The sequence below is a fragment of the Anolis sagrei genome, chromosome 3 (assembly GCF_037176765.1).
Source record: "Anolis sagrei isolate rAnoSag1 chromosome 3, rAnoSag1.mat, whole genome shotgun sequence".
In the NCBI taxonomy this organism is placed as follows: Eukaryota; Metazoa; Chordata; class Lepidosauria; order Squamata; family Dactyloidae; genus Anolis; species Anolis sagrei.
The window spans coordinates 126,975,945-127,264,302 of record NC_090023.1 but is presented as its reverse complement, the minus strand read 5'-3'; the positions used below and the strand labels follow the sequence as shown (position 1 = coordinate 127,264,302).

The following is a 288,358-nucleotide window of genomic DNA, read 5'->3' as shown; positions in this document are numbered from 1 at the left end:
CAACATCCCTCATAAAAATCTCTTTGGCTTTTGAATTTCAGGACATTTATATGAGAATAAACACATGGATTTGTAATTTTGTACATTTATTCTGTTAACGAATAAGTGTATGCAGTTCCTCATTCTTTGTGGAGCTCTACCACATCACACAGAATTTCAGTTAAGGCATATTATTCATAGACAATGCATGGTCTGGTTCTGGAATCCCTGAGCTAAGGCCCACGGGCTGAAAGTGGCCCTCCGAGGTCACTTAGCTAGCCCTGCCCTAAACTTTAGACTAGGATTGTCCTAAGTCCAAAACGATCTGAAGGCACACCACAACAACAATCCTAATTAATTTGACTGTCTCATCAGCCAAAAGTAGGCCCACACTTCCCATTGAAATACTGGTCAATTTATGTTGATTTGAATTATTCTTCATTTTAAACATTGTATTGTTCTTTCAATCTCATAAGGGACAAGTGTTCCAAAGTCAGTGACAATCTTTACAATAAGGGCTACCAGCAATCTTATAGCACCAACATACTCTAAAATGAAGAAATAACTTGAAAAAACTCATATATCTTGAACAATTGTGTACAACAATGGAAATAATAGGCGACATTTACATGAAATCTAGTAATACATTGATGTGGGAAAGGGATAGAAAAAACTCACAACTGAAAATAGCATTTAAGGGGGCAGCAGGAAAATTAAGCCGAGAAGGTACTTTCTTCCGCAAGACCTTGTGAGTGTGGGTGATATGATCATATTAATGGAAGGGAAAGATCCCGCTTGTAGGAGCATTTTCGTACATTTCTATCTGCAGCGGCATTTGCTGAAGCATGCGTACTGATAATGCAAGAGCCCCTGGGGAGAAAAATGAATAAGCATCTCGCTGCATAATTATTTTATTGTGAGATAACTCTTTAGCAGAAAATTGATCTCTATGCAATGCCTTGTTTATAGAGTTTGAAGTTTATTTCCTAGCCATGACCACACGAGGGAGCAGGAAACTTGCATTAGTTGAAAATGCTGCAGTAGCATTCCTGCTGGAAGGGCACCCTGGCTTTTGTCTAGCAAAGTAGTGGCTGTTTGTTTTACTATTCACTTTCAGTTTGATCATATCTCTGTGGGAGCCTGGGAAGCATCAATCAGCTAAACCTGATCAAAACACAGGCCAGGAACTATTTTATTTATCTTGTCAGGAGTGAACCAAAACAGTTGTATTGCATTAAAAAGAAACAAACAGACAAACAAAACACAGTTTGCAGACTTGGTATTCTATTAAATTTCCTTTGACCAGTAGCTGGCCACTTGGAGTGGCCCTGGTGTTGCTGCAAGAAGGTCCTCCATTTTGCATGTGGCAGGGCTCAGGTTGCATTGCAGTAGGTGGTCTGTGGTTTGCTCTTCTCCACACTTGCATGTCATGGATTCCACTTTGTGGCCCCATTTCTTAAGGTTGCTTCTGCATCTCGTGGTGCCAGAGCTCAGTCTGTTCAGTGCCTTCCAAGTTGCCCAGTTTTCTGTGTGCCCAGGAAGGAGTTTCTCATTTGATATCAGCCATGTATTGAGGTTCTGGGTTTGAGCCCGCCACTTTTGGACTCTCGCTTGCTGAGGTGTTCCAGCGAGTGTCTCTGTAGATCTTAGAAAACTATTTCTTGATTTAAGTCATTGGCGTGCTGGCTGATAACCAAACAGGGGGTGGGCCAGAGTTATCACTGTCTTAGTCCTTTCACTATTGGTTGCTACTCCCTGGTGGATGTCAGGTGGTGCAATACCAGCTAAACAGTGTAATTTCTCCAGTGGTGTAGGACGCAGACACTGATAATGTGGCATGTCTCATTAAGAGCCACATCCACTGTTTTAGCGTGGTGAGATGTGTTCCATACTGGGCATGCATACTCATCAGCAGAGTAGCATAGCGCAAGGGCAGATGTCTTCACTGTATCTGGTTGTGATCTCCAGGTTGTGCCAGTCAGCTTTCATATGATATTGTTTCTAGCACCCACTTTTTGCTTGATATTCAGGCAGTGCTTCTTGTAGGTCAGAGCATGGTCCAGAGTGACTCCCAGGTATATGGGTGTGTTGCAATGCTCCAGTGGTATTCCTTCCCAGGTCATCCTCAGAGCTCGGGATGCTTGTCTGTTCTTAAGGTAAAAAGCCCATTTCTGTGTTTTAGATGGATTCGGAATTAGCTGGTTTTCCTTGTAATAGGCAGTAAGAGCACCTAGAGCTTCGGAGAGTTTCTGATCAACCATCTCAAAGCTCCCTGCTTGAATGGTAATGGCACAATCACCAGCACAGATGAAATTCTCTGTCCCTTCTGGCAATGGCTGGTCATTTGTGTAAATGTTGAACATTGATGGAGCAAGCACGCTCCCCTGAGGCAGGCCGTTCTTCTGTTTTTGCCATCTGCTTCTTTGGCCCTGGAATTCAACAAAAAAAGCTCCTGTTTTGTAGCAGATTTCCTATGAGGTGGGTGAGGTGGTAATCCTTTGTGATTTTATATATTTTTCTCAGGAGGAGGCGATGGTTTACAGTATCATAAGCCTCTGACAGGTCTATGAAGACAGCTCCTGTGATCTGCTGCCTTTCAAAGCCATCTTCTATGTGTTGAGTCAGGTTCAGCACTTGTGATGTGCAGCTTTTGCCTTTCCTGAAGCCAGCTTGCTGTGGAATCAGACATGGGTCTATTTTTTCCATAATTCTATGCAAAATAAGTCTATCCAGAACTTTGTAAAGATGGCACAACAAGGAGATTGGTCTATAGCTTTTTGGATCATTACGGTCATTGCCTGGTTTCAAGATGGCTATGACTCTTGCTTTCCTCCAGATTTTGGGGATCTGACAGGATGCAGTGCAGTTGTTCATCAGCTCCAGCAGCTAGCACCTTGCTTTTGGGCCAAAGTTCTTAATTTGTTCCATCCATAGATCATCCAGCTGCTTTGCCATTTTTACATTTATTGACAGCCATGTCCAATTCAGTAAATGTAAAAGGTTCATGAAGATTGTTGTTCTCAATATCTGGTTGTCTGACTAATGATTTCTTTCCTGCTTTGGTGGCAAGGTTGAGTTTCCTATTCTTCAAGAGCTGGTGTGCTATCTGATCTGCCTTTATGATGGCGTGGGTATTAGTTTGTGAGGGGTCACAAACTGCTGTTACGCTGTTTTATGCTGTTTTGATTTGTTATTGCTTTGCTTTTAATTGTATTTTGTTTTGGGCTTGGCCCCATGTAAGCCACCCCGAGTCCTTTCAGGGAGATGGAGGTGGGGTAGAAAAATAAAATTCTGCAACCTCTCGGTATAGAGGCCCATGAGCAGGTTTTCACTATCACCCAGGCACTGATTCAGGGCTAATGGCAAGATAGGGCCATGTCTTAGTTGACACACCAATGACATTCCACAACAAGGATCATCCAACACGTACACCATGTGCATCTTAAACAAGAAGAGGATCCAGTGAGAATGCCTGAAAATGTCACTGATTTTTAATTAATGGGTTTCATTGCCACAATTCTTGTCTCGCCCAACATGTAGGTCCCTTCAGATGTTCAAAGCAATAGTCCCTGGGGATGCAGAACTAATGGATCAGCCAGAAATAGAAATGTGCTAGCAGGCCCACTGCATGTGGCCTGAAACAAAAGAGGGGGTCTGAAGCAGTGGTAAAGTTTTTTGCAGTTTGAATCCAACTGCTGTCATCCCTAAAATAAACCCGTTGAATCACTGAGATTTGTATAAATGTTCAGTTGTCATAGGGTCCCTTGAGTTAAACCACTGAGCTGCTGAACTTGCTGACCAAAAGGTTGGCAGTTCAAATCCTGGGAGCGAGGTGAGCTCCCACTGTTAGTCCCATCTGTCAACCTAACAGTTTGAAAACATGAAAATGTAAGTAGATCAATAGGTATCGCTTCTGTGGGAAGGTAATGGAGCTCCATGCAGTCATGACCTTGGAGGTGTCTACGGACAACATCGGCTCTCCAGTCTAGAAATGGAGATGAGCACCACTCACCAGAATCGGACACGCCTCAACTTAATGTCAGGGGAAACCTTTACCTTTACCTTACCTTAAGTTGCCATTCAGAAACTGATTTATTGTAGTTGTGGATAGCAATTGGACTGATGTTTGAACATTCCTGAACTTGGATCTCAAATGATTCAGATACAATAATACATAGGATGTCATGATTGCTTTTAGAAGAAGAAAAGTAACACTAATTGGAGATGTCCTTTAAACTAAAAAGGGGTAAGGCAACCTGGTTCCCACCAGATGTCTAGGATTAGAACATTAATCATCGTTGGCCACCTGCCATGCTAATGGGAATTATAATCCACAAGCATTGGAATTATGATCTGAAATATCTGGAGAACACCAAGTTGCCTGTCCCTGGGCTAGAAAATGAAGATTGATATAAGCTTTAATGATTTATGTTAAAAAATGTAGACATTTTGTTAAAAATAAAAATGAAATAAATACTGGATTTTTCAAGAGAAACATAAGGACATCTAGGCAAGATGTTTCTCTTTAGACATGTTAGATTATCAGCTCCTGGATCTGCTTTTATGAGAACAACCCTATCACCAAGTGGCCCATCAGAAAAATCAATATTTTTTTCCCAACAAAATGGTCTTGATAAAGGCCACAGCTCTCTTCTTCGCCCTTACAATATTAACTGATTGAACTGGATTGCTTTTGAATAAAAGCAGCAAACAAACAACCTACCAACCAAATGAATAAATAATGAAGCAGGATCTCAAGTGGTGTGAGTTTCTGCATGCATAAGACAATAATAAAAACTGATACACATATACAGACACAATGGTACATAAGAACAAACATAATGCCAGATCTCCAGAACAGAAAGAAGGCAACAGATGCAAGGAAAAACAACCCTCAATTACTAGTACACAGCAGGTAAAAAAAAAAGCCACTGGACTCCATTTGTGAACATAAACTATGATGACTGACTTTTTACAAGTGAAGTATGTCTTGTACAAGTAAATTAAAAAATTGAATCTCTTAGAGATAATTTGAAAGATTCTTCCAAAATGGATCTTAGGATGATTTTTTTTTCTTTCAGCATCCAATAGAGTAATCCTATGGTTGGTGTCATATCCATGGATCTCCCTCTGTACCAACCAATACCACAATACTGTGGCTAAAATATCAGGAAAAAAATGACAAAATCAGCACCTTTTTTTAAAAAAAAGAGAGAGAGAAGCAACACAACAATGGTGCATGCTTGTAGGGCATGCAGACAAAACCACATAATCCAAAGCACTTTTGTAACTGAGTAACAGAAGGTGTTACCCAATGGGTGCATGCCCATTAGAATGTACCAAAAGTAAATCAGCCTGGACATGACTGCACATTAAAGCAACCAAAGCAATCTCTGTTTTGATAGTTTAAGTATTCTGTGTGATCTGTCTAAACCAGGGGTCCTCAAACTAAGGCCCAGGGGCTGGATATGGCCCTCCAAGGTCATTTACCCGGCCCTCGGCTCAGGGTCAACCTAAGTCTGAAATGACTTGAAAGCACGCAACAACAACAATCCTATCTCATCAGCCAAAAGCAGGCCCACACTTTCCATTGAAATATTAATAAGTTTATATTTGTTCAAATTGTTCTTCATTTTAATTATTGTATCATTTTAAAGTGTTTTTGCACTACAAATAAGATATGTGCAGTGTGCATAGGAATTTATTCATTTTTTTCCAAATTATAATCCAGCCCTCTAACAGTTTGAAGGACTGTGACCTGGCCCTCTGTTTAAAAAGTTTGTGGACCCCTGGTCTAAACTATGAAGAAAATTAAAAATTGATGTTAAAACTGTTTAAGCAGGTTAACCGCCAGCTGCAGTAAATCTTGCCAATTGAAGGATTGACAGTACAAAACCTGGGTTAGGGAGAGCTCTGGTCTTTAGCCCAGTTTCTGCCTACCTAGCAGTTCGAAAGCAAAATGTGAGTGGATACCACTTAATGTGGGGAGGTATTTAAGGCACCCATAAGGAAATGCCAAAAAATGACAGTGATTCGTTCAAGGAGGACCCATACTGCCATGGCCGAAACCGAGCACAAGCCTGCAAGATATATATACCTCTATCTATGTACAATTGCCTGTCTTGTCAGTGTATAAATAGCATTGAATGTTTGCTGCATATGTGTTCTGTGATCCACCCTGAGTCCCCTTCAGGTTGAGAAGGGCAGAATATAAATACTGTAAATGAATTAATTACTTAATTAATTGAAAGAACTAATTAACAAAACCTTCAGTGCCAGCTGTAACAAAAAGTGTGCTTGTTGTGATGCTTGCTTTTGCCTCTTTCTTTAATCTTGTTTTGATGCACTTTTCTGTTTTTATTCTCAATAAGGTTTGGTGGAGCCTGTCCCTTTGGCACATCTTTTCAGTCAAATCATAGGAACACCTACCTGAATGCCTTTTCCTTTTCTTCAAACCGCTTCCCTTACTGCTGTATTTCTATCCATATTTGTAAGCAGTATATCTATTCCCTCATCCAACTACCATTGAATCTTCCCAAAGGACAAACAGATTTTAAGTCTCTCCCTCCCCATTAAACCAATTTCTCAGATATCTGAGAAGCACACACACAAACATACAAACACATATTTCTATAATCCTTAAAATCTATAATCTATAATCCTTTACCACCCACACGTTTCTCCTTTGGAAAAGCAAGCTGCTAATTAGAATGCAGATTACTATAGCTGGAATTTAGAGAAGCAGAATGTCAATGCAACTCTTACTTGAAATGTGAAACTGACTTCCTTTCAGTTACTTCTCTACACAGGATAATTTTCTAATCCTTTCATAAACCTTCTCTCCTATATCCTGGCCACAATCCACCATACAATTAGGTATGCTGCAATCCAGTGAAATCGATGGGCTTGAGCGCATCTAATTCCAAGCTGGGTTGTAGCCCTAAAGTATTTCTCCTGGAATATACAGGGATTCAAGAAGCTTTCACATTTTAATGAGAAGCATTATCCTTTTGTATTAGTGTTTATTACATAGTGCCTCTTAAAATGAGTTGGCCCTTAAAAAGTGCTTTATGAACCTTTGTGGCAAAATGCACAAAAAAACATGACTGCTCTTGAAGCTGCCATATTGTGAATGTTCAGGGGAGGGGAGAGCATTGCATCATTCCATACAACAGGAAGAGAGAAAACTTCTTGTCTAATAAAGTTGAAACAAGTTACAGATATAGATTTTAGGTTGCAGTAATTCTCAATTTGTATGGACAATCCATAATGAGAGTGTGCATTGAAAACTGGTTAAAATAAGTGAGATTTATGCACATCTTTTCAATGGTTTGGATGCTAATTCAATGTACAAATTGATGGTTCCTTCCCTTGAAACCCAAAATACTGCTTTCTGGTGGTTTAATGTTTACAACCTTTGTTTCATGTGGAAAATGGTTAAAAATATGGTATAAAATTACCTTTAGCCTATCTGTATAATGTTTATAGGAAACATAAATGGATTTTGTGTATAGACTTGGATCTAAGGGTCCTTCCACACAGCCATATAACCCAGAATATCAAGGCAGATAATCCACAATATCTGTGGATTTTATACAGTTGTGTGGAAGGGGCCTAAGATATGTCATTATGTACACATATATGGGGCTAATTTCCAAAATGCACCATACATAGGACTCAGGAGCTTGCTAAGGTGGAGAATCAGAGGTGAAGGGAAATATGCTTTTTTGAAGCACATACCTTACAACTTAGGACCCTTCCAGACAGCCATATAACCCAGAATCTCAAGGCAAATAATCCACAATATGTGCTTTGAAATGGATTATCTGAGTCCACACTGCCATATAATCCAGTTCAATGTGAATTTTATACAGCTGTATGGAAGGGGTCTTATGTTCAACTTTGCTTTGATGTTCCCCCTCCCAAAGAATACTTTTTGACATCGATCTTATATTTTCTCTGGCCACCTGGGACAAATTTTCAGGCCGTACAGAAAAGAAAGTACTTGGAAATTTTACATCTATGACTTTCTCAGAATACTTTATTTAAGGAAGCAATCATGCGAGAAAGGGCAGAATTTTCTCAAAGTAAATTGAAATTAGAGGTACTTTTAAAGATGAAGTTTCCTAACTGAAGGGTTTCCAGGGTATTTCAGTCTGAGGTGCTGGAAATGATGTCTATATTGTTCTTACAGTTAACGGTTAACAAACAACCGGAGAGACTTTTTGGGGTCTTCTTGCAACTGCTTGCCTCAAGATGTCCCACAACTAAGGCCCCTGCTACACTGCCATATAGTCCAGATTATCAAAGCAGATAATGTGGATTATCCTCTTTGAACTGGTTCAAAGCAGATAATCTGGATTTTATACGGCAATGTCGAAAAGGCCTAAGAGATCTCAGCAATGTAATTTGCATCATAATCTGCAGCTATCATAAACCTTCCTGCTGGTTTGTTTTGAGACTAAAAATGTAGGTTTTAGGTTTCACGTTTGATTGTGAATCCCCATCTATTGGGGCATTGTAAATTCAGTTACAATCTTTTAATGATTGAACAAGCAGCCTTCCATGTGTTTTCTAACTGGTGTTCATGTTTTTGCCAATGCAGAAAACTCAGAATTAATAATAATAATAGCAATAATAATAATAGTTTATTTGTATTCCACCTTATCTCCTAGAGGGGAATCAGGGTGGATCCCAGCATACACAACACAAAGGCTAGTAACAACAAAACACAGATAAAGGTAAAAGTTTCCCCTTATGGCTCTGGGGAGTGGTGCTCATCTCAATTTCTAAACCAAAGAGCCAGCATAGTGTGTAGATACTTCCTAGGTCATGTGGCCAGCATGACAGCATGGAGCGCCATTTACTTTCTCGCTGGGGTGGTACCTATTGATCTACACACATTTGCATGTTTTTGAACTGCTAGGTTGGCAGAAGCTGGGGCTAACAGCAGGAGCTCACCCCATCCCACGGATTCAAACCCTCAACCTTCCGGTCAGCAGGTTCAGCAGCTCAGCAGTTTAACCTGTTGTGCCACAGCCTTTGGGAATGGTGGACTTGATCCTAGGCACACAAAACTCATGCTCCATGAGGATGGTAGACTTGTTTACATAAATGGCCTGTGTAATACCCTTCTACTTCTTCCAACATTAATTAATTGGTTAAGGGTATTCCCTAACCTTTAATAAGTAGGAGTTTGCATCAGATCCCTAATTTGCTTTTTTTGATAGCTACAAATTTAAATCCTGTCCTAATTTTTAAAAAGGAAGCTCTGTGTGTATATTTCCATATCAGTATATCAGTATTAGTACACCCCCCCCCCCACTTAGCGGAAAATGCACATATTTGTATAGAGAACAGGGGGGCACAAGAGTGAAATGGTCATGGCTATGAGGCCAAAATTATGGAAAGGATTGGAAATGTGGATTTCCCCATAACAAAGGGGTGAGTTCAGTATGTGTGATGGATGTGGCATTTATAGAGTCACTATAGAGTCATTGAGGATTAGGAAAATGCAATGTCAAACTATTTTTTTCATCAGTCTAGACAAATCCTAAGTTTTTGTTCCACCAAATTAGGCAGCTGGCAAGTTATACTGTGGGACTGTCTATTTATATGTCCTTGAGGGAAGGACCAAGACAAAATGTGTTCCAGTGAGGTCAAATGTAAGCCTCCTTCTCCCCATTTTCTTTAATACTGAATAAGAAACAAGTAATAAGGAAGATTGCTATCATTGAAGAAGCAGTGCTTTTTGTGCAGATTTTGGACTAAATTCACCGATAGATCTAATCTTCATAATGTGACATTTAACAATATCCTCATTTGTAGATCTAATGTAATTTGCTTGCCGTATACCAGTCCACTGCTCCATTTCCAAAACATGGTAATGTATTACATGAAAAGGCTTATCCATTAGTAACACTAATACTTCAGATGAATATTTAATACAAAATGCCACCGAATAAAATTGCCATTAAATATTTAAATTAGACTGGCACCCTCATATGTATGCAGATGAGTCATTACCCATAAAAACACCTCAGTATGCTGATATATCACTCAGAACTTGTCAGTATAAATCAGATGTTTAGTACAACTTGCTCCATCAGTAAATGAATATGAAATGTTCCTTCAAATATTAACACTTTGCTTGATGCACGCCCCAGCTGCAGGCGGAGTGCAAGGAAAACATTGCGATAACAAAATGAACAGGACTGGCAACGGGAATCAAAATATATCTAAGGGGGAGGCAATTGGGCCAAAGCATCAGGCAGGTCTGAAGCTGGAATCTACTAGGCATGTATTTAGGGTTGCCATTCATTCAGGAAAATCAAGGGGAAACCCATATTAAGGAATGAAAAAATGTCCCTGTGTGTTGATGGAGCAGCTTCTGGATTCCTTCTTCGTATTGCTGATACATGCACTTTATCCAAAATAGCAGCAGGGGACTACTTTTTTTGTAACTGGTTGAGGAACGACAGAATAAGAGCAACTCTACAAGGCAGATTTTCTGTGATATAATGGTATCCCAAGGTCACATAGTAAATTCCATGACCAAACAAGAATTTGAACTTATGCTACACTGTAAACATTATTTTACTGGTTCTCTCAGTAGAGTACTTACTAGAAGAAGTTATTGCAAGGATGAAACACAGTGGTACCAAAAAGCAATGATTAATGTATTGAATTTGCATAATCAGAAAGCATTATGTATTATGAATAATTAACTACAGGGATTTGAGAGGCTATGATATGGCAACCCTACATATACAGGCTGTCCCCAAGTTACAAATATCCTATTTACATACAACTCCAGGGTAAGACAACAGGAAGTGAGATGAAAACTACCCCTAAGAAGGGAAATTTGCTCCTATAATATTTATCTTGAGAAAAAGGTGTCTCAGCTGAAGCTTTATTTCTCACTAATCCTTGTCTCCACAAAAGGTTAAGGTTTCCCCTGACATTAAGCCCAGTCGTGTCCAACTCTGGGGGTTGGTGCGCAACTCCATTTCTAAGCTAAAGCATTGTCTGTAGACACCTCCAAGGTCATGTAGCCAGCATGACTTCCTGGAGCGTTGTTACCTTCCTGTCGGAGAGGTACCTATTGATGTACTCACATTTTCATGTTTTTGAACTGCTAGGTTGGCAGAAGCTGGGGCTAACAGTGGGAGCTCATGCCACTTCCTGGATTCGAACCTGCGAACTTTCGGTCAGCAAGTTCAGCGGCTCACTGCTTTAACCCAAAACAATCCCACAACAATCCCAAATTTTCAAAATCCAATTCTCATAGAGACAGAAAGTGACGTGAACCTTCTGAACAGGGTTTTGCATGGACAGCAAAACAAACACCACAAGAGTGTTAACTCTTCCCTATGCTATACAAAGCTAAAGAATGTATATATATGGTTGGAGTTACACTTAAAAATGTACCTGTTTCAACTTACATACAAATTCAACTTAAGAACACACCTATAGAAAATATCTTGCTGTAACTTGGGGACTATCTCTACACCATTAGGGGTCTTATCCCACAATAAATTCTGAAACAATTCTTTCACATAATCTTTGATTGGTTTATCTTTTTAAAGCTGTGTCAATTTGGCAACTTGAGTGAATTCCAAAGCTTTAGCAAGTACTTCTCATAATGTTCGCTGGGCAAGAGGTTATACCCTCTCATATATCAGCAAGAAAATGTACTTGATTTTAGCTTCACTTTTCCATACAATGTTTTAACGCACATATGTGCCACGGACTGGTCACCTTTAGCCTTTAGTCACTCTCTGTGTGGCCCATTAAATAAGTAGCCCCATAAAGTCAGGATACTAATAGTATCCAGGGCAGCAATTTTGATCAGGATTATTAGGTTATATATGTAAAGGTCTTAACTTCTGTAATCTTGGCCCCATGTGTGTGAGGGGAGGATTATGTGTGCCACAAAGGGACTCCTGTCCTCCCCCGAGATACCAACACTGTATATCCTGCTGTTTCCCCACACAACCATCTTGAGCATGACGTCTAGACTAGTGAAAGAACTTAGAAAGCCACAGTGTTCCCAGATGTTATTGAACTGTGACTAGAAGAACGAGATGTCCATGTTTAACACCCTTCAAACTAGACATCTATTTCCTGAGTAGTTCCCTCCTTGGACTTGTGTAATTCTAAAATCTAAAACTATATAAAGCTACAAAGAATATACTATATCAAAAATACCATTATGTTGTTATCCACATGAAGCACTGTTTAAAAAATAAATTTATTTGAAAGGGAAATGACTGACTTACAAAGATTTGTTGTTATTGCATATTGTCAAACAAATACAGTTGGAACAATGGGAAAAGATCTGGACAAAGAGTTTGAAATTTACTGTGTGTAATGATTTGAAAGAAAATTTCTTTATGATGATGTACAGGTGGTATCTGACATCAATGAGGTTTTCTAAGATGTATAAAGGCAGTTCTAGCAAATGTTGGAAACGTGTGAGGAAAATGTTGGGTAATTTGCCATATGTGGTGGTCTTACAAAAAGGCCCTGAACAATTGGTTTCAAGTACATATGATGTTAGAAGAAATTGTCATAGCTAAAACTGCAATTAAACCAGAGCTTTACATGTTTGGGATACTGGATGATGATCTAGAGCAGTGGTTCTCAATCTGGGGTCCTCAAATGTTTTTGGCGTGTTTTGGCCTACAACTCCCAGAAATCCCAGCCAGTTTACCAGCTGTTAGGATTTCTGGGAGTTGAAAGCCAAAAACATCTGGGGACCCCAGGTTGAGAACCACTGATCTAGAGAGAAAACATGGAAAACTACTGTTATATTTGACTTTGGCAACAAGAATTGTCTTCGCCCAGAAATGGAATAACTCAGCTATTCCAATGCAAGTAGATTGGGGGCCCTTCTACACTTCTCTAAAACTCAGGAGGAAGCAGGTTAAAACAATTTGCTTCTTCCTAGCTTTCAGTTCTCACCACCAACCCAAACCCCAGGCTTTCCTTTGAGGGGTTTACCCAGGATGGCCTCCAGCCCCTCTCAAGCTTCCCATTTCACCCCCCAAAAACTTACTGGATGGGCATGCAGGCAGCGCATGCCCCTTTACACAGTACGCCTGATGTGCAAAAATGACATCAGAAGTTGGGATGGGGAGGAGAGAAATTCCTCCTTCCCCGACCTCCTGACGCACCCAGGGCTGCTGTGGAAGCAATTCCGGGAGTCAATCTCCACAGGCCCACCACCTGAAAAGATTCTAACCTTAGCTTAAGATCCGGATCTTTCCAGGTGTCAAATTAATGAGGAGGAAGCTGGGAAATCCCAATTTTCTCCACATTAATTCACTCTTATTTGAGACATCATTCGAACACCTTGGGCAAAAGTGAGACAAGTCCCACATTTTGGGCCTGTCTGGAAAGGCCCTGGCTTTTAAAGATATCTGAACTAGCTGAAATGGACAACTTGATGATGTTGATCAAGAGGAAATCCCTGACCAATTTCAAAAAAGACTGGGATGTATTTATCACCTTTTTACACCAAAGACGAACAAAATTCTACTATTTGTTTTCTGATTTAGAATAATGTAATTAAAAGTAGAATGTGGTAATATTGAGGCATTTCAAGGGAACAGTAAATTAAGGAATTGAAACCAACAGGCAGAGAGTGTGAGACGTATAGATTATTTTTTTATTGTTCTATGTGTAGGATGTGTTTAGTAGGGTTGCGTAGGGGTGGTAATGGTTAGAACAATTGTTTTAGATTCAAGGTATTGTTTGTTTTAGGTCTGTGATTTATATAAGAAAGAAATGTCTGCTGTATTTTTGTAAGAGGGAAAATGTCTTTTTGTTTTGTGAAATCTGTCTATGTCATTGACTAATTGTTTACTTGTAGGTTTGTTTATTTGAATAAAAATTAGCTGTTTAAAAAGGGGGGTTACAAAGTCCCCGGGACTTAAGCAAATCAAGGTGGGCAGAACTCTTGGTTCCTGTGGGGTTAGGCCAAATCATGCCAAGTGTTTTATTCTATAATTTTGTTTCAGGCAATCTTTGTTAGCAGAAGCAGAGAAAAATATGTGAAGAACAATTTCAAACTTTTTCAGTTTTCATAACCTGAAGAGAGGATCCTTTTAAGTTCTAAAGAGCTCCAGGAAGCTTGCTTTCCATTTGTAGTCAACTGCAAGATGTATTTCACTTTTAGGAGCCTAATTTACATGGTTGCTGCATAGCTAGAATGGGAATATGGAAAGGCAGCCATTATGAATCCTCTTTTCAGCCTAGTGGGCCCTCTAATTACTGATTATAGCACTAAAATTAAATATGCTCACTGGTGCTATTAAAACGAGGATCTCTAATTTAAAATACCCCAAAACAAAAATTTTATTGTGGTATATAATTTTGTTCACTGATTCAAAAGGGAGAGTATCCCAAGACCATAAGAAGAGTCATGCTGGATCAAACTCAGGAGCTATTTGGTCCAAAACTGTAATCACGAAGTGGCAGGAAATTGTTAAGGCATGAATGCAACAGCAGCCTTCTGTTTGTAGTTTTCAGCAACTGATATATAGACACACATTGCTTTGGTACTGAAAGTGATATATATATAGCGCCCTTTTGAAACCAGCCAAGCTCCTATCTACACTACCATACATTAGAGTTTGAAACTGCATTATGTGGTCAGTGTAAACCCATATAATAAGGTTTAACTGCATTAAACTCCATTATATGAGTCTGAACCGATCATATAATGGAGTTTCAAACTGCATTATATGGTAGTGTCGATGGGGTCCAAATTGGTGGCCACCATCGTTACATCCTAAGATAGCAAATTCCATTCTTTTACTTTGCAATGAATTAAACCTCTTTTACCTGTCCTAAATTTTCTAGCATTCAGCTTCAGTGGAACATCCCTGGGTTCTACTTTTAAGTCAGAGGAAACTTCTCTCTATCAACTTCACAAACTGCATAATTTAATGCACTTTTATCATGTCTCCCCTAAACCATTATTCCATCCCCACTCCCTACCTTTGCAATGAACAGCACCAAATGTGATAACCTCATATTATGAAGTTGTTCCCTCCCCTGTTTTTGGTTGCTTGTTTCTTGAACAATTTCCTAACTTTACAATTTCTTTTTTCAAATGTAGCAAAGAGACTTGCACATACTAATTCAAATGTAGTCACACCATCAAGTTATGACTTAAGTCCCCAGTTTTCCCAGTGGACACAGAGGCTTATCCTTAAGGTACTTGTTCAAACAACAGACAGAAATGAGTGTTATTAACTTGATATTGTTCTGAAAATAGTTACTACAGCTGACAGCTATAGTAGCTCCAGAAAAGCATTAATCATCTACATTGGAATTGAAGTCTAGGTAGAAAATGGGGTCAGAGTGAAGTTGTTCTGCTAGCTTCTTTGCTGCTTGCCAAAGTTTTCTCTCAAAAGTGAGCCTTACCCTGTGAACAGTATTTACCAAACTTTGCAAACCCAGTGGTGTCTCATTCTATATTTAGAATCTAATTTCTGCACAAGTCTGATCCCTGTCTCTCTTTCTTCTCAATGTCAAATCACCCCCAGGACTTTGAAGACCCACTGCAATACGCTCTCATAAAAGGCCTACTCCAAACCCTGGGCATGAATCATCCCAAATGATACTTTTAGCGCAGCACGTCAGGGAAGCTCTAATGCTGCTCTGTCCAAGGCACAGTCAAGTCCTAGTCTTGAAGATAGATCAATGACCAACTGCTAGCAGATACCACTGTGAAATGAAAGCATTAATAGCCTGTTTCCATGCCTTGGGCACTTTAAAATACTTGCTAGAGAAAAATGCTTTCATCAGACAAAGAGGTACATCAAACTGCAAGCCAGTGAATTTGCTTTTTTCGTAACTGATAGCATTTCTGAAGAAGGGAAACAATCTGTTTTTCATCTTCTTCTAAAAAGTCATCAGTAGAAAATGATATGGTGGCATCCACAGACTATCAGTTCCCCCCCCCCCCCCCCCAACACCTCACTTAATGACTCTGGTGAGTGAGCTAACCCTTATGAGGCATTCGCCTCCACTACATGCCAGTTTTGTGTTGGACTATTTCAAAACTGGCATAGCACTTTTGTTATGTTGATTAAATTTGGAAAAGAAAAATCTGTTGTAACAGACATATTAAGCTGCCTTGGGTCCAATATTGAGGAAAAATGTGGAATATAAATTAAATAAACAAAAAGACAGACAGAAAGCAGATTCAGAAGCAAATGTTTTAAATCTTTGAATAAATGCTGAGCCAGTGAACTCACTATACAATATTGTGTAGTGAGTAAAATAATTGATTCAAACTGGGTAGACAAGACATCTCCCTTCAGATACAAATACTCACTGACACCACAATTATTTTGAGTCCATTGGGACTTCTTATGTGGTTTCAAATTGATTCTAGGTTTCTTGCCCTGGTTTCCTCTGAGGCTTAAACAGTGTGACTTGTCCAAGGACTTCATCTCAAAGGATAAGTAATGTGTTTGAGATAGTTGGTTTTCCCATTCTGAAATTAAACATATAATTTCCCTACCCCAATCATACGTGTAAAAAGATGAACAACGGTTTTGCAGGTGGCAGGGGAGATCTTTCCTTTTTATCCCACCACTGCCACCACTGTAAAATGACAAAGGATCACACATATGGGGAAAGAGATCTCTAAAATACTACAGATCCCACAACTACCAATCTGGTGGGATATGTTACTTAGAACGGAGAGGTGTAAATGCTTGATGAGGTAACATGTATGTACTGATTGTCAAAGCTGCCACCACCCAAGGGAATTTGGGAAACTAAAGATGTTGTTGTCTCTGAGGTAAATCCGCCTATACACCAGCTCTTCCTTTTAGCTCCCTTCAAATGACTGAATTGTAAAGATGTTGAAAATCACTGGAACTAATCTTATTAGAATGAATCAATATTGAGGCTTTCTTAAAAGGTGAACTAGAGAAAAGTTTATTATTTGGACAAACAACTGACTTCTATGATGAGGTACACAATCTTAAATGGTTACTGAAGCATATAATTCTTAAGTGATTTCAGGGTCTTAATAATCTTGGTGGTTTCCCACTAAAGGTTACTTTCTTACAACGTGAGCCAGTCCCACAGACAAACCAAACCTGGTTGTCTCCCAGAGTAAGATAACTTTTCTCTTCACAAGAGATCCCTACTAGCTAAAATACCCTGCCCCTTAGAGAATAAACCAACTTGTGTCCTAACTCAACACAAGTTCACAGGTCTCCACTTTTACTCTCCTAGTCAAACTCTGTAGAAGCACCTGCCTCAAAATATTCTCTCACAGGAAAACCCTGAGCTCACTCAGAAAATCCACCCTCGTCTCTCTCTCTCTCGAAACCCTTCTTTTTCTGTCAGAAATCCTTCTCCCTCTTTGACAATCTGACAGCCTTTTCTCTCCCTGGGCTAAAACTCCTCCCAGCCTGCCTTAGCCAATCCAGAGCTAGCTGCAGCTCCACCTCTCTGCTGCTCTAACACTCCCAAGATGTCTGCCTCCTAGGATTACCTTCACAAAATGGAGGCCGGCTTTCTGACATCTTAGACTCCTACTGCGGCCTATGAGGTAAGGATCATCACAATACTCTTCTCCTTTTCTGTGCTTCCTGTAGGATTTATCTGCTTGATTTTCTACCAAACAGTAAAGGCTTGCTTCCCCTACCGACCCTCCCCTGTTTTCTTTTTAAAAAACTTCTTTCTTTGTAATCTTGGGAATTCAACTTAAGCCTGAAAAAACTCACAACATATATCAAAGGGTTATTCTTATGATATAGAATTGAGAAAAAAGAGAAGGGGGAAATGAAGCTTAGCTCTCTTATATGTCTCTCTCTGCTAGCCCTTTGATAGGTAAAACAAAAGTCAGCATAGCAAAAAAGTCTGTTTTGAATATCTTTGAATGTTTGCCATATCTCCTTAGTCCCAAAATGGTAATGGCAGAAAAAAGGAATCAATACTGCCCATCTCAATTCCTCCTTTCATAGTGATGTCACTGTTATATTTACAAACAGATACAGTTTCTTAAGTGTGCAGAAAACCCAATTTTATTGCATGTGATGGAGTCCCAAGGTAAGATTACCAATAAGGCTGACATCTCATGAAATCTTAAGTTTGCACTTCCAAGTATTTTTTTGTGAGTGTAATGCTTGCACCATAGTAGTAGTAGTAGTAGTAGTAGTAGTAGTAATCAACACCACCACAACTGGACATACCCACTATAATCTGGCTTGGGTCAGTCCCTGAATTAATGCAGTCTGGACACATCTGGACAATGGCTGAATCTAGGACAGGCATGGGCAAACTTTGGCCCTCCAGATGTTTTGAAGTGCAACTCCCACAATTCCTAAGCCTGTAAACTGGCTGGGATTTCCAGGAGTTGAAGTCCAAAACACATGGAAAACTAAATTTTGCCCAAGCCTGTTCTAGAGTCATTGTCCAGATGGGTCAAGACTGTATTAATTCTGCTTGGTTTTCACTCATCTTCAGCATGGGATGCCCATGCGACAAGTTGGTCAGTAGATTCAACTGTGATGGCCAGGTCCTTACACAGAACACCATGGCTGGTGGGTGTCAGCAGTGGCGACATGGCAACAAACTATCCCTTTGCCCTGCATCAGCACAGAGAAAGGTTGATTATGATAGTGTTCATCTCAACCAGGGATCAGTCCAAAACATATCCAGTTCAGCTGCCCAAACTATTGCAAAGCCCCAGTATACTTCCGAGTTTCTAGAAAATTATCCCACAACGTTGCCTAAAGTGGTCCAAATTCAGATTAAAGCCAAAAAGCCTGGGATGCTCACTGTAAGTTGCTGTGTGTCATGAAGATTGTTAGTGGTGCATTCACTGTGAGTCCGACCAGTGTAAACAAGGCCTGAGCCCCATTTTAAAGACTGTCAGAAAGTCAAAGAACCTGTGGCCTTCCCTGTGTTAGATAGTGATTCCTATTTTCTCAGGCCACTTATTAGGCTGATTTGGAGTTGTCTAGTCAAAAACATCTGGATAATAATAGGTTGGAGAAGGCCACCTGTTGTATAGGATTGTAGCATGAATAACTTTAAGACAACCACTGTTTCTTAATTCAATTCAGAATAGATCTCAAAGAAAGTCTTGGTAGACTCCACTACCATCCTAAAGTCAGCTTTAATGTCTCAAGAATGATGCAGTTCTGTCACACACACACACACACCGCATCATCACATTTCTGCCCTAAAAATGATTTTTAAATTCCACAGAGAATCCCATGAGCTTTGAAATCTAGTATAATGTGTTTTACACATTGGTTGTCCTAATAAAAACATCAGTGCAGTGTGTGTGTGTGTGTGGAGTTTTCTATATTATTACTGCCTAGAGGGTGATATTTTGATGATCAAATGGGGTGAGAAAACATACATGTATGCCAGCCTGATTTTTGTCAGATAAAAAAAAATGAACTAAACTCTATGGCAAAGAAGAAAATTATTATTTTGAATATTATTTAAAATGCTACTCTGTTCAGTCCAATGCTGATAGGTTTTATATGACATTGTTGCAAAATCCATATCAAGGGAGTACAGGAGAATTCAGTTTGCCAACAACACTGAAGAATTATTTGGCTTTTGAGGAGATGTGTGCTTTCTCTAAATAGAAAACAGATGACAGGGAGAAGGAAATAGCTTTTTTAAAATAACACTGAGCAGGGATATTGGTTTTTCCCCTAGTAACTCATGCACATTATCTCCGTAATCCTTACAACCACTTTGTCATTTTTCTTCCATTGCATCGTGATGTTTTCAGCCATCACAGCACCGCATCCATATGCAACTAAGATATCAGATCGCTTCTTCCTCCCAGTCTCTGGCTACATCCTTAAGGTGGGTTTGAAATGCAGAGAGACAACAAACAATAACATGGAAAAGGTCAGCACGGATCAAGAGAATACAAACATCAGACGGACCACAGAGATCAGACGCTTCCTTTGCTCCATTCTAAAATGAAACGGCATGTTTGTGAAAGGTGTAAAAGAGTAGGGCTGACCTTGGGCCATATAAGAAATGCCACAGAATCACTGCTATCACTAGCAAGGCCCTGTTCCCAGCACTCAGAAGACAGACCTCCAAGTATATGTTGTTTATAGGAGACCAGATCCATTCCGAGCATCTGAGTTCGTCAGGAATATGGAGCAGAAGGTGGTAAGCAGAGAAGGAATCACAGGAAATGATATACTCAGATGGTCACTGAACTTTCAACAGCCAGTTTAATTGTTTTAAGCATATTGTCAAAAAAGCACACACATATCTGATTACCTTATGGACTGGATTCTTTCAGAAAATTCAGTTTACAAAATTCTTCAAGCTGTCATTGAATAAAAGCCAGTTGTAGGAAGGAGTGGGTGGCCATCTGTCCATTGATCAATACCACCCCATATTTTTCACAGGGAAAGAAAATCTGATTCCTGCACTGGTATGGCTTCTCTCGCCCAGGAAAGAGAAAGGCAGCAGTGTGGATGACTGGCAAGCCAGCCCTTGGTCATATCAAACAAGCCCATTCTGGATTACAATTACTCTGACAGCTGGCACAGTCATTGCCTGCCAAATGGTTCTGCATCCAACCTACCATATCCCAAGCTTAATTAAAACTACCCAAAACCAGAATCAGAGCCTTTATAACATGGAAATATTTTGAACTGTTACGTGATTTTTCACAAACGATTACTACTCTCTCTTACAGTGAGATCCCCCCCTTTACTATTAAAATCCACACACTGGATGATCTGGAAAGTAGTTGCAGACCAGCATACAATAGACTTGCTATGCTTATGCAAGTAAGGAGTGCAGGATCCCTGTAAAAGTGGGAGAGAGCACCTTTCTAAGAATCTCTAGGTAATGCAACTCATAGGTCAATTTCTGGTGGATTCCAAGAGAGAACATACGTTGTTTTCCGAAAAATGAGGAGCAGGACACTCAGCTATAGGTATTGTGTGTCCTCAGGGGGAAAAGTAAAGCTATGGCTGCTGTTTTACTCAGCACTGTGGGTCTCTCTCCCCCAGCACCAACCAGCAACAGTCTATGGGTCTCTCTCACCCCCCACAAACGCCAGTAATGTTGCTGCTCCCCTGAACTGACCAGCAACTGTCTATGGGTCTCTCTCACCCCACACAAACACCAGAGAATACAGGAAAAACTTCAGCAAGCAGCCTGCTACTGAGCCAGAGAGATTATCCCATAAATGCAAATTGTTGTACCATACTTAATAAAAAACCAGACATCCCCTGAAAATAAGCCATAATGTTTCTACTTGAGAAAAAATAAATATAAGACAGTGTCTTATTTTCGGAGAAACACAGTACTAATCAAATCCACAAATAATCAAGTGTTCAAAAGTTACACCTGCAAATATGGAGGGCTGACTGTAAACTAAACAAATTCTGCAGAACTGACTCATTTTTAGACTTATGGTGCAAAGGGCAAGGGTTTATGAAAGCAATACATAGTGTTCCCTTGAGGTGGGTGCATTCCTCCCAAGGCCCTGTGCATTTTAAATCTTAATGTTTACCAACCCATGGGAATCACTACAGATTAATTACAACAGTTGAAGCTTTCAATCTGGCACATTTTCCACATTTTCCAGACTGAAAATATTCCAGAGCAGATTAATAGAGTCCTGCTGGAATTGAGGTTGATTTGCTTAAATGGATATTAGAGTTGGGATCAACTTTTCATTGTAATACAAATATGAAGTTTTACTCCATGCTGTATTTTAGCAGTTCAGAGAGGGAACAAAAAGATACTTTAGTCAAAATAAAACCCATCATTAATTAAAAAAAAACATTTTTTTGTTTTGATGTTTAAACTACAATTGTAATAGCCAGTCTGAATGAATAGGCTTTGAATTTTTAAATAATGCTTGTGTTTCCACATACAACATTGTTTGCAGAGACTCTTTTAAATGGAAAATAATAATTACTTTTTATGAGATTCTTTCTTTTTTCCAGGCTACAGTCAGAGATCTATGAGTAGAGAAGTTGCACACTCGCCCTGCATTGAGCGGAGTACATATGGTGAACTTGCGCTGCACTGAAGAGCATCGTGGATAGAGCTGCAATTAATAATGCTGCTGGTGAAGGTCCGTATTGAAATGTGTCCAGTGCAGGTTCTTTTTTTAATTATTTGAAATCACATCAAACTAATTCATCAATATCAACTACAAGAGCTGATTTTACGACTGGAGGCTTAATAAATTGTGGAGCATAATTAGACACCGAGCTAAACATTGTAAATTGTTCAGAGCACTCTAAAACACTCTATACATACTAAATAGGATTCATGTTATAACTCAGGCCCCTTCCACACAACTGTATAAAATCCACATTGAACTGGATTATATGGCAGTGTAGACTCAGATAAACCAGTTCAAAGCAGATATTGTGGATGATCTACCTTTATATTCTGGGTTATATGGTTGTGTTGAAGAGCCCGAAGTGGCATCTTACTATGAAGTTTGTGGAAACATCCAGGAAACCAGTCTTTTCCCTCCTCATTGTCTTTTCCTGTCCCACCCATGACTGCTATGGCACAAGGAGAAAAGCAGCCTACTGTCCCCCAAAACACTGGGAGAGAGATCTAAATTGGGGTGTTGATGCTGGGATGTGGGGAAAGTTCTCTCTTTAGATGTTTCTCCAGCCTTTTCCTCCAGCTGCCTCCAACTCTCTGGCATAGAGACAACATAGGGCTCAAAGAGGTTTATGACAGTAAGAGCTTCACAGCAGAATATCTGAAGAGTTCAGAAGCATTCACAACACCTTATTCCATAATATAACCCCATCCAATGACAATCCCATGCAGGGAATCAAATAGTAGTTCACAAAGCACAGAAAAGACAATACAAGGACTGGGCCCCCAGGTTCTAGGTCTTAAAACCTTTCCAGTATTGATAGTCAGAGCTTGGAAATTTACTCTTTAAAAATACAGTGAATGATAACACTTAAAATTGTGTAGCCCCATAACAAAGCTACCATCAAAATTATAACTCTTTAAAAAAGGGATGTTGCTTTCACATTTCTCAAAAGTAAGTAAAAAAGTTGTATTTTCATGTCTTCTTTCTCTGAAATGCTACAATTGCTGGAGCTATGGTCCAAAATCTTTCACAATCACTTTGCTACGTATGATCACATATAAGGCAACATGAAGTACAGCAAAAACCAGGACTTGAACCATGTTGTATTCCTCCACCAAATACAAGACTTCCTCTTTATTAAGTGTAAAAGCAATTTTAAGTGTTATCATCACACATAAAAGGAGTTAAATAACCTTTAAGAACATAGTCACCCTTTATTATTGGGACAGAAACTTATTACAATGAATTAATTATATATAGCCGATTACTTCCAAGCTCTGTTTACTCAGTCTTGTGCATTTCTAGTTCAGAAAAAAACAACCTAAGTTTAATGGGACTGTAGTGGGAATGCAGCTTTTAAAACCTCTTTTTGTATATTTCATCCATAGGCATGGGACAATATGCTGATGCCACCCAATCAAATATATTGCCCCGTGCCTTTAAAAACAACCTCAGGTAATGATCCGTCTCTCCAAATGTCAGTCCAGGTAGATGAGACAGTCAGATCCTCCAACTGAGCCCCTTCCTAACTTTAGGAGGACCTAAATATGGTAGTGCTGGTAACTTCAAGGTTGGACTTCTGCAATGCGCTTTACATTGTGCCACCTTTGTTCCGAATTCAGAAATTCCTGCTGGTTCAAAATACGGCAGCCAGATTGGTTACAGGAACATCCAGGAGTGAGCATATTACACTCATACTAATGTCACTCCACTAGCTGCCAATTAGGTTCCAGGTTACTTACAGGATCATCTTCTCCTGTACAATCCACCCCAAACACTGAGGTCCTCTGGGGGACGTCTGCTCCAGCCTGCCGGAACCCAACTGATGACCATCACTCAGAGGACTTTTTCATTGGCCACCCCAAGCCTGTGGAACAACCTGCTTGGAAGACCTCTGTCAGCTAAATGACCTGTCAGAATTTAAGACACAATTGAAGAATCATCTCTTCTGGCAGGCCTACCCAGCCAGTTTGAATCATGAATTTTAAACTAGTGCCTTGTGTCCACTATATTTTACTCATGGATTTCTGTATTTTAATATATGTAAATTGTAGAAATATATTTTAATATGTGTATTTATATAATCATTATGTGCTTTTAGCTATGTTATAACCCACCTTGAGCCACAAGGAGAGGTGGGTAAGAAATAATAATAATAATAATAATAATAATAATTATTATTATTATTATTATTATTATTATTATTATTATTATTATTATTTTCTGCATTTATCTTCCACTTCTTTGTCTTTCTCTTAATCAATCAAACTGTTTGATTTTCTATGGTATACTCACAGCACCATCTCTGTCCCAGGACCATGCCCAGTTTCATTTTTAAGATGGATCCAGTCCTCCCATTCAGGGTTGCACATTCAACCAACCAAATCTTAGAAAAGTGAAGTTAAAATTAAACAACGCTAATGAAGACTGTAGGTGGAACACTGCAATTTAATTAGCATTCTTTCACTTAGTAAAAGGATGTGTATCACTTCAGAGAGTCAGTTGGTGGGCTGCCATTTCATAATGTTTCTCCATTTTGAAAACAAGCAAAGTCTGAATCATCCACTCCGTAGTATTTCTGATTTCTGCACATGGAGATAAAAGCTGGACAGTGAGAAACTGACAAGAAGCCGACTCATTTGAAAAGTAGTACTGGAGGAGAGCTTTACAGATAGCATGGACTGTTCAAAGGGGAACTAAATCGGGCTGAGAACAAATAAAGCCTGAACTTCCAGTATAAGCCAAAAATGATTAAATTGGGGTGATTGTACTGTAGATACGTAGGACCTTGTTCCTTAGAAAAGATTATAATGTTTGGTAAAGTTGAAAGCAGTAAGAAAACAACAACACTTGGATAAATTCATGGATGCCATGGTCCTGAGTCTATAAACATGAGCATTTGCATTAGTAACATAGCCTAGATTGACACTGCCATATAATCCAGTTTCTGGATTCCAGTTTTGTGCTATGAGTCCACACTGCCGTATAATCCAATTCAAAGCAGATAATCTGAATTCAGAAACTGGATTATATAGCAGTGTAGATGGGGTCAAAGTGTCTTGGAGTTCTCTCATTCATAAATCAAAACAAATTTGGCAATCAACAACAACAAAAACATAGAAAGCAAGATACCATGTTGGAATTAGCAACATTTGTACACCTTTATTTGGTAATTGCTATATTTCATGCCACTCTGGAAAAGTTTTGTTTGAGCATGGTTATGGTAACTTTCAGTTTGTTTGTTTGTTTGTTTGTTTGTTGCGTGTGTTTGTCAGTACCCACACTCTGGCTGTTTTGTGTAGCTTTTATTCTTTGTCTCCCCATGCCATCACCCATAAAGCCTTTGTAATAAGAACCTTTCTAGAAACCTCATCCCACTGAACAAGTGTTTGGAAGAGTAGATTACCATACAGCTCAGGCATACTCCATTTTGAAATTAAATGGATACCTTAACTTTTTTATTAAAGAGAAATACAGGAAATCCGGTTAAACAAACTAACTGGACACAAGTGGATGAATATATAGAAAGGAGACATAAAGAATTGTAACTGGGAATATTAAAATAACTATGAACTATAAAAGTGGTTAATAATTATCAGGAAGATTATATAGACAATACAGATGAAACCTGTAGAATTAGAAGGAAGTCACTGGGCCTTCTTTTTTTCTCAGCTATAACAATTTTTTGGACTTATATTTTCTTTTTTAGATAAACATCTTTATCTATCTATTTTCCAACTTTTCTTGAAAACACCATGTTCCCCCTCTTTACTTGGTTACTATGTTATTTACTCTATACTAATAAAAATTATTTAAAAATATTTTTTTAAAAGAAAGAAATTAAATGGATTATTTTCCTACCTCCATCACACATTAGAAAACTATCCATTTTATTCAGGAGTTCTCAGTTGATTTGCCATCACATTGCAGAGTGTTGTTCCTGCCCACTGTCCCTCCTCAGTCTTCTTTTAGAAAAGAAACATCTCCTATCCTACGGCGGTTCCAGATAGCACTTTATCACAGGCTTTAGTGAGGGGCAAAAAATCCTGGGATTTCAGGACAGGTCCACATACACACTTGTTGGTCCCGGGATTTCTGCGTCCGTTGTCCAGACATCATGCTTTGTTCCAAGATTAAGAGGCTCCCAAGATGACCGCCAGAGGCAGGACTTCTGCTGGAAACTAGCAGTTGTTGTTGTTGTTGTTTTTTAAAATAATCACGAGATGTGGATATGCGAATGTTCAGATATACAGCAAACCACAAAAGTTCCATTCTTTGTCCTGGCCGGAAAAACTGTTTCCTCCAGGCACTTCATGAAGTACCTCCCACACTTACAAACCTCATGGGATAGAACTACTACTGCCCAAGTCAGCAGTACACAAATAGGAACACACATTTTAAAACCAGTATTTACATTCTTGGCTCTCAGTATTTACATTCTTGTGCAGCACATCCATGCCTCAACAGCCAATAGTAAGTTTTTGCCATAATCTGTACACATGTTAACAGCTTATACCCAATGAGGAACCAACATGTATAACCTGGCAAGATCATCTTGTTGTTCGCTGAGACCTGTCTGCACAGATGGCCACAAAACAAGGTCTGAGTAATTATAGTAATGATGGCATTCCGTTCCTGGTTTGAAAGTATCTGTTCCTGTTTCATTGTGTACTGATTACTGTGAAAGTACATGTTACACCCCAGGAACTTCATTTTTCTGCCACAAAATTCATTAAACACATGAAGGATGATGTTCCTCTTCCCAGGACAAAATTTTTGCCTTCTACTGAAGAGCTACCTTCTTTTTAGGAACTGACCAATCAGGAGCAGGCATCAAAAACCCAGGAGCAAACCAAGATCAAGAAATCCCATGATATCCAATTGCAGGGGCACACAGATATGTGAATATCCGGATATTCGGCTAAAAACCACGACATTCCCGCAACTGGAAATTTTGTGTTTTTTGCCTTTTGGTGCGATTGCTTCCGGGTTTATTGAGGATGGCGTCTGGCCACCCTCCTCATTACTGCGGGAACTCCTGGGATAAAGGTACTGTCTGGACTGGCCCCTAGACTATGATTTTTGTTCCTGGGTTATAAATGTCATTTCCTAATAGTTTATATCATAAAAGCATGGGGAAAGTTTATTAAACTGCAAAAACTTTGTCTTTGCAGGAAGGACATCCTGCTATAGTACATCGTGTTCTAGTTCTCAATGATTGAATATCTTCTCTCCACCAATTTAACATAGTTTGTAGCACAAAAATGAAGTTTCTGGAGCACAACTACTTTCAAAGTAAGGACTACAAATTAAACAGGAAATAACACTTGCAAACTAGGAACTTATTATTATTACTTAATGCCTTCTTTGCCTCAGTCTTCTCACAAAAAGAGAGTCTTCAACCTCAGCAAGATGGAGTGGATGAGGGATTGGAGGACATCCAACCCCAAATTGGGAAAGAAGTCGTCCAGGAATACCTGGCCACTCTTAATGAGTTCAAGTCCCCAGGGCCAGATCAACTACACCCAAGAGTATTGAAGGAACTAGCGGAAGTCATTTCGGAACCATTGGCAACCATCTTTGAGAGTTCTTGGAGAACGGGAGAAGTTCCAGCAGATTGGAGGCGGGCCAATGTGGTCCCAATCTTCAAGAAGGGAAAAAAGGATGACCCAAACAACTACCGTCCGGTCAGCCTCACATCGATACCGGGCAAGATTCTGGAAAAGATTGTTAAGGAAGCGGTCTGCAAACACTTAGAAACAAATGCAGTCATCGCTAATAGTCAACATGGATTTATCAAAAACAAGTCATGCCAGACTAATCTGATCTCTTTCTTCGATAGAGCTACAAGCTGGGTAGATGCGGGGAATGCCGTGGATGTAGCGTACCTGGATTTCAGTAAGGCCTTCGACAAGGTCCCCCATGACCTTCTGGCAAGGAAACTAGTCCAATGTGGGCTAGGCAAAACTACGGTGAGGTGGATCTGTAATTGGTTAAGTGGACGAACACAGAGAATGCTCACTAATGCTTCCTCTTCATCTTGGAAAGAAGTGACAAGTGGAGTGCCGCAGGGTTCTGTCCTGGGCCCAGTCCTGTTCAACATCTTTATTAATGACTTAGATGAAGGGCTATAAGGCAGGATCATCAAGTTTGCAGACGACACCAAATTGGGAGGGATAGCCAATAGTCCAGAGGACAGGAGCAGAATTCAAAACGATCTTGACAGATTAGAGAGATGGGCCAAAACTAACAAAATGAAGTTCAACAGTGACAAATGCAAGATACTCCACTTTGGCAGAAAAAATGAAATGCAAAGATACAGAATGGGTGACGCCTGGCTCGAGAGCAGTACGTGTGAAAAAGATCTTGGAGTCCTCGTGGACAACAAGTTAAACATGAGCCAACAATGTGATGTGGCGGCAAAAAAAGCCAATGGGATTTTGGCCTGCATCAATAGGAGCATAGTGTCTAGATCTAAGGAAGAAATGCTACCCCTCTATTCTGCTTTGGTTAGACCACATCTGGAATATTGTGTCCAATTCTGGGCACCACAATTCAAGAGAGATATTGGCAAGCTGGAATGTGTCCAGAGGAGGGCGACTAAAATGATCAAGGGTCTGGAGAACAAGCCCTATGAGGAGCGGCTTAGGGAACTGGGCATGTTTAGCCTGAAGAAGAGAAGGCTGAGAGGAGATATGATAGCCATGTATAAATATGTGAGAGGAAGCCACAGGGAGGAGGGAGCAAGCTTGTTTTCTGCTGCCCTGGAGACTAGGACGCGGAACAATGGCTTCAAACTACAAGAGAGGAGATTCCATCTGAACATGAGGAAGAACTTCCTGACTGTGAGAGCCGTTCAGCAGTGGAACTCTCTGCCCCGGAGTGTGGTGGAGGCTCCTTCTTTGGAAGCTTTTAAGCAGAGGCAAGATGGCCATTTGTCAGGGGTGATTTGAATGCAATATTCCTGCTTCTTGGCAGGGGGTTGGACTGGATGGCCCATGAGGTCTCTTCCAACTCTTTGATTCTATGATTCTATGATTCTATTGTTATTATTATTATTATTATTATTATTATTATTATTATTCAGAGGCGGGATGGCCAGAGATAGAAGAAAGGAAGGAGGGAAAGAAAGAAGGAGAGGAGGAGGAGGTAATGTGTGGAGAAGGAAGGAAGGAAGGAAGGAAGGGAGGGAGGGAGGGAGGGAGGCAAGCAAGCTCCCAGAGAGTGCATGAGACAGAAAAGAACTCAATATACTGTAGATCTTCCCAATTCTATGAGCAAAAGGTAATGGTGGATCTTTTTGTCAAAGAGGCACATCGGCTCCTCCCACAAATTGCATAACCGTATCTTATTAAAGCTGAGAACAATGAATACCATCACATGACCAAATTGGCCATTTTGCTCATCTCTATCCAGATAATTTGAAAAAGGTTACTTGCCAACCAGCTTAGAAAATGTCTGAAAAGATAACCCTTTGCAACCCTTTTCAAATACCAGGATATCTTTACCCTACACTTGAAGCCTATGACATGTGATGAACACAATAGGTTGCCATTTCTTAAGTGGGTGGCTCAGTAGTATTTAATGAATGTGATGAAGTAGGTAAGATACTCCACTTTTCCTGATACCATGAAGGACTTTTTATTTCTTGGCCTTTCCTTAAGAAAATGAACTTATTATGTTTAATCTCTTTCACTGCTAAGCCCTGGGCGGGTGGGTATCTGAGCAGGAGAAGTAGTCTGGGGAACTCTGCTTGAAAGGAAGCACTACTCTCATACACATTTCCCAACAAACCAGCACAGGATATTGTCAGATTTCCCCTAAAGTCTAATCTTCTGTCACTAAAATGCTTTTTCATATGGAAAACTTTGATATTCCTCCACTTCTCATGATACCTTCTTATCTGTTATCTGTGCCCCAATCCATTTTTAACATTTGGTTGTCTCATTTTAATGCAGCTGTAGAGATTTCCTTAGCAATCTTATGTTTATGCCTAATCCAGAAAGACCTTCGAGTGCTGTAATGTTCCTGCTGAAAAACTGCCTTCCCGGCTAATGCTGTGCGGAAAGAATTGCGTCCCCATCTCCTCACTTGTGCTGCCACTGCTTCTGCTGTTGGATGAAGGCAACCCAAAATGTTATGCACACTGTTTCAAAAGCAAGATAATCCAAATATGATTCACTCCAAAAGGATAACATTCGGTCCAAACAGAATATTTTCTCAACTCTCACGGGAAATCTTCAGACCTAGATGTTGATGAACCTCCAGAATTCTCTTTTGTGTTTTCTATAGTACATGGCATGCTTTTAAAATTACCAATTATCCATACAGTTTAATTAAATATGACTAAGAGTAACAAATATTAAAACTGGGCCATATATAAGACCAAAATTTAAGAAGCAGGTGAAACCTAACTTCTGTCCTGTGGCTTGCAATAAAGCTGTAACGTTATGAAATAAAGCACACAGAATGGCTTTATGAGAGTCTTGACAGATTGAGAAAAGATGACATCCTTCACAGTAAAGGTCAAATAAGACTGGGGGGGGGGGGGGGGGCAGATCTATGACACAAAGACAGCTGTTTATCTATTTGTTCCCTCTTTCTTTCTTTCATTCCATTTCTTCTACTTTGGCATGTACAACAAAATGATGCAACGCCCCCAAAAAGGATAGATCTGTGAAATTACCCTCAGGAAAGAAAGATGTATATTCATAAATATCAGAAAATAACAAGCTCATATCCCCGTTCTATTATAATGGCATGCTCTGTTATTAGATGAAAAGATTTAAGAGTATATACCTGCTAAATCAATGCACTTTGTCAGCAGGTTTCTAATATACATGATAGAGCCTTGCTCAGTCTTGATTGGGTTTACCAATGCAGATCCATCCATTATTCAAGGAAAGACAATGATTATTTTACAGTATGCCTTATGTAGTTGGGCTCCTTAAAGGTGAAGCATAACAATATTTGAAACAGTACTTCAGGTTTGCTCAGGACTGGCTTTAACAAGGAGTTACGGCAACCCCATGCTCCAAAGGATTCAAAGGAGAAGGAATTGACAAGCTAAAAGCCAGTGAACTGAAAATAGCCTCTCCAGGGTTGGCCCTTCCATTAGAATGAATGAACCAGGCACTGCAGGGAAAAGGCTTTGGGTGCTGTATAGGTGTACCAAAGGCTAATTAAATTGGTTTCTTTTTTTACTGCCAAAGAGAGAAACAAGTGTCTGTGGGATGTTCTACTTCAGGTGTCAAAACAATTTGGTTTGCATTGTAACTTGACTTGAGGTGGGGAGTGTCACGATTTGTGCCTTCATTTTAGGCAGGAAAATATCTTGGGCCTCTCCTGAGTATCATGTGCCAGGATAAAGGATGTCTGTGGTGCAATCCAATCACACGGTTTCAGACTAAGTTGGATGGTGATTTGGGGGACTCAGCTTCTCTTTGCTTCTGTTTCTCTGCCTATTAACTGTTGTACGTACCCAGGTTCCTGGAATACACTAGCACGAGAGTCGAAATTAATTAGTTTTCATGAGGCGTTGGGAGTTTTTCACCAAGACTCAAAGGCTATTCTCGGTGGCCCTGCAAAATGTTATTAAACGAGCTCATGCAGCTAACTGTAAAAAGGCTGCCGAAGACTTAAAAGATTAATAACTCCACGCCTTCCCGCAGCTCTTGCAGAGAGATCCCTGTATTGTCAAAGGAGAACCCAGAGTTTCCCTCTGTTTATTGGAATTAAATTACTGCTTTCCCAAATGATAAATTTAAGCGGCTCAAAGCTGCAAACCACACTAATTTATTTGTTCAGTCAGTGTGTCATTCAAAGCCCTATTGAAGCTTCAGAATTAAAACCTGTCAGCTGCCATCCACACCTGACCCCATCTCCCTGAAAAGTTCAGACTGTGGTCCACTGGGCCTTACAAGTAAAACTGCCAAAAGCAACTTCTCTCCTTGGAGAGCGAACACCACGTTTTCATCAGGTAAACAATCATGCTGAGGCTACCGAAAAAATACCATAGAGGTGAAACAAGAAGATGAAATGTCAGGTAGAGAGTAAATTAAAAAGGAGCTGTTGCATTACCAATATTCCTTGAGGGAGACAAAAGATGCCAGAGACCTGCCCGATTCAATAAAGAAGCTGGAAGTAATTGTTACATGGCCTTTTCACACACATTCTTGTGGATACTATGTCCAGTTCTGGGTACCACAATTGAAGGGAGATGTTGACAAGCTGGAATGTGTCCAGAGGAGGGTGACTAAAATGATCAAGGGTCTGGAGAACAAGCCCTATGAGGAGCGGCTTAAGGAGCTGGGCATGTTTAGCCTGAAGAAGAGAAGGCTGAGAGGAGACATGATGAGGGCCATGTGTAAATATGTGAGAGGAAGTCATAGGGAGGAGAGACCAAGCTTGTTTTCTGCTGCCCTGGAGACTAGGACGCAGAACAATGGCTTCAAACTACAAGAAAGTAGATTCCATCTGAACATAAGGAAGAACTTCCTGACTGTGAGAGCTGTTCAGCAGTGGAACTCTCTGCCCCGGAATGTGGTGGAGGCTCCTTCTATGGAGGCTTTTAAACAGAGGCTGGATGGCCATCTGTCAAGCGTGTTTTGAATGCAATTTTCCTGCTTCTTGGCAGAGGGTTGGGCTGGATGGCCCACAAGGTCTCTTCTAACTCTATGATTCTATGATTCTATATGTAGCTTTTGAGTATAATGCTTAGCTGAAGGCTTCTCACTGGTGTGGTCATTTGTAAAACCATTGCTTTTGGTTCTTTGCATAAAAGAAGCTAACCCCAAAGGAGATTTGTTTGTTATTTGGTTGGTAAAGTGGGGTAGAGGTTAATCTGTTTCTCCTTACATAGTTTTCTCAAAATAGCCACCCTCAGGATACTTTTTACTGCAGAGAAAGGGGAATTTCAAACACGATCATCTTCAGCCTGCACAAATCCCAAGCATTAATTCATGAAGAAGGCAAATCCATCTTCAGATAAACATCAGTCCTTGATCTCATTCAAACCCTCTGTGGAGGATATCAGACTCATCTTCCGTTTCGACTACAATCTTATCTCTGACACCCCAACTGAATAATCCATTTAAACTATTCATAATATCTGAGTGGAATCAAAACTAGTGAGCATCTGCCGAGTTCCTCCCCCGGCCACTTGTTGGGCTCTTTGCTGGAATATTCACAAACTTTTTAATTTTGTGAATGTATGCAGCTTGTTTCAGTAAAGTGCAAGTTCCATATGGATGACAGGAATGATAGCAAACTGAGCTACTGCTTCAGACTGGATCTACACTGCCCTATATCCCCGGTTCTGATTCCAGATTATCTGCTTACCCCAAATTATCTGGCAGTGTAGACTCATATAATCCAGTTCAAAGCAGATAATCTGGGGATGTAGAACAGCGTGGATCCAACATCAAAGTGAAAAAGGTTCTGATAGTGGGAAGTATCCCTAAACCTTTGCCAACTTACCTGGGGAACCCACAACTGCCCATACTGGAATGGTATAATATTGGATGGGGCACAAAGAAAGAGGAAGGCTACATCAAAGCGCTCTGTTTAGAGACATTATCTTGTAAGAACTATTAAGATAAAAAATGGCAAAAGGCCAGAGATAGATATAAGCCAATTGCAATGTAGATCTGTTCGTCTTAGTTATCTTAAGTTATTCAGCTGTTCATTTACGACTGGCGAGATTTAATGAAGTCAAAAATTGGACAGCTCAGTGACTAAGGGCCCATCCAGGCAGAGCTTTAAACAAGGGAGTTCCTGTTTTAAAAGGGGGTGTGGCTACACAACATCAACGCTAAATCCACGCTGATTTGGACCAACTAAGGGAAAAGCAGGATAAAAAGGTCCCCTTTTATTTTGTTTCCAGCTGAAAAATGTGTGTGATCCTGCATGTCAAAAATGCATGTTTTCCTTCCCTCCTCCCCCCTGTGGAGACTGTTCCAGCTGATGTCTTTCCTTTTTAAAAAGCTCAAAACAATTGGTCAGCTGATTGGGCTGTCAAATCGGTGCACAGCTGATTGAAAGGAAGCATGAAAGGAGTGCTATTACGTATTTTAAACTTCTTATTTAACAATGTAAACACTAACACTGTAAACAGAGCTTTAATAAAAAATATAGGGATGTGCAAATAAATCATTTTTGGATCATAAGTGTGGTTCTTTAAAGCTGTTATTGCTCTAGAGGAGACAGGAGCCATGGGGGTGCAGCTTTCTCCCTGCAGGAGGCAATTTTCCAGGGCATTTTAAGGGGGCTTCCCAGGGAAGGAAGAGGGATCAACCTGGAGGTATCCTGCCCTGACTTCCTTAAAAAACCCCTCCCTTCTTTCTTGATTTGAAGGCGGAAAGCAAATTGAAGCAGAGTCAGAAGGGGGAAAAGACATTCTAAACCGCTAATGCTTTGAGCAGCAGTGATGCGCCAGTTCTTCTTTCCGCCTCCAAATCAAGAGAGAAGGGAGGGCTTTTTTAAGGAAGCCAGGACAGGATACCTTTGGGTTGATCCCTCTTCCTTCCCTGGGAAGCCCCCTTAAAATGCCTTGGAAAACTGTCTCCAGCTTCCTCTAGAACAGTTAACAGCTTTAACAAACCACACTTATGCTCCATTTTTTAAAAACTTCCCTCTGTTATGCATTGATTCATATATGCGCACATGCTTGTGTTTATTATATTCACATGTGCGCATATACAGATGAGCGTATAACCGTATATATTTTTTTTAAATCTTGTGGCAATAGTCCCCCATCTGCCCTACATTTTATCCTGAGACACAAAAGAGCTATGAGGACAGCAGGGGAAGAAATCCTGAGACTGGCAGGTCTGTGTGGGGACCTTCTTTGAGATCCCAGATTTTATTGTCCCTCTTTTTAATCCCATGTTGCTTAATGTTTTTTTCTTTTTAAAAAGTTGTGTTATATATTGTTTTATGTTGTGTTATGATGTTGTTATTTGTATTTTAATGTGCTATTTTAACTTTGTTGTTTGGACTTGTCCCCATGAAAGCCACCCTGAGTTCCTTTGGGGAGATAGAGGAGGGGTACAAAAAAGTTATTATTAATATTATTTAAAACATAATAAGATTAGTACACAGCAAACAAGATCACTATGCTGGCTGTTGCATTGGATCACACATTGGACACTTCCCAAGTGTCTAGGACTATGTTATGTATCAGTGAATAATGTGTTCAGATCCCAGTAGGATGGCCTTTTGCAGCTGACAGATGGTAATTTTGTCAGTGCTGATTGTGTTTAAGTGGAAGCCAAGGTCTTTAGGCACTGAATCCAGTGTGCCGATAACCACTGGGATCACCTTTACTGGCTTGTGCCAGAATCTTTGCAGCTCAATCTTTAAATCCTCATATCGTGTCAGCTTTCCCAGTTGTTACTCTTCAATCCTGCTGTCGCCTGGGATTGTATTATTGTTGTTGTTGTTGTTGTTATATGTTTTGGCGCTGTCTGGAAGTGCCCTAAGAGAGAACCAGAAACCTAGATATGTGGGGCAGGGGCTGAATTTCACATATGGCATGAAACCACCAGCTAAATCTTCAACAGCATGTCTCTAGCACATCTAAGAAGTCATTAGAAGACGCCACCAAGCAATTCTTTTAATTTATGTACTTGTACAGCAATGAGAAAAATAGCAGGCCAATCGCCCACAAAAGGGGAAGAATTTATATGCCAATGACAAGTCAAGAAATACCTGGCTGCCAAGGTGAACCTGCATTTTTAAGTGGAGCTCATCAACATAAAGTGTTTATTTACAGCCTTGACATTAAAGTACACATCCACACAACTGTTGGATTATTTATAGGCTAGATAAAACTCTGGCATGTGAAAGCTGGATATAGGATTTTCAGTTCTAAAAGTAGAACATAAATAAGAAAGTAGGTCTTATATTTTAAAGAGAGTTGGCACTGTTCTTGTCCTTGAGGAGAGAAACTAAAGGAAATATGCTCTACGATACATTTTAGAAACTAGGGCCTCTCTATTTTGCATCTTCTTACTGTAACTCTTTGTATCAGAACACTTTCCAATTTCAGCAGCATAGAATAGCCATCAGGCAGTTCAGATTCCCTGGAGGATGGGCTGTTAAAGGACCGATCCGTAGATGGATCGAAGTTGGCTTAGTGAGAGAGGTTTCTTTACCCTTTCTGGCCAAGGAAACCTCTTCAACTTCCTGAAACTGCTACGAAATGAATGAGCTAAGTAGGGAGAAGAAGCCAAGATCACATGGTTTTAAAGAGACCCACCTTTCCCTAGGAAACAGACCCTGAATCCAACCATCCTTCTGTGTTTTAAGCAAGGTCTGTGATGTTCTTTCCACATTTTTTTGTCTTTAATTCAAAGTACCCTTGATTGGAGATGCTCTCCAAATTTGATTCAAAGAACGGTATTGGGAAAGGGTTCATTAAATAATTATCTGCACATCTTCTCCCCAGTCTAAATGGCTCCCTTCGTAGCTGTTGTCAGTGCTGCAGAAAAGCCAGAGCCTTGGAAAGTGACTTGTGATTACAGTTCCCAGAATCCTACAAACAGCATGGATAGCTTAGGGATCCTGGGAATTACATTTTTTAAAATGTTTACTCCCTCTCTCAGGGTGGAGTGGGGATCAGAGAGTATAAAACAACAGGAAAGGAAGATAAGGCTGGCCCAGTTGGACTATGAGCCTTTATTCTCGCATTGTCAACAAATCTCCCTCTTCCAACAAAGTTTCTTCTGCACTTTGTTAATGTCGCTTATATTTTTAGTTTCTAAATTTGACAATTGTTCCTATTTCTTCATTTATATTTTTGCTTACAATTCTAAGAGCTGCTTTGGTGCGTGCAACTTGCGAATAAAAATATAATAAAACAAGGCCCAATCCTAGATGCATTTACAAGGGTTCTAAGCCTCATTGAACAGAGGACTGGTTATAAATAAAGATGAATGCATTCTATGGGCAGTTTGAGAAAAGACTTTTATCATGTCATCACCCTGCCTCATTCACTGACTTTTACAGGGGTTTTAAACAACATCTTCCTCCACTCAAAACCCTCCCTTGTTTTTCCATGGCTTTTCTGTTTATCTCCAGAAATCCACTTTTTAATGATGAAAGAAATTGAATAGCTGCAATGTGCTAACACCTAGCATGATTAAACATCCTCTGAAACTGTCTAGCCTCTTGTTTATGGATTGACATCAGCTGAGAAGAGTGATTTCTTAAGGATGTGTAAGGTCTAAAGCAGTGGTTCCCTAACTTTTTTGAATCAGGGACCACTCCTTTTGACCAGGGACCACTCCCCAACATAAGTAGCAGAAGGGTTACGAATTGGGTTTTGGTCAACTATAGATTTGGTTTGGGATGCTGATTCATAAAATTGCATTGAATAGACCACATCAGCTCTAATTTCTGATACAGAACATATGCCAGGGTCAGCGACAGGGAAAGAGTGGCAGGTGACATGAAAGGAGTGGAAATAAAATAAAATAAAGAGGAAGGAGGATCACGGACCAGATTTTCATTCACGTGGCCCACTGTTGTCCGCAGCCCACAGGTTAAGAAGTACTGGTCTAAAGCAACAACTAAGTGGTGTCCTTTCCAGGAATTTCTTAAGAATGCTATGCAACGCTGCTGCACTTCTGTTGTCAATTGCTTATTGACACAGCTCAATAAATACGACTTTGATTATCTGTCTATTATCTCTCTGTAGCCTTCCAGATGTTTTGGACATCAGTTCCCAGAATTCCTGACCACTGGCTAGGGCTTCTGGGAATGAAGTTCCAGACATCTGGAGAGAAACAGGTTATGCATCCCTGGTCTAAAACAACACTGAAATGCTGATTGGATACATAATGTTCAATGAGTCTTGATGATCATGTTCAACATGTTTCCTTTTATTTGGCGTCTGACTACTCATTCTTGCACGGGAGGGTATTGGGATGGACAGCTCTTGTAGTCTCCTCCAACTCTATTTTTCTATGATTCTAACATATTTTGGCTTCTTTCACACTTGCACAAGAGTGGATTGCTAATTAACACAGTCACGTGCCACATTACTCATGTATCTGAACACCTGTAGTGCTGACATTCCCATTAATGTCGATCATAAGTGTCACCACAGCCAGATTTACAGTCTCCAGGCTCAGCAGGAATCCTAATTCTTCACTCGATACTTCAAAACTCATGGCTGTTGTGTCAGCAGGATGATGAGTAACACGTCTATCAGCGATATATAAGCAATTCTGTAGCCATGCATGGCAGTAACAACCACCGTTTGGATGTCTTTCAGCTTTCTCATGAGATGACAGTGGGTCTTTTAATATTAATACAGTAGAGAAGGCCTAGATTCCATGCAAGGGTGCGACTTTGATTCTGCTGTAGGGGAGAAATAGGCAAATGCACTCATCATCTATTATTTTGTTAAATTTGTCTTTTTGAAATCATCTTTTGAAAGTATGGTCTGTGATTTTTTAATTTTTTTAAAAAAATGTGTACTGTTTGCCCATCAACTTTGTTAAGGGATTCTTTTTTGGATTCCTCTGCTCACGCCACCAAGAACATTTATTATGCCTTGCCCTCAGGAGGCCAATTATTTATTTTATTTATAAAATATCTATACCACATTTCTGCAGAGAATGCCTATGGCAGTTTTATAACATCAGTAAAATAATTATCTGAACTATGATCAAAAACACATTAAAGTCAGTTACTACTAATACTTTAGCACAGCCAATTTAAGAATGCTTTCGTTGGCTCCAGAGCTCAAAAACCAAAAGGCCAACCATTAGTCTAATCCCACCAAAGGGATTTAGACCACTTCTGGGTAAGAAATAATAACAGTTTGAACAACATACCACAACTTCAAAAGGCCATGCTGCTTAGGGAATTCTGAGAGCCATTGTCAAAAAGGTTTTCCAAGCTCTTTTTCTAGAAACACAGTACATGAGTTTTACCTGATAGGTGGATGGAGCCCTGGTGGTGCAATGGTATAAACCCTTGTGTCAGCAGGACTGCTGACTGAAAAGTTGGCGGTTTGAATCTGGGGAGCAGAGTGAGCTCCTGCCTGTCAGCTCCAGCTTCCCATGCGAGGACATGAGAGAAGCCTCCCACAGGATGGTAAAACACCTGGGCAATGTCCCTGCAGACAGCCAATTCTCTCACACCGGGAGTGACTTGCAGTTTCTCAAGTTGAGCCTGACATGGGGGAAAAAAACCTGATAGGTAACCTTGATGAGAACACCACTTGCATTGTTGAGTTGTCTGGGGAGGTGATCCATTCTAGCTCTGCTTTCCTGTATTGGTTTTCTTGTCTTGCAGCAAGCAGCATAGACAAGCTATTTGCTGTGAAGAGAATTTAATTCAGCATTATCTGGAGTTCCAGCATCTGTGCTTATCTTTAGCCCATGTAATGGCAAGGTGACCTGAATTGTGCTGGACTGTTGCTAACCGGAGATAAATGAAAAAAAAAGTGTTGCTTCCTTTTTAAAGTACTACACAGAGAGATTCCTTGAAATATGAATTTAATGCAGTTTGACATTATTTTAGTTGCCATGGCTCAATGCTATAGAATTCTGGGGTTTGTAGTTTTAAAAGGTCTCTAGCCTTGTCTGGCAAAGAGTGCTGTGCTTCAACAAACTACACCTCTCATGATCACAAAGTATCGAATCAATGCAATTCAGGTGATGTTCAGCTGCACCAATTTTACAGAGTAGATGGAGGCTTTGTTATTTCTGTGTGTGCTTTCAGGTCGCCTCTGGACTTATGGTGACCCTAGGGTTTTCAGAGGGCTTTTGTAGGCAAGGGGCATTACCCTACCAACAAATACTAAGTGCTGGGAACTGTCTTTCAATGGGAGGAACTATCAAAACCACCTCTGAGGGTGCATCTATGCCAGGGGTCCTCAAATTAAGGCCCGGGGGCCAGATATGGCCCTCCAAGGTCATTTACCTGGCCCTCACTCAGGGTCAACCTAATTCTAAATCAACTTGAAAGCAGACAACAACAACAATCCTATCTCATCAGCCAAAAGCAGGCCCACACTTCCAATTGAAATACTAATAAGTTTATATTTGTTAAAATTGTTCTTCATTTTAATTATTGTATTGTTTTAAAGTGTTTTTTGCACTACAAATAAAATACGTGCAGTGTGCATTGGAATTCATTCCTTTTTTTTCCAAATTAAAATCTGGCCCTCCAACAGTTTGAGGGACTGTGACCTGGCCCTCTGTTTGAAAAGTTTGAGGATCCCTGATCTACACTGTAGAATCAATACAGTTGGGAGAGGCATCTTTAAAAACTACAGCTCCCAGGATTCCATTGCATTAAGCCATGGCAGTTAAAGTGTTGTCGAATTGCATTAATTCTATAGTTTTGATCCAACCCCACCCATCCCACTCTTTCCCCCATTCATTTATCTTGCCCTGTGACACCCTGTTTTAGTTAATGTCCTATATTTTATGAAAGATGCCTCATCAAAAATGTGGAGGTTATATGGCATCAGTTTAGTAGATGAGCCGGGATTTACAGATTTGAAAGAGGGATACTATTTTGTTAAAATATTTATTTATTTATTTATTTGCCCTATTTATATCCCATCTGTAATGGAATAACTAATTATAATGGAGGTTTTGCCTATATTTATTAAGGTTAATATTATGACAAGGGCAGGCAACAGTTGGCTATGTATGATTGCTTGATGTGTTGACATGGTTGAGTACCCTCTGCAGTAGAAAAATATCCATTTCAGAGTGGCTAGCAGAAAAGGGGTGGAGCTAACTAAAAAGAAGAGAGGGGACATTTTAAAAATGAGTCAGTCTTTAGCCAGGGGAGTTAGAGTGAAGAGGTTCCTAATTTAAGTTTGAGTCTTCGGCTGTAATACTAAAGTAATATAGGGACCATTTTTGGATTAATCACTAGTCTGTGGGCTAGAGGGAAAAATATCCTTGTATAAGATTAAGCCTTCAGTTGTGATACTGAAAGTAATAAGAAATTAATTTGAGTCTTAGTCCTCAGTCAGGTGGAACTGAGAGACAGAGAGTTCTTTGAAAAATAAGTCTGCAGTTAGACTATTGATTGAAAGAAGTAACTATAAGATATAAGTTATCCAATCAGAAGGCTGAGAAGGAATTACATTTGAAAGGGAAGGAAGTTACCTAACCAAGTTGACATAAACTAAACTGTTCTAAAAGTTATATAGTATCAGTCTTATGTATTCACAAGAGTAAAAGACAGATGTAACAATATCCACCAGGAACTGAAGTAAAGTACTATGTAACAAATATGCTTTGTGTGCACAAGAATTCATAAACAAACATTTCTTTATTTCAATTATATTGAAGTCTTGTGTCAAGTTACGGAGCTGAAGTTACATTCCTGAAAGTCAGCTGAAGATTATTTTGAAGCTACATATTTTCTATGGTATTGGGATACACTTTAAAAAGACCTATGCAGACAGTTAAAAATGAAATCCTGCAGCAAACAAAAACAAGAAATGTGACACAGAGACAGTGAAAGTTTATTCTTCTTTCTCCCCCTTTACCAGCATCATTGCCCGGTGCCTACATATACATAAAAGTTTATTGGTGGCAGAAGGCGGGGATATTAAAAAATAAAATATAAAAGAAAGAAGTTCCTCTTCCTGCCAGAAAAAGGTTCATTCCCCTCCTCACCATATTCGCACCATCCTTCTCTACCCTGAAGGGGACTCCGGGAGGCTTTACATACAGGCAGCTATTCAATGTTTTTGGACAACATACAGTTAAAATACATTTATGTTGAAATTTAAAATCAAATATATAAATCATTAAAAAGAAAAAATTAAAATCAAAATTAATGCACATTAAAACATAAAAAAGCTTTTTTTTTTGTCGCGTCAGGAGCGACTTGAGAAATTGCAAGTCACTTCTGGTGTGAGAGAATTAGCCGACTGAAAGGACGTGCCCAGGGGACGCCCGGATGATTTGATGTTTTTTATCATCCTTGTGGGAGGCTCCTTTCATGTCCCCATATGAGGAGCTGGAGCTGATAGAGGGAGCTCATCCGCCTCTCCCCAGATTCGAACCTGCGACCTGTTGGGCTTCAGTCCTGACAGCACAGGGGTTTAACCCACTGTGCCACCGGTGCGTTCACTATTAAAATCCTGTCATCCACAATTGTAATCTAAGGTCATTCCAATAATCGTTGTATATATTCCATAGCTGTTATTGCACAATAGTTAATCTCCAAAGGCTTGATCCCAAAGCCAGATTTTTATTTATTCTTATTTATTCTTATTCTTTTTAGAAAAGAAATGAAGTTGGAGGGTGATGATTCCTTCTCTACCCAAGCAATACAGACATAGATGTCAATATAAATTGAAGAATTTCACAGATATATTTGTTGCTTTTCTGAACAGGAGTCACTCAGCTGTTACGTGCTTCCATTCCCAATTACATTACCTCACTGAAGAATAGCCTTAGAGAGAAACTCTGCCAGCCTTTTTGATATTCCATTTTACAAGCTGGATCAAATTGTTTACTATTACTCCTCTTCCATGAGAAAAAAGATATATGTTGAAATTTCTTTATCTCTGAAGGTGTGTTTGGCTGCAACATTCACAGAGAACATGCACATGGCAGGTCAAGAGCTTCAACAATTTAACCTTTTTTGGACTATCATTTCCAGACCATTCCAGCCAGCATCTTGCTCAGAGGGCCTGGAGAAGTGAATAAAAAAAGTATTGTTTCCCAGCACTATTCCTGTACAGTTCTCTGTACCCCACCTACCCTCAGTGGTCCAGAAAAAGAAAGACCCAGGCTCTGGAAGTTAGTTGCAAAACGAAGGGTCGAAGTAGCTTTGGAAGAATTCTGGCAAATTATGAAGAATGAATCCTTTCCTTTACTCATTCAAGATATCATAAGACAAGATTATCATTCCAACCTGTGTTAGTTTCTATTAATTTTTTTCAACTTGCTTCAAAACATGTGCTGATGTTTTGCCGAAGCATGTCTGCCTTCATTTTCAATTGCTCTATAGCAATTTGCAACAACTTCCCAGGAAACCTGGCTACCAATATTACTATTTTCCTAGCTCTTCTGAAAATCCCCATAGATGTTTTGCCTCTGCAGAATGCTCTAAATTAGCCATGACTGTCGCTGGAGGCAACCGTCTGAGGCACCAACTTTCACACTTTGATCCCGAGTGAAGAACAAGCCCTGGTGCCTAATATAGTGGGTGTCAAGGAAATAAAGTCACTCTATTGACCTTTTGTCCTTTGAAAGTATGAAACAGAATCTTCTCTCTTCTATATCATTCTTTTGCTCATTCTGCCCCTTCTTGCTGTTGTCTCAGGTCTACTCTTTTCGCTATGCTAAATTAGTTAAGAGACAGTACATGCGGCTTCGGAAGCTGGAGTCATGACCACAAACACTGGGAAAATGCTTCTGTGGCATAAATGCAGAGAAAGTATTTTTCCGCCTCAATAGCAAGGCCAATATGGGTGTCGCATGGCTGATGAACTAACTGAAAGGGCTGCTGGCAAAGATGGATGTCCTTTCCATTTCCTGTGCTCTTCGTCTTACTGAGTTCTATTTGTTTTGCACATGTGTGCATAGAAGTAGAACTTGGTTTAGATACTCCAGCCAGCACTGTCCATGTTTGCTAGTAGATTTGGAGAGTAGTAGTCCTCAAAGTAACTTTTCCAGACTCTGTGCAGAACTGAAGTGCTTACAAAGTTGACACAGGGTAGAAAGACTATTGCAATTGATGAGGCCATAGTCCATTTGCCTGTCGAGGATTGTTTTTAATTTTATTTAAATGTTAATTTAAGATGTTATTAAGATATTATTTTATATTGTATGGGACATTGAACATCTGCCTTGTTTTGGAAGCCACCCTGAGTCCCCTCGGGGGGAGAGGCCAGGTTAGAAATAAAATTATTATTATAATTTTCTGACACAAAAACATACTATGTCACAGCAAACAAGATGTATATGCTGGATTTTGTATCACAAAATCACAAGTCAAACACTTCCCAAGCGTCTAGGACTGTGTGATGTATTTTCAAATGATGTGTGCAGATCCAAGTAAGGTGGCCTTTTTCAGTTAACAGATCGTGATTTTGTCAATGTTTATTGTTTCCAAATGCTGGCTGAGATCTTTTGGCACGGCACTCAGTGTGCCTATGACCACTGGGACCAACTGTACTGGTTTATTCCAGAGCAGTTTGATTTTGAGGTCTTGATAACGGCTGAGTTTTTCCTGTTGTTTTTCCTCAATGTGACTGTCACTTGATATGGCGACATCAATAATACAAACTTTTTTCTTTTCCACAATTGTGACATCTGGTGTTTTGTGTTCCAAAACTTTGTCAGTCTGGATTCGAAAGTCCCACAGTATTTTTGCGTGTTCATTTTCCACGACCTTTGCTGGTTTATGTTCCCACCAGTTCTTTACTACTGGCAGGTGGTACTTGTGACATAAGTTCCAATGAATCATTTGGGCCACAGAGTTATGCCTCTGTTTGTAGTCCGTCTCTGTGATTTTCTTGCAGCAGCTGTCTGGACTGTTTACATGCATTTAGGCGGCTATGGACCTCTTCACATGGTCTTCTTTTCAGCAGCAGCAATGGGGTTTTTTAAGTTCGGCCATGGAGCTCAATGACTCCCATCATACCCAGTACAACTACTTCTGGGGCAGCTCAGTGGCTGAACTGGAAAAAAAATGCCGCCACCAAAAATAATGTGCCAGCGGCCGATGGGAGGTTCTTCATCTTTCCATTAGGAAAGATGGGTCAAGCCGGATTTATGGCCCCCTCCCCATGTGATGATGCTGTGGAGAAGGTGCGACAGTGTGAGGCACAGGGCAACAGATCCCCATGCCTCCTGGGAAGGTGCTGCCAGGATGTGGTGAGACTGGCTAATTCTGGCTGCCATGTGACAAGGTGTCTTCTGTGCCCAATCTGGTCTCTGCAGCAGTTATAGATGAATGTGTTGCATTCAGTTGTTAAAGATTTGTATAAGAAATATCAATTGCCATAAGAATTGTCATATATTGAAAGCATTTCATATACCACCAGTTTGTCTAGCTCAGTACTGCTCACTCCATAATTCTACATCGAGATGCCTGGATTACAGTTCTTATCAGCCCCAACTGGTGGTTAAGTTTGAGCCATTTTATACTTGGAGTCTCTCAGAGAACAAGCTATTGGGCAGTGAATATAATCAAAGAAACAGTGAAGCATGGAATACATCAAGGGCAACTGTATTGTTTTCCTCCACCCTTGGGTTATTTCAAAAGCAACTAATTCCAGTCACTATGTGCATAATGTATAAATGCTGACAACCAATCTATTTTTTCTGTTTCAAAGCTTCTTAAATCAATAAAGCAGCATCAGTTAGTGACTAAAGCTGGAAGAGAGATATTTCGGTCCAGTAGCCAAATTCAAGGAACAAACTAATAAGGAGATGTATGAGAACCATGTGCTTTTCTTGAGATCATGTTCATTTCTTAACCCAGGAAGACTGGCTCCACCAGTATTAACTATCTGATCCCCTTGCTATTTACGGTACAAAACAAACTTTTACCATTTTACAAATGCAATCAATATTTATTTGCTGCTTATAATTAAGTCACACTCCAGTTATGTTCAATAAAATGTGTTCTCCATAATGATTTTTACAGCTTCCTTAAAGGTTTACTAAACATCTCAATTTTTTATTGAAAATCATTGACAGTTATGAGAAAACAATTTATTGTAGACATCACTATGTTTTAACATAGAAATTATTCATCAGTTTGTGCTTTACAACTATGAAAAATCTCAGTCCTGCAAACTATCTTCTACAGCAGTTAAACAAAAGAACATTCACAAGACGATCGCCTAGCAGTAGAATCCATACATACTATTGCACATAAACATGGGAAGAGTCCCAAAGGAAGAAGAATTGGTTATTTATTAATTGACTTAGCCTTTTGCCTAAATTTTGGCAAGGCACAAAATCCCTCTCCCACCGCAACCCCAATAGTAAACACTCAAATGAGAGGAAATGATTGAGGAAAATCTATGTAATCGGGCTGTGAAAAGTTCAGAAATGTGTAATATTTTGAGAAACAATAGAACTCATAAAGTTATTGTGAGAAAAAAGAAACATCTCGCAAGCTCTCATGTCATCCATTGATTCAAATGTGGCTTTTCTACTTCTTTCTTGGGATTATTCATCCAAATAAAATTTAAATTTTTAGTCTAACATAACCAACTTTGTCTTCTCCTGATAAGGTGAACGTAAAGGTTTTCCCTGATACTAAGTCTAGTCATGTCCAGCTCTGGATGGTAGTGCTCATCTCCATTTCTAAGCCAAAGATCTGGTATTGTCCATAGTTGCTTTCAAAGTCATGTGCTCTGAATGACTGCATGGAGCACTGTGGTCTTCCCACAGAAGCTGTAGCTATTGATCTACTCAGATTTGCATGTTTTCGAACTGCTAGGTTGGTAGAACTTCTCCCGATATAGCCTCCATTATTCCTGAGTACATTTACAAGATTCTCAGGTTGACCAGATCCCATGATGGAAATAACACTATATCTATGTGTGAATATCAATCAGATGTTGCCTCTCACCTGCATCCTCTTCCTACTCTCTTCACTTGATCATTGCTCTCTCACCTACAAACAACTCCATGTAATTTATCTCCTTTCTTGCCTATCCTTGGCCCTCTATGATTCTCTATCAGGGGCTGGTACCTCACCAATGATATGTTGAATCTACCACCTCTGCAAATGAATGATGGTGTTGTTGACACTAACAAGTTTACAAGGAAAGAAAAGAAATATCCATTGAATGTTTGCTCACTTCCAAAAAACAGAGCTGTCAGTCATAGAATCATAGAGTTGGAAGAGACCTTGTGGGCCATCCAGTCCAACCCCCTACCAAGAAGCAGGAAAAGTGCATTCAAAGCCCCCCCCCCCCCAGCAGATGGCCATCCAGCCTGTTTTAAAGCTTCCAAAGAAGGAGCCTCCACCACACTCCAGGGCAGAGAGTTCCACTGCTGAACAGCTCTCACAGTCAGGAAGTTCTTCCTTATGTTCAGATGGAATCTCCTTTCTTGTAGTTTGAAGCCATTGTCACATATGGAACATATCATTTCTCCATTATGTTTATGATACCATACCCTTCAACTGTCCCAATTTGGCAAGGACAGTCCCAATCAATCCTCTGGCATACCATAATTTAATTCCCCCCCCCCCTCTTTGTTTCAATTTACTTCTGTTACTGCAAAATGAGTTCAAAGTGCACTTCATGAACCCAGTGGTGGGAGAGAAGGCTCAGAATCATTTACTTCCCAGCTGATTCAGGCCAAAGGAAACGACATCAGCTTCTCTTCATTTGTGGATTCTTTCTTATTAATGATTTTTGCCATTTTATGAACATTCAGATGTTGCTTGGCCCCATGTGCCCAGTTTTCATTGGTGAAATATTGCAGAGTATGTGACAGAGAACGTTGTCATGATCTTCAAATGAAAGCAGTGACTTATTGACAGGTACAGAGGTTCCCTGACAAGGTTTGATAAGACAAAAGGTGCACTTATTATGCAGACTCATTGAAAATGGTTTTATTTATAAGTGAAGAGCTTTGAGTAGCACAGAATTGTTTCAGAGGACATTGCAATGTCTAAAGAAGTGTTCTCTTTAGGCCTCCAGCATGATTCTGTGGTTAACTTCCACTTGGGCTTGACCAAAGAATTGCACTGGAAGCCTAGAGAAAATATTTCTATAGGCATTTTCTAGGTCCTCCAGAGAGATTCTATGGTATGCTCAACAAGAAGCACAAGATATTCATTTTACATAATAAAGACAGTTCAAGATTGTGTGAAAATTGTATTATGTGAAAGGTCCTGGAAAGGACCCCATATAATACACAGGCCTACTGTACTGGAATATGGGTTTGACTGTGACAGCACAAGGCACCCTTCAATATTACCTGCTAAAAAGGATACTACACTCAGGTTATACACCCACACAGTCCATTTTTTTAAATCCTTACTTTAGAAACAAAATAGGAACTATGGAAACTTGTTTCATGGTGGACACTTTTGGTGGAATCCTTTTATTTAATCCTAGTTAGAATAGAGTCATTGTAAATGGATTGAATTTCACTACGTGTTAACTCATTACTCAACAATGGGTTCAGTGAGTCCACTCTGGGCGGCACTAACCCTCATGATGCCAGCCAATGTGGACTATTTGAACTAAGAATGTAATTTATTATTTTCATGTATTCCTTGTAAATGAATGATTTCAAAATGGCAGGGCTGGAACTCATCTCACACTTCCTTTTTCAGTTCCACTGACACTTCAAGAATTTCCGCAAGGAGCCCTGCTCATGACTCATAAATCAAAGGTAAATTTAGGAAATTTAGGAAGCCGGTGATATCCTAGTACTGGCAAACCAATGAAGTGGCATAAACACAAGCAACTGAAGCATCATTTAGTGACAGGATAATTTGCATTCCCAGCTGTGTTCCAGCACTAATCTAAATCAAGACCCATCTAAGTCAAGAAGCCACTGCGGTTGTAGGGAGGATGCAAAACAGGTGCAAGTAACAAAACCAATTACTTGAAATTGCCATTCAGACATGCACAAGTTCAATGTATTGCAGCTGAAGGCATTACCACTTTCACCTCTGGATTTTTACCCATAACCCTAAAAACAACACTTATTCCCTTTGGCAGATGGAGAGCCTAAACAAGTTAGATTTCGTGGACAAGCACAGTTGCCTACTGTCACTTTGTATTGGTGTGTCAAGTTTCCAATGCACAGTTGTTAGCTGAAAAATACCAGAACATCTGAGGGGGGGAGGGGGGGTTACAATTCAGTAAAGTCCTCTTAAAGATTGTTGTAGGTTTCTCAGTCTGTATAGCCATGTTCTAGAAGCATTCTTTCCTGATGTTTCACCTGTATCTGTGGCAAGCATCCTCAGAGGCTGTCTTAAGGATGTTTTGCTTTGGGGTTAATGTGAGCATAAAACTGCTAATTTTACTTAGTAATATGACACAGAAAAATTACAAAAGTTATAGAAATAAAGTGAAAAGGGAATAGGCAATACTAAGATGTTACATTGAAAAAGAATGTCCCAAGTTCTACAGCTGCTTACTGAAACCACTTTACTACATGGATTGTCTCCCTTGCTTGCAGAGTCAGGTTTCTCCCAGTGCCAAGGATAGGTTGCTTAGATGTATTCTTTAAATGGTCATCTGGGAACTCACACAAATGTGTTATCTGTACCGGCTGATTCTAATATCGCTCATGAAACTTCTGTGATAAAGTCATGCCACTGGAAACAAAAAGGGACGACCAACTCACACCCCAAAGGATGCCTCAGCCATTCAAAGCAAAGTTTAATTGGTCTTTGGAGACCACACCAATTTTCACTCAAGGACCTGAATTCTTTTGCTATTCCCAACTGAAGGAGATCCATTGAATCAAGTATTGCATACCAATATAAATCCCACTGATGCAATGGGTCTACTGTCATTGGAGCTAACATTAGGACTCAGGCTAAGATGTGAAATAAATAAATACAGTAGACTCTCGGTTAACTGTTAACAGCACCCAGGAGAATGACTTGAAAGTGTCTATTAAAATAGGCTTAATACTATACTTCATATGCTGTCGTAAAGTCTGTATTGAAATTATTTTAATAGTTAAAAGCCAATAAAGACAAAAAAGCACAACTGTAACTTAATGTAACACAGTATTAATGTTTTACTGTATTATACAAACAACTTTTTAATATTTCCTTGATTTTTTTTTCAGCTGGTTGCTTGAGTTTCGGTTAACTGAGAGTCTACCGTATATTTGTTCTTTGCTTACTTACATTGTTCTTTCATTCTCCCTATAAATTCTAAGTGTGAAACCTCAGAACAAAACCTATGTGTTGAAATGGATATACATTGAAATACATTCAATGTACTGGGCTCTGTGCATCTCACAACTTATCATATATACTTGAGTATAAGTCAACCAGAACATAAGCCAAGGCACCAAATTTTACCTCAAAAAATGGGAAAACTTACTGACTCTAGTATAAGTCGAGGATGGAAAATGCAGTATTAGGTTAAGTGTTTTTGAATATTTACATAAAACTTAAATTTAAACTTAAATTTACATAAAACTTAAACTTAAGACTGTCCAACTCTGCTCATTGGAGTGAAGAATAGTAGAGGCAAAGATGAAGTACTTTGGTCACATCATGAGAAGACAGGAATGGTGCTGGGGAAAATAGAAGGAAAAAGGAAGAGGGGTCGACCAAGGGCAAGATGCATGGATGGTATCCTCGAAGTGACTGGCTTGACCCTGAGGGAGCTGGGGGTGGTAACAGCTGACAGGGAGCTTTGGCATGGGCTGGTCCATGAGGTCACAAAAAGTCAGAAGCAACTGAATGAATAAACAACAACAAACTCTGATTAAATCATTATTCTGTCTTCAATGTAAATGTGCTTACGTATCCTTCCAATAATAATAGAATAAAACAATAAATGTAATAACAATAATTATAGAATAAAATAATAAATGTAATAATGATAATAATAATGAATTATTATTTTTATTTGTATGTGCCCCAGCCAGTTTTGCTTTTGTCAGGATCCCCATCTCTATCTTTTCTCTCTCTGTCTCATTCCCCTTCCCCGCTCTCTCCTCATCTCTCTCTTTCTCTTTCTCTCTTTCTCTCTCTCTCTAACACCTCCTTCCCCTCCCCTCCCTACACCTGGGAGCCAGCTGGGCACGGGACTAGTTCATGGTGGAGTCACATTTTGCTCCACCGAGAAAGTGTCTGAAACTCCAGGGAAGTTTGGGGTCCCAAAGAGAGAGGGGAGCAAAACCCCACCAGGCTTGGAAAGTCAGAACAGCGAGTGCAGCAACCTGAGCAGATCTCCCAGCCAGGACCTGAAGGCAGGAAAGAGGGGGGGGGGGGAGAGGAAGCCAGAGCTAGGTTTCTGAGCAGAGAGAGTCCTGGAGGAAACACCTGGGGCTGAAAGAAGCTCTTCTTTCAGCCCTACACCTTCCCGCCAGGACCCTCACCCGAGTATAGGCTGAGAGGGCCTTTTCCAACCTTAAAAAGGGGCTGAAAAACTTGGCTTACATTCAAATACATACGGCAATCGTTTTAGATCTGCTGGTCTCTTTTTTTGGTGCATGCAACTGGGCTGGCTCACAAATTCATGAAGATCTAGTCTATTTGGTTTTGACAATGGACTTATTTCCAAAAAGAAAATAGTTTCTACAATACATTTGTGAGCCGCAACAGCTTTATATTCTTTTCACTACTTAACATCCTGTGAGAAACAGCAGTCTATACAGCACTCCATGTGGAAAAATGCAAGTTTCCACACAAACACATATATTTAGAGCACTCTGACAGTTTTGAAGAGGGGAATGCTCAAACTAGAAGGGATATTGATTGATTTGTTGCTAAGGATGCAAGTCCCAACTCGGTTCTGTTTGCGAGGGGCTCCAGCCAATTACGGCTAAAAACATGCATCCTTGCTCTGGGAGCATCAAGCCAGGGAAAAGAGGCCATTCCTACAGGGAAGGATTTTTTGTTTTGCAACATCCTGTGAACAGGCAGATCAAGATTTTCATTTAGCATCCAAATAACTTAAAAGAACCAGAGTTTAAATGTTATTTAAAACAGGAGGGACTCCTATTGTTGATATTTAGAGATCTCAGCTGGACAGGCACACATTCTTGCAAGAAACTCATTTCCAGTGGTTTCCATTGCAAAATGCCTGAAATTGTTGTTGGATTTTCCTTTCCAGAAGCCCTGGACTGGATGTGCAGCAATGAAAATGACAGGATATGAAAGTCCAACAATTTCTGGAACCCCTTTGGTGGTAACTCTTCCTTCATTCCTTCCTTTCTTCAACAGCCTTCTTACATACAGCCACTAAGCCTGCTTATTCTTCAATTGCTTCCCCAATAGTTTTTCTCTGAAGTATTTTTGTATTCTTGCAAAACCTGCTATTCCCCACCTATGCTAATACTTTCCACTCTTATCTCACCCCATAGAGTAGTGGTTCTCAACCTTCCAAATGTTGCGACCCCTTAATACAGTTCTTCATATTGTGGTGACCCCCAACCATAACATTACTTTTGTTGCTACTTCGTAACTGTAATTGTGCTACTATTATGAGTTGTAATATATCTGATATGCAGGATGTATTTTCATTCACTGGACCAAAAATACCCGATATGGCCAAATTTGAGTACTGGTGGGGTTGGGGGGATGATTTTGTCATTTGGGAGTTATAGTTGCTGGGATTTATAATTCATCCACAATCAAAGAGCATTCTGAACTCCACCAATGATGGAATTGAACCAAACTTGGCCAACCATGACCAACAGAAAATACTGGATGGGTTTGGTGGGCACTGACCTTGAGTTTTGAAGTTGTAGTTCACCTACATCCAATGAGTACTATGAACGCAAGCAATGATAGATCTGGACCAAACTTGGCAAGAATACTCAATATGCCCAAATGTGAAAACTGGTGGAGTTTGGGAAAAACAGACCTTGACATTTGAGAGTTGTAGTTACTGGGATTTATAGTTCACCTACACTCAAAGAGCCCCTTGAACCCCATCAACTATAGAACTGGGCCAAACTTCCCACACAGAACCCCCATGACCAACAGAAAATATTGCAGGGATTTGGGTTCATAAGACCATCTGAAATATGTGTTTTCTGTATTGTCGAAAGCTTTCATGGCCAGAATCACTGGGTTGTTGTAGGTTTTTCGGGCTGTATGGACATGCTTCTAGAACAACCCTATGTGTTTGCTGATTGTCTTGGGTAACCCCTCTGAAACCCCTCTCATGACCCCCCCCCCCAGGGTCCTGACCCCCAGGTTGAGAAACGCTGCCATAGATTGTTTTGGCTACATAAGAATCTAAATTTGGGGGATGAATTTGCTTTCAGTATATAGGCTTAACCTGGATGCTTGCAGAATGAATTGACTTCATTAGCTAATTCCTGACCTCATTTCAAGCCTCACTAAAAAGATAAACCTTGAAAATGCAATTGAAACCTGGAAGAAACAAACTGAGAATTTGCGCCCCCCCCCCCCCGTTTATAATTAAGCATCTTTTTTTGCTGATATGACGCAGAGTTTATCAGCAAATTATGAAGAAGAACATAAAAGGGCTCCAAAGCTCTTTTGTAGCTTTTCAAAAAGGGGGTTAGTGAATAATAATTAGAATACAAATAGGTTTTTAAAGAGTTCCTGCCTAAGGCTTGTCGTGCTTAATTAGCGAAAACTGTTTTGTTAATGAAATAAGCAAAGTGTTGTTTTAGGTTACGAATTACGAACTGCCTTTTGATCAAATTTAAATTAAATAAATCTTGTGCTTAATTCATGAACCTGGGAAAACCTCCACTTCAGTCATGAGTCCATCTGATTTATGTAGTATCAGCCTAATTCATAACACTCTGTGGCACCTTTGCCTAATTTGTGAAAAAGGCAAAGTTTGTGAAACACTCCGAATGTTGACTCAGCTCGCCAGATCATTGCCTAATAAATTGAACAATGGAATTGATGAATTGAAAAATGGTGTTTTATCAGCAAAACAGAAAAGTGCCATGAATTAAATAAATTATATACAAGAGTGAAGGCCTGTGATTAGAATCGCTTGAAGTTAAAACAAGATAGCAAGCATGGATGACAGCTGGAATGATGACATGTTTTGAAAATAGGACAAGGGCTTTTGAGACCAGAGTTAGGATTCCTGCTTGTCATGGAAACCCACGGCTGTGGGCAAGTCACACTCTCCCAGTTTCACAGGAAAGCAATGGCAACCCCTTCTGAATAAATCTTGTCTGTGACAGGCTTGCCTTAGGATCACCATAATCTGAAAACAAATTGAATCATAGAGTTGGAAGAGACCTCGTGGGCCATCCAGTCCAACCCCCTGCCAAGAAACAGGAAAATCGCATTCAAAGTATCCCTGACAGATGGCCATCCACCCTCTGTTTAAAAGCCTCCAAAGAAGGAGCCTCCATCACACTCAGGGGCAATGAGTTCCACTGCTGAACAGCTCTCACAGTTTGGAAGTTCTTTCTAATGTTCAGGTGGAATCTCTTTTCCTGTAGTTTGAAGCCATTGTTCCGCGTCCTAATCTCCAAGGTAGCAGAAAACAAGCTTGCTCCCTCCTCCCTGTGACTTTCCCCTACATATTATACATGGCTGTCATGTCTCCTCTCAGCCTTCTCTTCTGGAAAATATATGTTTTTTCCCATACTTTTCATGAAGCCAACAGTTTATTTCCATATTTATTTAATTGTTATTTATTGTACATAGTAAAGGTAAAGGTTTTCCCCTGACATTAAGTCCAGTCGTGTCCGACTCTGGGGGTTGGTGCTCATCTCCATTTCTAAGATGAATCGCCGGCATTGTCCGTAGACACCTCCAAGGTCATGTGGCCGGCATGACTGCATGGAGCACCGTTAACTTCCCACCGGAGCGGTACCTATTGATCTTTTCACATTTGCATGCTTTCAAACTGCTAAGTTGGCAGAAGCTGGGGCTAACAGTGGGAGCTCACCCTGCTCCCCGGATTCCAACCTGCAACCTCTTGATCAGCAAGTTCAGCAGCTCGGCGGTTTTACCCACTGCTCCACCAGGGGCTCCTTTATTGTACATAATGTGGTGAATTCCTTCGTCTACTATGATTCCGATGTCGCAAAATTAGGGTGTCCCTGTTTGAATGGCTGGGTTTAAATCACAACAACAACAGCAAAGGATGGGTGCAAGGGAGACTAAATGAGGAAGCATGAAGTGGCGGATATTAATACTATTTCAGAGCACTGCTTTTCCTAACTAAATAAGCCCCCTCCTCACCGCTCTCTGTTCCATTGGGAAAATGTGCAGTTCCCAAGAGTTTCCCTCTAAACATAAATAACAGTTTGAGGTAGGCAGTCAGGTGTGCTGCTATGGGCAGGAGTAAAAGGAAGACATTGCTTACCTCTAAATGAACCCAGAATATCAAAGCATATATTCCATAATATCTGCTCTGATCTGGGTTACCTGAATCCACACTGCCATATAATCCAGTTCAATGTGGATTTTATACAGCTGTGAGGAACGGGCCTCTGTCTCTCAAGTCAAATTTCCCTTCAGTCCTCAAATTTCTAGCTTTGAGGAACTTAAAACTGCAAATGAGTATTTAGAAATCCAATTTAGCCATACAATGAAAAGGGAACAGAAACATCAAATATAAGAGATCAAGGTGTGAAACAATTTTCAACGTCACACTCTGTACAATGCTAGAAACCTGGGAACTGAAGGAAAATTTCATGAATGATAGTGGCAAATAGTCTCATTTTGCCCTGATGGGAATTGGCTGTAGTGGGAAAATAGCACAGAACAAATTGACCCTTCCTTCACCAAAGGTGCAAATCTGCAATTTTAGCTAAATATATGAGAGAGCCTACCTGCAGATCTCTTGCATTACATTTGATTGTATTCGAAGACATTAATGTGTCTTACAACAGTGGCTGATCTATAACTGAAAGTTGCCAAGCAGAGGTTGGCTTAAAACAGGTAAAAAGGGTGCCTGTATCTCAGCCGGATTTCATGCCATATCTGTGAAATTCCTGGCAGCATCTCAACTCTGATAACCAATGTTGTTGTTATTGTTATTATTTTGTACCCTGCCCTAACTCCCCGAGGGAACTCAGGGTGGTTAGTTCCACCAAATGAAGGGAAATGAAAACATAGAGCCATTAGGTATGGACAAGGGCAAAAGGAAGCCAGGAAGACCAATCTGGAAAAAGGTTTGATGGTGAAGGAGAAAACACTAGTAAGAACCAGTGCAAAGGTTTGGAATGGCCAGGGCAGTTAAGATAAAAGCAGAGTCTGAAACATTAGATTTGAAATGTCATTTAATGTGAGATAAAACAGAGTTTGAGATGTGAGATTTAGAATGACGTTTTAGAACATTAGAAACTACGGGAAAATAATTCACTATCATTAACATGAATAATTAAAATCATTTAATTGATTTAATTGTTGGGCCAAACCACAGCTCCTACAGGGAATGTGACCAATGTTTTCCCCACTGACTTTTTCTCATTTTAATTTTGTCTTCTTCCAACTTCAAACCTTTGCATGCATAGATTTATTGTGAGTCTTCAAGTCCTTTCGGACCCCCCCTCCCCCCCCCCTCCTACTTCTTAGTGTCAGAAGTGATTTGAGAAGCTGCAAATCGCTTCTGGTGTGAAAATTGGCAGTCTGCAGAAATGTTGTCCTAGATGTTTCACCATTCTGTGGGAGGCTTCTCTCACATCCCCGCATAGGAAACTGGAGCTGATAGATGGGAGCTCGCCCCATCTCGCGGATTCAAACTGCCGACCTTCAGGTCAGCAGTTCAGTTGGAACAAGGGTTTAACCCATTGCACCACTGTGGCTCCTTTTCCTGACTTATGGCAATCGGTTTATTAGGCAAGATTTGTTCAGAGGGCATTTGCCCTTGCTTTCCTCTGAGTTTGAGAGACTGACTTGCACAACCTCAACCAAGGGTTTTCCATGGCCAAGTAGGTACTCGAACCCTACTCTCCAAGTGTTTGCTGTTGTTCATTCGTTCAGTCGTCTCCGACTCTTCGTGACCTCATGGACCAGCCCACGCCAGAGCTCCCTGTCGGTCGTCACCACCCCCAGCTCCTTCAAGGTCAGTCCAGTCACTTCAAGGATGCCATCCATCCATCTTGCCCTTGGTCGGCCCCTCTTCCTTTTGCCTTCCACTTTCCCCAGCATAATTGTCTTCTCTAGGCTTTCCTGTCTCCTCATGATGTGGCCAAAGTACTTCAACTTTGTCTCTAGTATCTTTCCCTCCAGTGAGCAGTCGGGCTTTATTTCCTGGAGGATGGACTGGTTGGATCTTCTCGCAGTCCAAGGCACTCTCAGCACTTTCCTCCAGCACCACAGCTCAAAAGCATCGATCTTCCTTCGCTCAGCCTTCCCTAAGGTCCAGCTCTCACATCCGTAGGTGACTACAGGGAATACCATGGCTTTGACTAGGCGGATCTTTGTTGCCAGTCTGATGTCTCTACTCTTTACTATTTTATCGAGACTGGACATTGCTCTCCTCCCAAGAAGTAAGCGTCTTCTGATTTCCTGGCCACAGTCTGCATCTGCAGTAATCTTTGCACCTAGAAATACAAAGGCTGTCACGGCCTCCACGGTTTCTCCCTCTATTTTCCAGTTGTCAATCATTCTTGTTGCCATAATCTTGGTTTTTTTGACGTTTAGCTGCAACCCAGCTTTTGCGCTTTCTTCTTTCACCTTGATTAGAAGGCTCCTCAGCTCCTCCTCGCTTTCGGCCACCAGAGTGGTGTCATCTGCATATCTGAGGTTGTTAATGTTTCTTCCAGCAATTTTCACCCCAGCTTTGCATTCATCAAGCCCCGCACATCGCATGATGTGTTCTGCATACAAGTTAAAAAGGTTGGGTGAGAGGATGCAGCCTTGCCGTACGCCTTTCCCAATCTTGAACCAGTCTGTTGTTCCGTGGTCAGTTCTTACTGTTGCTACTTGGTCCTTGTACAGATTCCTCAGGAGAGAGACAAGGTGGCTTGGTATGCCCATCCCACTAAGAACTTGCCACAATTTATTATGATCCACACAGTCAAAGGCTTTAGAATAGTCAATGAAGCAGAAGTAGATGTTTTTCTGAAACTCCCTGCTTTTCTCCATTATCCAGCGGATATTGGCAATCTGGTCTCTCGTTCCTCTACCTTTTCTAAACCCAGCTTGAACATCTGGCAACTCTCGCTCCATGTATTGCTGGAGTCTTCCTTGCAGGATCTTGAGCATTACCTTACTGGCATGAGAAATAAAGGCCACTGTACGGAAGTTTGAGCAGTCTTTCGCATTTCCCTTTTTTGGTATGGGGATATAAGTTGATTTTTTCCAGTTTGATGGCCATTCTTGTGTTTTCCATATTTGCTGGCAAATGGAATGCATCACCTTGACAGCATCATCTTTTAAGATTTTAAACAGTTCAGCTGGGATCCCGTCGTCTCCTGCTGCCTTGTTGTTAGCAATGCTTCTTAAGGCCCATTCAACCTCACTCCTCAGGATGTCTGGTTCTAATTCATTCACCACACCATCAAAACTATCCTCAATATTATTATCCTTCCTATACAGATCTTCTGTATAGTCTCGCCACCTTCTCTTGATCTCTTCAGCTTCTGTTAGGTCCCTGCCATCTTTGTTTCTTATCATGCCAATTTTTGCCTGAAATTTACCTCCAATGTTTCTAATTTTCTGGAAGAGGTCTCTTGTCCTTCCTATTCTGTTGTCTTCTTCCACTTCCATGCATTGCTTATTTAAAAATAGTTCCTTATCTCTTCTGGCTAACCTCTGGAATTGCGCATTTAACTGGGCATATCTCCCCTTATCCCTGTTTCCTTTTGCTTTCCTCCTTTCTTGGGCTACTTCCAGTGTCTCAGCAGACAACCATTTTGCCTTCTTGGTTTTCTTTTTCTTTGGGACGTACTTTGTTGCTGCCTCCTGAACAATGTCTCGGACTTCTGTCCATAGTTCTTCTGGGACTCTGTTTACTAAATCTAGTCCTTCAAATCTGTTCTTCACTTCCACTGTATATTCGCTAGGAATGTTAGTGAGATCATATCTAACTGGTCTGTGTATTTTCCCTGATCTCTTTAGTTTTATTTATTTATCCAAGTGTTTAGTCCTACATTAAGCCCAATGTACCTTCCATGCATGGACTACAAAGCTAATACTGGTAATATGATGGCAGCCTGGGAATGGTAATGGTGGGAGACCAACTCATCTGAGTACTGTTAGAATGAGAAAGACTGTGATGTAATCAGTAGGAGCCCCCGGTGGTGCAAAGGATTAAACCCTTGTGCCGGAACGACTGAAGACCGACAGGTCAGAGGTTTGAATCTGGGGAGAGCGCAGATGAGTTCCCTCTGTCAGCTTCAGCTTCCCATGTGGAAACACAAAAGAAGCCTCCCACAAGGATGGTAACACATCAAAACATCCGGGCGCCCCTTGGGCAATGTCCTTGCATATGGCCAGTTCTCTCACACCAGAAGTGACTTGCAGTTCCTCAAGTTGCTCCTGACACACACAAAAAAATCTGACAGTTTCCTTAATTTAAGTTACTCTTCTACAGCTTCCATTTTTTCTATCTTCACTAACATTGTCACTCCATCAGTCTTTTTGTGCTTTTTGTATTTATGGTTAAAAATGAGGAACAGATACAGATCCATCACAAATGCAGCAATGAATGCTTAGTTTACAAAGACTAGTCAATGAATTACGATGGGGGAATTCTTAGAAATATGAGCATATTCTGAATATTTGTCTGCACAAGTGAATCACTGCATTCTTTCTGATTCCTCGGGCCTCTTCCACACTGCTCTTAGGCTACAAAGACCTGAGAGAGTGAGGCTGGATCTATACTGTCCTATATCCCAAGACCTGATCCCAGATTATCTGGCAGTATAGATTCATATAAGCCAGTTCAAAGCCGATAATCTGGGATCAGATTTTGGGTTATAGATAATCACAGATCCAGATTGAGAGGGCCTGCTTATTTAACAGGTGTAAATTGCATTGCAAGGGAGGAGGAATGGGTGGGGGCACATTTTTCCTCTGCCTCTTGCCTTTGCATTGGATCCTTATTCCAGCAAGGACCCATGTATAAGTTGACCCAGGTTTTCTTGGTAATGATTTCTTGTTGCAATTATTAAAAACTCATATACAATTATATACGGTATCTGTTTTCATACTCGTTGCCTTCTTATTACTCTTCTTTGCTGCCACAAATGGCAACAAAGAGTTGACCAGGTTCTCAAATACGGAAGACAACCAGAAGTAAATACTGTTAGCCGAAAGAGCCACATTCTATATACATCAAATGGAAAAGAATATTTGCAATTTAAGAAAAAAATGTTTTAAAATTAGACTACATACACCCGCACTTCAGAAAAACGGGGAGGAAAGAAGTTTGTCTTAAAATGCTGCTCATGGAAGAGGAATGCATGGCTCTCCAGATGTTTCTGCATCACAACTCCTATCATCCCCTGCACAGCTATGCTGGCTAGGACTGAGGAAGAGTGTGGTCTCAAGAACATGGGGAAGGTCATATTATATATATTCCTCAGCCAGAGGGAGAAGTTGCCAGTCTCAGTTGCCCCGTTTCTCATCAGATTATAGCAGACATATGGAAAGCCAGTCAAACATGACAACTTGAATTTGAAAACGGAAAGCATGGTTGATTTTCAAACTGCTTTTCAAATAAAGCTTTACATAGTACAGTATTGTGCCAGAAGACATTGTTAAAGGAAAGGAAAACAAGAAGTTGTAGCAGCACGCAGGAAGTTTAAGGAGAAGAGAGGAAAACATACTTAAATATCAACTAGAATAACATCGAACATGTGAAAGGACTGAATTCAAAAGTGAGGCATTCTGAAATCCCTCTGTGTTTAAGCAGTAAATCAGCAAGACAGCAGAATCTTATTTTTGTTTTCAACGTTAATGTCTTGGGGTCTACTATCCATGTTTATTATAGCTTTGCCCTAAAATCAGCATCTTACTAGTGAAATCAATATTTTCATCTGACATCTATGTAAAACCTGATGAGCTAGAGCAGTGGTTCTCAAACGGTGGGTCCTCAGGTGTTTTGACCTACAACTCCTAGAAACACAACCAGTTTACCGGCTGTTAGGATTACTAGAAATTGAAGATCAAAACATCTGGGCACCCACAGGCTAAGAACCACTGAACTAGAGATTTCACATCTTGTTGAGTTGAAGAATCTCTGTGAAAGAACTAAAGATAATGGGGTTGTATAAAGAATCATGAACATGAAGCCTGTAGCCACAAAGCTCTTTTGAACTATCCATAGTTAGACATTTAAAGAAGAAAGTTGTATGTCATAGCATAACTTACCTTCACCACAGAACTCTAGACAGAGCCTTGCAGTTCAACACTTTCCTACTATATCCTCTTGCCGACTCTTTTAGGATACATCTCCACCATGACAGGATAATCTCAAGGAAACTACCATTGAGGAAAAACAAGCCAATCTATCGGCATTTTGTGCTTTCAAAACCCTCACGTTACATACAGGACTTCTTTTTGGCTAGTCACTGTGTTAGTCTGTATGGTTTGGTTTCACAAAAAGCATCAAGAGAATTAAGATAAACTTCAAGGCTCCTTCAGATTAATCTGTTTGATTATACGCCCCCTAAATATATTTAGATTCAAGAATTCTTTTGTCACCTAAAACTCTTGGAGCCCCCGGTGGCCCAATGGGTTAAACCCTTGTGCCAGCAGGACTGCTGACTAAAAGGTCAGCAGTTTGAATCCGGGGAGTGGGGTGAGCTTCTGTCTGTCAGCTCCAACTTGAGAGAAGCCTCCCACAGGATAGTAAAACATCTGGGCATCCCCTGGGCAACATCCTTGCAGACAGCCAATTCTCTCACACCAGAAGTGACTTGCAGTTTCTCTAGTCGCTCCACACACACAAACACACACACAATGCCTAAAACTCTGCCTGTAAATAATTGAAGGGTAGCATTCCTTGTTCTGTTACATTCATTCTGAACTTACATAACACAAAGAACAATAGGATCACCCCTTGAACATTTATGCATACAAGGTGAACTCACACTGAAGCATGATGTCAAACTTTTAAACTTTTCATCAGTCCAAGGAAAAATTTTGAAACACCAAAAACATGGAAGGTACTGCCTTTGCATGTGGCTTGTTTTCAAGAAAGAGCTACTCAACAGCCAACTCAATCATGCGGATTGGGGTGCACTGCAAAACGTAACATACATTTTTGTTAAATGACAAGATTTATAGATACATAAATAGTGAGGATAGCTGAATGACTCTGTCTCAATGTATCAAAACAAACAGGAGGTCCGCATAGTAATTCACCACTGAATAATTAAGTCCAATGCTGTTAGTCTCTCTGTGTACAAAAGGGTGTGTCTGTGTAGCTGCACACAGAGGGGAGCAATTCACCACCGTTCCACCTGACTGTTATAATCCTCAGTAACAGCTACTACTTTTGCTTCTTCCTCCTTTTGCCATTCATGGAGTTTCTGTTCATGCAAACTTTTTCGCTCTTCCCGTCGCTTCTGACGGTTTTGTTCATGCTCTTCTAGTTTGGCATACTGGAAGCGCTGCAGAAATAGGTCTTTAGCATATTCATACAGCTGCATATCCAGGAAGTTCAGCTCTTCAATGCGTTTTCGCACTGAGTCACTGATATCCACATTGGAGGCCCGTGTAATATTGTACTGAGTGAAAGGGGAAATGAACTCCAGATTGAAAGTCCTCTCAAAAAGATATTGAGCTTTTCTCTGAAATTCGGTAAGTCCAAAGAACGCCATGTTTTTCAGGTTGTTTTTGGCGCTTTGCAGGAGGATAGTGTTTCTTTCACTTTCATTCATAAAGGTCAAGTTGTAACATCCAACTAGGCTGAGGTCTGCTAGCATGCGCACCTGACGATTGTTAGCCAGGTTGTGGCTGCAGCTCATGAACTCTTGTAAGCTCACCCCAGACCAGTCATCTCCCAAGTAACACATAGGCAGCTCTTCTGGTGTAGGGCTTCGCCCGTCGCACATGTGGAGGGAGGTCTTCCACGTTGCTCCTCTCTGGACATGTTTCCATTCACTCAAGTAGCGTGACACAGGGTCCCTCAGCATTGTGATATAGTAGAAGTTCCTGAAAAATGTAAGAAAATGTATTAATTAGGGTATGGGAGTACACTGTTTACCAGCTTCCACAGTAGATTTGGATCAGAAACAAATCAAGGCATTTTGATCACAAGGTTTTGTTTTCACATGTACCATTGACTAGGATATCTGTAACTGGGTTTTTCATTTATTAAAGAAAGCAAGGCAATCATGCCCCTCACTTGATTTGATCAAGACTGCAACACAGGAGGAGAAAGGATTAATTTTCTGCACTATTTCTTCCAGTAAAACTGTTCCTAGTACTCCTATGTAACCTGTGAGAAATGGAAATGTTGGGAACATCAAGAAAATGGCACAAGGACTAAGGTGTCTGTGTCCCACTTTGCCCCAGAAACAACCTTACAACAAGGGTTAAAGCAACTAAAAAAGCTTTACTTCAACAATATGACAATAATGTAACCAATAGCAGCAAAGAAACAGAAGTAAAATCCCAAAAGCAAAGCAAAGGCCTTACATCTGACATGAAACAAGTCTTTGGCAAAAAGTCGTTGCAAGGCACTGCAAAGCTGGAGCTGCAAGCAAGGAAACTGGAAAACTGAAGCACTAAGTAGAATGGTTGCTGCCAGCATTGACCACTTGCTTTACTGCTGATTTATAGTCCTCAGCTCTCAGCATAAGTGTTCCTTGGGCAAGGTCTGATTGCTCAGTGTCCTTCCAGCAATTCTAGCTGACTTTCTCCTTTCTTCTTTCACCCTTTGGCATTCCTGAAACATAGGAACCAGCAGTATGTTTTCTTTGCCCCCTCCTCCTCCTCAACACTTGTCCACAAATCCCCAACTCCTACATGTTCAGCCTCCTGTTCTACCTCCTCCTCCTCAGAAGAGGAGTACACAACAGTCTGCCCAACCCCAATTCAATTCACCATCACATGGTGGCTGTAATTGCATTGTAAAACATGTCTAATTGTGCTCTATGTCTCACTAGAATGGGGAAAACTCATGGGCCAAGTACAGCCCATCTTATTTCTCTCCTCAGCCTTCTCCCATGAACAAGGATGTGTTTCCACATCCTTGTTCATGGGAGAAGGCTGAGGAGAGAAATAAGATGGCTTAATTTACTATTATGCTTCCTAATGCTCAATTTATTCCTTGCCTTTCCTATCAGAAGAGAAGACAATCTGGCTGTAACAGGAGCTGTTTTCTCAAAGTCTCAGAACATCTTGGTGGGAATCCCCTCTAACTTCTCATTTTCCCAGTGGGGAAAAAATGAGGAAATGTGTGTGCATGTGGGATCAGGAGAAGAATAAGAGAGGGAGAGTCGACTCTATCCCCTGTGCGATCTGCAACCGGCTTTCTTGGAGCCAATGAAATCCTTAGGTTGAAAACCCTTCCAGACTCCATTGTTCTCTTGTGCCTTCAAGTAATTTCTGATTTACAAGTGACCCTAAGGTGAACCTTTTACTGGTTTTCTGACAAGATTTGTTCAGAGGGAGTTTGTCTTTTGAATCTACACTAACCCTGGGTCCGATCGGGTGTGTTATACAATTAATTAGCCCTAGGATAGATTACACAGTTACCCTCCCACTTGCTGGTTTGTTGCCATTGGACAGCTACCTTTACTGTTCCCTCCCATTCCTGTCATGGCAGACAGTGGGTGAAACATGGTCACTTGTCACGCAAGACCAACAAGGGAGGGGAAAGGGTGGAATCGCCCCTTCTTTTCTAATTACCATGTTACTCCTGCTGACACCACTTCAGGTGATGAGCGACTGGCAAGACTCATGTCACATCCGCTTGCTGACGCAACAGGGAGAATGGGAGGGGATGGTGAATGCCATCCTGTATCTCCGGAAAGCTTGACCCAAGGGAACACAGGATGGCCATGTAAACAGTCACTACCGGTTCTGTTTCAGAACTGCCCCAACTATTTACATAGACCCAAGATTGCTGGTTGCTATGGACTCTAGGGCAGTATTTGTCATCCTCTGAGGCTGAAAGTATGAGCTGACAAGGTCACTGGGTGAGTTTCCTGGCTGAACGGGGATCCAGATCCTGGTCTCCAGAGTCCTAGTCCAATGCTCAGACCATTACATCACCCTGGCTCTCATATTTAGAAAAAAGCCAGTCTTCCTCAAAATCGACATTTTAAAGTCTGCACATGTATTGTTTAACCTTGGCAGAATTTTATTCGATGACCGTTTTAATTCCATGATTGCTTGGACTTTCCAAAAGAAACATAAAATTTTAAAGGTTTCAATTCTACTTTATTAAGAATGTCTTGCATCCAAGAGTTGAAAAAACTGCAGTCCCTTGAATGTATGGTTAACTTGATATAGTACAATGAAGCAAATAGTACAATTTGTAAAGCTGTCAGGGCTAAATAAGAAATGTATATCATGTGATGGATCTCTGTGAAGATGATGCAGTCATCTGTAGCCTCCAGCTGTACAATAAAAACAAACATGAGCATTTACACTCAATCTCTTCCCGAGGATGCAAAAGAGTATGGAAAAACTGGTCTCCAACTGCCCGATAGCCAGAGGCTACGAATGATCATAACATGCTAAGTTGTAAGCAGCTTCCAGTCATCTCTTTCTGCTCACATGTCTCATTGACTCCCACACTGGAAAAAGAGTGTATATTAATTAATTGAATAATTCAATATTTAAAATATTTTCAGGGCACCTTTTCAGAAAAAAAGTCACTTTATTGGATAGGCGGGCAGTTAAAACAAAAAGTTTAGCTTTTAAAAGCTCAGATTCAAATATATGGCATCATCAGGTGTTTGGCTATGTGGCAACCCACCTCGAGCCATGAGGAGGCGCAGTAAGGAGTAATAATAATAATAATAATAATAATAATAATAATTAATAGGTTTGCACTATTGGCTGGGTGGCCTGCACAACTGTGGTCTTCCACTGTAAAACTATCCCCCAATAAAAAAGCATATCTTGTTAACTTATGCTTGCTTCTCTGTATGTTTCTTGACTTGCTCTTCTTACTCTCTTCACCACCGCAGTCAGCTTCTGCCCCTATGACCCAATCATCCCCAGCTGATTTTCCCTACCTCCCTAATCCTAAACAAACCCACTTTTTCCTTCCCTTTTCACTTCCCTATGAAGCCCCTTGCATGCGTCCCCAACCTCTGGGTTAATCCCAAACTCAAAGTCCTGGGCAATTGCTGCCCCCAAGATCCGCTGGGCAGTGGATACTGAGACTCTTGTGTGTGTGTGTGTGTGTATATATATATATATAGCCCCTCACCCATATTGTGTTTTTAGTAGTTATATTTATATTTTTAATGTACCAAACATGCCAGGTTTGTCTGGAAATGTGACACTATTTCCTGTGCTGGTCAATGACCGAAATAAATATTTTGAAAAAAAATTATAGTTTTATATATAACGCTATGGGGTATGAAGCCACATTGGTAATCTTTCACCAACACTCAGTGACTCAGATTTCCTCTTGGGTCCTCTTAGTCATCACTCCAACAATGGACTCAAACAACCAGCATCTCCAGGATCAATAAAACTGGCTGGGCAAGGGATTATCGGACCCTGAATTGGGCCAACCTTCTTTTGTGGCAGTCACATGGACAAAGGACTCACAATTACCCAGTCATCTTCCCTAGAATTTGGGGGAAGCTCTGCTACTGTTCTTCATGACTGCTATACCCCTTTCCCAAGGATGAACCATCTAATCCCATCACCCTGGACAATATACCAAAATGGAACATAATGGACACTAGTGCCATGGGCATTAGACTCATTGAGGATCACAGGACCATTACACAAACAATAGAATCCATGGGACCTGAGAGGCCCTCTTTGTTTGTCTCGGGTTGAGACATAGTAATCCATTCATAAAACCATGTCTCCTTTTGTTCCACTGGTCACCTGGCCCTCTGTCAGTCATTGGAGAGTAGGAATTGAATAAATTCCTCAGTAGTAGCTTCTTCTTTATCTGGTGAGATTTATATGATTCAGGAACATTGGGATTTAGCTTCTATTCCCGCCAGACACAGACTCTCAGTGGCTCGCTACCTGGTCTCATTATCTGCTTATCGGATCTCATAAAATGAGTATCAGGTTTTGCTATCCGCAGTCCAGATCTCACTATCTGCACACTGCTCTGAATTACTTGATTTTAATGCAACCAAGTCAATTCTATGATTTAATTTTGCACATCACTTTAATGTGGGTGGAGATGACTGTGTGCACAGCATGCTAGCAAGAATTACATGTACCTATGTATGTCAACACAGTGACTCACAAAGGTTATGCATTAAAAAAAAACCCTAACAACAACAACAAACAACACACTTGGAGTGCCCTGAAGCTTTTTAAATATTGGGAGGCTATTATAAAGCAGACTGAAAAATCCAAGTGCAAGGCACCACGGAAAATAGACAGCAAAAGGAAGAAAACAACTTTTAATTAAGAACAGAATTTCTTGTAGAAAACTAAGCAGTAAGTGCTCAGGGGAGTCTGTTAATCTTCCCCAAGCAGAAGTCTTTTAGAAATAATTGCAAAAATAAATAAGTAGTTTGATCAACACTAACAGGCAAGACTTGATATAATATGCATTATGCTTCTACTACTGTTGCGGAGTTGAAAGCACAAGAAAAGAGTAAATTGTCTTACTATTTTGTAACATGCAATTTTGCCAACCTTCCTAATTGGCTAAGGAATACCTATGCAGAAATGTGATTTGTTTTTAGATAGATGGGTGTTTACTTGGAGAAATTTTGTATGTGTTTGTTAAGTATAATCCAGGCACAGTTAAACACAGTGAAATCAACTAATTTAGTATCAGCTCACAATAAAATTGAGTAAACTTCACAAAGCTGGGTTATTTTTTTAAAAAAGGTCATATTTACAAAGGACTGTTTGTACTTCTGATAGCAAGGTGCTTTCGCATCTTGTTACAAGGATTTAGGTATTGATAATGACAATCACATGCAATGCCTTAGACATGCAAAGTTAGTTAACTCAAATACCACAACTCAAGCCTCTTGTAGGGCTTTTCACTTCAAACAATTATACAAATCTCAAGAAATACAGCTATGGGGCTAGGAAGCCAGTATCGGGACTGTGATCCCAATCTACAATCATCATATGATACCGTTATAATGCAAGCAATTTATGACAAGATTAAGAAATTAAGAAATCAGTACTTAACAAAATAATGAACTAGTTAATCTAGTTGAGTTTGCAATGCAAGGTGAAATAAATTGTAACAAAGCTGCTTGGACTTCAGAAAAATAGACATTGGAATTATTTTTCTGGATTACAGTCCACACTATCGACTTGCTAGAATGCTACTGATGGTGAAGGATGGGGAATTCTGGGTGCTTTAGTCCAAAAAATTATTTTTGAGCACTATAGGAAGGAAAAAAGACAAAAAGACAAAAAGAAATAAAAAATATGGAGTCTGACAGGTGCTATGAGTCATTGTAGTGAACTGTTGATTTATTGCAGACATTACCAACTTTTGGTTACAAGTTCTGGTACCTATTTTTGCTATTAATAGCCTTGCTGCTATTAACAAAAAAGAGGAGTAGAAATTAAGATAGCGGAATGGTATAAGAAAATATGAAAATTAGCAATAAATGATAAATTAACATGCAATTTAAAGATAAAAAAGGCCTAAGAAAAAATATTGATTTTGAAAGGAGATGGAAAAAAATGGTTGAAGAAACATTGAGAAAAGAAGATGGGAAGCAACCCTCATCAGAAAAAATGAAGTTCTGGTGGGAGCACAAAGAAAAGATGGGGAGCACAACAGGGGAAATGAGGTGAAATATGAATTATAGAAATTATATTTTGTAATGAAATGGAATGGAAATGTAATAAAATTATTAGAAAACAAAGAAAATCATGGGGAAAAATCATCAGCAAAACCTACGTTTATCTTACATCTAAACAAAACGAACATTTGGGTTCTAGAACGAGACAGGAAAATTATGTGCCATCTAGAGAAATGTGAAGCATGGAAAGAATGGAGGAACAGCATACAATTATGTTGCCAGCAGTATAACTGACAGGAGCAGAACACCTTGCTGTTGAGAAAAAGAAAATCAACACTGAACTGTTATTGACTGCTTAGAGTGTAAATCTTAAAAGCATTTCCTGCAGCCACTTTGCACTTTAGTTACTGTCCTGAGAGTTTATATTGTATATCCACTGTTGTTAATTAGGCATGAAGCAAAATTGAATATCCTTAAAACAGTCTCTCCTGGGCTCCTCATTACTGAAGGGATTATTCAGCAGTAACTTGCCCTAAATTACAAAGCTCAGACAAAAACAAGTAAGAAATAACAGCTGAGGAAAAGTTCACTGTTGGAAGTTAACAGAGATGGGTTGGGATGAAAATAGTTCTCTGCCTAAGTTATCCCTCAGAAAACAATACATTAATAAATCATGAGTTTTTTTCTTCTGATCCACTGATATCATTCCATCAGATTTCCTAGATACTTATTCCTGGCTTCTTTTTTGACAGTGGGGCAGAAAGAGCCATGCTGGTCTGGGTAGAGGTGAGGTGGTTAGGGCACGGCAGTGAGAACAGCCAGGAAGAGATCGTTGTTGTCAGGCAGTATAACTGTTCTGAGCTAAATTCAACACTAATTAGCAGGCTAGCACATCACGGGGCCCATGGCATTGAATGCAGCGCACAGTCATGAACTGTGGCCTGCCAGGTCCTTAATGTCTGCTCTGTTTTTTGCAGTCATAAAGAGGAATTAAAACCAAAAGCTTTATCATGGCTTCAACAGTCATCTCTTCATTGTTAATGGGTAATGTTCTGCACAGCTATAATTCTGTCAATGCACCTGTCGGCTTATGGCAACCCCATGAATTTCGTAGGATTTTCTTAGCTATGGAATACTCAGAGGTAGTTTTGTTAATTCCTTCCTCTAAAACACAGGCTACAGCACCTGGTATTCATTGGCAGACTCGTATCAAATACTAACCAGATATGATCCTGCTTAACTTTCAAGATCAGAAAGAATCTGATGCCTTGAGATACTTAGGCCCTTGCATACAACAATATAGCCTCCTTAATCTAACTACATCACATGAAATTTTCAGGTATGCAGAATTCAACGTAAGTGTGCAATGTAAGTGTTCACTTTTGTCTAATTGGAGGTACACCTTTTTAGTAAACAATAAAACATCTAGTGCACTGCAATAACCATATTAAACAACAAGTGAGGCAGTAAACAATTAGACTGTCAAGATGGTCTGAATTCTGTGGCCAGTTCCACGCAGAGTAGATCCATCCCGTCAATGTGATTTACCAATGTGTTGAATCACCAATAAACAACTGAGCTGACAAATCTACTCTGTTTTGGGCTGTATAACAGACCCCTGATGAAATATTACAAACATTAAATTCTAAACATCCAGACAAAGTGAGAAATATATAACTGAATGCAAAGGTACCTATAAGGCAGTGGTTCTCATCCTGTGGGTCCCCAGGTGTTTTGGCCTACAACTCCCAGAAATCCCAATCAGTTTACCAGCTGTTGGGATTTCTGGGAGTTGAAAGTCAAAACATCTGGGGACCCACAGGATGAGAACCACTGCTGTAAGGTATACTATCACATCTGCCCCTAACAACTTGTGAAAGCAAAAGTTGTTAGGTGATACACACACAATATTCTCAAAGGAAAGTGCAAAAACATGTATATCTACTAGCCTGAGATGTAGAATATCAGATTTTGTGTACGGTTAGGGCAAATTACTTCTCCAATTGGTACCATTCAAGCACCTTGAAATAGCAAAGACTCATACAAGCACGACACTTACTTATAAATCCCTGCTATGTGTTCAATTAAACTTACTCACTTGAATTGTGGATAGGACAGAATGCATGCAACCTTGGTTATCCATGAGATGGCTGGATTAACAATTTTGTCTGTGTGCTTGATCGTTTAGTACACTTCTGGTTGATACATTCTTAGGGGACTCATGAAAACATAACAACTATCCACTTTGCACCATCATTTCAGAGAGTTTTCAGCTCCTTCTTAGCTTAATGGGGGGGGGGGGGGGGCTCATAGCCCCTCCCTCCCTATTCCAGGATCCACATGAAGACCAATTTGATATGGGAGGTGGACATCCTATTATTCTGGTACTGTATATACTCATGTAGATGTCAACCGAGATGTGCTGTGGGGGAGGGGATAGAGGGGGGTGTTGTTTTTTGGGTTCTCCTAGGATAAAGTAAGTGTTGTTCTTCAACACTCTAGTCAGAGAAGAGGATGGCTTTTTTCAAAAATAATTAAAGTACAGTATTCACATTGACCCGTGAATAAGTCAACTCAAGCTTTTGAACTGATTTTTTAACTAAAATTTCTAGGCTTATACATGAGTATATAGCAGTGGTTCTCAGCCTGTGGGTCTACAGATGTTTTGGCCTTCAACTCCCAGAAATCCTAACAGCTGGCAAACTGGCTGGGATTTTTGAGAGTTGTGGGCCAAAACACCTGGGGACCCACAGGTTGAGAACCACTGGTATATAGGGTAGTTTAGGTTTTAAATTGGAAAGGGCCATATTATCTCAAGGATACACATGTGACAAAAGGCTTTGCATAAAAATACATGAATCCTATCATAATGTGCTTGTTATTTTATTGATGATTTTGGACTTCTACAATGAAAAACTGTGCTTCGGGCATCTGCCAGTTGTGTAGTATGCAAATTTAATGAATGCATGAATGACTACAATATCTAGAACTTGTGAACATAAATCTTTTAATTACCATTAAAAAGAGAAATATGAGACATTTAAACAAAAGGCTTAATAGCAATGAATCCAACCAGACTATCTGTTTAAGAGCTCTTTCTACACTTCCTTGGTCTGATAAAAATAGGATCATTTCTAGGCTAAAGCGGAAGTCAGTGAAACTGCGACTAGAACAGATTCAAACTGTTTTAATTCCTTTGCTCCAACGATATATCAAGAGAAAAAACCTTGCCACACAATTTATATGGAATTACAAATATAGCATAGGAATAGAATAGTACACCCTGAAGGGAATCTCTGAGATAGATTATGCTTAATGAGTCACAATTCACCTGAAGATATCAGGCAATGCAGGATGAATCTATAATGACACATTGTCCGTTAGCTGATTCTTGCCTCAGGTGTATTAGAAATGAAAGTGGAAAGTGGCGCAGCAGCATCTCCATCCCAAATGCGACTCGAATTACTGAACAAAATAAATGAGAACTCAAAAGATCCTAAGCACAAGTAGATTCTCATTTTCTATACTGGCATTTGGAATGGAAAAGTTTTAATTAGCATAAGATCACCATCTGGCTTCAACGGAAACTAATTTATTTGATCGTGTTGTCGTAATTTCTTTCTCTTTAGACAATTCTGCAACAATATTGTATATTATCTATATCACAGGCATCCAAGCTTCCATTTCAAGTCACATGAAGGCATAGCTTGGCCTCCCTTTTAGTGCCCCCCCCCCATGCGTTATTGGAGAAAGTAGTAGGTGGAAGAGCTCAGTCATGCTCTCGAAGGGCTTGAACACCATAAAATGGTAAAATGTCAGATATTTTGTTTGCAGTCAAGAGGTCAGCTGGGAGCTTATTTGCTGAGATGGATGGCCCTTGTGAAATAAAACGACAGCAAAACATCAGCAGATGAAACAATGATAAAGACATATGGGAGAGAAGGAAAGGACATCCAGGAATGTTCGCAAGAAGCTGCCAACAGGGCAAAAGACTAACTATGGAAATATCTCACCATTGGCTCCTCCAGCTGGAAGGGGTCATAATGGGCTTTATTTCACACACTGCAGCTAGATCTAGGCAGCCAAACTGAAAAAGCATTTTTGCCAATGTGGAGGCAGAAGGAGTCCAGAAGAAAGCAAGTGAAAATTAAACAGCAGTTATTCTGAGCTTAATTTTAAAAATGATACACATGCGTGAAACTTATTTTCATCACTTAATCCCTTTATAACTTTTCTATACACAAATAACAAGCAAATAATACTGCCAATCAATACTCATTTAAAACAATTTATAAATATATATTAGCGATCACTTAAACGGTAAATAAGCAGTGCTAGAGGAAAACAACCTTCAAACAGAAGATCTCCAATCAGTAAAAGCTTTAAAAAATATGCCTGCCCATATGCCTAATACAGGAAGAGCATAAGATTGGCAGATCTTCACAGGAGGAATATTCTAGACCAATGGTGCACAACCTGTGGCCCTCCAAGTCTTTCGGGCTCCAAGTAGCCAGCTTGTTCAATGGTTAGGAATTCTTGGAGCCGAAGTATGAAACATCTGTAGGGCTGCAGGTTGTGGCCTAGAGTTCGCAGCCACTGGCTCCAATGTAGGACAAGGCTCAGGAGTTAAATTTGGACTAAAATTTAACACATGACTCCAAGTTTGGACTCATACAAAGGGCTTGTACTAAACTTGGAAAGTACTAAAGTCATAATAGACTCAAAGTACACATTTTATGACTATTTGGATCTTGAATTCAGTGTATATCAGGAGTGAGTAAGTATGGAAGGCTAGCAGGGCTTCATTAACCTCTGAGGGCTGAAAGCACTGGCTCATGAACAAAAAATTGCCCCTAAATGCCATCTTGCAAACATAGGTGGGGCCCTAGAGGACATTTGGTTGCTTGGGAATGATCACTGGAATGCAAAACATCATCTCTCCTGGTACTGACAGATTCATCACTTTGAAATCCAGCAGGAGGCCCTCATCCTCCAAAATGTCAGAAAAGTCAGAGAAATCCTCAGCCGCTTGCTGAGCTACAACAAGTCTTCTTATTTCTTAGTTCCACATTTTTGATCTCCCTCCCATGGGAAATTAGGCTTCCCACTCTTTGCTCTTCTATTCAAACAAGCATTTAGTGATTAGTTGGTAACTTTATTGTTATGATTTTAAATGATTTTATACTTTTTACAATTTAATACAATTTACTAATTTTTTGGTATGTTAACTAGTTTAATTGCGTTTTCATCATTATAAACCACTTTGGTAGAAAGACGACATAAAAAAACCTGTAATGGGTGGCAAATATTCTATCAGTTTTACTCATCCAACTTGATGATAAGCGATATTGGGAATTGCAGCCTAATATTGGGCAACACTTGTTCTTTATTTTCATTTTAGAACTGAAAGCAATGGCTTTGAAAACAAATCTCACAAGGAAACACTTCCCATTAGTAGATATAGGGTTATTTGTAACCCATGCCATTAAGGAGCCAGAAATGGGGAAAATAAACACAATGGTTCAAAGCATTTCTTTCTTTGTCATAGCTTGCAAACTGAGGAGATTTCATTTGTAGTTTCTGGACAGGGTCCATTTTCAAATAATGAAGTAGTTACTATTACTCACTGCCCTAACTCTGAGGTCGTTCCATTCATCCATGGCAATGAGGTGCCCAGCTTGTCTGATTCCGCCACCATTTTTACTGACCTTTCTTCTCTTTCATCTATATTTGCTCTGCTACTCTTCTTATTATACAAAGCACCATGGCATTACCAGATAGGAAACTAGAGAAAAATGCCCTCCTAATTATGATGACAATACCTTGTGCTATTCTGTTGGTATTTTGGTGCCTAACTTGCTCAAAGTTACACCATTCAAGCATTCAAGATACTCCATATGTGAGTATCTCCTGATGAGCAACTTACCCATTTTGGAAGGCAGAGTCCTCTACTTGAATGATTATTCAGTTAAAGTCAAATCAAAAGAAGCATAACAAGATGAAGGACCTTGAAGACAGCCACAGTTCACTTCCAGACAAGCAGAATGAGCAGCCAACCAGCTCACCTGGACACAGTCCCTCATGATGGCAAAATAAGTTGTATTTCTATCTGAATTATACTAATTATTTCTAAATAAGTATCCATGTAACAAAATTTCATGGAAAATTATACCTTCAAAGAAAATTGTATTTTCTTTGATGATCCACCTCCTTCTCCCATTTACATTTGTTATAGGTGTTACTTTAGAAGATGGGATTTGCCACTGAACACGCTACATATGGTGCTGATAGAAATAAAATGTGATGGGTTATTCTGACTCTGCATGGATGTTGAGATATTGGAACTTTAGCTGGCTGAAGGATTCTTTATCTTGCAATGAAAACCTTCCATTCCTCCTTTTTTCATCCTTGCTTATGTCATATCCGCTTGATATGTCATTGATTCTGTTTGGAAGAAAAGCAGGGAGGACAATGGGGAGATGATCTCCAATGGGAACCCCTTGTTGTGGACTACTCTTCTGCTTCTGAAGAGGAGGTAGGAGGCTGAAGAGATAGCACATGGGGTCAAGTGTTGAGGAGGAAGGAGAAGACGAGGAAATCATATTACAAGTCCCCACACTTCAAGAATGGCAAAGGGCAAAACAAAAAAGTTCAGCTAGAATCACAGCAAAAAATGCTGAGCAATCTGACCTCGTCCTAGGAATATCTGTGCTGAGAGCTCAGAGCTATACATTAGCTGTGAAGCCAGAAGTCAGCACTGGCAGCAACTGACCTATTTGGTGCTACAGCTCCAGTGTTGGCTTTGCACCAGACTTCTTGCCAAGAACTCTTGTTCCTGTCTGCTGTGAAGACTTGTTGTGAAAGTCTTTTGTTTCACATCTGCTGTAAGATCGTGCATTGCTTTTGGACTTTAACTTCTGCTTCCTTTACTGCTGTTTGCATTATTCTTACTATTTTGCTCAAGTAAAGCTTTTTTAGTTACTTCTACTCATGTTGTAAGGCTGTTTCTGGAGCAAAACAGGACACCCTTCTTACTGGTACAGGATGCCTTTTTAGAGAAGAAGTGGTCGTAACAGTTTATTGAGGAAAAAGGGACAGGTATCCCACAAAATGGAGACCTCACTCCCTTCACTCAAGAATTTAAGATAGGAGACAACCCCTAATAGGTCCAGAGGTGAATCTTCCTCCCTCAATAGCCATCACAAGTAGCTGTTTCTGCAGCTGGGCTAGGAAACAGCACCATGCCACTATCCTTGCCGAGACACTCCTTGCTTTTTTCTTCTTTCCTGATAAACCACATTTCCTTTTATTTTGTGTAATTTAAGACTGTACCCTGATGGTCAGGGACTCCTTTTTAAAATGGATTGCAAGCAAGCCTCTGAGAGCCATTTTGGCTGAGAAATGGGATACAAATACTATCAATAATGAAACAAACAAACAAATAGTAAATATGCTGTTGCCAACAACTTTACTAGAGGTGGTATAAAATAACATATGACCTTGGGTGTATGATTTATACATTTGCCATTCAATACAAACGGTATTGCAAGCACATATACAGGTTTTAGGTTTTTTAGAAAACAATATGAAAGAACCCAGGAGTTTAGATTTCCTTATATTTGTTTTAAATTGCCACTTAAAATGTTAGCCCCCCCTCCCCCACCTTTCAATTTTCCTTCGTATTTCTTTGGCAGCTGTCATCGGTGTAGCCAGGTAAGTAGGATAAATGACTTATTTGTGAAACAGATGCCAGAGCTGCTTGGTAAATAGTCCTTCGGAACCAAGTAGCAAGTGCACAACATCCTCCCCGATCAAATTCCCTTTAATCTCTTCTAATTCAGTCACAGGAGCGCATTCCTAAGCCTTTCTTTCCAAATGAAAACTCAATGGGATTTCTTGCTGCAGTGCATTTTGAAGCATCCCAGTGATTCTGCATAATTAATGTTGCAATTAACAATAAAAATTCAAAGTAATTGGAATCTCCTTGAGAAACCATTTTTCTCTCTCTTGAAAATGTTTATTACTTTTGAAATAAAGCCCCGACCTTAACTTTCAAACATTCCTTTCAATCAACGCATATCTGTACCTTCCAACTGCCCTGGTTTGGCAAGGACAGTCCCAATTAATCCTCTGCATTCCCAATTTTAAGCTGCTTTTCATAGAATCATAGAGTTGGAAGAGACCTCATGGGCCATCCATCCCAATCCCCTGCCAAGAAGCAGGAAAATCACATTCAAAGCACCCCCGACAGATGGCCAACCAGCCTCTGTTTAAAAGTCTTCAAAGAAGGAGCCTCCACCACACTCAGGCAGAGAGTTCCACTGCTGAACAGTTCTCACAGTCAGGAAGTTCTTTTGTGGAATCTCCTTTCCTGTAGTTTGAAACCATTGTTCTGTATCCTAGTCTCCAGGGCAGCAGGAAACAAACTTTCTCCCTCCTCCCTATGACTTCTCCTCACATATTTATACATGGCCCTCATCATGTCTCCTTTCTGCCTTCTCTTTTGCAGGCTAAACATGACGAGCTCTTTAAGCCACTCCTTATAGGGCTTGTTCTCCAGACCTGTTGCATCTCAGAGTAGATTCACCTTGCTGAAAAACACCAAACTGCACACAGCCAGAAGTCTTTATAGTTTATTAAAAATAAACGGTAAAAAGTTCTTAAAGGCAAAGGTTAATGTTCCAAAAGATCAATATAATATAGCACTTTGAAGCTTAATCCAAAAAGGCACCAGCAAAGCAAAAACCCAAGAGAACATGACAAAGTCCTGAAACCATGAATACAAAGACTGTAAAATAATCCAGACAAGCAAAGGCAAGCTTCTTAGATAAATGAAAAGTTGCTTTGACACTGCTTAATATCCTTTGCAAAACATGAAGGTGTTTCTTTGGCCTCCGGCCTCCCTCTTGTTAGCTATTCTCATACTCCTTCGAACTCAGAATTCCAAACCGTCAGCCTGATCTAAGGTTCCCATTTCGTCAAGATCAGTCTGTTCGTTAGTGTCAGCCTGTTTCCCTGCTTGCTCATTATAAGGCTGAGAACTGTCCTCCTTCTCCGAGTCAATCTGCACCTGCACCTGGCTATTTTCAGTATCAACACTCTCATTCCTTGCTGTGGGAAACTGCACTTCTTCACTGTCTATAACAGGGACGTCTATAACAGGGACATTTGGAACCAGACTGTGAACCTGAGTCCCATCATCCTCATCAGAGACACTCTGTGATTCCAGCTGAGTCACAACAAGACCTTTGTTTTAGTTGTGCTCCTCTGGACACATTCCAGCTTATCAACATCTCCTTTCAGTTGTGGTGCCCAGAATTAGACACAGTGTGATTCCAGGTGTGGTCTCACCAGGGTTGAATAGAGGGGTAGCAGACCAAAATCCCATTGGCTTTGTTTGCTTCCGCATTACATTGTTTATCCCAGTTTCTTTCCACTTTGCCCACATTCCTGCTTTGTCCTCAGCTTACTTCAATTGCTGCACATTCAGTTCAAAGTGCAGGAATAATTTGCATTTGGTGAACTCAGCAGAAGAGAGCAGAAAAAAAGGTGGAATCTTGCCTTTCCCAGAGGCTCAGACAAAAGCAAACTTCTCCCACCTCTCTTAGCCTGTATATTCTTCTTCATTTTCCTGCTTCTTGGCAGGGGGTTGGACTGAATGGCCCACGAGGTCTCTTCCAACTCTAGGATTGTCTAATAAATTTTATCACCTTTCCCACACTCTGGTGTTACTTGGCCACATGTGTGCCTGCTTTCACATGTGGACTGCTGGACAAAATATGGGGAAACTGAATTTGGTAGAACTAAGTAATTGTGGGTGTGCATATGTGTGCAACTGTTCTGTTTTTCAGAGGCCAGGGTCAAATTGAGAGAGCAATTGCCTGCAAAAAGGAACAAATGGGGGAGAGAGGGTTAGTGTGAAGAGATCCAAACTTCAGTTTTGTGTGGTCTACTTAAAAACATCAAACAAACCTCTCCCTCCTCAACCCTCATAATTAACTAGGGAGTTTTAAATTAATCAAGTGCTCTAATAACAGTTAAGGTTTAAGAGGCCTGGGATGCACTATTGTGTAATAACGTACAAAAGTGCCTTGTATGATTAAACTAGAGCCTGCTTGGTCTAATTTTATTTAAGAACATTTTCTCCCACTTTTCTTTTAAAAAATTGCAGAGCAGTTTGCAATAAAAACAGGAAATAATAGAACCTATTGCCAAAAATAATAAAAGAATACTATAGCTTGCACATCCCTAATGTGGAAATCCAATAACCCTGCAAAAAATGAAACTTCTTATCAGTTTCCCACTTCTACCTTCTTTCCTCCTCGTCCTCCACTTGCCTCTATCATGGGGAGGATGAGGCGGGATGTAGATTGCACAATGATCCACATTGTACACTAATGTAAGAGTTTAAATACGCCAAAAGATAGGAGTTAAATATTCATGTGTATTAATAATGGAGAGGAAGGAGGAAAATGCAGTGAATATTAAATGACTACAATCTGGTAAATGGAATCTCATTTATGCTATTCAGTTATTTAGTTAGAGTAATATTTAGCTTTAAGTTTAGTAAATATACATGTTTGCATGTTGTTGCTTTATATACGTTTGTAGTGTATTGTCATTAGACCTTACATAATATCAACATTTTTCTAGATGTGTGTGTATCTCATCTAGAGTGAATTCAGTTAGCAAAAGGGGAAAAAGAAACTATATCCCACCCTGCACGAGAAGTTAGCTACTGGAGGGTTGTGCTCTGCCTTCTTCCCACCCTTTCTAAGTGGGACAGTTTCAAGACAAGAGAGTTTGTAGTGCAATGATTCTGCTCACTCACAGAAGGTTGCTGTCTGTCTATAACATTAGTTTTCTCATCACAATTTCTTTTTTCATCACTACAAACAAAAATGGGAAAGCTGTTGTATGCCTTTCAGATGGTGATGCTAGTGATCCACCAACCGGAAGGACCTCTGCTTTGTTCAAAATAGATTGCTGTTCATGCAAATACAGTCCATAAAAGAATGGGGCGTTTTCCTCTTTGTTGTTGTGCAGCTATTCTTTCTATTCCATTTATCAGCACATCATACTTCACAAAGTTATAGAAATTTCAAAAGCAGTGGTCCAACAACTAGATGTTTATATATTATTTTCTTTGAAAAATCTAATCTAATGCAGCAAGTTGATTTGCATAACTCCTAAAATTGTATTTCATTGCCCAAAAACATTGTGCATAATGCAAAGTAAGGTGGACCTCTGGAAACAAGGGCAAATGTAGAATGCTATGCATGTGAATAATTTTCAATATAAAAACATTTTACAATGAAGTTACTTGTCACATAGTCCAGTGCTTTTCTGAAGAACAAGGGAAATCAGAAGAGGGTCTTGGGGAGCTGTTTGTTCATGCATTTAATGTACATGGAAATCGGGATCCAACTGAGAGTAAGTGTTCAAGGATGGAGCTAAAACAATAATGGTAGAGGGACAGAAGCATGCTTATACAAACTAAAAGGACCTCTTGAACATCCCGAGGGATTTTGATGCTGGGTCAGAGAATGCCTCTATTCTGTTTTTTCTAAGGTGTTTTACAGATGTAAAATGTGAGTAGTATGTCTCCGGAAAGTAGATTCAACCGAGTTTTGTATATATGTAGTCTGATCTCATACAAAAACAACCTTCCACTTTTCTTCCTATTTCTAGCATGAAGCACCTATAGAGAGTGCTGATAAACTGATCCTTGTCAGTTTAAAGCCATCGTTGTGGTTGTTTGTGTACCTGTGTTGATCTGTAAGCTATTGCCTGCTAGTGGCAGGAAAAGAACAGTTGTGATAAATGTGTACAAATCTGATGCCAATTCCTGGCACACTAGGAAGAAAATCCTGCTGGTCCCCAACATCAGATAGCTTAAGAAGTACTTTTATATCCAAGTGTTTTGCTGTTTGCAATGGAAAAACCTTAAGTTTATATATGTTGAACTAATACAAACAATGTAAGAGAATGAAAGAAACTGCATTGATTGATTACAGAAAGCCTTTGCTATGATCAGATCTTGAAGAAGAGAAAACTCCATCATATGTCCTCCATGTGCTGGTGCAACACCCTCAACAGAATTTAGAGAGCGTTTCCAGACAGGACCTATTTTGCTTTTACCTGAGGCATCCAAACGACACTGCAGGTAAAAGTGGGTTAATGCAGAGAAAGCTGGGTTCTCCTAGTTTATTCTACATTAATTAAACACCCGGAAAGATCCAAAATTTAAGCTAAGGCCCACCTTTTTCCGCGTGGGCCCTGTAGGGACTGCTTCCATAGTCTTGGGGGCAATCCCCACAGCCATCCCGATTCTTCGGGCTCCTGGAGCCCAAAGGAGAGAGAGGTTGCCCAGCCCCTCCCCATTCCCTCCCAAACTTATCTAAGGGGCTTGCCAGCATTTCAAACCCCTCCATAGAGTACTCCTGACACTTGAAAATGATGCGTCAGGTGGTAGGATGTGGAGAGTTTCCACCCAAGGGAACAACCAGGGTTGTGGGAGGGGGTGGGGACAGAAACCCAGGACGAAGTGGATTATTTTAACCCGCTTCCTCCCAGATTTCTGCTCTGTGTAGAAGGGCCCTCCCACAAGGTCTTAATACCACACAACTCACACTGCAACCCTGAGGAACAAGATGGTTGAATAAGAAAATGTAAAGAGGCATCGGGAGTAATGGTAGGCACAAACTACTGGATAGCATGCCTTTAAAGAGAACTTTAAAGGACACTGAATCCATGTATCTTTATCCCGTAATTCTGACTGGATTTGGATTGTTATCAGTGCCCTCTTTTTTGAAAAATAGCAAATTCTTCTCTGCAACAAAATCATCAGTACCAGCATGGCTTGATTTCAAGTGCGGGGGACAGAGAGGTCTGACCCTTTACTTTCTGTGATTGCCACTTCAGAATCACAGCCCGTAATGATTTCAAATTGAGTTCATTTTCTTAAAATACCCTGTATACTGCCATCTATCAATCAGTATCATAAAAAAGAAGAGAATGATTAATGATGCATGTGACCTAATATTAGGTATGGTATACCTAATCCCCCCCCCCCCCAATATTCTAAAATTCTAACTCATCCATATGGGTACAGCCTTTTTCTATATGCTCATTGGTTATAAAGTCTATATTGTTATCATTGCTGCTATGAAATTTATTTGTTTTCTGAGATCAATTAAGTCATTACCCGGCACATGATAATATGATTTTCTATATAATAAACAGTACTGTTCTATTATTTGAGCAGAGGCCACCAGAGGGCGCTAGAGAGAGAAGAATAGTCCATTTTATGGGGGGAGGGTTGGTTGAAGGAGGAAAACCATATCCTGCTGTTTTCCTGTAATTTCCCCCACTCATGACCCCATCGTGGAAACAACCCTCTTTTATGATATTGAAGGGGGGGGGGGGAGTTACCAGCAAAAATGTAGAAAATGTTTTTCCTCCTTAAACTCCCCCCATAAAAAGGAATGTGCTTCTCTTTCTAGTGCCCCCTAGTGGCCTCCACCCAGATAATGGAACAGTACCTGATAAACAATTCTATATGACAAAATTCAAAGTATGTGATGTAATTTTTTTGTAGTACCAAGTCTGTACTTTCATATTTAGTGATGCAGTTGCCTCTCTTTTAATGAGAGTTGTTATTTTATGTATATATTTGCAGTTGATTTGCTCATGGTGTTTTCTTTGTGTTGCTTCCCTTTAGTCTACAGTAGGGAAATATTTCCACATGAATCTCAAACCTGCTGTGATCAGTATAGATCAGTGCTTTTGGCTGATAAGATAGTCAAGATAATTAAGACTGTTGTTGTGTGCTTTCAAGTCATTTCAGACTTTGAGCAACCCTAAGTCTAAAGGTTAGGGCAGGGGCCATGTCAATGACCTTGAAGGGCCATATCTGGCCCACAGGTCTAGGCAATGTATGATCAGTTTCACAGCATAACCACTTTTTCTACATTTTATCCCATCATAAGAAAGTTTGCAGGTTACTCAAGACACTGCCATATAATTCTGTTCAAAGTGGATAATCTGGAATTTATTGGGCAGTGTATAAGTACATAATGTCTTGAAATAATTTTAAGAGGAAAATTTGATGGCTATGACAATTAATAAGAGGAATAATTTAGTAAGTCATTATAACATATTCCATCATAGCTAGTACCTCACATTCATCACATATATTCTCTGATATCACAGATGATACAAATTCTGAGTTAAACTGATCAGCTTGTAGGATTCCTCAATTAAATGTAATAAAAAATTTCACCCTGAAGCAGTGTATTAAGTGGCCCATCATTTCCAAGAAAGATAAATCAACCTGTGGAAGAGTTTGCCACATTAGGACAATGTAGTCTTGTGTAAAGGACAAAAATATTATTGAATAATGATTGCTCTAATGATGACTATACGAAATGACAATACAAGCTGCAATTCTCTACACTTCAGATTAAGATTCAGAAATATACAGGCAATAAATCCTTTTCACTCTGATGAGCTGTTTATTGTTTTTAAATTTTTCCCAATCTCACCAATTTTATATTTCCATCACTAGGGATGGTATATGTCTCTTAGATGAGTGCTATTTACCTTTTACTACATTCTCTTCTTTACCAGTAGAGTTCACAGTCATGTTTATCAGTTTATTGCAGTGGTTCCCAAACTTTTTTTGACCAGGGACTACTTTGACCAGGGACCACTCTCCAACGTTAGTAGCAAAAGGGTTACGAATCAGTTTTTGGTCAACTTTAGATTCACTTTGATTATTTGGGGTGCCTATTCAGAAAACTGCATTTGGATAGATCACATCAGCTCTAGTTTCTGATACAGAACATATGCCATCCAGTAGTCGCCATGTGCTCGCTCACAAAAATACATATCTAATAAACTTTGGCACTATAAGAGGGTTTCGTGAGACCACTTGCCCAAGTTGCAACAGTGTGGTAACGGTGAGGCCATAGACCATATTTTAGTTTTTGCGGACCACTAGTGGTCCACGAATTACAGGTTGGGAACCACTGGTTTACTGCCATGACTATTGTAACATTGGGCAAGACACATTTTGGATGCCTACTAGTCTCTGTGGTCAAATGTTGAATGCCTCACTTTTCAATAAATACAAATAAGACACTCTAGTATTAATGAAAAGGTACACTGGTGATCTGCAGAAGTCTTTTGGAAAATTACTGTGCTCCCCCCTCTCCCTATTCCCTTGTTTACATTAACCCTGGCTTTTAGTAAGAAGTGATTAACACCCTGCTGCTTCCAGCTGCATTTCTCAATATAGCCTCTGTGAGTAGGAGGCTGCACAACTGTCATCACAGCATCAGTACAACAGTTACCCAAATATAAAACAAATCCTTTAAATGAAAGGGTTCATCAGCACAAACACACTTCTGTCCTTTTGTTACTGCCAGAAAATGACAATGGTTGACATGCTATGCCAATGTAGAACTACTAGAAGGTCAAGTTACAGAACCAAGTCCTTCTGTGTACCAAGGTAAAGCACGTGCAGTGCCTGAGTGACATCAGGGCCTAAGTATCCGATAGCGTCACTGTGCCCTTTTGGTTTTCTCAAACATAGCTCAAGGTTGTTATTCAATTTACAAAGCCAGTTTTTTATTGTGAAAGCAGCTGGGCAAGCAAGGTGTTGCAGAACATCTTACATAACATCTTGATCAACCATTGGCACCACTGGTTTGGCCCATCATATATGCATTACATTTTGTTTTAGCCCAAATGAAAACAAGATCACATGTGGTTTCAGCTCAAAAACACTTCAGGGAAAAATAGTGTCATTTTAAAAATCTACATCCAAGGGGCTGCTGAGCATCATGTGATGGTGCTCAGCTGGCCCTGTCCTCAAAGTGCTTCAAAGAAGCAAAAAGTCTAGTGTGATAAGGTAGTTAGAGAAAACTCTCTCGCCATCTTTCTCTACCATTCTACGCAATCATGATATCTAGGGCCCTTCCACACAGAATTTCAAGCAGAAAATCCCACAATATCTGCTTTGGGCTTTGTGTAAGGGCCCTTACTTGTCCATTAGTAGATCTAAAGATTTAAACAGAAATCTGTTTATCTCCTTTTAACAAAAATATGTGTACTGTTCTTTTCTCTCTCAATTGAATTCCATGGCTGAGTGGGGATTTGAATGCTGGCCTCCAGAGTAGGAGTCCAATGCTCATACAACTGCACCATGCTGGATTTTAGTAGTCACTAGAAATGACTAAATGAGAGGAAAGAAAGACAGCGATTCAAAATAATTACTAAATTGCGATTAAGCAACAATTCCAGAGTACTACTAAATTACGATTTATCAAGTTCACATTTCAGTCCTCTCTTTCCTTTCTGTAGCTCCGTTACTGTAACCTTTGATCATTATTGTGATTTTTAACAGTTTATAGTTTTGCTTTAGTGATCACAGTTCTTGCTTAGTGTTTGTTATCCTTTCAAACAGTGGATTGAAAACAATGATTAACTTCTAACACTGATATTTGTGAGAACTATGTATCATCTGTTGTTTGGACTCAGCCATCGCTATTTAATTTATATTCTCAAATTCTATCTCTCTTTCCCCATTTTCAGTTTTTTTAATTTTTCCTTTTACTAAACTGTTGATTTCATTTTTGAGACTAAGCAAAACCGATAAAACCTCATTAAAATGATTAGCATTACTTATAAAACACTTCATTCTTTATAATTCACACTCTGCTCTCTTTTCTGGGTTCTCATTTAACTGCCCAATTAATCAAGTTAGTAGGATTACTACTGTTGTCCATAATCCATAGGAGAGATTATGTTTAATGTCAGGAAAAGTTTTCCAGAGTTCCATTATATTAGAGGGTAACTAATTAAACAATTTAATCAAATATATATATTCAGTTCTTATCTATAGTTAATATTATGAAGGGAGAAATCTAAATATATGATAAATCAGTTCAGAGAGTCCCCCGCTTTATTATTAAACCAACTTGTATATAAAATAATTTCACAACCAGAATTGCCTGTGACGTCCCTTAAGCAAATATAATCAATCAATATATTCTTAACATAGCAGAGTATAAATCTAAAAATCAGTTATCAATAAAACATAGCATTTTGTTTTACTTTTTAATAACAAATAAATCTACCAATAGAAAGTATTCCTTACTATAAATCCTGGTAGTAAAAAAGCAAATCAAGCCCAGAAATGTTTCATTTCATTCACAATGAAATATGTCTTTTAATATAGCCCTTTGTTTGCAGAAAAGCACTCAAATGTTTAATTCAAATTTGAGGTAATATTTAGTAACATTCTAATTAGATGGTATCTAATAAACAGCGGTATGAACCACTGCATATCTGTTTATCACCTTTTGTTTGTATAGAGCAATTTAGAAGACAGTACAATCCACTACCTACAGGAAGAATCTTTCGATGCTGATTCATTTGTAGGGAGTGAATCACAAAGTTAGCTGTGTTGGTCATGCAACAAAATACAACAAAATTCTAAATCCGCAATTTTTTTGGAAAAACACAAAATACACTATACACCTTTTTGAAATTTCACTAGCTACTTCATCAGCAAAGGTTTCAAAAATCATACATTTTCTCTTAAAAGGTTCTTTTGTTGTCACTTAAGATGGTCAAGAGGGATATCAATGCAGGGAGGTGCCACTCCCCCCTTTAATGGCCATATGGGGACTGGGAAACAAAGAGCAGTAAAATCTAGATAGACAAATTTCAATTCCATTAGCAACAGAGAAGTGACTACTTGAGATCTAAGTTCTCCCTGTCTTGTGGAAGGCACTTCTTACGCAGAAAACCTTCTGTTTCTCAATAATCTTCTGTACTATTACACATGGAAAACCCTCTAGATGCTGTACAAAATTTGCCAACTATAATCCAAATAAAAGATCTGGAGATTGAAACTTCAAAGAGTTAAGTCCCAGTCCTTTGGCTTGCCCTTGGTTAGGATTCTCTGGTTGTAGCTAAATTTAGTACATTGAAATGTGATATCAAAAGTGGGAGAGATTTGCAGGTTGTAGTCCTTGAACAAGGAAATTGCAAAGGAAGACTAGAAAGACTAGGGCCGGGCTTTAGCACAGCAGGTTAGCCACCAGCTGCAATAAATCTTGGCAACTGAAAGGTTGGCAGTTCAAAGCACCCAACCTTCAGCCCAGCTCGCTGCCCACCTAGCAAACTGAAAACAGTGATAATAGATAAATAGGTACTGCCTAAGCGGGAGGTATTTTAATGGCACCATAAGGAAATACCAGAAATGACAACAATTTGATCAAAAGGAGGAAGTCTGTGAATAGGATTCTTTGGCCTGGAGGATGGAACGGCAGCAACCCTCCCTCCCCACCGTGGCCGGAATTGAGCACAACCTCCAAGACACCGAAGATGGAAAAAGCCTATATACCTCTATCTGTCCTGGTGTCTGTCCTGTCAGTGCAAAATGGCATTGAATGTTTGCCGTATATGTGTTCAATGATCTGCCCTGAGCCCCACTCGGGGCGAGAAGGGCAGAATATAAATACTGTAAATAAATAAATAAATAAATAAATAAATAAAGAGAAACAGATGTACTAAATTATATTCACAAATGGCATTCCATTAGCAGAGGTATAAACAAAAGAAAAGATTTCATGGAATATATAAATAATCACTACTGCAAAAATAATAAAAGGTATCTCAACAGAAAGGATTTTGAACCCAAAGAAACTAACTCTTGTTATTGCGTTAACACAGCAACACTCACTGACCACTGTAAAGACATGAAAAACCAGTATCATCTAACCCAGAATTTTTTTTAAATCTCACCCAGTCATTTGCAAATTTAGGGTAAGGGGCATTTTTTTTTCATGTCAGGAGTGACTTGAGAAACTGCAAGTTGCTTCTGGTGTGAGAGAATTGGCCATCTGCAAGGACTTTGCCCAGGGGATGCCCAAATGTTTTGATATTTTATCATCCTTGTGGGAGGCTTCTCTCATGTCCCCACATAGAACATGATTTGCATCTTTCTGGATCCTATTACATTCTATCTCATTCCCAGAACTCTATAAATATGATTTACACCTGAGACTTAATATTACCCATTACTGCATCTAAAGAAGTGGGTTTATATCCATGAAAGCTCATTCTAAAATAAGTATTGCTACATTTCTCTTTCCTCCCCCCACCTCCTCCTTTTTGTGCTACCAGTGATTATCAAGACTATTTCTTTGAAAATTACTTGCCACCTATGTGCGATACAGTCCAGCAAAATCTATGCCAGTTATTCAGTGGATTGTGCAGTTTAACTAAATGTGAAGAGTTGGCATAACATACTTTCAGAAAACCACCTTGCTCTCGCTTCTTTTTCTGAGTGGCTTTGGCCTGATGCCTGCTCCAAAGCACCCAATGCAGTTAACCACACTCAGAAATAAATGAAGCAGTTCAGTGCTATTATTTCAGCCTGAACTCTTGACAAAAGCTAGCGTTCATTGTTTACATCATTTCATTCTAAGAAGGTTCGCTTGGAAAGAATGAGAGCTAGGAAATATATGTTAAGGTAGCTGGGAAAAGATTTCCTTTAAAAACGAGATTGTGGGAGAACTTCTATCTTATGTTATTTATCTGATCTCACCTTATCCATTGGCAGCATTTGGAGTGCTTAGTGCACTCCCACACGTAAGAGAAATATATGATTGGGGCTTGAGAAAACTATACCCCCTTCACACAAAAGAATGAGGAATAAAAAAATAGGAGGAAGAAATCTCACATAAAAGGCTACATAATACTGACAGTAGTCACATCACATATATTGCACATTAGAGCATGAAATACAACATGTTTTTGACTCGAGGATCTGTGCTGGTGTGTGACATGTGCCAAAAAGCTATGCAGAAGAAGATAACACCAGCACATTTAGGCCCCTTCTACACTGCCACTGAAAATCCATTTTCAATGATTTGAACTGAATGATGTGGCAGTGCAGACTCATATAATGTAATTCAAAGCATATGTGGATTATCTGCTTTGATAATCTGGATTATATGGCAGTGAGGAAGAGGCATTAGAGGAATCCTAAGGTTCACAGGTGACTGTTCATGATTTTTTAAGATAAGAGAAAAATAGAACAAGTTCAAGGAGTCTTCCAACAAATGGATTTTGGCTTGTAGCTAACTCCTTCTATGAAATATGAAAACAGGTTTGCAAAGGAGCGCGGATTATCTAAGGCCCCTTCTATGCTGCTCTATATCCCACAATCGAATCCCAGATTATCGGCTTTAAACTGTGTGATAGCATATCCAAGCCTTTGGGAAAACTATATTGTCTGGCTTTACTCGGGGCCTATCTGATACCTTCTGTTAAGATTAAGATCCTTAGCAGACAGGGGCACTTTAGGCAATGTGAAAAGATAACCAAATGAGTTTTCAACAAGATGAATAAAGGGTTAACTCCACTCAGGACTATCATAAGGTAACTTAAAACAATGTATTGCAAAAGGAGATTTTGCTGGTTGCAGTCATCTTTTTAGAATCTTCTGCCTCTGATGCAAACTGATGGATTATAAACTGTTGCTTACAAACTGTCTTAATCTTTCACCTGTGAATCTTAGGCTGCCAAAAAAGCTTCTGTTGTCCTTTGGACTGTTGGTATAATAATACTGCTAAATGCAGCAGGTGCTTAGAATGCCTGTTTTGGATTGCTATGCCTAGGATACCAGACAATCTGTAACTTCGATGCAGAAAAAAGGAGGCGTCCAGCAAGGAGCTTTGTGCAGGGAAATAGAATAGACCAACTAACACTGGCCTTCGGGGGGGGGGGGTGTTTTTATGCTCCACCCAAAAACTAATACAAAGGAAGATAACTATGAAGCAGAGGAGAGGAGAAGGCAGAACCAAGACTTCACAAACTGGATTATATGAGTCTACATTGTCTGATAATCTGGGATCAGAAACTGAGATATAGGGGCAGTGTGGAAGGGGTCCCAGCAGAACACAGCAAGTAGAAATGGTATATATCATGACGCACTGCAAGAATGCGTAGAGAACTACTGCAGGCTCTTGGACCTAGTAAAAGGAACATACCTCAATATCAATTGGTCAGGAGGGAAAATTCAATCCCTGCTTTGTTTTTAAGCTTCCTGTAAATAGGACAATATAGGAGATTAGAGTATAGGCAATACAGATCATACAATATGAACTATATTCAAGAATATCAAGCATGACAACAGCAGTGAACATCTTGCTGAAAAATATGATTACCGTATCAGTACAAGGCCCTAGCCTCTAATCAGTGAAACATTTTACAACAGCATTTAAATACTCATTTAGCGATCGTAGATAAGAATGCTGTTAATTTTGCAGCTTCAAACAATAGTCCTGAGCATAAAATGAGTATCAACTGACTATGAATGTCTGGAGAAAATCACAATAAAAATAAGGGAAATATTCCATGTTCTAGAATAAAAGACGAGAAGAAGACATGCAGATACTGCATTTCTATCAGAGATGCACTGAACCAACTCAGTCATTATATTGGAACCAGATGAGTACCAGTAGTTAATAATATCTGTTCTACATCCAAATAAAAAGGAAGATCTATGATTCCTTTAATGCTTCATCTACCAAGGAACACCAGGAAATCTAGTTCTGTAAGAAGACCCAGAAAATCTCAGCAAATACACAAAATTTAAGATTATCGGAAGAAAACTATGCAAATGAATCAAATTTCAAATAAAGTGCAGTATGGATTAACTTAAATGTGGACTTGATGTATTCAAATATGCTAGTTTTACTGATGTTTATGTTTATTCTGCATTACCAAATTTAGCTGTCAATGATGTGTATAAATAGTACAAATGAACCGGTGAGAAAAATATAATTTTCTGTACATGCAGACAAAGGATTGAACTACTTAAGGTGAAATACAGTGTAAACTTCAGCTCTTCTTGGTCCTCTTCCCACTTCAGCTCCACTATGCACAAACTGTCTTCGTTTTATATCTTCTTTCCAACCTACTTTCATGGCAACATAAGGCTCCTGTACAATATGTTAGTCAATACAATCTGAATGTAAAAACTGCATTCCTGTATACTATGGGAATGTCTCTTTGGTGTTGGTATGATGCTTTTTACAATGAGACTATTATCAAGAAATTGTCAGTGAGTCCGGGTCAATAATCCTTATATTCAAGGCCAGGAGGTAAGCACCATTTAATTACAGAAATGTGAACTTAACTATGGTTGACTGCTCAAAACTAATATGCTTATATAGCACAACAGGATTTTTCATTTATAATTACAATATTTATTTTCCCCAAGCTTCAAAGTCATGGAGTCATCATAAAGATAATAGTTAAGCAACACACACAATCAGTTTGAAGTCAATGCTAAATAAGTAGTTTTTGTAAGATGCCATATTAAACTGCACTGAGAAGGCAAAAATCACATCATGTATTTTCAGTCAGGTGGAAAGGAAGTAATGGAGAATTTCCGAACTCTGGGCAACAAATCTGTCTCCAGAGTGGCAGAAAATAGCGTGCCTCTCGCATTTGGGGGTGGATACTCATTGTCTTTTTGCGTTTGTCTAGTTATTTTATGGATTCTTTGTATCACTGATATATTTCAAATTGTGGGTGCCCTTAAAACATCTGCAATAATTTCATATGGTGTGCTTATGTAAGACCAACACACTATTCCGCAAATTCCTTTAACAGGAAGTTTCTTGAGTCAGATCAGGGCAGTTCACCACTGAAACCTCGACATCTGCGAAGTTTTCTTTCAGTCCATTCTGTAAAACCCTGACATGTTCTTCTAAAGTAGGTATGTGTAAAGCAAACTTCTAGACTTTGGTCATGTTTTATTTCACCTTGTAAATTTTGAAGCAAGAAGACTGGAACGTGCTGCAGGGAACAGCACGTTGCCTTTTTGCCCCTTGTGAGCCTCCCTCCTCGAAGCAGCTTCTCTAATAAACCTCTAGTCATGTTACTGTTAGGGCGGCCCAACCAATTCCAGCATTCTATGCTGCCAATCTTAAGATGGCACTTGTGGCCACACTCATCCTTTCTAACTATTCAGGATGCAGCAAATGAAATCTGCAAAACAGGCAACAAATCAGACAAGGAACCATTTGAGAACTAGTTGCCTACCTCATTGGATTATACAGAGTTAACTTGAAAATGTTATGATCACAGAATTTTGCACACTGGGTCTACTTTCCTGACACCATCAAGAGATATGAATGACTTAACGGTAAGATCCGCAGCTATTTGTACACAACAGATTACTCCACAAAAGCTCCAAACCATGTATATATTTAGCACACTTTAAAAGGGTAGAACAAGTGTATTTTTTAAAAGATCACACCGAAAACTTACATAGCTTTCTGTATACTCTAAATTTATCTTAAGGCAATGGTTGTCTGTATGTGTTTAAATTATGTTAAATATGTTTACAACTAAGAAATAAATATATTAAGAGTTTCTTAAGAAAACAAAGTAGAGTCAACTTTCCTAGCCTATAGCTGAAAAATGTGCACTGCCTTACAAAAGATACGTAATTCTGAACAGTGCATAACTAGTCCATAATTCATAGGTCAAGACATAATGAGATATTTTTAACTAATACCCACAAGGAAGATAAAGGCTGGTATAATATGCTTCTTCCTATAGTAGTGCAATTTTCAAGGACAACAAAGAAGTATTTCTGACAGCAAAAAGCAACAAGAAATATTGCCCCGACCTACAGATTTCCTACTTTCCCATCAAAGTAATCCATGTGTAGAGACATTAAAGAACAATTCATCCCAAGTGACAGTTTCCAAATAACTAGATGCTTTTTAATTGCTAGTATCATTAACCTTAATGGTGTAATTGTGTAGCTCCCCAAAATAATAATAATTTCCTCTCTGTCCCAATTTGTTCAACAGAACAGGAAAAATGATGTATAGTCAACACACCACTGAGCGAAAACAAATTAAAAGGAGTGAAAAACAGATAAGAATTGTAACTTTATCAGCTTTATCCGCTCCCGGTGTCAAACATTTTGGAGTAAATATTCTAGATGACTTTCCTGTGAGAAGTAATACATATTAATGATATACTATCTGGCAGTTTAAAATGACCTTTGGAAACAACACAATGGCAATTTCACTGTAAGACCATTATCTGATATTTGTGATGGTCTGTGTTAGGCATATTTCAAATTCAAAGACATTACTCTTCGGAGACTGATTATAAATATCATTTAATAGCATAGTTCTGCATGTAGTCTATACACAGAAAACAAAACTAAATTTGGGGGCTACGTTATGACACTGAAAATACATAATCAGTGGCGTCAAGGAAAAACATGTTTTTATGCCCAAAATGTATCAAATCGTAAGACAGTAGGTGTTTTCTGGAAGAAAAAGAGTGCAGTGGGATATCATCTTATTTTCCCTTGTCACTTTTCACCACATCTGTTTATATATTCCTAGCATCGGATCACCAAATGAATTAATGAATATCATTCATCTAAAGGTATTTTGAGCATCCTGAGGAAGGTCTGCTTAACCTGTTCATTCCAACAGTTTATCCCTTTGCAAATTAAGCTATTGTTCTGTTAGAGCTTACACATGCCACACACACGCGTGCGCACACACACTACTTTACCTACTTACTTAGGCGATCCCTTGTAGCCTGAAGATGATGAGTCTCTTAAGTCTGGTGTCATGGCGGTTGGTTCCTAGGTGGCTGTGGAGCCCTATTCTTGATCCATGTGTTCTCCCGCAGTGAGAACTTCTGTTTCCAGGTGGAAGGCGGTCCTTCCTCTTGTCATGTTTCACCTCCATTCATGCCTCTTCAAATTCTGAAGCACTGCTGGTCACAGCTAACCTCCAGTTAGAGCGCTCAAGGGCTATGCCACAGTTTTTAAGGTTGGCTTTAAGCCCATCTTTAAATCTCTTTTCCTGTCCACCAATGTTACGTTTCCCATTCTTGAGTTGGGAGTATAGTAACTGCTTTGGAAGATGGTGATTAGGCATTTGGAAAACGTGCCAGTCCAGTGGATTTGATTGCTTCAGTGCTGATGGTCTTTTCTTCCTCCAGCACGCTGACATTTGTCTGCCTGTCTTGCCAAGCGATTTGAAGGATTTTTCGGAGGCAATACTGATTGAATCGTTCTAGGAATTGAATGTGATTTCTGTAGACAGTCCATGTTTCGCAGTTGGATAGCAGGGTTGGGAGGACAATAGCTTTATAAACAAGCATCTTGGTTTCCCTACGGATGTCCTGATCCTCAAACACTCTCTGCTTCTTTCAAAAAAAATGCCAGACTCACAGAGCTCAGGCGGTGTTGTATTTCGATGTCAGTGCTGACTTTTGTGGAGAGGTGGCTGCCAAGGCAGTGGAAATGGTCAACATTTTCTAATGTTACACTATTAAGTTGCATTTCTGGCACTGCAGAGGAATTGGCTGGTGACTGCTGGAAGAGCACTTTGGTCTTCTCGGTGTTCAATGAGAGGCTAAGCTTCTCGTATGCTTCTGCAAAAGTGTTTAGAGTGGCTTGTAGGGTTTCTTTTACACACACACACATACATACATAAACACACACATATATATAATAGGTGTCTCTTCTCTGCACTCAGAAATTACTTAGCAACTTTGCCGAATCAACTGTGAATTTTGGCCCAATTCTCACTTTGAATTTCCAACAAAAAGATCCCACGGCTTTCTTAAGTGGCTTGCCAGAGGCACTGTAGTTATAACATATGTGAATTTTCGTTGGAAGACAGCCTGGCTCTCAAGAGCAGCTCAATAAATTGAAATAAAACTATATTGCGGTAGGAAATCCTGCCAGAAGTATTTGAAAACTTGAAAAGTCCCAGAGACCATTAGGAGTAATCATGTAATCGATCATTTCCAAATTTTTGCTCAACCAAACTCAGAAATCTGTTCCTTAATACTACTTTGCCAGGCTGTTCTTCCAGAGGGAGATGCTGTTTGCAAACTGAAGATGTATGCTACTAATATTTCATGTTAGGAAAGCAACTGGGCTAACAAAGAAAACACAATTATTAAGAATGCTCAGTGCACTGGGAACCTGCCAAAGTGGGATTTTTTCTTGTTAGCCTAATGTCCTTCTGCTTAGAAAAATTCTAAATTATCCTTTCTTACAATAGCATCTGAGTAAAAATGATTAAATTTATGTCTGCTGGGGAATTAATGTTGCTATTTTGTGAGATGATTTGGAGAAGGTGCAGATTGTTTTGCTATGATATTAAAAAAGCACATTTATCTTAATCTTCTTATATAGCTTTAGGATGGTCAATGTATCATTGCAAACAAAATCCATAGGTTGTCTCTGAAGCTAACTTAGACACTGCACAGAGGGGCTTTTTGGAAATAGAAACTGTTTTAGTTCATACTAGGCAACTCAATATTAACTGTACTTTATTACAGGCATCAAATTAGATGTTTAGATCTTGAAGATGACAGCATGGATGCTATCTGACACATGCCACATTTTGATATATTCCAAGAACAAACCCTCAGAGCTTAGAGACTCTGGGGCCTTCCACAAAGCCCTATATCCCAGAATATCAGGCAGAAAATTCAACAATATCTGCTCTGATAATCCCACTCAGATACTGTGGGATTTTCTGCCTTGGTATTCTGGGATATAAGGCTGTGTGGAAAGGCACTCAGACTAATGATGATATATCTCATGGTGGATATGCATATCTTTTTAAAATCTTTATTAAAAAATATTTTTTGTTAAAATGTTACCCATAGGATATTGCTATGAAAAGACAAGAAAGAAATCCAAATAGGAATGTTTTCTAGAGAACATAAGAAAAGACATCTCACATGTTAAAACTGATTATGTTAGTTAGCAAACTAACAGCATTATCCCTCTCCCTCAAAAAAGGTTGAATACAGGTTTTCATTGAGTTAGCTAAAGATTTCAAATGAAATGCAGCAGAAGCAGTATCCATGAAAAAAAAGGGAATGGGCGTGTGATATATTAGGGCTTCTTAAACTGACCCTTTTGCACCTGAGAATTTTTTATATGACTCTGTGTATACAGATATATAAAATAGGTATAAAAATTAAACATTTTCCAGTGACAAATCAGCATTTGCAAGGCTTGTTAAACAGGCTGATTTGTCTTTTAAAGATGTGCAACTGAAGCATCTTCTGCACAGTCCAGTGAAACACATATACAACAGATTCATGTATATGTTCAAAACATTCACTAGGTTACTGTTGGCAAATTATTTGGGATATCAACATTGAGCTAAATCAGTGGTTCCCAACCTATGGTCCGTGGACCACCAGTGGTCTCCAAGAACTAAAATATGGTCTGCGGCTTCACCATTACTACATCGTTGCAACAAGAGCAACTGGTCTCTTGAACCCCCCTTATAGTACCAAGGCAATGGGGATGCCGTGAGGAGAGAGGCTGACTACTCACGAAAGACATAACAACAAGCCTCTTGACTGCTGCTTTTCCTCCTCCTCCCTCCCCCTGAGTGGAGCTGTTCCATGTGACGCCTTGGTGTCTTCATTTTTAGGCCTTTTCCTGGGGTCATTTGGGGTGCTCATTCAGAAAATTGGATTGGATAGACCACATCAACTCTAGATTATTAAATATGGTTTTCTGTGGGCGAGCAGATGGTGACTACTGGATGGCATATGTTCTGTATCAGAAACTAGAGCTGATATGGTCTATCCAATACAATTTTCTGAATCAGCACCCCAAATAACCAAACCAAATCTAAAGTTGACCAAAAACTGATTCACAATCCTTTTGGTACTAATGTTGGAGAGTAGTCCCTGGTTAAAGCGGTCCTTGGTAAAGAGGTCCCTGGTCAAAAAAAGCTAGGGAACCATTGAATTAAAGAGATCCCATTTGGGGTTGGAACCTACAGTAGTGTGGCATACCGCATTTCATCACATAATAGTTGCCACTGCATAATAATTGCACTCCCATTTTTGTTTTCCTTGCAAAATATCTACACCCCCATTTTGGGTTGATTTTACCTTCATTCCTTTTATCTCTGAAGAAAATGCAGTTTAAAAACTATAAAATTGAGGTCTCCGAAGCTTCAGTCTTCTCTTCTTCTCCTTCCTTTTCCTGTGCCAAGGCAATGTACAAAACCTAGAATTAAATTCTTTGGAGAAAGGAGGAAAGAGAGAAGATTCTAGTTCCAGAAACCTCCATTTTTGATTGTTTTAACTGCTTAGCCTCCAAGGAAGTAGAAAAGAGAGAAGAGTGGAGCTTCATAGACCTCCAGAATAGAGGGGTAGCATGACTTCCCTGGAACTTGACACTATACCCCTATTTATGCAGGTCAAAATCCCATTTTTTTTAACTGCATTTTATTTTAAACACCAACATTAACCAGAGAATAAAGACAGATTTTTTTTCATTGCATAATAGTAGTTGTACCCCGCCCCTCCCCTCACACACCTTTTTTGAAAGTGTGATTATAATGTGATAAATACAGTAGGACCTTTTGGCCATGCTCCAAGTTAGCCTGCTAACCTTACTGCTAAAGGATGGCAAAATCAAAGCTCAGCATACTGAACTAGTTTGTTATGGCTTGGCTCATCCTGATCAAGAGCAGGAATTCAGGACTTAACAAATTTATTATTATTGTAGTTGTTATTATTTTGATCCAAGTATCATTTTGGGATTCCAAGTATTGTCCTGACCACTTGGCATATAGCTTCATCACCAACAACAATACACTTGTTTTAAAGTTTAAAGCTCTTAACCTTTGGCTCTGCTGTGCTTATACGGGACTGTGTCCCTCTTCTCTCGAGCTGGTCACTGACCGTAATAAAGTGAACTTTAACTTGAGCTTCATTTCCATCCATTTTTGTATGCCTTTCAATGGTGGATTATTTTCATGTTATTTTCAAATAATGTGTAAAGATATGGCTTTCCATTTTCAATTAAACTTACGGAGTCTGACTATTTTCTTTCAATATAAATTCCAGCAGCAGAAGGCACAAACAGCAACACTGTACTTCTGTAGAGAGAATCTTGCATTTCTTTCAAATTTTGGCCCATTCCTCTGGGCAATCATCACAAGCAGTCACTTATTATTTTGTCTTTACCTTCTGGGTAGGAGGAAGCCATGTAGAACACATATAGTTAGAAACACATTTCCGCCTAGCCATCCTGCTTTTGTGAGTGTATGTTGAGGGTAGAGAAGAAAAGTTGGATTCGATTGTTTGGGGAGTACTATTAGTTGAGTTGGCAGGCTTTTCTTCATCTTGGACAGTGCATAAATATAAATAATCAGGAACCAGATATTCTTTTCCATTTTTCCTTTTCTTGTGTATTTCTGAAGGAGGGGACTTGGCTTTGGTTTCACATTTATTTTTTCTATTAAGTTCCCGTTTTATTTATTTTCTATCATTTGTACAAATGTGGCCTTGTTTGATTTGTGCTTCAGCATTTTTCTACTATTAGACTGGAAATGCAGAGATACTGAGAAAGTTGTAATACATGGGCTAAGTGTAATTAACAACTGCAAGAAAGAAATATGTGGATTTCATAACAACAACACCTAGAGAAAATCCAACATCCTTTGAGTGACTTTGGGAAAGGCCAAAAGGCCCTACCATATTATATATTTATAATTTTATATGTATTCTTTACCACTACTGCATCTTCTAGTAGTAGGTCAAGATGCCACAAAAATATAATCTCAAAAAATGATGAACTGCTGCATCTTCAAGGGTGAGGTCTTATTATTATGTCCAAGAGCATTCTACTGAGAGAATACTAACAATTAAATGGTCAGAAAGGAGCATTACCAAATCATTAGCTTTTGAGTTTTTAGAATATATTGATACTTAATGAGGAGAAAATAAAGGTGTGAGGCCACTACACGCAGCATCCCATTTGTAAATTCAGCTGTTGTTAGGGAAGTCCTTGAGGATTCAACAGGTCCTACTTCATGGCCAACCTGTATTATGGATGCACATTAAATCTACTGCTATAAACATACTAATAAGATCTAAGAGTTTCTAACATAGAGTTTAATAACAGAATTTCTCAATGTTCAATTGTAAAATGATTGAACAGAGAAAAATACTATATAAGATTCACAATCATTACCCCTTCAAGAAATGGAGCATTAAGAAAATAATTTCTGTTTCTTGCGATGTAATGTGCAGCTTGATATAACTAAACAGTTGTTAAAGTACAGTTACGGTACAGAGAGTGAAATGAGAACTTGGGCTTATTTTATGAGCATAAGCCTCAAAAATGATCAAACTGTGATTTTGAATTTGCACATTTAGGTTGTTAAGAACACCTCGAGGCAGAAAAAAATCTGTATGATATGAGCATTTGTAGGATGTTCAAACATTACTTTCCATTTATAGCTCGTTCCCTTTAATATTTTCAGCATACAGTAAATTGCTTGCTCACAGTTGTATTGCTATATTTAATTGCAATGGCTTGCAGTGAGCATTTCATTCTCCTGGTAGAGTATTCCCTTCACAGACTTTAAAGAGTTACTTTTTGTATGATAACACCCAGAATCCCCAGTGAGCATTTACATGTATTGATCCAGGCCTTCAGTGAGAGAGATGGAAAATAAAGCAGAAACAATATACACTGAACACAGTGCTTCACTGACTGTCTGGTGTGGGAGAATGGCCATTTTTCTCTAATCTGTCAGGGTTTGTACACATAAGATATAAATGTTTTTTTCTCCCTCTGGAAACAGACAGTCCAAAGACCACCACTGCACTAAAAAATAACTAGTGATAAACAAGACAAGGCTCAAATATTTCCAAAAATGAAAAAGCCTGCTTCATTTAAACATCTTTTCTTCATATATTCAGCAATTTTGATTTCACATATTTGCAATGAGCAATAAAAAAAATCTTGGTTTGCCTCATTATTAGTCTGCCCAATCTCTAGTTTCAGTCATTATTATAATGCTTTGTGCTGCTTAACAGCTTTAATCTGTGGGTTTTCTGTTTGACTTTCAATTTGTGCATGGTCAAGGACAATATCTAAAAACGTCCATGGCTTTTAAAGCCTGAGACATGCTTCTCCAATACTAATTTATTCAATACTCTCATTTTATAAGCCCAGTAATGTTTATTGTGAAAGGAACCATAGAGTTCAAATTATCCCTCATGTTTTACAATTGTTGACATCATTTTCCCTCAACAACTAAATAAAGTAGACCTAGGACCTCTTCACACAGCCCTTACGGGTTGTGCTGTTGCACCCGCAATCACCGGCGGAAGGGAAGGCATGCGGGGTGGCTCATGGCACCCCACACGCCCTCCTTCCTCCCCTAATCACATGGAGGGGACAGGAGAGAGTGCTTTGGCACCCCTTTCATCCTCCCCATCAGATGGCAAAAAAGGAGGCAATGCACACTGCTCTGCTGCCCTTTCTGACATCATGTAGCAAAAAGATTGAAGCTACCCAAAGTACACTTTCCTCCCCATAGTGGAGGAGAAAGTGCCTTTCAGAGCATCTCCCCGCTTTGAGAGGAACGTGGACATTGTGTGATGGCGCACAGCAGGTCCCATCCTTGTCGTTCCTAAAAGCAGCAAAACGGGGTAAAATGCCCCATGTGAAGAGGTCACTAGAAGTATGAGAAGATGTTTATATTTGGAGAACTCCCAGAAAACTCCATATTAATTCTGGGAGCACAGATGCACTCCAAAGTTTTCTTTTCCATTACCGAAAGCTTTAATGTTCTAACACTTTTGTTTTTAAAAGGGGATTTATAAGCATGCAGCCACTGTAATGCATAGCTATTTTGGCCAAATTACAAAGAGTGCATGTTTTTCCCCGTGCATTCAAGTGTTTTTAAACTGAGGTGCACATTAGATTCAATGGTGCATTAGACTCTAGTAAATACTGTAAGCTTTTATGTAGACTTCTTTGGTTGGAATTAGACAGTATTTTCAAGGGCTGAAAATAGTTTGAGAGAAGCATGGCTTCTATTGATGCAAAATTTTGGTTTTTTGCTTCCACAGTTGCCTGTGGTCAAATAGTTTTTGAAACTATACAATTTGTGTATGACCAGTTTGCTTGAGGGGAAAAGTGCTATTTCCTAATGGAGATACCAATTCAATTCTGGCCAAGAACACCGCAACGGCTGTCCCATGATGGTGCTGCTAGCATTCAAATTAAATAAGTTTATCTATGATACTGTGCAAGAAGGAATTTTAAAAAATGAAAAAGATGCTTCTGTCAGCCTTCTTCTAACAACACAGGAAATGCAAGTATGCATTAACATAACAATAGAACTGTGATATGCTACGCTTCTCTTTTCACACTTAGATCTTAGACGGTGATGCCTCTTTAGATAAAGGTCTTTAAAACAGATATGGGAATAAATATTCTTTTAAGGAAGAGGGAGGAAAAGAAGAAAATTGTTGGATTGTTCCAATTTCTTGGAAAAAGAAACAGTTCAGCTGCAATTGCAAATGGCTTATGAATACCTCAACCTTACAATGTATGTGATTAGAAATGGTTTATTCTTGGAAGATTGCTGCACACAGTAATAAAGGAAGGCATCTAAGTAAAAGTTTTTCTAGACCAGGGGAGGAATCAGGTCTCAGTAGCAACAGCCTCAACAGTGCTAGCATGCATAGACAGTTATGATGAGTGCTGGGAATTGCAATTAGGCAACATCCTCTTTATATATGTGCATTTCCCGCCTGCAGTATTTGTAAGTCCTATATATCTTTGTTTATATCTATCTAGACAACTCTCTCTATATATGTGTATATGCATTTCCCCTGTAATATTTACAAGCCTTATATACCTATATCCATATCTATCTAGACATGTCTATAGATATTTGTGTATGCATTTCCCTCTGTAATATTTGCAAGCCCTATATATCTATATTCATTTATATCTAATGAGACCTATAGATAGATAAATAATTATATCTATATAGGATTTGCAAAGACTTGCAAACATGTGAGGGGAAAATTCATATCTAAAATTATTGTTACATATACACATATACATACACACATATAGATATACAGGTACCTCTATATATTTCTCGATATCTATATCTATATAGGATTTGTGAGAAGAAAATTCATATATAAAAATAATGTAAACATATGTGTGCTGTCGTGCACTGGGCCTATAGCAATTGGCTTTTGAACAGGACGTGCTCTTTCTGCCCACCGGGAAGCCTCGGATGAGAGGCCCTATGGGTTTTCCTATACAAAGTCTTTAGAAGCTTAAAAGTTTAATGAAGTTCTTTATTATTGCTTAGGTCTTCGACAAACAATCTTAGATCTTCAACAAATCAAACAAATGCTTCTTAACTTGTCTACAATGGACAGGAAACTTGCTTGGAGAACTATTTCTTTCCTTTACAAGGAAACCCCTTTTTGACCCTTCCTTGGGCAATCTGCTTTCTAGGCTTTGCTGGTGTGGGCCCTATTCCCGGCTCCAAATTGCTTCTTGGGTACCCAGGTAGACTACCAGCCAAGGCTCTGAATAATTTCCAGCTGGAGTCCTTAGGATTTTTCCCACGAAAGTTGTAGGTCCGTTTCTCCAACCCCAACAAGGGTTGTGCTGTAAAGCTGTTTCTCTTAAAAGTCTTTCTTTAGAGACTGTTCTTAAAGCTGTGAGGCTGTAAATTCTCCAGCCAGAGCTTTTGGGACTGTTTCCCCTCGGACTTTGTAAGAAATGAAGCTTCTCTATATCTATATGTACTGTATATAGGATTTGCAAAGACCTGCAAACATATGAGGGGAAAATGTGTATATATAGATAGATACAGATATCTAAGTACATAGGGATTGCAAAGGCTTGCAGGTGAAAATGTCTATATATCTGTAAGAGAGGTTAACAAATATTTCTGGAGAAAATGCTTTTATAAGTTTAATGGATATTCCTGACTTGCAAGGGCTTCTCTTCCCCTCCTTTCCCTTTTCAAAATATTCCAGCCTTGGAGGAGAAGTAGAGCAGAAGCAGAAAAGAAAACACACTGTCTAAGGAGGGTAAGATGAGAAAGAAATATATCATATATTGCAAGCAATGGCTTCCAGGCTCCACTGCCAGTTTGACCCCATTATAAGCCGAGGGAGGCTTTTTCAATGCATAAAAAAGGTTTATCTTTGAGTATATATAGTAAGTCAGGGACGTAATGTTACCACACCTTATATAAAATGGGATTTGTGCCTCTCTTTAAAGTCCAAGCTTTAATATATACGATACCTATCCAAATTTTAGATTTGAATACATTTGTGACAGAAAGAAATTTAGATCTAAAACTAGATTTGTGAAAATTAGATATTACACAAGAAGTTTGCTGGAAAAACAGTTCAAAGAAATTATGGAATCCATTCAGATTCTATCAACAATTACATACAAACATGAAGAGGAGATCTCTGATCATTTGAAGGTAATGATGGCAGGATTTGGAAAAGGCACAGGATACAATGATGATGATGGAGCAAAACTAAAGCCAGATTAGGTCAAGAACAGACTAATTTAAAATCTAAGATATGTGATAATTCGTAATGATGTAAACAGTGTATTTTAATATTGAGACAAATGTTTTTAATGTTTATGTATGCATATAATGAATTCATGTCCCAGAATTAAATGTTTGCCGTTTGTATGAGTTGCTCCGCCCTGAGTCCTCTTTGGGGTGAAAAGGGCTGGATATAAATGTTTTAAATAAATAAATGAAATAATAATGAAGGACTGAAATGAAACACTTTAAGAAAAAACTGAAAACAAATGAGAAATAATTCTATTTAAAGAAAAACCTGAAAACTTGAGTCCCCTGCAGGATGAGAAAGGCAGGATATAATTGAAGTAAATAATAAATAAATAAATGTGTTTCTGACACTGCATTATCTAGTAGAGTAGATGGGCCCTGAAAATTAGTCTTTCATGCTCCAGTCCGTAAAGTGATCAGGGCTGGCTTCATCAAGAGATGGGTTGAAGTGGTCTACCCAGGCAGCAAATACTGAGAAGGCAAGGAAGAGTAGCAAGGTATTGAAAAGACAATGGTGCTGACCCACTGCCCAAGCTAAAGTACAATTCAACTTCCTTTCCATTTTTGGTTTCTGTGCATGGAATCTTGGAGCTTCCCACCTTAACCCTTTCCATTTTAATGGCCCAAAGTTCTGGGTATGGATTCACACCACCATCTCAGTATTGTATTGCTTACAAATACACTGAATTGATACCTACCCATCTGAAATGCTCACTTTTGCAGAAAGGTTGATTAGTGAAAACTAACGTATTTGAGCAGTGGGGATACAGAATGAATTGCTTGGGTGAATTTATACTACTTCAACAAAAAACAGTTCCAACCCCATAATTTTACTATTGTGCTTGCTCTACAGCCATCTAACCTTTTTTATAGTAGCCCTTTGACACTTGTCTGGCAGTTGGTTGATCAAGTACCATTTACATTGTGGCCTTTCTGCCATCTAACCTACTTAGCACACAGCTATCCATCTGCTGGCCTCAATCTGCCCCTCCATCCTATCCTCAAAGGATCTGATGAAACCTTGTTATACCCCACTAAGTCATGAATCCTTCATTTATTTCGAGAGCCCTTTCAGCCCTGGAGTTTTCCTTTTATGCACTCTTGAAGTACGAAACACTTCATCTGGGGAAAAACAGACCTCCTGAAAATGAACAAGCATTATTCTTCTTAGCATCATCCAAGACAGGGTTTCTCGTCTTTCATGCTCCAATACACCATAATGGCGAAATTGCGCTTTATATCCTCTTTCTCAGAAGTCTGAAAACTTCTGACACAAAATCATTTTGTATTGTTACATCTACTTACATTTTAGAAAGAGGATATACCGGGTGACAATCTAGTTAGTGCAGCTGGGATTACTTCAATGTAGTTTATACAGAGGCTGATAACAGGATTAAGTATGATATCTGCATCAGCATACCTCAGAATATATATATATATATATATACTTTGGATTTTTTGTTCTGTTCTGTGTTTAAAGATGGATTATTAATGGAAATGTTTGGCATGAAAATGTATTTGCTGTGGTTGTTTTTGCATAAACTTTGCATGACAGGTCTCTTAGGTCCCAACTGCACTGACCATTTCATGCAGTTTCAAACTGGTATTGAAGAAAGTGGATTTGCTGTTCATATGATTACAAAGGAAATTCTGGAACCAGTTTGAGGCCCAGATAGCTGTTGCAGAGCACAAATGCGCATTAAGGGCTTTCTTTTGCCCCCTTTTGTGGGAGTTTGTTGTCTGGCCGCCTCAGTTTGAAGTTTCCAAGCTGCATTAAATTATCAATATAGATGGGGCCTCAGTTTCCAAGCTGCATTAAATTATCAATATAGATGGGGCCTTAGATGAAACAAAGACTGATAGCATGACTAATTGCATGAAAGAAAATAGAATATATTAATTTATATCAGAGGCCCTAGATCAGTGTTTCTCAACCTGGGGGTCGGGACCCTTGGGGGGTCACGAGGGAGGTTTCAGAGGGGTCACCAAAGACCATCAGAAAACACATGTATTTCTGAGGGTCTTAGGAACCCCATTGACAGAGAAGGCTGAAGATCTCTCCACCTGTCCTTCTCTTCCTTTTTGGAAACACAAAGCAAATCCTCCTACCAAAAGCCCTCCTCCACTGTGATTGGGTGGTCTCTCAGCCAGCCTCTCATTCAAGGACTGTTTCTGAGACTCCAAGCAAGGAGAGGAGAGCGCGTCTCCTCTCCCCTCCTAAATCACTGTCAATTCCTCCCAAATCCCTCCAGTATTTTCTGTTTGTCATGGGAGTTGGCCCAATTCTATCGCTGGTGGGGTTCAAGGGGCTCTTTTATTGTAGGTGAACTATAAACCCCAGTAACTACAATTCCCAAATGACAATATCAATCCCGCCCCAACCCCACCAGTGCTGAAATTTGGGCATATTGGGAATTTGTGCCAAATTTGGTCCAGTGAATGAAAATACATCCTGCATATCAAATATTTACATTACGATTCATAACAATAGCAAAATTACAGTTATGGAGTAGCAACAAAAATAATGTTGTGGTTGGGGGTCACCACACACAAGGAATTGTATTAAGGGGTTGCGGCATTAGGAAGATCAAGAACCATTGCACTAGACTGATTTCACGATGCCTACTCCATACATGCCTACACTTGGCTCCTATCCATGATCTTTAAATCCACACAATGAACAAAAACAATGACAGCAAGAATAATATGAGGTTTGTGTTAAAATTACCTAACTGGTTTCACTTTTTCAGAACTTTACTGAGATTCTTGTCCATATGCAGTATATGTTTTAATTTTATAAACATGCATATCGGTTCTTGATGCTTGCAAATACCATTATGCATCGCCATCCAGTTGACTATGCAGCAGATAAAACTCCAGAACATCAGGTTGTGAGGATGCTTCTGCAACTCATGTGATATTAAGCACTTGAAAACTACATTTTTATCATGAGCCAAAAGTGAGCAAAGTAAGATTTTTCTGTGGATAAAGAGCTCCCTGTAATCATTTTGGAAGCCAACTTTAAAAAGTAACTACTGAACAGATGATCTTTTTTTTTTTTTTTGTAACACCTTTAAAACTGTATTCTTCCAAGTCTGGAAAGAAAAGCATGGATTTCTGAAGTAGAGGAGCTGAATAAATGTCTAAAACCAAACCCAAACTCCATCTGTCCTGTTTCACAAGTCAGGCACATTTTTCTCCCTTACTCTTCGTTTCTGCAAGCACATGGCACAGCATATAATACATTAAGTCCACAGGAGATTTTCACCCTGAGGAGGAGGAGAAGCCATGAAAAAGCTGCATATGGCAGATGTGGGTTTAATGTATACCTGGAAGGCTTTCTCATAGCTTTATGACAATACATGCAGGCAGTATTTCAACTCAAGGGGTGTTAAAGAGAGGAAATTCTATGTTTCTATGCTGGCATTCATTTTGCTCTCATCTTGATCATTGTGCCAGTGTTTTAAACAATGATATGCTTTATTAAGTCCATAATTGTCTATAATCAGTTCTGATTGTTACTTTGCTACTGCTTCTTCCTTAAAGTGCTATATTTTTATGATAATTTTATTCATTTTTAGTTTAAAATCTATACATTCTTTTACTGCTTTTCTAAAATGTTGCTTATTCTGCTAAATCTGTCACTCAAATGCAATCCACCATACTTTATGCTTCACTCTTTCATTGCCTGATTTTTGCTTTAGATCAGGGTCCTTTTATAGATACACATTCCAAACTACATATCCTTTATTTCATGATAAGCATTTGGATTTAGTACCACATTTGCTTCCAAACTACTCTTGCCTTCTGGTAAAACCACAGACAAAATAAAGTAATGTTGCTTGCAACATGCCAGCCATTGTCTATTTGGGAATTGTATAAGGGTTGTATCAATATCATCTCGCATATGCATTCATATACGTATATGTCAACCTCATGTTTTAGCTGTGGGCAGAATTTGGTACTAAAGTTATGGATTTTAATGTAACCTCATAAGATGAGACTCTTTTCACGGAGAGGGGGAAAGGCCAATGTTGCCCCAGGAAGCCAGTTGCCCCTGGCTGCCACTGCCATTTTCCTGCCCTGACATTCCAAAAACACAAAGGCGGCATCACAGTGGAGAAAATAATGGTGTGGGATTCAGTGCTTTTTTTGGGTTCTCCCAGGATGGACTACGTTCTTCCTTTTTGCCACCCTACTCAGAGAAGGAGATGGTTTTGATAAAATGTTACTGAAGTAACACCATGAAAAAAGAGACTAGATAACAAAAATATGAAACAAAGGGTCATTTATTGACCTATTTAAACTGCAATCCTCTGTGGTAAAAACTAACCTGGAGGGAGCAACAAAGACATAAGCCATGATGGAGGAAAAAGTATCACCTAAAGACTACCTTCTTGTCTATCTTTGAGCGAACACCTGACCCCTGGGGAAGTTCCCTTAATGGCTTGCTGGCCTGGATGGTCATTACCGGAAGGCCATTCCAGGGGCACTCCCTCCCGAGCCCCAAAACTACATAAGAGGATGCAAGAACCCCCGGTCTAGCCCCAAGAGGGAAAATCTCAAGATGTCCCCAAGCTCAGAATTAATAAGGGCCATCCAGATATCCCCCTTCATCCCATAATTGAGGATATGAAGGTGAATGCCAACAATGTTTTCCCTCTAATTCCTGCCACTGGAAACTTAGTTAAAAGTGTCACCCGAATAAACTCCTTCCTCCAGCGAACAAAATATGGGGTAGGCAATCCCCCCCCCCACCCTTTAGGAGAGGGAAACATTCCTACCCGGCTTCTGGTGTGACCAGCATTTACCCTTATTGTACCGATGGCAGGTGGGTTGCCAGATGAACATCTAAAGCAGGAGGGAGGGGCCAGCTGCTTAACTTCCTGCCCAGGCTCCTCCCACCTGCCAAGACTGGTGCACCAGACTCCAATATAAACTGGTCTCTCAAAGGGGCTTCAATTGCTTGCCTCCAGCCAAATCCATTGGCTGTTGGCAAGGTAAGTACAATGAACTGTGGATAAGTAGACCCAGGTTTTGGGGGGGTCAATTTTTCACTAATTTACACATAAATATATAAGGTAGCATTAATTACTACCAAATCATTATTTTAAATAATTAAGAGTTATTATTTCAAAGAGGCATCATTAAGAGATTAGCATATTCTATTTCTCTTTCCCCCCCTTTCACATCTAGTTCTTGGGCAGCTTTATGCTTTATGTTATTTCCATTTGAAAAGCTTCTGTAGACTGTAATGTGTTGTAAAACACTGATACTATATCTTTATCTGTAAGTCCTTGGCAAACCTTGCCAGAGATCTTACTGTCTCGGGAAGATTTGCTGTTGCTATTATTTGAAATAAAACATGGCAAATGAAAACATTAAATCCAGTGAAGCATACATACTGAAATATTGGTTTTAGTCCAAACATATTTGGTGCTGCTTTGCATGGACTTAATATGTGTCTCTTATAAGTGCTTTATACCTATGATAAGAATTCATAGATTTGGCTCAAGATATTTTGCTGCCCGAGTTAAGACAATCTTCTGAAGTCAAGGTGGCTAGGGCCCATGGACAGCCAAGGAAGCAAAGCACCAGCCCAGAAAATCCCTTAAGCATCTCTACCCCTAAATAACTAAATAACTAGCAATTATTTCCCTTTTATGTCACCTAACGTCTGCTGCTCAAAGCAGCTCTCTTACTAAGCTGGACAGGATGAACTCTGGACAAGATAAACTTATCAAGAAATGCTTCTGCTTCCTAGCATCAAAGTTTCCCTCCTGAGTTTCTATATAGCATACTATCAATGGCAGAAAACCCAACAATTGGAAAAGAGAGTTTCAAATTAATGTACAGACTGGAGGAATGGAATGGGAGAGAGAGCGGGGAGGGAGGAAGGGAGGGAGGGAGAGGTAGAGAGAGGGAGGGAAAGACGGGACAGGGAGAGAGAGGGAGGGGGAGAGAGGGGGGCAGGGAGAGGGAGGGAGGGGGAAAGAGAGGGGAGAGAAAAAGAGGGAGGGAGTATGTGTGAGAGAGGGAGTGAGAGTGAGAGGAGGGGGAAGGGGAGAGAGAGGGAGAGAGGGGAAGGGAGAGGGAGGGGGAGGGGGAAAGACACGGGGAGAAAAAGAGGGAGTGTGGGTGAGAGAGGGAGTGAGAGTGAGAGGGGGAGGGGGAAGGGAGTGAGGGGGAAAAGGAGAGGGAGAGAGGGGGAGGCAGAGAGATAGAGACATGGAGGGAGAGGGGCAGGGAGAGGGAGGGAGGGAGAATAGAGCGGGAGAGAAAAAAGAGGAAGAGGGAGTGTGAGAGAGGGAGTGAGGGGGAAAGAGAGGGGGAGAGAAAAAGAGGGAGGAATAGTAGAGAGGAAGTGTGGGAGGGGAGTGGGGGTGAGAGATGGAGGGAGAGAGGGAGGGAGAGGAAGGGAGGGAGAGCAAGAGGTAGAGAGAGATTTGTTATTTTGGAAGGCAAACCCATCAGAATGGAAAGAATTCCACTTTCCTGAAAAGGAGAGTGTACATTGCTTTTGTGCCAACTGAATATTCCGTGTAGTAACAACTACGAAATGCAAAATTCTCATTTCTCAAGTACTTGAAAAATGAGTTTATGATTGGAAATCTGACCTCTTCGAAACAAACTGTCAGAGAACCAAACTAAGTCATATAGGCAAAATGTATTTTATTTTCATTTGCTAAGCATCACATTGCGCACATGAAATAAGTTCATGCTGTTTCAACAAAATGGATTTTCCACACATAAACATCAGGTATAGTGCATATATTTCACCTTGTCAACACTAGCCTTGTTTTAAAGTAATGCTATGTTGGTCCTGCAGTGTAAATAAAAGAATTCTTATTCTCCCTGCATCCATTTGACAATTGGCAAGCACTGAATATATTTTGTTTCCTTAAAGATGAGGCTGAAAGAAACAGCATGACTTTACCATTTAAACAATAGGGTTAAAAGTTAAGTTCATAAACTTTTTCAATTACAAAATTAGCATTGCATGATTGTATTGGACACAATGCAATATAGTCAAACTCCAGTAAAACAGCTGGCAGCCTACCTCCCCAGATCATCCAAAATTACTTCACCTCAGGATTTGCAAAAATGCCAGTTCTTTGGGATGAAATATGCTTGGTGAAAAGAAACCTGGCTAAACAAGAAACTGAAAATTGATAATGATAGAAAACAATAGATGAAATATCTGTTGGGGAAAAAAGCCACAATACTAACAAAATATATTAACTAAATATAAATATAGTAAACAACCATCAGGTTAAATGTTAAGCAAGATAGACTGCAGAATTTAGAAACATGATCAGAAAAAATACACAAATAGATTTTTGTAGAGAGGTACAATTTGGTCAGCAACCAAACTACTTACCAAGGAACTTTTCCATCATGGCACCCTGCTTCTACATCTAAAGATAGATAGATAGATAGATAGATAGATGATAGCTATTGAAATGTCCAATCCTCAATATAGTTGATAACGCCTTATCTGGTGTTTATATCCTTTTTGCTTTCCTTCAGGTGGATCCTGAAATCTTTTTTGTTTTTATCAGCCTTTGATGTTGTAATTCAGGTTGATGGCTAGCCTCGTTTTTTAATGTATTTTATGCTGTTTTTAAACCATACGTTACAGAATTGAAAATTATATAGATGAATGAACATTTTATTGTATTATTGTTTATAATTGCTTGATTCCGATAAAATGTGTATCTTGGATAAAAAATAAAAATAAAGTAAGTGTTTTCTGCAAGGAAAAATATTTTAAGCCATACAATCAGGAAAGAAACTGAGCTATGACACTAATATGGGGAAAATGCACACATTAAATGTCTTAATGTATGCATTTTATAATTTCAATTTAAATGTTTGTTTTAGTTGCACATTGTTTTGAAGGCATCGAATGGCTGCCTGGGTGTAAAGCCAACTTGAGTCCCCTCCAGGTTGGAAAAAGGCGGGATAGAAATGTCATAAATAAATAGACAGACAAATAAATAAATAAAATAGCCAACCAAGAACAGATACTGCCTCTCCACTGCCAACCTGTTATCTTTGGTTCACAAGCTGAAATTCTGGCCCAAGTTACCTATCCGAACGCATCTCCGCCTATGAACCCACCAGGACTTTAAGATCTTCTAGGGAGGCCCTGCTCTCAATCCCGCCTGCATCACAGGCACGTTTGGCAGGGACGAGGGACAGGGCCTTCTCAGTGGTGGCCCCTCGGCTGTGGAATGCCCTTCCCATGGACATTAGATCGGCCCCCTCGTTAATGGTGTTTCGAAGAAAATTGAAAACCTGGCTATTTGAACAGGCGTTTGGATAAACAGTGCAATGAATATAATGAATATAGGAAAACAGAATTACGGATGACGAGCTGGATCATGATTATAGTTACGAGATGTTAATGTGTTGTTTATTGATGTGTAATTACTTAGTATATTACGGTGTTAATTGTTTTTAAATAGTATATGTTGTTAGCATTGAATTTTTGCTCTTGTTGTTAACTGCGTTGAGTTGCCTACGGGCTGAGAAACTGCGGTATACAAATAAAGTAAGTAAATAAATAAATAAATAAATTTGCAACAGGAGGAAATGGATATTTATCTCATGTGATTTGGCACTTCCAGAGGCTAGGTACATGCGACCCCACTATCATATGACAATACATAAAGGAAGCTTATTATGAATAGACACAACACATCAATACTCAATGGTGGTGTTGTGTATTTTTAAATCTGAAAAAGAGAGTGAAGAAAGAAGTATGAATGATATAGACAGGTACATGAAATTCACTTATTTATTTATTTCACGTCAAAAGCATTGCATACATAAATAAAAATAGAAGGAGCACAAGCAGCTAAATAATTTTTGATCAAAATTGGGCAGCGACTACATTGTCTGTAGCTTCCATTCTTCCTCTGTACATGAGGCATGGCATTGTGGACAAGCATACAGGTGCGGAGTTGTCTGTTCTGCTCCACAGTCACACAAGGTGGAGGATTCTTTAAGGTAGTGCCATTTTGCCAGGTTGTCTTTTGATCTGCCCACTCCACTTCTGAGTCTGTTCAGGGACTTCCAAGTTGCCCATTCTTGGTTTGCCTCTGTGGGCAGATCCTCGTGGGGGACCATCCAATTTGGATTTCCTGATTTAGCTGCCCAGAGGGATACTCTTGCTGTTACTGGGAGAATATTAAGAGGAGTGGTGGTTCTCATGAAGCTTTTCCTTGATTTGGGGCTACTGGGAGAAGGCAGATAGCCATGAAGTAGATGGCTTTCACAGTGTTCAACCTTAGTTCTCACACAGTTAGCAGCAACTTCCCAGGGGTGGGGGTGGCAATGCCAGCTAGCTTGTAGAGTATAGCAACAGGTGTAGGTTTGAGACATCCTGTGATTATTCTGCATTCTAGTTTCATGAAATAAAACCCCTGCAATCATAAAGATTGACTAAGCGCCCTTCCACACAGCCCTATATCCCAGAATATCAAGGCAGAAAATCCCACATTATCTGAGTGTGGACTCAGATAACCCAGTTCAAAGCAGATATTGTGGGATTTTCTGCCTTGATATTCTGAGATATAGGGCTGTGTGGAAGGGCCCTGAGTTCTCCCTACAAGAATCTATACACAGCAATGCATGTTTAAAATGTGAGGATAGAAATACTTCTGTGGGCAAGAAGAGGTGGGCTATTGTGCTTCTAAAATGGCCAGTAGCTAAGCAATGATATTTGCTCAGATTCTTCAACTACCAAATGTAACAGCAGACACCCTAATACACTTAACAAAGTAAACTAAGAGATGTTTTAAGATACTTATTATTAGTGTCTTCTCCTTCTGCCATTTCTATTTACCTTTCATGAACTAAATCCAATACCCTTTTATAAAATGGAGCAGAATGCCATTAGTGGCAGTGCCTGTACATACGTTTTATATTAATAGAATCAATTGCCCCCAAGGAATCATGCATTTATATTCATGAACTCTATGAAGAAATATCCAAAATAGCTGCCAAAGCTGAAGGAACAAGGTGAGTTAATGTTCTGGCAAGCAACTACATCATTATGGCTGGAAGACATTCCTCTGAATCAGACAGGAAAATGAGAGGCAAAAGATGCTAAAATTTCAGCTTCCTTTTCACTGCAATGGCTATTTTAACTACTGTAACCAAGTTGTACATCTGAAGGGAATCCAACTTGACACCTATTCTGTCACTGTGGAAAAAGGAAATTTCCTTGGCAGAGTCTATACTCGACCGTTTCTAAAAGCTACTGACCAGACCACTGAATCCATGCTAACTGGCAGTCCCTGAACTACAAGAAGCAGATTTTCTGGCTACAGAAAACAGATTTATGGGATGAGGTCCCCTGTTGTCTTGATGTGGAGGCAATGGACTATAAAAAGTAAAATAGGAATAACACTAAAATTTAGAATGCAGTGCCCAATTTAGTTAATAGGTTCTAGCTCTACCTCTTGTGGGCTGTAAGTTGCCTTTCCTCCCAGCTGCCCTTCTAAGCATTAATCTAGATTGCACTCCCATAGAAATCAATAGCTCCAGTGGTAACACCTAATTTTAAAATCTAACCAAGCAATAATCCGTCAACCATTTATCACAAAGAACACCTTTCGGTTACAATAAGGTAAGACTTTAAGGCTTGTAATCAATCACTGTACAGGCCTGAAATTAGAACTTTGATGGTATTACTTCCACACAGAAAAATCCTTGCAAAATTGCAACATTCTTCAGATTCACTAACATTGCCAGCTCATAAAATAAAGGAAACAGTGTTTGGTTTCCAGTGTGTGGCCATCTCTCAACTTTTTTAGAGCTAGGAATTACTTGCAAAGCCTATTACCATTAATCTTGTGAGGACTCGCTCTGAATAAAAATAACATGAAAAGCATATTTATTCACTTTTACTCAAAGAGTTACTGTGGTCTTCCAATCTTTTTCAATATCTTTCTCAGATATAAATCAGCTAATTCAAATAGCACCCATCTCTGTATATCAATGCTTATAAAGGGCAAAGACGGTTATAATAGATCATATGTTTACCACTTTGCTTGCCTGATCTGAGCTGCAACAAGGAACCCAGTTAGTGGACAAAGCTATGACCAGTATCAAGTGCTACAGTTGAGCTATCACTATCACAGCTATTACTCCAAGACCCACTGTCCACTGGGGTAGGCTGAGATTTGTTCTGCCCAAATAGATTATTATGATCCCTTTTGATCCATAGGACCTTCATGCAAAATAAAGGATGGAGACACTAGATTTCTGGAAATCAGGGGGGAAATGCTCTACTACTGGAGTGATTTTCCACCTGTGGGTCCCCAGGTGTTTTGGCACACAACTCACAGAAATCCCAGCCAATTTACCAGCTGTTAGGATTTCTGGGAGTTGAAGGCAAAAACATCTGGGGACCCACAGGTTGAGAACCACTGTATTGCTGTTTCCGAAACATTAGAATATTTGATCTCATTATGACTGGTGGGTGGCCAATGGATACTCAAGTTCTTGACTATAACTAAATAAGTTTCTATCAATCTGTCAAGAACAAGATGCCTTGGCTAGCCAAACAGCATTTACAGAGAGTGTCATATCTGAGAGATAAATGAAAGTGACATCCATTAAGAGTAATTTAAGAATTAATATTACCTGGACAGCAGTTATAAAATCAATAGATTTTAAATTAGGGGGAAAATCTTTACAAAATATATTACGTGTTTTCGTGTTATTGAAATACAGTGTTATTTTAAAATCGCCAAAACCCAGAAATCTTTCTGATTACCAACCTGACCCTATCAATTGTGTGTCAACTCCTTCCCATTTTTAAGTTTGCTGGGTGAGTTTAAAGCATCTAAAAGGAGATCAGAGTATATTGATCAGATTGGTACACAATGTATGTGGGACAAGAACATCTAATGGATATACCTAAGTACATTCGGTTATAAGTTGGCCATCCCCACTTGTACTTGTATATTTATAATTTTACTCAGACTAGATGTATACTGTATTTTGCGTTTATATTGTCTATTTTGATAAGACCAATTGGCTGATCAATAAAATCATTTCGTTGCTGGGTGAGTATTGCAGTTTCAGAAATGGCTAAATGATTAAATGGTGAGCCTCTGTCCAACAAATTAGAACAGATACAAGTGTATCAAAGAGCCTACATGTACACAATGTATTCTTGGTATGTTTGGATGATGTAAATGATAAAAGCACTTATGTGTACTATTTCATGGAATCATACGATTTGGAATTTGGTGAGACAACACTCTTTGGCGGAGAACTCCATACATGATTCCATAGTATTGTGTCACAGTAATTAAGGCACTGTCAAACAGTATTAATACTACAGTGTAGTATGAAAACTTACAATGTTTGATCTATTTGTTGGTTTTGTTAGCCACGCGTCCCCATCCAACAGATTATTCTTCAACACTTTTCTGGGAAAATATTTAAAAACAAGGGGGATATGGCTAAAACTAATGCTTCATGGAAAAATGGGGAAAATAGGGGAACGGCCTTCTAATATTTGTTCCACTCAATCCTAGTCCTCCATTCTATGGAAAGGTGTGGAGTGGAATTATTCATGTAAGATGTCATCTTGCTTGTAGTACATAATAAATCAACACTACTCTAGATACAAATACAGCAAAAATAGAATACAGTATGCTCATTTAAGTTGCAAAATGACAGATGGAGGTTCCAAATATAACTTCAACCATTCTTTTAAAAATCCTTTTAGCCCAACTTGGAACAGCCATTTTCAAAGTTGCCATTTGATTTCATCACTGCTTCCAACAGTGGCAAGCACCTTCCTTGCACCCAACTCTCTATTACAATTCCTTCTAAGGAAGGTTCCCTTGCACAGTCTAGTCGGCTGAGTATCACTGTCTTTTAGTTATTGTTATGAATTATCAAAAATGTTAAGTGATTTTGCATTTTCAAATGTTGTATCGCATCCCTCTAGATGTTGTTTATTCATACAGTTGCTTCCGACTCTTCGTGACCTCATGGACCAGCCCACGCCAAAGCTCCCTATCGGTTGTCACCACCCCTAGCTGCTGTTTTCTCATTTTGTGACCAAAGGACTTCATTTTTGCCTCTAATATCCTTCCCTCCAGTGAACAGCCGAGCATTATATCCTGTAGTATGGACTGGTTTGATCTTCTTTCAGTCCAAGGCACTCTCAGAATTTTCCTCCAATACCACAGTTCAAAAGCATCTCTCTTCCTTCAAGCAGCCTTCATTATGGTTCAGCTCTCACAACCATAGGTCACTACGGGGACTACCATTGCTTTAACTATGCGGACCTTCATTGCTAGTGTGATGTCTCTACTCTTCACTATCTTATCAAGATTGGTCATTGCTCTCCTCCCAAGAAGTAAACGTTTTCTGATTTCCTGTCTGCAATCTGTGTCTGCAGTAATCTTTGCACCTAAAAATACAAAGTCTGTCACGGCCTCCACATATTAATCAGTCTGGTTGCCATAAGTATAGGTGGGAGATATCCCTCTAGATATCTCCCACTTATACTTTTCTCACATTATTTCACCACAAATCAATTATTTTTAAATGTCTGCTTTAAAACTTTGTAAGAAGTGAAAGCACAATTAAAACAGAAAGTCAGCTAAAATGGGAATTTCCCTTATATAAGCTTCTGGGTGCTGCCACTCCCTGTGTTACACTTAAATGGGGAATGAATGGAAATTTGTTCTAGAAAAGGGGGTCCTGATATAGCTTGCGGACACTAGCCATAACAAAGTATGTAATGTTCAGGCTCCCTTGATTTCAGTCAGGATTAGACATGTGATAAGAGTGACCTATATATTAAATAATGTTTGTAGGAGATTATAAAATGTATAAGCTTGGGGGGACCAAATTACTGTACACTCGAATAAAAGTGGTCCTCTGGGCTTCTACAATGAAGATTTTAGGCATGCAGAATTATTTCAGGATTATTAAAGAAATCCTGACATGTTTTACTTCTCCTTCCGGGTGCGTTTTGCACATATTCAACATAAAAAGACTAGAACATAATTAGTCAAGGTATTCCTAAGGAACGCTCAATCTCATTTTCATATTAGTCTTCTTCAGCAATCCAGAGCAAGCAGGAAGCAGGGGACAAAAGAATTAAGCTGTAAAATCATGCTGGACAGGAACATTATGAAGTTGCTGTTAAGAGTAAATTGCTGTCACAAATTTCAATCAAACTGACCTAGCTTGCATAAATTTTATTTAAAATTAATATTTGATTTTAAGCATGAACATGTATATTCTAGCAGACTACCAGCAACCAAGAGAAAAAGAAAAGTGCTAGTGGAGAACCCATATGAATGAATACATCTAAAAAACCATGGATGTTATTTCCAGTCCCTACATCCCCATATTTAAGATGGGTAAATGTCCTCCAATTAATTGCCTCACCCTTCTCTCAACCACAAAGATGTATACATCAGAATTGTTGTTTTTTTTTTATGTCAGCTAAGGAAACTGTATTAGCAATTCCACAAATGTTTTATTGTGGGAGTCTGACATGGGATTTTGCCTTCAGGTTCAAAAGGCTATTCTCTTGCACCCACCCCTAATAAGCAAAACAACTTCTAGCCCATTGTCCCATTTTGGTACTGGTGCTTTCTGTTGATAAAAGGCTGTTAATTGTAGGACTTAATTCATTCCAATACGGAAATCAGTCTCTGAGACCTTCCACACTGCAGAATTATAGCAGTTTGACACCACAAACTGCCAAAGCTCCATCCCGTGGGATTCTGGGATTTGTGGTTTGTTGTAGATATCAAACAAAATGTCAAATCCCAGAAATCCATAGCCTTGAGCCGTGCTAGCTAATGTGCTATTAAACTGTTAGCAGGCTTGTCACAAATCTATGTTTATATTCTTGGGGATTTGTCATGCTATTTTCCCCCTTGCTATAGAAAATATCGTGTATTACTCTTTGTATTCTAAGACACATACTTAGCTGCACTGTTGGACCAGAACATTTGGAATAGATATTTAGGTAATACCAGCAGAAAGAGTTGGAGTTAGCTTACAACATGCTGAAGTAAGTGAAGTCATATACATTATCTATGAAACAGAAAAGTCTCATTACCCCTACCACAGTCATGCAGCAGGTTAAACCGCTAGCTACAGAAAATATGCTGACCAGAAGGTCGGCAGTTTGAAGCCACAAGTTGGGGTGAGCTCCTGACTGTCAGTCCTAGCTTCTGCCAACCTAGCAGTTTGAAAGCATACAATGCGAGTTGATCAATATATACCATCTTGGCAGAAAGGTAAAAGGGTGCCCATGCATATATGTAGACATGCTGGCAACACAATCTAAAATGTCTAGGAGCAACAGGCTCCTCAGCATGGAAAAATGGAGCAAGAGCACCTCCCCATGGTTGGAGTTGAGCATTGCCTCCAGACGCCTGAGATGGAAAAAAGGGGGAAGGCCTTAATCTTTGTCTGTGTTGTATGTCGTTGTTCACTGTGTGTAAAAGCCATTCAATGTTTGCCTCATATGTGTAAATTGTAATCTGCTCTGAGTCCCTCCGGGGAGATAAAGTAGAATATGCATAAAGTGCATTATTAAAGTATATTACCACACTGACTATATTTGCACTTAATTAATAGGTTGCAGACTTTAAAGATTATTTAGATTTGCAGGCCTTGCATGGTCTGGGGCCGATGTACCTGAGAGAATGCCTCACCCCCTACCAACCCCAGAGATCCCTCCGTTCTGAGGACCAAGATTTATTGGAAATACCCAGTGTCAAGACCAGACACAGAGCCTTTACAACAGTGGTACCATCACTCTGGAATACTCTGCCACCTGAAGTCCGTGCCTTGAGGGACCTATCAGCTTTCCGCAGGGCATGTAAGACATATCTGTTTCGACAGGCCTTTGATCTTTGATATTGTTGTTTTTAAATTGTTTAAAATTGTTTTTAAATTGTGTTAGATTTTAGCCTGTTCTTGTAAGCCGCTCCGAGCCCCAGGGGAGTGACGGCATATAAGTTTGAATAATAAATAAATAAATAAAATGTCCCTGCATCTGACACTGCATATTTATTGACCGGGAGCCCAGGATCCAAAAGCATAGCAAGGCAGTTCAACAACTAACGTTTCTTTCATATTTGTCAACTGGAAAATGATTACATAGGCCATAGTGTTGAGAGTGTTGAAGTACTTTGGCCACATCATGAGGAGACAGGAAAGCTTAGAGAAGACAATTATGCTGGGGAAAATGGAAGGAAAAAGGAAGAGGGGCTGACCAAGGACAAGATGGATGGATGGCATCCTTGAAGTGACTGGCTTGACTCTGAAGGAGCTGGGGGAAGTGATGGCCGACAGGGAGCTCTGGTGTGGGCTGATCCATGAGGTCACGAAGAGTCGGAAATGACTGAATGAATGAACAACAACAAATGTTGAGAGTAAGGGTGGGTTCATCAATTTTTGTTTTTTATTGTTTTTTTTAACAAATCAGACAAAACAATAAGAGCTAGCTGAAAGTTAAAGGTGGCATTAACATGGCCACTTACCTTTGCGTAGGCTCCATTTACCTCAGTAGCAAACCAATTAATCAAACAATAAATTAATTATGGCTTTCAATTGTGTTTCCATCTGCTCCAATGATACTCCTATTCCACAAAACAAATAACTAAATCTTTTATTTTATGATGTCAAACAAGCAAGCTATTTAAAAAAATTGTAATATTATGAACTATATTTGTATCTCTGTAAGTGTGTAACCTAACTTCTTCAAAGGGCACTCAAAATATGACTATCCTTTAGGCTTTATTTGGCCTTTTCAGTTCACTATCTGTTTATTTCTTGAAAGGCTGCATCATTTCCATAATGCAGTTTAATGCTGAGGAAAACAGTTATGCATTTCACAATATTCAGTAAAATGCTGTCTATATTTTTGGCATTATTTTAATTTTTAGTAGAAAAGTGGATAAAAATGGTGACAATGTATTAACTTTACTTTTCAACATTTTGTCTATAATCAAACTGCTAATACCAAACCTAGATTCATTGGATTATATTTGTATAAGTATTAATAAAACATCTAGAGGCAGAGGACAACTATGAGTATTGGCTAATGATGAAGTTGATCTCAAGTCGAAAATAACTTCAATTGTTGACATGCTCAGGGGTGAAAGGTAAGTCTGATACTGCTCAACACATATGATAGGAATCTGGACTATGAAAAACATGCATTGGGGAATCTAGACATGGTGTCACAAGAAATTGAATGTATAAACACTGTAGTATTTTGTGTGACCAAGAATGAGCCTCAAGCAAATGAATCCTAGTGCAAACCAAGCCTTTCCCTTAAAGCCATGATGTGTAAACTGTTGTACTTTGGACATATCATGAGAAGAGATGACTCACTAGAAAAGGCAATAATGCTTGGTAACATAGAAAGAACAGAGAAAAGGGGAAAAACCACATTACAGATGGATACACATAAACCAGGATGGCACAGCCCCAAGTCTACAAGGTCTGAGTAGATGACTTGGAAGCTGAGCTACCTCTTATTCATAGGGCTGCCATAACTCAAAGTTGATTTGACAGAGAAGTTCATAATAACTTTGCTTCAATAAATTCACTTTGATTGGGACAAACAACTGAATGTAAGCCTTTTGATTTTTAAGACAAGACAAGAAAAGATGATCATAAAGAATATATGCTAAAAGAAATTACACAATAAATAATATCTGTTCTAGAATGAAAAATTGTTAGTCACAAAGGTATTTAAACAGTTCCATATGGAAACTTAGTATCACTTAATTGCATTTTCAGTGCACGTGGGTAGCACATTAATGATAGATGGCACTATCATAGATGCTACTATCACTGTAAATTATAAATCAGAATCTTGCTAGAAAGTGTTATGGAAGTAGTTGAAAATGAGTGTCTTTTTGCTTACACATTATAGGTATGTATGAGTTCACATGTACATATTGTTACAATACATTTTCAGCCTAACCAATCTGAAGAATGAGTATGGGATTGTAAGAGTGGTCAAAATACTCTGCATCGGGGTTTTAGGCCTTTGGATCAAGAATGCTATTCTTGATCAACAGTCCTTTTTGGAGGGTCAGGGAATGTGAAGATGCCTTACATTCTATATCTAAAAGCAATTATATATATTTTATTACCAATCTTGTATGCCATTATTAATTTTATACTCCAGATTCCAGAATCAACCTTCTCCTACTTATTGCACACAACAAAATAATTGCTGAGGATTCAGCAAGTGTGTGTCCCAATGAAGCCTATCCATGTAACATACGAAAATGCTCAGTCTGTTTTGGTAAACCTTTTTCAATGACAAAAGAAATGCCAATCAGTTACTAGTTCTTTGAGTGATCATCGTGAACAGACAGACATATGTTTTTCTTATTTATACCCCACTATATTTATTTATACCCCACTTTATTTCTCCTGCAGGAGACTCAAAGCAGCTTAACATAAAAGCATTGGTATACAACTTAAAATATACAAACATTAAAACAGAATTAAATATAAATAGTTTTTTTTAAGTCCCAGTTAAAAACTATTAAAACATATTCAAAGTTAAAAATCACTAGCCAACGTGTTTGGGTGAGAGTTTTATCCACTCCTTGCTCAAGTCGGTGCCTTTTCTCTCCAAAGTCCCTAGCCTATCTCTTATCAAATTGCCATTTTTAATTATGAATGTCATCCATTTGTCTGACATAATTGCCCACATGAGATGGTACAGCTTGTTGCCAAACCCAATGTGTCAAAGAAGGAAGAGTTTGTTGTCAAAGAGGATGTGAGACAACGTTACAGGGGAGTTGGCATAAAATTGCTGGAATGTTTGAAGGAGTTACACAGTGGGGCTTTGAATATAGTTTGGATTGAGAACTACATATGACTTTTTAAGATTCTGTGAGTCCCCCAGAATCCTCCTAAAACTCTCAGACACCTAGATGTTGAATTGTTTTGGCATTTTAAAACTACTGAATAGCTCCAAACTACCACAAGTGTGGTGATTTTGCTCCTACAAATGCCCAGTCCTTTCAGTGACTTCAAACACCCACAACTCCCAAAATAGAATAATGGCTCCCATGCACTATGCAGTTGTCTAGCAGGTCAAAAAAGGAAATGTGAGTATATAAAATAGCAGGAAGATAATAAAGGAAGATAATAAAGGCACCCTTAAGGACATCAATCGGAGGAAAGCTCCTTGAAATGGAAGATGAAGCAACAGCACCCCCTCCCCCATGGCTGGGGTTGAGCACAGCCTCCAAGATGCAGGAAATAAGATGGGAAAAACTGTCTTTACCTCTTTTGTGTTGCCTGTCCTGTTATTGTATAATTGGCATTGAGTGTTTGCCGTATGTGTGTTCTGTAAAGTCTCTCTAGGTCCCCTTTGGAGTGAGAAAGGCAGGGCATAAATAAATAAATAAATAAATAAATAAATAAATAAATAAATAAAATGTATCCGGTTGGACACAACTTTAACTGTCATGGCTCAATGCCATAGAATTTGGAATTTACAATTCAGTGAGGCACCAGCACACCTTGACAGTGAAGGCTAAAACTACAATTCCCATGATTCTATAGCATTGAGCCATAGCACTTAAATTAATTCTACAGTGTAGATGTCTTATGTCTTTAGAAGCCTGACTGTAATTCTATACACCTTCTTTAAAATGATATTAGAGAATTGAATACTTGAGCAGATTGTCCTTGACTGGTCTATACCACTCTTTTCTCTAATCCAGTTACCCCTCCAGTGTGATGCAATCTAACAACAGATCTGTTTACAGATATAGGAAAATGCTTTCTTCTACTCAGTACATATGAGGGGCAGAAAGCTGACTGCGCATACAGGCTCCGTCTAAGATATATTCCTCAATATCAAAAAGTGAGAAGGATATTTTGACAGTCCATCCTTGACATGCACATCCTTTTTGGTATTTTTCTTTTTCTCTCTCTCTCTGTGTCAGAAATGGTTGTTGGGCTTACAGGTTTGGCTGTTCAGTCTTTGGATAATTTATTTCTTCCTTCAGAACAGACTTCATACTCTGTTTATGTTGCTTATGGTTCTTCTGTGCAGGGGCCATAATTTCTTTCAGTAGCAAGCCAACGCAGATGGTTGATACTGAGTTGGAACTAATTTTTGCTCCTGACCTAGATGGACACAATTGATAGAATCCAGCTGTCTGGAGGCAAGCCGGTTGTAGATGTTTTCCCCATTGATAACTTGGCCGGGAAGAAGATGCCAGCAGATGGCAACTGTTTTCAAGACCTTGGCATAGACAAAGGCTACCAAAGTGAAAACTTAGTCTACCTAAATATGAACACAGACAGTATTTCAGCATTGAGGAGTAAATATAACAAGTACTTGTGTTTCTCCTAAACAGAGGAGACACTGTGAGTGACCATCTGTAGGTGAGACTTTAGCTCTGCATGAAACTCATTTCTTGAATAATGAATGGATATATACGCATAAAAGGATGCGACCTGCAAGTACACTCTGCTCAACAAACTAATTACCAATTATCATGATGGGAAAGAACAATTTAGAACAGAATTAAAGTATCAAAAAAGCTCAGATAGTTGACAAAAAGACAGACTATTCTAAACTCCTGCTATCTGAACTACAGTTCAAAAGAAATGAAGAGATATTAGACGATACATTAGTGATATGCACAATGAGAAACAATAGTTTCTGTCAAAAGTTATTGGTTTACCTCTAGAATCTCTCAAAATTGAATGGAGACAATCTCACATGTGTAAATTACACAAGGCCAGAAAGAAGAATACAGTGTTCTTTTGAAGGCAACAGCACTTGAAGCCCATACATTTTACTGACCTATATGGAGGATGCCAAGTCTCATGTGTCTCCTTTACACACATTTTAGTAATTCATATTGACAAAATGTTTAGTGTAATTTCCATCAAATTATTTTGCAAATGTGTTAAAAATGAAACTGTACATGAAGACATATTCCAAACTTTTGATCTGTTGGTAGTTTCAAAATATTACTAATTTCTGGAAAACAGTGCAAATATCACAGATTTCTAAGTGGATTTTTTAAGTATGAGGAATAGGTTTCTTAATGAAACAGACCACACTTTACAAGGAGCTGTCATCTATGATCATGGAATGTCTCTTTCATTAACTTTTGGAATGATATACTTTTATTATCGCCTTTAATTTTATATTTTCTTCAGATTGTGAATAATTCATATTACTTTGAAACTGATCGTCTTAATTTTCTCTTTTATTTCATTTTATTGGTATTTTATAATCATAAAATCAGTTTTTCAGTGTCATTTTGACACATTTACTCCCTCAGTCAATTGGAAACTCTCTTCGTCCTTTCCCAATCCAATCATCCCTGTCATCTGATGCAATCTAACAAACTATCTAAGGGCATAGAAAGCACTTTCTTCCAATGACTACACATGAGGAACAGAAAGCTGGCTGTGCATGCTACCTGAAGTATATCATTCCCTGTTTGGTTACCTACAATGTAGACTTCAGGCACACTTAACACTGAGGAGCACACATTGAGGATGGAAGACAGCAGTTTTCATTTATCGTCTTAGTGTCAATACAGCCAATGTAAAAGTAAAGGCTTCCCCTTGACATTAAGTCTAGTTGTATCCGACTCTGGGGGCTGGTGCTCATCTCCATTTCTAAGCCAAAGAGCCGGTGTTGTCCATAGACACCTCCAAGGTCATGTGGCCGGCATGACTGCATGGAGTGTTACCTTCCCACCAGAGCAGTACCTATTGATCTACTTACATTTGCATGTTTTCAAATTGCTAGGTTGGCAGAAGCTGGGGTTAATGATGGGAACTCACACTGCTCCCCAGATACAAACTGCCAACCTTTCTGTCAGCAAGTTCAGCAGCTCAGTGGTTTAACCCGCTGTGCCACCAGGGGCTCCCATGATACTCACATATATTGCACATAAAATGTAAACTGATCCTTGAAATGTAACATGTAAACCTATCCTTAAAAATAAGTTTATTGCAAACATGTAAATACTATCAGAACCTAGCAAATTGTGCAGCTTCCCAGTATAATTTCATACTTTGTGACCCAATGCAATTGTACAATTATAATATTTGCAACCATATTACAATTTACTTTTAAAGTGCTATGAAATATGCAACAGATTAATACAGGTATACCTTTGAACAGTGTTAAAGCAATGTATTGTCAAAGGCTTTCATGGCCGGAATCACTGGGTTGTTGTAGGTTTTCCGGGCTATATGGCCATGTTCTAGAGGCATAAATGCCTCTAGAGCATGGCCATATAGCCCGGAAAACCTACAACAACCCAGTGTTAAAGCAGTCCCCCCCCCCCCCCCCCTTAATAATGTCGCAAGCATATTTCATTGAGGAGACTGTGGCTACCTTTGCCTTGAAGTGAACATTGGATAGAGCAGTGATCTAAGTGTGATTAGTACCTATAAATGCCAAGGATTACATTTTCTTTTTAACTTTACGAGGTGATGTTTGATTTTATAGACTGTTGTTTTAGTATACGCTGACTTATTATACTAGGGAAATATTTGTTCTCTTTAGGGTTATGACTTAATGTTTTGCAGTTCACATACTGCATTTTTGGCAAATATCAACACAGTACACATATGAATCACACATTAAAATAACATTGCACGGCTTATGTGGTGTAGGATAGGAAAATAATGTTCAATACAGTGGTTCTCACAAATAATAATGCAACATAAGCTAAAAGTGAATTTTACCACTGTCCTCAAATTCGAAATGCTGCTGACCTACTTCAGCTGTGATACTTTAAGATCCAATTTATATTCTCATTGCTCAAGTAAAGTTGTATAAGGATGGCAATTTCCAACACTCATATATGAATCATTATTTAAGTAAATTTATAACTAATTTATTGTAACATACACCTATTGTGTAAAAGGTTTTAGATTGGAAGTCCTAGAATCTATCAGCCATTATGATCTTGTGGGAGATTCTTGGGGAAATATCTCCAAGCTGTTAATGAGTGTTATTGAATAAGGTGCTTGTTTATAACGCGATTGTCCTCCCAACTCTGTTATACACCTGAAACGTGGACTGTCTACAGATGTTGCCCTCAACTCCTGGAACAATTCCATCAGTGTTGCCTCCAGAAAATCCTGCAAATCTCTTAGGAAGACAGGCAGATAAATGTCAGTGTGCTAGAAGAAGCAAAGACCTCCAGAATTGAAGTGATGCTTCTATGCCATCAACTCTGCTGGACTGGTCATGTTGTCCAAATGCTGTCTCCCAAAGCAGTTACTATACTCCCAACTCAAGAATGGAAAATGGAAGGTTGGTGGACAGGAAGAGAGAGTTAAAGATGAGCTTAAAGCTAACCTTAAAAATGGTGGCATAGACACCAAGAACTGGGAAGCCCTGGCCCCTGAGAACTTTCATTGGAGATCAGCTGTGACCAGCAGTGCTGTGGAATTCAAAGAGGCACAAATGGAGGGCAAAAGGGAGAAATGTGACAAGAGGAAGGCATGTCAAGCCAACCCTGACCGGGACCGCCTTCCACCTGGAAACTGATGCCCTCACTGTGGGAGAACATACGGATCAAGAACAGGGCTCCATAGTCATCTACATATCTACCACCAAGACATTACACTTGGAAGGCCACCATACTCAGACAATGAGGGATCGCTTAAGTAAAGGTAAGTGAAGTATTGTTTAGTCCTTGTGGCACAATATTTCTATTCCCAAACATTGGGAAGTGGGGTTCTTGTCCAAAGCAAAAGTGTCTTTAATTGCCCTATAAGGCCAACAGAATTAGGCTCATTCTGTATTTTCTGAAAGCCTTGCAGGGTTGAAACCTACCCGTGCTTTCAAGCTGTAAATAAAAATGACACGTGTTGGATTTTCATCTGCTATTTAAATAAAAGGAAACTGGCAGAAGGGGGAGTGGATAGCCAATATTGAAGAAGTACTACTATATATTTTATTTTTGATTCTAGACCACATTTCCCCAGTTCATATCTGAAAACAGGAACAGAAGTGGCGAAACAACTTCATAGTGTGTTCAAGGACCGCTACTTACATTTTTTTTCTCAGAAAAAAAACCAAAACAAAACCTTTGTAGGATTTGTGAGAGCTTACAAGAACAGAAACAGAGCTATAATTTCTGTAATTCTTTTTGAGCACATAGCAAGACAAATTGTCTTTGCTTTGAAAATTGTCTGATGGAAATGGCTCAATGGGATGCAAAATTGCCATTGCAACAGTCTGTGTTTGTATACAGAAAATAAAAAATACAGAGTTTTTGTACAATTACATAATGCATTCATGTAGCAAGAACCAAGTCTCTGAACCCATGGGTCATATCAGATACTGGATTCTACTATCATGAATCGTGCCTCTCCATAACTTTGGAAAATATGGATTTCAGCAATTAAGTAACCACTAAGTAACTGAAGGCTGAATACTGAAAATCAAATCTTAAGAGTAGGGATCAAAATTTGTCTTATCTAAATGAGATGTGTGTGGTGGGGAAAGAAAGAATCCTGAAATTAGGATAAAGATGGAAATGATGTTTTTTCACACTCACCTAATAAAAAACTTTGGCCTCTTACTACATGATGCAGTTATTCATATTCCAAATTTTTCTCAGTTGTGTGCACAACCCTGACAGTTAAGCCCACATTTCTTGTTCTTTGTGCAAACAATCAAACATTGACATTGCCTAATATACAATTAGGAATGTTTGACATGTTATTCTTTGTAAACATATTATTTCAGGAAGTCATCCTCATGTTTACATATAGGTAAAAATGAACCGGGAAAGCAAAGAACACACAGGTATATCTCTGGGACTAAGAAGAAACTAGCTGTGCCAGCCACTCATGGATCTGCATATGTAACTATTTTCATATCTAGGACTGCAAGGTGAGGAGCACTGCAAAATACATTATGTGCCTTCAAATCAACTCCAACTTATGATGACCCAACAAGGAGTTTTCTTGGCAACATTGATTAATACTAGCTTGCTACTGTAGGCACGTATGACTTGACCATGGCCACCCAGTAACTTTTCATGGCTGGGATTGATCTCCCAGAGCCCTAATGCAGAACTCAAACTACTACATCATGTTGTCTCTCTTGCAGAAAGTAGAAAGGTCAGTTTATTTACTGGGTGCTATTTGACACGTGATTAGATTTCACCTTTTGAGGTGTACTTTAACATTTTTTTTTCATGTCAGGAGCCCCTGGTGGCGCAGTGGGTTCAACCCTTGTGCCAGCAGGACTGATGACCGACAGATCAGAGGTTCGAATCTGGGGAGAGCACAGATGAACTCCCTCTGTCAGCTCCAGCTCCCCATGCGGGGACATGAGAGAAGCCTCCCACAGGGATGGTAAAACATCAAAACATCCAGGTGTCCCCTGGGCAACGTCCATGCAGATGGCCAATTCTCTCACACCAGAAACGACTACTTTAATATAATTGGGGTTAATTCAACATGAAATCACTGTCTTCTTCTTGCATCAGGGTAGACAACCATAGAAACTCCTGCGGCCAGTTTTTTTTTCACGGACTGGCAAATTTTCTTTAAAATACACAAACCAGAAATAGTTTGAAGTGCACTTCTACTTTTGAAAAGCCAGGTGTTTTTACAATGTTAAAAGAATACAGGGGAGCTTTGCAACTATTTAAAAGGTCAGTAACTGCTCCTGGAAGTTTTCAGGAGAGCAATTCACACTTTCTTGAGCAATACGTTTTTTTTCCTTGTGTAGTCATAAACCTATAGTGATCTAAGACTATACCCTCTGACTTTGAAAATGAGGGGGAAAGAACTGAAGATATATTCGAACTGGTAGCCAGAAATGTAATGAGGGAATAAAGGTCAATGTCCAGCGCTGTTCTCCTCTACTTGCCACCAAGTGTGAGTAAAAACAGAGAAAATACAAAGGGTTAAAAGACCTCATTTTGGATTTTACCTAAAATTACAAGATGTAAACTGGGCTGTTGTTTATATCATAAATTTCCTATTCTTATCCTATCCCACTCAGATAACTAGTTTTAAAATGATATTGATTTGAGATGAGATTTTCTTACTCTGATATTGTAATTCAGTGATACTACTTTTTTGTAAACTTGTCAATGAGAAGAACTGACGTTAAACAGAGGACATGCGTTATTAAAGTAGCCAGATTATTCAATAAATGTTTTATTTAATAAAATAAATTGTGCAGTAACACAAGTAACACAAACTTTCCATTTTGTTGTAAATCTACCTGAACTTTTGCTTTCTTGCACTGTAGCAAGGCAAGCAGTTTTCCAGCAGCTTTTCAATTTAGCTTGCAAAATTCTTGCTTAGATAAACTTCCTGTCAAGATTAACCCATGACAAGTGACAGTAATTAGTCCCATTTGTCATCTGATCAGTTGTATACCCATATGACAATAGGTAAATGTTGCCAGTTCAATCATCAACAGTAAGAAAACATTAGGATGTTGTGTGATAAGAGGGGCTGGGGGAGTAACTGTTCCCGGTAACAAATATAATTTCTAGGGGAAGAAGTACTTCATTGTGTTGTCAAGGAACTGCTGATGTACATGTACTGAAAGAGTTGCAAGGTATTTATGATGGAACAAATAAGATAGAAAACTCTGTTGCAAGATTTCCTCAAGTGTGTCATGCCATACAGCCCCACTAAAGAAAGAGTACCATATTTACTCGATGTAATGCTCATCTTTTTTGGCTAAATTACGCTAAAAATGAGGCGCACATTAGACTCAATGATGTGTTAGAATTGTACACCCAAACCTGCCTGCATTGTTCGGCAAGAGATTCCAGCTAGAGACAGAAGAGGGAAAGGAAACTGTGGCCACAAAAAGACTGGTGGGAAGCTGATGGTGGCTGTAAAAAGGCTGGTGGAGGATCACAGCTTCCCACCAGCCTTTTTTGCAACCATTCCTGGCATCCTACTAGACCTAGTGGATGGTTACGGCTTCCTACCAGGCCTCATGAAGTGCCGCGCCTTCCTACCAGCCTTTTCATGGCCACTATGGGTTTCCTGCCAAATTTGATGGAGCGTTGCTTCTTCTCACCAGCCTTTTCATGCCCACTACTGGCTTCCTAGCAGATCTGATGGAGGGCCATGGCTTCCCACCAACTTTTTTGTGGCCACTACGGCTTCCTACCAAACTTTATGCAGGCCTATGGCTTCCCACCAGTCCGTTCATGGCCACTACTGGCTTCCTATCAGATCTGATGGAAAATCATGGCTTCCCACCAGCCTTTTTGTGACCACTACTGACTTCCTATCAGATCTGATGGAAGGTCTCTCTCCCCCACCCCAACCTCGCATTACATTTTTGTAAAGTACACCTTCAAAACTGAGATGCATGTTACATTCAATGGTGCATTGTACTCGAGTAAATATGGGTAATTCAAACTGCTCAGTGTAGCCGTTTGAAAGAACTGAAATGAAGGCTGAGGTATATGGGACTATGCTGAGGAGGTACCTGGCTGATGGCAGGGTCAAGTGTAGGAATCTCACTTCTGCTTTAAACAATAAAGGTACTGAATAATTTCAGTAAGGTATGCAAAAATGTTTTTATTCTTCCCTGTCATCATAGATACAGATTGTCACCCTCGTTGTTTATTTTCTTTTGAAGGTGTCATACAGCAGTCCTTATCACCTGGAGACCTTACAAAACTCATTGCTGGTGTTGGAGTTCAGCCTGTGATTATGTCGAATGATCAGGGTACTCTGGATGATTGGAGTGACAATGAAGTTCACGTGTCTAATGATGAGGTTGCTCTAGATGCAGGGAATGACAATGAGGTTGCCCTAAATGCAGAGAAGGACAATGTGATTCATGTTCAAAGTGACTCTTCTGATAGGAATGTTCCTGAAGGGTTTGGGGATGATGGTCTGTTCCCTGGGTCTGGATTGCTACCAGAGGATTCCCAAGGCCTTGACCCTGAGAAAGGCTTCGCACCTGGTCCAGCTGCAGAAATTAATGACCCAGTGAACAGGTGAAGTGTTTTTAGTCAGCAAAGAAAAACAAACCAGGCTCTCAGGGGCTCTGCCAGATTTCAGCAGAGACTGATCGGAGCTTCAAGGCTGAGAAGAAATCCGTTCTTTGCCACTTGGGATATACAGTAGATTAGAGGGAGAAAAGTGTCAAGTACAGAATCTGTAGCCAGAAGAAGCAATGCTGGAATTAGATCAAGATTTCGTCTCAAGTTCCTGGATGCCTTGCCTTGGATAGATTCCTGAATTAAGTGCCTTGTTATTTCATGGTGAAGTACTTTGTTTGATTAATACTCAAGTATTTTGGAGTTTGTGCCTTGGAAGTTCCAGTATTTGTTTTCATGGACTATTTTCCTGAATTATCTGTTCCTATCTACCTTTTCTACCCATTTGGATTTACCTTTTACTGTGGATTGCTTTTTACTGCTACTGCTTTTAATTATCTTCAATAAACTGCTTGCATTTTACTCAGCCGTGTGGTGTTTGAAGTCAGAGGGTTTCCTGGCCTGGAGTGCAACAGGTGGGCTTACATGCATGTGACATCAGGCTCAACCATCATCTCCATGTGCTTTTAGGTTATTCTATTTGGGAGGTTGTCCCATTTCCTATAATAGAGCTGCCTTTTCAGGAATCAGTGCAGCCATGAAAATATATTCTGGGATGCTAGTTCTGACAAAAGAATCTCCACTTTAGACCAGCCAGCCATGTACATCCTGCATCCCTGAGTTCTGCGGACAGAATTGTGAGGCAGTCATTTTGCATTTAGAGGATGTTGGGAGCTTGAGAGAAAAACCTGTATATATCTTAAAGTATCTTTTCTTCACCTGCCATTCTTGCAGCATTTTGATGGGAATTGAAATCCAACGCATCTGAAAGGTAACAGGTTACAAAAGACTGCTTTTGGAAGTTAGAATACAGTATACAGACAAATGTCAGTTGCCTTGACAATTTTTCTAGGTTGGTGTATCTTTTTAATGATTGGGTCTGTGTCTGCAAGGCATAGCAAAAGCTCACCAAAAGAGTTTGGCTTTTCTTGAAGGCCTTACATGGATTTTGATTTGATGGATGGTATGTAAGTGTGTGCCTGGAATTTCACTATTTTCCAGAACGATGGCTAAAATCTTACAGGTGGAATTGCTGATAACGAGGGAGTTCTCTGTGATATATTTCCCATTGTGCGTGAAAGAAAGTTATAATTATAGCTGGTAATTTTATTATAGACTCTAGTGTTCCGTATTTAATTTTATACATTCCGGTGATTAGTTCTTCCTGCCAGTATTGCTTTTGTTACAGGAGACTAGAAATCAATTTACAGTTCTTTTCAACCCCCACCAGGCTGGAGCCCCAGCTTAATTTATTTTTCAGAGCAAAAGTCACAAGTAAAAATGAAATGTGATGTTAAAAGTTCAGATAGGGAAAATATCCCATGCTTCATCAGTACCTTACCTGCTCAGTTTTTGTACTCCTACACAAAGCAAACTAGAGAAAAATATAAAGATAATTGATCTTATTTTGTTTTACTTCATACATCAATGTATGGATAAAATGTTAATAATTTGACTATTCCACACTATCTCCTTGAAATGCATTTTCATTCATTTAATTTTTGAGACAAGAATAAGCCTTATCAATTTTATTTTATAGTCTTTTAAAAACAGATAACTATATGCCTTTTTGTCCCTTCATGCCTTCCCCAGTACTGTTAATAATCTGTTCAGGATGACAGGAGGCGTCTTAGTCCAGTTCTGGGCTGTCTCCTTTGGAAGAGTTTATCATCCATGGCATATGTATGCAGCTCCTGTCACTGGGTTGCATCATTCACACGGCACTTGTTTGTGCACACTGTTCTTCTTCTAGTTAAATCAATACATGCTGAAGCCTGCCGTCTTCAGAATAAATAAACAAACTAAGGTAGTTGTAATCTGTCTCCTGTCTAATATGCTATTTTTTCTCTGTAGGATTTCTGAGGTTTTCTTCCCAATCTCATCAGCACTCAGACATGCAACTCCTGCCTGAATTCTGACCTGACAACAGAGGACTTAGTCACTTGATTTCCTGCATAATCATTGCTTTCAATAATGTCTGTAACCTATGTTACTCTTGTATGAAAACACAATCTGATCCTGCAAGTACATCAGATTTTCATTTACAATAATTAATGTTCATACTCAAGACAACACAGACGTCATGTAGCGAGCACCATTCTCAGTCTTAGAATGCTGGTTCCTTAAATGCAATTTCTGACATTACTCAAGCAGCTCAGAAAACAGCCAGGTCTCTCTGCTATAACACCACAAAAGCCATTTGTAGCTATTTGTGCACCTCCACAATTGAGGAAGCATAGGATATACGTTGGTGTTGGAGGAAAATTCTGAGAGTGCCTTGGACCACAAGAAGATCCAACCAGTCCATACTCCAGGAAATAAAGCCTGACTGCTCACTGGTGGGAAGGATATTAGAGGCAAAGATGACGTACTTTGGCCACATCATGAGAAGTCAGGAAAGCATGGAGAAGATAATGATGCTGGGGAAAATGGAAGGAAAAAGGAAGAGGGACCAACCAAGGGCAAGATGGATGGATGGTATCCTTGAAGTGACCTTGATGGAGCTGGGGTGGTGAGAACCGACAGGGAGCTCTGGCATGATCTGGTCCACGAGGTCACAAAGAGTTGAAAGTGACTGAACGAATATATCAAAGGGCAAGCTTGAGTATATTCCAGAAGACCTACAAGTTATTTAGCTAAGACTTTAGTTAGTAGAAATCTGCAAGCAATGTTAGTGAGGTGATTTAAAGCTAACTCAGTTTTTAATTATTTTTAAAGGTATAATTTTGTTATCCTGCCATAAGACAGTTATGTTATGTATTGGGGTGGGTGGGTAAAGTGAAGGGAAAATAGTCACATCTATGGCAACAAGTCCCAATCATTGTTGCATGTAATTATTTGTATTTAACCACAGTTTATTAAACAACTGATTAATTAGCCAATTAAACAATGGTATTTAGGACCACAATTTCCATTTCTAAAATACTGTGTAGCTAGAAGATTTTATGCTACAGAAAAATACCTTCTATCTCTAAGATGCAGAGCTTGAGACTAAAACTCAGTACTATAATTCACTATAAGATTTGGCTGTTGGCTGGGAGGGGACAGCGAGAATGATATGTCATCCTGTCATGTGTGACTCACTGAAATATCCAGATTACTTTTCTATTGCCCATTATTAGACTTGCAAATATATAAAAGTTTCCATTTACCAAATTCACCCCAACCTTCATTTATAACAATTAATTTTCATTAAGGACTAATGTCTGGGTTTAAGCTATTTGTAAATATGGCATGATCGCTGCCATTAGCATTTGTATCAGTTTGAATAAATCAACATGATAGTTTCTTGGTTGTTTTTTAAACAAAAATGTGAGCACTTTTGCTGGCAATGGGAATCTCTGACCCAACCCACAGATTAATAGTTCCCATTATATATTTTCCTGAGAGTCAAACTGAGCAAGACTTCCTCCTTACAAGACAGGCCTAAGATACAGAAAACATATATCAGCATGTTTAACCAAATCTAGGACACTATTGATTCTAAGAAGCAGCCCGATTTTGGAGCTACGATTTCAGAAAAAAAGAATGTCCAATGCCAAGGCCTCTTCTACACAGCTGAACAGAATCCATCTTATCTGCTTTGAACTGGATTATATGGCAGTGTAGACTAAAATAATCCAGTTTAAATCGGATACTGTGGATTTTCTGCTTTGATTTGATCCTGGATCCCTTCTAGCTGCAGAGTAGGGGTCCAGGATGCATCCTACTTTTTGTACTTTCAATTTTAGGGGGGGGGGGGGAGAATTTTCTTTAAATTCTTAGATTATTTTTTGTAGCATTTCCTCTGCCTCCCAAACAGTTTTACTTCCTAGAGAGGAGGAAGAAGACAAGGACATAGCCAGGTACCTATGCTGATGTTATCATACAATTGCATGTTTATCTGCACGACTCTTTGATCAAATTATTACGTTATCATGGTTGGACATGCCATATTAAGTGTCATTTTCTCCCTGCCGTGACCACAATACATTTTGGAAAACATTCTGTTATGCTGAAATCTCTTTAAGCATCAATATATTGTAGTAGTATTATAAGATTGAGTCCTGCCTATCTTTGGGATCACATCTCCCCCTATGAACCGGCATGGGCTCTAAGATTTCACTTCTATCACTGTCTAAAAAGCATGGTTGGTGGGACAAGGGAGAGGGCCTTCTTGGTGGTGGGCCCTCGACTTTGGAACTCTCTCCCAAGGTGGATTAGGCAATCCTCTATGCCGTCCTCCTTTCACAGGGATTTGATGCCCGGTCCCTAGGTTCCTTAATATTCTGTTCTCTGCAATTCATCCATTATCCGGCCCTATGCTACGCTGCTTGCGCTATCCCATGCCTGGCCCTTTTATAACCTGGCCATGCCCATTGTACTACTGGCCACTGGTTTTGTTGAGTATTGTTTTGATTCAGTTTTAACAGTCCTGTTTTATACGCTTATGTTTTATTGAATTGTGCTTTTATTTGGATTGTTACATTTAACTATGTTTTTATTTTAATTGACTTAATGGATTGTTTTTTATTTGTGTCTGTGGGCATTTTGTCCCTTATGTAAGCGGTCCCGAGTTCCTTTGGGGCGATGGTGGTGGAGTATAAGAATAAAGTTATTATTAATAATTATTATTATTATCTTAAGGCTCTTGAACATGCCCTACTGAATAGAATAGCATTTTCATGAATTTCAGATGTGCAAGAAGAAAAAAGGTAAAGTAACTTTTAACAATGCATATTACAACTGGCTTGTAAGGACTCGTGATTTTAAAAAGTGAGGCATTTTAATATAGGATGATTTCTACTATATTTCTTTCCTTTTTTCTTTTTCCATGAGACTTCCATTTGCTAGTCATTATCACTTTGATGGAAGATGAAATTATTTGCTATTTGTCACTGAAGGAGCAGACTGAAGTAAAGAAAATTAGAAACTGACAGGTTATATGATAAAAATGAACAGAATTTATGTTCTTTGGGACCTAATGGCAAGTAATTATCTGCAGTACAAATGTGCTTTTTCATCACAAATCCCAGACATGTTAGATAATTTTTAAAAGGTATTATTTATCTGTCAAAGAAACAAAGTATGAAACAGTAAAATATAGGGCCTCCAGGCTCAGAGTTTAATACAATTGGGTACGGACCTGTAAGATTTCACCACACAAGCTGTACACTGATGATTAGAAAATACCTGCCCCAAGTTAAATACCTATATATTTTATTTCAATTCCATTTACAGACTTTGACTAGAGGTGAAAAATTTCTGGACATTTTGAAGAGACAAGAAGACAACATTTTTACCCAATTATAAAAAAAAATGTTTGGGGTAAATTGAGGAAAAGAAAGTTTTCTTCTGCACCAGAGCCTTTCATATCTCTAATCTAGACTTCATATTCCAACTTCCCCAAGATTAAATGAATATGGAACACGCATATATAACTTGTAAGTATGATGAAGTGATTTCAAAAAATCAGGAAAATGTTTCAGTTCTTCTATGATGCTGTCTTCTTAAAATGCAAATGGACTAGCACATACTCAAATGTTCGAATACATTCAAATTTCTCAATCCCCCCAATTATCCTGATTTGACAGAGTCAGTACTAATGAATCCTCTGTCATCCCTTTTTTTTTCAACTGCTTTTAAAGTGTCCTGGTTTTTCTTTCCCTCTTCTCCTTTGCATTCATCTCACTAAGTTCAGAGTGCAAACGTTATTTGTGTTCAGTTGACTCAGCAGAGGGGAAAGGAGAGAAAGGGGAGGCACTTTGGCTTCCTAATATGTATGTATGTTCTTATGGCATCGAATCGCTGCCTATATATGTAAGCTGCCCTGAGTCCCCTATGGGGGGAGAAGGGTGGGGTATAAATATGGTAAATAAACAAACAAATAAATAAATAATAGACTCAGATGAAAGTGAACTATTGTACTCTTTCACAGCTTTTGTATTCTCCCTTGTTAATATATGCTACACATGTCCCAATTTTCATCTTTGAACTCCTACCACCTCATCAGAGACGGGGGGGGGGGGGGGTGTTGTGTTTCTTCCAATTAGTGAAAGGAATAGTGATCAGTCATCCCATTTTGTCCCCTCTCTTCCCATCACACTTGTCATGCTTTGGATTTTTTCCCCTGTTGTTGCCTGTATTCCTGCTCATCACAAAGCAAAATTTAATCGCCACCCCCCTACACCTTTCCTTTAAAAAATAATCAAAATCTTGGAGTTCTCCAATGTCTCTATTGCACTGTATCTGTCATTATTATTATTATTATTATTATTTTAAAAAAACTTCAATTCCTGGCTAGTCATGGAAAGCCCCTGGGGGACCTTGGGAAAGTCACACTCTCTGGGCTCCCCCCAACAAATTCTACCCATAAAATCTGGTGATAAGGTCACCTTAGGGTTGCATTAAGTAAGAACGGACTTGAAAGCACACAACAAAAACAATAACAAAAACAACAACATAGACAGGCAGTCATGGTCGCTGTTGCAAGGATAATTTCTGAAGCAAAGGAGGGAAAGTGCACCAATGAATGCTTCTTTCCCAAGGTGAGGCTGGAAAAGAGCAGAGGAAAACTTCACACCATTTTTGTTTCTTGGTTTCCAGGAGGGAGGAGAGGAAAGAAGGAGAGAACTGATGGCAAACTGACTGAAGAGGTGCAACCACACATGCCCCAGGAGGAGGAGAGTCCCGCCTGCCCACTCATTCCCTGGCATCTGCCACTCATTCCTGGTCCACACCTTCCTCCGTGGCTGGCACTCCTTAGCAACTAACAGGACTCTCCTCCTAGTGTCTCTGTGTTTGCGCCTCTCCTGCTAGGAGGGCACAAGGAACCATCCACCCCATCCTCTTTCTCCTCCCTCTCCTTCCCCTCCTCCTCCTGGTGTCTGTGTGGTTGTGCCACACCAGCTGCAAGGGGACAAGGAGCCAGCCAGTCAGTCCACCCTCCATCTCTTCCTGGGAAATCTAATTGTTCCAAGAAAAGGCTGGTTAATGGCAAAGAAGTGAGATGCGAGGTCTCCCTGGGAAATGAGGTTGCCACTCCCCTTTCCTAACTGCTTTCTAAGGATCTACCCAATTGTTCTCCCTCACCTTGCAATGAAACAGCACAGATGGGTCAGACGCTTGCCATCAGACATGTTTTTCACCTAATTTACCTATCTGAGGCGCAGTTGGAGCTCTCAATACAATTTCTCCACTGTTGTTGTGAATCTCCATTTCAAGGATGGGAGGCAACAAATGGGCAACAGAAGTGGGGCAACATCATGTGGTGGGATCTGTTCCTTTACATCTTTCAAGTGAGTATAAAGTGCAAATCTACTGGAAAAAAAGCTCAATGTGATTAGGTTCTTGGTGGCTAGCACATCTCCTGATATTTCAAAATGTAGGAGTAGCTTGAAAGTTGTGCAAAAATTCACACTTAATTTGAAATCTCTAATGGAATGTGTCTGATGTCTTCTACAGCGGGAGTGGATGAAGTACATTCCAACTACTCAAAACCAGAAGCGAATTTATAAATGCAAAAATTGCATTCAGTCTGGATGTGAGATGAAAAAGATGGAAAGAGAAAATAGTACTATTGTACCACCAGTTAAGGAAAAATGGAGCTTTTCATATTAGTTCTGTGAAGATGTTCCCATTTCCCATTAACCCAAACAAGTCATCCACGTCTTTCACATCCATAATTATTCTCAGTTCTTTAAATTAAGCGTTACAAGGTTCAGCTTTTTCACTTTCTAAGGATACATCTAGACTGCCTATTTAAGTAGTTGTGAATATGGTTCATCCTTGAGCCAGCTATATGCTGCATAAATTGAAACATGTTAACTCTGGGCAAGGCCACCTTAATATGGCCTTGCCTCAAGTTACTCAAAATTGAAGGAAACTGATTCCCAACCAGAACTGGCTGCAACTGTCCTTTCTGCCATCCCACATTCCCCAGGCTCAGGTGGCCTGGAGACATGGGATAGCATCCCCTGGCTGCCCTATGTCATGGCGATCTCTGACTGTGACATGGCACCTACTTTTTCCCCATTGCTCACTCTGACATCAGCCAGAGCAAGAGGGAGCTCTGGGAACAGAACAGGCGACAGGGAAATGGTAGATGGGTAGGGGAGACACTGAGGGTGGAAAACATGGGTTTGGAGGGAGTCTCCACCCCTGCCGAGTGGGGAGACTACATCCCGACTCCATAGCAGCTGAAGGAGTCCCTCTGAGGACTCCAGATTAGGCTCGCATTCTGGATTATTGTAGATGTATCCCAAATCTACTTTGTTCCTTTCCAGTGCTACTATTTTGTTTTAATGTTTCTGATGCATTCTGATAGAACAGATGGTTATGAATGAGTTCACTGCTGCATACTATGAAGGTTCTTTTTTATTTTTTAAAGTTTAATCATTCCAATTCATACTGCTTAATTTTTGAGGATGTTAGAACTTATAACAGTTTACTGACACAGAATAGGTGGAGGGTAAATTTGTAAAAATGTATTTTTCCCTCTGAATAAGGTACTTTGAGCTGGAAATGTGTGTGCGCTATTGACAATTCTCTATATTGCTGCTGTCTGGTTGGTTAAGATTATCTAATTTGTTAAGGCTATCTACTGATTGCTAACAGATTATTGTATAATTATACTTGCACAGTTTACATTTCCACAAACAACCCTTATATCTACCTTGTCTATTTTTTGTTTAATACTAATCTACATATGGATGATTTTTGTTGGGTCTAACAGTCTTCATCAAAGCAATATTTTTGCACTTCTGGAGCCTTGTGAGAAAATGCGCACCCCACCTTGAGCATTTGTACATTTGCAAGCTTTACAGAGTATCTCTGAAAAATAAAGTGTGGAGAGAGGGATGGCTTTTTCAAGTTGTTTCATAGAATTCAGCTGTTCGTGTAATTTGTAGGCAATTTACAAGCTATTATGTGGAAAAGAACTGTGCAGGGTGTGAGAAAATGTTCAAACTGGTAAGAATTGCTCCTGGTTATTCATTTAGTCCTGTGTGAACCTGTTTTCCTGAGCCACCTGACTGCTGGAATCAAGTCGGTAAACCCCTCTTGCTTTGGTCATGCTACTTTTACAGGAGTTGCCGCACTTCAGCCAGGTCTCCTCAGGTGATGACCAGAGAGAGAGGGAGGAAGCATCCCTATTTCACTTATCACGGGTGGACCTGGAACAGAAAATGCATGATAAGTGAGGGAACACTGTATTGTGCCTTTAGAAGACTTTAGATTTCAATGCAGGAACTGTATGCTTGGAGACTAGAAAAAGACTCTATTCTACTCTCAAAACAAAAGTGATGCTTTCGACTATGGGCTATTGGTTCAATCTTATTGTAATTGGATTGATATGCAAAGTACCTGTATGTTGAATACACAAAGTCTGTGAGTAAACCAACTATGTTACTTTTATGTTTATTTTTGTCTCCTGAGAGTATGATTTCAAGGGAGAGTAGATGTTTTGGAGGCAACTAAAAAGAACACTTCTGAAACTCTGAGAGAGAGAGAGAGAGAGAGAGAGATAGATATAGTGAGCAGTGGTTTTCCAAAGGGTTATGGATCCCATTTTCCAAATGGTTATGGGGATTCACATTTTTCAAAACTGTATCCATGGATTCAGCATCTATGAACTCAACCACCCATAGCTTTGAAAATATTAATACAGAAATTCCAATAAGTAAACTTTGATTTTGCCATTAAAGCAACGGTACAATGGTTTAGGATCTCATACCTAGTGTGCAATTGCCATTTTTTCATTCTTGCTAAGAATAGATGTCATTACAGTGAGACAGCTATACAATATCCCAGAATACTTGCAGGTTACAAACAAAAACACAAAGCAATCTATGTAAAGAGAAGGCATAATATCCAAAGAACAAATAGTATACAATTTTACCAAAATCCCTAGTACACAGTTCAATTCAGTGGCATAAAGCAAAATGAAAAGGAACAGCTGCTCTCAAACATAACAGTTTTAGGTCTGATATAGATCCCAATGTATATAGGCTTCAGGGATACATATTCAATGAAAAAAATAATTTAGACGAAGTATATAGTATACAATTTTACCAAAATCCCCAGTACAGAGAAAACAAAATTTTATAAAAATTGAAAAAGAGCTAAAAAAATGTAACCACCTTGAGCCGAAGGGTGTGGCGGGTAAGAAATAATAATAATAATAATAATAATAATAATAAATGTACAAAAAACCTCATTATTTTACCTGGCAGAGAGATCACTGCTACATCTCTGCTGATACCTGATGGCTTTCCCCACACTTGAGTAGCTAGAATTAAGGAAATTCTTGTCCTACCTTCACCACATTTTTGAACTCAATATTTTATGTAACTTTTCTCTTTAATTTATTTGTAACTATCTGGAGTCAGCGAAGCCCCTTGGCTTTCTTTCCGTTCTGTTTCATTAAACGACATACACTCATTTCCCAAAGAGTCAGTGACCTTATTTAGACTACGCTTTCCCTTAGCTGACCTTGAGGCAAAAATTACAGGAGCAGCAATTGGGCAGCTTTACCGGCATTCAGCAAAGTATGAAAAGGGTAAAGGCTCTTCATTTCCTAACTCTTAACATTCATCAAAGAGAGACACTGGGGGGGGGGGGGGGGGGAGAAAGGGCAAATTTCAATGACATGCATACAATAAAATTGGAGAGTCTTGATCACATCAAACGTCAATTCAGCAGTTCTTAAATCACAATGCATATTATTCAGTAACTTGTTCATTTTTAACCCTTCGACAACAGGCAGCAGAAATGACAAATGCTAACACTTTCAGTCATAAGCAAGTATTTCACATTAGTGACAAGGCATTGCCTAAAAAGAGGGCAACATTCCCTCTTGAAAAATATTTGTGAAATGTTTTGGCTTGTTATCTGACCCTTTTCTCATACTATCTCTTTCTTTTTGACACTCCTTTTCTGGACACCTCATTTTCTCCTTCCTCCACATCCAGAATGTGAAATGGGAAGATAGGAAGGCTCCTACCTGAAGCTTGAAATGGTTGAAATAATTTTTATCCTATTTTCCAGCCTAAACGGCTCTCAGAGTAGTTCCTATGAGGTCAGGAATAATCAAACAGTGCTTGCCCACAACCAAAAAAGAAAAAGGGGAAAGGCATAGGCAATGGAAGAAATGTAAATACGAACAACAGTTCTTACAGTTAGAAGGGGAAATGATTCACTTGAATAGAAATCAGATAAGAGTTTGGCACATGGCTGAGGCAAAGGGGTTAATCCTACACACCTTTACAGTATATTGCATGTGTGATGCAATATGTATGTAACATGATTTTTGTTTGTGGGTTAAAACGTTATTTCCTAATTAGTTCTATCACAAAAACATGAAAAAAAGTTTATCAAACGGCCAAAACTTTTTTGTGGGATATCCTATAGAACATTTTACTACAATTTTTCAATGAATATCTCATAGAATATCAACCAATTCAACATACGTGTTGTCGAAGGGTTTCATGGCTGGAATCACTGGGTTGCTGTGAGCTTTTCAGGTTGTATGACCATGTTCCAGTAGCATTCTCTCCTGACATTTGTCAGACTACACAGAGAAGCCATTGAAATCCACAAGTGTGTGGGCAATTTCAAATGAAAGGAGAAAACCATGAAAATAAGACAAAAATCTGGTTACCAGAGTTTAAAAAAACATAATAATCAAGACAATAAATAAAGAACACCACTCAGAAACAGGGGAATCCTAAACAACCAACAAATAAGTGTCTGTTGACAACTCCCAAACAAAGGCTGTCCCAAGCAGCAACAGCGAGGCTTTGCAGCTGCAAGGCTACTCAATGCTAATCATGCTGGCTAATTGCAACATTCACACTTTCTTCAAACAGACAAAAGCTCTTTCTCCCACCCTGGACACTCCACAGATAGATAGACAGACACACACACACACTCCACAGATCTCTGAACAAACCTCTGAGGATGTCTGCCATAGATGCAAGTGTAACATCCGAAGAGAATGCTACTGGAACATGACCATACAGCCCAAAAAACTCACAGCAACCCAATTCAACATACTTTGTGGCAGCCACAAAAACAAAGTTTTTGGAATATAACAACTACTTTCAAAGCAAGTACCAAACAAAAACAGGAAATAACATTTTCAAACCAGGAACAGATTTTTTTTTTCAAATTTTGTCACATAGTGCTATTGATATGTTACTTCTTGGATAACTTTTTATTATTAAACCTAACAAAATCTGGCTATGTTTGGCCAATATAATCCCCACCCATTCTTTGAAAATAACATAAAAATAATGTATATACATTAAAACACATCGAACATCTCTCATTACACACTCATCATCCCTCCATCAGTTAATGTGTTCCAAGCAATGTCATTTCTTTTTACATGTGACTTCAAAATTTGAAACATAAAGATAGATTCATAGAGGTGGAAGAAGCAACAAGGACTGTCCAGGCCAACTCCCCGTCATGCAGGAAACCACATTCAAAGCACCCTCAATGAATGGCCATCCAGTCTTTCTGTAAAGATGACTTGCAACAGAGGACCTGGTCCCCTCAATCTATGTATAGTCCATTTGGATGTATTATTTTTATTTTTTTATTTATTCAATTAATTATATTCTGCCCTATATTTAAAAGTCTCAAAGCAGCATACAATAAATCAGTTACAAAATATTCAAAATGGATATAGAAATAAACTGCAGTTTACAAACATATTAACACTTACAATAATTTAGGGTAAGTTAGAAGAATTCAAACTATACGCAAGTACAGTCTAGACAAAATCATTAAACCCTCAAAGCTTTGATATTTTATAGAACTGAGTTTCACATACTCTGTGGGAAGAAAATGGTTCAACAATTACATTTCTATACAACTTGCTTTAACTTTCTGTGTTTATTTTCCTTTATTCTGAATATGTTCATATTTTCTTTCCAGTTATGTCTCAGATAATTTGCTTTTCAAAGTCACCACATTCAAGAACACAATCTGATAATATCACTCTTTAATACAGCAGGATCGGGACCACTACTGGACAACATGAACTTTATAAACAGTCTCATTTGCTTTTCAAAGCAGAGCTCTCTCCTGCTCAATTTATGTCAACCATACCCACAGGCTGCTGGATATTTGCCATCTGATTATTTTGTTCCACTGGTTTGCTTTTCTTTTTAATTAGCCTTTCCAGTTTTCAAATCTTTGGATACAACTGAGGATTACTTAGGATCGTAATATCAATCACCCACTAGAGAACTGGAGTTGTAATTGAAAATATGTGGATAATTATATCATAATGAACAACACACAGTACATGCATAGCACTGGGGAGGCCACTGGCTTTGGTGTTGTCATGGATTAAAACTAAAATGGGCTAACAAATGAAAAAACCAAATTTTCTTAGTTTCCAACAGACCTCACAACCTCTCAGGATGCCTGCCATAGATGTAGATGAAATGTCAGGAGAGAATGCTTCTAGAACATGGCCATACAGCCCCAAAAACCTACAACAACCCAAATGAAAAGAAGTTGCTTTCCCAAACTGATCAGATAACATATTAAGGGTATGTATTGTTGCTAATGTAAGTTACGTTACTTAATTGACTAAAATCACAATCAGTGATATTAATATAGTAACAGACAGCTTTCTAATCAGTTCCATTTTCATTAAGCATTTTATTCTGACTGCTTTCTATTATTATTCATGTCAGGCTTTCCTGTTAAACCACTGGATCTGACATCTGTCACTAAGATAAGTTAGAAGACTCATCCCCAAAGACAGGCGACTCTGTAAGGAATTAATTTACACCCCCTTCTACCAACCTGGACACTTTCCTCGAACAAATTCGAGTCATGGCTTCATCGATTACAAATATTAAGATGCATCTAAAATTGGAAGTCATTTTATCTTTGCAATACACAAAATGAAAGTGTTGTGAGTTCGGCTGAAATAAAAATGTGGAGAGACTATAAGGAAATCTATATTAAAGCTTTATCTTTAAGTATTTCTAAGCTGTCTTGTATAAAAAATAGATACAGGGGATTAAAATATATGAAAAGGCACAAAAACACTCTAGGGAAACATAAGGTTGTGGAGATAACTCCGGCTTGCTTATATTTTCTCATAGTTTCAATGACACATGAGCAAAATGCAACACATTTGGTAACACAAAGTACTATGTAAGCCACAGCAGATAGTTGATAGCAAGTGGCTGACGCCCACCCCAATAGTTCGTACGTGTAAGAAGAACAAGACACGCAGATCCCCTTGCCAGCTTGATCTTTCTCTAATGCTCTTTCGGTAAGTATGCCACTAGCTCATCTTTCCTACCCCAATAAGAAACAGCAGGAATCTGATGCTGTTGTTCACTTGTTCCAAAACTGCAGAGCAAACCTAAATCCTTTCTCTACTTTCAGCTAAAATAAATCCTTGTCTTACCACATTGTAATTGAACCTATTGACCTATTGCAGTTGGGACTAGCAATTGGAAGAAGAGAAAAGAAGAGATTGTTTTTGATAAAGTCAAAGAGTTTGGTGTGGAACTGACAGTGACTTCTCCCACATCTGCTACATTTAGAAGATGCAAGAAATAGTATTGTGTGTGTGCGTGCGCATGCCTTCAAGTTACCTGTCGACTTATGGAGATTCTATTAATTTCATAGGGTATTAGCAGAACACAGAAACCCCAGCACATATTTGTAGCTTCCTCACAATCTTTCTCAGTGTTAGCCTAAGACATAAGAACCTATGATGTCTTTCCCCCATACCAAACACAGAAATTGACTGGACTAGTGGCTGAATCTTAATTTTTTATTGTGTCAGAAGCAATTTCAGAAACTGCAAGTCACTTCTGGTGTGAGAGAATTTACCGTCTGCAAGGATGTTGCCCATGGAACACCCTGATGTTTTACCATCCTGTGAGAGGCTTCTCTCATATCCCCACAAGGGAAGCTGGAGACGACAAGTGGGAGCTCACTCCATGCTAAACAGTGGATGTGGCTCTTAATGATGTGGCATTATCACAGGATGTCTACGCCCATCACCACTGCAGAATTTATACTGTGTCCCCCATGGGCACACAGAAGACTGGGTGACTTGGAAGTCACTAAACAGACTGTGCTCTGACACCACAAGTCCACGACATGTGAGTATGGAGAAGAGCTAACCACAGACCACCTACTACAATGCAGTCTGAGCCTTGCCACATGCACAATGGAGGACCTTCTTATAGAAACACCAGAGGCACTCCAAGTGGCCAGCTACTGGTCAAAGGACATTTAATATAATGCCAAGTTTTTTAAACTTTGTGTTTTTTTAAAAAAATACATTGCAACTGTACCCTCAGTTTGCTTCTGATACGATAGATAAATACCTCAGATTCAAATCTTACTGGTGACTTTGGGACAGAAGATGAGCTAAGGAGGCACAAGAAACTCCTTGGCACATTCATGTCAGTCACCTAACAGTTGCTGACCTCTTACTTTCTAACAACATCTCATGCTTGGGGATACTGACTTACTCTGCCTACTGGGAAAGACAACCTTCAGGTCCTTTCCACATATTAAAGGTGCACAGCACAGCATAAATTGTAATGATTAATAAGCAGCTCAATGTCTGCATATTCTTTGTTGGAATTAAGCTTGTCCCAAACCTATCTGGAATTCAATGTAGAAAACAATGAGGACAAAAAAACCCCAAAACAAATTACTTATTCTAGCTCTTCACATTTCTATTGCAGTAGCTCTTATAGAAGACTACATGACATCATCCTTACATGTGGATGCTCCACTTCACTAATAAACATAGACTTTTCATTTTTTTTAAAAGGACATTGTGTGGAAAGCTCAAACTTGATTCAAGCGTACTTATAATTATTATCAGATTATCATCAAAGCTGGGTGAAGTTATTTTGGATTGAAGCTACAGAATTCACTATTAGCTGGATGATTCTGGGAGCTGTAGGGTCAAAAACAAACCCCTCTTCTAGAGTCTGAAAATACAGTGGTGTGACTTGTTTTTTAGAGAACTAAAATGTCAAAAATTGAAGATTCCAGAAGAGCAGAAGCATTAGCCACACTGTATCGGAAAATGTACACTACTTTGATTTAGCCCATTCTACACTGCATGTCACAAAATATTTTAATTTGTTTGCTTGTTTTGAAATTTGCGAGTAAAAAATAACATTAGATCCATCGTAGTATATTTTAGATGCAGGTGTGTGAATGATACATCTGACTATGAATTTGCTAATAAAAACTGAAAAAGGAATTTGGGGGATAAGTATAAATATGGCAAGCATCTTCTAGAAAATCTGTACAGGCCTGCTCCGACTTTTCCCCTTGCATACACTGGCCCTATGATTCTTCTGATCTTCCTAGGGGCTAAAAGGAGCCAATAGCACAAGTCCTATTGTTACTCCCCAATTAGAGCAAATTGAATCAACAGAATTATTTATGTACAGACTCACCATCCAACAATTGATCCAAAGGATCTAATGTAGTTCCAACTAATCAACACGAACAGTTTCTTAGTGTCTGTTCCCACCCTTAGAAACTCATTTCCGTTTGAAAAGGGGTCCTCAAACCTTTTAAGCTGAGGGGACAGTCCATGGTCCCACAGACTGTTGGGGGACCAGACTAGTTTGAAAAAAACATAAACACATTCCTATGCACACCACACATATCTTAATTGTAGTGCAAAAAATGACAGAATAATACAATATTTAAAACAAAGAACAATTTTAACCAACATAAACATACCAGTGTTCCAATGGGAAGTGTGGACCTGCCTTTGGATGATGAGGGAGTCAAGTTAATTAGGATTGATGTTGTATGCCTTCAAATCATTTCAGACTTGAGTTTAGGGCAGGGGCTGAGTAAATTACCTTGGAGGGCCACATCCGGCCTGTGGGTCTTAGTTTTGAGGGGCCCTATATTAGACTGCCCCGCTCCCTATTTTCCTTTCACCTTTTTGTTTAAGCAGACTTTTAATTTGTAATCAGGGGAGGTGCTTTATTTATTTAATTAATTTGTGTATGTTGAAACTGATTTTATACTGTTTGATGTGGCCATTTTGATTTTGTTTAAATTTTACCATGAAGGTTTCTTTAGTTGACTGTTTCTGGAATGAACTTAGACCCCACTCTGGAGAAAAAGCAACATAGACCTCAAACAAATAAAAAAAATACATACATTAATAAACCTGGTCCATGTGGAAGGGTATACATGTATAGGCAAACTCCTTTCACCCTGCTTGCTCCTGCTCTACTGTCATGCCTACAAAACCTGGAAACCTATCATGAGGAATGGCAACTTTTTCCTACTACTCACAGTATGCCTAATAGGAAATTCTGGTAGGAATATTTTCCAGAAAAGCCAAGATCATGCTGGCCATCTACAACCTTCTCTTTAGCATAAATGATGTGGGGACTCTATGTCTTGCACTTCTAGCTCTCTGGGGTAGGTTCCACCTCAAATCTTGGTGTTGTCTGCCTGCTTTCCTCAACATCCTTTGTTGTCCCAACTCAAGTTATGGTTTGAGATTTTGGGGAAGGGACAAGCAGGAGTAATTTGTAATTAGGGCTAAACAAGCATTCAATGGGCTCCCTTTCTTTTCAAGCAACAATTCTCATCACTCACTGTTATGTCACCCAGAATGCTCCACCCCAAAGTAGCTACAATACAGTTATTTCATTATTTTTCAAAAAGTAAATAAGATTGACTAAGGTGGTTCTCTCTGGAATTTCTAAAAATTTTCAAGGTGGCCTATACACATTCAGTTCAAGCAGTAGTACAGAAAAGACAGTATTAATTTAAATTCCCTAAGAGTATTACTCATGAAATCTAATTTTATACATTTTATTAAGGGTTTATAATAACAAGGAAAGTGTGTGAACATAGTGATTTGGATAGGAAAGTGAGAAAAGGAAGAAGAGGAGGGTTTTTTTTATTACATACATATAAAGTACTTTTTTTAGTTACAGCTTGACTTCCTACTACATGTTGGTGATATTATCCAAAAGTAAATTTATACTGTACTTCACTTCTTTCTCCACTGGACCATTCTTAACTGTAGTTTTTGTTCCTAAACAGCAATTTTTTATATTAAATGTTTTCTACCCAGGTTATCCTTTGCCCGATTAGATCAATATTTTTGTATTTTCTTTTCTAAGATGTTCTTTAACCATTGTCCAATCTATTTGTGGTTCCCTTCTTTGTTGGCATGTTGTCATTATATTAGTTATGAAACCTTGTTGTCAAAACCAGGGCACTACTATAGAGAAGGCTCTCTTCACTGGTTTCCACCCACCTAAGCACCGGGACTTTGGCGCAGCTGGCTGGGTGTCAGCTGCATTAAGATCACTGCTGACCGAAAGGTCATGAGTTCGAAGCCAGCCCGGGTCGGAGTGAGCTTCCAACCAAATTTGTGTAGCTTGTTGTCGACTTTTGCAGCCCGAAAGACAGTTGCATCTGTCAAGTAGGAAATTCAGGTACCACTTTGTGGGGAGGCTAATTTAACTAATTTACGAGGCCATAAAGATCTGCGAGCATGCGGGGAATGTGGAAGTACTTCATCAGTGTCGCAGATGGATGGTGAAGCAACAGCTCCCCTGGTGGCCGGAAAAAATGGAATGTAAAATAGCCTCTGACTGTCTGTCTATATGTGTTGTGTATCTAAGGCATTGAATGTTTGCCTGTATATGTACATTGTAATCCTCTCTGAGTCCCCTGCGGGGTAAGAAGGGCGGAATATAAATACTGAAAATAAATAAATAAGCACCCAGATACACCTGGAGTTGACGACCACAATAATTATCATTATCATCTTTATTTTTATTCCACCTTTCTCCCAATATTGGGACTCAAGGCAACTAACAACAAATATGATGTCAGGTATCTAACAATGATGTTAATACAGGAATGGACTCAGTAAAAAAAATATTCAGGCCATCTGAAATTTAGATGTATCAAACAATATATTTCAGTATTTTCCCTTCAATTTCCATTTATATGCACAATAACTCTAGGGAAAAATCATTTTCTCTTAGCAAGGAAGAAAGACCATTTATTTTTGAGTTGTCATTACTTTTGAGTTGGAAACAGCAACCTTCTACAAACCTCCTATACTAGTTAACTGTTATGTATATAACCGTGATTGCTTACTATACTGTATGTATATAATTTAGTATCTAGTTTCCCCTTAACTCTATGTTGTTTGAGGTTGTGGGAAGGACTGCAGACCATGTGATCAGATCTGGGACTATTCAGACTGAGACTCTATTTTAGAAGCCAGTTTGCGTCAGAAGCTGTACAGTTTAGAAGTCGGTCAAGACAGTATGCAACTCGCAGTGTTCGTGTAAAGTCAGTGTCAGTATGTTGCAGTGTAAAGTCAGTCTGTCTTGAGTCAATGTTCAGTAATGTACAAGACTGAAGAGTGTTAGTCTGTATGCAACAAAGAAGACACCAAAACAGAATGTTTTAGAGAACTTATGGTTTAAACTCTCAACCAATAAGAAATGTACATGTATGCTGAATCCATAATTTTGCAAGTAAATCAACTGTGTTATTTTAAACGAAGACTACTTATTTTTGGTCTCTTGAGAGCATGATTTAAAAACCAATATATTTTATGGGAGAGTAGGTTTTTTTTTCAGGCAACTGAAATAACACTTCTGAAGATCTGCTATATATTTTGTGCATTGGCATATCTTTGTTCCTAATAGTTCAGAGAGATATCAGTCTAACAACCGAGAAGTTTAATTTGTCTTGTATGAAAACTAGTGGATATTTACCACTAAGGAGAAGATTCACTCACATGATTATTTAACTCTGCTTGGGAAGATCATTCTTTACAAAGAAGTTGTGATTATTCCAAATAGTGTGGATGCCAATTAATCTCCAAAAGGGTCACGCTTCCAAAAGGCTATGGAGATTCCTGGTTTTCCAAAGGTTATGATCTCTAAAAGGTCATGCCTTTCCAAAATGAGTAAACACATTGTGCAGTAAATAATTTCACTAAGAATTAGTGTCAGCTAACTGGAACACATTTTTTGGTGGAAGGGCATGCGCTCTTTCTCAACGGACACTGATTTGGCAAGCCAAAAATGGACTTCTCCTTCTTCCTTCCTCTACTAAGGTTTAACAAACTGCACTGCTGCAACTAAACTATGCTCGAAAGGTGGATACACCACTCCTCATAGCCCCGCAAGTCATCCGGTATATGCATATCGATAGTCCTAAAGGTGAGGGAGAAAAACATACAGGGAACAACACAGAAGCATATAAGAAAGAGAGCTATATTTCATTTACCAGACAGAATCAAAATGCTAAATGTTCTTATAGACAACAATTTATAATTCCTCTACTGTGAACATGTTCTTTTAATGTGTAATCTGCTGCCCTCACTCATTCTATCAAAAAGTAGATGTAAAGATTCATGTGCCATTTCTACAGCATATGAGATATTAAAATAAAACATATTCCAGCTCTTTGATTTCAACTGATTTTTGGGTAATACAATAAACAGAACAAGATAGCTGAAACCAATAAAATCTGATTTATAGCATTAAAGGCAATCTTTATAGCACTTATTTATGGTACATTACATCCAAAATCCAATTTCACAGGCTGCCGTTTGAAACTTTCTGCTCAATCATAAATACAGTACATACTGCATACCTCAATGGCATAAAGTTAGATTGCATAAATGTCTGCAAGAAGGTATGGCAATACAGATCCCACAGTGGTGAATGCATTGGGCAGTAATTTCCCTAACCAGCTTTCCAACCAAGAACGTTTAATCCATACTCAATAAGCAAATAGAAGATACACACTACTTTTGCACTAATAAAATACATTTATAGATAACCAGTATATGGACTGGTATGTGTACCAGGCAATGATATGAAAGTATGCATCTATCTATATCTATATCTATAGCAGTCGTTCCCAACCTTTTTTGACCAGGAACCACTTAACCAGGGACCACCCTGATCAGGGACCACTTTCCAACATCAGTACCAAAAGGGTTATGAATCAGTTTTTGGTCAACTTTAGATTCGGTTTGATTATTTGGGGTGCTGATTCAGAAAATTGCATTGGATAGACCACATCAGCTCTAGTTTCTGATACAGAAATATGCCATCCAGTAGTCACCATCTGCTTGCCCACAGAAAACCATATTTAATAATCTAGAGCTGATGCAGTAGCAGTAATCTTTCGTGGGTATTCAGCCTCTCACCTCCCAATCTCCCTTTGCCTCGGCAGTATAAAAGTGTTTCATGAGACCAGTTGCTCTTGTTGTCGCGTGGTTTCGAGGCAACTTTGTAGTGATAGTGAGACTGTGGACCATATTTTCGTTCTTGTGGACCACAGGTTGGAACCCACTGATCTATAGAGATATGCCAATGATAAATACTCAAAGAGTTTTAAAATGGTATTTGAGAATTTCCCATCTTTCCCATTTCCGGAATCTGGAGGTTGTGCTTGACTCCAGCCACACGGAATGGGGTCACAGCTTTGTCATTCTTAGATGTCCTCCCGATCGAATTGCTGCATGTCCTTATGGGCACCTTTTTATTATATCTACTGATATTTCTCTTTTCCATCTGCTAGGTGGGCAGGGAGCTGGGGCTGATGGTGGGTGCTCACCCTGACCTGGGCTTGAACTTCCAACCTTTCGATCAGCAGGATTTTTTGCAGCTTAGCTAGCAATTTAGCCCATTGTGTGAAGCTTGGCCCACCTAACCTCTTCATCATAAGATAGACATAATGAAAATGTTCAACCAAGCTTCAGGAAAATACATGCATATAGATCTCCGAGAAATAAAGAATCCCTGTATACTTCATGCACAAGATTGCCCTTTCTTGATCCCCCCTTGTTCTTACAGCTCATTGCGTAGTTAATACAAACATTGTATTACATATCACATACTAAACTAAGAATATGTCCATGTTCAAAACAAAGGTAAAAATCTAGAAGAAAAATATTTAGAAACCTGGGTATCAAATAGAAAGTTATTTGAAAATATAGCCCGATCTAACTGAATGTGCACAGCAATCTAAGTTTTGCTATATTTGATGGCTGGTTTATTATGGAAACATACAATGAGAGCAACCAAACTTTATTCAAACATGCTAATATACAACACCTTAGAACTTTCCCTCCAATTTACAGTTAAAGGAAGCAATTATTTCCTGAATCTTGCCCTTTCAAATGGATTCCCCTGTGTGTCTTTACTCATTTGCTTCAAAGGCACAGGGCACATTCAGCTTTAGTTCCCACAATCATTGTCATGAAAAGGGCAAAGAATAGTATCTGACTTTTAGGGAGACATTGTCATTTGAATCACAGACAAGTTTATCTTCATTTGAAAAGGCTTCTGAAAGGAAAAAAAAATCTTTGCGAGCCACATTTGTCAAGCTTTACACACATTCTAAATTTAATGAGATCTTCTCTGTGTGTGGAGGAAAATCATTCTTTGTGTTCACGCAATAAAAGCAGTTACCACTAATGACTATTTGATAATTATATTTATGGAATCACTGGATATGCATGGTTTCTATCTAGCCAGTTTCATTCATGAATTTTAGCCCCAAATTTTATGTTTTTGTTGTCCTTCACAAAGATCTTTAATCATTTATCTTTTTTATATAACATGTGTTTTCATTCAAACCCTTAAGACCACTTTTTGGGTGCCATAGTTCAAGAAGCTTTATGGAAAATCTTCACCATTTACATTTGCATTGCCTGGTTGGCTTTCCAAAATTTAAGGCACTGTCAAGATTATTTTAAAAAGTGAAGCAATACAACAATGCAATGAACATTTAGTATTTATGCTTGTTTTGTCTTCCATTCTTTAATGTATTTTTATTATTTCAATTCTATAGATTGTTTAATTACTTTAAAAAGTTATTTTCAACTGTTCTCAAAGATGCCTTGGGTCCTAATACCTAGGCCACTTCTACACTGCCATATAATCCCGATTATCAAAGCAGATAATCCACATTATCTTCTTCGAACTGGGTTATCTGAGTCTACACTGCCATATAATCCAATTTAAGCCAGATAATCTGGATTTTATACAACTGTGTATTAAAGGTCAGCAGTTATAAACTGTGTAGCTGGGTGAGATCCAGCCATTACTCCCAGCTTTTGCCAACCTAGCAGTTTGAAAACATGCAAATGTGAGTAGATCAATAGGTGCCGGCAGGAAGGTAACGGTGCTCCATGCAGTCATGCCAGCCAAATAACCTTGGAGACATCTACGGACAACGCTGGATCATCAGCTTAGAAATGGAGATGAGCACCACCCTCCAGAGTCGGACATGACTAGACTTAATGTCAAGGGGAAACCTTTACATTTACCTGAAATGGAGCCTAAGTGTGTGTAGGCAGGATTGTTTCTCCCTGCATCTTGAAGTCATGCAAGAGGGAATTTTTTGGCAAAAACAGGCCGGAATGAAATAGACGAAAACTCTCTGTACCCAGAGTGACCCAATATAATTTGGATCCTTGTCTCTTATAAGAGGGAGTGGGCTATATGTTTATGAAAATGTGTAGGCTTCTTCTAAATGGAAAAAAGAAACTATTCAACTACTCCTAAAAATAATGATGGTTCTATCTCACCACTCACGAAATTACATCTGTTCTAAGCCTTGGGCTGAAGAAATGGGATGTAAAGAGTATACATTGAGTCTACAGTCCAAATAGATTGCAAATGGTTGTTCTGCTCGTTTGAATCTGGAACTGAAGTGCAACAAAGCAAGTCATGTAAGTGTCGAACTTGCACTGTTTTGAAGATGGATTCCTGAAAGGCAAAATCTTGTCACAAATACTGCAATTCATGACCTATTTATGTGATTTGAGGTTCTGTTAAATATGATGAGAGCATTTCAGGACTGTTCCTGGAAATGGCTCAGGAATTACAAGTAGAAAGACACAGATATCTGAAGTGGCTTGCGATTGTGTAATAGCTGGTCTATTTTAACCTTTGTTTTAACCTTCGTTTTTAATTTTTGTGGTTTGAAATTTTACCTTGGCATTTTAATGATGATATTTTTAATTATCTTTAAACTTAATCAAGTTTGAATGTATAGTAGTTCATTATTATGGGAGTCTTAGGATAGTGATTATTGTCTATTTGGATACGTTTCTGTTTCTGTTTTTAATGTTGATACGGTCAGTGGACTAATCAACAAACTTTGCTTTGATTTACCTTGCTTTGCTTTGCTACAAGTAGAAAGAGAAAGGACATGAAGTTTTGTGTTACCAGTTTCTAACTGATGGGTCATGTTGTATTTTAATATGTGAAACACAAAATTGTAGTGATACAATTTATATGATAAAATGCTACTTTGGAGATTATTAAATAGCACACACAGAGACATACTGTATTTATTCGAGCCAAATGCACCACTGAATCTAATGTGCTCCCCAATTTTTAAAACCCTGAAAACAAAAAACAAATTTGCGCAACAGCAAAAGGTACAGTCTTTGTAATTTAGCCCCCAAAAGTGCACATTTCAGTTGCTGCATGCTTAGAATTCCTTCTTCAAAAACCAAAGTGTTGGAAAGGAAAACCAGAGAATTAGGTAATTCTTCCCTTAAGGATCCTACTGTTCAGCCCACCTCAGCTTCCTTGGGATGCATCTATGAATGCAATTTGACACCATCTGAACTGCCTTGGCAAAATGCTAGGGAATCATGGGACTTGTAGCTTTCCAAGGTCTTTTGCCTGCTGGACCATAGGGAAGGCTGAGCAAAGGAAGATAGATGCTTTTGAACTGTGGTGTTGGAGGAAAGTTCTGAGAGTGCCTTGGTCCATGAGAAGATCCAACCAGCCCATACTTCAGAAAATAAAACCTGACTGCTCACTGGAGGGAAGGATATTAGAGACAAAGATGAAGTACTTTGGCCACATCATGAGAAGACAGGAAAGCTTAGAGAAGACAATAATGCTGGGGAAAATGGAAGGAAAAAGAAAGAGGGGCCGACCAAGGGCAAGATGAATTGATGGTATCCTTGAAGTGACTGGCTTGACTCTGAAGGAGCTGGGGGTGGCCACGGCTGACAGGGAGCTCTGGCGTGGGCTGGTCAATGAAGTCACGAAGAGTCAGAAGCGAATGAACGAATAAACAACAACAAGATGCTGTCAAATTGAAGTCCCTTGATTGCCATCACATGCTGCAAGCCTACTTCCGGTGGTTGCCCGAAGGTCCCCAGTGCTTTAATTGAAAAATGTGTGTTATTTGGAGTCAGCAATCTCCCAGCTCCAGCTGTCTGTATGCACCCAGATGTGAGAAAAATCATATATGTTCATATGTGATGGCAATTGGTCATTTTTGCCATGCCAAACCATTTTATAGCGTCAGTTGGCGGGCAAAAAGTGCGCGGTTGCAACCATTAACCATAAATCTTCTCTCGCTGACATTATTCCCTCAGGCCTATCATTACTGTCAGTCCCTGCAGTAGAAGATAAGTTTCTTCCCGTCTTTCTTAAAACAAATGTTTTGCATCACAGTATCAGTACTGCCTTCTCGTCTTGATTAACCAATGCAAGTTTAGAAGTAATAAGTAATAACTGGAGACCCCCGTTTTGGTAGTCAGGTGGCCTGAACACCAGCCGCTGGCACAATGTCACAATGTCAAACATTCAGAAAACAGGGGAACGCCCAAGCATGAAACAATCAGGGCCTGTTAACACTACCAAACAAAGGATCCCCCAAGCAGCAAATAGCCAGGCTTTGAAACTATGAGGCCATTAAATGCTAATGAAGGTGGCCAATTACAACATTCACATTTGCCTCAAGCAGACAAGAGTTCTTTCTCCGACCCTGGATATTCCACCGATATATAAACCCCACTTGCCTAGTTTCCAACAAACCTCACAACCTCTGAGGATGACTGCCATAGATGTGGGCAAAGTGTCATTAGAGGATGCTTCTGGAACATGGCCATACAGCCCAGAAAACTCACAGCAACCCAATGTCATCCTTATTTATTTTTCTGCCCCGCTGAGGTTTCATACTTCCATCTTCACCCAGTGAGTGGGTCTTTTAAGAAAAAAAGAGTGGGGGAAGCAGATGGGCAGGGGCTCCACCAATGAATGTGATGGCAAATGAAGCAGGCATATTTAGATAAGAAGAACAAATGTGATGGCAGATAATTAATTCCCTATTTTATTTAAACATGGTCTAAGACTGAGTACTAATGACAAGGTTCGGATCAAACCAAATCAACCTGCATTATTCACCTAGTGTTGTCAAACAGCATTCATTCTACAGTACAGATGCATCCTAAATGATTCCAAAGTCCTTGGGAGAATCTACACTGGAATTAATGCAGTTGGACATCAATTTCACTGCCATGGCTCAGGTCTATCTACACGGCCTGCACATCACTTTAAACCAATGTTCCCTAAGATCATATTCATAAAGACTCTTTAGTTTTCTATTCCAGCTTTCCTCCCATTCTTCCAATCTTATTTGTCTTCCAATATTTGATGCCCATTTTACCATTCAATCTTTCATCTGTTCCTTTTCAGTGCTCCACTCTAATAATTTCTCAAAATTTTTTGTAATTATTTTCTTCTCTGATATCATAATTTTATCTCAATATATTTCTTTGTCCATAAATTCTATCTTATTACCCCTGTATAACGTTCTTTTAATTGATTATAATGGAGCCAAGAGATATTTGTTTATTTCTCCTTGAGTTTTTAAAATCCAATTACCTTCTTGTTTCTTCAGGGTCTCTTTATAAGTTGGCCAGTTGGCCCATCCTAATAAGCGTCTTTGAGAAGACTTGAGGGGAGAAAACCATAATGAGGTTTTCAAATATATTCTCTCTATATATTTTTGCCAAATTTTGATCAGCGCCACTCTCATATAACGATTTCTAAAATTTTCTCAATTTTTATTTTATCCTGCCATATATAGGCATGCCAGCCTCTTCTTAATTCAAATTCCTCAAGGGTTATTTTTTCTGTTTTAATAATATCCAATCCTCAATCCACGTTAGCAAGTATGCTTCGTAGTATAAGTTGAGGTATGGCATACAAAGACCACTTCTTTTCTTTTCATATGTTAGATTTTTTCGAGGCTTGTTCTCTTGCCATATAAATTTGGAAATTTCCCTATTCCAGTCTGTGAATACCTTCATATTTTGCAGGACTGGTATATTTTGAAATAAAAATAACATCTTGGGTAAGATCATCATTTTAATAATTGATATTCTCCCTATTAAAAATAGATTACGATTTTTCCAATTTTCTAGGTCTCTTCTCATTTTTCTCCACTTGATTTCATAGTTGTGTTTCACTTGAGAATGTTTTGCCGTAATTGTAATTCCCAAGTATTTTATCTTTGTTGTAATTTGGAAACCTGCTTTCTTTATCAAGAGATCCTGTCTCTTTTTTTGTAATATTTTTTGTCAATATCTTTTGTTTTCTCCATATTTATTTTTAATCCTACTAATTATTCCCTGGATTCCTTTATTTTCTTCATCCATTTTTCTAAATTTTCTATTGGATCTTCTACTACACAAATCATGTCGTCCGCAAATGTTCTTACCTTATAATTTTGTCCCAATATTTTAGTTTCTTTTAGCTCCTTGTCTTCCCTGATATTTTTTAATAATAATGATACAATAAAAATTAGAGGTGAGAGCCCTGTCTTGTTCCTTTATTTATGTTAAAAGCTTCTGTTTCTGTAGTTTTACAAGGTCTTTAGCCTTCTCTGCCAAAGAATGTTGCTGCCTCAACAAACTGCAACTCCCAGAAATCCATACTACTGATCCATGGCAATTAAAAGTGGTGTCACACTGCATTAATTCTTCAGTGTAGAAATATTTTAAGAGGGCTAGGCTGGAGCCCTAGACTTTAGTCCTGAAATGCACCATGAATGCAAAAGAGAATTACAAGCAAATCTCATGAGTTCATCCTCTGATTAACTGGAAGTAAGTCCTATTATGCAGAATAAATACTCCAAAGGCAACAGGTCCAATCTGATCTTGGAAACTCAGCAGGGTCAATGCTGGTTAATATTGACCCTTATCAATGAATACCGGTGTAGGCTATATTTCAAGAGAAAGAGCTGGGGAAAAAATCACTTTGTGAGGCTGGGCTTGGAGCCTACTGCCCCTTCAATCCCCCCCCTCTCTCTCGCCCCTCCAAGGGTGGGCTTCTTCCCCGCTTCCCAAGTCCTCCCCAATGCTCTGACTTAGCATTCAGTAGTAGTCCAACCTTGGGGTAGGTAGGCAATGTAATTTACCCAAAAACAGATGAGCACTCGACTCTAGTAAATACGGTATATGTGACAGAATGCTTTAATTAGAATAAGAAGTTAGGAAACTGACTATTAGTCAAGAATGTGAAGCGAAATGATGTAAAAAATTGCTAAATGAACCTCATTTAATGTTGTAATTATGAGCTATAGGGCAAATGCATCTCATACTTTATATAACGCAACAATACTGTTATTCTGATATTGCTTTATAAATATAATGGACACTATTCAATCTAGGAGTTGAGCATACTTAAACTCACTGAAATCACTGGACCCAAGAATGCCTAATTTTTTGTGACTGTGACCTACTGGTTTGGAGATTCCAGTCCATGCATTCTCCTGATTGCAAATATATATGCAATTATTTTTCTAGCATTTTGCAAATGCTTCACCTGATTAAGCACAAAGATCATTATTTTTAGGCATCACTGCCTTCCAGCGGCCTTCTTTGATCCTCCTGGCTCAGAAACGCAATGGTAGTGCCTAAGCCTTATGATATAAAAACAAAGATTAAATATATTTGCAGTGGAGAAAAAGAAGGGTTTTTTACAAGGCTTCTATCTATATGGTTGGCATCCATTCTACTATATAAGAAAGCTAAAGAAAAGGTAAAGGTTTCCCCTGACATTAAATCTAGTTGTGTCTAACCCCAGGAGGTGGTGCTTCTATCCATTTCTAAGCCGAAGAGCGGGCGTTGTCCGTAGACGCCTCCAAGGTCATGTGGCCAGCATGACTGCATGGAGCACCGTTACCTCCCCACAGAAGCGATACCTATTCATCTGCTCACATTTGCATGTTTTCGAACTACTAGGTTGGCAGAAGCTGGAGCTAACAGTGGGACCTCACCCTGCTCCCTGGATTCAAACTTTTGGTCAGCAAGTTCAGCAACTCAGTGGTTTAAGCTGCTGCCCCATCAGGGGGACTACTATATAAGAAAATAAAGGTTAAAACTGAATACAATAATATGGGGGAGGAGATGAACATATTGAACTATTTTTGATCACTGGTCTACATAGAACAATGCTGTCTTGCCTAGATAAGGTTGCAGAGGGCTTCCTAATACATGCTACCTAAAGACCCTTCTACACTGCCATATAATCCAGATTTTTTTGTGTGTCAGGAGCAACTTGAGAAACTGCAAGTTGCTTCTGGTGTGAGCAAATTGGCCATCAGCAAGGATGTTGCCCAGGAGACGCCTGGATGTTTTGATGTTTTACCATCCTTGTGGGAGGCTTCTCTCATGTCCCCGCATGAGGAGCTGGAGCTGACAGAGGGAGCTCATCCACACTCTTCCTGGATTCAAACCTCTGACCTGTCGGCCTTCAGTCCTGCCAGCATAGGTGGCAACCCATTGTGTCACCAGGGGCTCCTGGTTATCAAATTAGATAATCCACATTATCTGCTTTGAACTGGATTATATGAGACTACACTGCCTTATAATCCAGTTCAAAGCAGATAATCTGGATTTTATCTGGCAATATATAAGGGGACAAAGTGTCTTCAAACTGGAGATTAAAGGTACTGAACTTGAGACCCTCTGGGGGGGGGGGGAAGCAATGTTGTACTACTAAGTCACGTTCCCTCTACACCTGGAATGAAGATAAGGATATGGCTATTGTCCTTACAATGCTGATATTTGTAGTAAATTTTATTATTATTGATATCAATTATATATAGCATTCAGTGTATATCACAGAGGGGATAACAAACAACATGACTCTCCCCCAAGGATTTACAATCTACATGTTACACAAAAGACAAAATGGGGGGAAAGGATAGTATTCAGTTGAATGGAGCCATCTGGGGCCCCTTCTACACTGCCATATAAACCCCAAATTATCTGCTTTGAACAGGATTATATGGTAGTATAGACTCATAGCATTCAGTTCAAAGCAGATAATATGGATTATCTGATTTGATAATCTGGATTATATGGCAGTGAAGAAGGGGCCTGATTCTTATTTCAGTTGCATGGTGAATCTGTTGGAGTCTCAATCCATTTGCGGGAATAGAGTTTAGCTCTTTAAAGCCTGGGTTAAATCCCCGAGCATCTTACTGCTCAAGTGAGACTGGAGCCACCAACCTATAGTGATTCAATTTAGTTGCATGTGCTTAGAATTAGTTTAAATAAGGAATAAAATAAGATGCATTTTGATGTATTTTGATTAGAAAAGCAGGATCAGTAATTCTGTAAGTGAGTCGCCACAAGGAACCACAAAGACAATGAAATGGAGAAATACTGTATGCTGAGATAGGCCTGGATTTGTGGGACTTATTATTTCAATATGCCTTCCATGGTAGTCTTATGGAGCCATCATATTGAAGACATTTCCCATAATTTACTAAAACAATACATAAAAACAAATGGTGGAAAACCAGAAACCCTGTGAATTATATCAGCAGGCATCAGCAATGGCCCTGAAAACATTTTAAGTATGTTTATATCATAAGCTCTCCCATCTTGCGGTTCAGTCACAATCAGGTTTTGGTTGTAGGTTTTTCAGGCTATATGTTCATGTTCTAGAAGCATTCTCTCCTGACGTTTTGCCAGCATCTATGGCAGGCATTCTCAGAGGTTGTGAGGACCTCACAACCTCTGAGATGCCTTCCATAGATGCAGGCGAAACGTCAGGAGAGAATGCTTCTAGAACATGGACATATAGCCCAAAAAAAACCTACAACAACCCAGCAATTCTGGCCATGAAAGACTTCGACAATACAATCGGGCTTATTTAGTTTTATTATCAGTTGTTCCTAGATCATTCAGCAAACTAGCCCTGATCCCTGTGAATGATGAACTTTATATTGGGAAGATTTGATCAGAGAGTCTTCAGCTGACATTAAAATGCACCAGAAACAATATTATGAGTGGGCTACGTGAATGCAAATCTGCAAGCACCATGTTAGAAGTGACTTTAACAAGAACTTAAATAGAAGTAACAGCTTATCAGTGAAGAAAACAGAACTTCATCTCTGGAGTGTCAAAAACACTTTCCAAGAAAGATTACAATTTTATACTGTGGTAAAGTAAGAGACAAAAACAAGGTCATAAGTCAATAACATATCTTCCATTTTCATCTGAGTGCTATTTATAATTTTGCTTGCAATGTTGGCTCCTGGTATAACAAACATTTTCAAAGACAAAGTTCAAGAAAGCTGTTGAGCTACATAAAGTCCTCACCTTCCCAATGACTAGCCTGACCAAGATCATATTTGACACTTGCAAGTGACTTGATGTTTCTTATCTGCACTGGTGTGTCACCTGTATAGACGGTATTCAGCATGGACAGGAAAGCTGGGTTTTAGCAAGCAATGGGTTAAACCCTTGTGCTGTCTTAACTACTGACCTCGAGGTCAGCAGTTCGAATCCACAAGATGGAGTGAGCTCCCATCTTTCAGCTCCAGCTTCCCATGTGGGGACATGAGAGAAGCCTCCCACAGGATGCTAACACATCCAGACATCCCCTGGGCAACATCTCTGCAGATGGCCGATTCTCTCACACCAGAAGCGACTTGCAGTTTCTCAAGTCACTTCTGGCATGATAAAAAAAAGGCAAAAGCCAATTTCATTCCTATTCCTATCTATTTTTTCTGTGCCTCCTTAGCCTTTTTCCTCTAGACTTCTTGTCTAAAGTTTCATATTTCTTCAATTCTCTGCTATTTTGCCAGACATAGGTTTGCTCCTCTCTGTGGACCTCATCCCACTCTGGCCCTTGTTACTCTGCATTGTTCCCTTTCCTAACTAGTCCAGCTGATTCTGTCCTGCTTATATTTGCTTTCTATCCTTGTTACATAATTCTTTTATTTCTAGGTCAACTAATTTTCCAAAGGGGTGCAGTTCATAAAAGCTCAGCCTAAGGAAAGACAGTTTAAACCTCCATATGATGCAACAAACCAAGAGTCATTGGATCAGTTCCTATGGCATGCTAACCCAAGGATCTGGGTAGTGCTGGAAGCTTGATTCCTACATGCAAAAACAAGGACACAACATCACTCTGGGTACACTTTATCCTGAAGAGGAGCTGACGCACAAGCTGATTTGGGTTAACATGGGCCAAGGACACTTAATGTGGCCTTGAAGGGCAGTAACAGAAGCCACTGGATACTCTGGAGCTTCCCCAAAAATGCACTCTTTGAGTGGTTTAAAAAGCAAGGAAATCTGCTAAAATAATAATACCCACCTTTACCAAGAATGCTAATTTTTACATAATTCAATTCAAAAAAATGAGGGTGAAGTTATTTTACAAGATTTTAAAAAATTGTTTGGAAAGCAGATGTTTGTTGATTTAGAGTAGACAGGAAGAGAACACTATGCAACATCTGCAGCTTTAATGCATATGCCAAGCTTACATATAAATTATACCTATGTTGGGACCAATATATTTTTAACAGAAAAATCAGATAGATCTTAAAATGCACAAAGAAAAGATTTCATGTTCTTAAAGGAAGTCAAGATTAAGAAAAATATAATTATACTATTTTAAAATGCAATTGGTGGATTCAATTGCTGTTTGTTTGTTCCATTTCTTTTCTTATAGTAAAATCATAAAGAGGACTTACTTTTTAATAGTAAATATTAGCATAGTGATTAGGAGCCCCCGGTGGCGCAGTGGGTTAAAGCACTGTGCCGGCAGGACTGAAGACTGACAGGTCGCAGGTTCGAATCCGGGGAGAGGCAGATGAGCTCCCTCTATTAGCTCCAGCTCCTCATGCGGGGTCATGAGAGGAGCCTCCCACAAGGATGATAAAACATCAAAAATCATCCAGGTGTTCCCCTGGGCAACGTCCTTGCAGACGGAAAATTCTCTCACAACAGGAGCAGTTGCTCCTGACACAACAAAAAAAAAGAAAGCATAGTGATTGTTAAACATTAGATACTGTGGAGAACAGGCATGTAGCTGGGGGGGGGGGGGCTTGGGAAACTTGAGGGACTTGAGCCCCCCCCCCCCCCGAAATTCTCATGGTGGTCCGTGAGAAGGTCTTACTGGTGCATTATTTAAACTGTTATGTTTATTCATATCATGATCTGATAACCATACTCAATATCACATAAGCATGGGGGTATTGTGGTAACGATACAAAAGATTTGCTAGGGTAGACCCTCTTTCACTCAGACTCAGTCCCCCCTCCCGTGAAACAAACTCAGCCCCCCCCCCTGTATTCCCCCCCCCCCCCCCGAATCGAAATCCTGGCTACGGGCCTGGTGGAGAAGGTTAGAAAACCAAGGACTCATCTACCCAGACCACAAAATCTGGGCTGGTCTGAAACATTACTGCTTCATACCAGTCCCAGATTCCACCATGGTGTTTACACCTATGTTAATGTGGCCTTGCCTGGATTATCCTGGGTCAGCTCCATGCCACACGTAGGCACAATACGGCTGTTCAACTTGCTCAAGAGCTTGCACAAGCAAAAAGGATGAGAACTGCTATATAATCATGTAAGAAAGTTAATTAGGAAGGCTTAAAATATTAGGTTACTCTTTAATATGCTAAATAACTCTATTCTGATGGCATTTATGTTGAAAAGGAGAGCTTCTTAAAAACGAAGGCAAATTTAATTTACCTTCATTGTTAAAAATGTCTCCTTCAACATTTAAATTTATTAGCTGTCTGTGTGCCCCTGTTCAGAAGATTTCACCTCACTTTCTGTCCCTGTGATAATTGGATTTTGAAAAAAATTGGTTTGTTGTGGAAACAAGGATTGGTGGCAAAGCTTCAGTTGAGACCCCTTTTCCCTGTGATAACTCTTCCAGGAGTGGATTTCCCTTCCGAGGGGTAGATTTATCTCACTTCCTATTCTCTCACCCTGGTTCTTAACTATGACTCATTTATAGGTTGGATGTTTGTAACTCAGGAACTACCTGTATATTGTCCTCTATGCGCACACCATGTAATACTCATAACTTTGAAGAGCTGGGGGGGGGGGAATAATTCACACACACCCCTCAAAAAATTGATGGGAAGGATGTGCTAGGTAGGAACAAGAAATCAATTTATGGCTTATTGGGTCTTTAGCAGCATGTCTCAGGAATTAATTAATAATATTATTTTGGGTCAATAATTTTAAAATTGGCCTACAACTCCCAGAAATCACAGCCAGTTTTCCAGCTGTTAGGATTTCTGGGAGTTGAAGGTCAAAACATCTGGGAATCCACAGGCTGAGAACCACTGGTGTACAACCTATACTAGAATGGGGGATGATCATATGACCATCCAATGTCAGTTTGCATATCCTATCAATCCCAGTCAGCATACTAAGTGCTGAGGAATGCTCAAAGTTGTGGCTCAATCACATCTAAAGGGATGCATGATTCTTATTTCTTATCACAGTACAAGGTAAATTGCTCCATTACTACTTGCAGAACAAATGCAAATACAACTGTGTATTTGTGTGTGCACATACGTACATGCAGTGGAAGAGGAAAGTATTCTTAGAGAAGTATTCCAAAAAATTTGAAAATATCTGGAGAACTGGATTGTCCTGAAGGCTGCATTAAATTACGTTGCGGGCATTCAGCTCGCAAATTCCTCATCTCAACTCTAAAGGAATTGCCTGGGTTTTTCCAGATAAGGTTTTCATGGTGCAATTGCTCTACATCGAAGAATTTTATAGAGCTTCATTTGTAAGTTTCTCGTATTTTCCATCTTCTTTTCCCATCCTTTCCCCCTTGTCACAGGAACCCCATTAGGGAAGGAGAGATGGAATAGCTGCACTATGTTTTTTGACTGGTAGCACTAAGAACCCTCCCTCTGGAAGCACTTCATCACATTTGCGCTGCGATGCAGAGGTGATGTTTCTTTATGGACCAGCAGTAAACCAAACAGCAGAAGGATGCATAATGTTGTGTGCATTAGCTTGCATTTTTCACCTTGCTGGCAATCTCAAGATTTATTTATTTTATTTTTTTGGTCGTCATTACATTTGTTTGCTTGTTTAAAAGGGATACCTACAACCCTCCACTTGATGCAGTTCAGGCAAGTAGCAATCTGTTAATTTTAATGCACTATCTTTCTTCCGGCCCTGATTGCCTAAATTGTTAATACATTTAAACAGAACAAGACTGATCTCCTTTATAATTAACATTATAAGACTTAGACCGGTCGTATTTGTATTTTCGACAAATGCCATTAGGATTAGAATATAAATTATTCAAAAGATGGAAGCAAGAGTAATAATAAAGTATGGTTTCTCCCTGGGAAAGTCAATGATTAATTTTGGGCAAGAGGTCCTACAGATAATGGCATAGGAAGGGGCAAGCTGAAGTGCTGTGATTAATTCTTAGGCTTTCCTTATTTTAAATATATTATCATTGCATTCTTATTCAGCAGCTGCTCAGACAGGCAAAATTAGTTTTGTTATTCCCATTACATCTTCTATTCATTCCGTCTTTATGAAACCTCCTTTGAAAACAGTTACCCCATGCTGAATTTTTGCAAATGTTTTTTGATCCAACTATTTTTCTTCAAGAGAGTTTTATCCTCAGATTGGCAGAAATCCCAATGTAATGTTGGGTCCTACTGATAATGTAAGCATCCAATCAATACACTTGTTTTCTCAATAAAGCCACGCTTGCACAAAAACACAGAATTCACTACAAATTAATTTTAGGAATATAAAGGTTGTGCTTTGGATTCGAACAATTCTGAATCCAGAACCAAACTTGAACATATTGGGAAGATGTCAACATTAACTTGAGGCTTATTCGGAGCAGACCAAACATCAGCATCTAAATCCTGAAGATGCTTTCCAATTTGAAGTGACAAAAAATTTATATATATATCAAAGAAGCATAGAATCATAGAGTTGGTAGAGACCTCGTGGGCCATCCAGTCCAACTGCCTGCCAAGAAGCAGGGAAATCACATCCAAAGTACTCCCAACAGATGGCCATCCACTGCTGAACAGCTCTCACAGTTAGGAAGTTCCTCCCAATGTTCAGGTGGAATCTCCTTTCCTGTAGTTTGAAGCCACTGTTCCACATCCTAGTCTCCAGGGCAGCAGATGTCATGATCCAGGCCTCTGCTGATATATAGGCAGAGATTAACCAAGACAAATCCCCAGCTTGTATGAAAACTATTTACTTAAAGCAGCACTTACTCATTTGGCTGTTTCACAGTCCAAGTTCAAACTATAAAGATAGCACACAGCTCAGATACAAAGCAAAGATTTAGTAGAAAGGCATACTACAAATGGCGGTTCAGGAGAAAGAGTACTCTGTAGTCAAGGTTGCAATCCATGAGTCAAATGCCAAGAGACTACTGATAAAAGTCCAAAGTTCAAGAGACCAAAGCGTAGTCATTCCAAAGGTCAAACAAGAAAGTCCAAAGTTCAAGGGTGATCCAAAATACAGAGTCAAGAGTCAGCCCATAGATTCAAGGTACATCAACAAGATGCTCACCAGGTTTCAAGGTTCTTCAAGGTACAAGGTTCCAAGAGTTCACTACGCAGGTCACGTTACCAACCATCCACACAACCTGGGGAGAAAACCACAAGAATCCACAGCCAAGTATGGTAAATACTTTTCTCCCAAAGTGCAGTCTCTACTAGGTTCTTCTATGCAGCTGATCCCAGCTGCATAATGTCTCTGCAGGCTTCCCCCCTTATCGCTGCCACTTGTAAATTCTTACATACAGATTACTCTGCCCTTTAGAACAAGGAGAAAGATTAGCTCCTTCCATACCTTCTGCAGCATCACCACCCTACTTGTCATGATCCTGTCAAACCTTCTGTGTACTAAACACCATCAACTGCTGGACGTGACAGCAGAAAAGTCTGCTTCCTCCTCCCTATGACTTCCCCTCACATATTTATACATGGCTGTCTTGCCTCCTCTCAGCTTTCTCTTCTGCATAATACAATATATTTCTTCCCATACTTTTCACGAAGCCAACAGTTTATTTCCATATTTATTTGTTACTTATTGTACACAATGTGGTGAATTCAAGTATATAAAGCGATGACTTCGATGGTGTCCCTTGGATTGCTGGGTTTAAATCACGAGTGGAAAGAATTCAATTTGTGACCTCTAATATTACTAATACAGTTATCTACCTGGCAGTGGATATCCCATTAGCTCAACTGACACCTTATATGGTGCCCATGATTATACTTTTAAAACGCATCCGGAAATTATCTTTTTCTAATACTTTCAGACGCTTACTACTCACTGAATGAAAATGATAAGGAGAAAGATTTCAAGCTTAGTTTTTCTGCTGAGGGTCTAGGAAACTATAGACTATAGAAAAGACAATTTTATGTGGTGCAAAGATTAGCTGACCTAGACCTGTAGTGGATGAAATCTGCGGTCAGGGTCTCTTGTTCTTCATCATTTCATAGTAACCCCTAAGGCTATAGGTTTTTCACAGCTTCATATCTGTATTCATTAAATGTTCCTAAATACAGAAAAGCATTCACTGCTGTCCAGTTCAGTGTGTTGCCATCAGCATTATTAGAAGGTCAATTTAATAAGATCCCAGATAACAAGAGAAACTGTTTGTGTGGAGCAGAAAAATTGTTAAGCATGTTCTTCCTCACAGTGTTCTGTATAAAGATTGCAGAAAAGACTCAATCTCTCCTCCATTAACAGCTTTTCCTGGAAACTCTTTCACAAATGAAGTTTCCTACAGCCTTAAAAATTTGCCATCCTTCATTTCTGAAAGAATAGTCAGGTTCCCCATCAGTGAAGATTAGGAGTAGGAAAAGCAAAGACCACAATGTTTTATTAAGCATGTAATTGTAGCAACAGTCTAATTATTTTTTTCTTGCAAACTTTCATGGTTAATTTATGGTATGTATGTGCTTAAAATATGCAGTATCGGTTTCATATGTCATTTTCACAGAGAGAAATCCACCATGTGGGCAGAGTTGCAAATTATCCAACCCCACCATCATTTGAATATTTCTCTGTATATTCAAGTGTGTGTACACAACTTTATTTTGATTTTTTCTATTTTTCTACAATGGCTCTCATTTTGTTATATGTCATTTTCATAATAATTGCCCATAAAACCTATGGGAATGCATGTGTCCTTTCTCGAAAGCGAACCAATCGCTTTTACACAAAAGCCCTGCATTAATTTTTTGGAAACTTGGAAGATATGGTCTCAGAAAGGGAAATGATTCCTACAAATCTCATCTAATTCTGCCAATATCTGTTCAAGTAGTTATGTTTCTTTTGGAGGGCAAATTATGTAAAAGTGTATACCACCAAAAACAATTAAATAAAAATCTATCTTATATCAACTATAATCCTAGAGGCTGAAATATTGATTTAATCACTACAAATTCAAATTTGGATTTGGACCATATTAAAGCAGGTGGCTTCCAGTTTGATTCTGGACCAAGCAGGATGCTTCCAAAACACCAAATCAAGGTTGGTTAAAAAAAAAGTTGTCATCGTACAGACATAGTAGATATATAAGGGAATCTGTAATAGGGGCAAAAAACACTAGATGCCATCTGATCTTTGAAGTCAAAATGGGAGACCACCAATAAATATAAGATATTTAGAGGATATATTTCAGAGAGAAGAACTGGAAAAATCACCTCTGAAAAATCCTTGCTTAAGAAAACCCTATGAAATCCATAAGATCTCCATAAATAGATATGTGACTTGAAGGAACACATACACACAAACACCATGGTTCTTTCTCTTTATGAAAGTGTAAAGTGCCAAATGGAATAAAACAAAAACAATTTATTTTCTGGATGTGGAAACATGTAGTAGATTAAGCAACCTTAATCATAAAATGCCTACAGAGCATTTTATATTTGGTATATTTGAAACTAAAGCTCTCTGGCAGAGAACTCTTAACTGCAACGCTCCCTAAATTAAAAATCTCACCACTCCAAAGGTTGCCAAGGCAGTTAATGAAAGAACCTTTAACGTTCTGGTTGCTTCAGTACAGTCTGACTCCCATGAAGGGAGAAAACCATGGATAATAGAGAACCCTACTGAAATTAATTACTCCCACCAGAAGTTATTAGGGAGTTGCACTTGAAGGACCTAAAAAATTTGTAGAAGATGATCCTCCAATGTAACTCTATGGTAACTTCTGGCAAAAGAATATCCTAGAATAGCCTAGAGGACCTAGCAAATTCCTAGAAATACCATATTTACATATTTACTCAGATTTGGGTCAGGGAAACCGCAGGTAATATTCTCTCAGGTATAGGAGTCAAACCATAGTACATTAAAGAAATGTGGCACTACATAAAGGAGGGGCTAATGATGGTCTAAATTCTGTGAACCTTTACATTTAGAAAGATAAAAGATGTTTCTCGAGCTGTAATTGACAGTATCTAGACTCTTCTGCTTATCAATTCTTTACAAAACTAAGCTGCTGAAGAATCCAATCATGTTTAGAGGCTAGGTTTTCAGAAAAACATTTTGATAGCTCTCTATAATTTAATCTGAGGTCAATCTCTTGGGGTCATATCTTCCCCATCCAGAGTACTCTGCGTCATAACTAGAGAGCAAAAGCAAACAAAAGTTACCATTCTAGGTGCAATGATGCACTAGTAATTAATTATTTTTACATATTACAAGGCACATCTCAATAAACAATAGCAGCAGTGTGTGTGTGTGTGTGTGAGAGAGAGAGAGAGAGAGAGAGAGAGAGAGAGAGAGAGAGAGCTTCCATGGTCTATAGCAGGGTTTTTAAAATCTTTTTCACTTACAACCCCTTTCTGCCTAAGAAATGTTTATGTTACCCTAGGTATATAGATATATAAAATAGGTATACAATCCAAACATTTACTGATAATAAATCAGCATTTGCAAAGTTTGTTAAACAGGTTGATTTTCCATTTTGTGGAGGACAGCTAAAGCTTTTTCTGCAAAGTAAACACTTCATGTTGTTGCTAACAGATTTGTGTAAATGGGTGACATTCAGAAATTACTTGTGAACACCCCCACCCAACACTGAGCTAAGAGGACTCCATTTGGAGTTGGGACCCATAGCTTAAGAAGTCCTGGTGTAGATCATTGAATGACTATTACCTTGAGAAAAGCTATATACAAAATCTAGCAAGTCAAGATGTCACCAATGGACTCAGGTACCTCAAATCTTGTATTCTAGATGGAAGTGACAGCATCTGCCCCTATGAACCGGCGCGGACTCTAAGATCTGCTGGGGAAGCCCTCCTCTCGATCCCACCATTGTCACAAGCATGGCTGGTGGGGACAAGGGAGAGGGCCTTCTTGGTGGTGGCCCCCGATTTTGGAACATTCTCCCAAGGGAGACTAGGAAAGCCCCTACATTGTCCTCCTTTCATAGGGAACTGAAAACTTGGATATCCCAACAAGCATTTGAGAATGACTAGTCCCTACTTATAAATGCTCAATCCCTAGCCCATCAGAGAGTACCCTGTTGTTCTCTGCACTCCCCTGGCCCTATACTATGCTATTTTGCACTATCCCATACTCAGTCCTTTTTATAGCCTGATCACATCCATCTTAGTACTTCTGGTTACTGGTTTTCTATTGTGTATTGTTTGAGTTTTAAGCCTGCTGTTTATACCTGTATGTTTTATTTGGTTGTGTTTTTATCTGACTGTCATGTTTTGCTTATGTTTTATTTTAATTGTATTTTTTGTTTTTAATGGACTCTTTTGCTTTGATGTTTTGTGGACATTTTGTCCCATGTGTAAGCCTTCGGGGAGATGGAGGTAGAGTACAAAAATAAAGTAATAATAATAATAATAATAATAATAATAATAATAATAATAATAATGTGAAAAGGGAACAAACAAAGAAGCTATGGCAGTCAGGCAATGTAAGCTGATAGAAAACCCCTTCATAACTTCAGGAAAATGCATAAAAACTCACAGCTGAGATAATAGCATTTATCTGTCTGCTACCATCCAGCTTTGTTTACAATAAATTTGATGGACACAAAGATTGAAGACAAAGTTTTATCTGCTTCAAATCAATATCAGGAAAAAACAGATACAACTCTAAGTAGGATGTGATAATGTGCCTGGGAGGATATGAACAGTTACATGAAAGCCAAGTTTCTTTATTTTTTAAAAAAAGGGTTATTCTTCAAAAATGTGGTGTTTATGGTACACCAGGTGAGGATCAAAAAACCCAAGCCATATAAAACGGCAAACTTATAGTTCCTTTAAATTCACCCCCATGGCAGCTATCTCTGTAGAACAAGCCATTCATGTGCAGTGGCTTGCTGTAGAGTTTGGAGGATTTTCTGCATACCCACCACAAATCTTTTAAAAATTGGTTTGCAGTGGTGTGGAGAAAATCCACTAATCTGTGTTGTGAGCTTGCTGCATGGAAACAGTTTGCACAGGAAGGAATTTAAAGTGGCTCCACATGGCAGACTCCATTTAAGGAGCAAGACTACGAGAGCTGGGCGAGGGTGTCACCTTGGCTTCAATTCTGAAGCCCCAAGAGGATCGCCATAACTGCAGAGAATCCTGTCATCGTTTTCGACAGGCTACATCACATCATTTATCAAACATCTATAGTTAAATTTAATTATTACGTGAGTAGAATGCAGGACTGGCTGCAGCACGCCACACTGCTGATTTGTACCTGTGGATGCCTTGAAGTGGAAATGATGGATGCCACATGCTCTGGCTGTGATTAAATATGCTTTGACAATGCAGCACAAAATCTGATTTCTAATAAATCCTTGCATTTCCCCTAGTGCTGAGTAAACAGATACACAACATTATATTACACCGCTGCCATTAGTTAATTAATAAAGCAGCTTTTATCAAACCATTCATTAATTTTTTCATATGAATAAGCTTGGAATCCACAATAAAGAACACAGTCAATCAGAGAAGACCATGCTAGCAAATTTTTAAAAGATTACACAGAATTTTGGTAAAAAAAATTCTATACTGAGCCTAATAAAACAGTTCCAGCCAATTTGATAATAAAAGTAGTGAACAAAGTAATTCTACACATTATTTTTGTACTGTTAATACCACGGTACTGTCATAATCTGTACCGTGAGGTGCTGCAATTCCTCCATCCTAGATGGAGCTAAATGTGGATTAGATAAATTCATGAACAATGAAGCTATCAGTGGCTCGCTAATTATGAAACAATATCAAAGGAAGCTAGATATATAGTAAAACAAGAAATTGAAAGTATAAATATTACAATACTTGGGGTTAGAAAGCTAAAATGTACAGGAATGTGACATTTCAAATCAGATACACAGTGTTTTACTTAATAAACAAAAATCTTAGAAGATATGAGGTGACATTAATATTGAAGAAAGATGAAGGAATTCTGATCCAAATGATGTCAATAAAGCTTCAGGAAGAAGAAAGCAACATAACCATAATCCAAAATTATGCTCTAATTATAGAGGTGGTAGTAGTAGTAGTAGTAGTAGTAGAAGAAGAAGAAGAAGAAGAAGGAGTAATAGTAGTAGTAGTAGTAGTAGTAGTGGAAGAAAATGGAAATTGATAATACACCAAAAGAGGACTTGTAGGAAAATTTGACCTAGAATCAAGAAATGAAGCAGGATTTTGCCAAGCCAAAAGTTTGTTTATCATAAACACCATATTCAAGCAGTCCTAGAAGCAATCCTGTATGGACATAACTTGATGGCCAATACAGAAATCAAATAGACTATGCAATTGGAAGAAGAAAGTGGAGAAGTTCCATTTTGTCTGCAAAAACAAAGCCAGGAGCAGATTGTGGTAGAGACCACAAACTACCAACCAAAAGATTCAAGAAATCAAATGAAAATCCAAACTAGGAGTGGGGATACTCTATGACCAGCAGGGGAACACATTTCATTATAAGGAAGAAACCAGAAACTGTGTATCAGCATTTTTAATGTGTGTTAGCACTAGTGGTGTCCTTACAAGTTCTCTGCATTTGAGCCCTACATGGGATATATGCTGACTGGCTGCTGCAGATTTTCTGGCTTCTGCCAGATTTTCAGTTTCTGGTTTAATTCATGCTGTATTGGGAGTGTACATTTTGTGGACATCCCACCCTCAAGTTGGCCCAAATTGCATTATAGTGTCTATGTGGAACTGCCTCCCCCCCTCACCCCAGTGCACTTATGAGAAATAATCACCAGGGACATACCAAAAGAGCTGATTCAAACCACAGAGACAGAATCTGCTGTAGCTGTAACTAAAATCTGTCAACAAATATGGAAAACAAAACAATGGTTCACAAATTGAAAGCACTCATATACATTGCAATCTTCAAGAACGGGGACATCAGAAGCCGCACTAACAGCAAGACCATTACAAATGTATAATTGAAGCTAATGATAATAATAACAATAATAAATCAGATTTTTTAAAATATTAATCTCATATCCCGCACAACCTCCGTTCCAATTTAAACATTTAAAATTAAACACTTTAACTCCAAACTCCTCACCAAAATCAATTTTAATTTGATATGGATCATTCTGTAGCAAAATGAAAAGCTTTGGAGAAGGGTGAAACTCCCAGACCCGCCCCCCCCCCCTCCAGCCCATATGTTGAAAAGGCTAAAATAGTACTCTCAAAAAGTTATCTGGCATCAATAAGCTTTTTGTCCCCTAAGCTGAGGAGGATGGGAACATGCTCCTGCAACAGGTGGGCAGTATCCACAAAAGCTCCTACTGTAATATCATAGAGGTCAGTATGTACGCAACTGACAGGTCAGCGTGTACACAATATTAACTGACAAGTCAGTGTGTACACAACTTTTAGCTGACCATCAATAACTGTCTGCCCCCATCTCCCATGCAGACCCCTGACAATTTACACTCTTTTATATCAGCTTTCTTCAAACAAAATGGAGATGCTGCCTTTCATCTTCTCTGGCATCTGAAGAAACTTCTGTTTTCCTTGCATTGCTTGAATAATCCAAACAGCTGCTTTTTCCACACATTGGCACTATTTTCTTATATATTAAAACATGTGTTTCCAAGCTGGTAAGCAATTATACTACAGCATGTGTTATTTGCAGAATGTTCTCTGTGCAAAAATAAGATCTTGAGAATCAGCCTAATGACCCAGAAGAATAAAATACTGAAAGGTGCAGAAATAACAACATAGAACAGCACATCACAGTCTGGCATTCTGAAAGACTCCAGCAGAGGAACGATCACAGTTATTTTAATCTTAATTAGATAATGACTAGAAAACTAATTAATAGTTTTTGAAAGATTGTGATTTACATGCATATAGGACATATACTGTGGCTTCTAATATTTCAGGAAACTATGTCACTATATATATTCTGTGCAACTTTTAAAAAACACAAGGTGGTCTTTTCCAGCCTCCCATTCTCTAGCTCAAGCATGGGGAAACCTCGGCCCTCCAGGTATTTTGGACTTCAACTTCCAGAAATCCCAGCCATCTTACTGGCTGTTAGGAATTGTGGGAGTTGAAGTCCCAAACATCTAGAGGATGCTGAAGTCCAAAACAACTGGAGTTTGCCCATGCCTGCTCTAACTGATTTAGATTAAGTTAGGTCACACTGGAATGGTCAATGGTGGTGAGTCTGTTCCTCCACTTTGGTGCCACTGGAGACTCCCCAACAAGTTGGGGTAAGTTGAACATTGACACTTTGGTGACAGGGCTATTTACATGATGGGCTAGGCCAGGGGTCCTCAAACTAAGGCCCGGGGGCTGGATGCGGCCCTCCAAGGTCATTTACCCGGCCCTCACTCAGGGTCAACCTAAGTCTGAAACGACTTGAAAGCACACAAACAACAACAACAATCCGATCTCATCAGCCAAAAACAGCTCCATACTTCCCATTGAAATACTACTAAGTTTATATTTGTTAAAATTGTTCATTTTAATTATTGTATTGTTTTAAAGTGTTTTTTGCACTACAAATAAGATATGTGCATTGTGCATAGGAATTCATTCATGTTTTTTCAAATTATAATCCGGCCCTCCAACAGTTTGAGGGATTGTGACCTGGCCCTCTGTTTAAAAAGTTTAAGGACCCTTGGGCTAGGCAATGGAGGACTGCCAATGTCACATCAGATGGTTATTGCCCTTAGATTAATTACGGCGCCCATGGATCCACGGGAACTGACACCCCAAAGAGAGTGGAAAGTATGTGAGGGTCCCTGATTCATGGATGGAATCAGGAGGCAACTAAGCTAGCCCAAAAGTCCCACAACATTGTTGACTACTGGCATACACCTTGATCAGGTGCACAACCGGGTGAAATGACGCCAACAAACCAGTAAAGCAGACCCTGCCGTCAAATGGGACAAATGCTGAAGAAAAAGAAGACACTGGAATGGTAAACCTTGGAAATCTTCTCTGCTATTTTTGCTATTTCATTGAGCCAAATCCAATGTTAGTCCCAATTAGAACACAAGCACTGAAATAAATTAACCTAACTTGTCAGTAACTATTTGCAAGAATGGCAGTGCTTCCAACTGTAATGTAGAGAGTTACAATTGTATTGGTTAGAGCTGTAGAGGCTTCGCAATAGATATACTAGAATCCTGATATCAGACCGTTAGCCTGCCATCTGATGACCCCCAATCCAGCCCATCTGCTGAGACTGTTCTGGCATTACAAAAGGCACTATGTGAATCCCTGGCACCAAGGGCTGTGAGGGGGATCTCACCTGAGAACTGCAGTGCACATGGCCCATGTTATCTACAGCACCAAGGTCCCACAAAGGGGGAATCCTGGCCAGGTGAGATGGGCACACAGATCAATTTGCTGTCAGGCTGGGTCAATTTTCATGTAAAAGCCTATTCGTCTGCTTTGGAGAACAATCAAATAGACTTACCCTGACTGGCCAGATTTCCCACTATAGTCAATAAAAACCTTACAGGTCCTTGGGATACTGACACCTCTGGAACATGAAGTCTAGCCTCTACTTCTCCCCTATGTGCTGCAGACTATAAACAGGTTCCCAGGTAAGTCTGTGGCCATTTCTTACATATCCTGTTGTTTACAATAGACCAGTTCTGGTTGGGATTACAATTGTATTCAGCCAACTGTTAGACCCACAATCAACAATTTTGTGATGGGGCTCCAAGCATTACCTAAGAGTTAGAAAATTAGATACATAAGCATGAGAACAGCTTGTGTGTGTGTATGAGAGAGAGAGAGAGAGAGAGAGAGAGAGAGACAGAGACAGAGAGAGAGAGAGAGAGAGAGAGAGAGAGAGAGAGAGAGAGCAGACAGAGGGGGAAAGAAATGTGTCGGCACTTTTAAGACTGTGGACTGTAATTTTGCATAAGTTTTTGTGAATATAAAATAATGAAGCTCATGCAAAAATAAAATCCAGTTAATCGAAAAACTGCTGCAACATTCCCCCTCCTCTTTATGCTGCAAGAGACAAACATGGATTTTTTTTGTATATTTATACTTATCTAAGATTTCAGTCCTACAACTTCTCACTTGGAGGTAAACTGCTGAACCCAGTGAGACTCAAAACATCTAACTATTTATGACTATTTTCCATGTCCCTGTGATAATTAGATTTTGAAAAATGTGGGTTATTGTGGAAACAAGAATTGGTGGTAAAGCTTCAGGTGAGACACCTTTTCCTGTGACAACGTTTTCAGGAGTGAATTTCCCACCCTAGGGGTAGATTTCCCTCATTTTCTGTTGTATCAACCTTGTTCTTAAGTATGAGTCATTTGTAAGTCAGATGTTTGTAACTCAGGGACTGCCTACATAATGCACTTGAAATATGCCCACATCAGCACTAAATCTGCGGTGGCACAGTGAGTTAAACCGACAGGTCGCAGGTTCGAATCCGGGGAGAGGCGGATGAGCTCCCTCTATCAGCTCCAGCTCTTCATGCGGGGACATGAGAGAAGCCTCCCACAAGGATGATAAAAACATCAAATCATCCAAGCGTCCCCTGGGCAACGTCCTTGCAGACGGCCAATTCTCTCACACCAGAAGCAACTGCAGTTTCTCAAGTCGCTCCTGACACGACAAAAAAAAAGCACTAAATGCCCAAAATTGCCACTATTTCACTGAACAGTGTAACGAGATTGGCTAGTACTAGGATCAATGTACTTCCATATGTCAGTTTTACATGTACTGTATGACCTTAATGTCGCGGAGGAGACATTCCCTGACGTCACACTGATATGTGAAATCACAGATAATAGTACAGTAAACCTTATTATTTTCAATAGGACAAACCATGAAGGTGTTGAGAAAAGAAGCTCTAGTTTTGTACAGGAAACATAAAAAGGTGTAGCTTGAAGAGAAGCCACAAAGTGAGTAAGTGAAGCCATATATATCAGTTCTGTGGATACAGAGGTTGTATTGTAGTGAGTCATAAGTATGCCCCATCCTATTGTTTATTGTATTTTAAAGGATGAGTGAGAAAGTTAACTTTTAAATTGTATTTATTATATTTCCTCATTTCACTGGGCTTTTATGTGCCATTTCCAATAAAATGCATGTTGTAATATGCATTTCCACTTAATATACATTTTAACATATTTTAGAACCAAAAGTTAATGATAAGATTTGCAGAAATGAACAATAAAAAAGATAACTGCATTTTTATTTTGCATTGATCCAGGAAGTGTGAATTTGGTAAGCTTTCCTAAACATGCATACCAAACAAAATTCTCTGCTCACTCTCATCTACTATGTATTACAAAACAACCAACAACCAACCATCAGCCCTAGCCATGCACTTCCGTTACATATAAAGAAAGAAACATTTCAGGAGTAGTTAGCAGTTAGCTGGGTAGAGTGGGATAATTGACATAATATGTGCCGTTGAACACAGAAATGAGACCTGGGATTTCTTATGGATACACATAATCACCTCCTTCACATTCGAAAACTCAAAAGGCACCAATTACTAAATTGGTTTTGTTTCTCGAAACGTATTATTGCCATAATGTACTAAATGTGGAAAATGCTGATATAAAAATGCAGAAAAGAGCTCCTCACACAATATCCATTAACCTTCTCAACTTCTCAGGGAGAAGAAAAATACTAAAATACAAATGTCATAAAAATAAAGAGTTTGAGTGCTGGACAAAGACTAAGGACCTTTTCACATGGACCAGGGGAATCACCACTCATCGTGGTGAATCCGGCAGTTCCCAGCAGGGGAAATCTGTTGCCCCACACCCTACATCGCCCAACTTGATAGTCACCACATTCCTTGGGGGAAAGTGCCAGCCACCTGGATTTATCCCATTGGCAACATGGGAAGCCTACTGTATTGCTGTGATGGCAACATGCACCAGATCTTCTATAGTTTTACGATGGAGCTCCAACGGAAGGAGTTTGACATTGTCTGATGGGAGCTGGCAGGCTCTGTCGTAAAACTGTAGAAGATCTAGCACATGCCGCCGAAAGTAAGCCCATATGATCAGATCCTTTCTCATGGACACCAACTAAGTAAAAGTCCACTCCCAATCTTAGAGGAGGACAAATGTCAGTATGCTGGAAGAAGCAAAGACCAACAGTATTGAAGCAATGCTCCTATGCCATCAACTCTGCTGGACTGGCCATATTGTCTGAATGCCAGATCACTGTCTCCCAAAGCAGTTACTATACTCCTGACTCAAGAATGGGAAATGTAAAGTTGGTGGACAGGAAAAGAGATTTAAAGATAGGCTTAACCTTTAAAGCTGTGGCATAGACACTGAGAACTGGGAAGCCCTGGCCCTTGAGTGCTCTAGATGGAGGCCAGCTGTGACCAGCAGTGCTGTGGAATTTGAAGAGACACGAATGGAGGGTGAAAGGGAGAAATGTGGCAAGAGGAAGGCACATCAAGCCAAACCTGATCAGAGCTGCCTTCACTTGGAAACCAATGCCCTCACTGTGGAAGAACATGTCAGTCAAGAATAGGACTCCATAGTCACCTACGCATCCATCACCAAGACCCTACACTTGGAAGGCCATTGAGGCATCACCTAATGTATGTATGTCCACACTCAACCTCAGAGGAGGTACTTCCACATTTCTTTTGAAAAATCTCATCACTAAAACCCAGTGAGATTACATAAGTGGTAAGTGAAGTTGTGCAGGCGTATTCCCCCTCCTGCCTATGTGCCATGTCTCTGTTTTGCCCAGGAAAGGAAGACAACAGGTGGAACAGAGACTTATGGCAAACAGGACAAATTATAGGAATTAGCCTTCCTGTACCACCACTTATCTGGAAGTTCTGATCCCTAATCCTTTTCTTGTGAGCCATTTGTTTCTGGGTGGAACAGAGATTTGTGGAACGCAGGAAGAGGAGCAAAATGCAGATCCGTAGGGTAAGTGAATCAGCACAGGATCGGCTCTTCTCTTGTGTGAGGCAAGTTTCTATTTTGCCCAGGAAAGGAAGGAAGATACTTCCCTTATGAACAGCCCCCTTCACTCACTGCCTGAGGATGGGACTGCCATCTGACTGTCCAGGTGGCATTGTTTCAAACTTGCAGATAATCAAAACCACAAGTGTGAAAACCACAAAAGTAGAGAGCTGATTGTAGTAGCTCAAGATGAGCTCCTTTGCTGAGAATGGGAGCTTCTTTCACTGTTCATCAAAGAAAAGTTCCTATTTCTGACTAGCTGATGACTGGAAATAACCTTCCCCCTGCTGTGAGTGGAACACGGCCAGAAGAAGAAATGGGTGGGTTAGACAGGGAACCCCTGCAAGACAAATTAATATTTGATGATGAAGGTTTCCCTTGCCTGCTATAAATCTTACACGTACAGCAATTTTTGATTTGATTTATGGAAATACAAAATATATGATTGGCGTTCTCTCTGAACACTGCAATACAGCACTGTATTTTCATTCTGTGCAACACATTTCAAAATAGTTAAGAAACAGATCCAAAGGGGAATGCTGAAGGAAATGGCTGAGCAAGCAAAATATCATAGCATCACTTAAAATGGAATTGGTTTCTATAGCAACCCTGTGAAGCGCTCCGGGCCTTTTGCAAAGTCATCATCTCATGTGTCAAGTATTAACTATGTCTTTCCATCATAAGCCAAACACATAAGCATGTCTTCTAGCTGGTGCATGGATGCATATCCTGCATAGAGAGGAGTGGGGAATTACATTATTATATTCCATAAGTAAAGGGGAAGGGATGCATTTTCTACTAATAAGTCATTGGATGTGTTAAAACAAATCCACATGAGCTTTCAAACAGATATTAAAAATTTATTTAATTAAAACATCTCATTCAACTTGGAATATTAGTAGTATCGAGAAAGCAGGTTCTATTTCAACTTCATCTTAAATCAGATCCCAAAACCAGTCAGGGTGGCAGATACTTCCATACTTGAAGGAGGTGTTGTGATGGGAGATTCCCCTTATTTTTAACCTCATCAAAACCTATAAGACTCCTGAAGCTCAAATTGTCAAAATATATACATTGCACAAGCCAACCTCCTTGCCAGACACAATTATATGGGCCAATCATTGAAACTATTGATGATTCTATGGATATAGGAAAGGATTCTTACAATGTCAAAATAAAAGCGCAAATTGTAAATTATTAGAAGTAATTCTATCTATTGATGACTTACAAGGGGTGAAACTAATCTGATGGACAATATATTTGGTGTTGGGGGCTGATCTCCTTCAGGAATAATTTGTTGGGGCAGCATAGCAGAACTGTGTAGAGTCAGAGTCCAAAGTGGGAAGAGATATCCACCTTTTCTATCCTTCTGGGTCCAGTCTCTTTCTCAGGCTATCAGGTCAGAGTAAGGCACTTACAGAAAACTTTTAAAATTAATCTAAAGGGCATAAGAAATTGCCACCCCCTGCTGTGCACACTGGGAAAAAGATCAAGAGAAGTCAATGAAAATTAATAAATACATTCAGTCTTCCATGTCCATGAATTCTGCATCTAGAGATTCTCCTAGCCATAGTTTAATTAAAAAAAATTCCAAAGTAAGCCTTGATTTTGTCATTTTATGTAAGGCCCACCATTTTATTATGCCATTGTATATAATGGGACTTGGAACATCCATGCATTTTGGAATCCATGGACATGGAGGGTCCTGGATTCCAATTCCCATTAGATAACGAAAGTTCACTGTAGATATGTATAAAGGGTTTTTAAAATGATGACTTGGGTGTTTTTTTAGTACATGCCATAATGTGACTTTAATATTGCAGTGCTCAGTGTCAATGCAGAACTATGAACACTAGAAAAACCATGACATAGTCAACATCTGGCATTAAACTTAAATTTACGTGTTTATGCCATTCCAGTAGATCCCTGAAAGGCATAAGCAACAGAAATGTCCCTACAAACAACAAACCACATAGCAAACCACTTAAAATTTAAACCTGTGCCCAACTTCAACAAGTGACTTTCCCAGTCATGTACCATACCTGTTAATTTGAGGAGATTCCAAAAGGAAAACAAGATTTCCAGCAAGATTACATGAAGGAAGGGTGTACAGGAAGCACCGAGAAGGGGAAAAAATAAATAAATAAATAACTTAATATAACCCCTGCATTCATTTTTAAATAGAAACAATCATGCTGCTTTCTCTCTATTTCACACAGATTCCCAGAAATACTGTCCATCTGACAATGCAATGTTTACACCAACTACTGAAGAAAAGTCCAATTAAGTTTAATAGGCATTACCCCTAGGAAAAGTTAGCATACGAATATAGCCTCAGTCTTGTAGCTGAATTTGCCAATACAGTAGAGTCTCGCTTATCCAACATAAACAGGCCGGGAGAATGTTGGATAATAAGGAGGGACAAAGGAAAAAACCTATTAATGTCAAATTACGTTATGATTTTACAAATTAAGCACCAAAACATCATGTTTTACAACAAATCAACAGAAAAAGCAGTTCAATACACAGTAACATTGTGTAGTAATTACTGTATTTATGAATTTAGCACCAAAATATTGCAATGTATTGAAACAGCTGTGGATCTGGGCAGGAGGCAGATTGTGGTGGATAATACAGAATGCTGGATGAGCAAAGGTTGGATAAGTGAGACTCTACTGTACTTTTCACCTTACTAATTATTTTACATATAATTACAAAAGGGTATCTGGCCTGGCTGTTTTATTAGTGGAAAAATCTAATTTTCCACCCTCTTTTCTTATTTGGCTTCTGCACTTCTCTTTTCCAATGTGAAAGAAAATCTCAATTGAGTGTGATTATGAAAATCCCTATCTAGACAAGACCTTAGTGTTCACATCAACTGTCATCCAATATCAGTATTATGAAACTTTATTTCCACATCATACTCTCTCTGGCCTTGACCTGGGGTACAGGGATTCACTGTTGTTCCATCTTCAAAAAAAATGTATGTCCTTTTGAGGCAGCCTTGTTGTTGTGGAAATGGGAATAAGGGGGGTGTACTGCCAAATAAGGAAGGTGAAGGGGGTGTCCCGTGTGCAAAAGCTGAGTGTGGGGCTCTGTGCAAAAGTTTGAGTGCGGGGTGCAGACCATCACCTGATTTCCCGGAAATCAGGTGATTTAAAGGAAATGGAAAACTTTCGTTTTTCAAAGGATATATATAGAGTTCAGACCCCCAGAAGGGGGTTGCCTCTACAGAAACGCCTCGTTGCGTGGGAGGTGACCAGGCAGCTGCTTTTGAAACTTAATAAACTGCTTTTCCTTTGGATGAATCAAGTTGTCTGTCCCTTTGACTCCTGCCTACGCTCGCTTTGAAGGTTACAAGATAAGCTTTGGCAGAGGGGCCCTATTTGGGCAAAAAGGTCTGCTACATTTCTGGTGCCGTGACTCGGATTCAGACGAGCCAAGGATCAAGGGGGCAGATCCTGTTGCCAGGACGATTCCTGATCAGCAGCGAGGACTGGAGATAACCACCGTGAGCCGAGTATGAGGGGCCCCAGCTGATCCGGTTGCGGTACTTCTCTCTTCTGTCCACGTCGCTGGATCAAGGTAATCGCAACGACATAAATCACCAGAGAAAAGCAGACGGGAAGGCCAGGAGGGATACACAGGAGGAGGAAGGAGTCCAGAAGGCGAAGGTTGTTCCGACGTCTACAATAATCTGGCAAGTATTAGTGGTTGAGTAAAGACACTGAGGGAACATACATACCGGCGCCGGGGGAAGGGAACCACTAAGTCTCCCATTGGGTTGGTGGGAGGAAAGGAGGAAGCTCTGCGTTTTCTGACGCGTACTGTCGAGTGTCCAGACGTCCAGGCCAGAGCCAAATCCCACCTAGAAGCCATGGGAGGGGGGAGTTCAAAGCCAATTTCCCCATTGCAGTGCATGTTACAACATTTTGACAAATTTGTGGCAGCATCTAGTCAAGCAGATCCAGGAGATTTTAAGGATTACAGGTTAAGAAATTTGTGTACAGGCGAGTGGCCCACTTTTCCTTTTGATTGGCCCGAAGAGGGAACTTGGGACCTGAAGAAGATTAGACAGGTAGAGGAATATTGTGCAAATAAACATCCAGATCAACACATATATATTGCAACTTGGGACATTGTGGTCTCAGAAAATCCAGACTGGATAAGAAAATGTAAACAAGGACAGTGTATGGCAGTCAAGAAGAGAGGAGGCAAGGAAAAAGGGAAGGTTTGGTCACAAGAGGAGGACCAACCCGAGGCAGCAGGGAGAATTGTTAGAAGACCAGCAGCCCCTGCAGTGCCTAATGCCCCTTCACTGCCAGTCGCTCCTCCATTACCACCACCATCACCCCCACCTTATCAGGCACAGGGGGGAAATAAAAATTCATCTTTGAGATACCCAGACTTGTCGGCCCTTCAAGTTGGAGAAGGAGGACAGATTGAGAAAAAGTCCAGCAGAATGCCGAGTGATGCAAGCCCGGCCCAAACCAGGAGCCGGGGCAATTTGGCCCCTTCGTTTGGGTCACCTATAAATGCCCCACTGGTTGAGATGCCCATCCGGGAAGTTCCAATCCTCAATAGCCAGGATCAGATAGTGAGAACATACCAAGTGGTCCCATTTACCAGTAGTGATCTGTTGAACTGGAAAAATTCCACCCCTCCATACTCGGAACAGCCCCAAGCAATGGCTAACTTATTGGAAAGTATTATGGCAACCCATAATCCCACCTGGCAGGATTGCAAACAATTGCTCCAGGTTTTGTTTACTACTGAGGAAAGGAGACAGGTGATCAATCAGGCGATACTACTGGCTCAGGCACAGCCCCCGGCGGGGACAGATGCAGTGGTTTGGGGGGCCCAACGTCTCCCGATGGAGGTGGATCCCCAATGGGACCCCAACAATCCACAACATAGGGTGGACTTGAAAGTATTTCAGGGCCTTTTGGTGGACGCTATAAGACACGGTCCACCACGCCCTGCAAACATACTCAAAATACAGAGTGTTAAACAAGAAAAGACAGAATCCTCTACAGCATTCTTGGAAAGATTAGAGGATGCCTATAGAAAATATAGCCCCTACAACTTGGAAGATGACAATGGAAAGAGGGCACTGGCACAATCTTTCATTACGCAGGCAGCAGATGACATAAGAAGGAAGATCCAAAAACAACCTGGGTTTTTAGGAAAAACCATGAATGAGTTATTAGCCATAGCTGACCAGGTCTATATGGCTAGGAACCAGGTAGAAGAAGAAAAGAAGAAGAGGGATAGAAAGGAAGGATACAAGACTCTCCTATCCATGATGGATGGTAGAACAGGAGAAAAGAGGGGCAGAGGACGTGGAAGAGGAAATGGTAGAGGAAGAGGAGGAACTGGAAGATTAGAGTGGAATCAATGTGCGAAATGTAGAAAATTTGGGCACTGGAAGGGACAATGTACAGAGCAAGTAACTAGTGATCGAGGAGGTCAAGAAAATGGTAGAGGAAGAGGCCGGGGACGTGGCAGAGGACGAGGAAGTTATACACCGTACCAGGAAAAGGAGGCAATAGTGGCTGCAGTGGTGGAGGAAGAAGGATGGGAGGACATAGAAGATGGAGAATGAAGGAGCCAGGCTCTTGTTTTGTTGGACCCCGGGGAGCCTATGGTCACTATGGAAATCGGGGACCAACAAATTGACTTTTTGGTGGATACAGGGGCTGAAAGATCAGTAATAAACAAGCTAACGAGCCCACCAAGTGCTGAAACCACTCGAGTTATAGGGGTTTCAGGAAAAGTCCAGAAATGCCCCTTGCTCCAGGAAAGGACTTGTAATTTGGCTGGACATAATGTGAGTCACAAATTATTATATCTCCCAGATTGTCCTGTTCCCCTCTTGGGGCGGGACATTCTCTCTAAATTAAGGGCACAGATTCAATTCATTAACACTGGCCAGATGGAATTGACTATTCCAATGGAAGAGGAATGGAGGTTGTTTCTCATAAGGCAGGAAGCATCAGAACCACCGAAAGCCCAGTGGCCGTGGGAAAAGACGCCTTTGGTATGGGCAGAAGATAACCCGCCCGGCCTGGCTAAATATGTGCCCCCAGTAGTGGTGGAAGTGAAGAAAGGAATGGGGCCGGTAAAGAGGCCCCAATACCCTGTCAGTCGGGAAGCATCAATAGGAATACAAAAACATATTGACAGGCTACTGGAACATGGATTAATTATACCTTGCAGCTCACCCTGGAACTCTCCCCTGTTGCCAGTCAAAAAGCCAGGAGGCGAATTTCGCCCTGTTCAAGACTTAAGAGCAGTAAATCAAGTCACTGTTCCTTTGACCCCAGTAGTGCCAAATCCACATATCATGATGAGTTTAATACCCGCATGGACGGCGTGGTTCACTGTATTGGATATTAAAGATGCGTTCTTTTGTATCCGGGTGGCTCCCGTGTCCCAACCGATTTTTGCGTTCCAGTGGGACACCCAGCAAGCCGGCCAAAGGACCCAATTTATGTGGACCCGTATCCCTATGGGCTATCACAGTAGCCCCACAATATTCGGACAGGCACTGGCAAAAGACATGGAAGAATTTGAAATTCCGGAGAGTGAAGGGGTGTGGCTCCAGTACGTGGATGATTTATTAATAGCCTGTAGGTCAGAGGTTGGGTGTAGGCACTACACCCTGAAAATGTTAGAAACATTGGAGGAAAAAGGATACAAAGTGTCCAAAAAGAAGGCTCAATTGTGTCAAAGAAGCGTAAAATATCTGGGATTTGAAATAACTGAGGGACATCGGTCACTGGGAGTTGAAAGAAAAAAAGTTATTTGTGCAATACCAACCCCGTCCAGCAGGAGGCAGGTTAGGGAATTTTTAGGTTCAACAGGGTATTGTCGGCAGTGGATCCCAGGTTATGCTATATTGGCCAAGCCTTTATACCAGGCCACCCGAGGGAATAGAGAAGATCCATTCCAGTGGACAGAAAAAAGCCAACAAGCCTTTGAGGCTTTAAAAGAGGCCCTGATGTCATCACCAGCCCTAGGCCTACCTGATATGGAAAAACCCTTCACTCTGTTCGTATCGGAGCGAGAAGGAGTAGCAGTGGGCGTACTTACCCAGGCTTTAGGGTCATGGCAAAGACCAGTGGCATACTTGTCAAGACAACTAGACACAGTAGCCCAGGGAATGCCACCATGCCTGCGGGCTGTGGCAGCAGCAGTAGATTTAATAAAAGAAGCAAGCAAATTGACTTTAAGGCAGCCACTGGTCGTAAAGGTACCACACCATGTGAAGGCGCTGTTAGATACCAAGGGACCACGCTGGCTCACAAACGAGAGACTGACAAAATATGAGGGGGTGTTATGTGACAACCCGATGGTAACCCTAGAAACTTGCGCCACCCTGAATCCGGCTACCTTGTTGCCTGCCCCGGGGGAGGAAATGGTCCACCAGTGCATTCAGGTGATGGAACAGGTATACTCCAGCCGACCCGATTTAAAAGACGTACCAATATCCAACATAGACATGACCCTATTCACTGATGGCAGTAGCTTCGTGGAGAATGGTGAGAGGCATGCAGGGTATGCGGTGGTGCAGGGGGGGGGAGAGATTTTGGAAGCAGAGTCGCTCCCCCCGGGAACCTCCGCTCAGCGGGCCGAGTTGATAGCCCTCACCAGGGCACTGCAGTTGGCAAAAGGAAAGCGGGTCAATGTCTACACGGATTCAAAGTACGCTTTTACTACGCTTCATGCCCATGGAGCTTTGTACAAGGAGCGGGGACTCCTTACGTCGGCTGGAAAGGGCGTTAAGAATGCAGCTGAGATTGTGGCCCTTCTGGAGGCGGTTTGGGAACCAGATCGGGTTGCTGTAATGCATTGTAAGGGACACCAGAGGGGAGAAGATCCAGTTACGCAAGGAAATAGGTTAGCTGATTTGGCCGCGAGGGAGGCAGCCAAACACCCCCACAATAAGCAGTGCCTGCTCACTGCAACTGCATTAGAGGACCCCCCATTAGAAAAATTTACATATACACAGGAGGAGGAGAATTGGGCCTTGGGGGAAAAAGGAAAATGGAAGGGAGAGGTCATTGTTTTGCCAGATAACCGCGTCTACGTCCCTAAGGACATGGCGTGGCACATAGTCCGACACATGCATTACACTACACACCTGGGTAAGACGGCCCTGGCAACATTGTTGGGACGACAGATATACGTCGATGGGCTCCATAGCTTAACAGCAGCGGCTGCACGCAGGTGCTGGACCTGCGCCAAGAATAACCCTCGAGAAGGACCCTTAAAGCCCCCAGGAGTTCAACATATAGGCAACACCCCGTTCGAGGCAATTTTGACTGATTTCACTGAACTGCCTTCGCAAAAGGGCTACAAATATTTGCTTGTTTTTGTGGACACTTATACTGGGTGGGTAGAAGCATACCCAACCCGTACTGAAAAGGCGGTAGAAGTTTCTAGGGCACTGTTGAGAGACATAATCCCAAGGTTTGGAATACCATTGGAAATAGGATCTGATAACGGTCCAGCTTATGTACACAAGATAGTTCAGGGATTGTGCCAAATATTGGGCACCAAGTGGAAGTTGCATTGTGCCTATAGACCCCAGTCATCGGCAAAAGTTGAAAGAATGAATCGGACTATAAAGAATGCTATATCAAAAACCTGCCAAGAGACAGGGCTGAGATGGACTGTAGTGCTGCCCATGGTGCTATTGAGAATAAGATGCACCCCCCACAAAAGAACAGGTTTGACCCCCTATGAGAGACTGTATGGAAGGCCACCACTAAATTTGAGATCAATAATAAACAAAGGGGGAGACCAGCATGTGATTGGAGATAAACAGACAATTCAACAAGTGCAAGCTCTGGCTGGACAGATAGAACAAATTGCTCAATATACTTCAGAGCTGAATCCACCTTATCCTACCACACCTTTGCATTGTTTTTCGCCAGGTGACGAGGTGCTCATCAAGGAGTGGAAGATTGACCCGCTTGGACCAAAGTGGAGAGGACCCTATACTGTGCTGTTATCAACCCCTACCGCCATCAAAGTGAAGGAAGTCAAGCCTTGGATACATTACACCCGTGCCAAGTTGGCGCCCTCCATGTGGAAAGTGGAAAGAGCGGATCAGAGTGACCTGAGACTCAGGATCGTCCGGCAACCCCCTACGGGGTCAACAAGGCCATGAAGCTGACCCCATCGGGCACAATAGAACGTCGAAGGTCAAGTATGTCGCAGTGTGGCCCAACAAAAGCACTGTCCTGGAAGTGGTGGAAAGACATTATGATGGGAAGGGGAGGAGGAGACACCAGAAAACCAACAGGAGTTCGGACTATATTTGGGTTCCTAATGCTCATAAATATGATCTCTGTGATACAGGGAAATTGGTTAAAAGAACATGCAAGACTTATGTTTGCCCAACATGGTAAAGATGTGTCTCTTATATATGAACATCCAGAAAAAATAGGTGACTTATCTTTCCTCCCAGCACTAATAGAAGACCCTCAGGTGGTACTTGGGGGATTACAAGGAAGTATTCAAAATCCCACTATGTTTTCCCAGGTTCCTGATGGACTAAATCAAGCTAGGTTTAGACGAATAAGATACACTGCCACTACGCGAGGAATGTGTTTTTGTTGTGGAAATAAGGGTACATGGAATCAAAGGTGGAGGGATTGGGAACGCAGAAAAGCCTTCCTAATAGGGTTAAAAAATTATACTTACTGCACAGATAGGTTTTATTTACATGGTACCCATAACTCCACCTATACTAATAGACAAAATTTGGCAGACACAGATTGGAAAGAATTGTACCCCGAATATCCAATGTTTGATTCAAATTACACTACCTTGACCAGTGGTGGTAGTATTTGTTCAGGATGGCAAATTAGAGATCCTAATATGTGGTTTTTCTTTGACAAATGGGCCACCAATTACCATCCGGGAAGATACCAGTGTGTTGGGGTAGGATATTTAACATTCCCTGTGAGAGTTCTCAGACACCCCAAAACCCTCACAAGGCTTCGGAGGTCCCTACAACCCGTGGTGCCTTTAGGACCCGAGTGTTCAGACGAAGTGATTATAAACTCTGCCTTGTCTGACACTGAGGGCTCATGGGTGGGGGGAGGATTGATAACAGGAGTCCTGACTCTCGGATCCTACCCAGGTATAATTGCCCAAGAGAATAGAAAAAGTATTCTAGGGCTCACGTGTAGGTTAGAAAAAAGCATAAATGCCACTGGGAAGATAGTTAAACAATTACAATCCGAAATTGAAGAGCTGAGTCAGATGTTATTACAGCACAAGTTGGCCCTGGATTATCTGCTGGCAGCAAAAGGAGGATTTTGTTCCATAATAAAGGGCCGTTGTATAGTTCAATTTCATAATCTCAACCACACAATTGAAGATGATTTAGAAAAATTACAAGAATTGGTAAATCATAACGTAAAAGAAGATGGGTGGAAACCTTTCTCGTGGTTGACTTCCTGGCTTCCTTCAATAACATGGCTCAAAGAGTTGATGCTTATAATCATATTATGCAGTTTTACTTTTCTATTGTTAATATGTTGTTTTCCAATTATGCTTCAAGCCTGCCAAAAATATATAATGCCAGTAACGCCAATGAAAAAGATAGGCCTCATCCAGAAGAAAAGTTGGAGAGACCCATAATAACCTTTGCTGATTTGCTTTCGCTTTTGTAAAACGCTTAGCAAAAAAAAGAAATGGAGAAATGAGGCAGCCTTGTTGTTGTGGAAATGGGAATAAGGGGGGTGTACTGCCAAATAAGGAAGGTGAAGGGGGTGTCCCGTGTGCAAAAGCTGAGTGTGGGGCTCTGTGCAAAAGTTTGAGTGCGGGGTGCAGACCATCACCTGATTTCCCGGAAATCAGGTGATTTAAAGGAAATGGAAAACTTTCGTTTTTCAAAGGATATATATAGAGTTCAGACCCCCAGAAGGGGGTCGCCTCTACAGAAACGCCTCGTTGCGTGGGAGGTGACCAGGCAGCTGCTTTTGAAACTTAATAAACTGCTTTTCCTTTGGATGAATCAAGTTGTCTGTCCCTTTGACTCCTGCCTGCGCTCGCTTTGAAGGTTACAAGATAAGCTTTGGCAGAGGGGCCCTATTTGGGCAAAAAGGTCTGCTACACTTTCTTTCCTTTAAAAGGAAAGTGCATTTGGCAGTACAGGCAGTCCCCAAGTTACAAACATCCAACTTACAAATGAATCATAGTTAAGAACTAAGGTGAGACAAACCCCTCAGAAGGAAAATTAACTCCTGGAAGAGTGATCATGGGGAAAGGCGTCTCCAGTGAAGCGTTATCACCAATCTTTGTTTCCACAACAAGCCATTTTTTTTCCAAAATCCAGTTATCACAGGGACAGAAAGTGAGGTGACATCTTCTGAACAGGGGCATAAACAGCAAAACAAACATCACAGGGGTGTCAATTCTTCTCTATGCTATTCAAAGCATGCATGTGTGTATATGTGTGTGTATAAATCTCTCTCTGTGTGTGTATGTAATTGTGTGTGTGTGTGTGTGTGTGTGGCTGGAGTTACACTTCAAAATGTACCTGTTTTGACTTACAAAGAAATTCAACTGAAGAATAAACCATCTGAACCTATCTTGTTTATAACTTGGGGACAACTGGGTATATTTATTTATTTGTCATATATCCCACCCTTCTCACCCCAAAGGGGACTCAAAGCAAGATGGTTCCTTCCATCTTCCAAGCGAAGAATCACTGCACATAAGCAACAATGAAACACATCTTGATTTTTTAAAATTGATGTATACGGTCACATTTTCAATGTACTGCATTTGCTTATATCCGCTTTTTACAGGGAGCAAATATGGGGAGTATACTTGAAATAGAAGGCAAAGCTCTTAATGCTCAGTGCAATTCATCATACTGCCTCCTGCTTTTTGCTGTGTAGTCTGCACACTCCCCTCTCTGAGTTTGTATTAAGAAAGAAGGTTTTTCAGAACAGATACCAATTTTGTTAGAGTCGCTTGAGCCCCCTTCATTAGAGGTGATCTTGAGAGGTGCTACAGTATTTCTCATTTTAAAAGATACTCTGCCCGAATTAATACAAAATTATGAGTAACAAGGGCAAGGGCAATTTAGATGGGAAGTAAGAGGAAGTGACCATGTCTGGGTGGTTACCGTCAACACCCTTATGTAATAGCTCTAGATGTTTCCAAATGATACGCTATGGAAGCACATAGAACCCATTTGTGTGAGTCACAGAGACCACGAAGAATAAATAAATATACCACCATGGCTGGTGTTGAATGTAAAAAGTAGTCATTAATTCAAACAAGTTTGTTCCATAGTAAAACAGAATTTAGAAAAGCCTCCTTAATGTATTTTATCATCATATTGTTCCTAACTACTAATATTTTATAGTATTTCACAGCACTTTATGTCCATTACATTTTGTTACATGATTCACTGCTAATGTGTTTTAAGCATATATTCACAATAGTGAATATAATGAATTAGTATATATTAAAACATATCTTGGTATCACTCTATAAATATTATTCTGCCAGACTAGATGTTTTAAGGACAAGTGGATAAATCAGTTGGCTAGCCTCTTCAGGACAGCCACTTAATGACTACTGTGGCAGGCAGCAACTATCCAGGGAAATTATTTTAGGCTATTCATACTTTTTATGGGTTGAAAATCTCACAGGACAGCAAAATAATGTTGCTTGTATCTCTTCCTCACCTCATTTTCAGTTCAAATTTGCTTCCAGAACATATCATAAACTGGATCTCATTTCAAACGTTGATAAAATAGAATGAACTCCTGAAGACTGAACTATCTTGACACCTACTTGTCTCTTTCCCATCTCTGATATTCTTTTCAAAAATTAAAACAGCAGAATTTGATTAGGGACCTAACATCTTGGAATTTTCTATTATACTTGTGTCCTGTTTGTAAAAAGGAAAGAAACTAATTTGTTTTGGTAATAGTCTGATAGTTTTTAAACTGTTAAGGTAAGTGGGTACTTTCCATCACACTGGAAAAGTCAAGCTCCTCTCTACCATAGGACCAAGACCCATCAGTGTCTTCCTATAATCTGTTTTAGCATCTATTAAATGAACGAAAAAATTCAGAATGAGGTTTTTATGATGACTGCCAATTGTGAGAGAAAGCCACCCACTGTATGGTTACCAGCCTCTTCCCAATAAACTTAAATCAAGGAGAAGTTTCATGAGAATTACAACTCCTGTAAATGTTCCCCCACAAGGGTCTTTCTCCAGAGGCAAACCAAGGATGGGCAACTTGGAAGTCCCTAAACAAACTCAGAAGTGGAGTTGGCAGATCAAAAGGCAACCTGGCAAAACGGCACTGCCTAGAAGACTCCACCTTGTGTGACTGTGGAGCAGAACAAACAACTCAGCACCTGTATGCTTGTCCACAATGTCCTGCCGAGAAAGAACTGTTTAAAGCTACAGACAACACAGTCACTGTTGCCCTTTTTGATCAAAAACCATTTAGCTGCTTGTGAACCGTTTATTTTATCATTAAAAAACTTATTTATTTATGCAATGCTTTTGACACAAAATAAATAAATGACCATTGCTACTAAAGCATTTCCTTGCATTAAGAAACAAATAGAAAAAATGAAAACAAATGAAATCTACAAACATGTCAGTAGGTATTCACAAAATATAAAACACTGGATTTCAAAATATATTTCAAAATATATTGATGTGTAATTACTTAGTATATTATTATGTTAACTGTTTTTAAATGGTTTGTATGATGCTAACATTGAATTTTTGCTCCTGCTGTTGTTAAGCACGTTGAGTTGCCTACGGGCTGAGAAACTGCGGTATACAAATAAAGTAAATAAATAAAATAAATAAATACAAAACGTATGCTACAGGTATTATTTTACTGACACAAAAACACAGTATGGCACAGCAAATGAGAGATATATGCTGGATTTATATCACAAAATCACAAGTCGAACACTTCCTAAGTGTTTAGGACTGTGTGATGTATTTTCGAATGATGCGTGCAGATCCAAGTAAGGTGGCCTTTTGCAGTTGACAGATTGTGATTTTGTCAATGTTTACTGTTTCCAATTGCCGGCTGAGATCTTTTGGCACGATACCCAGTGTGTTGATTACAACTGGGACCATGCGTACTGGTTAATTCCAGAGCCTTTGCAGTTCAATTTTTTATTATTATTATTATTATTATTATTATTATTATTATTATGAGTTTCTCAAGTCGCTCCTGACACGACCAAAAAAAAAAAAACTATCTGTATATACACACACTGTGTATACTTATGTATAAGTGAAGGGCAGATTTCAATATGATCCATGGATACATCAAGGATCATTCCAGAAATAAGTCAAGGGTAATTCCACCAACGCTGACTCAGGGTCACCACCACAATTTCTCTGTATTTCTCTACACGTGCATTAAAAATACCAAATTGGCCCTGGAGTTGTTTAGACCACCAATCAGGATAGACTTCTCTCACTTCCTGTTGTCTCACCTCTGTTCTTAACTATGAATCATTTGTAAGTTGGTTGGTTGTAACTCAGGGACTGCCTTTACCAGGCCAGGAACCTCTAAGGGTTACTACATTTAAAATCTGACTTAGTAGTTATGAGAAGGGAAATTGTGGAGTATAAAGATCCCAGTATTGCTTTCCACTTCTTGAGATTCAATTCCTTTTCTGTCCTCAGGTTAATAAATATGTGAAAATGTTCTGGTTGCAGAATTCGAGAATTAAGACTTTTGCTGGGAAGTGGTCACAGGCTACATTAATAAGCACCACTCTCCGTGGGGAAGGTCCACTGCTGCGGTGATATTTTGACAGAATCCCACAAAAATAGTTGTACTGCTACAGGCTTACTTTTAATATCCCAACACTGATCAAAAAGAAGGATTCTGCTAAACCAGTCACTGAAAAAACTAATTTCATGGTAAAATAATTCTATAATATATTTAAGGTGTAGTAGCAGGACTAGTTTTAAAAGAAATCTGCATTACAAAACATATAGGGGTGGGAATTGTATAGAGATGCACTCCAAATGCTTTAAAAACGTTATTCTTCATTACCCTCTTACTGTATATAAATCATTGTTGGAGGGCCAGACTCCTCTTTTTCTATTCAGAAATAAATGCTGCTTTTGAAATTATGCATTAAAATTATTTATTGCTTTTTTGCTGATACCTCTTCTTTAGTATTGAACGAATATAGAAGCCAAAAAAGCTGAAATGTGCACGAGCCATGTCGTTCAAATGATTCAGGACACTAAGTTCAATAGGTCTAATTCCTCCTAGGCATGTGGATATAGAACTGCAAACTAAGGTAACTGTTTTTAACTGAAATCTCTCTTTTTTTATATAAACAAGCTTATACATTCACTGTAAACAATGGAACAAAAGGCTGGTATATGGCATGTGATGGCATGTAAAACAGGCTGATTTTAGAAACACTGAATTTTTTTTCCAAAGGATTTTACTAAAATGAGTTGCTAGAAATGATACGGAAGTATCATAATTACTGATGGAACACACTATATTACAATTAAAATAATTTATTTCTAGATATCTACCAGCAGTTTCAAACACTTTCATTTTTTTCCATGTCAGGAGCGGCTTGAGAAACTGCAAGTTGCTTCTGGTGTGAGAGAATTGGCCGTCTGCAAATAACTTCATAAGATTGGGCCAACAGCTTCTACAGAATCAAATGATGTCATATGAAATTAGACCACAAATTGCATACTGCTTTTACCTTGCAGATTTCTAGCAAGTGGGTGCTAGAAATAATTTTGTACAAAAGCTGACTAGTACAACCTGGGGACCACAACCAGGTACAGTGAAGACATCTGCCCTTGCACTTTGCTATTCTGCTACATGCCCAGTGTGAAATACATTGCACCACTGTACAACAGTGGATGTGGCTTTCAATGAGACATGCTGCATTATCACAGGATGTCTACGCCCCACACCAGTGGAGAAATTATACTGTTTAGCTGGTATTGCACCACTTGACATCCATCGGAAAGAAGCAGCCAATAATGAAAGAACCAAGGCAGTGACATCTCCGGCTCATTCCCTATTTGGATATCAGCCAGGATACCAACGCCTCAAATCAAGAAACAACTTCTTAAGATCTACAGAGATATTCCCAGGAACAATTCAGCAAGTGAGAATCCAAAAGTGGCAGGTTAAAACCCAGCACCTTAATCAGTGGCTAAGACTCCTTCCTGGGAACACAGAAGACTGGACAACCTGTAAAGTGCTGAACAGGATGCATGCTGGCCCCACAAGGTGAAGAGCTAACCTTAAGAACTGGGGCCACAAAGTGGAGTCCATGGCATGCAAATGCAGAGAAGAGCAAACCAGAGACCACCTACTACACTGCAACCTGAGCCCTGCCACATGCACAATGGAGGACCTTCTCACAGAAACACTATGGGCACTCCAAGTGGCCAGCTTCTGTTCAAAGGACATTTAGCATAATGCAGATTTTTTTTAAAAAAAACAAAAAACGTTGTTTGTGTTTTTAAATGCCTTTTAACTGTACACTCAACTCACCAAAAAAGGTTAGAATTATTTTAGTGAATGTGGTAAGTTCCAGGAAGTTAATTATTTTCCTGCACTATGGCACTAAGATAATATTATGCTACAGTGCCAAGCAGCATGCTACCCTTAGAAATTAATCTAGTAGCATTTCTAGGATAGTTCCTGGAGTCATTAGCCACATAAAAAAGAGCCAACTCATCCTATGTAGCTGAAGCTTGTTTCTAAAAGGAAGAACAAACATATAAATTTGAGGGTGGCGATGGCAGTAAAAACATTAAACCCCCATTATCTCTGTTGAAAATATAAATTTGATAATATTGCTAGAAAGAATATTTCATGAGTTGTTCATTACTTTGGACTTATGTTCACCCTAACAATAAATCTTCCTGATTGACTACTGTAATATGCTGTAACTGGGACTGCACTTGAAAAGTGTTGTGCAAAATGCTTGTGCAAAATGCAATAGACAAGATTATTGTCAGCTGTGCTTTCTATATTACAAGAATTACACAGTCTTTGCATGTGATTCCAAATTCAAATCATGGTGCTAGTTGTGACCCTTAATGACCTAAACAGCTAGGGGCTGAAAGACTTCACCCTGCCATCTAAAAGACTATCTCTTGCCATATGAACCTGCCCTAAACCTAAGATCCACAGTGCAGATCCTGAGGTATGTCCTATCACCTGTGAGGCTACACTGCTGGGTATGTTTTTGGGAGAGCTTTCTCTGTAGCACTAAATTCACTGTAGAACTTGCCCCAAAAGCAGATTAGACCTGACTCACCCCCTCTGAGTTTTTGGTGTGGCCTTTCACTTGTTCTTTCTTTCTCAAAAATGGGAATGGTTCTGTGATTGTTTAAAACGATTTTAAGTGTCTATGGTTTTAAAACTACTTTTTAAAAAGGATTTTAATCTGTTTTTAATTCTAAGTTACGTTTGTACCTATTGTACATTGCATTGGAGGCTTGGTGGGTTAAGAGGTGATAAATGTCACAATAAATAAAACAATACATCATCTCTGCCACACATACAACCCACACCCATAATTTCTGTTCTAATGGTGGAACAGTGAAACAATGCATTCCAAAATGGACATATAGGTTGAGTTTACTTATCCAAAATTCTTGGAACCAGAAGTGTTTGGAATTTTGGAATATGGATTTTGAAATATCTGTACTTGTATATATGTGTACAATGAGATCTCTTGGGGATAGTGGATTTCATTTTTCATCCTGTCTTTGTGGCCCGGAGGTAATTTCATACACTCTTAAAAATAATTTTATGTACATTGAACCATGAGAAAGCAAAGGTGCCCCTATTTTAACTATCCATGTGGAGGATTTTGGATTTTGGAAGAATTTGGAAGTCTGAATAAGGGATGTTCAACCTGTTAAATTTGAAGAGGCAAGAGATAGGCCTTTGTTGTGAGGAAGAATGCAAACAAATTATATAGGATTTTCATTTCAAAATGTTACATTTTGTTACATGAGCTATTTTTTAATGTTTAGTTACTTTACCATTCTTTCCTTTGCATTAATTAAATAAAAGATTGTTTCTGAACTCTGCTTTTCATATAAAAAAAACAGAAAGGGAAATGTATTAACAAATGATGCGTGCTATAAATTTGACACCTGGTGTAGCAATGCCAAATGTAGACATATGTACTGCAGAAACACCGTATGTCTGAATGTTAGTTTCATTTTTCCACCAGGAGTGGAATTTGCTTTATAGTAAAACCAAAACAAAATACCTGTAAATTGTGAGACTTAGTTTGACTTCAGGCCATGGGTGTACGCAACAATGAACATGAATATTCAGTGCCGGGTCTACAAATTCTGTCCTCTCTGTAATGCTATTATATGTATGCAGGTCCAGCGGCAGCACCAAGACAAAAGTAAACACCAGTGTCCAGAGCCTTCAGCGGTTTGCTGTCACTGCAGTCACAGTGCCCTTTTTACTAACAAAGCTGCAATTACACACCTGGGTAGTTGTTGTGAAAGGACTTGAGAGATGTATGTATCCAGTGAGTAATCTTCAGGGTGCATAGTGCTTTGAACATACCACCAACTTAATTACTGTGTTCCCACACACTGGAGTAGTTTTCTTGCATTTGTGGACTGAGAACTCCACATATCACTGCTATCAAGTCATTGCCACCACTGTTGCTCATGGGCAACCCAACAATTATGTTGAGTGGTACTTCTGACACATACTGGGCAGGACAAGAATGATGAAGATGTCAGTGCTAACATACACAGCCATATTACAATGGCCCGGAGCTCCATTGAGTCCACTATCACAATTGGGCAAGACGATATCCCACAACTAGAATCATAGAATCACAGAATTGGAAGAGACTTCGTGGGCCATCCAGTTCAACCCCCTGCCAAGAAACAGGAAAAATACATTCAAAGCACCCCTGACAGATGGCCATCCAGCCTCTGCTTAAAAACCTCCAAAGAAGGAGCCTCCACTACACTCCAGGGCAGAGAGTTCCACTGCTCAACAGCTCTCACAGTCAGGAAGTTCTTCCTAATGCTCAGGTGGAATCTACTTTCTAGTGTATGCAGCACTAAATATGAGAGGTTGGGCCATGCGGTATAGTTTGTTCACAGAATCTTTATTTCCAAACCTGGAACATGTCCTGTCTGGACAAAGCAACAAAATGATGACTACCTACTGAAATCTCTGGCAGTAAATATCTCTACCAATAAAAGGAAAATTTTGTCAATTTCCCTGTTCACCGAGTCATTATCCATGGACTGCTGAACACTTAAGGTAGCATAATTTGAGTTAACATTTCATGCAGAGAAGCTCCGAGAAAGAATTGTCCCTCTCAATAATGGCTTGGTATTATGAATTCCAGCCAAATTAACTTTCAATGAGTTTCAGACAGTGATCAGGGCACCAGATACATTAGCACTTAAAATTCATATGGCAGAAATCAAAGTTTATGGAGAAAGAAATTCAATCATCCCTGGTCTCATTATTCCTCATCAAGCAAACAGAAAATGCTTTTGAGGATTTTTTGTAGATCTAGTAAAAAATTAATATGAGCAGGCATTATTAGCACCTTGCTGCGCCCATTTTTCATGGACTTCTACTGTGATAATGTACCTCTATCTTCAATTCTACTTTAAGCTGAGTGTGTGCTCTTATTTTCTATTATCTTTGTCTTCGAAGCCTATTCATTCCACCAGGGCACCCAGTGGTTCCTGATTAGATTGATTGAATGTATTTATCCCCACAAGGAGAGATGAGGGAAATGTCATGCAAAAGGGACTTTTTAAGACCCTCAATATGTTGCTCAACATGTCAACTCTTTTTTAACTGTATTAAGTGAAATCTTGTTACAGTTGAACAGTTGGATAAATACTTAAATACATGGTAGAAGGTATATTACAATCAAGCTCATCAATATACCCATTAAATGTACTTTGGCTGTAGAAATGTCTCAACACATTTTCTCTCATCCTTGAGGGATATGCTATTATTTCATTAAGTCAAGAAATGCATCATATAAACCACCTGGCAATGATGGCAATCATTCTGCATCTCCGGGAGCAAGAACACGATCTACTGAAAGAGCCAGAGGTACCAAGAGGATGGCTATCAGATCTGTTACGAGTAGGGACATCAAACGCATTCAAATAGGGCTGCTTGCAAAACTAAGAACTTTTGTTCAATGTTGAAGCAGAGACATTTTCAGGAGATCACACTGTGTATCACAGCGTCCTGTTTCGCTGGGCTTCTGGGAAGGAAAGAGGGAGAAGTGGGGTGAATCTGTCACCCCATGCCCCTCTCGGTGATTCTTTCCCCATTACATCGCCATTGCGAGGAGACCCACAGGAGCCAGCACAACACTGGAAGCCTCCAGGGTTGCCGGGAAAGTATCTGGTAACGCTTTCACCCTGGTTGGATGTGGAGCTTCCACATAAAGCTTCCTTGCATCATCTGATGGGCAGCAAGGCCATCCATCCTCCAGCTGGAGTGGAAGTGTCGTACGATGCTAAAATCACCCCGTCTGGTGAGGTGGACAGTGCCCATTCTCTCACTGTGGATCCTTCCAGAATCTCCCACAATCATAACTTTGTCTAATCACACTAAATAATAGCTTTGTTGCAAAATTGTGCCATCACCATTAAAATTATATTGTGTTAGGATGTGGCAAATTATTATATAGAATCCAAAAGTGGTGCAGTCAAATAAAATCCAACAGAAAGAGGCTGAAATAATATTTTGAAGACTTCTTTCTTTCCCCATTTCCACTAAAATGTCAAGAATTCATGCTGAACCGGGACTAATGTTGGTAAAGGCTCTTAAACCTGCTGTGTTCTATTGGCTAAAGGTGTTATTTAAGGAGACATAAGAATTAATATTACATGTGGTGGAGGACATTGGTCCTTACTTCCTGGAAACAAAATATCCTCTCTAATGTTGCAACTATGGAGTGTTAAATCCCTTTCTCATTTACCTTGTTGCAGATCTTTAAATATATTGAACGACAGTCCCAAATGTCTCATATAGCAACCTATTTATTGAATACATTGTATGTGCATCCCCCCCCCCCCTATAATCTTCTAAAATATCTGACTCACCTACCCTCTACTAAAATGAGATAATTCAGGGCCACCTCCCTCTGCTCTTTTCCATGGTATAAATATTATTAATTTCAGAAGCTGTATTCCTGGTATCAATGTGTATAGATTAGAGTGGGCAAGGTGCAACTGACCATATATTTTGGGGACTGATACTTCAATATTCCTCATCATTGGCTATGCTGATTACTGCTGATAAGAAATACAGCTTACTCCAGGCATGGGCAAACTTTGGCCCTCAAGATGTTTTGAACTTCAACTCCCACAATTCCTAACAGTTAGTAAACTGGCTGGGATTTCTAGGAGTTGGAGGGCCAAAGTTCGTCCATGCCTGGTTTACCCCCCATGGTTCAGATTATGTTTGCTATGTTGTTGCCTATTTTCATAAGACACCTAACAATTCTGAGCTAAATTTGTTGTGTGTCCTTGAAAATAAAAGTTCAAATTCAATGCTTGGGAGAGGGAAGAATTAAAATACGTGCAAAAACATTTCCCCCACTTCAAAAATGAGTCTTATTAAGGAGAAAGAAAATTGTTCTCTGGAAAGGTTAACTAGGGTAATTCAAGACGTGGAGATTTTGTACATATTCAACACACTTAGTGCTCGCTATCTACAGCATCTGATCATGATATTTCCAGGGCTAATTTAACACAGCCAATATTCTTTTATGCAAATGGATTCTCATCGATCAAACAAAGCACAGAGGGAGCTAAAGTTATTTTATCTGCCTATCATTGAATGTTTTGTTATCTCAAGATGTCTCCAAAGAGGAATAGAAGTGCTTGAAATCAATACTGTCCAACCTAATTTTTCTCATGGCTCTCAAGGACAGTTCTGTAATTAACAAGGATTTCTATTAAACTGCCCAAAGGACTACACAGCAGTCAACTCGGGCTCAACTAGGTTTTTCTGCTCAGAATAGGAAGTGTTGGTTTTTCTTGTTCTACCACTTCCTTCCACAAGAATGATTTATACAAAGGGGCTTGCTTTTTGTAACATATATGCTAGCAGCTAAGTACTGGGGATGAGTGAGGAATTTCAGCTTTGGAAATTCTGTCTGATTCAGCTTACATGTCCTGGATGAACAGGCAGATCAGAACTCACCAGCTTTTATGGATTTTTAAATTGAGTTTTCAGTTCTACAATATATCACAATCTTTTTAAACACATATCTTGAAAATGAAATTAAAGGAATGTATAACAAAATGCATATTAGTTGTGTCTTACCAAAAGAGGAATTCTCACCTAGTTCATGTAACAGAGAGGCCCAACTATGATTCCTTCCTATATCAGTATCATTTATGTGCTTGGTTAGCATCTGTCTGCTACCTTGGATCAATAATCCATTTGGTTTTGAGAAAGGTGAAATAAGCAAAAGGCTGGAAGAATACCAGGAATAATAGGACCCTGAATGATGGGAAGGTGCATAGCTGCTTATGCATCTCCCATTTATAAAACTAAAAGGGGTTGGTCTCATCAAATCAATTACACATATAAATGTGTGTGTCTGATGGGACCAACTCCTTTTTATTTAATTAATGAGAGATGCATAGACAATGGAACCACATACACATACAAATGTGTCTGTGTATGTGGTTCGAATGGTCCACTCTAACCAAATAACCCATGACACAATCTTTAAATTGGCCAGTCCAGAGCCTTGGAAGCAAGCACATCCCATAAATTCATTCCAGTTTAATATACTGTAGATCACATGTTTCAGACGCAAGACACCAAATCCAGTCTGCCATTTTACGTGGCCTTCCAGATGCTGGACTACAACTCCTGTATTCCTCATCATTGGACGTCGTGACTGGAGCTGTTGGGAGTTGTGATACTGTAATTTGCTCTGGGCAGTTAAGATAGTGAGGTTTGAATTTAGATACAAGGCTTATGGATAGAAAGTCTGAAGTTAAAATGTCCTTTAAGCTTTCCCCAACCTCAATGCCACAATTGCTGTTGGACTGCAATTCCCATTATCCCCAGACCACATGTTGGATAATCAAAAGTGATGGGAGTGGTCATTCAATAATACCAGGAGATCCAAACTAGTTCAAACCTAAAGCTCGCCAACCACTATGTAAGGTACTAGTTGGCTCTCTGTTGCTATGGATTCTCTATCCATGGATTCAACAGCCTTTTGAAGGGAATCATATGGCTGATGTGGCCCTCGATGAAAATGGGTCTGACATCCCTGATGTAGCTTAACAGGTCAAACTACCATCTACAAATGATACTCTTTTGCTTTGTATACCTATAGAAACAGAGAATCATAGAGTTGGAAGTGACCACATGGCTCAAGTCCAACTGCTTGCCATGCAGAAAAAGCACAATCAAAGTGTCATCGTCCCCCCCCCCCGCCTGCCCAACTGATGGTCATCCAGCCTCTATTTAAAAGCCTATGTTTGTAATGCTAAGTTGTAAAATAGATTTTAAGCCAGTGAAGTAAACAGGAACCTCTTGACACTTAATTTCATTCTCAAATCAAACAATTAATACATTCATTTTACTCCATTCAGTCTCAGGTCCCATCTACAGTGCTATATAATCCAGTTTGAACGGCATTATAATGGTCAATGTACTCATATAATGCAGATTGAACCACTTGCTAGCCTTAGCCTGATAGAAGGGCACAGCTCCCTAACTGGCCTCATTCACAAGGGCTTCTACACCCCCACCTCTGCCTTAGTTTGCCAGCCTCAGCCTGTTGGAGAGGAATGGCTTACCCTTGCCTGTTGGCAGTTCCAAGGTAAGCAACAGAAAGGCAAACAGGCAAGGTAAAGCCGGGCATTGCTTTTGACAACAAATCTTTTTTTTTAGATGTGCACTTTCAAAATTGAGGTGTGCATTACAATCAATGGCACATTATACTCAAGAAAATATGATAAATCACCCATAAGATCACAGGTTACCAATGGTACCAGTGGAAAAAGAGAAAGAAATAGATATTCAAGTCATATTTACTTAGCTTCAGAGTAAGAGAAGCATGGAGGAAATCACTTCTAGAAAATGTGTTAGGATTCATGGATAATCACAGTGGGTGTTATATTGTAGACATGAAGAATGCCAGACATGAAGAAAAGGTATAGAACTGGAGAAAGTAATACTTTTACTTGCTTGCTTCCTTTCTCCAGTTCTATACCTTTTCTTCATGTCTGCCATTTTCCTTCAGGAGGGAAGTTTAAAGAACTTCTTGGACCATCAATTCCAAATTCCATTCTTACAACTTTTTATTCCAGTGCCCGTGGTAACAGTTTAGCCAGTTTTGTTATGATTGCCTTGGAGTCTCTGTCTTTATCAGAACAAAACTGTTGTATATATATTTGAGAGCAACTACTTCAATCAGGCACTACAGTATAACACCCACTGTGAATATCCATGAATCCTAACACATTTTCTAGAAGTGATTGCCTCCATGCTCCTCTTACTCTGAAGCTAAGTAAATATAACTTGAATATCTATTTCTTTCTCTTTCTCCACTGGTACCCTGCATAGACTTCAATCCATTTCCTGCAATTTTCATAATGCATCCCCACACTCCTTAAGTGTGCAAATACTAGCAAGGTAGAAACGGCAGCTCAGAATCTTTGTGTGTGGCAGCATGGAGATCTCAAAAGAACTTTGAAGCATGGCATTGTTTTCTGGAAAGTACGTCTTTGAAGAAAAGCAAGCCAACTTCCAGAAACCAAAAAGTAGTAAGAACAATAAAACAAGACCCTTCCAGATTTCATGATTAAGTTACAGAGGAGACGGCAGTGCGCAGCAATTTAGCCCTGTCACTAATTAACACATTTTCACCCTGTAGACCTGCCTCTTTCACAAGGGTGAGCACTGAATAATTTGCTATTCAAGGAGTAATTTGACACTGTGAAGGGGCAGAAAAGCAATTTCAAATCTAAGTGGCAGAACAAGCCAGCAAAGTCTACATAACGAAAGACTGCCGAAGCATACCAAAATTAGCGTGTTATAGGCAGGGTTTAAATCCAGTGTTCTTTCTGTTTGTACACCAGAACTTTCCCTTCTGTTTCTCTTCAATGTGGATTCCAGAAGTTCACCCAGCTCCCCAGAAGAGATCCCCAGGTCACGGAGGGGCCTGTACGGAAGAAAGCCAATGTGTCTCACCAACAAGTGGTGCTTTTTTAAAAGAAGGTGTCCATTTTGCCCATAAAGTAAAGGTAAAGGTTTCCTCCTCACATTATGTCTAGCCATATCCAACTCGGGGGGGGGGGGGTGCTCATCTCCATTTCTAAGATGAAGAGCTGGCGTTGTCCGGAGACACCTCCAAGTTCATGCGGCCAGCATGACTGCATCGAGCGCCGTTACCTTTCTGCACAAGCGGTACCCATTGATCTACTCACATTTACATGTTTTCAAACTACTAGGTTGGCAGAAGTTGGGCCTAACAGCGGGAGCTCACCCCATTCCCCGGATTCAAAATGCCAACCTTTCGGTCAGCAAGTTTAGCAGCTCAGTGGTTTAACCTGCTGCACCACCAGGGGGCCCATATCAAATATTTATTCAAAATGTTGTTATACCACTTTTCAACTACAGTCTTTTAATTAATTTATGTTATAGATTTATTTCGTGTATCAAAGGATATTCAGGGCCAACATGAGAGTTATCGTGTATAATTTTAACATCCTCCCCTAATAGCGCAACCAGTGAATTTCAAAAGTTAACCTCATCTATTTTGTGCTTTCTAGCTTGTCCAATAAAGGCATCATCACATTATGTATTTTGGATTCTGTTGTATTTATCTGCATGTCCAATACAGCTACACCTAATACATTTTTGGGATTTGAAAACCAACCTCAGCTGTAATGGGGGATCTTAAAAGACTAGGGCAAACTCATTGAGATTTTTAGTGAGCATGAGATGTAAAATATAAATATCACATCACTGGCAAGTTCTGTCTATTACAATGTTCATCTGTAGTTGCGACAGATAAGCAAATAAGCATGAAGCAAAGGCTTCTCGAGAAACTCAAAGTACTCTGCTTACAAATGGAGAGCGAGCTCAGTTATTTTGTTGTTGCTAACAAAGGCCAACATTTTATTATCATTTTTTACTACCTTTTCTATAGTCTCTACATAGCCAGTAAGGGGTGAGGTCCCTACCTGCATCAATCGACCCAGAAAAACATCCACTAAAACATCTCAAGCAGAATGCAGGCCCATAACTCACACTATTGCTTTTAATCTCCTATATGATTTTTAACATTTCTGTTTGATGAAGAAGCCAGTGAACTTTGAAAGCCAGCATAATGCGTTTTATGTCTCGGAGTGATCACATAAAAGTATTACCATGATGGATATGCAGAATGTGGAATTATTCCATGTTCTAAAATAAAAACTAGCAAGCATTTTGCAAAGTGTAAAAAATTAAGGCTACTCTTCATTTTGTATACATACATTAAACAAGGTTAAAATGCACTGATATACCTCTTATGAGCACTGAACACCTGATTTTTTTCTCCTGGCACCCTATTGATTACTGATCCTTTTCCAAGCTCAAACAAAGACATTACATCAATACTGCAGAGTGATAAGCAGGAAGAATGTTAAAATCAGGGTGGCCTCTCAAATTAAATCAGACTGCTACTGATTCCCTTGATCACTGCTTCCTACAAAATTGTGTTTCAATAAGATTAGTATTGATATGTTTCATGGCACCTGCAGTACGAATCTACTATTTACAGTTTGTGCCCAGTTAACAGTAACTGATCTTTAGCTCTTCAGTGCTCATAAAAGTATACCACATAATAAGATAACTAAATAGACTTATTTTTTACCTGCTAATTTCCTCAGTGTAAGGTGTACACCTTTTAAATCTTTTTCCAGGTCTCAATCCACAACATTGGTAGATCACTACCAATCTCTTCCACAGAAAAATCTGCATATATAGCAAGCATATATGCACTCTTGCAAAAATATATAAAGGAAAAGATACATACTTGAATCCACTCAGTTATGAATCTGTAACCTAGAGCAGTGGTTTTCAACCTGTCGGTCCTCAGGTGTTTTGGCCTTCAACTCCCAGAAATCCAAGCTAGTTTACCAGCTGCTAGGGTTTCTGGGAGTTGAAGGCCAAAACATCTGGGGACCTACAAGTTGAGAACCACTGACCTAGAGGAATTAGTGACTGGTTTCCCTTCCTGATTCCTATGTATTTCTTATTTTAGGGCAGTGGTTCTCAACCTTCCTAATGCCGAGACCCCTTAATATAGTTCATCATGTTGTGGTGACCCCCAACCATAACATTATTTTTGTTGCTACTTTATAACTGTAATTTTGCTACTGTTATGAATTGTAGTGTAAATATCTGATATGCAGGATGTCTTTTCATTCATTGGATCAAATTTGACACAAATACCCGATACGCCCACATTTGAATACTGATGGGGTTGGAGAGGTTGATTTTATCATTTGGGAGTTGTAGTTGCTAGGACTTATAGTTTACCTACAATCAAAGAGCATTCTGAACTTTTCCAATGATAGAATCGAATCAAACTTGGCACACAGAACTCCTATAATCAACAGAAAATATTGGAAGGGTTTGGTCAATGCCGACTTGGAGTTTTGGAGTTGTAGTTTACCTACACCCAGACAGCACTGTGGACTCAAATAATGATGGATTGGATCAAACTTGGCACAGATATTCGATATGCCCAAATGTGAACACTGGTGGAGTTTGGGGAAAATAGACCTTGACATTTGGAAGTTATAGTTGCTTGAATTTATAGTTCACCTACAATCAAAGAGCATTCTAAACTCAGCCCACAATAGATCTACACCAAACTTGGCACACTACCTACATGACCAACATTGCATACAGGTGGGGTTGGGGGGAGCTGTTTTTGAATTCTGGAAGTTGTAGTTCACCAATACTCAGAGAGCACTCTGTACCAAACTGGTGATGGAACTAGTAAATTTGCCACACAGAACTTGTTTCGGAAACAGCCCACCCCTTGGCTGAAAGGCCGGCCAATCATAGCGGAGAAGGGCTTTTGGTGGGAAGATTCGCTGTCTGTTTCCAAAAAGAAAGAGAAGGTCATGCAGAAAGGTCTTTATCCTTCTCTGCCAAAGGGGCACTTAAGACCATCAGAAATATGTTTTCTGATGGTCTTTGGCAACCCTTCTGAAACCCCCCTTGCGACCCCCCAGGGGTCCTGACCCCCAGGTTGAGAAACACTGCTTGAGGGGATATGTTAAGTCCCTTAACCTCTACTTACCAGGCAGCACCACTGTGATCAATGGGCAACCTGTTCCTCTGTTGATTGGGAAGGGCTTGACTGCCTAACCCTTGAAAGAGGGAAATGTGACCAAGCTTCTGCTGCATTACTGTTGCACAGAAGATTTTGGGACCATCAGTACAGAAGGGAACAGATTCACATCAATTGTATCAGGTGCTCTCATGTAAGTGAGGACAGGGTGGTTGGGCCATTAGATATTACTCAGCTGCATAACTAGGATGGTTACACACTCATAGCTGCCTTAGTGGATTCCAGCCACAGAATCTATGAAAGCAATGGCTAGCTAGCAACAATTACATATATTACTTGACAGAAATATATATTTTTCACTATTTTAATAAAGTGGAACGGTGGATTTAGAGGTTCTGGATATATCTGGTGATAGATCAAATATTACCACAGTTCAGAACTCTGCCCCTGTCATTCTACTATATCCTGGAAGATGAGTCTGAGAAAGGGAGATATATTAATCACACAGAAAGACAGTGCCGATATTTTCTCTTTGCATTTCACACTATGTGAGTGCAAAGCTCTGTGACCGATATCCTTCAAGAGGATAAAATACAAGCACATCTTCTTCCTTTATTGGTTTACCTATTATCTTGAAATTGAGCCTTTAGTCTAAACTTTAGACTGTAAAGCGTAACAAGGAAAATATTTGATATTTGTAGATGCATGTTAGCTTTTAAAATTATATCCCTATGACTTGGAATCTAACTGATGTCCAAAATCCCATTTGGTGGAGAATGGTGGGTTATAAATTCAATATTAAATAAATATCGTTGGAAGCTGCATGCTTTTAATAAAACTATAAAAATTATGGACCAAGGCTGGAAAAATATGCATTCAGAATGCATTGTTCAATTCTCAGGTCTTTAACAATGCCTGGACAAATAATTTGCAAATGCAAGAGCCATGAAAGTATAATTTTGAACGTGATGCCAGTTTTTTATATACACACCTAATCTATATCCACATCCTTTGTGTTTCTTCCTTCATCCTTTCTTTGTATTTAACAAGCCCTAGCTGTTAAATATAATGCATTAGATCAAAAGCTAATTTTCTATACATTGAGCGGAGTGTACTGTCTGGGCTGCACTACAGATGAATTTGCATAGTCTGGAGTAGTGTTGGTAGCGGTACACCTACCAAATGCCCTAGCAAGAGGATATATACATGGATTCTTCTTTGGCCAAGAATGCTACTTTTTATAGTGAAGTACTAAACCCTGCTTGTGTTATTGCACATAAAATGGCACCTGTGCATAAATTGTTTCTATAAATTGTGGAAGGGGACTAGATTTGTTTATATTTCTGAGCAACTGACAGGAATATTTAACATATTTTCCTTATCTTATTTTAAAATATTTCTGTATTGCAATCCACCCACAAGAGCCCACAAGGGTTCCAAAGGCAATGAATGAACAAAAACAGTCTTAAACAATATAAAGATACAAACATTTTAAAACATTTCAAATATTATTTTAAAATTCCTAAACACAACCTAAAAAGAATTCTTGAATTCAGTTTTTAAAGTACTAATTTCAATTACTGAATGACATGCAGAACAGCACTATTTTGGCTGCTTACCAGAAACTTGACAGAGATGGCACCAGTCTACATTACTTGGGTAGAAAGGTCCACAATCAAGACGGTGCTACAGATAAAGCCCTTTACATTTGCCTATCAACCTAACTTCATGAGATTCTGACACATACAACAGTGCCTCCTCTGCAGATCGCAAATCTCTGGCAGGTTCATAAGTCAAGGAAGGGGGAGGGGGGCGGTCTTTCATACATCTTGGCCCCAAGTCATTTAGGGCTTTATTATGTCAACACCAGCACCTTAAATTCTGTTCAGAAGCAAATTAGAAGCCAATGCAATTCTTGGAAAACTAGTATTCTATGGTCTCTAAAATGTATACTTGTATACTTTTGCACTAACAGCAACCTCTGAACATTGTTCTATGGTGGTCCCGAGTAGTGCACTCTACATGGGGCCACTACTAAACAGTGCTCAGATGCAGTGCATTACAGTAGTCTAATTAAGAGACAACTAAGGCATGAACGACTGTGGGCAGATTTGCCTTCCCCAAGAATGGGCGAAGTTAGAGCACCAACTGAAGCTGAATAAGTGTGCTCCTGATAAAATTATTTATTTATTTATTTATTTACTACATTTATATACCACTTTTCTCCCCCTAAGGGAACTCAAAGCGGTTTCCAACATTATAAAGGCAAAATTCAATGCCCTACATACAAGTGAAAACCAAAAGATAATAGCAAGAGAATAACTTGTAACTATAAATTAAACTAACCAAATTAAAACATAAACATAAAAAACATTTAGACATAAAGCATAAAAATTAAACATTGATAATATAATAACATTTGTATTAAAACCCACTGATAAACAACACAATTTAAAAACAGTTATTAAAATCACACCATTCAAAATCAAGTCCATAGGCATTTTGTTCACTAGTCCTTATTATCTTATTACACTATGAGCTTTGCTGTCCGAAAGCTTGGTCACATAACCATGTTTTTACTTTTTTCCTGAATGTCAGGAGGGAGGGGGCTGCTCTAATTTCACTTTGCCTTTTAGAAGCAGTGATGGGTCCAAGAGCGCTCCCAAGCTATGAACCTGATCTTTCAGAGAGAGAGATCAACCCCATCCAGAAACCTAGGAACGCCATAGGCTAGTGGCCAAAAGGTTGAAACAAGTTTCCTAGCACCACTCTCTGGGAACTTTCAGACAAGAAAGCCTGGGAACCATTACAAAGCAATGTCTCCAAACCCTGTATCATCAAAACCACCCATAAAAATACAATGGTTGATAGCATAAAATACCACTGAAAAATCCATGAAGACCAACAGGGCCACACTTTCCCTGTCCAACTCTCATTGTAGGTCATCTACCAAATTGACCCAAGGCTATTTCTGTCCTATAATCAAGCCTGAATGCAGATTGGAATGGATTCAGGCAATCCATTTAATTAAAGAAAACCCAGTTGTGTTGCCACTACAACCTCTAAGACTTTACTTAGAAAAAGGAAATGAGACATTGGCCAACAGTTGCCCTAGAGATGTGGGGTCCAATAAAGTTTCTTTTTCAATAACGATATTTCACTTACTTCTTTTAGAGAAGTTGTTCCATCCCCCTCTTTCAAAGAAGCATTTACAACCTCCTCCACCCAACTGGCCAGTCATCCTCTGACAGCTTTAATTAGCCAGAATGGACAGCCTAGTAATTGGCTTCACCTCTCCAACTTGTCCACCATTTTGAACAAACTGAAACTGATCCATCAATATATACCACATAGACAACCACATATTATCCCAGATAATATTGGGTTGTTACAGGATTTTTTGGGCTGTATGGCCATGTATGACCTCACAACTTCTGAGGATGCTTCTAGAACATGGGCATATGTGAAGAACCCTTACCTTTTAACAGATAGGATGTGGGCAAGGCGAAGCCTCGACAGCCATTTTAGTGTAGTGCAGAGCAGGGAATGGCCGGGATTGGTGGAGAAAAAGGGGACGGAGTTTAGGAGGAACTGAGAGGGAAAAAAGGAGTGTTTTAAGTTTTAGAGAGGAGTTGGTAGTTGAGGGTTTGAAGAGAAAGAGAGTTTAGGAGTGGAGTGGTGTTAGAGTTAGGGAAAAAAGGCCTAAGTTTGCCAGGAGTTTGCTAGGAAGGTAGCTAAAGCAAACTTACAGCTAATAGAAAGTTAGTTGGGTAGTAGCTGGATAGAATCAGGCTAGATTTATCTGGGCTACTGAAGGATCTCTGGCAGAGACACAGTCCTGTTGGAATTCTTGTTTTGTTTTGGAGGGAGAGAAGAAACTCTTTTATAACAAAGATAGAACCATTCTTGTAACCATCAACGCTTTTAAGACACAACTTTCTGTAACAGCCAAGATATTGAAGCACTTATACCCGTTCTATATAATAAACTTTGTTATTTATTGTTCATCTAAACCTGACTCAAGTGTCCCTCTATACTTGAAGATTTCCAAAGTAACTTTAATCAGTTTTGAAGAAACTAATGGTGGCAGCATTGATTAGTGATCTGAATAGATCTTTATAATTTGGTCTCCAGCGATTGAGATCGATCAGCTAGATTCTTTATAAATGGTGCCAGACGGTGGGATTGATTTATTTGTTTTTTAACTAATTGGTTCCAGCGATGCCGGATCTGATTTAGCCGATCGTTATAGCATACAGCCCAAAAAACCTACAATAACCCAGTGATTCAGGTCATGAAAGCCTCCGACAACCAGATAATATTTATTACTCCAGCAATCGAGAGCTGAGGGAGATGAAAAGAGACATTGCATCAGCTCTGCCAATGACCAGAAGTCCATCAACACCACACAATCATAGCGCTATTATTCCAATTTAAACAACCATGGTTCTATTCCATGGGATCTTAGGATATGTAGCTCAGTCAGAGGCACTAGAGCAGTTCTCTGGATAGGAATTCTGGATGCTGCAAATCACAGGATTCCACAGAACTAAACCACAACAATTAACATGGAATCATTGTGCTAGATCTGCATGGTATGAATAAGATCTCATTCTATTAAGCACCTTTTAATTGTTTCTATTCTAGCTAGACACTGTAAGACTTGTGTAAGAGTGTGGGTCTATGGTTGCTCTCCTCCTCCTTTCATTGACTCCCTCAACAAATTTTTGGCCAAAGGGCAAAATAAAAAAATTAGATACTAAATAAGCTGTTTTGTTATTTAACAAATGCACTGCTATATATGTACAGAATCTTCAATAGTATCCTACTAAGGTTGTGGGCTTGCATCTCAAGTTCCATTAATGGAGAAACTGAAGCGGGATCCAGACAGGCCCTAATCCCAGGAGAACCCGTGCCTGAAAAACAGATTTTCCTGGGGGCCTGTCCACACCCACGCCAGAAAGCACATGCTTTCTGGTGTGGGTGTCCAGACATTATCTCAGGACTTGCCCGAGATAACGTCTGGAGGCCCTCCCCCCAACCCCCTTAGAAAAGTGGTAAAAATTTACCAATCCTCCAGTAGAAGCTTCGGACGGCTTTCCTGGCGTGTAGAAATGACGCACAAGGATAGCGGGGGGGGGGGGAGATTTTCCTCTCTCCTCCCCCCACCCCATTCTCCTGGCACATCATTTCTACATGCCGGGAGAGCCGTCCGAGGCTTCTACTGGAGGATTGGTAAGTTTTTACTACTTTTCTAAGGGGTCTGGGAACTTAGGGGTGAGTATTCCCATAGTTGACTGGCCTTATTTAGCTTGGTAAATTGTGGGAATGGTGTCTGGACTGCAGTATTCTGCAGTCCAGACCCGGAAGTACTGAATTTATCCTGTGCCTTCCAAGAATGTTCTGAATAAATCCCCTAACAAATTTATTTGCTACATCAAGGGTTTTCCTGGTTTGTAGTGAATTAATGCGGGACTGCCCAGTACGTCGTCTGGACAGCCCCCTTTTTATTGTGGAAGTTTCCGCAATAAAGGGGCTGTCTGGATGGGCCCTAAGAAATAAACACGCACCCTTCCATTCTTCATAGCCTTTCCCCATAAAGGACACTTCTAGAATCAGCTCTCTTTGAAAGAGAACACTTTAGTGATCTATTCAGATCACTAATCAATGCTGCCACCATTAGTTTCTTCAAAACTGATTAAAGTTACTTTGGAAATCTTCATGAACAGTCATTTAGTGTTTTAGTGTTTTCAGGTTATCTTTCACTTCATACAGTGAAAACGTTTACAATAGAGAGCTACTATTAAATTAAGTCTGAGGAGCCAAAGACTTAGAATGAAACCAGAAGTGTCAGCTGTGACCTTTCTCTCTTTGTATACTATATACTTATGCGGGTCCTTCACTTCACTAAGCAGGATCATTATGCTGAAGCTGTATTTAGACACCATCATGTTATTGTGCTCGCTGACCTGACTACACTGTAAGTTAAAATACAGCCTTCTCAGAGCTGCTCACTGCAATCAAGAGCACATCTTGAAATATCTGATTAGGTACATCAAGGTATGGATGTTTGTTCCTTCTCACATTTGCAAATGTGAATAATCATAGCTTTCAAAAACAGTAAAAGCTTTTCCTTGATGATCACATTTCTAAAATCCCCTTCACTCAGTATGTCACAGCATGGAAATAAATAATTAGATCTAACTAGTTAATGTCACAGCAATCCCTTTCTCCAATGAGGTTTAGTAGTTAACTTCTTGATTAGCTACACTCCCTATCAGTGCATGGGAATCACTAATTAGATTTAATTATGTGCAAAGTCATATCTTCCCATCCCCAAAGAGGTTTAATTCCTTCTTCCTGTGGCTTTTTTCACTAATCTGTTACAAGAGGTAGTCTCAAACAGAGAAGGATCACATGCTTCTGTGCTGGTTTGTTGCACCTTCAGAAAGAAGAAGCTTTAAAAGGCAAAGCCCATGTGGGAGGAGAATGCAAAGACCCAAAAACTCTAGAGCAGGGCTGGGAAAAGTGTGGCTTGTGGGCCATTTGTGTGCCCCCTACCCAGGAGTCAAAGATATTTGGTTCTGGAGCAAAAACATTTGGACTTTTCCCATGAAAACTATTCTTTTTGTTTCCAAGTTCCCCAAAACATTCACTAAGGGGTATAGGGTGCATTTTCACATATTGCGTGCCCCCTGAATTTCAGCTGATTTAGGCTCAAAAGAAGCATTTTTGGAGACTATTGCATGGTGAAAATACCCCCTTACCCCCAGAGACATATTTGTTTGGTTGTTATGCCAGAAGCATCCGCAACCAAGGTTTTTTTAGTGGACACCCACAGTCTCCTAGCTTTCCACTGTTAAAAGGTAAATGTTTCCCCTTGACATTAAGTCTAGTCATGTCCGACTCTCAAGGGTGGTGCTCATCTCCATTTCTAAGCTGAAGAGCCAGCGTTGTCTGTAGATGCCTCCTAGGGCATGTGGCCAGCATAACTGCATGAAGTGGAGACAATTTTTATGCTTATATTTTGTTTGTTAATCTTATGGTTATGTTGTTTTTACTTTGTATGTTTCATGATGTTACTTGGGAACTGCTCTGAGTCCCCTCGGGGAGATGGAGTGGTATATAAATAAAGTATTATGACTATTATTATTATTATTATTATTATTATTATTATTATTATTATTACCTTCCTGCCAAAGTGGTACCTATTAGTCTACTGACATTTGCATGTTTTTGAACTGCTAGGTTTGCAGAAGCTGGGGCTAACAGTGGGAGCTCACCCCGCTCCCTGGATTCAAACAACCAACCTTTTGGGCAGCAAGTTCAGCAGCTCAGCGATTTAACCTTCGGGGGTTGAGAAGGGCAGGGTAGAAATATTCTAAATAAATAAATAAATAAACTTGCTGCGCCATTTGGGCTTCCACTATAACCAAACCCTAATCTAGAGCAAGACTTCTTAAACTGTTTCACTTACATCCCCTTTCCACCTGATAATTTTTTAGATAACCCCAGGTATTTAGGCATATAAAATAGGTGTTGTTGTTGTTCATTCGTTCAGTCGTCTCCGACTCTTCGTGACCTCATGGACCAGCCCACGCCAGAGCTCCCTGTCGGCCGTTAACACCCCCAGCTCCCTCAAGGTCAGTCCAGTCACTTCAAGGATGCCATCCATCCATCTTGCCCTTGGTCGGCCCCTCTTCCTTTTGCCTTCCACTTTCCCCAACATAATTGTCTTCTCTAGGCTTTCCTGTCTCCTCATGATGTGGCCAAAGTACTTCAACTTTGTCTCTAGTATCTTCCCCTCCAGTGAGCAGTCGGGCTTTATTTCCTGGAGGATGGACTGGTTGGATCTTCTCGCAGTCCAAGGCACTCTCAGCACTTTCCTCCAACACCACAGCTCAAAAGCATCGATCTTCCTTCTCTTAGCCTTCCCTAAGGTCCAGCTCTCACAGGGAAGACCATGGCTTTGACTAGGTGGATCTTTGTTGCCAGTCTGATGTCCCTACTCTTCACTATTTTATCGAGACTGGACATTGCTCTCCTCCCAAGAAGTAAGCGTCTTCTGATTTCCTGGCCACAGTCTGCATCTGCAGTAATCTTTGCACCTAGAAATACAAAGTCTGTCACAGCCTCCACGGTTTCTCCCTCTATTTTCCAGTTGTCAATCATTCTTGTTGCCATAATCTTGGTTTTTTTGACGTTTAGCTGCAACCCGGCTTTTGCGCTTTCTTCTTTTACCTTGTTTAGAAGGCTCCTCAGCTCCTCCTCGCTTTCGGCCATCAGGGTGGTGTCATCTGCATATCTGAGGTTGTTAATGTTTCTTCCAGCAATTTTCACCCCAGCTTTGCATTCATCCAGCCCCGCACATCGCATGATGTGTTCTGCATACAAGTTAAAAAGGTTGGGTGATAGGATGCAGCCTTGTCGTACGCCTTTCCCAATCTTGAACCAGTCTGTTGTTCCGTGGTCAGTTCTGACTGTTGCTACTTGGTCCTTGTACAGATTCCTCAGGAGAGAGACAAGGTGGCTTGGTATGCCCATCCCACCAAGAACTTGCCACAATTTATTATGATCCACACAGTCAAAGGCTTTAGAATAGTCAATGAAGCAGAAGTAGATATTTTTCTGAAACTCCCTGCCTTTCTCCATTATCCAGCGGATATTGGCAATCTGGTCTCTCGTTCCTCTGCCTTTTCTAAACCCAGCTTGAACATCTGGCAACTCTCGCTCCATGTATTGCTGGAGTCTTCCTTGCAGGATCTTGAGCATTACCTTACTGGCATGAGAAATAAGGGCCACTGTACGGAAGTTGGAGCAGTCTTTCGCATTTCCCTTTTTTGGTATGGGGATATAAGTTGATTTTTTCCAGTCTGATGGCCATTCTTGTGTTTTCCATATTTGCTGGCAAATGGCATGCATCACCTTGACAGCATCATCTTTTAAGATTTTAAATAGTTCAGCTGGGATCCCGTCGTCTCCTGCTGCCTTGTTGTTAGCAATGCTTCTTAAGGCCCATTCAACCTCACTCCTCAGGATGTCTGGTTCTAATTCATTCACCACACCATCATAACTATCCTCAATATTATTATCCTTCCTATACAGATCTTCTGTATAGTCTCGCCACCTTCTCTTGATCTCTTCAGCTTCTGTTAGGTCCCTGCCATCTTTGTTTCTTATCATACCAATTTTTGCCTGAAATTTACCTCCAATGTTTCTAATTTTCTGGAAGAGGTCTCTTGTCCTTCCTATTCTGTTGTCTTCTTCCACTTCCATGCATTGCTTATTTAAAAATAGTTCCTTATCTCTTCTGGCTAACCTCTGGAATTGCGCATTTAATTGGGCATATCTCCCCTTACTATCACTGTTTCCTTTTGCTTTCCTCCTTTCTTGGGCTACTTCCAGTGTCTCAGCAGACAACCATTTTGCCTTCTTGGTTTTCTTTTTCTTTGGAACGTACTTTGTTGCCGTCTCCTGAACAATGTTGCGGACTTCTGTCCATAGTTCTTCTGGGACTCTGTTTACTAAATCTAGTCCTTCAAATCTGTTCTTCACTTCCACTGTATATTCGCTCGGAATGTTAGTGAGATCATATCTAACTGGTCTGTGTATTTTCCCTGATCTCTTTAGTTTTATTTTAAATTGAGCAATAAGAAGTTCGTGATCTGAGCTACAGTCAGCCCCAGGTCTTGTTTTCACCGACTGGATGGATGTCCGCCACCTTTGGCTGCAAAAGATGTAGTCAATCTGATTTCGGTGCTGACCATCTGGTGAGGTCCATGTATAAAGCCGTCTTTTAGGTTGTTGGAAGAGAGTATTCATTATACACAGCGAGTTTTCCTGGCAGAATTCTATCAGCCTGCATCCCGCTTCATTTTGTTCTCCCAGACCATGCTTGCCTGTGATCCCAGTTGTCATTTGACTTCCCACCTTGGCATTCCAGTCTCCTGTAATGAAAATAATGTCTCTTTTTGGTGTATTATCCAGTAGGTCCTGCAGATCCTCATAGAACTGATCTACTTCTGCTTCTTCAGCAGCTGTGGTTGGAGCGTATATTTGGATCACTGTAATGTTGAAAGGCTTTCCTTGCACTCGAATTGAGATCATTCTGTCATTTTTTGGGTTGTATCCAAGCACCGCTTTAGCGAATTTCTTATTAATTATGAAGGCTACTCCATTTCTTCGATGTTCCTCTTGTCCACAGTAGTAGATCTGGTGGTCATCTGATGTGAAGTGGCCCATTCCAGTCCATTTCAGTTCGCTGACCCCCAGAATGTCTATCTTTAGTCTTGACATCTCACCAATAACAACATCCAATTTGCCCTGGCTCATAGATCTTACATTCCAGGTTCCTATGGTGTGTTGATCTTTAGAGCATCGGATTCGTCGTTCACCTCCAGTACCGTCGGCCGCTAGCCTTCCTTTCGGCTTTGAGCTAGCTGCGTCATCACATCTGGGGCTAGTTGAACTTATCCTCTGCTCCTCCCCAGTAGCATTTTGGCCATCTTCCGACCTGGGAGTCCCATCTTCCAATGGCATACCGACATATCTCTGGTTGTACTGGTCCATTTAGTTTTCTTGGCAAGGATACTGGAGTGGTTTGCCATTGCCTTCCCCAGGGATCACGCTTGGTCTGACCTCTCTGCCACGACCGTCCCGTCTTGGGTGGCCCTTCACGGTTTCGCTCATGACATCATTGAGATGCTCAAGCTCCAGCGCCCCGACAAGGCGGTGATCCTTTGCTGGAGATAAAATAGGTATATTTTATAAAATAGGTATAAAAATAAAAATGTTGATAAGTTAGCACTTGCAAGGATTACCAAATAGTTTAATTTTCCTTTTTGCAGAACGCAGCTAAAGCATTTTCTGCAGAGTCCACTGTAAACATGGCATGCTGTTACTAACAGCTTTATGTAAATGAGTGGTGTTGCCAAGTTTTTGTGACCCCAACATTGAGTTAAGGGGACCCCATTTCAGGTTGGCACCCACAGTTTAAGAAGCAGAGGACTAGACTGGGCTGTGCAAAAGAGAATTAGGAATAGAGATGATCTGTTATATTTGCTTCAAAGTTGCCTGCCACCTCCTTATTCTCCATAATGCTCTTGATTTTAAATGCATTCAAGAGGCTTGCATCTCCTATTGTTGTTATTATACATCTTAAATGAAACACCATTGTCAGTCATGTAGTATCTTATAATTTGTTTTTAGGATGTACTGTACATTGTAATGTTTATTTATGTTTTAGTTTTTATGTCTTAATGAATTGTTCTTGTTTTTATTTTATTTTGATTGTAAGTTTTATTTTGTTGTAAGTTTTCTGTTGTTACTCTTCATTATTTTGCATTATTTTGATGTGTCTATACCTATTTTGAAGCATTGAATGTTTGCCCTTTTATGTGTAAACCGCCCTGAGTCCTTATGGGGAGAGAGGGCAGTCTAGAAATAAAGTTTTGATTATTTTATTTATTATTGTTTATTAGGCACTTTTACTTTAAAAAGTCCTGTTGAATTGGATTCTCTTTGCAGTAGGCATGGCAAAAACAAAATAACCAAATAATGCAATAAATTGGGGCAATCAGCTTTAATCCATAACCACTTATATCCTGGAAACTAAAGAATATGATTTTATTTCACACTATGGATGGTGGTGGTGGGTCTTTTCCTTTTACTTCTTTCTTCTCTTCCTCATTCTTCTCTTTCATATCTATCCATTCATCTATCTATCTATGGAGTACTATTAAAATGTTAATCGCCCCACTTAGCTATGGGACTGGCATTCACAGATATGGGACTACTAAGTTAAATATTAGAGGGCATGGTGATAGTTTATCATTGAAGGTGATGGATCAACAAATAAAAAGGTATTATTATTCATGGTATATCATACACAGCTTAATTTGAAACTTTTGGAGCATTAAGTTATTCCAATCAGTCCTTTTGCTACTTGCATCTAGATCCACCTAATATACTGTCAACATGCTAAGGAGCTTCACTTTATCTGAGGTTGGAGAGATAAGGTTTGCATATTAAAGAGCCAGAACATTATTTCCAGTTTAGCATTGCTACATTTACTTAAGACATTTTCTTGATTTTAAAGTTGGCAGTAAAATGTGGCTTTCTCCCTTGCTCAATGTGAGATTGCAATCTCGCCTTCACAGTACTTTATATAGCGCAGAAAGGTTAATCTTTCAAACTGACTTCTTTGGATCCTCTTAGACATCTAGTAATAAACTTCTAGCTATCTGCTTCCACAGAGGTGTTGAAACCTAACTCCATGTTCACATTTAAAACCAAGGTCATTACTTTAAACTAAGTGTGCTCTGCATAGCATTTAGGTCAATCCCAAACACACTTCATTGGACCCAAGGGTCATTTTATTAGTAAATTTTGGTATTATCCTCCCTCCCTCTTTTATTTATGGCCATGTATGCCTTGCTGGTTAAGAGAATATAGATCGAAAATAAGATCTGTCGTTTCTTTAAATTGTAGCATAGGCAGACATGACTCAAGTTGTGAGTCATTTAATCCTCTTCCCCTAAATTTTACCCAGAAAAATAACACTTAAAATGGCTACTTACTGCCTTATGGAAAATATATGATCACAAACACACCTGTCTACTTAGTTAAATTTTCAAAGGGAAAAACTATGTTGTAGCAATGCATTATTTATTTATTTACTTACTATGTTTCTACCCCATTCTATCTCACCTCGAAGGAGACCAAGAGCAGCTTACAGTTTTGGCAATTTCAATGCCACATTGCAAATACAAATATATAAATACATCACATTAAGCAGTAAAACAGATGAAACATATAAATACAATTAAAACTGTTAAAACATAGCCCTAGTCCCACAATCATCATTTGTGTTGCTACATTTATGTTGATTCTGTATTCCACTACTCCCCAAATGCTTGGTTCCATAACCAGGTCTTGACTTTTTCCCTGAAAACCAGGAGGGAGGGGCTAAGGAGGGGAGGGAGTACCATAGGTGAGGGGCCACCACTGAGAAGGCCCTATCTCTCACTCCCACCAGTTGCGCTTGCGAAGAGGATGGGACCAAAAAGCAAGGTCTCCCTGCCAGATCTTAATGTTCTATAAAGCATAAAACCCCTCCTCCAATGCCAAGGCTGTTATCATACCCATCTCCACTCACAGTTTCTATATGCTTAAATTTAAAAGGTGGGAAGGATGCTAAAGATCTCTCATACCTCAGTTTGGACATTTTGCTTTTTTTTATGCCAGTCTTTCAAGATATGCAGCTGCTTCATGATTGAAAATGTGAGGTTTATAAAGATCAGACATGCCATGTATGTGTCTCTTTCTGCACATGGACTGAAAGTATCAAAGAGTGTATTTCCATTCCCTTGAGATAGTTATACTTTCTTACTCTGTGAATTAATCTCTTTAGATAAGGACACAGGCAATTCAGATATACTGATACATTTTACAGTAGCTTATATTTTGCTCTTTTACAAGAATGGAGAGATCTCTTTTCAAGGTTTGTTTTCATGTGTGATATCGGATAGTTTTCATAGAATACGGGAACTTTTGAAATTGCTGTTGAGTGTGTATTTGATTTCTTATCAAACTTACATTGGAATGTATTAGATGTAAATAACAAAGCATGGGTGAAGATTATGAGACTCTGGCTCACATATTCCTGCCTCCAGAGCAATTCCTTCACTTCTTTCTAGCTCTGTGACCTGCGATTACTGGACATTTTGTCAGAAGTAGCAACATATGGCTTATACTTGCGATAAAGAGAAGCATCAATCCCTATTTCCAATCCCAGTTTACTAGAGTTTGATGTATTTATTTATTGTGTCAGAAGCAAGTTGAGGGTACAGTGAAAATGCATTTAAAAATGCAAACAAAGTTTTTTTAAAAAAAATTAGGATTATGCTAAATGTCCTTTGACCAGAAGCTGGCAACTTGGAGTGCCTCTTGTGTCTCTGTGAAAAGGTCCTCCACTGTGCATGTGGCAGGGCTTAGATTGCATTGTAGTAGGTGGTCTGTGGCTTGCTCTTTTCCACACTCGCATGGACTCTGTGGCCACATTTCTTAAGAGCTGCCGCAAACTAGGCTCCTGCGGGAGCAAACCTTGCCAGCACGTCCCTGACGTCATGAGGCTGTGCCTCTCGCCCCGCCCCTTTCTCAGCCTCTTTCTCCATGCGAGAGTGGTTTTTCCTTTGCTAGGGCAGCATTGCCAGCGTACTCTCTCAGTTGGCAGAATTAAACTGAGAGAATATGCTGGCAATGCTGCTCTAGCAAAGGAAAAACCACTCTGGCACGGAGAAAGAGGCTGAGAAAGGGGCGGGGCGAGAGGCGGAGTCTCATGACGTCAGGGACGTGCTGGCAAGGTTTGCTCCCGCAGGAGCCTAGTTTGCGACGGGTCTAAGATTAGCTCCGCATCTCGTGGTGCCAGAGTGCAGCCTGTTCAGCGCTTTCCAGGTCGTCCACTCTTCTGAGTGCCCAGGAGGGAGTTTCTCATCTGGTCTCAGCCATTGATTGAGGTGCTAGTTTTTAGCCTGCCACTTTTAGACTCTTGCTTGCTGAGGTGTTTCTGCGAGTATCTCTGTAGATCTTAAGAAGCTGATTCTTGATTTAAGGCGTTGGCATGCTGGCTGATATCCAAACAGAAGATGGGCCAAAGATGTCAAAGCCTTGGTCCTTTCATTGCTCATAAAACTCTGTCAAAGGACCAGAGTTTGATGACTTGGATGGAAGAGTCAACCTTCATCAAAACCAAGGGATGGGTGGTGGGGGGATGCAGTAAAACAGTATGACACCTAGATGCCAAACATTTTGAAACTACCCAATTAGGAATCTGATTGCAGCTCTTTCAGCCACTTAAAGTTTCTTTAAAAGAAACACTCTTCAAAATGGCTTGTCATGTTAAAATAGGATGTTACTAAAGTATATGTCATGGAAGCCAGATCTGACGTCTTCAGGAATGGGTGCAGCTGGTGCACAAGCTTTTACTGCGAAAATGCATCCCTAGTCTAAAATGCAATTGTTAATATACGCTGATTCAAAGGAATTAAGTAAAGAGTTAATATAGGTTATTGGTCTTGGTTAGTTGCATGAGACACAGAAACAATATCAAATAGGTGGAACCTAATTAATATTAGTCTTGTTTACTTTCTTCAAAAGAAGATTGGCCTTAAAAAAAAGACAGCATGTGGTTGTTGAATTAATTAGTTTTCAAGAAAGACAAATGATTCACACCAGACATGCTTGTAAGTTTTTAACCAAGTAGATTTATTTTGAAAATAGTTATACTGTTTCATTGCATTTTTTCCCTTTTTGTCTAGCTTGAAAAATGTAATTCATATACGATGGAAAATTGCTCCAAAGACATAATGTCTGATAGTATTACATGATGTGACTGGTCAAAGATGATACATTAAGGCATCTTATCCTTTTCTTTAGGGCCTAAATTCCCCAGAGGCCCCAGATCCTGTCTGGTCTTGAAAGCTAAACTGGTTCCACCAATAGCTACCAAATGCTGTAAGCTATATTTCAGAGAGCACAAGCACTGCTGAGTATTCCTTGCTTCAGAAACCTTTACTAAATGCATGACAGGCAACCTAAAGGTAAATGCACACATACAATTTACTTTGTAATATTTTAATCTGAAGATTGCGGTGATACAGTGGGTTAAACCCTTGTGCCAGCAGGACTGAAGACTGACATGTTGCAGGTTTGAATCCGGGGAGAGCGTGGATGAGCTCCCTCTATCAGCTCCAGCTCCTCATGTGGGGACATGAAAGAAGCCTCCCACAAGGATGATAAAACATCAAAACATCCGGGCATCCCCTGGGCAACGTTCTTGCAGACGGCCAATTCTCTCACACCAGAAGCGACTTGAAGTTTCTCAAGTCGCTCCTGAAACGACAAAAAAAAATCTGAAGACGGTTGTCATCACTGTGAAGCAACCAACTTCCTGTTACTCTATTTGTGCAAGCTTTGACTAGTGCTGAAGTATTTATGGAAACAGACTTACAACTGCAATGCTGCTTACTTAATTCTTCTAGTACTCATCTAATACTGGCTATGAGTTGATTTCGGCTTCAGTACTCTGCTCTCTCATCCAGAACACAGAAGCACTACTTTTAAAAGCAACATGTGGCTCATTAGTTATTAATTTTTGCAAGTGATGCATTACTAATGAGTAGCATGTAGCACAATGAATTATTAATGTATTACTGTCAACTTAAAAAAAATCAAAACCACAACAAAAAAGGGCCAAAAATTCTCCCCAAAAGAAACATTCTGTTATGCAGAACAACTAATGTTTTTCCTTTAGGGGCTTGGGGTATTTTTTTAAAGTAATTACATTGCTCCTCATTACTAAAAAAATCTTTAAAAAACAGAATTCTTCTTAATAATTTACTTCCATACTCTACTATGTCCAAATTTTCTATATAGCAGTCAAATTAGTACATACCAAGATGCTTCCAAAACCTATTGACTGACTCTAGACAGCCATGGTGACTTGCACTATTATAGTTTTAGACATATACACAAATCTGTTGTGTAGTGTTTACAGTGGACTCTGGACAAGATGCTCCAGCTGTACTTCATACTTGTTTCATATACCTATACCTAGGGTTGTGTAATCATTTATCAGGCTGAAATGGGTCATAACTGGGGAAGTTTAAGAAGCTCTAGTATAGGAAACCTTTGAAGAAATTCACAAAAGGGCATGGAAGTCAAGCACAACTCTGGAGTATTTGTTGTGGTTTTGTGCCTTCGAGTCATTTGCTACATATGGTGATCCTAAGGGTGAGTTTTTCTGGGGTGAGAGTGGCCGCATTCACATTGCTGTTTGAAACTGCATTATATGTTTAATGTAGCATATTGTCAGCTCCGGGTCCCTATGCGGGGACATGAGAGAAGCCTCCCACAAGGATTGGAAAACATCAAAACTTCTGGCGTCCCCTGGGCAACATCCTTGCCGACAGCCAATTCTTTCTCACACCAGAAGCGACTTGCAGTTTCTCAAGTTGCTCCTGACACGGAAAAAAAAGTAGACTCATATAATGCAGTTCAGTGTAGTTAACCTGCATTATATGAGTCTACATACTGCAGTTTCAAACTGCCTTATATGGCAGTGTAGATGGGCCCACTGTGTGCCTCACCCAAGGTCACCAGTAGATTTCTATGGCTCAATGGGGAATCAAACCCTGGTCTCCAGAATTGTAGTCAAGTGCTCAAAGTTTAGCTATGCTTCAGAGTAAACTGTACTGTACTCTTGAAAAACTATATTGTTTCTCTAACCTTTCCAGAAATCAATTTCTATTCTTACAACAAACTAATCTTCTGTAATGTATAGCACCTCTTTCTTGAAATAACAAATATGGTTTAGGGAAGTTTGCTTTGTTTCAATTAAAATTAATTAGCAGTCATTAATTAGCAGACCTGCAAATACAAAGGCACTGCTGCTTTCTGTATTAATCTAAGGATTAGGACAAAGGGCCAATATCCTCAGTGACAAATCTGTCAACAATAAGGATTAAGAACTGAGATCCATTAAAAAGACAATACAATAACCTCCAAATATAAAATAATGCGGGCATTCAGTTGTCCTGCTTCCTTTTTCTTTTTTGGTGTGTTTTTGTGGGAATGGAGAGATGTTGCAAGAATACAAAACAAAAACAAAGTTTTGTAGTCCTAAGTTTCTCTTCCCAACACACCCTTTAAAACAGTGGTTCTCAACCTGTGGGTCCCCAGATGTTTTGGCCTTCAACTCCCAGGAATCCTAATAGCTGGTAAACTGGCTGGGATTTCTGAGAGTTGAAGGCCAAAACATCTGGAGACCCACAGGTTGAGAACCAGTGCTTTAAAAGATCAAATAAGTTAAGTTCTATTCCACTGGCCTAAATCCAAAGTAATGTTATTTCAGAAGGCAGTGTGCTAGTACAGTACAGGGTGAGCACCTCTAGTCCAGAATTCCAAAATTCAAAATACTCCAAAATCCAAAACTGTCCACATGGTGGACAATTTCTGTGTTGACACTCTTGCTTTCTGATGGTTCAACGAACACAAACTTTGTTTCATGCATAAAATTGTTTAAATTAAAAACATTATATAAAACTATTTTTATGCTGTATGTACATGTAAGACATATATGACACAAATGAATTCTGTGTACAGACTTGGATCAAATCGCCAAGATGTCTCATTGTGTACATGTATGCAAATACGAGCATTCCAAAATCTGAAGGGAAAAAATCCAAAATCGAAAGGACTTATGGCCCAAAGAATTTTGGATAAGTGAGACTCAACCTACATTATTTGTGTAAACAAGAGCACATCTGGGTTGTTGTAGGTTTTTTGGGCTGTGTGGCCCTATTCCAGAAGCATTCTCTCCTGACGTTTCACCTGCATCTATGACAGGCATCCTCAGAGGTTGTGAGATCTCTGAAGTGAAACGCCAGGAGAGAATGCTTCTAGAACATGGCAATACAGCCTGAAAACCTACAACAACTCAGTGATTCCGGCCATGAAAGCTTTTGACAATACAGGGAGCACATCTGTTGTGGTGGCCCATGAATCTGCTGCTACTTGTGCAAACAGCTGTACAACTAAGAACTCTATTGTTGTTTTCTCTTTTTGTAGTTGGAAATGCGGTGGAAATAAATTCTCAGATACTAGCCAATGCAAATATTCTGGATTGGATACAGATAGTAATACCTACAATAAAATAAAAAAAATAAATGATGAATCATGCATGTTTTTCAAAATTAGAATCCTGAAATCATATACTATCAACCATATTCTGACTTCTGTAAGTGGCTGCAATCAACTGGACATCTCTATGCTGAGGAATGCAGTTGCAACAAGCTGTCAGCAGACTTGGGTCCATGATTTCTGCTACCTAACAATTGGCTGACATTTTAAGATCAGTTCTTTTCTGTGTCACACAAGGAATCTTGTGGAATTTTGAAATCTCATGAAAGAACATCTAGTCCAACGGCCTGCTATGCAGGAAAAGCACAATCAAAGCACCACAACAGATGGTTATCCAGCCTTTGTTTAAAAGCCTCCAAAGAAGGAATCTCCACAACACTCTGAGGCAGTAAGTTCCACTGCTGAACAGCTCTTATGGTCAGGAGATTCTTCCTAATGTTCAGGTGGAATCTCCTTTTCTATAACCTGAACCCAAAGCTCCAAGTCCTAGTGTCCAGGGCAGCAGAAAATGATGATACTCCCTCTTATAACATTCTGTCAAATATTTAAACATAGATCTCATGTCTCCTCCCAACCTTCTCTTCTTCAAGCTAAAACAGACCCAGCTCTTTAAGTCACTCTTCAGAGAAGGTTTCCAGAATTTTGATCATTTTAGTTGTCCTCCTCTGGGCACCTTCCAGCTTCTCAACAGTCCTCTTAAAGTGTGGTGCCCAAAACTGGACACAGTATTCCAGGTGAGGTCTGATCAAAGCGGAATAGAGAGGTACCATGATTTCCCTTGACCTAGACCCTATACTTTTAAATGCAGTCCAAAATCCCATTGGCTTTTTAGCTGTCACATCACACTGCTGGCTTATGTTCAGCTTGGGGTCTACCATGATTCTTAGATCCCTGTCACATGGACTGTTTTTAAGCCAGGTGTCACCCCTCCTATATCTGCATTTCATTTTTATTGCCAAAGTGTAGTACTACACATTTCTCCCTGTAACTTCCAACCAGTTCTCTAATGTAAGTCCTGCTGATTGTTTTCATCTAGATCTTATGCTCTTGCTGCCATTTTGATCTTTCTGTTTTATTACTGTTCTGAATTGTTTTATGTGTATTTTAATTGTAGCTTCTCATACTTTCCTTTCACGCAATTGTCTCTTGTAAGAGTGGTTTATGTCTATAAAATAAGTAAATATTCCATGAGTCATTGTCCTTACATAGGATCAAATGGAAAAGATAAGCAGCATTCGGTCCCCCTTTTCCTGCCAGATTTAAATCACTACATTGCCAAGTACTTTCAGCAGTGTGTACTAATTAGTGGCCTGAAGAACTATTTTTCTGTTATGTTATAGGCTATGAAGTATTTAGAATTTATAAAATATTTATAGAGATTCTTCTAATTTAAATCATAATACTGTGCTATTGGACTGCTTCTTCACACTTCACTGAATCTCTTTCTAGTGGGAACTAAAATATTAAAAATAAACTACAAATATAAAATACTTGCCACTTTTCAGGCGCTGCTGGAAAGTACTCATTTTCCAGGTACTCGTTTTTAAAGCTAATATGATATTTTTCTTGTCTCTGAATGGAAGCATGGTTGACTTCCTCTACCCACAATGCATTCTTATTGAAGTGTAATGAGGCAATATGAAATCCAACTGTGAACATCTTAAGTTTTTTTAAAATGTGTTTTTGTTTTTCTCTTCATTGATTACATTGTGCAGCCTCTGAGGAAATGATGGGTACAGCAAAGTCATAAGAAAGGAATAAATCTGTAAGAGTATGAGTGCGCATGCTAAAAATACAGGTTAAAAGTGCAACAAGAACAATTTCTTCCATCATCCTCTCTCATACCCTTTCGTAGGAGCCTCCAGTGGTGCAATGGATTAAACTCTTGTGCAGGCAGGACTGAAGACCGACAGATCAGAGGTTTGAACCTGGGGGGAGCATGGATGAGCTCCCTCTGTCAGCTCCAGCTCCCCATGCAGGGACATGAGAGAAGCCTCCCACAAGGATGGTAAAACATCAAAATATCTAGGCGTCCCCTGGGCAATGTCCTTGCAAACGGCTAATTTTCTCACACCAGAAGTGACTTGCAGTTTCTCAAGTCGCTCCTGATATGAAAAAAAAAACTCTTTTATGCCAATTATTTTTCAGAAGTCAATCAGATGACTGCTAGTAACACAGAAGGTACAAAGTCAGCGCTCTGATCTCCCTGGCAGGAAACAGGAAGAAAAGGAGGCTGATGAAAGACTCCATTACACTATAACACGATTTTTGTTCCTGGGTTATAAATGTCATTTCCTAATTGATTCTATCATAAAAAAACGTGGAAAACGTTTATTAAACTGCAAAAAACTTGTTTCTGTGGGACATCCTGCTGCACATTTTGTTATAGTTTTTCAATGAATATCTCATCAAGTCTCAATTCAACAGAGTCTGTGGCAGCCACAAAAACAAAGTTCTGGAGTATAACAACTATTTTCAAAGTAAGTTCTATACAATTAAACAGGAATAACCAGTGAAAGGAAATGTTTCAAATTTTGTTACATAGCATTATTTTTATTAACAACATTTATAATCCACTTGGCAAATATAAACAGAGAGAAATATATACACAACATACTGGTAAGGTATTTGGAAAAATATTAGAAAGTATTAGAAAATTTTAATAAGTAAGTCTTTTAGATAATCAGATTTCTGCATGATTTGACTGAATCTTAACCTGGTTTGCTAACATTAATGTTATTTCCTGGTTTGATTAGACCCTGTGGCATCTAGATAAGATTGAGCTGAAATTAAGAAGGGCAATCTCTCATCTACTTGTACCAGAGAATTGAGTCACTCTCTAGTTTGCGGGTCAGCTACAATACTGGAACCTTGCACCTCTTGAATTTGACTCACTTTCCCTTTTCCTACCAGTTCTGATACTGCTACAGATAGGTTGCTGTTCTTTAATGCTGTTCTATAACACACACACACCGCTACTGCACTCAAAATTTGGCCCTTCTGGAGGACTTCCTCAAATGATTATGGAACCATTGCCTGAACATCTGCTTCGCCTGCACCATTCTTTAATGTGTCTCTCTGTTGGCTGTACCTATACCTGCTCACCCATGTATTTTTTCAGTAGGTCTTTGCCTGATTTGTTATAATAATAGGCTTCTCTTTTGTTATAATAATATGCTTGCTTGCTGTTGCCCTATGGGTGAAGTAGACTGTAGCTCATTAATAGCTCAGTCTTTTCTCTTCATTCCATCAGTTGCTTTGCTGGACTCTCATCAAAACCTTGTGAAGGACTATTCCTGTGATCCAGGATAAATAACTAGGAATCAGTCATTGCTTTCCTAGCTTTGGTAAAATTCTCTTAACTGTTTTGAAGGGTAGAGTGGTTCAGAATACTGATATGACGTTATGGTCAAAGATCATTTCCAGAAGTACTCCTCAAAAACATAAGGCCACTCCATCCTGTCAAAACCTTTCAGTGCATCTAGAGCAGTGGTTCTCAACCTGTGTGTCCCCAGATGTTTTGGCCTTCAGCTCCTAGAAATCCTAACAGCTGGTAAATTGGCTAGGATTTCTGGAAGTTATAGGCCAAAACACCTGGGGACTCACAGGTTGAGAACCACTGATCAAGAGGCAAAGGTGCTAAAGAGATATTTGGAGTGATGCATAATACTGAGATGGGGTCTGGTATGAATCCTAATTAGTCAAGGTATATATACTCAAGGATACATTCATATATTCTTTTGGCCAAAATTGATGTAAATATCTTTGCATCCTGATTAACTGGTTGGAAAGATTTAGCTTCTGGGTCACCTAAGGGTTTTGGAATAGTAATCATTTGTAATGTACACCAGATTGTTGGAGAAGAGCGATAATTCAATATCCAATTACACTAAGTAATGAGGGGGCCAAATTATCACAAGATAAGTTATAAAACTCTCTGGAAAACCCATCCAAGCCAAAAGATTTCTCCCGACTTAAGGATGTTTGTAATCCATCAGATGTTATCTAAATTATAGGCTTGCTTAGGAGGAAAGAATGCCAATCAGCGAGTATTTTTTTATGGATTCATAACTCCATCCATATCTAGGTCAGATAATTTTCAAACAAGTATAGTTTAGATTAGAATATGAAACTCTCCTTAGGGGAGGTTTCAATGGTGCCACCAATAGGAGTGACGGGAGGGTATCATTTTCTTTTCTTCTTTTAGTTGCACTGCTCTGGCAAGTAGGCAGGAAGTTTTGCAACTGTATTCATAATAATATGCTTTAGTATAATGCAGTGAAGTTTGAATCTTTCTATCATCTGAAGTTGCGATTTCCACCTTTTCTGAACTAGCTGAAGAAGGTTCAAACCACCTACAGTTTTACGTGTTTGAGTCAACTGTGTTATTTCTTAAAGTAAGAGTCCTTCCTGAATTAAAAGACTGGATGATGATTTAGGATCTCCCACAGCAATGTCCTGGGATCAGAAGAAGAGGGTTATGCTGGCATAAGGGGAGTCCAGCATGCCTACATACCATTTTGATCAGTCTACCATTGAGCTCAGATCCTGCAAATAAGAATATAGTGTAGTAAGAATCCTGTTACAATGGAACTTCTATCACAGCTTCTTCTAGGGAAATTATCTCTCTAGGAATTTGCTAGGTCCTCCAGGCCATTCTATAGTATACTTCATGCAGAGCTTACTACAGAGTTGGATTGAGATAGCCTAGAGATAGCTAGAAAGGATACCCTGGAGGCAGAGATCTTAGTATAACTTGTGTGTGTGTGTGTCAGGAGTGACTTGAGAAGCTGCAAGTCGCTTCTGGTGTCAAAGAAGTGGCAGTCTGCAAGGACGTTGCCCAGGGGAGACCCGGGTGCTTTTGATGTTTTACCATCCTTGTGGGAGGCTTCTCTCATGTCCCTGCATGGGGAGCTGGAGATTACAGAGGCAGCTCATCTGTGTTGTCCCCAAATTCGAACCTCTGATCTGTCAATCTTCAGTCCTGCAAGCACAAGGATTTAACCCATTGCGCTACCAGGGGCTCCATTTTGTAAAACTAGTATATGTCTTTTCTACATTTCCAATGGCAGAAGTTGCACCTAAGGTAACTAACAGAATCACTGAGGGGAAAATGCCAACAGTAACACAAGGAAATCAGTTAAGGTCTCTCCCCCTCCAATCTTTCTTTCTCTCTCCCTCTCTTTTCTAATTTATTTGTATTGAAATATCTATCTTTTACATTTGCAAGGAGAAGCTTTGAACAACTGATCTTTTCCAACCGTTTAGGAAACCACTACAGTTTGAAAATATAGTTAGTTTGCAATAAACTGTGAAAGAAATAAGTTCTTCCAAATATTAAGTACAGCATATATTAAAAAAGCACCACCTATGCCAAAGAACAAAGCAATTTATCTTAGTTTTTAAAATAAAATCTAAAAATAATGAAAGGGGAAAGCTATTGGCTAGATAAAATGTTTATTTTAGCCATCAAATGCTCCATTTCAGGCTCCACTGGCTAAAGAAGTGGAAATTTACATGAAAAGGTTTTCTCAATTATAATGTATAAATATTTTTAGTCCCCAATGAGAAAAGGCTCGTTGTAAAAACTGAGCACAAACCGTTACAAAAAATACAGTAATGTGATACTATTTCTTCAGCTTACAATAATCTTTATATGCAATTTGGATCCAATAAAAATAATGGATGAGATACCTACTTGCCTGAATTCTTTCATTTAAACTTCTGCGGTATATTATAAATTTAGAGGCATCAGAAATGAGGTAAAAGAATGTAAATCTGTATGGCTTACAATCTCAGGATGTGCTGATGGTCACCAATTAACTCAGCTTTAAAAGAGGATTAGACAAATCTGCGGAAGATAAGGCTGCTCGTGTCCATGACAAGGTATGATGGCTATACACTACCCCCGGATACATAATTATTCCAAACACCAGCTGCTGCCTGTTACCCTCATCTTCTACTTGTGGGCATTCTGTTTATTTATGACTTAACCAGTGCTACTCAAATTGTTGGCCCATGAACTGGTGCCACTCCATGAGTCATTGGCAAGTTCCTAGGAAAGAAACAAGAGCCAGGGCTGCACATCCTTGGCTGAAACCAACGCTTGTAAGGCTATCAGCAGCATTTCCCCCTTATTTTAACAATACAACAACCACAACTATTTTTTTCCTACTGTAGTTTGATGAAAACCATACCTACGTTTATTGGGCAGTATGGCAGATTGTAGTGGATGCTCAAACAGAGCATCTGATGCATTCACTAAAAGTTTGAACAAGCTCACCAGCCCACTCTGCCTACATAATATCTAGCAGAGAAATAAAACAGTTGTATTCATAACACATATAAAGGCAGAAAATCAACATCATAGAATCACTGACTTGCTTGGGGCTGTGTTAGCAGCTATTATCTCTATGTATCAGGAGGCTCTGTATTTTCATTTCACGTTCTCAAGGGAAGAGACAGAGGGCTCTATTTGTGAGGTCAACCTTGACTCTTTCACTGCTTTTAAGGAGTGTGATTTTCTTTCTCTTTTTCTGGATGTCTGTTCTCCTTCAACCCCAATTCTAAAGAGGCAGGGTTTCTGAGGAGTCACTGACTTGCTTGGAAGTTGAGCTAGCAGACAGCAGTTGTATATAACTTCAACTTCTCTCTTTTCAGTTCTCTTTCCAAGAGAGAAGAATTTGAAATCTGGCTGAAGGGTCACTATTGACACTTTCATTGTTATTTCAGGTATATGTGGGGGTCTTCTTTTTGTTCCTGGTGGTGTACTCCCTTGTGCATGTTGTCTGAAGGCAGGGCTCCTGGAGAAGAGCTTCTTGGAGTGGAGCTAGCACCTTGGGGATGGAGTCTCTGACTCTCCATTTCACATTCTCATAGGAGCAGATGGTGAGCTCTTTTTGCAGGTTCACCCTTGACCTTCTCACTATTTTAAAAAGGTTTTACATAGATCAAGCAGAAACTAGCTCTGTATAGCTCCTACTTCTTCTTCCTTTTCAGCTCTTTGTCTCAGGTAAAAAAGCCTGAAAGTTACTTGTGTTTGAAGGCTCAACACACTTTGAGAGCTCAAGTTATACTGTGGTTCATTAAGGTATGTGTCTCAGCTTTTCTTTTTGTTTTCTGGATGTGTGCTCTTCTTGAGCATGTGGTCTTAGCTTGTGCATAGTTCATCTTCCTGATGAAAGGAAAAGGAGAAAGAACATGGTATCATGAGAGTTGGAGCATCTCATGCAGAGATGTCATGAAGGACAGTCAGGAGAGAGGTGTAAAACCAGATGAGTCTACAGAGAACAAAGGAAAGATTCCCTGATGCAGGTAGAGAGCATATGTGAACCAACACACAGACAAGAAATTAACATAAGTAAGATGTGCCTAAAGTCTTAAGAGAGTGGCATGCAATATCACTTCCATTGAGGGCAGGGATGCAAAGGTTGCAAATTTCAACAAAGTTCAAATCATTTGTAAAAAGATTTCAAGACTACAAAAGAGAAATGGACACACATAAGTACATACATGAACACAAACACACACACAACATCCGGAAAGAGCAAAGAATCATTTAGAGGGAGGACTTATCCATAGAAACAGAATATTGGGGCCCATCTACATGGACCCACAAAATGGGGTCAGTCCGGAAGGACAATATTCCAGACCAGTCCTGTGGCAACAACGCTGCCCACTGTGGTTCCAGTGGCAGGACTGATTCTGGACACTCACTTTCACCTTTTCTGTTGTTTCTTGTTGTGACAGCAATTACACAGTGCTAGAAAGCTGCTGGCAGCAAAAGTGCCTGCATGACTTTGAGAAAAGACATACGGGTGCCTTTGGGAAACCAGCAAAGACACCTGGGGCTATCTGTTGTGGCAACAGCAGAAAAGATAGATTCCATTCCATTTTCCCCATGCTGCAGAGCACAGGGGAAACAGGGTGGTGGCATTGACACATGTGAATAGCTGAACCTAGCACAGGGTAAAATTGGATTAACCTATTTGATACTGTGTTAGAGGCTGGAGGTCCATGAACATTGTGAGCACTTCTAGGAGTGACATCTGGCCCAATTTGGGGCATGTGGCCTAAGTAGATAGGTTCTACATTTCTTGTAGCATTCCTTCTTCCCCATCCCCAATATATATGCACACCCAGTAGACGATGCACACACACATTCTCCTCCATAAACACACACTCAGTGAGCCCCAACTTTACATGGGAGGAGCCTTTTAACTGTTTTTTGCTTCTTCTACTCCCACTTTCTGATTTTCGAAATTTCCTGGCTCTCAATGTAGCACCCAAAACAAACTTGTTTAGATAACAGGGAGGAGGGAACAGTTTAAGATCTTTTTTTACTTGGGTTCCCCCTTTTTCCTATCACTAAATTTTCTTTCAAAAGAAAAGAAAAATAGCTCCGCTTTAGTTTGACTGATGCCAATAACAAAAGTGGTTTCTTTCTGTTCTGTTCTGATTCAGAAGAAATATGTAAGGAAGATGAGAAGCTAAGAGAAACTGAAAAACCAAAGGCATTTCCAACATGTCATCCAGCCACACAGACACAAAGCTATGGAATCAAATGCTGGATTTTGCTACCTCAAAGGGTGTAGTATGCAACAACAAGGAGCTCTGTACTCCAGGCTTGAAGGAATTACTTGTTCCTTGCATCCTATAGGATGCCACGAAACCAAATACAGGCACCATCGCCCATGCAGCTCTGGTTTTCCTGCCGAGGACTGGATCATCAAAGACAGCTTGACAACAGGTCCATCAGCCAATAAGCCAAGTCTGTATGTGCATAGTTTTTAGTTTAGGTGTAACTGTACTTGTAAGGAGAACAGGAATGTAAACTTAAAATACTGACACCTATAGAAGACATTTCACTTGAAAAGAAAGCACAGCCAAATACAAAGGGTTGGATTTGGGCAAAAATTTGGCTGAAGGAGGCCACATCCCTCCTGACCAGTTGACTGACTTCGTGGGTATACTTTCCTCACCTCTGCACCAGAGCATATACTGAATATAGCTTAAGATAATGAATTCAAAATCATATACTAAATGTTATGTTTTCTAATGGAAATGCTATTTATACCGATTAAATAGCTAACAGTCTTATTCAAGCTCAAACAGGATTTTAAACAGTTAATAGTACTGTAATGTCCAATTCCAGGAATGCAGTCCTACTTGATAATCAGGAAAAAATGAAATGCCTGGAAACACATACCAACCTTCAAGAGTCTCTGGCAAGTAGGACACATGGGATTTTCCTAGCCCCACAGCATTTGCTAATGTTCAACACCTTTCTTTTTAAGTGAAACGTCTTCTATAGGTGTCAGTATTTTAAGTTTACATTCCTGTTCTCCTTACAAGTACAGTTACACCTTAACTAAAAACTATGCACATACAGATGTAACCTGCAGCATAAATGAACTCATCAAACCTTTTGAACAAATACCTGAGTTTCAGATAACAACCACCTCCCCCCCTCCCCCCGCCACCCTCTCAAAGTGGATAGAAGGGGAAAGAGTTTGATTCCTCAGAAACAATTACACTTCCTAATACCTCTGCAAGGTCAAGAATATTTTTAGCAAGATATATTGGGTTGCCATGTAGCTCTAGTGTAACATGACAAAATTAAATAAATCATTTGTGGGTCACAAAAGCCAAGGGAAATTGGATTCTAAGAGGCAGAGTAAACAATACATTCAAATATATGAAATAACTACAAGAAGATCTTCTTTATGCTTGACTAACATTACTTCAAATCTTATACTTATTTTATATTAACAATATTAATTCAAGGCTGTTTTCATACTGATAGAAGTGAAGTCAAGGTTATCAGATGTAACCCTTCCTATACAGTAAATCATAATCAAAAGTTTGTAGACTGTGAATACTGAAGAATTTAACATGCTACATATAAATAAGGCTGAATCAAACTAATAACTATTATATACAATATAAGACATAATCTTTATAATATTCAAAATTATATATACACACACACATATACAAATATACACATAGACATACATACATAACATATGACGATGTATACAAATAATGCACATTATTCCATAGCAGAAAAGACCTCCTGTTTGAAAACCAGAGTTAAGGTTATCTCAGGGTGTAGCTACACTGCAGAATTCATGTAGTTAACTGCCATGTGTGATGAAACATTGATTTTTAAATGTAAGTTAAGCATAGTTATGTATATGTGTCTCTACAGTTAAATGTGATTGTATGTATATATGTGTATATACACACACACACACACACACACACGAGGGGTATTTTTAAAGTAAGGTCTGTTTTGTTGTAGACACTAGTAGTTCGCGCGCATACCGCAACGAGCGCGTGCGTCGTGTACCAGCATGCCTTGGGAACAACTGTGCTCAGTTTCCGCTCTGTAGGTAACCTGTACAGTTCTGTTCTGTGCTTTAAAAATGTTTAAGACTATCAATTCATGCGCCGCATGTGAAGTCCGCTCAGTGATACAGTTTTCGTCAGCAAGGAACCTGCCTGCTGCAGAAATTCATCGACAGATTTGTGAAGTGTTCGGTGATACTGTTATGAGTGAAAGCAAAGTGCGTAAGTGAGTACAACAATTCAAAGATGGCCGTGACAACGTCCATGATGAGGACCGCTCCGGTTGCCCTTCTTTGATTACAGACGATTTGGTTATCGGAGCAGGCGGCAAGTTTTTATGAAGAGGGTATTTTAAAATTGGTTCAGAGGTATGATAAGTGTTTGAACAAACTTGGCAACTATGCCAAAAATAGAGTGAAGTATGTACTTTCTGAAAATAAATTTACCTTTCTGAAATAAACTTTTGTTGTGTACTTATGTTCCAACGGACCTTACTTTAAAAATATCCCTCGTGTGTGTGTGTGTATATGTATACATGTATGTATGTGTGTGTGTGTGTGTGTGTATGTGTGTGTGTGTGTGTGTGTGTGTGTATATATATATATGCTTAGATGGTTGAATATTATTATATGTAGGTGTTCAGGAGGTAAAATACAGTGATGGATGTATATAAAGGGTTAACCATTTAGAAATGGCAGAACTAGGGGGATGGGACCAAGCTCAGCACTCTGAGTTAGGTTGCCATAGAGAAAGGGGTGGAGCCAACTGCACTTTCCAGAAGCAGACATTTTGAGGCTTCAGACCTTTGGTCATCGAGCTAAAGAGAAGGTGGTTTAAACATGTGGTGAACCAAACTAAGGGAAAGCTTTTAGCCTGAGTGATTTAATTAAGTCAAGGGGACTTATTTAGGTTTGTGGTTTACCTGTGTGCTAATAGGAGAAGAAATCCCACTGGGAATCTTTACTTAGCAGGAAGCTGAAGGGAGACAAGAGCATTAGCTGACCTTAGTTAATCTGTCAAATAAGAAAACATATATAGAAGTGTAACAACTAAAGAACTAGTTGGTGAAGTAAAAGACATCCTAAAGTTATATTAAAATTTGTTGAAACTGTAGCTCGTGAAGCTTTATACCTCAGGAGAGGAGAACTCTGAAACCATTAAGACCCTTCCATACTCCAAATAAACTTGTTCTTGTTTTAGTAACTCGGGTCTCAGTGTACTACTTCAAATGGGGGAAAAAACCTCGCTACACACCAAAAGAAACACTACAGAGTGGTAGCAGTGAATCTATTTGAAAATAGGGGGATCCATTAATAAACTGAATAGGAAACCCTTATTAATTGGTGGTAGCATAGCCTAGCACCTCACAGATGGTGGCAGTATACTAGATTGAATAGAATATCAGACAACGAAGAGGACGCCTTTACACCATGGCTCAATGGTATGGAATCATAGGAGTTGCACTCTGGTGAGGCACCAGCCCTTGTAATATTAAAACTTCCCTGTAATATTAAAACTCCCTCCATTACTTGATTTTTGAGTCTAAATCCAGATGACTAAAAAAGGAAACTTTTACAAGATTGAAAGTCTCTTGCTTATTTTAGGAATATAAACTATATTCTGCCTGGCATAAAGTTAACATATTCTATCAAAATTACAGTTTAAGACAATGATTATATATTGAGGATCTTTTTTGACTTTTGATCAACACTTTTCTTGACATAACCCCAGAAAGAAGGAAAACTAATCCAAACCAAGCATGTCAGAAATCAAGGTGAAACCATTTTACCTTCTTCCTATCAATTTTTGAGTATGATTAATCAAATCATAGCCCCGGATGAGTAGAACGGTAATTGCAAAAGAGCAAATTACCACATTTCACTGTACTTGAAACATGATATTTAATATGAATCTAAATATTTTATTATAGCTTATGCCTAACTCACTTTAATACTGTTAATTATGTCAGTTCAGCTCACTTAACAGGTATGAATTGCTTTTATGGATTTCAGAAATATTTGAAGGGTTTAATCATTTCAGGGGGATTATTTACAACCCAAGTGGGATTCAGGCCTCTTTTGGTGACATTATTCAATAATCCATCTATAAGATTTTGATACCAAGCTATTCTATGAATGGAGACATTGTAATTTTAATTATCATGGCTCAATCATTTGTTTTGTAAACTTTTCATTATTTTCTTAAGGAAGTATTTTCTTAGTACCATTTGTTTCTTAAACTTTCCATTATTTCTTAAAATTCCATTTTAGAATGTTAGTTAATTTCCTTTTTAAAAGGGAAACAAATCTTATAATCCACCTTTTAAACAAAATATTTTTCAAGGTAGCTCAAAACAAAACGAACATTCCTCAAAAAGTTGAGTGATTTCAGATATCTGTTAAGACCACTGGTTCAGATCTCAGAATGCTTCACTACTCCAAAGGCCAGATTAAAACACAAACTGGTTTTGAAAGCAAAAGAACAGAGGTTATTCTTTCTGGCCAGAAAGGATGTCAAAATAGAGTCTGCACTCTCAAAGATCTGATATAACACAATGAAAAATACATAAGATATTTATACAGTTTTGATAGCTATTTAGAACACTCATGCCAGCCTCTAATTGGCTGTAAAATGACGCTGCTAGGATCTGGGTTCCCATTCAAAGAGCTGCCATTTCTTGGTCTGAAGTGTAAGTCTGCTTAAAGGTTCATCCAAAGAGAGGTGTAGACCTTTGGATAATGCAGTGTGGCAATATGAGATTAATTGCACGGTCCAGTTGATACAAAGCAAGTAGTCCAGTAAAACACAATGAGTAATTATGCTGATGAAACAGTTCAATGGAAGATATACACTGAGTGCTTATCCCCAGCAGTCCATATCTCCAGATCTTATCAATAAGCTGGAAAAACCTTAAATGATGGTATTAAATTCACAATGGATGGGAAACCAGAAACGCCTTAAGTACACAAGCAGGCATGTTAAATTATTTAACAGGTTTTCTGGTACTTACATGCTCTATCATTAGACGTGCATATATTCATACACAGAATCAATGCTTATATTTTATCAAGGAACATTTAGAGGTTATGAATGACCATGCAAAAATTATTAATGAAGTTGTACAGGGTTTATGAATTAATCTAAAAAAAGTACACAGGTAAGCTCAGGAGCAGAGAAAAGTCCTTTTAATTGGCTCTTTACACATAAAGAGAAAATATCAGTCTAAGGCTGGGACGTATACAAGTATTTCCTGCAGAGCCCTTCCTAAGGTGATTCATTCATCCACAAAAGAATATGTTCATGTTTCTGGTGTGTGCAATCAGCCAGCATTCCATGGCAGGGTCAACAAAAATAGTGCAAAGGGCAAAATGAGGGGATGCCGTCTTCCCAGAATTGTAAAGTTGTAAATTCTGGAGGGGAGTTACATATAATGTAATTACATTAGTATTATATCATAGTAAAGTGACACCAGTGGGAGTAAAATTGGCTTAACTTGGACTTGCCTGCAATTTTCTTTTATGTACCGTATACCCTTTAATTCCCACTACAATGCGCATTGGCAACGTGCATTTTGTAATTGCCACAGTCTTGAGTCGGCTTGGAGCTGTATTGAACAATCAGTGTAGACTGGTCCTTAGAGGTAGAAACATCCATGTTATTGGTAACATGAATGTTTCCACCTCTAAAGCATTAACTATCAGGAACACCCTCTGTCAAAGAATGACAGAGGATGTTCAAGGGTCCCAACCCCGTATTTCTTGGGGAAATGTTGAAGTTTTAAAGTTGAAAGGATTCCACAATGTGCAGTTACATTAAATGTAAGTCTTCGGTGACAACATCTAAATCTAAGGCAGACTTCCCAAAGCATTTGGATAGAAGAATAACTATGATAAAAAGCATTCTCTCCCTAGTGCTTAATGAGGAGAGCTGAAATTTTTTGATGAAAGTGGTGCAATGAGAGATAGAGATCTTTTAAACTGTTTTAGGCCTCTTTCAAAGTATAAAGAGAAAAAAAGTTTCTTCCCCAAAGCACTCAGCAACCATAAATCTCATTTTAAGTCTTCTAAAGATATGTGCTTGTAGTGTAGTTTAAAACTATGTTTTCAAATGTTTTCTACTCAAAATTATTATGAACCTATGGTAGCTGCTGGAAAGCAATACAGTCGGCCCTCTATATACATGGATTCTGCATCTACGGATTCCACCATCCATGGCTTGAAGGTATTATTTTCTCAAAGGGTAAAATAATGTTCTCCAAAGTGAGACATTTAATTCCCACTCACCCCCTTTGAGATGAGAACAGTACCTAAACATTAGATACAGTTCCAATCTGCATATTAGTGTGATAGTTGTTGCTCAAGTCATCTTGTATCTAATTCCCCAAGCGTCACTAAGTTAAGCCTCCTTTGCCTGCAGTGGGAATCCAGATAAGACCCTTTTTAATTAAGAAAGAAGCAAGGCCAGTCATAAGCAAGCTATTTAAACATAATACTCAATAGTTGTCTGTACTTTGGTCCCTCGGTCCCACTGAATTAATTGCAACTCATTATGAAAAAAATATGCATAGAATTCCACTTCCAGTTTTGGCCAAACGATATGAAATTGGCACAGTTAATATGAACTGATGCCTGATTGTCAATCACTAGATTTTTATTGGAAGGAAAAAAATTGAAAGTTTACATGGCTAATATTATTATATAAATTACACATGAATATCACCCAATTAGCTGTTATGACTTTGTGGAGTGTCCAGAATGTCGGAAAGCCAATTTCAAATTCTTATTTGGTCAAGACTCTCACCTGAACTAGAATCTAGCATTATTTACATGCAGTAGTAATTTTTCAACAAATCAGCATCCTGTAGCCTACTATATGTTAGGATCGAACAACTGTTGAATGTTAAGAGGGGTATTCTTGGTCCCGGAGTGATTTTTTCCAACAGAAAGTGACCCAAAAGTTTAATTTTGTATCACTTTCTTATTAGAATTTTTCCCCTTGACTTTTAAATAGTCTGGGGCACAAAATTATGACAAAATGACCTTCCCCGCCTCCTTCCACACAGTGGTTCCCAACATGTAGTCCGTGGACCACCAGTGGTCTACAAGAATTAAAATATGGTCCACGGTCTCACCATTACTACACTGTTGCAACAAGAGTGACCAGTCTCACAAAACCCTTATAGTGTCGAAGTTTATTAAATATGGTTTTCTGTGGGCGAGCAGATGGCGGCTACTGAATGGCATATGTTCTATGTCAGAAACTAGAGCTGATCTGGTCTATCCAATGCAATGTTCTGAATCAGCACCCCAAATAACCAAACTGAATCTGAAGTTGACCAAAAACCGATTCATAACCCTTTGGGTACTAATGTTGGAGAGTGGTTCCTGGGCAAAGCGTCCCTCTGTTCAAGTGGTCCCTGGTCAAAAAAGGGTTGGGAACCACTGCCCTAGAAAGTATTTGGGTGTCTTTTTAAAAAAAGAGAGATCGACAAAAAATTGTGAGGAAGCCTTGAATGCCACAGAAATGAACCTAGGCCCCATGCAGCATTTTCCTCACTCCTGCTTTAGGCACTACTTGTGATTTTATGAAACCACTGTAAACATTCCAAATTGGCCACCTTAAAAATCTGTCTAGTATTTATTCAATGTTTCTGGTGCATCCAATACACTGACTCCACCGTGGCTAGAATCTGTATGTAGTTAAGTTAATGGTATATTGCCTGACTCAGTCAAGAAAAGTCTTTAAGGCCTCACTCTTCTAAGCATGTGCCTCAGAGTAAGCTCAAATGAATTCAATATAACTTATTTCTAAATAGGCATACACAGCATGGTGGTGACAACAGCATTTGACATACAAATATCAGATTTTCGTGGCTAGCACAGTTTGACTCTTGATCATACTGTCAATATTTTTGCACATCAATGAACTACACCAATAATTCAAGTTATCAACCAACCTTTTTGGATATTATGTTGATGTGAGATAATGAGTGGAAATTTGACCATTCTTCAACCTAGCTCCAAACCCTTAGTCTTGGGACTGCTTCAGACAGCAGGATCATGTCCAGAAACTTCAAAAAGCAGGCTCCTGTTATATTAGATCTCCTGGGGGATTGGGTATGAATGAATTAGCAGCACAGTTATTTGTAAGACCACTAATCATGAACTTACCTGTATCCCAGAACTGAGAACATTTTAACAATCAGGAAAAAGTAAAAGCCATTAACCAATTTCAAGAATATTAATAGGCTAACTGGACTTTTAGCTCTTATATCATATACAGGGAGAACAATAATTTAGGGCTAGTTTCAGTATCACATTTACCATCTTTTGGAAAGTTTGGGCAAGATTTTTACAAAGGAAGATAGAAAATGTCGCATGAGACTCAGAACTCCATATTGAAGACATATGTGTGCAATATCATATTCTTGCCACATCCAGTGAATATTTTTGGAAAATGTGAATCTCCATAACCATATGGGAAATGGGATTTATAACCTTTTTGAAAACCCACTGATAACAAGAAAGGCATGACCTTGTTAGAAGTCACAACTTTTTGAAAAGTGATGTTTACCAGCATTCTTGCAAGGCAACTAGATCTCTCAACTGTTAAACTGATGTAGCTAGGTATGTCTTTGAACTGTCAGGGACAAAGACATGCCAATGCACAAAAACATATATTCAGCAGAGTTACCAAAAAGTTCCTTTAGGTGCCCAAAAACGTCTACTCTCTCTTAAAATATTGTTGCCTTTAAATCATGCTCTCAAGAGACAAAATAAACAATTTTCTTTAAAAGTAACAGAGTTGGTTTACTCACAAAACTTCATGTATACAGCATAAAGACACTTTGCTTATGAATCCAGTTACAATAGGATTGTAAGTTGTTTCTCTGTGTAGGTAACACAGGACATCTTCCTAAGAATCCATAGTCCAATGGAGCCTAATGGCTTCTGTTTAGCATACTGTTCCTATATCGAAATCTAAACAGAATGGTTCCTGTGGGCTTCTAAAAGCATACAGATGGCTTCTACTCTCTCTAAGAGTCTAACAGCTCCTATACAGCATACTATTCCTAAAGTTTTCTAAAGGGATCTGCTGATCTAAAATGGAGTCAGAGTCTTGAACATGTCCAGACCTGATTACGTGGTCTGCAGTCCCTCCCACAACAAAGACGTTAGTTAAAATTTCAAACCAATCCACACATACAATACAGTAAGCAATTATATACATAACAAATAACTAGTGGAGGCTTGAGACAGTACCAGAAGACATATGTGCGGGATATCATAGTCTTGCCATATCCAGTGAAATTCACATAGACTTTATTGTTATCTTTTTACACTGTTTGACAAAAAGCTCTGAAAAGCAGGTATATGACCAAAAATAGAACTAAAATATAAAAACGCACATCATTGTAATCAGCCTTTAATTTCAGGAAGATTTTTGATAGCATCATTTGAAGAAAGAAAAGAAACCATAGATATATTGAACATAATTTTAAAAGCATTATCCATCAACTGAAATAGACTTTACTGAAATATACAAACATATAATCTGATAATTTGCACCATGGCAATCAATAGGGTTCTATTTCACTTTTAAAAATAATTGGTTTTTCACACACACATATAAAGTTTAATCTTTTGGAAGAAAAAGAATAAAGGCATAACAATAAATAAAATCTTTGTGTGTGTGTCTGTGTGTTTGGAAGCCTACTGAAAATATTTAAGCAGTAAAAACTCTTTATACAAAGTGTTATGAATAAAGTATGACATTTGATTAACACTTTATAGCACAAGCTATAATGCTTGATTAACGCCTCACAGATTAAGTTATTTAACTAAAACAGCTGTCCAAAGACTGAAGATTTTGTTTGTTTGTTCAGCGCAGAAGGTATGGTTTCATAAGTTTAAAGAGGCTGTATTTTTAATCCTGCTTCTTCTCCAATCGCCCTCAATTGCACAGGACTTCTGTTTGAACCAAAATGCAAAGCTATATTTGCTGTTTGCTGCTGTTGGACCCAAATTCCCAAAATAATTATTACAGGAGGCCAATACCATCCTGGAATATAAACAGAACAAGCCCAAGATAACACCCAAGCTTCAAGAGTAATGACAAAGGTGGAAAAGATAGTCTAGTCAGGCATGAAATTGATTTTAACACAACAAATATCTGTTGACTCCAATGGGCTAAGCAAATAATTCTAAAGTAGAGAGGAGATAATAAACACAAAATCATTAACTGCTCCTACTAAATCAAATGTAGAGGAAAGAAACCAGTTGTCATATTGACCCTGAAACCTGTTTAATAACTGATTAAAGTAATTACTCCAAATCTGGCAAAGCTTTTAATCATAAGTTCTTTAGATCTACAAGAAACTTCTATTTGTTTTTTTGTTCAGAGATGAATTTTCTTAAATATCAAGGACATAATCTATTTGCACATTACGCGAGGGGCCCATGCATGGGTGGTCACTATAGGAACCAAAACTATGTTTCCCTGTCCCTCAGGAACTATCTACTTTGTTAACATAGGGAATCAGAAGGGAAAATGGATCTTTACTATGATCCTGTCAGGATCTTCAATGCAGAGAAATTACATCTACAAAAAATGGATTGTGTCCCAGACTGGTGTATATATGCATTATCTAAGGGTAGAGTGAACTGCCTTTGGCATATCTTAAACTATTTCCCTATATTGTCAATGAAATGGTCCAAAATACAGTTTTGTAGACTTAAATATACTGTACAAACAAATGTTTAAACTAGCATACATTTGTTAAAAATTGTGCAACTTTCAGGTGGGAAGAAAACTCTTGCAACCTGATCTCCATTCAGCACTAACAACAAAGGAAAGCACACACTTTGCATCTAATCTTTTCTGTTGTCAAATTTAACCTACTTCCCTGCAAAGCAAAGTTTACTGTCTGTTCAGCCCCAGAGCAATCTGTAATTTACTTAGTCAAATAAAACTGGTGACAACTCAGTTGCCCCAGTGAGACTAATTGTAGAGCTGATGTGAAACTGCTGCCCAAGAAGCAAAATGGTCCATAGCTTAAAACCAGATGTCATGCAAGAGATTGGAAACTTTTCAGTCTTTCTACTCTTTCTCATTAGCCCCTACACCCCAAGCTCATTAGTTGTGAGAAAGCTCATCTGCACCAGAGAAAATCAGTATATACCATGGGCTTATGGACTGTGTTTGAAGGGAGAGTATCTGGCTGCATTTGGTAGGATTTAGTTCTTCATTTTTGAATGGCTTGCTCTGTGAAGTTGCAACCCAATTAAAGAGTGCTCCTCTGGAAAGGGAGATGGCAGCACTATCCAGTTACAGCCTTCTTATTGTTCTTTTGAAAGTGCCACTTGTTGCAACTACTCGATAGAGACATTCTCTCTATTGCTAAGTCTTTGACTCTTCTAACCACCTTGCTTGACTGCTATCTCTTTGATTGTTCTCTGTGAACGTACAGATGAACAGTCTTAGTGAAGTCTTTATTGCCTTTTCTGACCCCTTTGCAGAGCTTTTCTTCAGGGCCCCTCCAACTACTTCTATATGCCTCAGCGATTCATCCTAAACATGCAGCAGCCTCCATCTTCTTTGGAAGTGCTGCTGATTTGCATGTATAACTATGCACTAAAGACTGAGAATTAAAAGTTAGTCATGATATTTTCCTAAAACTTGACAGAAGCCATTACTGTCTAGGTCTCTATTAGAAGCCCCCCACACTGGCGCTGATGAGATCCACATCTGCTTGCCAGTGATGTAGCACCAGATGCCCTTTAGCCCATCCTTTGAGCCCTGGGTTGAGATTTAACAGCTAAAGAGAGCAGATAATAGTGTTAATACAATAGTTATCGCAAAATATTTTGTAGATGAATTTGCAGACAGAAGCATCAATCAGTTGCCTCCAGCCTTTTAAAAGTCAACCAAATGCATCTCATATTAGTTAATTACTAATGGCCTGTGCCTAAACACTTCCTTTTTTTGCACGAAGTAAAAAGGACATTTCAGTCTCCAAAGTCTAGACACCATTATCTCTGACATTTTATGCAAAAGTCAGTTGCATGGATGAATGTACAATAACTTCAACATTTGATAATAATGTCATTTTAAGAGGGCACAAAATAAGGAGCTTTCCTGAGAGCATGCATAAAAGCTTTAATAGTTTCATTTAAATTCAGGCATTCTTTTTTTTAATGTATAACCACTAAGCAATACTGTGCCAGATCAGATACCTGCCAAAGGCAAGTCCTAAATAAGGAAAATCAACCTTCTTAAGTCACTCAAGATGAATTAGGCACACTCCATTTTTAAGGACTTATTTAGTCACACATGAATAGTGTCAACTGCAGGATACATCAAAATGTGCTAGGATGTTAATGAGAAAAGACAAGTTCTTTTCTAAGAAACTAATAAAACAGCTGAAATTAAATTGCTTAGTAAGTTAGGTTTGAGGCTGCTGGAACAACTAATTGGCAAATGCTGAATCCTGGAATGAATTCAGACTACTGTCATTCCTAAGATGTTATTCTTCCTTACTCAGGCTCACAGCACTGAGAGCCTGCCAATGATTCTTGAGACCAAAGCTTACCATGCTCTTTCGCATTACTTCTGCAGCATCTATTTTCTACTCTCAACAAAAACATCAACCTTGATGGGATGAGAGAACGCAGTACAGAGTGTTTTATTTTATTTTGAAGTGCTTTATTTTTGTCCCATTCTCTCAACTGCACCACTTTCTGCTGAAGTTCAAAGCATGGAGCTGTGCTTAGGACTAGCTTCCAGAGAAAGGTCTGAAGAATTCCTCAGTTTTGCCTGAGAAATTCCTAGGTGTCATTTATTTATTTATTTATTTTATTTCATTTACTTATACCCCGCCCTTCTCACCCCGGGGGGGACTCAGGGCGGCTTACAGAGGAGGCACATTAGATGCCTAAATCAATTGACAACAATACAAATTACAAAAAAGCAATTCAACAATTAAATTAAAACATCAGTGCATAATAAAATATTAAGACAATCTCATGCTCGGGTTCAGAGTCCATATATCCATTCCATTCCATTTGTCCTTGTCTATCGTCAGATCCTTCATTTAGTTGCCAGTGTGTCCAAAGGCTTGATCCCAAACCCAGGTCTTCAGTTTTTTCCTGAATGCCAGAAGGGCATTCATGAGACCACCATAGTGAATCTTTGCGTCATGTCAGCTCCAAGACCCCCATGAACAACTCACAGTATTTGAGCCCTCATTCTATGCTGAAATTGAGTACTTAAAATCAATGTATATTTGATAGATAGCAGTATCAGCCTTTTCCCCTGCTCCTGGGTTATTACTGTTTGTCTTCCACCAAAAAGATAGCAACAAATTAGTAATGTGGTGCATTTTTAAAGGAAGTGATATACTGATGCAAGACAACTTCACCATATGGTGATGTCAACTTGGCAGCAGTTAACTACATCAACATGTATGGTCTGCCTAAAGGTACCAGACCCATCTGATCTTGGACGCTATGCAAGGTTAGCTGACAGTGAATTTGAGGTTATATTTCAAAGGAATGAACAAACCAAACCACCTCTGAGTACACCTTGCCAAAGAAAACCTTATGAAATTCACGAGGTTGCCATGAGTCAACAGGCAACTTGAAGGCACACAACGTAAGAAGTCTTGGCAAGATCAGGGTGAAGAGATGAGAGAGTACTGAGGTGGAGATAGGGATGGATGAGATTTACTCACCCAAGTCTGCTAGGTGGCACCAGAGAAACGGGAAATAATTTAAATGTCTTCCTGTAGGTAGAAATTTATTCTTCCTGTAGGAAGTAGACAGGCTTATTTGCTTTGTCTTCAACTCAGTGAGCTTTTTGCTGCATTTAGAAAGCAGGATCTCATTGCCTGGTTATAGATATCATCCATCAACACTGTAATATACATACATGGAAATATAATTTGGAAAGTGGAAGGTAACAGAAATGGAAAAAAAAACAGAAGATAGATATGTAAGGACAACACTTTAAAAAAACATGTTTGATTTATGCCAAATACTGCATTGGATTTTATTTCAGAAACCAATGTAAACAGCACACATTACACAACGTGTGCAGGTCATTAGTATAGAACAGGAGTAGAAAACTACTGCAGATTGCTTCCCTGGAATTTAGGTGCCAGAGACGGTAATTATGGCCTGGGGTGACCAAAGATGGGTGGATAAAGTTAAATGTATCCTTGATGGGAAGCATCTCAATGATTAAGATAAGTACTTCTGTCAAATTTTATTTGGAATGGGAAGAAGCCACAAAAAAGTTTCAATTATTGACAGAGTTAAGAGAAAGAGGAGGTTTTGGACTACCAGATTTAAGACTACACTTTGGGGCAGCCTGTTTAGTGTGGTTAAGATTAGATTAGTCAAAGAAACAAAGAGTTGATTTAAGATTTGGATAGCATTGCCAAAGTTTAGTATTAAACTTTGGGCATTGCTAAAGTCTAGGAAAATATGAATCAAGGTTCCATGCTTTAAAAAAAATACCTGTAGCTGTTGCCACAATAAACCACTTCTCATAAAGAATTTAGAAGTTCAACTAGATGGTTGATGCACAATGAGTTATTAGAAACGCAAAATATAGAAATCATTATTAAATAAAGGCAACAATTAGAGTGAAAAGGTAATAGATTACAATGGTTTACATTTTTTTAAAATATCAGATCAATATAAAGCAGATAAAAAGAATTGTGATTCTGAAGTAATCAAAGCAGAATTTCAGAAAAAAATGTGACAATCATTTGGTGGCAAACATGTACGATTTGCTACTAAATTTGAATCAAAAACCCCCGGTGGCACAATGGGTTAAACTCTTGTGCCAGCAGAAGAACTGAAGATCGACAGGTCGGAGGTTCAAATATGGGGAGAGCGCAGATGAGCTCCTTCTATCAGCTCCAACTCCCCATGCGGAGACATGAGAGAAGCCTCCAACAAGGATGGTAAAACATTGAACATCTGGGCATCCCCTGGGCAGTGTCCTTGCAGACAGCCAATTATCTCACATGAAGTGACTTGCAGTTTCTCAAGTCACTCCTGACACACACAAAAAATCAGGAAGATGAGCAAATAATAGGTTGTATGATGTCTAACAGTACAAGGTAAAATATTAATTAGGTTTGAGACAAAGCATAGGCGGAGTATACTCTTCATTATGATTTCAAATAAAACATTTTGAAAAAACATGTATTTCAAATAAAACATTTTGAAAGACATATCAGTGGTATCTTTTCCCAGTTAGTACAGCACATGTATTCTTTTACATGTGGTGGAAGTATACCAAAGCAAATACCAAAAGAGCATTGAAGGCTGATATGTCACACAGTGAAACCAGCATGAATAAGTTTATGCTAAATATTGGGAGAGTGTTGACAATCCTTCAAAAGAAAATTGCTTTTAAAAAAGTACTGGCAGTAGCAGAAATGCATAAATTATCATACTTATTAAGAGACAAATCTGAGAAACAAAACTGAGAGGTTGGGATTTATTTGCGGAATATCTGAAAAATGGAAGAGGGTTTAACAATAATAGGGTCTGAGAAGTGAACACTGAGCCATTGGATTATGAAGATTGAGCAGATGTACAAATGCTTTGTAATATGATATATGATGAGTATGAATTGATTTATATTTAGTTGGTATTTATAATGGTTACAGATAATATGAAAATTAAGTTATTTTTTATCAAAGTTAGAGGGAGAAATAACGATATATATAGAGCTATATACCTTTAGTTGGTATAATTAGCTGGAAGACATTCTAATGTGTCTAATGTTTGTTTAGTACATGTTTTGTTATTCTATTTGATTTTGTTTGATTATGTTTGTTACCATTATTTCTTTGAATTCAATAAAGGTATTTTTTTTAAAAAAAAATTCCAAACTTGTGCATCCAAGGCCATAGGTCCAGAAGCACAAGTTAAACAGCAAAAGATAAACTACAATGGATGCCAAAAGAAAAAGACTCAAGAGTTTGGGTCAGGAGGAATATGTTTTTTCAAAAACTATTTATAAACAAAGAGATATAGAGGCTAGCTTGAGCCCCCAGTTGTGCAATGGATGAAACCATTGTCCCGGCAGGACTGCTGACTGAAAGATCAGCGGTTCGAATCTGGGGAGAGGGGTGAGCTCCCATCTGTCAGCTCCAGCTTCCCATGTGGGAACATGAAAGAAGCCACCCAAAGGATGGTAAAACATCCGGACGTCTCCTGGGCAACATCCTTGCAGATCTCACACCAAAAGCAACTTGCTGTTTCTCAAGTTTCTTCTGACATGAAAAAAATATCAGGTTAACTTATCCTATAGTTTCTCTCATAGTAACACTAAAAAGGTAATCATATTTATGAATGCTATATTAATTTTACCATGATTTCTTATGAAACTGCAAAGGAAAAATCATTTTCAAAAAGAACTTCAATCAATAACAAAAAATTGAGAATACACTATTCACTACACAACATGCACAACAGGTTCTGTACTTGGAAATTATAGATTCCTGTGATGATGGGACACGTAGAGATCGTCTTCCTTTTCATTCTCCCTTTCAGGTTATCAAAAGTAACAGAATTATATTGTCTAACTATATACAAAGAGAAAACTGTGTACTGTAGCAGTGGTAGCTGAGGCTTCTAACCCTAAACAAACAAACTCGCATATAGGTAACCATATAGAGCTTAATAGTTAGGAAAATTTAATGCATTAAATAATTACAATGAAGTAAACAGAACTTTTCTATAACTGATGTTTTATTACCTTTTAATCTGTCAGCATCCTAATAGCTTACCCCAATGTTTCAAAGGCATACAATAGATCTGGAAGGACAATAGCTTTATGAACCAGCATCTTGGTGTCCCTATAAATGTCCTGGTCCTTGAATACTCTGTGCTTCATTTGGAAAAAAAATGCTGCACTTGCAAAGCTCAGACATTATTCTCGACTTCTAGAAAGATTCCATCAGTGTTCCCTTTGAAAAATCCTACACATATCTTGGGAAGACAGATGGACAAAGATTAGCATTCTCTACCATCAACTTCACTGGACTGGTCACATTATCCAAATATCCAATCACTGCCTCCAAAGCAGTTACTTTATTCTCAACTTAAGAACAGAAAGTGGAATGTTGGTGAACAACAAAAGAGATTTAAAGTTAAACTTACAAATGGGGTATAAACACCAAGAACTGGGAAGCCTTGGCATTCAAGCGATCAGTTGTTACTAATGGGACTGTAGATTTTGAAGAGGCACAAATACAGAGCGAAAGGGAGATACATGCCGAGAGGAATGTCAAGCAAACCCTTGTTGTGGCTGCCTTCCATCTTGATGTCCTCAATGTGAAAGACCTTGTGGATCTAAAACAAGTCTTCACAGTCACTTATGGAACCACCACCAAAATGCTATCTCTGGAAAACAATCAAATTCAGCCCCAAAGGAACATTTATGATGGTGAAACATTTATGATGATGAGATGTTATCTATACTGCCCATAATGACATCACTCCTGCCTCCACAATAAAGCACTGCAGCAGAGCATTCACTGCTAACAAATCAGGCAGCTGGCAATAAATATTCTTGCACTTCGTTTTTCACTCAAAATAGATAAGGCCATTTAATCAAGATACTGCAAGTCTATCAGTGTAAAGACAATATATATTGTACAAGTTTAAAATCTCCATGCTGCTAGCTGTGAAAGAGTTAAGTTGTGGAACATTATGAAGCATGCGTGGAACAGACAAGGAAGATGTTGCAATAGACTAGGAGGCTGGACACTAAATTAATGAGCTGATAACAGTGGGGTATAAATAGAGCAGACACCATTTTGTTCTTTCTCTTTGCTCTTCTCCCTTGTATCTGACCATGCTAACGAGTATTACTGCACTGAATGAAATGTAAATAAAGATAAGAGCCGCTGCTAAAGCAGAAACAACTGTGTCTGAAGTCCGTTCATAGGACGATAAGAAGCAAGTTGGACAGCAAATTACACTGATAAAGTCTATGTGTTAGTAATTTAATAGCCCCTGGGTATTCCAGAGGTAAAACCATTATTTAAGTCAAGAATTTTGGACAGAAGTACAGAACCAGCTAAGAACCAAATAACCCTTTTTGAAGAATAAAATATTTTTGCCAACAAATTATTCAACCAATCTTGCTGTTTCCAAATTTAGAAAGGTTTTTACACTAACCCAATTTAGTGTTCTTCCCTCTGGAAGAGAGGCATTGCAGAGTTTCCTATCAGGAACACAAGTCCCCTATGGTTCTGCTCCACTGATAATTTGGCCATGTATACCGTTTCTTATCATCCTATTCTCTTTTCCAGCCCAAAACCATGATAAACTGTACAAATATTACTTTTTGAAATTACCTATCTGACCAAGATTTTCCAGATTACAGAGAAAGTGGCCATATTTTATGAATCAGATATTATAATATATTGCAGGTGATATATCCTGGCATTCAACCATAATAAAAAAAAAACTTAGCATCCATGCATGTATTAACCATAACAAAGAAGAAAGTGAAAACTACAATGTGGTTATATCCATATTAATAGATAAATAATTACATAATGGAAGCAAATGTGTAAGTCTAAAAAACTAAAGACTAAAAAAACCATTTTTGCCTCTTGAATAAAAAATGTATCTCAAGTATCTGATAAATTGCCCTTCGCACACATATGTCTTATGTATCTTCTTCTCTTTTAAAATGCAGTCTTCTCTTTTTTATGAAATACAAACAAAAGCTATAGGTAATACACATATCTTTTAGAAAAACAATAAATATTTTTATAACTTTCATTTTTCAAAATATGCCATTCAGTAAAATGAAATAATTTATTTGTAATGAAAACATTTTTAGTATAAACTAGGGAAACAGCTTGAATAAACATCTGCAGAGGAAAAAGAATATTATGACGGCACAAGCATTGTAACAAGAACTAAAACCTTAAGTCTTTGCATTCCTGTGTTGTTTCAATTTCAGGCACACATTAAATCTAATATATAGGTTCCTTTTGTGCATTCTGCAGCTGATGAAATAGCATTTCAGCTTAAGTACAATTACTAGCAGCTGAATTTGAATACCAAGTAATCTTTGTAACAGTAGTATTATGAGAGGAAATGCTCAAGCTTATGAGAAGCAGTTCTTTTTGAACACACAAAACAAGATATAAATGAATAATCAGCCAGATTTCCTTAAAGAAACAATTGTATTCAAGGTTAATTTCCCTTGAACCCATCAACATGTTTCTTAACTGACCTATTTTACCAGGTTTGCTCCCACACTGCATTGAGATCTTTAATCACCTGCCACTCTATTCAAAGCAGAAGTAGAAAATATATATGAATGAGTATACCAGAATTTTTTGTTTCTCTTTTACTATCTACATCAGAAATATCAGGATAGTTATTCAATAAAATGTAGCTGTCTTTCCAGGAGGTGCATTCTTCAGCCTCCTCACCTGTATTTCAAGTATTGGGTTTCATTAAACAACCAGCAAATAGAACTTCTATATCTCAATCCTATGCAAATATTAGGCTCATTTCATCTTAACTCACTCTCAGAGAAGTGAACATACTAGTCCACTCTACATATTCAAACTGTTTTTATTGTAAGATGAAATATCAATAAATTTCATCTAAACAGATACAGACTAACAAAGACATCCTAAGCATCCAATGGAAGAGAAAATTTCCCTATCACATCCATGTGGTAAAAAATGCTTACAAATGTGCCTTAATATATCTACTTAGTTTTGCATTTCCTGTTTCAATATGGGTAGTAATAGTCTACTTATGTGCTTCAAAAAATAGTGAGATGCTTCTAGGAAAAACAGACAGTTGTAGCCCTAACACTAAAATTAAAGTGAAATATATAGAACTGCATCTAGCATAAGGATGGGAAACACATGGCCCTCCAGATGTTGTTGGACTGCAAACTCCATTATTCCTTACCAATGGCAGTTATTTATATTCATTCCCACCATCCTTCATCATTAGTTAAGATAGCTCTAATTCATTGGAGCACATGCTCTCTGTCTCCAAGGTCAACTGGTGCTGAAATATTAACACTATTAGAGCACAATATGATTGCCAGATCATAGCTTTGAAAACATTGTTGAACTACATGTACTGCGCCCAAGTGTGGATGACACAGTAAGCCAACTATCATATAAAAATACTATAAATTGACCTGACCGTGATTTAGAATGATAATCATACAGTCTGCACCAGCATACTGCTCAAACCAATAAGCCAAGATCCTTGTAAATACTCGGGCTACCATATTGTCCAAATCAGGTCATCCTATTTAGAATGATGTTCCAACTTAAAATACCAGAACATATTGCTAGTTGTAAACAAAACTACAGCTATGCTAAAAAGAAAGCCAAGGACATCCTCCCCTTGCATACTGCATGTCATTACCAAATTATGAAAAGGCAACATTGTCACATTTTCTGTTGGTGCATCTTTCTTGATTGAGGTTAAGTGTTATCCTATTTTCAGTTGGTGCTTTCCAGATGAATTATGAATATCTTAAGAAAAATAGAACTGTCAATGTCCTTTCTAAAGGAAACTAACAGGGATGTTTAATGCTGTGTCAGTGATTGAGCTGGTGTAATTTCTAGGGCTGTCAACCACTTAAAGAACATGCAGTTGATTAATTGCCTGCATTTTAATTGATAAAATTTGAACAGATTTGCATACTACCAAAACCTTTATGAGGCACTGAAAACAGTGTAAGGTAACCTTTTTCATTAAATTCTTAACATTCTACTGTTAGAAGAAACAGTCAACTTTTGCATGTGTGTTTTCTGATACTATTGTATGTACCTAAATACATTAAATAAATAAAGCCATCCCTTCACATTTGCAGTTTTGACTTTTGCAGATTTGATTACATTTGATTAAAAAATATTCTCTCTAGGAATCTCTAGATTTTCTAGTGTGACTCTATTGTCAATTTCCTCCAGTCATGCTGGAAGACCTTGAGATTTCTAGAGAGCGGAAGTTGACCATGCTTGAATACTTAGAAATGCCTATAGAAGTATTAACAGATTTAAAAAATGGCATTTTCTTTATTCATGGTTTTTCACTTTCACAGGGGTCCTGTGCCCCTAGCCCCAGGGAACGTGGAAGGCTGGCTGTATGCAAGCCAATCCTATCCTATCTGATTTGTTGTCAATCCATTTCTTTAGAGTTCATGTAAATCTACAATTTACCAAAATATACAATCTTGTGCTTTTCTTTTCAATTTCTGGCCTAATAGCTTAAGCATTGGTTCGTCCCATCAAATACGAGGTCTGCCCAAACACTGTGCGTGGTCTCTTGGTATCCAGTTCATTAGTTGACATATCCATTGGTGGTCTTTTGCTCGTGCTTTATGACCTGCCCATTTTCTTTTTGCCTCATAGATTTCATTGACCATGCCCCATATCCAGGTTCTTTGGCACAGCTCTTTATGGCTGACTTTATCTTTTATTGTCATGCCACACATCCTTCTTTCAATTGCTTTCTGAGTCACCAGTTTTTCCTCCTCTTACTTTGTTATTGCTCATGTTTCAGGTATGTATAACATTGCTAGTAAAACTGTAATGTTGAAGATACCTGTTCTGACCTTCAATGAAGGTCAATTAAGGTAGTATACAATATTTGAGTGAAAATATTAACATTTACCCTTATTAATGAAAGCATGTTACCATGTCTTCCTGTAAAGAAATATATCAGCTAACAAAGCCTGACAAAGCAGTTCCTTTTTACAGAGATTTTTCATGGGAGCCTGGTCCAGCCCTCCAGCCTTACCACTTTTCCTCTCTTCTGCATGTTTGTTTTTTGTTGTTGCAGCATGAATCATAGAACCATTGAATCATGGAGTTGGAAGAGACCTCATGGACCATCCAGTCCAACCCCCTGCCAAAAAGCAGGAAAATCGCATTCAAATCACCCCTGACAGATGGCCATCCAGCCTCTGTTTAAAAGCCTCCAAAGAAGGAGCCTCCACCACACTCCAAAGCAGAGAGTTCCACTGCTGAACAGCTCTCACAGTTAGCAAGTTCTTCCTCAAGCTCAGGTAGAATCTCCTTTCCTACAGTTTGAAGCCATGAACATTAGGATAATGGCAAAAGAGGTCTGGAGAATGTTTTTAATCTTTTTATACAAGTGTTATCTGGTTGTTTAATTTCACAGATGCTTACTTTTAATTCTGTTAAAAGATACTGAACTGTTCTTTCTATTTTTGTTGTAGGTACCTATTCTTATTACTTCTACCTTTAGTACCAAAGTTTATGTTAAAGAAGTAAAGTCCAGGAACACATATATTTGGTTAACTGGGGCAATTTGTATTTTGATTATTTTCTTTAAAAGATCCTTATTTGTTTGGAGTAGTTGTTCTGAGAATATTCTGCTTGAACTATTTCTATCGTCATATATTTAAATCAGATCTAGGGGGGGTTTTTTTGGGGGGGGGGGAGCAAAGGCAAAAAGTGCATACCTTTTCCCCGGATTTAGAACACCAGTATTATTTGGGAACTATCATACAAATGTTCTTGATCAAAATAGATCACATGATATACATTATTTGTCAGTTTTATCTGACAGAAATCTGTTGGAGAGATCTCCATTAAAGAAAAATGTGGGTGTGTAATCTTCTTAAGTCAGTTATGGGGAGATAAAATTTGAGAAAGAAAAGGATGAGTTGATATCCATGGTGCTTTACTATGTGCAAGCAATGAATGTGTAAAGGTGATTTCTGGTAGTGGTCTCAAGCATATCACATCCCATTAAAAGAGGACTGCCAGCCTTCACACACACAAAAACACAGTGTTGTATGAAATATACACATCTCAGAATACCTTTATTTTTGGTCCTATTTATATTCCGGCCATGAATCCCATAAAAGACAGCTTCCACTGATGGATAATATAGAAATTCATTTCCTTTAGATGAATCTGAGAGAATAAGTACATTGTTGCTACATGGAGTGGTTTATCATCAACATAGTCTTCAGTAGCCAGTATCTGAATGCCTCAACAGTAGTCCAGAACAGCAACACTTACCTGTATCTACCTTGCAGAATCTGGGACATCTGGCCTTTTTCTGGACATGCTAGAGCAGTGGTTCTCAACCTGTGTGTCCCCAGAAGTTTTGGCCTTCAACTCCCAGAAATCCTAACAGCTGATAAAGTGGCTGGGGTTTCTGGGAGTTGTAGGCCAAAAACACCTGGGGACCCCAGGTTGAGATTGTGCTAGAGGATCTTGACAAAATAAACGCCAGCATATACTCTAGCTATCAATTTCTTAAACTTCTAAAATATTTATTGGTAGCTTTATTTCACCATCATACCCAAAAGTGATTATACTAGTAGATACTTTATGCAGTGCAAGAATTATAGAATCCAGTCCAACTCCGGCCATACCGAAATATATAATCAAAGCAATCCTGACAGAGGGCCATCCAGTCTCTGCTTAAAAACATCAGAGAAGGAAATTCCATCACACTGAATAGCTCATTCAATCAGGAAATTCTTCCTGGTATTTAGGTGGAATCTCTTTTTCTGTAGCTTAATCAATTGATTTATGTCCTAGTCTCTGGAGCAGCAGAAACCAAACTTTCTCTCCTCAAGGACATTCTATCAAATATTTAAACATGGCTTAACCTCCTCCTTCCAGGCTAAACATAGCCACATCACTAAGCGGCTTCTCGCAGGGCATGGTAACTATCTTGGTTGCCTTTCTCTGGACACACTCCGATTTGTCAATATCCTTTTTGAACTGTGGCATGCAGAACTGGACACAGTATTCCGGGAGAGGTGTAACCAAAGCAGAATGGAGTGGTACTATTATGTAAAGTTTGCAAGAACAGAAGGCCTTCCTGAAATCAAGATATGCGGCATCTACAGCATTCCCTTTAGCTACCAAGTTGTAACTCTATCATAGCATGACTTGTCTTTGAGAAACTTGTATGTCAATTTTACTAATCATGGCATTCCTTGCCAGACTGTCTGTTCAATCATTTCTTCTAAAATATTTCCTGATATCAGGCTGACTGAGCAATAATTGTTTGGGTCCTCTTTTCTTCTCATTTTGAAGATGGGGACATTTGCCCTCCACCTGTCTGCTGGGAGTTCTGCTCTCCAGCAATTCTCAAGGATTATTGAGAATGGTTCTGAGATTACTTTTGCCAGTTCTTTTAATGCCCTTGGGTATAATTCATCTAGTCTTGAAGACTTGAATTCATTTAGAGTAGCAAAGTGTTCCTGTGCTATTTCCTTACTTATTAAATGTTGCATTTCCCCTACTGCATCATCTGATCCATTTTCACCAAGGTGAACATTGTTTTCTTTTGGAGAGAAGACAAAGGCAAAGAAAGTGTTGAACAGTCCTGCTTTTTCTTTGTCCTAGTTAGCATTTTGTCATCTCCTACATGCCCTACCACCCATCACTACCATTTCTTTGTTCTTGCTTTTTCTATAGACAATCCCCCCCCCCCCCCCGCTTTTTACCAATCCAAATCTGCCTGAGACCATTTTTCTGTGCTCTAGTAAGTTGAGCCTGTGAATTTCTAAAATGCATCACAGTGCAAAACCATACCATCATTCTCCTGATTCTCCTAGGGATAATGATGACTCTAGCAAGAATTCCATTTGTTGAGAATGCTTCAGGCAATACAGGAAAGATGTTAGCTGAGGTGGTATAACTATCAGCAAAGAAGCAAACTATCAGGGGCTTCAAAACGTATGCATTCTGAACTTCTAAAATGACGGTGCAGCCCATATCTTATGTTCCCATCTGCTTTTAGCTTGTTACAACATACGCTGACAGTCAGGAATTTACACATATCTTTTACAGCATATAGGAACGTTTTTATTTCATCATATGTTGAGTGTATGTAGGTGCACACACAGATGTCATTCAAATCAATAAGTTACAGAGGACCTTCATCTTTGAAAAAGACACGTCTCCTTAGCACCTTCAGCATTAGCAAGGAAATTGATCTATACCCCAAGGAAATTGATCTTGTAGCACTACTGCCACCCTCTGGCATGCTAATAAAGTAAATTGATCAAGGGGGGAAACTGCAGTCATTGCACATTTCTTGAGAACTGTTTCCAAATGAGAATTTATTTTCTAATATCACTGTATTATTTGTAAACAACACAGAACTTTTCACATTCATTTGGCACAATGTTACTTTTCACACATACTTCACATCAGGGACTAGATAAACTGAAATCAAGATATGCTGCATCTACAGCATTCCCTTTAGCTACCAAGTTGTAACTCTATCCTAGCATGACTTGTCTTTGAGAAACTTTTCACATTCATTTGGCACAATGTTACTTTTCACACATACTCCACATCAGGGACTAGATAAACTCACGGAGGCTCTCCTCATTCCCCAAATTATTTTTTTTATGCTTTAAGAGGGATGTTAAGAAATAAGGAATCATACTACAATCATATGGAAGTCTATGTTGCAACACTATTGATTCAATATACATCATACTGTTAGGAGGTAAGGAATGCTAGGACCTGCAGTCCAATAACTGGAGAGCTATATGGTTCCCACAACTGCTGTAAACTAAATCACCATACTGTATTCTCTTCCATTTCTCCTGTTATGGTGTTTAGGTATTTCTTTCTAAAGTTATCGAAGGAGCATAAGAAAGAAACAGGCAACCTTGACTGCAAACAAAAATCAATTTTAATCATACCAAGATGACTTTTTCCTGTATTCAATAGTGAATTAGGTGACATGCTCCATTTCCCAGTCAGTATAAAATATGGGACTTAATATCTTCAATAAGAGGTGACCCTTCTATGTATCAAAGTTCTACAAATCTAGATAGTGCTGATATAATAGGTGTATGTACTCTATATTAGAAGATTTAAATTCTGCTTCTCTTATAAACAGCAACACTTAAAATCACACAAATTACATCCTGTGTGTATTAGAGGTACCTACGTCAATTGGCAGTTGTTTTCTTTCAGAGAAGACCCTCAATCTCCAGTTATTTGAGAATAATTATAAAAACATTTATGAAGCAATATGTTGCTTCACCTCAGAAGGTCAGTCCTATAATTCATGTGTATATGTGTGTGTGTGTATATATTACATATTACAATTGCCTTATGGACAGATTCATATGCTGTTGCAGGGGGTGTTAAATTCTTCCCTCAGCATGAAGGGCATGTTTGCAAAATAAGAAACTGCTAGATGGGATTTTTATTTCATATATACTGTCAGTAATAATATACTGCATTGGCAAATAACAACAGAGAGTGCAAACTGAGTTAATGTGCATTTTCTGGAAAGAAAATGTGATAATTATAATTTGTTTTTTTATTCATACAATATGAAATTTCAGTTATCACTGTTGTTTAATGGGGCAGTACTTTCGGAAAGATGTTTCAGTCAATGTTTAAGGGATTTTTTTTTCTGTGTCAGGAGCAACTTGAGAAACTGCAAGTCACTTCTGGAGTCTGCAAGAAGCGTCATCGTCATATCCTACAAGGATGTTGCCCAGGGGACACCTGAATGTTTGAAGTTTTACCATCCTTTTGAGAGGCTTTTCTCATGTCCCTGCATGGGGAGCTGGAGCTGACAAAGGGAGCTCATCCATGCTCTCCCCGGATTCGAACCTCTGACCAGTCAGTTTTCAGTCCTGCCAGCACAAGTATTTAACCCACTGCACCACTGGGGACTCCTTTAAGGGAAATGAGAACTGATCTCAATTTCCCCTTTTTCAAGCTAAACAGGCCAAATTCCCCAAGCCAGTGGTTCTCAACCTGGGGTCCCCAGATGTTTTTGGCCTTCAGCTCCCAAAAATCCTAACAGCTGGTAAACTGGCTGGGATTTCTGGGAGTTGTAGGCGAAAAACATCTGGGGACCCCAGGTTGAGAACCACTGCAGCTGTTGCCCTCTGCAGACCTTTTATCATCTCTGGACACCTTGTAGTCTGTCAGTGTTCTTCTTAAATTCTGGAACTCATAACTTGAACAAAGTTGCCAGGTGAGATCTTACCGAAGCTGAAGAGAGTGATACCGTTGTTTCCTTTAATCTGAATACTATGTTATTGTGTTATCACAGTCTAGAACCATATTGGCCTTTTTGACTACTGCATCACAATGATGACCTGTGTTTAGCCTATGGTTTGCAAAGATCCCTAGAACCTTTTAACATATACTGTTGTGAAATCAGGTATTGTCCAGCCTATATTTGTGCATTTTTTTCCTGCCTAAATCTGGCACCTTACATGTAACCATGTTGAAATTGACCTAGCAACCTATTAAAGTCATTTCAAATTCTGATTCTGTCCTTTGGGAGGCACATTTTGGAGAAGGAACAACTCAAGCCCAAAAAAAGGCAGAGGATCCCAAACTGAGGTGGAAGAGCAAAATGAGGTGGAAAGAGAACAGTGTGAGAGCTTGAAGAGAAAAGAGAGGGTGAAGCAATGGAGTGAGCCTTGATAAGGGAAAATGCAAAGCACAGCTGGGGAGAGACATGATAAGAGAGAAGAAAAGCTGGGCGAACAGAAGAAAGGAATTGGTGCAAAGAAACTAAAGGTTAGAGTATGCAGGATAGTCCAATCATGATATTCATCCCACTATTTTTGAAAGAAGCCTACTAAATTGAATTTGCCTTCGAGGTTTGTCTTGTGTATTTCCCATAGCAAAGGTAAAGGTTTCCCTTGACATTAAGTCTAGTTGTGGCTGACTCTGGGGGGTGGCGCTCATCTCCATTTCTAAGCTGAAGAGCCTGCGTTGTCCATAGACGCCTCCAAGGTCATGTGGCTGGCATGACAACATGGAATGCTGTTACCTTCCAGCTGGAGTGGCACCTATTGATTTACTCACATTTGCCTGTTTTCGAACTGCCAGGTTGGCAGAAGCTGGGGCTAACAGCAGGAGCTCACCCCACTCCCCAAATTCAAACCGCCAACCTTTCGGCCAGCAAATTCAGCTCTCTGATAACTGTTCCTCTGCTTTATAATAATGAAACAAAGTATTTTGATTATGTCACTCCAAACTCATAGCTTGATTCCTGATAGTGCTGCTCCTGCGTATACGTTTATGTGCTTCCTGTCTTTGGAAACAGAGACGTTCTCTATACATTGCTCTTCCAGGAGAATTTGCTTGGCTCTGTCAAAAAAGACTTCATCCTTCCTGATAAGTTTTAATATAGACACGTGAGGTCCAAATTGTTCCTCCTGCTCTTCCAACAATGCTACTAGCCTGCACTTTCTGCAGATCCTCACATTCTAAGTCAAGAACACAAACATTGTACAGGGTTAGTCAAAATGCATAGGCCAATAAGCCATTCAATTGAATGGCTTATTGGCCTATGCATTTTGACTAACCCTGTATATTTCCCTCAACATAGCCTTGAATATTCACAAAGCAGAGGAGAAACTTTTGGGACACAATCTCAAGAAGTGTTGCTCCAAGTCATAGGAAAAATACTGTTTAAATTTGAGTCTAATGCACCACTGTATCTAATGTGACTTCAATTTCTAAAACCCAGAAACCAAAAAAGTATTTGCTGGTGACTGTAATGTGCAATGACAAAAAGTACGCCCCTCATTTGGCAAAAAAAAAGGGGGTTGCATTGCAGTTACTGCCTGCTTAGGATTGTTCCTTTAAAAACAAAGGTTTTAGAGAACCAAAGCTTCCAGCAATGGAAAGGAAAAGCTTGGGATCCATCTATTCTGTGAGTTCAAGTCCTAAATATTTAGTACACAATTCTCTTATGTCAGCTTACTGAAATTTTGCATGCATTATTCAATAATCTCTCTATATAACCTTTCATAAAGGAATAGGAAGAACTCTGCATTTCATATGTAAGGTTTTTTATCACCTTGTACAATTGGAATTGCCTTTTTTATTATCTGATTTTTGTTGGCTTCAAATATTTATTTATAAATCTAAATCTACAGATAAGTTTTTTGAAATCCCAGGCATGTAGAAGACCAAAGTAGGAGACCCACTTCCCTAGGACATCCCATTAAAGCAGACCTTACACAAATAAACTGTTACGTTGCTTTGCATGGGACATTGTTTTAAATAGCGAAACAAAAATTTATTATTATTTATTTATTTACTTCGCTTGTATACCGCTCTTCTCAGCCCTTAGTCGACTCAGAGCGGTTAACAATTCCAATATACACAGCACAATATCATTGAGCATTTAAAAACAAAGCGATTAAACATCAAACATCAATACAACAATACATCAATTTAACAAATCCATCACGTCTCATCAATGAAATCAGAATCCAGTCTCCATATCCATTTTCCGTGTTCCAATAATCAATTGCACTGCCTAGTTGAATGCCTGTTTGAACAGCCAGGTCTTCACTCTCCTCCGGAATACCAATAGGGAGGGGGGCGATCTAATATCCATAGGAAGGGCGTTCCACAGCCAAGGGGCCACCACTGAGAAGGCCCTGTCTCTCGTCCCCGCCAGGCGTGCTTGTGAAGGTAAGTCGGGCCAGAACCGTTTAGGGCTTTAAAGGCGCTAAAAAAATATTGAGATCGAGGTCTTTAGGCATGGAAAAACCAAGTAAAAAGATAAATGCCAAGTTCCTCTATTTGCAGTAGTTTCCAACCTGTGGATCCCCAGATGTTTTGGCCTTCAACTCCCAGAAATCCTAACAGCTGGTAAACTGGCTGTGATTTCTGAGAGTTGTAGGCCAAAACACCTGGGGACCCACAGGTTGAAACCCGCCATTCTATTGGGAAAAAAGTGCATGGAGATGGTAACAAAGAAAAAACAGCCAAATTCTAAATAATGGTTTTTATGTCCATCAAATTTTAGAATATAGTTTGTAACTATCTTGAAAATCCCTACACTAAAAGTGATCACTACTTTGTACAACTTTAATAAGTTAAAGGTATTCCTTAAGATATTTCTGATTTTATATTACTGAATCATTTTCCTATTATTTTTCAAAACGGTTGATGGTTATAGACTTATAAAGAGAATTTGTGACAGGATAACTATGGAAACTTTTTCATGCAAAACATACTGTCCACAGAAATGTCTTAGATTTTTCATTACTGGAGTGATTAAAAGTATCTAGGAAGTTTTGTGAAATGTTCACTGTTGTCGAGATACCTTTTATTGAATAGTTTCATAATCCATTTATTGTAAAGCAATAAATGTAATAAATTATAGCGTTCTGTGCCTGAAAACATTATAGGTGTAATCATCTCTGGAAAGTGCCATAGTGATATGACAAACCAAATAACCTCAGGGGGCTCACAGACTTGGGACTTCATTTTATAACTCATTTGTTTAGCAAATGAAACACACAACTTTTCCCTTCTGGAAGCAATACGATGCTACAAGCCTCACACACATAATGGAAGAAAGTAATGAAGTGAGATAATCCTCACGTTATTTCTGACGGCTGAAATCAGTGGAGTTTGCCATGCATTTCAGACAGTAAAAATGAAGTCCATTAATTCTGTGAAAGCAAACAAACATCTAAGCTTGTAATGAAGTGTTAGAAGACACACTTTATTTCACAAGGATCTTTTCTGTCACAATCTCCTAGCCCAAACACTGAAGCTATTAGCAAATTAGTGCAACTACAAATTTGTCAAGTTAACATTTGCTTTTAAAGAGGGAAGGGGATATTCCAAAAGCCTGTGAATGTCCATATATAATTGAGAGCAGGATGTTTTGACAGAATTTGAGTGAGGGTGAAAGCACCAAACAGCTCTATTATCTCTGCAGATATCTTTGGGTAAAAATAGGCATTGTTCAGTCTTTGCTAGAATCAAATGCTAGCCTGTAATTCATATTTTAGATATACCCAATATGTTTCCCAGGACAGATTCTAGACAGGTAGTCAGTTTACAACTATCTCAGCAGATACAAAATATCCTGTACTATGTTTACTAACTTTCATGGGCTCATTGTTGTTGTCATGAACTTTTGTGAGCTCTTGATTGTGAGCCATGCACAGGTTAGAACATTCCCAGATTTCCATACGGAATCCTGTTTGGAATGAAAATAGCCCTCCGAAAACTACAAATCTTTTCGTTAACAGTGATTTGGGCCCAACTCAAGTGCTTAGGTATGAATTCAGAAATTCTGAGTTCATGACTCAATAGTCACACTTTTATATTTACCCTAAGTCTGAAGATTTAAGGCATTATTGCATGCAAGAGGCAAATCAGCACAGAAGTAGGATTGGTTCCTTTTGTACAATGTTGCGTATATTCTGTTGCCATCCTGTCTCGTCTCCACAAGTAAGCCATAACCTGCTACTGACAAGAAAAAAACTAGTCAATAGCTGGCACTCCCATCATCACCTACCTGGTACACTGGGGCTGTGTCAATATGCCAGCACTGAAGTGATGTCAAGGAGTGGGATTCTCATCCTCTCCTACTCCCTCTCCCTCCTCCTCACTATTCCAGGGCTTTCTTTTAAACTAACTAATGTGGAAAATGTGAAATTGCTTTAAAATTTTGAGGGTAAGTTATTGCACAAATGGAGGGTGTGCAATACTGAGGATGCTCTGGTGGGTCTATATATGCTACTGCTGCTTACATGACTATTGTGTAATAGTTTTGCATGAGAAAGTGCTTACTCTAACCTACAACAACAGATAACAGTTTATTCTATTACAGAAAAGTCTCTTGTTTCCTAATGCCAAACAAGATGATTTTTCTATACTGCCTTTCTCCCAAAATTGGGATTCAAGGTGGCTTATAATTTTTTTTAAAACTACACAAAGGTTGCTAAAAACACACAGAAAAGTGAACAGTAAAATAAAATTTAATTGTTGACGACTATGCTCCTGTGATAGGATCACTGTAAGTTAGAATGATTTGAAGACTTGCAACAGCATATCCTAACCATGGCATCTAAGTCATGCGACTAAAATGATCAAGGGTCTGGAGAACAAGCCCTATGAGGAATGGCCTAAAGAGCTGGGCATGTTTAGCCTGAAGAAGAGAAGGCTGAGAGGAGACATGATAGCCATGTATAAATACATGAGAGGAAGTCATAGGGAGGAGGGAGCAAGCTTGTTTTCTGCTGCCCTGGAGACCAGGACGCAGAACAATGGCTTCAAACTACAAGAAAGAAGATTCCATCTAAACATTAGTAAGAACTTCCTGGCTGTGAGAGCTGTTAAGCAGTGGAACTCTCTGCCTCTGAGTGTGGTAGAGGCTCCTTCTTTGGAAGCTTTTGAATAGAGGCTGGATGGCCATCTGTCGAGGATGCTTTGAATGAAAATTTCCTGCTTCTTGGCAGGGGGTTGGACTGGAAGGCTCATGAGGTTTCTTCCAACTCTAGGATTCTATGATCTTTTCATTGGCTTGCTAAGGTACCAGTAAATGCCAGATTCTATAGCAGGGCTCCACAAACTTTTTAAGCAGAGGGTCAGTTCACGGCCCCTTCAACTGTTGGGAGGCCAGACTACAGTTTGAAAAAATATGAACCAATTCCTATGGACACTGTAGTGCAAAAAATATTAAAGAACAATACAATATTTAAAATGAAGAACTATTTTGACCAACATAAACCTAACTCTGTGTACTTGGTTTTAGATTACATAGTCAAATTAATTAGGATTGTTGTTGTGTACCTTCAAGTCTTTTCAAACTTAGGGCAACTCTAAGTCTAAAGTTTAGGGAAGGGGCTGGTAAATGATCTTGCAGGGCCACATCCTGCCTTAGTTTGGGGACCACTGCTCCAGAGTTTCTAGCAAACTGTGGAGTATACTCCCAACATAGCCCAAAGCAAGGCAAAGCTGGTTTAACCCTGGAAAAACTACAACATTCACAAGAGGTAGTCGGACATTGTGGAAACAGCCAGGAGTCGATTCAGGGTGAGTTAGGGTTTCCTTGCCAATATAGATCACATTCAGTCCTCCTATTCTAGCTGAATTTAACCTAGCACTCTTAAGAGAGCTATGCCTTAGTTTGGGGACCCATGTTCTATAGTAGGCATCAGCAAACTTCAGCCCTCCAGGCAGGGCCGTAGCCAGAAAAAAATTTCGGGGAGGGTTGAAAATTTCAGGGGGGGGGAATTTCAGGGGGGGTTAGGGTCACGCTGAAGCAAAGAGCACAGCAGGGGGCAGGGAAGCCTTCAATAGCCTGCAGCTCCGCCCCTGTCAACCCACCTCCACCAGGTCTGGCCTCCTTAATGAGAGCATTCAACACCCCCTCCCCAAACTTGGTTGCTTCACTACATCGGCTATTGCTGCAAGTAATGACAGTGTGAATAAATTGTCAATATTTGCTTGAGATAGTGCTTGCAATTCTGGAGGGACTCTTAATATTTTGCATCTCATAGACTTAGCATGGAGATTTGGTTAACCAGTTAAAATTCATGAGTAAACTAGGGTTTTTTTAACGTGAAAAATTGGGGGGGGTTAACCCCTAGCCCCCCTCCCCCCCCCCCCCCCCCCGGCTACAGGCCTGCCTCCAGGTGTTTTGGACTTGGAACACTCACAATTTCTAACAGCCTACCACTGGCTAGCCCAACATCGAGATGAATCAGACCATTTCAGGGGAGGCTTGAGGGTTTCCATGTCAGCAGATGGGGAATCCATTTGATGTCTGGAAACCAGGCTTTAAGGGAACTCTCCAAGGTGCTGAACCCCTTTGGAGCGCTCCTTTGGGGCTAGAACAAGCATGGACAAACTTTGGCCCTCCAGGTGTTTTGGAGTTCAACTCCCAAAAGGCTGTTAGGAATTGTGGGAGTTAAGGTCCAAATAAACTGGAACGCCGAAGTTTCCCAGATAATTTCTTTCTATCCTTTAGTAGGGTTTATTTTCAATTTCAAAATATACTAGAGTAAAAAAATATACTTCTTCTTTCACTTTTTTTAAAACATATGTAAATTGCTTCAGTTTTTTTTCCATTAGTAAAATTGCATTTTAAGGAATTCAGAGAAGAAAAAACCATCCTTTAACCTACAGGACCATCTCAGCAAAACACATTTTGGTTGGAAAAAAAATATTTTGGAAAAGTCCTGGTGAGATCCAAGAAAATCTACAAATTAGCCCCCAAAAGAATGGATCGAGTGAACAGAAACAGTACAATAATCTACAAACACAATGAAAATGCTTACTTCTTTAGACCACTGAGGAATACCATGTATTTTTAAAACACAGTAAGTTTTCACAACTTGCAATTTTCGATACATATTGGAAACATTTAGGGAACAGGTCAAAGTTTAAACATGTAAGCAGTGTCATTGTTTCATTTAATTTAACAGTGACATTTAATCCATAGATGTGGGTGAAACATCAGAAGAGCATGCTTCTGGAACATGGCCATACAGCCCTGAAAACTCACAGCAACCCAGTGATTCCGGCCATAAAAGCCTTTGACAACACATTCTCATCATTGTTAAGTGATCCCTAACAGCAATAGGTAGTAAGAAATATGTCACCCAACCAAAAGCACATTCACTCAGAAGTAAACAGAATTATGAAGAATTTTGAACAAAATCCAAACTGAGTACTTCTTGTCAATGTCCAATTAAAAGATTGCAAGGGCAAATATGTCAAATATTTCCACGCATGTTGGACACATGTCTGTAATTTCATGCATAAAACAATAAATGTCTGCAGAAACAATCATCTACATAATGGGGATTGAAATCAGAAGATCCTGCAGTTTTCACTGGATTGCAATGCCTATCAAGCCCAGCCAATAATGGCAAATGCTAGGAGTTGCAGTCAAGTACCTGGCACAATTTCCACCCCAATATATTGTAGAATAGTGACGTGTGAAATAGTGACTAGGTTGCATGAACTGATCCTCATTTGGACAATTCTGCAAAATACCTGCAGATGGAGATATAAGTTGATATGACAATCTCTTTTTCCAACTATCAAACTCCACAAAGATTTATCTGAAAGCTTTCCACATATCAATATATTTTTCCCATTCTATAAACCAACCTCCCAAACTGCATCATTTCTAGAGCGTATGCATTAAAGGATTTTTTTTGGGGGGGGGGGGGAGCAGAATTAGGAAACTGGAAACCCACTGACTGAGCCTATGCATGGCACACTCTGTGGGTCTCACAAGAAAGGCCTGAAGGCCAAGAAAAGTTGATGATAGAAGTAGGGGTCAACTTAGAGGCAGCAGCACAACACAAAAGATTGGGAAAACATCCAATGTGGGGAACTACAAAGTGCTGGCTTCATTTCAAGAGGGGTTACTTGGGAAGGCTACCCAGGAAGAACTACCTGCCCTTGGGAAGGCTCTTAGGGCAACCCTATGCCACTTTGCCTTGTCTCGCAGGCAGGCTGTTCCTCCTCTTGGGTAAAGATGCATCTATAGTGTAGAATTAAAGGAGCCTGACACTGGATCTGCCATGACTCCAGGGTATGGAATGAGAGAAACTGCAGGGTTGCTATGAGTTTTCTTGGCTTTATGGCCATGTTCCAGATGCATTCTCTCCTGACGTTTCATCCACATCTATGGAAGGCATTCTCAAAAGTTGTGAGGTCTGTTGGAAACTAGGAAAGTGGGGTTTATATATCTGTGGAATGTCCAGGGTGGGAGAAAGAACTCTTCTCTGCTTGCGGCAAGTGTGAATATTGCAATTAATCACTTTGAATAGCATTGCAAAGCCTTGAAACATCTTCAAGGCCTGGCTGATTCTGGGGGAATCCTTCGTTGGGAGGTGTTCGCTGGCCCTGATTGTTTCATGTCTGGAATACCCGTCTTCTGGGTGTTGTTCTTTATTTACTGTCCTGATTTTATTTACTGTCCTGATTTTAGAGTGGTAGGCAGATTTTGTTCATTTTCATTATTTTTTCCAGCACCTCACAACCTCTGAGGATGCCAGCTGTAGATATTTCCTTCTGGAACATGGCCATACAGTCCAGAAAACTCACAGGAACCCAGTGATCCCGGCCATGAAAGCCTTCAACAACACAGAGAAATTACAGTTTGGTGAGGAACATGCACTTTGGGTCAGACAAGGCTAAAGACCTTGTGAAAATACAACTCCTATGATTCTATAGCATTGAGGCATGGCAGATGGAGGGACAGCAAACCTAAGCCTGGGAGATGCAGTTCAGCGAGGCACCTGCAATCTTTGGAAGAGAAAGCTGGTGAAACTACAACTCCCAAGCTTTCATGACACTGAGCTAGGGCAGTTTAAGTGACATCAAACTGCTTGAATTCTACATCCATGGTGAAAACTGCTCAAGATAGATGTTGTGCACCTGGTGAGAGACACTGAATGAGAGACATTGCAGTCTGGGGAGGCACCTGCACTCTGGGTCAGAGGAGGCTAAAGACCTTGTGAAACTACAACTCCCACGATTCTATAGCATTGAGCCATGTCAGATGGAGAGACAGTAGACCTAAGCCTGGGAGGTGCAGTTTGGTGAGGCACCCACAGCCTTTGGCAGAGAAAGCTGAAGGCCTGGTGAAACTATGAAACTACAACTCCCAGGCTTTCATTGCAGTGAGCCAGGGTAGTTCAAGTGACATCAAACTGCATGAATTCTACAAGCCAGACAACTTCTAATTGTGGAAAGTATAATGGATTGTAGGCCGTTAGGAATTATGGGTGCTTTTATTGGGTCAGAAGCAACTTGGGAAACTGCAAGTCGCTTCTGGTGTGAGAGAATTGGCCATCTGCAAGAATGTTGCCCAGGGGACACCCAGATGTTTTGATGTTTTACCATCCTTGTGGGAGGCTTCTCTCATGTCCCCACATGGGGAAGCTAGAACTGACAGAGGGAGCTTATCTGTGCTATCTCCGGATTTGAACCTCCGACCTGTGGGTCTTCAGTCCTGTCGGCACAAGGATTTAACCAAGGCATCCTCAAACTGTGGCCCTCCAGCTGTATGGGCCTCCAATTCCCAGAAGCCCTAACTAGCTTGTTCAATTGTCAGGAATTCTCTGAGTTGAAGGACAAGGGTTTAACCCACTGCGCGGGGGGGGGGGGGGGGCTCCAGTCCTGAAGTTCAAAACACCTAGAGGGCTGAAGTTTGTCCATGCCTGATCTAAATGCAGCCATATGGATGTGGAAAGTGGGAAATGTGGGAACTGAACTCCTACAACAAAACAAAAACAACAAAACTTTATTTATATACCGCTCTATCTCCCCGAAGGGACTCAGAGCGGTTTCCAAATAACATAACCAATACATACAAGAAAAACAGCATAAACATAAAATGAACAAGACAATATAAGCATTAAAAACCACAATGGCAAATAATCCTGCCCCTAGTCCTAGAGCACCTGGAGGGACCACGTTTGCCCAGGCCTCCTCCCCAAGAGCGCAGAGCCGCCACCCCCCTCCCCGGCGCCTCAGCCCTGAGCTCTGGCGGTGAGGAGCCCCGCTCACCTGCGGGCGCCGTCGTCGGGGCATCCTCCTCCTCCTGCTCCTCGGCGGCGCTGCATGGCGGCGGGGACGCAGCTGGTGAGCTCGGTCCAGTCGGCGTGCAGCCCGCAGCTCCACCCGGTGGAGAAGCGGGAGAAGAGCCACGTGTCGCCCTTGTCGGCGCCGGCCGCTTCGCCTTCGCCCTCTCCCGTGGCGTCCCTTCCTCCTCCTCCTCCTTCTCCTGCTGCTGCTCCGGGGCGGCGGCAGAGGCACCTCTTCTGGCCGGGCCGGCAGTGGCAAGGCTGCTCGAGGCGGATGTTGCGCACCAGGTGCCTCCCGAAGGTGGTGCCGCCAGTCTTCTGGATGTGGAGGAAGACTATCACGTCGCGGCCGCGCATGTCGAAGCGGAGGGCCGGCGAGAGGGGCCTGCTCCGTTCCCCCGCCGCCGCCGCCGCCTTCCCCCTGGAAGTGGCTCCTCCCGCGCAGCCCGGGGGCCCCGGCGGGGGCGCCTCGGAGGGGAGCAGCAGGAGGAGGAGGAGGAGGAAGAGCAGCGCCCCCAGCAGCGGCACCAGCAGCCAGCGGCCCAGGCGCTCCTCCATGGCGCTCAGGCGGAGGGAGGCAACGGCGTCGACGGCCGCCTTCCTCGCTCCTGCTTCCCGCGCCGCCCCCACATTGCGGCGGCGCCCAGGAAGGAAGGAGCGCGCGCTCCTCTTCCCCGGACTCCGCTCCGCGCCTCGCGCTCCTGCCCAATGCCGCCCGCCTCGCCGCCTCGCACTTGCTTCCCCCCTTCTCAGAGCTTGGCGCCGCCCAGCCAATCCCGGGAGAAGACTCTCTCCCGCGCCGGCCAATCGCCGAGCGCTCCATGCCGGCAGCGGCTGCCAATAGAAGGCCGTGGGAAAATAGCTCCGCCCTCTCTCACGTTCCGTCCAATCACGATGCTCTATCCGATAAAGGGGCGGGGCGGGTGTGTGGTGCTGGCCAATGGCGGGGAAGGTGTGTTGGTGGAGGGGTGGGGCCGAGCGCGGGAAACCTGGAGGCTGTGTCAGTCTGTTCTTTCCACGTGGCGGAGATGCATCTTTGCGCTTCTTGAATATGGATTTATTTCATTTATTTTTTGCGACATTTATATGCCGCCCTTCTCACCCCGATATATCAGTGGTTCTCAACCTTCTTAATGCTGTGACCCCTTAGTACGGTTCCCCATGTTGTGGTGACCCCAACCATAAAATTATTTTCGTTGCTACTTCATAACTAAGTTTGCGACTGTTATGAATCGTAATGTAAATATCTGATATGCAGGATGTATTTTCATTCACCGGATAAAATTTGGCACAAATACCCCATACATCCAAATCTGAATACTGTTGGGATTGATGGAGGGGATTGATTTTGTTATTTGGGAGTTATAGTTGCCAGGATTTATAGTTAACCTGCAATCAAAGAGCATTCTGAACTCCACCAGCGATGGAATTGAACCAAACTTGGCACCCAGAACTCCCATGACCAACAGAAAAATACTGGAAGGGTTTGGTGGGCATTGACCTTCAGTTTTGGAGTTGTAGTTCACCTACATCTAAGGAGCACTCTGGACTCAAACAATGATAGATCTGAACCAAACTTGGCACGAATACGTAATATGCCCAAATGGGAACACTGGTGGAGTTTGGGGAAAATATACCTTGACTTTTGTGAGTTGTAGTTGCTGGGATTTAGCGTTCACCTACAATCAAAAAGCATTCTGAACCCCACAAACGGTAGAATTAGATCAAACTTCTCACACAGAACCCCAATGCCCAAGCGAAAATACTGTGTTTTCTGATGGCCTTTGGCGACTCCTCTGACACCCCCTCATGACCCCCTCAGGTGTCCCGACCCCCAGGTTGAGAAACACTGCAATATATTATATTATTAGCATTGTACAATATCAGTGTTATATATTACTATATTGTACTAGACCATTATGTTGTAATATTATTAATATTATTACATGTAATATAAAATGTATAATTATAATATCATATTATTATTAATATTATATTGTATTACATTATAACAGGGGTCCTCAAACTAAGGCCCAGGGGCCAGATACGGCCCCTCAAGGTCATTTACCCAAATCACTCAGGGTCAACCTAAGTCTGAAGTGACTTGAAAACAAACAACAACAGCAACAATGCTATCTCATCAGCCAAAAGCAGGCCCACTCTTCCCATTAAAATACTACTAAGTTTCTATTTGTTAAAATTGTTCTTCATTTTAATTATTGTATTGTTTTAAGTGTTTTTTGCACTACAAATAAGATACACGCAGGACTGTGACCTGGCCCTTTGTTTAAGAAGTTTGAGGACCCCTGCATTATAACATTATAAATATTATATGTATATGCAATATATATTACATTATATTATATCATTAGCATAGCACAGGAGACAAGGTGGAAGTGTCTTCTGGCCCCCTCTCTCTTCATTCTGGCCCAGAGCGGCAGTTGATGCTAGGGGGAGGGGTCCCCAATTGATGACATATGCAGGAGACAAGATGGAACTGTCCCCTGCCCCCTCTCTCTTCACTCTGGCCCAGAATACAGTTGGACTGCCATGGCTCCATGCTCTGGAATCCTGGGAGTTGTAATTTATAGAGGCACCTGCACTCTTAACAGAGGCGGCTAAAGACCTTCTCAACTATACAACTCCCATGATCTGTAGCACTGAAACATAACAGCTAAAGTGGTGTCCACCTACAGTAATTCTACATTGTAAAAGATGCAGTTGAAACCAGCTCCCAAAGTGTGCACCTTCTTAAAGTGGAAGAGTCCCCACCCCCACCACACAGCCCCTAATGCCACATCAGTGCAAAACCACAGAATTCAACATAACCACAGCTCTAAGATAAAAACTATCTTTCAGTCTGTCCTTGTCTTTATCAGCCTGTACTATCTGCCAGATAGCAATAATGTTTTTAAAGGAAATTTAAAATGTTCCTTCTCAGAATTTCTTGGCCTTCCAGCCTGACTCTACTTCTTCCTCTAGCTATGTTGGAGGACTTAGAGATTTCTAAGGAGAACAGCTCTCTAGGAACCTCTAGAATCTTCAGCACAAATCTATGGTCAGCTTCCAATGGAAGTCGACCATAGTCATGCCAGAAGATCTAGACATTTCTAGAAAGGTGTTCCCTCAAATAATAATAATAAAAAAAACAATTTGTGGTTTTTCTCTTTCATGGAGGACCGGTGCCCCTAACCCTAGGGAATGTGGAAGCCTGACTGTATCTTCTTAATGGATATTTATGCTGCCTTTCATTCTGTGATGGTTTCCAGGCCACCTTGTACATAACCACAGATTCTTCCGTCATTGATTCCAGCATCCATGGCTTAAAAAATCCCTCCTCCTCCCCCCCCCAAATAAAAAAAAAACCCTTGATTTTGACATTTGATATAAGAAGCAACATTGTTAAGCAGTCAAAAACATGCAAGTATTGAGCAGTTTTCAGAAAAGCATAGTATGCATGCATAGAAAACTTATGAGAATGGTTAGAGGTGATGATGTGTGTGTGTGTGGGGGGGGGCTTATATGCAGAAAAACCTAGCTATTGTTGGATGAACTGTTAAAGAGTAATAAATGAGATCACTTGGAGATAATTTCTGCGTTACCTGAAGATGCTGCTATGTTGTGAAGACATATCTAGTAAAATGCCAGTGTTCTATCCCTGTGCTATTATTTGTCTATTAGAAAGAAGAAGAAAAACTGACATCTTTATATCATACAGTATATGGATATTTGGATCTGACAAGATGCAAGGATTTGTTGTTTCACATACAGTCTGTCTCGGAATAGCGCTCTCCAAAGTGCTGAAACCACTGGAAAAAAAATCAACAACATGGGGAAGTGAGATCCCTTTAATTCAAATCTTCTCCAACACTCTCGGCTATTTTTAGAAATGTGTGATGATTTTGTGTGGGTTAAATGCCATCTGTATAGAATTATGTATACACCGTAGTTTTTTCTTGATTATACCAAGATGGATTTTAAGGGCTTTGATTTCCCTTAGTTCTTCCCATTAATTCTTCTATTGAATGACCTAAATCCTCTTCCCACGTTAGTATATTTGTGGAAACTATGATGCCAGGAGGAGCAGGGAAACAAGTCTTTTCTGAGGGATTATGAGGAGGAGGATATTTTAAGGAAAACTGAAAAATGTTAGCACCCTTCACAAACTGAAAGTCGTTGTGTTATTCTGGGAACCTAAAGTGCATTTAAAAAGTCCAGGATGTTCCACATTTTGTTCTTCTACACCCTAATTTTATTTTGGAGATCTATATTTGTATCCATGTCTGTTTCCCTGGAGTATTTTAGCTGCTCCGAGTCCCTTCGAGGAGAGGGGGTGGGATATAAATAAAGCTTATTATTGGGTTGCTAAGAGTTTTCCGGGCTGTATGGACATGTTCCAGAAGCATTCTCTCCTGATGTTTGGCCCACATCTATGGCAGGCATCCTCAGAGGTTGTTAGGTCTGTTGGAAACTAGGCAAGTGAAGTTTATAAATCGGTGGAATGTCCAGAGTGGGAGAAAGAACTCTTGTATGTTGGAGGCAAGTGTGAATGTTGCAATTGGCCACCTTGACTAGCATTTAATGGCCTTGCAGCTCCACAACACAAAGTTTATTATTGTTATCATCATCATAATTAATACTACTTTCAGTGCAACCAGAGACTTTTTATACCTGCTCCTCAAATCAGTTTGTTTGTGGGTTGTTGTAGGTTTGTTGTAGGTTTTTTCGGGCTATATGGCCATGTTCTAGAGGCATTCTATTTTATTCTCTTCTATTTTATTTTAACCCAGCATAAAATCATAAAAAGAACTATAAATCTGGGATGTTTCAATCAATCTGGGTGTATCCATAGTTTGCCATAAAAGTATTATGTTCAGTCACTTGAAAGCTACCAAGTCTTGAACCATGGGAAATTCCTGAACTACAGATATATTTTGGTTAATGAAGTACAAGGGGCAGAAGTACCAGTAACATGAAAATAATCAGATAGATTCCTAAACTACAAAAAACAAAAGCAGTTCTACATGCTACGACAAGCCTATTATTCAAAGCAAAGACTGTTCACATTGATATGGAACAACGACGTTAGGACAGGATGTTTTAAACCTTCCAGATGCCATTTGATTCCATTTCAACACGCATCTAGAGGTCACATATTTTTTCATTTGCCTCCACTTTTCTGATGATTTCCACTTTGGTGGTCAAGCTACAAAATGTTGGCGGAAGCTGGCAGGCAGGCTTATCTGCCATTCTCTTTATCTTCATTTGGTCTTCACTCAGTAAGGGATTCTGGAGACCGCTTGCCTTGCTGCAACCTGCAACTCTAAGTCTGTGTTTCTACAGCCATCTTTTGCCTTCCTTGCAATGTGGATGCTGATTAAAAACTACAGTAACAGAGAGAGAATGAAGAACAAAGTGGGGAGGGTTGTTGTAGGTTTTTCAGGCTGTATGGCCATGTTCTAGAAGCATTTTCTCCTGGCATTTCACCTGCATCTATGGCAGGCATCCTCAGAGGTTGTGAGGTCTCATGGCCATACAGCCTGTAAAATCTACAACAACCCAGTGATTCCGGTCATGAAAGCCTTTGACAATACAAAGGGGAGAGGCATAAAAATCTGACATAAAATGGAGATTCACTCTAAAACAATGTGTTGATGCAGTTTGATGCCACTTTAACTGCCATGGCTATGGAATCCTGGGAGCTGTAGTTTCACAAAGTCTTTAGCCTGACCAAACTACAGTTCCCAGGATCCCATAACATTACACCATGGCAATTAAACTAGTGTAACACATTTTAACTGCCATGGGGGCTGAGGTAGAACAATGGGTTAAACCGTTGAACTGTTGAATCTGCTGACTTAAAGGCTAGCAGTTTGAAGGCCGGGTCAGGGTGAGCTCCCGTTGTTAGCCCTAGCTCCTGCCAACCTAGCAGTTTGAAAACATGCAAATGTGAGTAGATCAATAGGTATCGCTTTAGCAGGAAGGTAATAAAGGTGCGGGCAACATGACCAGGAGGTATCTGCAGACAACAGGCTCCTCAGCTTGGAAATGGTAAAAGAGCACCTCTCCATCACTAGAGTTGAGCACCACTTCCAGAAGCCGTAGATGAAAAGGGAAGCCTTTACCTTTGTTCTGTGTATCTATGTGTTGTTTTTTTTATTTCACAGTATTAAAGGCATTAAGTGTTTGCTTATCTGTGTATGTTGTGATCTGCTCTGAGTCCCCTTGGGGAGATAGAGCAGAATATAAATAAAGTGTTTTTATTATTATTATTATTATTATTATTTACTTATCAGTGCATATGCACCCCTAGTCCCTAATAGTAAATCTTTATTTTATGAAATATTTTTATGTCTCCTCCTTGCAGTAATTCTTGAGTATAGATGCATACTTTGTTAATTGAAGTGTTCCAATGTAGGGAAATTAATTGGTTTTGATAGAAGAAACCACAGTCATTAATAAAACAGAAAATGATTTTGTCTTCACTAGTTCTTCATTGTGTCAACCAGATATAACATGCTAGTTCCCAGAAGAATGAGAAAAGAAAATCAAGATGAGGAATTCTAATGTCTTATGCTATACATAAGTCGCCTTTGGGCTGAGAAAGGCGGGATAGAAATACAATAAATAAATAAATAAATAATCTTAAAAAGAAGTCTACTCTATTTAGAAATTTGGGTGTGGGCACTAAATATGCGAACATTTTTTCATCAACACTGCCCAAAAAAGGCTTTGGATGGGTGAGGGGGGTATTTTTCCCTCCTAATTTGTTTGCCCTCCCTCAAAAAATCTGGATGTCACATCTCTAAAAGCATGTCACAAGCATCTTCCCAACACCATCCAAATGACAAAAGCTTTGTCTGAACAAAAGAAAACAATTTTATGGAAAACACGGCTATAAAAGGCTATTAGTCATGATGGCTATATATCACATGCAACATCAGACAGAATAGACCTTTATGTTACAGGGAGCATGAATAAGTATGAGATTCTGTTGCGCTCACCTCCTGCTTGTGAATTTCTTTCTTATAGGTAGCTTATTAGTTATGGTAGGAAAATAATGCTAGGGTTTTTCTTTTCATGTTTGCATCTAGTTGTAAAAGGCCTTTCGTTACCTGACAATTCCAACCATCCCATGCAGTAGTCAGGGATGTGGGGTTTTTTTAAAACTCAGCAGCATGTATATTAATGTTGTGATTCAAATAGATGATAGTATTGATAGCAGGAGAACTGTTCATAGAAATATGAATGCCTTCAGGATGAACCATGAGATCTTATTTGAATGTCAGACTGCTAAGGAATGATTGTACCCTTGCAACATCAGCTTAATTCTCCCTTCAAGTTTGTGACTGAAAGCCTTATTGGTTCAGCATTATTTGAAGCATGTTCTTAGAAGTGCCATTGCTCCTAAGAATATAACCCCATGACAATTCAGAGATAGCATTAACAGGGGTCTTTCTCCCAAATGAATAGTCTTTGGAGCACACACATAGAATAAGACAGGTGTGGCTAAACAAAAAACAAAAACAGGGCTAGCTAGGGCATCTCATCTTCTGTTGAGACTCAGCGTTTGTCTCATGCACCTACTACTAGTAGTAGAAGGAAACGTGGTTTAGAGAATGATGAAGCTCAGCGGCAGCTGAAAAGGATTAGAGACTTGTTCCTAGAGACTACAGATGAGGAGGATTTTGCAGGTTTTACTCGCGAGGAAATGGAGCTGGAAGATTACAGAGGTGTAAAAAGAGTAGCCAGCAGCTCAAATAGCGATGTAGGATCTGTTGCTAAACGCCTGAGAGATGTAGCAGATTGTGGGGAGTTCGACAGCGAAGAGGAAGACCTGGACTGGACTAAAGTTCAGGAAGTAATGGATGTGCTTAATGCCCCCACCTCTAGCGATGAATTCCAGGGTTTTCATGATGATTGGGTTGTAGATAATTCTTTGCAGGATGGAGCACGAAGTGCTGACTGGCAACAATGGCGCAGCCTGGATTCACCTGAGGAATTGGACCCAGCTGACAGTAACTCCAGTGATTCGGATGAGATTTAAGCAGCAGCTTGGGGACAGACTAATCGCAGAGTTCAAAGTGTCGCATGCCGTGTGCCTTGTGTTAACTCCTGCCCTGAGTTCTTGTTGCAGCTTCGTGTTACCTGATCGTGTGAACAACCCTGCTGGTTCCTGACTCGTGAGTCTTCTGTGCTTTGACCCTCGGACTGCCTGACAACGCCCCTGCTTAATCCTGAAAACTTCGTTGGACCGCTCCTCATGCGGATTGCTGTTTGCTGTTTTGTTGGCCTTTGAAACGGACTATGTTTTCTTGCTGAGTTCAAGCTGTTTGCTTTAGTTTAAAGACTGACTTTCCTTTTCGTCAGCCAAGGCTGACTGAGACCGGTTTGTTTACATTTCTGCTGACTGCAAGCCTCCTTTGTTTACATCTCTGAAGTGAAGAGTCTCCTTTTGTTTTGCTAATAGACATTAAACACCTTCCTTTAACTCCTACGGTGCCGTTTGTTTCGCTGCCTGGCCTGGGTCTTGACATCTTCCTTAGCTGAACACCATTTGTTTCATGTTAGTACTGTTTTTGCAAATGAACCGAGGTCAGGCCATAATTTATAAATTGGACTTTACCTCTCCTCTATGGTGAAAATGAGTTATTTTCATCTTTGGGAAATATTACCTGTGAGAAGTAAGCAGGCAGGTACCTGGGTGTCATTGGGAGTTGTATCCCAGGCCTGAAGCCACCAATAACCATAGAACCACATAAAAGGTATATGGAAAAATCAGGTATAAGGAAATAAGGTGTATAATCCAAAAGGGTCAGCAATAGATGAAAACCAAACAGGAGATCAATTGTCTCTTATAAATCCCAAGATAACACAATCCAAAGATAGTTTAAAAATGCAAAGGCTGCTGAAGTCCACAGAAGATATGCTTAGGAAAGCTGAAACAGGAATACAAAGCAAGAACATGGAAAAACTCCCAAGATACTTAAATCCACAACCAAGGTTTGAAACATGAGCTAGAGAACTCAAACCTAGCTTCAAACTTGAACGCCACGTTGCCTGAACTGAAGTCAGAGTGTACGTTACCTCTTAATAAACAGACATGAAATCATTACATCTGCCACAGAATTTTTGCTTCCCACAAAGCCATATTGATCTATGAAGCTGGCTATCTTCCCTAATCAGCAAGCATACTTTCTTGCTTAGGTCTGTATCACCAGGTGCTTTCCCATGAGTTTCCTGTCAATTTGCCTTCATTCAACCCCTTATCTAAGGAGGATGATTTCAACTCCTGGGATTGATCTTGAAGCTTAGGGGCAATTATATTCACAGGCTCTGCATCCCTATCTGAAACGGTTTCGTTTTCTTGGCCTGTATCATTCCCTTGGCCTGTATCACTATGAACCCCAAGAAAGCCCACAATCCATTCTAACCATAAATCATCAGTGAACCCATCAGCCCCTGGATGCTGTGACTGCTGCTGAACTACAATAGTGACCACTGCCCACCTGCATTCTCCAGCTTTGAGAAGGCCTACCCCATAAAATCATCATAGTAACACTCTGGCAATGGTGGGCAATCTCTTTTTGTGCCTCTTTATTTCCTTCCTCCATTTTCCTCATACACCTTCTCTTTCTTTTCTTTCTTTCCTCTCAACTTTCTCTTCTTCATGCTAAACATAAGCTACTCCTCATAGGGCATGGTCTCGAGACCTTTGATCATTTTAGTTGCCCTCTTCTGGACACCTTCCAATTTGTCAATATCTCTTTTAAACTGTAATGCCCAGAACTGGACACAATATTACAGGTAGCCCAGTGTTTCTCAACCTACAATAACTCCCAGAAATCCCAGTTTACCAGTTGTTAGGATTTCTGGGAGTTGAAGGCCAAAATATCTGGGAACCCACAGGTTGAGAACCACTGGTCTAACCAAAGCAGAATAGAGATACACCATGACTTCCCTTGATGTTTTAGTGAGGCACCGTGACTTCCCTCAATCTAGACACAATACTTATTTACTTCTATACCTCCCTCATTTCCTCCCTTCCCCTCATACACATATCTCCTAGCAACAGCCAGTACACTTCATTCACTCTATTTCTTTGTTATGTGACAGAGGGCCACTTCACTTAACCACAGCCAATTCACTTCATTCCTTTTCTTTTCCTCTGCTCTGGGTCCCAAAGGGGTGATCCTTTTAGTTTAAATCCCTCAATTAATTTAAGCTGCATAATGAAGAGCATGTGTGCCAAGTTTGGTCCAGGTACATCAAGCTGTCTAGGAGCCTTTGTGGGCCAAACAATCAAACCAGCCAACCAAGTAAATAAGCAACATACATACATATATATACTTTGACACACACACATTTAATGTCTTGTTTTAAACCACAGTATGGTAATCTATTTTTCTCTAATATGCATTGTATTTTGGGGAAAACATGAGAGAAGTCTCCCCGCAGGATTGTAACACATCTGGGTGTTCCCTGGGCAACAGCTTCATAGATGGCTGATCCTCTCACATCAGAAGTGACTTGCAGCATGCAAACAAACAAACAAACAAACGGACCTTTTCAGGATCAACCATAACAAAAATCACAATCAACTTCAAAGGTATCTCAGTTGCCAAAGAACAGTTGCTTTATGAGTTGTGTTGAGATAAGAAATGTGATGTGCTGTGTTTCCACAAAACACAAGGATAAACAACAGAAACAAACATAATATCGTATGAAAGCTGACTGGCACAACCTGGGGATAACAACCAGACACAGTAAAAACATCTGCCCTAGCGCTTTGCTACTCTGCTGCTGAATACGCATGCCCAGCATGGAAAACATCTCATCTTGTTAAAACAGTGGATATGGCTTTTAATGAGACTTGCTACATTACCACAGGATGTCTATGTCCCACACCACTGGAGAAAGATTACCTGGTATCGCATGACCTGACATCCATCGGGAAGTAGAAGCCAGCAATGAAAGGACTAAGGCAGTGACTCTTTGGCCCATCCTCTGTTCAGATATCAGCCAGCATGCCAGCACCTTGAATCAAGAAACAGCTTCCTAAGATCTACAGAGATACTTGCAGGAACACCTCTGCAAGCGAGAGTCCAAAAGTGGCAGGCTAAAACCCAGCACTTCAGTTAGTGGCTGAGGCTGGATGAGAAGTTCCCTTCTGGGCACACAGAAGAGTGGGCAACCTGGAAAGCGCTGAACAGGCTGGCACCACGAGATACAGAGCTAACCTTAAGAAATAGGGCTACAAAGTGGAATCCATGACATGCGAGTGTGGATAAGCACAAAACCACAGACCCTACTGCAATGCAGCCTGAGCCCTGCCATATTAACAGTGGAGGACCTTCTCACAGTGATACCAGAGGCACTCCAAGTGGCCAGCTTCTGGTCAAACGACATTTAGCATAATGCCAAGTTTTTTAAAAAAAACTTTGTGTTTTTAAATGCATTTTAACTGTACCCTAAACTTGCTTCTAACACGATAAATAAACAAATTGTTCTTTCTCTTTGGTCTGTGTTATCACAAGTGTAATATTTTCCTATAATTTTTATGAATAATGCATTTTAGAATTGTGTTCTATACAGAATGTAATACTTTTAAATTCTCAGTTCAGCACTTTTCTTCTAGTACTGACCATTTTAACTGGGTGCATGTATTCATTTCATATATAGCAATACCCACACATATTTTCCCAGGAGTGATTTGAACTCAGGGACCTTTAATGATTTAATAATAGCAGGATATGAGAGGCTGGAGCCATAAATCTATTTCCATTACAGATGCAATAGCTTTGAGCAGCGCTTTCTGCCTCTCCTTCATGTGTAGTCGTTTTGAACACTGATTTTTTTTTGAAATTGTCTTCTCAATGGAGTGTAATCAGTCCTCCATGAAAATCATAAAAATGGGAAATTGTACATATCTGCATTGATTGAAAGGGACATAAAATATCAATCTGCATGATTGTAAAATAATACAAGTGTTCATTCTAATAATATTACATATAAATAATTGCAGGGAATATGGATTAATTTACACGTTCCATTTGATATTCTGGAAAGGACGTGAAAGCTCATCCACACCTTTTACAAGGAAATATAGATATAATTACTGATGGAGTATTTGTCTTGATCTACTGCACCAAACTGAACAGTTTTGCAGCACTTGAAAGACTAACGAATTTATTATGCTATGAATTTTCATGGCCCAGATTCCTCTATGTATGCCAGAGTAAATGTGTTTTTAAGACATTGATTAATATGTTGGTCTGTTTCAGTGTTACAAGATTGGAAGAGGTCTTTTTTTAAACTTAAGTGAAGAAAAACTTCCTTTATTACTTTGCCAAAAATAAAAGGCCAAACAAAAAATTGAGCAATGTATGTATTAAGTCAGGCTTAAAAACTGCACTGTACCTACTGTATACCTTTGTGTATAAGTAAAAAATGACCAAAACCCCCAAAACCTTGGTTCCTGTACACAGGGATCAATGTGCATGCCTCTCTCTGCTGCAAGGATTATAAATTCAAGACTTAAGACAGCAAGGTCGAATGGTCAGGAGGAGAACTGAAGTTGCTTTCAGCTCTGCTGATGCCCAGGAGCCCAATAGGATTTAGAGAGTGAATCTCATAGCTGTAGGCACATAGCCTTTGACTGTATCTGAGGGTCTGCATCAAATGCTTAGTTCATCTTCACTTACAAAGACTTGGAAGTCTCTCCTCCAGCTCCCCTTCTTGTTGAACTGGAGATATTGTCTGTTCATCACACTGTGTTCATCACACTTGCAGCTGAAGCAGGACTTGGCTGCTGCAAGTGTTCTTCCTCTTCAAGGGAAGAAAACTCTCTGTGGGGACAGGATGTCCCACTGTAGTAAATAGAGCAGAAGGAGTGGGTGCTTAACAACAACAACAACAACAACAACAGATGACAATCCACTATTCATTGCACTCACGTAGTGATGTCAACAGACTTTACCTGCCCAAAAAATCAGGAGGCAGAGGGCTTCTGCAAGTGAAACAAATGGTAGAAGAAGAAAAACATGCACTTGCAGATTATGTGAAAGGCAGTCAAGAACCAACAAGCATGACGTCAATAGTAGAAAACTGCTTAAAGTGCAAAAGACAAAGAGTGAATACCGTAAAAATACAATGCAGAGCAGAACAAAAAACTGGCAAAAGAAGACTCTTTGTGGACAGTTCCTGGGAAAAATTGAGAACAAAATTGACAAGGAAAAAACATAGATGTGGCTCACAAATGGGGCTTTGAAAAAAGAGACCGGTGGTCTGATTCTTACAGCCCAAAAACAAGCAATTAGAACAAATGCCATCAAAGCCAGAATTGAAAAGTCAACTATAGATTTCAAGTGTAGACTTCACAAGGAAGCAGATGAAACAATGGATCACACACTCAGCTGCTGTAAGAAGATTGTGCAGACGGACTATAAGCAGATGCATAATACCGTTGCTCAGATGATCCATTAGAATTTGTGCCACAAATACCATCTGCATGTGACAAAGAACTGGTGGGATCACAAATCTGAAAAGATTATGGAAAATGAACACATCAAACTGCTCTTGGACTTCCGAATTCATACTGATAGAGTTTTGGAGCACAATACTCCTGACCTCACGATCGTGGGAAAAAAACAAATATGGATCGTCAATGTTGCAATCCCAGGTGACAGCAGAATTGGCAAGAAGCAACTGAAAAAGCTGACGCGATATGAGGATTTAAAGATAGAACTGCAAAGACTCTGGCACAAGCAGTAAGGTGGTCCCAGTGGTGATCGGCACACTAGGTGCAGTGCCTTGGCCTGCACTTAAAAACATGAGCAGAGGGAAAGTGGGGGGACAGTGTCGGATTGCAGAGTCTTACTCTGTTCTCTCCCATCGAAGTCTGTCTTCTGCCATTCCATGTTCTTTCCCCGTAGAGGTCTGTCTTTTCCCCGCTTTCTGCAATTTGGAGTCTCCTGAGAGTTGGAAGAGCATCAGAAATGCAGCAGAAATTGATAAGATGGTAAATGTTTATTTTTGTGCTCCATTATAGCAATTTTGCATGTTTACAGTGTTGCATACATCAATTACTAAGAATGCCAATTCAATGTATTTCATTTCCAAGATTTAATGCAACAGATGCAGAATATTGAAAGGGAGAGTGGACTTCTGTCTCCTCTTTCCTGTCTTCTTTTTCTTCTTCACTATCTCCTCCTTTGTCCTTATTTATTTATACAGCACCATCAGTTTTACAAATAGAAAATGAATTTAAAAAACACCCAGTCCTGGTGAAAGCATGTACACAAACCCAGATAGAGGAAAAGAGAGAGACAGAAGGGAGCCACAAGACAAATATAAAACTAATACTATACAATTGCTGAAGAACAAATTATCTAGATAGAAATACAATAACCAACGCAATATAATACAAGCTACCTGACAAATATGTGCTGTTTAATCAAAATGTACAAGATTATGAAACAATATTAAATTAAATTTCTTGAAGGTTTGAAAACAAGAGAAGACTTAAAAACAATAAGAAAAGCCACAGTCTGCAAATGTTTAGAGAGGGCATTTCGGGCATATGGAAAAGTATGTGAAAAAAGACAGAGCTAAGATCCCTTCTACACTGCCATTTAAATCTAGATTATCTGATTTGATAATCTGGATTATATGACAGTGTAGAAGGGGCCTGAATCTACACTGCTTTATATCCCAGCATCTGATCTCAGATTATCTGGCATTGTAGGCAGGGCCGTAGCCAGAAAAAAAATTCGGGAAGGGTTGAAAATTTCGGGGGGGGGGGGAGAGGGTTGAAAATTTCGCAGGGGGGGGGATTGAAACCTGCCTCCTAGCTCATG

At 39.5% G+C, this 288,358-nt stretch overlaps 1 protein-coding gene across 1 annotated transcript; it reads right to left on the bottom strand.

Moving 5' to 3' along the window:
• Nucleotides 1-61,826: 61,826 nt before the first annotated feature.
• Nucleotides 61,827-274,302, bottom strand: HS6ST3 (heparan sulfate 6-O-sulfotransferase 3). The gene is made up of 2 exons (XM_060769483.2): nucleotides 273,484-274,302; nucleotides 61,827-62,821 (listed from the first exon to the last, which is right to left on the bottom strand). Exons 1-2 carry the CDS (start codon nucleotides 274,056-274,058, stop codon nucleotides 62,113-62,115), a joined length of 1,284 nt encoding a protein of 427 aa, XP_060625466.2. The 5' UTR covers nucleotides 274,059-274,302; the 3' UTR covers nucleotides 61,827-62,112.
• Between the last annotated feature and the right edge of the window lie 14,056 nt (nucleotides 274,303-288,358).

Bases quoted from the DNA above. Each gene is read 5' to 3' on its own strand.
- HS6ST3 (XM_060769483.2), bottom strand. From the start codon at position 274,058: ATGGAGGAGCGCCTGGGCCGCTGGCTGCTGGTGCCGCTGCTGGGGGCG. The intron at 62,822-273,483 runs GTGAGCGGGGCT...TACATTTTTCAG, and splicing joins CCCGACGACGGCGCCCGCAG to GAACTTCTACTATATCACAA.